The sequence below is a fragment of the Phalangium opilio genome, unplaced genomic scaffold (genome assembly GCF_054372755.1).
Source record: "Phalangium opilio isolate 3A_F unplaced genomic scaffold, DU_Popi_V2 ptg000042l_1, whole genome shotgun sequence".
NCBI lineage: Eukaryota > Metazoa > Arthropoda > Arachnida > Opiliones > Phalangiidae > Phalangium > Phalangium opilio.
This window is the reverse complement of record NW_028324166.1, coordinates 727,444-972,648: the sequence shown is the minus strand read 5'-3', so window position 1 is coordinate 972,648 and position 245,205 is coordinate 727,444. Positions and strand designations below refer to the sequence as shown.

Genomic DNA, 245,205 nt, shown 5'->3' with positions numbered 1-245,205 from the left:
CTTATATTTATGAATTTGCGCAGTCTTTCGGCTGTTCCCGAGAAAATTTCGCCGACAACGCCATTCATGCTCGTCTAAATCATTCAACCCCAAAATCGAATCAATTACTTAATGCTTCAGTTTACAAATTTAAAATTCTTAAATTTATTGAAGAATAGCAAGTGCCTTTGCTAAAAATGACATCGTATATTTCACAAGTTCAAGTTGTTCTTGTGAAAACTTAGACTGACAAAATTTACATTACAAATAAAACACATTACATTATAAGGGAATCAAACTCGAAGATTAATTGGCCTCGCTGACCTATCTTTTACACAACTAATTAACAATAATTAATGATGCCTTAACCACTAACGTATTTTTTCTAAGGAAGACCTTCACTTGCCGTATCGTATTTTACAGCAGATGGCTCAATTTTTTAAATCACTTGCTATTCTACATTCTATATTTAAATAAGAAATTCTTTACATCTAGAACACCTATTTTTAGAGCCATGTCTCATGTCTCCTCGGAAACGCGTCAGTAAATGTATGGGTATGAGGACGAAAAATATATATTGAGTGTATTTACAAAATCAATGAACACGAACACTACATTACTAAAATGCTAAACCCGTGTTATTTTCATAAACATTTCGTGATTGAGACTGGATAAAGTCATGTTCACACCTACAAAAGGGTCAAACGTGACTGCAATTGGCAATTACTTTCAGAAAGCGATTTTAAGCTCTGAATGTTAGTTTCTCAAAGCTCATCTCGTTCATGAAACGCCATTGCAATGAAACTCAATGCTTTCAAACCAAGTTTTAACTGTTAATAGCGAGTATATCCAACACTATTGCATCAGTAGGGATAGCGTCAGCGAGTGTGAACGGAGCATGTTGAAAACTTGGTAAAGAAGAGGTTTAAAAAAAAGAAAACAGTAGCAGGGCCAACCAGTTCTCGAATTCCGTTTTAAGTCACAGTGCAAGTGTGAATTTCGCTTATATTGATCGACACAACTTCAAATATTTTTCAGACAATAAACATTACCATAAAAGCTTATGCTTATACTAAGTTTTTTCTAATAAAATTTTGATCGATTTGAAGGGAAAGACAATATTTTGGAAAGACAATATTTTGAGATTTGATGGTAAAGCTTAGGATGTTTTTTTTAGTGTTTTCGAATAACTAAATATTGTACCCGTTCTACAGAGAGACGAAAGTTTCGTTCTCGTTTGGGGACGAAATCTTTCCATATAGAGTAATTTATTTCCCATATAGTGGCAACGTCATAGTGATATCCCCCTTCTGGGGGCAAATAGTATCCTCTATTACGAAGGTGCCTCCAACAAAGGGGATACACAGTTCACTCCCCGTCCCTACCGAAATTACTCTAAAGAACTCAAGATAATGAGCGCATCTTGGCGAATTTGACGTTAATTTCGATATTAAAAGTAGGTTCCCATTATCCCTGCATAATGATAAGTAAATCATTAAATTATTTCAAGATATAATCTCCCAAAAAAAACCAGAAACCTTTCATAGGAAAAAATCTTTCTAATCTGAATGAAGATTGGCAAGTGAACCTATAAAAAAATCCATCTTAACGAATACTGAAGTTGTCTGGTCAAAATGGGCAGCAATGGGTTCCCCAGATACATTAGCGTAAGTTAAATTTCTTGACGAGTTACTCGTCTAATGGCGAGCATCATCTTCGATGCTTCTCATGTCCTTTTCACTGTGTCACGAATATTCTCCTCGCCACCTCATTTTTCCCACAACAAGATCTAAACTTCGAGTACCTATTTCGAAAGTTCCACTTGCTCGCCATGGATCAAGACCACCGAAATTTTGGTACTGTGAATTCACCCACTAATGTATTTATTTGCCTTTAATGAAGGTAGAGGATGAAAGCATTTCGCATCTTCATTCACTTAATTACTATTTTTATTTATTCGTAATAATGTAGGCCATACATTTAAAGCTAGTACACCGATATAGAAAGGCATTAGCGCTATGCGCCAAAGTCTCGAGAACCGCGTCACGGTGTCTTTTCAAGAAGACTAATACATTGCAGAACCGCAATTACTGAAACACAATACTCCCGTGTTCTATAGAGACCTACTCAGCTACGAATTGTGACGTCCAATAAAATACAAGAGTCACTTTAAAAATGAATGAGTTTTTCTATCGATTCGAACCAGAAAGACAATGTTTATAGTAATTGGTGGGAACGTAATTCAACTGAGAAAGATTGAGGACAGCGTGTACTAGCATGGTACTAGAATACCAGCGAAGTTTCTACGTATTTTAATCAATAGACATCTGGCACTGTTAAAATTCAAAAGATATTTCGTGCACTGGTGCAGATACCCGAAAAATTTTGGAAAAATCTATTTAGACTAGTTTCTGAATTTTGGGAAATTTCACGAAAATTATCTTGAATTGAAGGCGATAATCTTGGTTTCGCATGATTTTCTATCTCTTGACATAGGTCTAAACACATCTCGAAGCGCAAGTAGATTTTGAAAGGTATATCATTTGCGAGTACGTTATATAGTAGTTTCTCTATGGACGTGCAATTGAAAAGAGTTGTTTTGAACAAAAAATTATTCGAAACAATAGTCGATTGTTCGAGGGTCAATTCTTTAGAGCATTTTCAAATTAATCTTCGCCTTATGTTGAGAGCTGGTCGAGTTACGACTTGGTAAAGATGTTCCCCAAAGGACATGACGAAACCACCAACGCATGACGTCATTAAGAGTAGCGAAGGCACGATCAAACTGTCGACGTGTAATGGTTGCACACTATCCGGAGGTCTTTCCCAAACATGACGATGGTAGACATAGTACCTGCAATTGAAAAGGAGGTTTTCGTAGGGGCGCGAAGCCAACAAGGCGCCCAACCTGCGAGTAAAATAAATACTCAAATCACAGCCCCGTACTCTGTTCAAGCGCAAATTACGTAAAAGCGAGGGTTAAACAACAATGGGTGCAACAAAGCTCACTTTATTGTTTGAATTCTAGCGCAATAACGTACTTTTGGTTGATAATTTCTTGAAGGTCAATGGAAACGTTCCGGTGAATCATGTAGAACATGGGCACTTGAAGGAACGTCTTACTCGAAAAGTACAATTCCACTTTTCCTATCTCCATGAACTTCAACGCGACGCAAGAGGCGTGCTCGAGTATTAAGTCATTGGTCAATAAGATCGTTTTCCTCTTGGACAGGTCCATGTACAGATCTTCATTGAGAAAATTAGGTAGTCCGTCCAAATAGATTCCATCCATTTCCAAACTGTCAGCAATTTTCTTTCCCAGCAACTTGCTTTCAAGCTGCGCGCGACGAAAGGTCAAATTATACAGGGTTACTTAGCTATTCGAGGCAATATTATCCTCGTAAAAAGCAAATGTTTTGCCCAAAATGTACGCTTGTCAACCATACTTGTTTAACTACAACGCGTATAACAACACGAAAATTCATGTGATTTGAAGAGCTCCATTGTTATCCATAATATCCCTACCTAACGTTAGGAGGGAACCACTACAACAATACTACACCAATTATATCGTGAAATAGCTCATTTCAAATAAATATTATCTTACAAGCATTTTCAAGATGCGATGTTCTAAGCCGTTTTTAACCAATCTTAGATTAAGAACTTTCTGCCTTTCCAAATCTGCCAAAGTTTCAATTTTGTCGTAGACGGTGTTGGTGGCGTCGGCGCTGTAGTAACTCGAGATGTACCACAACAAGACGGTTTGAGCAATCAACCAAAAGAAGTACAAAAATGCAGAAGACAAATTTCGAGGCCATAAGTGAGGAATGCCTAGAACGATACTTATACATTATAGGGTTATGTATAAAATTGTAGACTCGAGAGTTTCTCACTTTTCGTAATCAGAGGTGAATTTAGTAGAAGTAGGTCAGTCAGGAATCGAAAGATGAACCAATTGTTATTGTTTAAGCCAATGAAGTTCCGCTCTCCATTACGAGACAGCAATTTTTCAATCAAGGCGTTCATGAACCAAAATCCGACGGTTGTAATTGCCAACGCAACGAAGAGCTACAATCAGAGAAAGGTTTTTAATAAATAAATAAATAGGTATGTTTACGATAACTGATGTCAGGAATCATTTTGTCGCCATGTCTCCCATGTTAATTTCAACATGGGTTTTGTGGGCCGTTCTTGAGTACCATCTATCACGCGTCATAAATCTGACTTCATTCTAACTGCGATTTCATTGGTTATTAGCAACACGAGGTCAGGCGCACGTGCAAGGTTCAACGTGCAGCGAGATTATTCGCGAGGTCACATTGGACATACATAATCCCACAAAATCAGCCCAGATACATTGGGAAAACGGCTACACTATGATTCCAATGAGCTTTATGAATTCCTGGTGATGTTCATACCGAGAACTGAAGTGGTAGAATGGTGTTGGCTGAAAAGACCTGTCGAACTTGAGGAGCACCAGTGACGATCAGACTAGATGTAAGATCAACCGGCGTACTGTAAGTGTAAGAGTTCTGATATTTCGAGTTCACATTGCCCAGCATCATCAAGATAATGTCCGTTCCCTACAATTATCATCTCAAATATCAATTATCATTTGATCTGAAGAATGGAGAAAAATAACCAGTCCTTTTACGATGTTACTGACCTCTCCTATGTATCCGGTATTATAATCGAAAAGATCATCGTCGCTGAACTCGACTAGTTCCTCGCTAAATTGAAATTGAAATTAAAAAGTAATCATCAATTTGTAATTAATCAGTTTAATGGTAATTACAAAAATGACCTGATATTTATGAACTTGCTCAGTCTGTCTGCTATTCCTCTGATCATATAACTGATATCTCCACTCATGGTCGTCTAAATCATTGATACCCAAAATCGAACAGAGTTAGTAAAAAATCATAGAAACGGAAAATCCCGAATTGAATAAATAATAGCAGAAGTTTATATTACTTCTCTTCGAGAGAAGTGTACCACCACAAAGCGGGTGGGGTAATTGTAACATGATTCTTCCCAACATCAGAACTAACATTTGGAGTACGCAACGTTACTAAACCGAATCACATACGCGATAAATAGTTCCCTCATGACTACTCTATTAGCGCTGCTAAACTATTTGCTAAGGCGCATGCGCTTGTGTGTTTTTGTCCCACGTCAAGAAAATCAAGGTTTGTGGGTTGATTGCTGAGGATTTAGTAAATACCAAACAGTTATAGAATTCACCCTAGCACGGTGCGATAGTTACCCATCTGAAGTTTGATGAGCAAGGGAGAGCAAACAAAAATGGTGCCATGAGCCCGGGAAGAATCATTCATGTTACATAAATAAAGTATTAAGAGGATACAGAGTGCATTATCCCCTTCTGATAATAGCGAGTGCCTCTGTAATAATTACAACAAGTGCCTGACAAGTACATACAGTTTCTTCCTAACAATATTTACCAAAAATAAAACACAAAATCTTAATTAAAACAGAGAGAATTTATTAATTAAAATATCTTGAAATTTCGGCATTTGGAAACTTCCGAGCGGCTATGGCGATGTGTTAGTCATTTCAAAGCGAGTCTTATTTGTTCGTTGTTCGTCTCATGTCGAATACCGAGACGAACAACGCCCCCCCCCCCCCAAAAAATCACCCATTACTATTTTTTCTGGCGAACATTAGACGGGACTATTTTTTCAAAGGCACTCGCTATAAAACATTCCATTCATATTAACTAAAATACTTTACATCTAGAACTCCAATTTTGAGAGCCATGTCTGGGCTGAAACACGTTTTTGAATATATGAGAATGAGGACTTAAAATGCATTCGGTATTTGCAAAAATCGGAGAACAAGAATTATACATTAATAAAATGCTAAATCCGTGTTCTTAAAACTTTCCTAAACGATTCGTGCTATAGATGTGATCAAACAAGAAACACTCTAAAAGCTTTTCTACATGTTTCTTCTAATGGAAAAATAAATTGATTTTTAAGTTGAAAGGCATTGATTGCTCATGAGCAGGTTTGGCAGATGGTGTAAATTCCAGGTGGGTAATTACGTAGTAGGGACGTCAAAAACCGCCGGTTTTTTTTCATCAGTTTAAATCGGTTTTTTTTTTTAAATGAAAACCGAAAACCGAATCAGTTTTTTTTTTTAATTCACAAATTTAAAAGTTTCAGCGCTTATTACTTAGCTTCGGTTGACTGCTAGCAATCTACCACCATGGAGACATAGATGCATGTAATGCAATTTTAAAGGAACTTTGCTTCTGACATTCATGATGAGTTAAATCAGAATCATCATGGCGGCATGATAGGGGTTCCATACAGGGAGAACGTAGCTTGTAAAGAGGCGACTTAACATTGTATTTGAAATCTTAGGTAAATTAGCCCTCGTTATAAATTCGAGCCTAATCAGATTATAATTAGGCCTAACTTACTTTCATTTCAGTGGTGAATCCACGTTGATCCAAAAATTGTATCCATTTATTCCATTAAGTCCATTAAGTCCAATTATTAACCCTATCAAACTTAAGCCTAATTTTCACGACTAAAGACGGACGCGTGTCGATCTCGTGACGGCCATTATACTTCCTCTAACACGTGGAGAGGGGATTTTCAAAGTTATTATTTTTTTAGAAATTAACGGCGAATTTTAGGCCTACTTGTTTAAAAAAAACTTGTTCAATATAAATGTCCTATTTATGCGAACTATCAAATTTTTGGTTATTAACCAACGAATTTTACAGAATAATGCAATAAAGTCTAAAAACCAAGCAATTATGAAGTCATTGCCTATTTAATATTTCATTTTCGAAATACTAGTTTGCTATTTTGAAAAGCCAAACTTATTTATTGGTCTTAGTTTTCATATATATTATTTTAAATTTGAACGACCAACACGTTGCTATGATAATGGAAATGAAACGCAACTAGCAATTTAAAAATCATTTAGTTTTAATTTTTCAATTGTAATTTTATTAAACGTGATTAATGTATGTGGGTAGATGTCGCAACCATCTCTTAATGGTCAATTTCATCCGGGGTCAGGAATCCATCTCCGTTCACGTCCATCTTTTCGAATTCGGCCTTGACATAGTGGGGTTGACTCAGAGAGGCCGGCCTATTCAGGGTCATGTAAGCCTGGACATCTTCCAAGGTCATACGGCCATCTTTATCGGGGTCAGCCTCGGCCACGATCCTGTCAACTTGAGCCTTAGACTGTCTTCGAGCTTCTCTTCTTTGTTTAGCCTCTACAAACGTACATTTGGTATATAAGACATTTTACTTAGTTATATCTCAAAGTAGGAGGTTGAATTTGCGCCGGAAATTAGGACCGTCACATCAACCATAAGTTTATAAGATATGTCCCATAAATATGACACTTCCTATAACTTCGTAATGCTAGAGACTTACAAGTGAGAGCTAGTTCTGGGAGAACGACGGAAGCGAGTCAATTGAAGTGCTACACTTCACTTACACTGGTGGTTAATTTTGCATGCAGGACCAAGTTCCATCTAGGTCCTATTTAGTCTGCATTACTAAGCCTTTGACAGCAGCGCCTCACCAGGCCTCCCTGGCTTTACCTCGAATCTATGACCTACCTCATTCACTTCATGACAAGCTCCAGTTTCTAAGTTACCAGTGACAAACTTATGAACAACATATCTTATAAACCTTTGTTACAACGTGGAAGTGACGACTAACGGCTAACCGTATTTTCTGAGGAATTCCTTTAAACTGTCTTTGAGTTGGCAGACAATTCAACCTCCTCGGGTACTTCGAACACAATTGGGTTAATTTACCTGACATTTCAAGGGCGCATTTGGGTTGGAAACGGGCGACGGAGAAAATGGGCGGTGGAGGTTGAGGGCATTTGCAATTGCTGCAACCAATGCCCCTTCGGCAACCATCGTCGCAATTACAACAAAATATATTGCATTTCCCGTAACCGCAACACGGAGTTCCCCTAGTGCAATCGTGGCAGAGTCTTCTGTATTCGCAACTACCGCAACCAGTGTTGCAACATACGGCATCTACCGTTTGCCATTCAATCAGCAAGAACAGCGTGGCGACTATTACGGATATTGCGATGATGAAACGCATCTTTTACTTCTATAATGAAGATTCGAAATTAGCCAAGTTCGAATTAAACCAATCACGATGAACACTCCTCAATTTGAGCATATTTAAAATTTACATAATGAATTAACAATTTCTTTTTTCGATTATTGTTCAATTCAAACTACTTTAAAAGTAAATATTTGTAAATAGATGGTACTGTACCAGCTAGGGATCAGGCTTCGAAATAACACAAGTCTACCAGATAAACTCGAGTTTATTAATTTGTTGGACCACTTTTTTAATTCAAACCCTGAGCCCCACTGGTCCCAAGTTCAAACATCAATGCAAATAGGGTAAGGGGCACTGGTCCTTGGACTAGTTTATTAATTCAAGACATCAGGGAGGACAAGTTTGGAAAAAAATACTTCCAGGGAGCCTGTGACATTCAAGAAAATTTACATGACACCCTGAAAAAATATTTTAGTAGGTGACGGCCGGGTACCACTAAGGTACCCTAAAAAATTCGGCTACGTCGGGTACTTTTCGGTAATTTGAAGGTTTTATTTTAAGCCCTGATATGTCGCTATTTACAAGTCTGGTACTCTAGTTAAGATGCAAGCTTTATGGTGTATTCAATTGAAAAAATGTGATTCTTACCAAGTCGAGGCGTTCCGAAGTTTCAAAGACGATTGACGACTAATTCAATGTCTAGAAGTTCGAAAAAAATATCGAAACTTATCCTCGTCTGGTTCTATCAATACTCGTAATCACTAACCAGTACGTGAATAAATTACATATTTCCTAGAATATGGAACCGAATAAAAACCAAGGTTTATGACAAAGAATGAATATTAGTCTTAGGCGAGGACTCGGGTTAAACATTTACTAGAGCCACGTTTGATTACAGGACAAAATCTATGGTCATCTCCAAGAACCATATATACTCTACGTCCCGAATGCCTTCAAAGCCGGACTATTTTTACCGGAGAGTGGATACGCGTTGATATCAAATCTATTGGAACGTAACCATACTCTACTATATTCTTGGGTATAGAAGACAAAATTCAAGTGGTCTTCCTGCTTGGTAACAAGCGCAAGCCGGTTAATATAAAAAACTTTACTATCTGAAGTGATAATTTTATAATTCATAGTTAATCTCGACTATGGTTTAACGAAAGCCAGATTCAATAATTTCACGAATTTAATTATTTTAACCATGAATGGGTGTTGGTTAACGTCTGACAAAATGTTTTACGTGTTGACGCGATATCTGATGTATTCCTAAGATTATTTCTTACTATAGTAGCAAATGTCCACCGCATTTAACATGTTTAGGTTATTTTTTCTGATCGGCATTTCTACAGATGTCTGCTCATTCAAACTAAAAACAATAAATTCTTTCCCTATCTTGTAAACCTGACGCCTATAACTAGTACCATAAGTTCGTAAGTTCATAAGATATGTTTCATAAGTTTTTCACCGGTTACTGAGAGCTTGTTATGAAGTGAGTGAAGTAGGTCATAGATTCGAGGTAAAGCGACGCCTGTTGAGGCGTGTCAAAGGCTTAGTAATGAAGACTAAATAGGAAGATGGAAGTCCTGCAAAATTAACCACCGAGTGTAGGACTTCAATTCTCGCTTGCCGATCTCGAACTAGCTCTTAGTAAGTCGATCTAGCATTACGAAGTATAGGATGTGTCATACTTATGGAACATATTGCATAAACTTATGCTAGTACGAGACAAATTATTTCGACCAGGGCTTTAACTACAAGACAGTCGTGAGTCTCGTGACTTCGGCGCAGTCAGAGCGATATTCATAGGTGAATGAGACAAATCGAAATCAATCCATGGAAAGTTTTATAAATGAAGTAATCAGAGTCTTCAGTCTCGTTTCGAATTACGACTTTATCGCGTTAAATTTTAGTCTCAAAAAGTGATAGTTAATTTTTAAGAGATGTCTGCCTTGGGCTAAATCATCGCATTTAATCCGAACCGAGTTCTCTTTCCTACCACAAGTAAGTACGAATTTTCCATATCTGTAATAGTTGAGGGTAATATGTACAATGACAATTAAAGTATAATAGGCCTACACAGTGTCCTAGGCCTTTGAGAATATCGTGGGCAATGGACGCAACTCACCAAATAACACTGCCTTAAATTTCTGACAAACCTTTTATAAACACCCTGTAAAAATTTCATCGTTTTCAAAGTTGAAATGCGCTAAGCCTAACGTTAATTCCGAGAATCGCGCTGTAATTAAAACGTTAACATTTGAAATTTTTTTAAAAATTAGGCAAAACTAACGAATAATTTTCAGTAATGACTAATTTCTTGCAAGTTAAACCCTTTTTTGTGGTAAATGGGTTAGATTTGGCAAATACCGATGCAATATACTAATTTAAAGCTTACTATAATATTACAACAGAAATTGACCGGTTTTAAAAAGAACTCCAATTTCGATATTTTAGATTCGAAGATGAAGACGATAACGGTGGCTTTCCTGTTGACACTGGGCTTTGTGGCAATTTTATTGCCGGAAAAATCGGATGCCGTCTGTTGCGGGAGCGAATGCGGAGACAATTGCGCCCAGAGTAGAGGGTTATGCCACGACTGCACCAGATCGCGTTGTTGCGGTGTTGGTCGCTGCAACATCTTCTGTTGCAATTGCGACGATGGCTGTCGTGATGGAATCAAGTGTTGGAATTGCGGATGTGCCGTCGCCAGATCCCCCGGTCTCTTCGGCGTGTCATTGTCCGCTCCCGGACCGGCCAAGGGCGAAGAACAGATCCGTGGTAGCATCGAACACGTTGACCGTATCTTTATAGCCGGTGACGCCAGTCACGATGAGAAACTCAGCTACGAAGAGGCCATTCAATGGGCTCAGATCGGTAACTCGGCTCCCTTCAACGCCAGCGACTTTGAGTTGGAACTGAAGAAGTTGGATCTGGATCAGGATGGATTCTTGACCAAAGACGAGATTGACCCCGAGTACAGCGTGGCCGTTGCTCAATTTGCTCCCACTAAGCAGATAATACCTACAATTTGCAATTCAGCTCATCCATAAACAATTACTTGAACCCCATTTTTCCATTGTTTTACTTTCATTGCCTCTCTTAAGCCTTAACCTCTGTTTGCTCGTAATAAAGTTTAAAAAATTCTCGAAGTTGAAAGTTTAATTTTTGTGAAACAATATTAAACTCGGGGTTTCTAAATTTAATTCTGTCATTCTTAAGAATCTAAATAAAGTTATTAGACTGTTCTCTAGAATACAATTGGCTTATTTCCTTGAGCAAAAATAAAAAAATCGAAATTTTAATTACAATGCCGTTGTTTTTGGAATAATGTACTAGAATATCTATAGACCGAGTAGGGTCAATAGGTCAAAAATGACGTCAATGTCCTATTTTTTTTAGGGGAGGAAGTGAAATGGAGAACGCGTCATGTTTCCGCTTATTGCCTACATGTGGCGCTATTGGATTAATCCGGTATACTTCCTTAGTACAATATACAGTTCAATGAAGAAACAAATATTTCGTTTTCAGACTTTTAATCAAAGAGATAACATCAAATGGTGTTTTCTTTAAGGATCAATTTCGTCGGCGGTAATGAATCCGTCCCGGTTGAGATCCATCTTGTTGAATTCGGTTTGAACGTAGTGTGGTTGGCTCAAACTGGCGGGCTTGTTCTGGGAGACCCAAGCTTGGGTCTCTTGCAAGGTCAAACGGCCATCTCGGTCAACGTCAGAAGTGGCCAAAATGCTTTGAACGTGAGCCTGGGTCGCCCTTTGTGATTCCAGTCGTTCGGCCTCTATCGTTTACATATTGAATTTAGTATTTGAAAATGGTTCCATATGTAAATTAGATTCACTCCGATTTGGGGCTGACCTCACGCGTTTTACTTATTTCGCGCTATTATTCATTTATGCTATAATTGAGAAATTTTTCTGGTTTAATTTTGTAACTATACCTGCGTTTTTGAGCGCGCATTTGGACTTGGGGTTGGCGAAGCGCAAAATTGGTGGTGGCGGAGGTGCTGGGCACTTGCAACTTCTGCAACCCTTGCCACTTCTGCAACCATTATCGCAATTACAGCAGAAAATGTTGCATTTTCCGTAAGCGCAACACGGAGTTCCACTGGTGCAATCGCTGCAAAGGGCCTTTACGGCGCAATCTCCGCAACCAGGGTTGCAACACTCGGCGTCAACTGATTGACGCTCGATGACCAATAACAAGGTGGCCAGTATCACCGCTATCGCGATCAAAAATCTCATGGTTCAAGTCTAAGAAACAGACAAAGAACAGAGCAGTTTTATAGTTAGTCTACTACAACGAGGATTAAGGTCTATTGTTAGTCTAACTGACTGATCATTGAAGGGAGAATGAAGTAGCCATTTTTAAACGACCCCGTTTTACGTAAGAAGCTGAAAATTGTTTTACTCAGACGTTCCCCGTACTTTGCTTTTATGGACTAGCAAATCAGTCCATAGCAAATCAACAATTTAAGCAATTTCCAGGGTTGTACGACTACAGTGTTCACTGACCGCGTAAGGATATACACTGATGTCATACCAAAGAACGCGTCGACTATTTTGTAACTGGACTATTTAAAAAATTACTCTCTTATACTGGTCGTTGGATAGCAAAAAACCCACCAAGTTCCATGAAAAGCCTTGGAGTACAAGAGTGTGTCATGGCGTAGAAATGTTGGTGCAGGGGTCATGCTCAAATATAAACGTCTCTGTAGTACCTTGCAAACAAATGGTGCCGCTTGGCAACTGTTATCCCATTTAATTTTTGTCCTAAATAGCTTCTATTTTTAAGACATGGCGACCGAATCGCGCGACCCCACCAACGCGTCTATGATACTAAGAGGACTTGGTTGCCGTTGATGGGGGTACAGACAGGGGTTAACTAAACGATACGACATCATTGTACCATTCCGAAATTAGATTTGAAATGGTTAAACCGAGTTTAAAATTTTTTCTTACCCCAAAATTGTCGCTAAGAGGTTCAAAGAGAATTCGGCTTCAATCTCGAGCGACTAAACTTTTTATCCCGAATAATTAAAGTTTCCACCCTTAATAACGTCCCATCTTTCCCCAAGTAATCAAAAAATTTAATCGTGCCAACGAATCAATTCAAATTTTTAGTTTATCAGATCAGAAAAACGAACGTGGAAATTTTCGGTCGTATTTGGCAAATTTATTTCTTGATGAAGCAGATTTTGGAGAAATTCTAATGATGATCTCGACAAATTGGAGATTGGATTTGAATTAATTCCGTGTTTGACGAAATTATTTTTGATGAAGATCAGTTTTATACGATGATTTCGACAAAAAATAGAGATTGTATTAAATTTCGCTTGTCTCAAGTGATGTCAATCTACTATAGGGAATTTATAAAAGAACTCAGTTGAGACTGATTTTAATTCGAAGGTAGAAATCATTCTCACTACAAGTAAGTACCAATTTTTAATACTTATCAGTCAACGTCCGCGTTTAAGTGACTGTTAATTTTTCAATTCGTACACGACCTGGGAAGTACTTTTGCCCTATAATGTTTTAAGACCGTGATGCTAAAGCTAACTTACGAACGCTCGCGCTTGCTTGTTCGCGCGTACATTCGCCTAGGAACAATTTGTTGCCCTTCAGTTTGGTTATAAAATTTTCTGAAAACGTTTCTGAGCTCGGGTCAACGTGTTGCGCGTGTAAAGTTGACAAACGCCAGCGTGTCAGGCTTTTACTGTTGATATATCATGTTAGGAATTCATTTTTTTTTTCGAGGAAAATTTCCGGTAACTTAGCACTTAATTAGTCTTAAAAACGAACACTATTGTCCTACCATTAGTTTAGTGGCGTCTGACTTATCCGTACCTCTCTCAGCCTGAGAGAATTCAATCAATCCCATTATTCCCGTAGGGGTAAATGGTTCGATTTAGCAGACGCCACTAAAGCAATGGCGGATGGCGCGGTAGTCCTTGTTCTTAAGACTAATTAAATTCTAATTACTTTGAATTAAGAGATTTTTTTTTTAAATTTTTTGCCTTATATTTAGAAAAAGGTCGCTCTTTTATGGTACCTGAATTTTTCCTTTAAAACAACCCCTGAATTAGCGTAACCATGGAAGATCAATCAAACGGAAGTTTGGTTTAACGTTATAACCAGGCTAGGAAATAAGACAGGTTTACAGGTCAAAAACCAGTTTATTAATAGCTTGGACCACTTTTTTTATTCTAAACGTGAGGGTCACTGGTCCCAATGACTAGTTTATTAATTGCAAATCTATAGGAGAACAAGGGTGGGGACCAGTCTGGAGACCAGTTTATTATTTCGGAAACTAGGGGGTCACTGGTCCCAAGGACTAGTTTAAAAATTATGCTTATTTCCCAGCCTGGTTATAACTACGATCGCTCAAAAATTTCTCGTCGTCGGCGCCGATGCGCTAGTGCGCAGTTTTTTGACGCGTCGTACTGAAGCAGACGACAAGTTATTATGAAATTCGCGTGTGAAATCGAATACGTAGGGAAATTAGACACGTGACCCGCTACTTTTCGCGAAGAGAGACTTCAATAGAGAGCAAACTTACTTTTCTCGTTTGTCCTTGGTGTAGCTGCGCCACGGGTCGCGAATTCTCGGCTCATTGGGATATAACCGCGCAAATCCCTTTAATGAAGGCGCAATCATCACGAGCTTAGCACCGTCGAGAGAAAATGGGTATTCAAGTCGCTCAGGATACCATTTTTCGATCACGCTTATACACCAAAACAATATGTTACGCCTATCATAAGATACGTTCCATAAGTATGACACTCCCTATACTTCTTAATGCTCGAGACTTACTGGAGCTAGTTCGAGGGAGAACGACGGAAGCGAGGCAATTGAAGTCCTACACTCGGTTAGTTTTGCAGTCCATCTTATTATTATTTAGTCTGTACTAAGCCTTTGACAGCGCCTCACCAGGCGTTGCTATACGAAAATCAAAGACATTTCACCTACGTCACAAGCTCTCACTAACCACTGACAAACTTAAGGAACGTATCTAATGATATTAAGGCCTATATATACCAAACATATATACGAAATTTTCCAATAAAACGTTCATGAACACTGCATCTTCGGAAGTTCGGAGTGAATACGGGGGTTGATTTATGCTCTGACAATATAACAATTCATTTTTTAATTGAATTAGACTGGAACGATTTCTGACGATGAAAGGAACAACGGCAATTATCCTGTTAGTAGTCGGCCTCGTGGCAATTCTTTTGCCGCAGAAATCAGACGCCGTTTGTTGTAATTTGCCATGTGGTAGCATCTGCCAGTCCCAGGGAAATAAATGCCACGACTGCACCAAAGCCACGTCTTGTTGCGGCTATGGTGGTTGCAACATCTTCTGTTGCAATTGCGACGGCGGTTGCCGAGCAGGAGTTGACTGCTGGAACTGCGATTGCCCAATAAGGTTGGCCAGGGCCTTCTACGGCGCGAAAGAAACCCCCATCGACGTAGACAAACAGCTCCGCGAGAGCTTGGCCCATTTGGACGAAATCTTCGCCGAAGCTGACGTCAGTCAAGACGACAGACTGAGCTACGAGGAGGCCACGAGATGGGTTCAGAAAAACAAACCCACACTCTACACGTCTTCCGAAAGTATCGTTGCCGAAATCAGGAAGCTTGACCAAGATGGCAGTGGCTACTTGACCAAAGAAGAGATCGACCCCCAATACGCCATCGCAGCCAGAAAATTCGGGCCTAAACAATAAACATATTTTTGCCTTTACAAATAAATAAATAAAGAAGTTGTAAACAGTGTTCATTTGTAAATCTTTTCTCAAACCTACCAGCTTTTTGACAGATATGGCAAGGAACAAAACTCCCTTGTATGTCCCGATACTGAGGCTTGCTTACCCCTTTCTTTACATGGAAAAAGTCTACATATGTTTTCATCTTTTAAAACATGCTAGTTCCAAAAGTAAATAGATTAAAAGCAAACGTACACTTCATTAACAATTCCCCGCCTTTTTCTGTTGAAGACGTGTTTACTGAGAACCAAACGCTCTACCGCTTACAAGTTTCAAGTTTATTAATAGAAATTAGTACATGATGCTGGCAATCCAAACGTTAATTTTTGGTACTAGAGCCGGCATCTGCTGCTTTATGAGCCTATTCACGGCTTGTTCACTGTGCCACGGTCGGGAAGGTAGTAATAGGCAGAGGGGGTTCGACACTATTCTGAGGGATAAGGGAAGGGGGCGTCTCATATTACACGGCGCGAGCAAGTTTCAACGAAGAGTACTTTTTGCTTTTACATCTATATAATTATGCTAGTCCATAAGTTTCATTCTTCACCACTGAGAATTGTTGGGAAGAAAGGTTAGAGGGGGTCATCGATGAAAACACTCGAGAAAGAGTGCGTTTGCAATTTTGTCCGTTATCAATCATTAGGCCTTGTAGCACCAGCTCTTTATTTTAAATATAAACCTGATTACTCGTCGTCTGTAGATAAAAGCAATCGAGAAAGAGTCCGTTTGCAATTTCGTCAGTTATCATTAGGAAACTAGTGGCATCATCATTTTAGTTGAAATATAACACTTGGTGCCGTTTCAATAACACTGTTTGCTCTTGGACCAGCGAGCATTCAGCCAAGATGAAGACGACGCTAGTGTTGCTTGCTCTTAGCGCCGGTTTAGCTCTGGCCGTAGCTGGTGGCTCACAGCGCAGCCCGGCTGCAAGGAAACCCCAGAGGACACAGCCTCCAAGAGGCTCTTTACTGAGCAGCGACAGTAAGTACCTTTAAAGTAACTGTTGGCTTCTGTGGCACCTCTAAGATTCTAGCTCATCTTCTACACGCAAATATTGCTTTGCCAAAGGCAGGAGCCAATCAGAACTCGTCCACGAAGGCAGAGCTAAAACTAGACCTCGATTATGGGAGCATCTAGCGGCATTTGTTTAAACTAACCCACAGCCAACTCTCATCGACCAATATACTATCCCATAAGCCGTTACTGTCTTGTTGGTGCATGAAAGACGAAACTCATTTAACTTTTAGCTCCGTCACAAAGGGACAGGTACGAAGAGGGTATCAAAAACCTGTTGGTACCATACTGCAAAGGCGACATTAACTGCGAGTTCTTGGTATCGACAACGGCAATCTTTTGTGGAGTTCCCTCTCAGTCGGAATATTGCCAGTCCGATTGCAAGTTCTTGCTGCAGTACTTGTGGGACGAGACTTTCGCCATAAACAGACCAGAAATCGATCAGTTGAATGCGTACGTTCCCGATGCCTGCGCCCCGACCATCAGCGATAAAAATTCCTTGAAGGAATCAGAGCCATGTGACGAAGTTGCTGACGATGAAAATGGTATGTGCAAAGAGATTCACTTCATTGCGCCGTGGCACCACGAGGCTCAAAAGCACAACAGGTTTCACGTTGGTTTCGTATATGACGAAGATGAAGGACTTCAGGTAGGTCTGTGCGAGTACTCGCAACCATTTTCCTTGTAATTTTCGAGCACCAAGAGTAATCCTCCAAAGCTTGTCATTTTCTTCATCGAGAGGGTTCAACTTACGTTTTTCAGAGTACCAACTCTTCAAACTACACCACCTTATTATAATTTTACTTTAGAATGTGAATGCGGAGTTGAAATCAGTTGACCTCAGCAACGTAACGTGCACGGATCCCAACCAGCCGTCGACTCATTTACTACCCGGGCAAACCACGAAAAAACCTTGTAGTGCTGAGTTCCCGTACCAAACAGGAGAAATCTGGGGTGTCTGCCTCGGAACCGGACACATTTTTCATGTAAGTGACTTTAATACAAGTTAGGCAACAAACTAGAATAGTCTTCACCATGAATATGTATAATTACTAACGGACTGTGGATTCCCAACTAGGCCAAAAAGCTGGCCACCAATTACGCGGTATACCCGCCGGTGTGAGGTTCCTCTATATCCAGGCAAATCATATTTTTCTCTCTGCTGAACGGGCGCCTAGGTGAAATACCTTGTGAACGGAAGAGATGGGAATCCATAATGCGTTATTATTTTTACATTTCCATGGCGCAACAATAGACTACGTTAGTTAGAATGACATAAACTTTCAAATTTATTTTCAGAGCAACGAAAACTGCCATAACGATTTCGTGACGTTGGATAAAGGAATGGCCGAATCCGTCAGAGGCAAGAACGGCATGCTCAAATCCGGAAACATCGACCCCAAAACGGTCTTTGAAGACGGAGCTACTTTTCTTAATGATGTGGCGAGCTTCTTAGAGAATGACAAGATCAAGGATTTCTTGCCAATTGCCGAAAAAATCGCCTCTACCCTCGGACCAATAGGAATGGCCTTCCAATTAGTGGCCTTTTTCTTGCCGTCCTCTGACCCCAATCACGACGCCATCATGGCACAATTCAAGGTATCTTAATTACAAACACCACTGAATGATCCTTCATTCGCAATTAATCATCGTAACTTCTAAGAGTTTAATAGTTAAGAGCTAGATCTTAAAACTTGGAGTAATTTTTCTTTAGAAAATGGAACATAGCACGGAGGAGCTGAAGAACGCCGTCAATAGAATTCCAAATATGTTTAAGAAGGAACTGTTTGACGCAAGAATCGAGAAGATGGTGGCCGACTTGAAATACTTGGAATTAGACATTGAAATGTACTCCAAACAAAAAACCGACGCTTTTCTTGACAAGGTTGTGCAATCGTGCGCCAACTTCCCTGGTGACAAATTCATCAGTGACATCGCGGAGATTTTCGACGCGAAATCTCCCAAATACATATCTGAAATTTACGGCTACGGTCGTGGGAAAATCACCCATACTTTGGGCAAACCCCTGCTGGTTTACGCGTGAGTTCATCACTTTTTTTTCTGGCATGTCATCAAGAACAGAAACACTAAACTCTTCTCAAATGCAGTTCGATATTCACTTCCCTTGACCCAGTATTGGAATGTCGCAACAACCTTAATTACTTTACGCATCTTTTGTTTCTCGCAGGGTGAGAGCGGTGGCTGCCGCTTCAAAGTGTCTGGGATTGAACAAAAAGACGACAGCAGACGACACCAAGTTCTTAGCGTCAAAACTGGAAACGAAAACCATGTTAATACAGAAGAAAATAAACTACATCGTGGACGATTGGATTCCCAATAACGCCATGGCCGAATGGATCGACAACGATGTAAACGAATTCATGGAAAAAAACAAGGGAGCGGGTAACCAGAAATTAGCCGACGATCTGGGCTCGTATTTGAACAAGAAATACGACTTTTTCCAGTACTCTGTCGGCGTTGCCAAGAAGGCAAGTATTTACTAATAAAGCTTAAAAATGTATGGCGGCTTAACAAGTAAGTAAAAGGCAACAACCATAAAGCGATACTTAACTTCAGTCTATTCAATTATCGCGTCGACGCGACACACCGATGTTAACCAGAATTCTATAATCGCTTTTTAGAAACGTCGTTAAAGTGTGTCTTACGTTCTATTGCAGACCGATGATTCGAATAAAAACGGTCACTCTACCAAGTGCTTCAAGTGCGGCGGCGCAGAGAACAGCGGCATGTTCTACTTTGACAAACTGTACGACAAAGCGGTCTATATCATCTACTCAAACGCACACATCCAGGCCAGCGATTCCATGTTCAAAAAGATTTTTGCCGAGTACTGCGCGAAAATATATAGTTGTAAATTCTTGAAGATTGACGCTTCGAAACTTGCCGATTTCTTGACCGGCTATCGTATTGGCTTTCGAAACGCCGTGGTCTGCGCGAATTGTGAAATCAAAACTTCCGTTTCTTCCACTACCAAGCTCTTCACAAATTTTGCCAGTAAATATTACTTCGAAGATGAAGTTGCCATGGTTACTCAATAATCAAATCTGTAAAGCGTTAATGATTAAAGGAGCTGTTTAAGAGTCTGTGTCTACATTTTATTTACCCTTTTTGTACTGAGCTCTATAATAAAAATCGTTGATTAATTTTGACGAACGGACTAAACAGCTCCTATAAATGTAAAAAGAAAATGTGAACGAAGAAATAGAGCTTATAATAATAATAATCTAGGCTTTGTCTATGAAGGGATTTCCACACTAAGCCTGTGGCTTGTTTCCAGTTGGGTTCCTTTGCAATGCATAGAGAGGTGGTGGGTAGCCCCTATGCCACAGCTAACCTACAGCGCCCTATACTAACTATTACCGTTAACCTCAGCAAGTTTTGATGGAAAGGAGAAACCGGGTTAGACCGCGGAGGAAAACTCCTTTTAACAAGCGGGGAGAGAACTTGCAAACTCTACGCAGACTGATCTGCTCCCAGATTTTCACCCGGTACCACAATCCGGGATCGAACCCGGGATCCTCTTGCTGCGAGGCGAAAGCGCTAACCGCTACGTTCCCCATTAAAGATGCAACGTTAATGAGGATGATTACTATTTAGTGATAAGCAACTATCGTTAAATTTATGATATAAATCCTGACACATTAATGTACAAAAATAGGCTTTGGAACTGCTACACAGTAGAATGGTCTGAGATCCCATGTACAGCCAAGTTTTATATAGACCCTAGAGGGAAACCAAGTATATATTTCTTTCTTTTTTAATAAAGAGACATTTATTTCGTTGACAGATATTTTAATCAAAGATAATTATTTTCTTCAAGGATCAATTTCGTCGGCGGTAATGAATCCGTCCCGGTTTAGATCCAGCTTGGAGAATTCGCTCTGAACGTACTGAGCTTCTCGCAAATGAGCTGGCTTGTTCTGGGAGACCCATGCTTGGGTCTCTTGCAAGGTCAAACGGCCATCTCGGTCAACGTCACAAGAGGCCAAAATGTTTTGAACGTGAGCTTCGGACTCCCTTTGCGCTTTCAATTGTTGGGCAGCTATGGTTGAGATTTAGTATTAAGTGTCGCCATTAACGTTTCAGATTCAAATTCCTAGCTGATGTTATCAAGATTTTCCCTGACCATAAGATGACAATTTTAGGAGTATACTGTTATACTTTAAACTAAATCTTGTAACGTTCAAGGCTAGAATTTTCGTTAATAATAGAAATCCCGATTTCCCAAACTGAAACGAAACCCCAGGATTCTTCGAGATGTGGGCATCTGGTACTTAAAAGATTATCATATAATTACCGGCCTTGGGAGTGACCTGATATTAAATATGTTCTCGATGGTTTAACTCACTAATGGTACTAATGAGAACGTATTCCATTTTGTAAGTATACCTGTGTTTTTAGAAGGGCATTTAGCCTTGGGGCTGGCAAAGCGGAAATAGGGAGGTGGTGGAGGTGCTGGACATAAGCATTTGTCGCATCCTTTTCCTGATCGACAACCTCCGTCGCAATTACAGCAGAAAATGTTGCATTTTCCGTAACCGCAACACGGAGTTGGACGGGTGCAATCTCCACAAAGATTCTTTTTGGCGCAACTTCCGCAACCAGCGTTGCAACACACGGCGTCAACTGATTGGCGCTCGATGACCAATAACAAAGTGGCAAGTATCACCGCAATCGCGATCAAAAATCTCATGTTTGAAGACTAAGAAAGAGACAAAGAACCACGTTCCTATAGGTTTGAATGGGAAAAACAGGCGGACGAAAGGTTAAATTGATATTAAAATTCGTTCTTACCTCAAATTAGTCGCCAAGAGTTTCAAAAAGGTTCGACTTCAATCTTGAGCGACTGAAGATTTTATCCCTAATAATTAAAGTTCCCTCTCTTAATATCGTCCCACATTTCCCGGATAACCAAAATTTTATCGAGCCAATGAATCAGTTTAAATTTATGTTTATCAGAAAAAAAAGTGGAAATACGCAAAAACTAATTCGTATTTGGCGATATTATTTCTCCATGAAGCACTTTTTCTCCAAATTCTGATGGTGACCTCGACAAAAATTGAGATTGTATTTAATTTCGCTTGACTCGAGTGATGCCAATCTAATTCATAAAAACTCCATTGGTGAATTTATAAAAGACGTTTGCTGAGGTTGACTTCAATCCGAGGATAGTTGAATTCCTTCTCATCACTAGTAAGTACCAATTTTAAATCCTCTGCGCCGCCATCTCAATGAACGATATTGGCAATTACAATAACGTTTCAGGTACAGAATTTAAGCACTCCCTAATTTCTCATCCACTTTTTTCTATCTCGTAGTAAACACCAACATGAAAAAAATCACAATCGTTGCTCTACTTGCCATTCTTGGCCTGGCTTATTTCGTCGACCAATCGGACGCCGTTTGTTGCCACAAACCATGCAGTAAAATTTGCGACAGAATGGTTAGTAAATGCCACGACTGCGTAACATCGAAAGCCTTCCAATGTTGCGGCCACGGTAGTTGTAACATTTTTTGTTGCAACTGCGACGGTGGTTGTCGAGCCGGAGTGGACTGCTGGAACTGCGATTGTCCCACAAGTTACTTGGCGGCCTTTTACGGACCAGATCCTTCGAAAGCGAAAATGAGGAACCCCCATGAAGAATACGAGAGCCAAGAATACTTGGCAGGCGTCATCGAGGAAGCCGATCAAGACGGAGACGGCCGATTGAATTACGAGGAAGCCACAAAGTGGTTGGACAGTAACAAGCCCGGACTGGCTTTGGCCGTACCATCGTTCCACCTGGAATTGAAGAAGCTCGACACAAACGGCGACGGTTACCTTGATAAACGCGAAATTGATCCATAAACGTGTATTGCATTTTGTAAAATATTAATATATAATACACAATAAAAATGAGATATTGAACAGGCGATAATTTTTGAAATAGACCTATAACTAATACACTTTGAGAAAATTCAACAGGTGTAACACTTCAAGTATTTGTTAGGCCTTTGATGTACGTTTCATCTCAAATTTCGTCAGTTATTCACTCACGGATAGACGTTGCGTGCCCCAGATGTCTACCATTTTTGCATGGTCATGAAGATATTGTGGTCACTTTGAAAGTTACATCTATTTACAATTTAGAAACTAAAATATAGCCTAGGCCTGACAAAATCACTTACAATAAAAACTGAAAGACAATACCAATGTAAACACTCAAATCTTAACTTGAAAACGACAAAATGTCATAGAACATTTTCGACTCAAAATCGCCCGAAGAACATCCCCGTAATTTTTAGCAGACCTATCAGACATTTTATATTTTAGTCCTCCATTTTTATAGATGGAAGTGAATGGAACCGTTAAGTGATAAAGCACGTCTATAGAATAAAGGAAAGCATTGTACTAAATATTAGTGAAATCTGTTGAAATGTGCCCGGACGTTAGTCCATAAAAAAGGGTTTTTACATTTCTAGCCGACATTTTTCAAGATGGTGACGGATTGGAAAAATCTTTTAATGTTCGCGTGACGTCAGCCTCGGACTGAGCGTTGATTGTAAGTGAAGCAGTTAGGGCTTTGACAAAATAAAGATTAAATGAAATGAAGAGGTTCAAAAATACAGGTCCTTATAACAATCTTAAGACCAAATGACCACTTGGCTTTTAAATTAGAATATAATTTCATAAAATGGATAAAAATAAATTCACAATTGAAGTTAAAAAGACCCGGTAAAATAGAAGAACTGGCGCGATGAAGGCTACATTAAAGGCGGCAAGATAATTATCGCTTGTTAAACATAAATCTTATCTTTTGAAATTGATTAATTTTCACTTTTGCGATGGCGTGTTCCCCAACGTATCTGCGCAATTACGAGATCTAGAAAAAAACCTTATTTACCTAAATTTTATTATCGCACTTACTCGTCAAAAATATTATAAAATCAAGCACTTTTTTCGCCGATTAAATCGCAATGAAAAAAACGATACTACGAGAAAAATGAAAAGGGTTGACAACTTTTACTAACTCGTTTAACACTGATAAAATAACATCAAAATAATTAACAAAACATCCACTGAAAATATTCTATAAATGTTATGTGTCTGATAAGTCTGCCATAACATTAAGGATGTTTACTATGGGTCAGAATGAAAAGTGTCGAAGAACAACATTTTATTAAGGATATATGAACCCCAAAACATTGATTGGCCCCTAAAAAAAGTGACCTCGCATGTAAGACCTATCAGCCAATAAGCCTTCGATGTGAAAAACGGGGGTAGACAACCCTGAGTACCTGGGCATACAATGGGGTTGACCATAGCCGTCTCTGCGCACTCTCTGGACCCAAAGCGCCTAGAGCGCAGGCGCCAAAAACCAAGTGTCTTTCCTTCTTAGTTACACGAAGAAGTGATATCTAGTTTATTAGGGAGAAGGTATAAATTCGACTGCACATTTCCTGCTCTTTATCTCCAGTCCAACCGTAGGTCCGGAGTTAATCCCAGCCTCTAAATTACAACCAGCCAGCATCTCATTGGTTCTTCAAAACTCACGCCAGAGCGACGCGAATGAGTAGAAAAATTACTTGTATTTGTCCGACTGAGGAGAGTGTAGCGAAATAGCCTGGCCTCTCTCCTTTTACGTTACCCCCCCCCCTTGTATTTTGAAAGGGGAACTGGGACTATGGCGCGCGAATACTTAGAAATCATACCTTCTCCCTAATAAACTAGATATCACTTCATGGTTACATAAAAGAGGCTTATTCACTAATCTTCAACCTAAGAATGATAGTGTACCTTTATCTAGGAGAAGTGTACCATCATTAAAAGGGTACACATTAACTTGTGAGATATTAGAATTTTCACGGTATATTCCTTGAAATTATAGATGAAATTAGGATAGGACCCGAAAATATAGGTCTTGCATTTTAGGGGAATTGTAAAACTCTGCAAAGAAGAAAATCTCTGTGATCTTCTTAAGCGAATCCGCTTCTATCTCTTCTTCAAGTCAGCTCGTTTAAATTTCAACCAGATTGGGTTTTTTGGAGAAAGGTATAGCGGTGCAATCGATAAAGAGCACTTGAGAAAGTGTCCGTTTGCAATTTTTGTTCGTTATCATTAAGGCCTAGTGGCATCAGCACTTTAGTTGAAATATAAACCTTTGCGTCGTTAAAAAACAACCGATTGCTCTTGGACCAAGCGAGCATTCAGCCAACATGAAAGCGACGCTACTGTTTCTCGCTCTTTGCGCCGGTTTAGCTCTGGCCGTGGCTGGCGGCTCACAGCGCAGCCCGGCTATAAGGAAACCCCAAAGGACAAAGGCCCCAAGAGGCTCTCTATCCAATGACCGTAAGTATACCTCCAAAGCTCAGCTCATTTTCCAATCACAATGGTTTTAAGAAACGTAAATCTTTGTGGGTACACCACAAAGCGGAGTAATTGTAAGGTGATTCTTCCCAACATCATTTTACATACAGCAAGGTTACTAAACCGAATCACATACGCGATAAATAGTTCCCTCATCATCATTCTTTATTAGCGTTGCTTAACTATTTCCCAAGGCGCATGCATGCGCTTGTGGAGTTTTGTCCCTCCACGTCAAGACAATCAAGGTTTGTGGCCGGGTTGATTGCTGAGGATTTACTACCACCAAACAGTTATGGAATTCACCCTATCACGGGGCGATAGTTACTCATCTAAAGTTTGATGAGCAAGGGAGAGCAAACAAAAATGGTCAGCCTGGGCCCCGGGAAGAATCATGTTACATAACTAAAGTATAAAGAGGATACACACTTAGTTGCGTTATCCAATTTGTCATTAAACAAACAATATTGAAGGAGAAACTAATTAAAACTTTTAGCTCCGTCCGATAAGGACCAAAACATAGAGGACATCAAAAACCTCTTGACACCATTCTGTAATAGCCAGCTTGAATGCGAGATTTTGGTATCCATAACGGCGATGATATGCGGAGTGCCAAGCGAAATGGAGATTTGTCAAACAGACTGCCAGTTTTTACTGCAGTACTTGTGGGACGAGACTTTCGCCGAAAACAGACCAGAAATCAGTCAGTTGAAGAAATACGTTCCCGATGCCTGCGTCCCGGCACTACCAAACAAAAATTCTTTGAAGCAATCAACGCCATCTGACGAAGAAGACGAAGATGAAAATGGTTTGTGCCTCAAGAAAGCTCCGGGAACACACGAGGCTGAAAACCACAACATGCTTCACTTGGGTTTCGAGTTTGATGACGACGAAGACCTTCAGGTAAGACCTCCAAAACCTACTAGACCAAAGGGGTGACAAGCAATGCGGGAGGCGAGTGGGTAAACTGTTATGGGGTTCACAATTTCAGGCAACAAACTATCCTACCCCATAGGCAAGAACATCACGATTATCATTGTTAACATTATCCAAGGCAGGGTTTGAAAAAACCCACCGAGTTTTATTAGGGTTTTTATACTTATCAGTAGCGTGAATGGTAGAAATTGTCATTAAGAAGTCACTAAAATATTCTAGCATTCTAAATTTATCAAAATTGAAGATTTTGGTGATGGGTGGCATTATTGGTGGGTAAAACCCAATAAAGCCCGTGGGTTTTGGGGTGGGGCTGAGTTTTTTAATTAGGCAAGATCCGCAAGAACTTATTATTTTATGATCGAATTATTTTTAGGACGTGATAGCCGAGTTCAAATCAGTAGAAAACGACCTTAGCAACGTAACTTGCTTTGATCCCGATCTACCGTCGGTGGTAAATCTACGACCAGGACACTTGACGAAAAAACCATGTGGTGAGAAGTTCCCGTTACAAGTAGGAGATATCTGGGGTGTCTGCCTCGAAAGCGGTGTCCTTTACTACGTAAGTTGGGTGAAAGAGCGAATAAATAATTACTTTCGATAAGTTAGACGACATCTTTAATCTTAATTTAAAGTCAGCGCACGATAGAAAAAGCTTGAAATTTTCGAATCCAATTTCAGAGCAACGAAAAATGCGATGTCGATATCGAAAAATGGGAAAACGCCGTGGACGCGTATGCCAAAGACATGAGGGCCATGACTGCAGTTGGAGATATTGACGCCAAAAAGGCCTTTGAAGGAGGAGCTACTTTGATTAAAGGCGTAGCTGACTTCTTAGCTAAGGACAAGGTCAAGGATTTCATCTCTATTGCCGGAAAAATTTCCACCGTCCTCGGACCAGTAGGAGTCGCCTTCCAAGTTGTGGCTTTTTTCTTGCCCGCACATGACCCTAAGCACGACGCCATCATGGCCGAATTCAAGGTATTTTAATTACAAATAATTAATAATAATAATAATAATGTCAGTCTGTCACGAAAAGATTATTCTCACAGTTCAATACGCTTTTAAGAGCTTTCAAGGGTTTTGACAAACGTTTCACGTTCTCTTAGAAATTGGAGCAGAGCAACATGGAGCTGAAGAACGCCATCGAGCGACTACCCGACATTTTTAAGAAAGAACTGTTTGACGCCAGAATCGAGGAGATGGTGTCCAATTTGAACTACTTGGAAAGCGATATCGACCTATTTGCGTCTCAAAACACTGAAGCTTTCCGCAATAAGGTCGAGAAATCGTGCGCCAACTTCCCGGGTGACAAATTCATCACTGACATCAACTCGATTTTAACCGCGAAATCGCCCGATTACATATCTAGGTTGATGGGATACGGTATCGATGAAACTGAAAGTTACTTCAAGCCCCTCCTGGCTAGCTTGTGAGTCCATCCCCTAGCATCATAAGATATGTTCCATAAGTTTGTCACCGGTTAATGAGAGCTTGTCACGAAGTAACGTAGGTCATAGATTTGATAGAAAGCGACGCCTGGTGAGGCGCTGTCAAATTTGGGCTTAGTGCAGGCAAAATAGGAAGATGGAAGTCATGCAAAATTAACCGAGTGTAGTCTGCAATTCTCGCTTGCGAACTAGCTCGAGCTGTAAGTCTCTAGCAGTACGAAATATAGGTAGTGTCATCCGCATGAAACATATCTTATAAACTTACGCTAGCATGTATTACAGCCAAGAGCTAACCCTTGGCTAACGTCCTACTTTCGACGGCGGACTAAATTTGTCCTAAATTTTCTTATTTTAGGATAAGAGCGGCGTCGGCGGCTTCAAAGTGTCTTGGTTTGGACAAATCCACGACTGAATCGGACCTCGATCACTTCACGAAAACGCTAGAGGAGAAAGTCAAATTAACGCATTCGAAGATCTTGTACATCGTGGAAGATTGGATTCCCAACAACGCCATGGCTCAATATATCGAATACGATTTGAAAGACTGGATGGAAAAGCACAAGGGAGAAGACAATAGAAAATTATCCGACAACCTATATGAGTTTATGAGGACGAAGTACCACTTCTACAGTTACGGTATTGCCATCTACGACAAGGCGAGTATTCCTATTATCAGAAGTATATAATACTTCTCTTCGAGAGAAGTGTACCACAAAGCGGGGTAAATGTAACCCGATTCTTCCCAACATCATTTTACATTTGGACCAAGGTTACTAAAGCGAATCACATACGTGATAATTAGTTCCCTCAACATTATTCTATTAGCGCCGCTTAACTATTTGCCAAGGCGTATGAGCTTGTGGATTTTTGTCCCACGTCAAGACGAGATTTGTGGGTTGATTGCTGAGGATTTAGTACGCGTTGAACCTTGCGCGCGGGTGCCTGACCTCGCGTTGCTGCGTCACAATCATATGGGCTCGGGACTTTACTGACCATGCTCTAGGAATATAAGCAGACGATCATCTAAATGAAATTACATTTAGCAAGACGACAGACTCTGTACGCGTGACGAAGAAGGCGCTCAAAACCAGCCCACAAAATCGGCTTAGAAATTTACGTGGGATATATAGGGGCACAAAGATTCGTAATAACTCTTTATGACGCATTTCGTTACATTGCAGACTACTAGTACCTCGACGGCAGCTCACAGTACCGATTGCTTCAGGTGCGTTGGTAAAGATAAAAGCGGTATGTTCTACTGGGACCAACAATACGACAAATCCGTCATGATTATGTACTCGAATACTTACATCCCCGATGTTGAGGACTATGTGAAAAAGGTCTGGGATTACGCCGGTAGAGACGACTTGCAGTACTTTGTCGATTACTTAAAAAGGGGTTCCATTAAAAACTCTATGGCTTGCCGATTCGGCCAGGGTTTGAGAGCTACCATGTCAAGCTACGCCAGGTTCTACAACATTGGATCCGTCAGTACCATGGTTACTTACTAAATCAAATATTTCGAGCATTTATCATTATTTGTAAAAAAAATCACAATGTGTATGAGAATTAAATAATAATAATTAAAATGATAACTTGATTGAAGTTCAGTCTGTTTCTCATTTGCGTCATCTTAGAATGATTTCTCACCAGCGCAAGCATAAGTTTATAAGATATGTTCCATAAGTATGACACTTCATATACTTCGAAATGCAAGAGCCTAACGGAGAACCAGTTGCGAGAACAACGCGAGAATCGACTACACATGGTTTTGCGGGACTTCCATCTTCCAATTCAGCCTGCATTACTAAGCCTTTGACAGCGCCTCACCAGGCGTCGCTTTACGAGAATCTATGACCTACGTCACTCCGTGAAAAGCTCTCAGTAGCCAGTGACAAACTTATGGAACATATCCCGTACAAGTAAGTACCAATTTCAAGTATTAAAATCCCCCTTCATGGTAGACGAACGGCTCTGGGACAGCTTGGCCCATTTAGACTGAATCTTTGCATAAGCGGACGTCCGTCAAAACGACAGACTGAGCTACTAGGAGGCCACGAGATGGATTCAGAAAAACAAACCCACATTCTACAAAGTCTTTCGTGCGTATCGGAGCCGAAATCAGGATGGCAGTGGCTACTTGACCAAAGAAGAGATTGACCCCCAATACGCCATCGCCGCTACAAAATTCAGCCTTAAACGATAAACACATTTTGTTTAAAATTTCCAATTGGTTAGCAACTAGATTGTATAACCTAGAATTGAAAAAGAACAGAAACGTTTAGTTCATTTTATCCATTCGATAACAAATATCGAGAAAGAGATCGGTTTTCAATTTCCTCGCTATCAATGGAAATTTAGGAAATCCTCCGCGACCAAAAACTCAACTGCGGTTATTCGTCTGGGTAGAATTCGCCCGCGAAACATGAACGCCTTCTTGGTCCTGGCGCTTTGCTCCGCTTTAGCCTTGGGGGTCATTGGAGCGCCGAAATCCTTGACCTCTCGGACACGGATAAGGAGAGATTCGCCAGCCAGCGGTGGTAAGTAAATGAGTCTACCACTATCTATGACTTGGTCAATTCAGGGGTTCGTATATGAAATTTTCGGGTTAAAATAAATACTTCAACGGTCAATACAGGGTGTTTCTGGTAAGTCTGCCATGTTCTTTGGGAAATAAATTTTGAGACGAAAATGTAATTTCTATCTCCATTTTGCCCCAATTAAAGGGAGGGTGAAGTGGAAAATCAAGTGATTTTTTTTATCGATTATTCTACTAATTATAAGACCATTCTGCAAGGTGAAACATCCAGGAAATACCCCTGATGAATGATTTTAAAATTCAAATTAGGTTCAGATTTTATGGATAAGGACCTCCGACCAATCGCGTAACGCCCTGTCTTCTTGTTAACAAAATTCTCGTGGCACGCTCCATACAGAATGAAATTTAGCGCGAGATTTGATAAAGGTTGCTCGCTATGTGACAATCGTGGCGCGAGATGTAGAGCGTGCAACGGAAATTTTGTTAACAGGAAAGCAGGGCGTTATACGATTGGTCGGAAGCCCCTATTTCAAAATATCCATAAAATCTGAAGCTAATTTGAATTTTAAAATCATTCGGAGATATTTTCTTGATGTTTCACTATGCAGAATGGTCTTATAATTAGTAGAAGAATCGATAAAAAATCACTTTACTTTCCTCTTCACCCTCCCTTTAAGGGCCACTGTTTCCGAGTTATGATTTGATGAGTGTTTTTGGGACGACCCCTTAAATTTAATTAAGAAACTAAAAGACAATGATATCTAATTTAATTAAGGGGTCATCCCTAAAGCACTCAAATCATAACTCGAAGACCGTGTGCTTCGCTGTTCCGTAATAATTTCCTGATTTTTCCCTAAATTTGTTAGGGAAAAACATTTAAATTCCTGACTTATTCCTGACCTTTTCACCTCTGACTAATTCGTGATCCGTAGGAAGAGTGCACTTGTAACGCACCCAACCCTAACCCATTTTCAAATTGATATTTGCAAATTGATATTTGGTATTTAAAGTTGACTTCTCTATAATTCAAGAACTACGAATTTGTATAGTAGAGGCGTCATCCGATTAACTAATGGTTAATACAAGGTTGCCACCAAATTTTCAAATTCAAATTCCCTGACTTTTCCAGGTTTTTCCTGGACCTTCTACGATTTTCCCTGAAGTTTAGGGCCCAATTTTTATTGTTCTAAATAAAAGAAGGGACAAGGGGTGATATATAAATCAACAATTTCGTTTAAATCTCATTTTATGAATATTTAACGTAAAATATTGCGGAGATATTTCGATGTCTGGTCAAAAGAGATTCCACGATTTTTGATGAAATTCTTTATATTCCCTGAAAAAAAATATAGGATCTATAGGATATTTTATGGAATTATAGGAAAATAGGTTCAAAAATATAGGATTTATAAGTTATTTTATTGAAAAAATACGAAGATGGGGTCAATAATATAGGATTTATAAGTTATTTTATTGAAAAAATACAAAGATGGGGTCAATAATATAGGATTTATAGGATAATTTATGGAATTAGAGGAAAATAAGTTAAAAAATATAGAATTTATAGGATAATTTATGGAATTAGAAGAAAATAGGTTAAAAAATATAGAATTTATAGGATAATTTATGGAATTAGAAGAAAATAGGTTAAAAAATATAGAATTTATAGGATAATTTATGGAATTAGAAGAAAATAGGTTAAAAAATATAGAATTTATAGGATAATTTATGGAATTAGAAGAAAATAGGTTAAAAAATATAGGATTTATAGGATAATTTATGGAATTAGAAGAAAATAGGTTGAAAAATATAGAATTTATAGGATAATTTATGGAATTAAAAGAAAATAGGTTAAAAAATATAGGATTTATAGGATAATTTATGGAATTAGGAGAAAATAGTTTAAAAATATAGGATTTATAAGATAATTTATGGAATTAGAGGAAATAGGTTAAAAATATAGGATTTATAGGATAACGTGTGGAATTAGGAAAATAGGTCCAAATAATATAGTATACATAGTAAAATAGGCGAGTATAGGGTGAGCCCAAAAATATATAGGAATTCACAGATATTAGAGGAAAATAGGTTCAAAAATATGGGATTTACAGGATAATTTATGGAATTAGAGAAAAATAGGTTAAAAAATATAGGATTTATAGGATAATTTATGGAATTAGAGGAAATATTTTAAAAAATATAGGATTTATAGGATAACGTGTGGAATTAGGAAAATAGGTCCAAATAATATAGTATACATAGGATGTTTTATATAAAAATAGGCGAGTATAGGGTGAGCCCAAAAATATATAGGAATTCACAGATATTAGAGGAAAATAGGTTCAAAAATATGGGATTTACAGGATAACATATGGGTATTGGAAAATAGATCCAAAAATATAGGATACATTGGATATTTTATATAATAATAGGCGAGTATAGGATGAGCCCAAAATATAGAATTTCATAGAGATTTTAGGATGTCTGGGCTCCCGGTATCTATTAAACAAAAAATCAGAGACGCAGACGCTGTCGTATCGGATGTCAAGCTATCTTCCGTTTATTAAAAAATATATCAGAGCCATGTGTTTTATTTATCCTATTAAACCTTATCGGTTAATATAAAAAATTGTCATTGGTAATTTTGAGGAATAATAACTTGAGAGAAAATTTGAATTTTGTCGTTAAGGCGAGCTCTTGTCACTGCTGGTGTTCAATTGAAATGGTTCTCGATAAACACACCCTACCATTATCGCTCTATTCGCCAAGTCTCGAGTCAGAATTAAGCTAATCATAACAGGTTAGATTTAATTGAGATAGTTATCGGTGACCTATGAAATATAATATTATGGGATGTCGTACTGTATCATGGATTTTATAAATCCTATCATGGGAAGCGAAAACTAGTAGAACGATTACAATACAAAAATGTTGATGTTCTTTGGGAGATTTTGAGTCGAAATTATTCTATCTCCATTTTGCTACAAGGGACACTGTTTTCAAATTAAGATTTGAGTATTTTAGGGATGACCCCTTTAATTAGATTAAAAGTCATTGTCTTTCAGTTTCTAAATTAAATTTAAGGGGCCATCCGTAAAATACTCACTCCAATCTATACAACAAAATCTTTTTTCAGATCAGTCTAACAAGCATCGGTACGAAGAAGGCATCAAGAATCTCCTATTACCATTATGTAACCAGGACCATACCTGCGAAGTCTTAGCAAACTTCGCGGCGTCCTTTTGCGGAGTGCCCAGTCGATCCACCATTTGCCAATCAGATTGCAAGTTCTTGCTGCACCACTTGTACGACAAGACGTTAGTCAACAACAGACCCGACATTGTAGAGTTGCTCAAGTTCGTGCCAGACCACTGCTCACCGATCTTAATTAATCCGTCAAAACAAGAATCGGACCCTAACGCCGGAAGGAGAGTGTGTCCTCATGAGGAGGCATTCGCTCTCGTGGACAACTCCTTTCGTGGGGCTGAGGATGACAAGGGGTTCAGTTCGCCATCCAACTTTTATTTAGGTCAAGATCTTTATGAAGGCGACGATGATTTCGACGTAAGACAATAAGGCTTTAGTAAGATCCTGGTTTCAGAGGTCGGGGGTAAAATAGAGACGATTTTTTCGTGAGACCATAAGTTCATAAGATATGTTGGTCATAAGTTTGTCACTGGTTACTGAGAGCTTGTCACGAAGTGATTGAGGTAGGTCATAGATTCTCGCAAAGCGACGTCTAGTTTTGGCGCTGTTAAAGGCTTAGTAATGTAGACTAAATAGGAAGTTGGAAGTACTGCAAAATTAACCACGGAGTGTAGTCTGCAATTCTCGCTTCCGTCGTTCTCGAACTAGTTATCTCGAGCTGTAAGTTTCTAGCATTACCAAGTATAGGTAGTGTCATACTTATGGAAGGAACATATCTTATAAACTTATGGTAAGTCGGAACACACGGTACGTGGATCATCCAAAGACGTTAGTTAGATGTGGCTTCAAACACAAGGACTTTGGGGCAGGACTGGTAAAGTTGAAGCCCTATCTAACGGTCTTCACACATACCCTCCGGACGTTCCGTATTCACCCTTTATCAAGCAGACGTTACTGTTTAATGGACGCGTTTGATTATTCTGGACAGTAAACAACCGTTTATTAACGTACAGGATCTTTTTGCCGAATTGGAAGCATTTGTAGCAAAAAGTGACAACGTGACATGCTCGGTTGAAGGACAACCTTCGCAATTACACCCGGGAGATATCACGTCAAAACCTTGCAAAGACGAATACCCTTTCCAAAGCGGAGATATCGTGGGTGTCTGCCTTGACAGCGGACATATACAATACGTAAGAATGTTTTTATAATGAAATAGATTCTACAAACGCTTGGCACCGGTAGAAACCTGGCCAGCCTAACGTGTTTTGTCGCCAAACTTAATATATTTTCATTACAGAATCATGAGCAATGCGAGACCAAGGCGGAGGAATTGGAAAAAGGATTGGACGCGTACATAGCAAGCCTGGAAAACATGGCCGCATTTGGCAACATTGCAAGCCTGGAAAACAGGGCCGCATTTGGCAACATTGCAAGCGTGGAAAAAATGGCCGGACTTGACAAGATTGACTATAAGAAAGCCTTGAAAGGCGGCGCTGACGTCCTGAAGGGAGTAGCGAGCTTTCTTAAAAAAGATAAAGTCAAAGAATTCTTGCCAATTGCCGGAAAAATCGCCTCGTTTCTCGGTCCAGTCGGGATCGCTTTTCAAGCCATCGCCTTTTTCTTGCCCGAGCAAGACCCCAAGCACGACGCCATCATGGCCGAATTTAAGGTATTATCACCTCGCAATACTCCATTCGTGTAGAAATGAAACAGGGTTGCCACAAAATTTTTCAAATCCCCGATACCTTGATGGGAGACAAATCTGACTTTTCTAGACTGACAATTTCTTGAAATATTCCCAGACCTATATAGGGCAAATTGTGATAGTCATTGTTAAGCGTAAATTTGTTATGAACAAGTTAACTCTTCATTTCCAAATTATATTTTAACTACTTATAAATTGTAACGTGCAACGCTGGAACACTGTTCAACGTTATAATTTTCGAAAAACCCAAGAACTTATCAGTGCAAAAATTTAGTTCCCCGACTTAATTCTTAAAATTGCCTGACTTTGTTCAAATTAAATCATAAAATTGCCTGGCCTTTCCTGACCTTTTTTCACCAGTTTTTCAATTCTGCATGCATTCCTCTTTAAACCTCCGCAGTAAACTACTTTCGCATCATTTGCCAACCACGAATACAGATTGATAACTTTTTCTTTCAGAAACTGGAACAACAAACGGCGGAGCTGAAGAACGCCATTAACCGATTACCGAACATCTTCAAGAAAGAAATATTTGACGCCAGAATCGAGCAAATGGTCAGCAATTTGGTCTTCTTGGAAGGAGAAATCGAAATCTTCGCCACTCAGAACAGCGAGGCTTTCCGCAACAGGGTCAAGAGCTCGTGCGAAAACTTCCCGGGCGACAAATTCATCAATGACGTCACGCAGATTTTCGAATCCAAATCTCCGGCCTACATAGCTGAACTGTACGGCTACGATCATAACCAATACGCCTCAAGTTTGGCCAAGCCCATCCTGGTTTACGCGTAAGTACATAGACACTGAGAGTCGATGAATGGGGCATCAAATAAACCCAATAGGGGATAACATAACTAGTGGTCGGCGTTTGGACAAGATAATCCACAGAATTTTGGTTAATCAGTTATCCATGGATAATAATCAGATAATTATTCGTGATTACATTGCATTAAGCATAGACTTCCCGTGGATAATTTCAAGTTATGGATAAAGATAAAACAAACAGATATTAATCTATCCAAATGCCGACCACTAAACATAACTGAGTCGGTGCTTGTGTCCCGTACCAAAATATATAATATCAGAATTATATAATATTTCTCCTCGAGAGAAGTGTACCACAAAGCGGGGTAATTGTAACATGATTCTTTCCAATATCATTTTACATTTGGAACAAGGATAATAAGCCGAATCACATACGCGATAAATAGTTCCCTTATCATTACTCTATTAGCGCTTAACTATATGCCAAGGCGCATGCGCTTGTGGATTTTTGTCCCACGTCCAGAAAATCAAGGTTTGTGGGTTGATTGCTGAGGACCGATTTAGTACAGTACCAAACAGTTAAAGAATTCACCCTAGCACGTTGCGATGCCCATCTGAAGTTTGATGAGCTAGAGAGCAAACAAAAAGGGTCAGACAGGAAAGAATAGTGTTACATAACTAAAGTAGTAAGAGGGGAGAGAAGTAAATGAATTCGCTACCCAAGATCGATGCTAATTTGGTTTGCAAAATCAAACTTTCTTCCTTGCTACAAACTCCATCGAAAGTATTAACGTTGACCAATGGTTAATTTCTGATAGGATCCGAGCGTCGGCAGCGGCCATCAAGTGTCTCGGATTGGACACGTCAACGACCGAAAAGGACACTCAAAAATTCGCGCAAACTATGCAGGCGAGAGTGGAGACTATGTTTAAAAAGATTAATTACATTGACGAAGATTGGATTCCAAACAACGCCATGAATCAATGGATCGACAACGACTTGACCGAATGGATGGAGAAACACAAGGGAGAGGACAACGGGAAATTAGCCAGCAACCTTTACCCGTACTTGAGCAAGAAATACGATTTCTACAACTTCGCCGTCGCCGTATTCAACAAGGCGAGTAGCTGTACACGTGTCAAAATCGTTTGATAGCCTTATAATATTAACTAGCAGCAAAAGGGATACAATTTTGCCCGTCGGGACATATCTCATATTTTCCGTCCGCTATTTTAAATAGTTTACCGTAAAGCCCGCGTCTATAGATCATAAGGGTCTGTAAAAAATTATGGGACGTGTCGAAAATGTAACTTCTATGACCAATCTTAACATTTTCGAATTGGAAATTTCCCAAAGAACACCCCCTAAATATCTGACAGACCTCTCATAAACACCCTGTATATATCAACCAGTATACGTAATTGTAATGAATTGCGCGCAACTATTTTCTCTAAAAAAGTGTATCTTGTCTTTTCAGTGCCCCCTTCAATAATCGTATTTCTTTCGCGTTGCATTGTTTATTATAGGATTCAAGGCCAAAAAAAATGGAATACAGATACAAATGCTTCAGGTGCTCTGGCAAAGAGTACAGCGGCATGTACTTCTCGGACAAACAATACGACAAAGCGGTTATGGTCATGTACTCCAACCAATTCATTCCCGAAATGGAGAAAAAAATCCAAGACATCTACCTCTACGCCAATAGGAAAACATTAACGTACTACGTTGAATACTTGATCAGGGGCAAAATTCGCAACGCCTTAGCCGTTCGACACGGTCAGGGTTTGAGAACTAGCTACAAAAATGGAGATGCTGCCAGGTTCTACAATTTTCAAGGCACCAGTACAATGGTCACTTATTAATTCCGTTTCGAGATAAAATCTTTGTTCAATATTGTTAAAAATCATACGAGTAAATAAAAAATTAATCAAGACATACTATTTACTTCATTTGATTTTCACTGATTATATTAAAGAATATTTGTTGAGAATATTATTTGTTATAAACAAGCGTCAAGTCTTCGGGAAATGATATTCCCTGAGCATTTTAGGACACCAAGAACGACTTGCCAATGTTTAATAGGAATATTTCAATTAAGAATAAACAAAGTCAACTCTTAATTTGGACAATTATCTTCTCTGAAATATATTTATATAAACGTTCAACGTTGCAATTTTCCAGATTAAACTCAAATTTAGCAACTCTGCCCTGTTTGGCAAACGAATGTCATTTTCAAGGACCTCTATGGAAATTCGTAATTAGATAAATCATGAGCAATCGCCGTAATCATTAGGAAACTTTCGAAAAACAACAGTTTTCTTTATCAACCAAAAATATGCCTTGGGGCCTCTCTAGCTTCGAGTGTTTCTCAAGGATTAGTCACGGTTCTCTTGTTAACGGTTCAATACTTCATCTCAAAGCGTGCCGCGTCAATTAAGCCATGTTTACACTAGAAATTACGAAAGAGATTTCAACCGTTTTAGAAAAATGTCGAAATTTCAAAATTTCCTGTTAATCAAGAAGATATTTCATTTGACGATAAAATTATTATTTTTAAAAATGAGGTTAAGATTTTCCATGACGGCTCAAAACGGTTTCATGGTCTCTAATGAGGTGAGATGGAGTGGTATTATGAAAGTTTCCCAGTGTTCCTCGCACACGCCCCTACCGTTCAGTAGGTGATTGTTAATTACTGTCGCGTAGCGCCATAGTATTTGTATAAGAACTAGTTTATTTTTTTAAGACACAGGGGGCGTCATTTACGTTTCCGTACCATACGAAACTACCTAAACGCTGAGCATGCTGAGAGGACTTCGTTGTCGTAGATGGGGGCAGTACAAACTGTAACTTTACAGATATGGGGATTACCACTCCATCCCGCTCTCCTTTAAGTTACTACCGAGAACTTAAATTCAAGACATTGACTAATCGTCTCAAGGCTTATTTTTCGTTCACTTGGCCCTTAAAACGAACTTTGCCACATTGTTTATTAGTTACTAAGCGAATATTCTGAGAAATCTAAAACAAACAAGATCTCGAGTCATCGTTATCTCGGTGTTAACGTCATAGCGAGCTCATTTTTGTATAAAAGTCTGCGTTTTTGAAGATCTTCAAGTTATTACGGATAAATCAACCGATTCACGATGAAGTGCCTGTTTCCTCTAACGGTCTTAGTCGCGGTTGGACTCATTGGTTCAGTGGCAGCTTACAATTCGTCGAGGACTTACAATAATACCACGCAAGGTAAGCTTCGATTTATTTTGAACCTTTCCCTTTGCACCTCTAAAGCGGAACATCACTAAACCCTAACTTGACTTGACTATCATTTATGTCATACCTTCTGACTGACTAACTGATTATAAATGCCCAGTTCAACCCGCTTTACCTAAAGGGTAGCCAAGAATGCATATAGCTAATAGGATTAGTTGAAAGACGGGCTTTATGGTAAACTTTTGAATTTGTTGAGTCAGCCCTACGTGTCCATCTTTTAAAATGGTTTGATGGTCAAACTGAAAACGCCGGGTTCTTTTGCTACTAGGCATATTAGGATCGCAATTCATATCTTTATTTCCGACTCAACTTCTTTGTTATAATTTCTACAGGTCTATACGAACGAGGTATCACCGACCTTTTGAACCCTTATTGTCGTGAGGATCGCAAATGTACGGTCATGGTGTCTTTCATCGCCTCAATTTGCTCAGTTCCCAGTCAGAGCAGTACTTGCCAATCAGACTGCAAGTTTCTATTGTCTCAAATGTGGGACAAGGTCCTAACAACGAGCAAACCATCAATAACCGATTTGAAGGAGTTTGTCCCTGACGATTGCGCTCCTGCTGGGAACGGGTCAAACAGCCATGGTCAATCTCAGAGCAGAGGCGAGTGCCGTCTGCACCGTGGATCCGAAATAGTGGACGGTAACCAGGACGCCGCCCAAGCGAGCATGGAAGCCGGAACCTGCAGAGAACAGGGTTCAAATGGACGCAATTACACCATGCAAGGATGCGACGTTTGGATTGATACATGCCGGACTTCCAACGGAGAAATTATTGGAATCTGCCTCGAGACTGGATATCTGTTTAAAAACTATCGTAACTGCCCCTAGGTCACTTTTTTTCGAAGGAATATAGAATTTTGATACGGGCAATGTTTATAACTAGTTTCTAATTAATTGTGTAGTATCATTTATATATTGAAGAATAAAAACTGTAAACGTAATGGGCCGATTTGTTGTTTTTTCAATTAAAGATTTTGTGACTACTCAATGTCACAGTCACAAATATTTTTGGTAATATACCCTGATTTCAAAAGTTGGCAAGTAAAATGAAGTATGGTGTTTTGAGCAATGGGCCGGAAATAAGCACGGGACACTAGAAATTGTCCAATAATATTTCAAAATGTCCCATAATTTTTTTTAAAAAAACCAAGGACATTTTGACCAATAACTTTTCCCAAAGTTTAGATACCAGTGAAATTGACCTTATATTTACTGATTCGTTTTCATCTTTGTAAATTTGGGTTTATAATTAAAGTTATTCAGGGCCATCGATAGAGGGTGGGCATGCAATTCGTTCAGTTTTCCAGGGGTCCGGGTGACGTGCAGGGTTTTCTTGATGGGGCCCTCGATTCCGTCATTTTTCCCTTGACCCGCAATGTCTCTCGACGGCCCTGAAGTTATTGCCAATATTGATTTAATTGCCATGGATTGTAAATCAATCCGAATTTTCATCAAGTAACACTAACGCTTCAGTAGAAGTAAGGTTAACCTATTTGGTATTAAACGTTCACGCTTTCCACTGGATATAGAACATCATCCGCTCGCAGTACTGGTACACTAAAAATCAACGCCTGAAATTCAAAGCCCCGTGACTCGACATACGTGGTTTTGTATCGGAAAGCCTTACGGTTAAAATAACCTACACCGCTTTTTAATTGCAAATATGTCGTATATATAGTTACGTTCTTTTTGTAGCCCGACGAAATTGGGTAACGCAGCTGCTTTTTCATATCGCCGCTCACTTTTTCCGCGGTATATTCTAAAATCTAGTACATGAATTGAACAGTCGTCGAAAGGTAAGTGGATTTCATCTGCTAATTGCGAAACCCATTTGGTTTACAATCTTTGACTTTGGGTGGCTCAAATTTCAACAAAAATAGCTAAAATTCTAAATAGAATAAAGAGTAATACGATAAAAACTGCATGGTTAGGAAAAATCTAAATCATTTTTTCTTGCATAGACAAAGCCGATACGGTAAGCCCCTACGGTAGAGCCATACTTTGACATTATAGGGTTATGATTTCATAAATAATCAAGGTTAACTTTAATATAACTTAAGAGGATCAAATGTAACAGGGTTATGTAATATGCCTGTCGGTATATTTTTGTTATTTTTTGAGTCGCCATTTTTGGGCGGAAAATCTAGACCCAATAGCTTACCATAAAGCACTGGGATATGGGGAACCATTGTACTAAATATTAAATAAAATCGGTTCAAATTCACGGACGTTACTCCATAAAGAACGTTTTAAACATTTCTGTCATTTTTATTCAAAATGGCGGCGAATTGCCAAAATCTTTCTTAGTGAGAGCGCCTACTACTTATCAATAACGTCCCTGCAAAATTTCAGCCCTCTAGCTAAAGCGGTTTGGACTGAGCGTTGATTATCAATCAGACTGGACTTTGATACAAAGATACCTTGGGTCAAAGTAGATTAAAGTACATATCCCAATTTCTCCCTCACTTTCTACTATTTTCTATTTGCATTTGATCCAACTCCGAATGAAAAAGTAAAATTTTGGTTTTTGCGCAGATGTATTCACTGGCTCACGTTCTTCACCTCCTGGTGTTAGTATCCTTATGTTATCTCTGCGTTACTTCAGTCTATTTCTACAAAGATCATGTCCCTGGATTTCACCAACTTTATCCTGATTCGATATTCAACTGCCTTCTCTACCTTATTTGCATCCTCGGAGTTATCTCCCGCCTTCACATGACCCTAATTAACATATTTGGTCTAACCGTGTACGAATGCTTTCCGGGTCCCGTTCAACTGAAAGCTGATTGGTCCAAATTACCCCGGATTTCATTTCGAATCGTGACCCGTGGAGATTATCGGGATATGGTTTGGGAAAACACGAAATTGATAAAATCAATTTGTTACGATGTTGGATTGAAGAATTTCATCGTGGAAGTCGTCACCGAAAAGGATTTGGGGTTACCACGTGATAGCCACGTGACTCAGATATTGGTACCCAAGGAATACAAAACCAAAAGTGGGGCATTGTTTAAGGGTAAGTATAGGGAATTTGAGAGGGAGTCTTGGACAAGCAAAATCAAGCTCATGAGTCTAGAGCAAGGAGGCTTGAACGCATGCGCGAGAATGTACGCTATCTTGCCGTGAGGGGAAAGCGGTAACCATGGTAACCGGGGAAAGGCACAGTTTTAGGAATGGGGGACTGGTGCATTTTGTCTGACTCCAAGTCTCCCTTCTTATAAATTCTCCATGGCAAAATTAAAGACACTGTCAACATCATTTAGGCAGAAATCTTCAATACTGTCTGGAGGATGGGGTCAGTTCCCTCGAAGAGCGTGACTGGATCGTTCACTTGGACGAGGACACCACCCCGACCATTGACTCCATCAAGGGCATCGCGAACTTTATCCAGAAAGGAAAATACCAATGTGGACAGGGTCGAATCACGTACGATCCAGAGAACGTAACAGGAACTATGACTCAACTAGTAATGGCAAACAGAACCGTGTTTGATTATGGATTAGCAAAGGTTTCCTGCAAGGCCATGAATCGTTTCTGGTCAGTTTTGAAAGTAAGCATTCAATCAAGTACATTGTTTGGAAGATTGACTGCAGCGCCTCACCGGTGTCTATGACCTAGTCACCTACCTCATTCACTTCATGACAAGCTCTCATAATAACCTTAGGACATTGGAACCCACACTGAGTATTGTTTGCCCTTGTTCATTTTAGGGTTCTTTCGTCGCGTGCAATGTGGGTTTGGAAAAACGGATATCTTTCGACAATGGCTTGAAATCTTCAGTTTGGGAGTTTGGTTACTTCTCGTTTAAGGCTAACGAGAGCGGCTACCGAGTTGGTTGGATCGAGGGTCAGATGATCGAACTGGGCACCTTGACCGTCGAGGCGTACGTCTCTCAAATATCCCGTATTTCTAAGGGTTTTCCAACAGTGAAAGAATACTGGGCTAAAGGAAATCCATATACCCTGACAATAATATTAATTTGGAAATTGCAAGTACTGTATCTCGTATCGTTGACATCCATGATCTTCTTGGACTTGCCCTTCTTGAATTTTAAATTATATTTGGGGATAATCGGGGTCCATATTGCCCATGACATGTACGCGGGAATTTTCCTATTGTATAAGAAATATCCTAGTTTTAGTTGGAAGAAAATTGCTATTTTCTTAATGGTAAATTTGATTGTAAGTCCAGTGTATATGAAACTGATTTACTTTAGGTGTTTTAAAGTAGCGGCATCTATTAAAGGCCTTTCGTTCACGGTTACCAAGAAAACATTGTAATTAAACAAGATATTTAAAAAATTTCAGCTAAACGTATAAATAATAAATGGTTAAATCCGATAATAAAAATTTAAAGAGTTGCCACAGATATTTTTTTTTAACTTTCCATGACTTCCATGACTTATCCACGTTTATCCCTTAGTGATTAATATTATATACAGGGTGTTTTTGATAAATCTGTCATAAATCAAGGAAGATGTTCCTTGGGAAATAAATTTTGAGTCTAAAATATAATTTCAATAACATTTTTCCCAAAGGGACAGTGTGCCTTCGAGTTATGCTTTGAGTATTTTATGGATGACCCCTAAACTTAAATAAGAAACTTATTTAATTAGCCATCTATGCTTTTATATTGGTCCTGAAAGCCTTTTTCCCGAGAGACCCATGGGCGAACTTTCTCTTCATTTTGAGTATTAAAAATTAATTATTCAAAATTATCAGGTTGTCTAATTATGATTGTATCTTCTCTGGATAGAGTCTTATGGTGGTGTGTTATGAAAAGAGGGATTTTCAGTCTTCGAAATGAGCCCTTAAAGTATTCATTTCAAGCTCCCAAACTTAAGTTATGATGAGTTAAAGAAAAGTGTTCCAAATTAGAGGTGTGTTCCAAGTTAGGGCTACTGATCCAACAGAATTCACGTTCTGAAGAAATTTATAATTTTTTTTTTTTTAAGATATGATTTTCTTTGAGTGTTTCTGCTGTAAATTAATTTTTTCCCCTGTTTTTCATGTTAGTTTTCAATAAACCAATATTATCAACTTTTCTCATTATAACCAGCTTACGTGCACGTCAACTTACAAGGGCATCGCAGTCAACCTTGTTTTCAATATCTATTTTAACACCGCGTTCTAGAAACCAATAGCTTTCCGTGTACGTGTTTGAAATAAAACTGTTAAATTGAAAAATAAGGTACGAAAATAAAACGCAATTCATAAAAGGTTCAAGCAGCTCATCAGCAACCACGTCTCTCAATATTGGTGAAAACGTATAAGCGAAGGTTTGTAAATCTTAATAATTTGGAAGACAAAAAAACCTTCACCTAAACTTAAACGTAGAGTTAAAATAAGTCAAGTTAAGTGCATTTAGAGAATGATAATGTTCCAATTATTCTTTGGAATCAATTTGATTTTGATCAAATTCATTTTTTAGTTTTTATACAACTGGTATAAGAATGAGAAATTATCGTAACTTGATACAGTAATCAAAAGTTCGAAAACAAAATTATAATTTTTGTCTGTAAATCATAGTAATTTAACTAGAGTAATCTGTAATTTACAAACGAAAAATGACCGAGAGGTCAGTCTTGTGCACGACTGTACTACAGGCATTACGCGTAATCTATAAGTTTCCTGCCCTTGACAGTGCTTAAAGAATTACTTATAATCAGTAATCGGTGTACAGAAACTCTGAGAGTGGTTAGCCTCTCGAAAATGACCGACTAGCATACCCAAATTAAAATCAATTTGAGTTGAGCTACAAATTTCATAATTTTCAGATGCCTTCAATCGCACACGTTGCTCATTGTCTGGTGTTACTTACACTATTCTACTTGGTGAACCAATTCCTCTTATATTACAAAGCCAACTGCTCCTGGCAATACAATTTGCAACCCAATTCCATCCTATCCCTGACATTATACGTCATAATCTTCGTCTTGAGCGTAATTCCCTTGTTCGGAAGACTATATATGACGACCTTGAATATAATTGGTTTAATCGTTTACGACTGTTTCCCTGGTCCCGTTCAACTGAAAGCTGATTGGTCCAAATTACCCCGCATTTCATTTCGAATCGTCACCCGTGGAGATTACCGAGATATGATTTGGGAAAACACGAAATTGATAAAATCAATTTGTTACGGTGTTGGACTCAAGAATTTCATCGTGGAAATCGTCACCGAAAAAGGCTTGGATTTACCACGTGATAGCCACGTGACTCAGATATTGGTACCCAAGAATTACAAAACGAAAAGTGGAACATTGTTCAAAGGTATTTTGTTTCTTGGTTTCAATCTGTTTTTGACATCGACATATTGGTAGCCGAACGGGTTTTAAACACAATATCAACATAATTTAGGCAGAAATCTTCAATACTGTTTGGAAGATGGGGTCAGTTGTCTGGATGACCGGGACTGGATCGTGCACTTGGACGAGGACAGCAAACCGACCGCCGACGGTATCAAGGGCATCGCTAATTTTATCCAAGAAGGGAAATACCAATACGGAACAGGACGAATTTCGTACGATCCTGATAACATAACGGGACCCATGACTAAAATACTTATAGCCGGCAGGGCAGTCTGGGATTACGGTGTATTTAGACTACAGTGTAAGACCTTGAATCGATTTCCTGTCGTGATCAAGGGATCCTTTATCGTTTGCAACGTTGCTTTTGAAAAAGAAATAGGCTTTGAAGGAGGGTCCATGAGCTCAATTTTTGAATTCATCTATTTCTCCTTCGCGGCTAATTACAAGGGCTACAGAATTGGTACGTTCAAACTGGACAGACAAACATATTTAAAATAACTGTTCGTTATAAAGAGGATACAGAGTTTCAAAATAACTAAGTGTCTTTTTCAGGGTGGGTCGAAGGCGAATTTCAAGAATTGGGGACCTTAACGGTGACAGCGTTTGTGTCTCAAACGAGTAGAAGCGGAGCCCTGAAAAATTTGAGTGAGAACGTGGTATTTCAGGGTAGAGGCCTATTTTGGATCGTCCTCAATACGTGTGGCATTACAACGATGAGTTTAGATTTCGTGCCATTTTTCACACTTTTTCTGATGAATTTGCATTTTCACCACACGCCTTGGTATCTCTATTTGATGACTTTAAATATTACTCATAATTTATACAATGGAATTTTCTATTTGTATTTGAAATACGAAACATTTGGTTTCGCGAAAAGTCTATTTTTCCTAGCTGTTATTTTCAGTATTGGTGCAATTTTCCCTCAGTTGGTTTATACTGTCGGCTTTTGCAAGGGTATGTTAAATAAAACTGTCTCTTTCAAAGTGACACAAAAGACGCTCTAAGAAACTACGTTATAACTTTAACATTTTACATTTAAAAATTTCTTAAGATTTCCAGTTTTTCCCAGAGAAATTTAAATTTTAAAGTATTCTAAATGTTTAAAAATGATTAGTACCAATGAACTTAATTAAGGACAATCTTAAAATTGCATAACGTTTTTTTTTTTGTTTGGAAGAAAATTGCTATTATCTTCATGGCAAATTTGATTTTAAGTCCAATGTATTTGAAACTAATTTTTTAAACAGCGGGACCTAGGAAAGGTCTTTAGTTTGCGGTTGTAATTGAACCTAAAATTAATAATAAAATTTTGGATAAACATAAATCATAAATGATTAACTAAGATAATAAAAATTTAAAGTTTTTTTCAAAGTTTCCATGACTTCCATGACTATTCCCCGTTTTCCCTGGAATGTTTATTATGATATACAGGGTGTTTCTGGTACGTCTGCAAGGGGACGTTCTTTTTTCGTGATTTTGAGTCGAATATGTTCTAAGACATTTTGCCACAAGGGACACTGTCTTCGAGTTATGATTTGAGTATTTTAAGGATAACCTCTTAAATCTAATTAATAAACTGATTAAGACAATGATTTCTAACTTAATTAAGTGGTCATCCCTAAAACACACCCAACGCCTATGTTATTTCTAGTGGTCCTGAAAACGTTTCCCAGAGACCCATAGGAGACCTTGAGTAAAATTACTTCTGCAAAATTATCAGGTTGTCTAATTATGATTGTATCTTCTCTGGAGTGTATGATAGAGTCTTATAGTCGTGTTTGATGAATAGAGGGATTTTCAATCTTCAAAATGAGCCCTTATAGTATTCATTTCAAGCTCCCAAACTTAAGTTAAGAAAGAAAAGTGTTCGAAATTAGAGGTGTGTTCCAAGTTAGGGCTACTGACCTAGCAAAATTCACGTTATGAAGAAATGCCGAAATATTTTTGCTTGTGTTTAGCGTCTCTTATTAGCCATATCGTAGTATACGATAGGCTCTTAGTTTGACCCGAGCCGTAGTAGTAGTACTAGTAGTAGTCGTGGCCGGAGTTTTCGCTTTCGTTATCGTCAGATTTTAGCTTAAAAGGAACTTTATATTACCACAACCCACCCATAGGGTTACTGGGCTCGGTTAGAGTTTTAATTTTAATTAAAATTTTTTCAGGTCAGACCCGGGAATCGAACCCGGGACGCTGGCGCAGTATACAAACATTCTAACCACTAAACCACAGAGACTTGATAGAAACCTCGAGTTTTTTATCATTTATTTTTATATCTAAAATGTCGGGGTGATGTGGGGTGGGGTACCTCTTATCTGTGGGGTCGGATACTTTTGAATTTTTATCTGTGGGGTCGGATACTTATGAATTTGTATGTTTTTGGTTTTTATATTTATTTTCTTTTTATGTATGTGCTAATTAAATAGATAACGATTTTCCCCGTTACCTACCGCGCTCATGTGTTTCGTTCTCGTTCGGTAGCTATCGTCATCTATGTTATGTTTGACTGGAACGCTTTGGCGGTTAATTCAAATGTGGGTTTAGATAGAGCTAACATAGTGTTAAATGAGCGTTATGCGTTTGATCATTTTAGCATTGCTAAAGGTAATTCGAGGGGATAATCACTAAAATGCGTAATCACTATATCTAAACTTTCTCTTTCAAAAGTTTCTGGGCATAAGTCCTTGTTAGAAATTTATAAGATGCGATAAGTGTGCATCGGCAAATTCGGCATAAGTCTATGTTGTAAGCTCATCGAGGGAATTATCACTAAAAACTATCTGTTCTTCGATTCGCCGGAATATTAGAATTAAAGCATAAGTAAATTTATACGGTTATAATTTAATCACTGTTTAGAGAGTAGGGAATCGAGGGGCTATTCACTCTGATTTTATGCACGGTAAATCATTTAAGCATTGAAAAAGATAGCGCTATTCACTCATTAGGGTAAGGTATAGAGGGGTTATCCACTCATTAGGGTAGGGTATAGAGGGGCTATTCACTCGTACGATATGGCTACTATTACGAGCCCTTGGGCCGTCTTATTTTTACCAGCTAACGCACACGTAAACTTACAAGGGCATCGCAGTCAACCTCGTTTTATTATCTATTTTAACACCGCGTTCCAAAAACCAATAGCTTTCCGTGTACGTGTTTGAAAAACTACCACTGTGTGTGACTCCATATTCGGGAAATGAAACAGTTGAATTGGAAAATAAGGTTCGAAAATAACAGGCAATCATAAAAGGTTCAAGCAGCTTAGCAACCACGTCTCTCAATATTCCACAGTTTTGGTAAAAACTTAAACAAAGGTTTGTAAATCTCAGTAATATTGGAGACAAAGACTTAACAAAATAGATTTAGATTAAAAATTGAACAGTTCAAAATTTTATCCATACCATGTTTTCAAATGGTCAAGTTCAATCCATTTATCAAAAAATATTGTTCCAAATTATTCTAAATGACAATTAGTCAAAAAACGAAGACCACAGCGCCGCCATTCGCTTAGAGGCGTCTGCTAAACCGAACCTCTTACCCCTACGGGATTGGTTGAATTCACACAGGTTGAGAGAGGTAAAGGTTCGGGCTAGCACACTCCACTAAACCAATGGCGGCGCAGTGGTCCTCGTTTTTAAAACTATTTAAATGCCAATTGTTTTTACGAATATTATTTGATAATTTTCAGATGCCTTCAATCGCTCACGTTGCTCATTGTCTGGTGTTACTTACACTATTCTACTTGGTGAACCAATTCCTCTTGTACTACAAAGCCAACTGCTCATGGCAATACAATTTGCAGCCCAATTCCATCCTATCCCTGACATCATACGTCATAATCTTCGTCATGAGTGCAATTCCCTTGTTCGGAAGACTATACATGACGTCCTTGAATATAATTGGTTTAATCGTTTACGACTGTTTCCCGGGTTCCGTTCAACTGAAAGCTGATTGGTCCAAATTACCCCGCATTTCATTTCGAATCGTGACCCGTGGAGATTATCGAGATATGGTTTGGGAAAACACGAAATTGATAAAATCAATTTGTTACGATGTTGGACTCAAGAATTTCATCGTGGAAATCGTCACCGAAAAGGCTTTGGATTTACCACGTGACAATCACGTGACTCAGATATTGGTCCCCAAGGACTACAAAACGAAAAGTGGAACATTGTTCAAAGGTATTTGTTTCTTTGTTTCAATCTGTTTTTGACATCGTGTCCTTCAGATAAATTTCAAGGTCATTGAGATTAAGGTTACATATTGGTAACCCAACGGGTTTTAAATACACTGTTCAACATTATTTAGGCAGAAATCTTCAATACTGTTTGGAGGATGGGGTCAGTTGTCTCGGTGACCGCGATTGGATCGTGCACTTGGACGAGGACAGCAAACCGACCGCCGACGGTATCAAGGGCATCGCTAATTTTATCCAAGAAGGGAAATACCAATACGGACAAGGACGAGTTGCGTACGATCCTGAAAACATATCGGGAATCATGTCTCAAATACTAATGGCCAGTAGGACAGTCTGGGATTACGGTATGGCGAGACTACAGTGCAAGACAATGAACCGATTTCCCTTACTGATCAAGGGATCATTCATCGTATGCAATGTTGCTTTTGAAAAAGAAATAGGCTTTGACGGCGGATCCATCAGCTCAATTTATGAATTCATCTATTTCTCCTTCGCGGCTAATTACAGGGGCTATAGAATTGGTACGTTCAAACTGGACAGACAAACTTATTTAAAATAACTGTTCGTTATTAAGAGGATACAGATACAATGACAGTTTAAAATAACTAAAAAGTGTCTTTTTCAGGGTGGATCGAAGGCGAATTTCAAGAATTGGGGACCTTAACGGTGACAGCGTTTGTGTCTCAAATGAGTAGAAGCGGAGTCCTGAAAAATATGAGTGAAAACGTGGTATTTCAGGGTCGAGGTCGATTTTGGTTCGTTCTCAATATGTTCGGCGTAGCAACGATGAGCATAGATTTTGTGCCATTTTTCACCTTTTTTCTGATGAATTTGGATTTTCACCACACGTCTTGGTATCTCTTTTTGATGACGTTAAGTATCTCTAATAATTTATACACGTGCATTTTCTGTTTGTATTTGAAGTACAAAAAATTTGGTTTCGCGAAAAGTCTATTTTTCCTAGCTGTTATTTTCAGTATTGGAGCAATTTTCCAAAGTTGGTTTACACTATCGGCTTTTGCAAGGGTATGCTTAATAAAACAGCCTCCTTCAAAGTGACCCAAAAGACGCTCTAAAAAAATACGGCAAAACTTTTACATTTTTGAAATTTCCCAATATGTTATTTTAAATTTTTAAATTTCGAAGTTAGTATGTTAAGCGTTTAAAAATTACTAGTACCAATGAACTTAATTAAGGAAAATCTTAAAATTCCCTAACGTTTCTTAAACAAAAATCTTAAAATTTCCTAACGTTTCTTAAACAAAAATCTTAAAATTTCCTAACGTTTCTTAAACAAAAATCTTAAAATTCCCTAACGTTTCTTAAACAAAAATCTTAAAATTCCCTAACGTTTCTTAAACAAAAATCTAAAAATTGCCTAACGTTTCTTAAACAAAAATCTAAAAATTGCCTAACGTTTCTTAAACAAAAATCTTAAAATTCCCTAACGTTTTTTGTTGGAAGAAAATTGCTATTTTCTTCATTGCAAATTGGATTTTAAGTCCGATGCATTTGAAAATAATATTTAAAATAGCGGCATCTAGGAAACTAAAGGCCTTTCGTTCGCGATTACCAATAAAAACATTGTAATTAAACAAAAAATTAATAAAATTTTAGTTAAAAATAAATCATGTATGGTTAAATCCTATATAAAAAATTTAAAGAGTTTCTCTTTGAAGAAATACACGAATATTTTTCGAGTTACGATTTTTGTGTAGTGTTTCTGTTCCAAAGCAATTTTCCAATTTATTTCCAGCAGGCATTCCCTGGTTTTCATTTTAGCTTTAAATAAAACCCCTTTATTCGCGTCTCTTATTTTAACCAGCTTACGTACACGTAAACTTACAAGGGCATCGCAGTCAACCTTATTTCAATATTTAACACCGCGTATGCATTGGAGTGTTCCAGAAACCAGTAGCTTACCGTGAACGTGCGTGTCAAACTACCTACCACTGTTGGAAACGAAACAGTTGAATTGGGAAATAAGGTACGAAAATAACAGAAAATCATAAAATAGTTCAGTCAGCTCCGCAACCACATCTCTCAATATCACGCCGCAGTATTGGTGAAAACTTAAGCAAAGGTTTGTAAATCTCAATAATCTTGGAGACAATGACAGACTTTACATAGATTTGGATAAAAAATTTAACAATTCAAAATTCTCTCCATATTTTTAAATTGGTCACGTTCAACCCATTTAGCGAATAATATTGTCCCAAATTATTCTAAATGCATTTGGAACCAATTTCATTTGGATCAAATCTATTTTTAAGTTTTTATGCAACTGGTATAAAAATGAGAAATTATCATAACTTGATACGGTAATTACAATTAAGAATTCGAAAAATAAAATTATTTTGTGGTTTGTAAATCAAAGTAATTTGAGTACCGTAATCTGTAATTTAGCCATGTAAATTTCTGGTAACCAGTAATTTACAAATCCAAAATGGCAGACTAGGCTAACTACAAATTTAATAATTTTCAGATGCCTTCAATCGCTCACGTTGCTCATTGTCTGGTGTTACTTACACTATTCTACTTGGTGAATCACTTCTTCTTCTACTACAAAGCCAACTGCTCGTGGCAATACAATTTGCAACCCAATTCCATCCTATCCCTGACATTCTACGTCATAATCTTCGTCTTGAGCGCAATTCCCTTGTTCGGAAGACTATATATGACGACCTTGAATATAATTGGTTTAATCGTTTACGACTGTTTCCCGGGTCCCGTTCAACTGAAAGCTGATTGGTCCAAATTACCCCGCATTTCATTAAGAATCGTCACCCGTGGAGATTATCGGGATATGGTTTGGGAAAACACGAAACTGATCAAATCAATTTGTTACGATGTTGGACTGAAGAATTTCATCGTGGAAATCGTCACCGATAAGGCTTTGGATTTACCACGTGACAATCACGTGACTCAGATATTGGTCCCCAAAGACTACAAAACAAAAAGTGGAACATTGTTCAAAGGTATTTTTCTTTGTTTCACGCTGTTTTCGACATCGTGTCCTTGAAGATAACTTTCAAGGTCATCGAAATTAAGGTTACATATTGGTAGCCCAACGAGTTTTAAACACACTGTCCACATAATTTAGGCAGAAATCTTCAATACTGTTTGGAGGATGGGGTCAGTTGTCTCGATGACCAGGACTGGATCGTCCATTTGGACGAGGACAGCAAACCGACGGCCGATGCTATCAAAGGCATCGCTAATTTTATCCAGGAAGGGAAATACCAATACGGCCAAGGACGAATTGCGTACGACCCTGATAACATAACGGGAACCTTGACCCAACTACTAATGGCCGGTAGGGCAGTCTGGGATTACGGCATGTTCAGACTTCAATGCAAGAGCATGAACAGAATTCCCTTCCTGATCAAGGGATCATTCATCGTTAGCAACGCTGCATTTGAAAAAGAAATAGGCTTTGACGGTGGATCCGTCAGCTCAATATTGGAATTCATCTATTTCACCTTCGCGGCTAATTACAACGGCTATAGAATTGGTACGTTCAAACAGGACAGACAAACATATTTAAAATTAAATAACCAAAGGTATACAGATATAAAAACAAAAAGTACACTAAATTAGTAATTCCCTAGCTTCCTTTGGCTGAAGACGACAAGTAAAATGAGAAGCAAACTACCCTCCACTTCATTAACCGCCTACAGGAATCAGGGAAGAGCTCCTCGACGTCATAGGTTTATAGAAAGTAGTACCTGATTCTGGCGTTCCGAACGTTGGGTTTCGGTACTATAGCTAGTGTCTGCTACTTTATGTTCCCTATGCCACGGGCGGGAAGCAGAAGGGGGTTGACACTATTCTGGGATAAAGGAGGAGGGGGGTTTCTCATATTACACGGCGCCAACCAGTTTCAATTAAAGAAGTGTACTTTCGGTTTTTACACTATATACTTTCGAAACTGCTCGTTTTCCAGTCGGTCAAGGGTTACTCGTATACATATGCATACGCATTATGGATTCCTATCTCTTACGTTCCACAAGGCATTTCGCCCCCCCCCCCCCAACCTTATGAGTGGTAAGGAAATTCCTATTTTTTCTCTCTGCGCATGGCCGAAATTTCAAACTCACGACAGAGCTATAATTCCTTTTCCTCCTCGTATTTGGTGGCCAGATTTTTGGCCCTAGTTGGCAATCCATAATACATATCAAGGACCAGGATAGAGTTAAGTATAGAAGTAGGAATGCGGAACGGTTAGTATTTACTTCAGTCCGACTCATAGACCACCCAGTATAGAGCCCCTCCCTCCAACCAACACGTAACGAAAAGTTTAAAATATCTTATTGGCTCACTTAAACTAGGTTTGATGACGTTGCTGTCGGGGACGGCGAAAAATATGCAATTCCTTTTTACCTCAGTCGCTATGACCCTTCCGCCTCTTCTTTCATACCCCCTCCGTCCCGTGGAAGGGGGTTCGGGACTTTGACACGCGCCCGCATTACCGATCTGTTCTCCATTCCTAATTAAATCTATCCCTAACATATCCATAATGGTAGTTGAAAATAACTAAAAAGTGTCCTTTTTCAGGGTGGATCGAAGGCGAATTTCACGAATTGGGGACCTTAACGGTGGCAGCGTTTGTGTCTCAAATGAGTAGAAGCGGAGTCCTGAAAAATTTGAGTGAGAACGTGGTATTTCAGGGTAGAGGTCTATTTTGGTTTGTCCTCAATATGGTCGGCATGGCAGTGACGAGTTTAGATTTTGTGCCATTTTTCACCTTTTTTCTGATGAATTTGGATTTTCACCACACGTCTTGGTATCTCTTTTTGATGACGATAAATTTCACTGGTAGTTTATACAATGGTATTTTCTATTTGTATTTGAAATACGAAACATTTGGATTCGCAAAAAGTCTATTTTTCCTAGCTGTTGTTTTCAGTATTGGCGCAATTTTCCCGCAGTTGATTTTTAGTATCGGCTTTTTCAAGGGCTTGCTTAATAAAACGGTTTCTTTCAAAGTGACCCAAAAGACGCTCTAAAAAAATACCCTAAATCAAAATCTCAAAATTCCCCGACCCTTAATCAAAATCTCAAAATTCCCCGACCCTTAATCAAAATCTCAAAATTCCCCGACCCTTAATCAAAATCTCAAAATTCCCCGACCCTTAATCAAAATCTCAAAATTCCCCGACCCTTAATCAAAATCTCAAAATTCCCCGACCTTTAATCAAAATCTCAAAATTCCCCGACCCTTAATCAAAATCTCAAAATTCCCCGACCCTTAATCAAAATCTCAAAATTCCCCGACCCTTAATCAAAATCTCAAAATTCCCCGACCCTTAATCAAGATCTCAAAATTCCCCGACCCTTAATCAAGATCTCAAAATTCCCCGACCCTTAATCAAAATCTAAAAATTCCCCGATCCTTAATCAAAATCTAAAAATTCCCCGATCCTTAATCAAAATCTAAAAATTCCCCGATCCTTAATCAAAATCTAAAAATTCCCCGATCCTTAATCAAAATCTAAAAATTCCCCGATCCTTAATCAAAATCTTAAAATTCCCCGATCCTTAATCAAAATCTTAAAAGTCCCTGACAATTTCACTCCAATTAGTGGCAGCCTTATAGCCGCTACTAAGCCCATTTAGTAGATCAAGAAGTGATATCTAGTTTATTAGGGAGAAGGTATAAGACGCTTGAGTATTCAAGCGCGCCATAGTCCCTGCAGTCCCCCCTTTCAAAATACAAGTGGGGGGGACGTAAAAGGAGGCCCCGGGCTATTTCGCTACACTCTCCTCAGTCGGAAAATACAAGTAATTTTCGTACTCATTCGCGTCGCGCTGACGTGAGGAGTTTTCAAGAACCAATGAGATACTGCTGGTTGTAATTTAGAGGCGGGCGGGGGGATTAACTCCGGAAATGTGCAGGCGAATTTATTACACCTTCTCCCTAATAAACTATAAATATCACTTATTGGTAGATGAAGCGCTGCAAATAATATAGTGAGGGTGGCCAAGACATGGTAGTTTCATCGTTTTTATTGTTTCGGCTAAAAGTATCATTATATATAGGTTAATCCAAAGATAGATGAATTGTTGTGACATATATACTCTTTTCTAAACAGGTTGATCAATTATTTCCATTAATCATTTTTAATAATTTCTTTTTTTTTTTTAATTTCTTTATTTTTATTTTTTCGTCAAAACTCTTCTTTGTTTGTTTGTTTGTTAAATGAACTACTCGCGAATTTAAACTCGGAAAAAACACTACAAAAAACGAGATCTCATTTGGAAAAAATCTTATACGCATATATCTTCACTAAAACATCTAAGTTATATGTACCATTTTTGCAAATTGATGGTTTACATCTTATTTAATCGTTTAATTTACCAACAACACTCGGTGATGGTAAATATTTTAGTATTTAGGCTTAATTATTAACGAGGCATTTTTGCGGCGAAATGCAATAAAAAAAAATTATAAAAAGATTAAAAAAAAATTATTTTTAAACTTCAAAAAAAAAAAAAAATCGCGAAATAAAAATTTAATATTACGGAAATTTTATTTAATTTTTTAATTTTGAATATTTTAATTGATAAACAGAGTCGTTCGTTAAAAGAGTTTTTATGACGTGCGGGAAAAATTTTTTAATGCTAAAATTTAATATTTAAATACGAAAAAAATTTTATTTGAGGAATTGACTTGACTTAACGGCAGTTGAATGGTTTTAACTGTATTGTGTATACGGAAAAAATAACATACGGTGCCACTACTATAATAAATTCAGCCTAATTTGTACTAAATTTAAATAAAATGAAAATTATAATGAAATAAAATTAATGGCACACCCAAAAAAAAATTTTTAATTTAAAGATTGTAGGCCTACGTATTTTATTTAACTCCCGATAAATTTAATTGTTTTAATTAAATGCAATTAAAATACGTTAAAATCGCCGCGAAAATGACCCAATTAAAATTAGGCGCGTTAGAGAAAAAATTCAAATTTAATTTTTTTAAAATGAAAGTTTGACCTTGGGCTATTTGTAAAAACCGTTGTAAACAAAACCCAAATTATAATTAAAAAAATAAATCAAAGCACCCTCCGTTCTACTTTGATTATTTTAAGCAATTAAGTAAATAATTAATTATTTAAACTAATTAATTATTTAGTCTATTAATAAATTCGCCTATTAAAAAAAATGATATCAGAAATAAAATTGCAACACACATAACACGTGACATGAATATTCGTCATCAGAAGTTTAGCGGTTTACCCTCGTAATAGCGGTTAAGCGTACACCCGATTAATCAGGGAATTAATCACGATTAAATTGATTTAATAAAATCGGTCATGATTATTTAAAAACATATAATCGCGTTAAATCATGATTAAATCTCGACTCTGCTGATTAAATCGTGATTGAACAGCGATTATTTCACTGATTAAAGTCATGATTACAACGTCAAAATGATTCGAAAGTGGAACTATTTTTGGTTAATCTCTCATTTGATTAATTTAAAGTCGTTAAGATTTAATACAGCTAGGCCTGGCGTTACTACTTTAAGCCTTTTATCCCAATTAATAATAATTAATTTCATACTTGATTTGGCTTTGAAGGAAAATTAGGAAGACTGGTCACCCTGCTTACCCGTGTTTTTGAGAAATTTCATGTTAGCCTTAATTTTTTTTGCCTTATTTACTTTCATATCTAGCCTTAAGCAAACCTGAACTCTCCTTAATTACTATCTAAGCCTTGGCTGAAACTACGTAGCCTTATTCTCATATTAGCCTTGCCTCTTATTTTTTAACCTTAATCAAACCTAAACAGCCTTATTTACTTTTATATCTCTAGCCTTACGTAAACCTGATCTCGCCTTAATTACTGTCTAAGCCTTGGCTGAGACTACGTAGCCTTATTTTCATATTAGCCTTTGTTTTGTCTGCCTTAAGCCTTGCCTCTTATTTTTTAACCTTAATCAAACCTAAACAGCCTTATTTACTTTTATATCTCTAGCCTTAAGTGAACCTGATCTAGCCTTCATTACTACCTAAGCCTTGGCTGAAACTACTTTTAAAACTAGCCAAGTCTTAATTAAAATTAGATAACCTTACTGATACTCCTATTAAAATACGCTCGCTAATTGAACTAATTAAGATTTTTAAACCCCATAAATTAAAAATGTGCTAAAATTAAAATCACCAATTGCAACAATATAGACGATTTCAATTTTAGAACACGAAATAAAACACCCCCTAAAAATGTTTTTATGTAAAAAGCACATAAGTAGCATATTTGATGATCTACTAATGCAACATTTATGTTAAATGCTATGTAAACTAATTAAAATTAACTATAGTTAACGCCAGACCCGAGTGATAACCTCTCAATTAAACGCTGTATCCTTACGCCAAATTACTAATAGCCAATTAAAAACCATCCTTAATTAAAAATATAGTTTTCAAAATTATATAAGCATTACTTGAAAAATAATTCCACTTTCGACATATATGTATGTATATACCTTTATAAGTCCTCGTGATTAAATCCCAACACTATAAATAATCGCGATTAAAATTAAGTAAGTATATTAATAGGCGAATTAATTGATCACTATAAATTCCAATTAATCGGAAAACGAATTAGTTTTTTCTAATTAAAATCAAGATTTCGTTTAAATTCAACTCGGATTTATTCGGAAAAAATGTGTGTCGAGTGTACGCTTAACCGCTAAACGAGAGTAAACCGCTTCTTCTGAATCAGAATTACACGTGAATTAATACTGATTGAAAAATAAAATTAAATAATCGCGATTTTTTCCGATTAAATCCGAGTTGAAATTATTTAAGGTCGAGTCGGGACGCTGCTCAAATTTGGATTTTGAAGTTACGAATTTTGGACGGACAGAAAACTACTGTTCTGCGCAATGGCAGTTTGCGACATCCAAAAAGTTACCTAAGAATCTACATCTTTGCCAATTTTTCCCAAATTTAGCCTCATTTTGTAGTGATAAAATCCCAAATAATTGCCCAATTTTGTAGTGATAAAATCCCAAAGTACTACCCAATCGTGTAGCGATAAACCCCAAATAATTACCCAATCGTGTAGTGATAACTCCAAAGTATTACCCAATTATGTAGCAATAACTCCCCAAAGTATTACCCAATTATGTAGCAATAACTCCCCAAAGTATTACCCAATTATGTAGCAATAAAATCCCAAAGTATTACCCAATCGTGTAGCGATAAAACCCCAAATAATTACCCAATCGCGTAGCGATAAAATCCCGAAGTATTACCCAATCCTGTAGCAATAAAACCCCAAATAACTACCCAATTATGTACCAATAAAACCCCAAATAACTACCCAATTATGTACCAATAAAACCCCAAATAACTACCCAATTATGTAGCAATAAAACCCCAAAGTATTACCCAATTATATAGCAATAAAACCCCAAATAATTACCCCAATCGTGTTGCAATAAAACCCCAAAGTATTACCCAATTGCGTAGCAATAAAACCCCAAATAATTACCCAAATTGCGTAGCAATAAAATCCCAAAGTATTACCATCCCAATTGTGTAGCAATGAAACCCCAAAAACCTGATAAAAACTACGTACCAAAACATTAAAATCCCCTACCAATTTCTATCTAATTTATCCTCAAATTACAGCGACGACCACATAAGAGCCCATTACTTTCGATATACCCGTATTTTGTGGTCCATTTTTGCCTTAAACTGGCCCTACTCCAATTGCGATTGCGATCCACACAAATTTCGTATTTCAATAAAAAAATAAAAATAAAAAACTAACTCCAAATTTGAGTCGACCCGAATATCACTTGGAGTAACTAAAATTGGGAGTTCTCTATATTGAATCGGCGCCTTTCTTCATCAGAAGGGAATTTCTTATTTACTTACTCCAAGGTGCGCACGGCCCTTAAAGCGTTCTTGAAATTAAAATTAAACTTTTCGCCTCCGATTATTTTAATTGGAGAAAGTGATCGTAATTAAATGAATTTTTGGTTTTTAAGACAAAGAAAAGGCTTATCCCGCTTTAAGCCTTTGCGTGGTTAGGGTACTACAAATGGTCCAAGGTCAAAGTTGAGGTGTTAGTTAGCCTTTCATTTAAGTCTCATAGTAGGAGTGTAATTCTACAATTAGTTGTTGTTGCTTTGTTAATTAGTAGTACGCGTAGAGTTTTAATTCGATAAAATTAGTTTTAATTCGAGTCTCTCATATTCGGTCGCGAACGGTGGGGGGTTGGGGGGTGGGGGGGCTTCATAGTACGGGTTTTTTGGTGATGAAGTAGGCGTCTTGTCCGCCGTAGTTTTGGCTGTAAACGTGGAAATCGGGAACGTTGGCGTAAGTGGCGTTGACCCGGTTGGGGTTTGGGTTGGTGGCGGAGGAAGTGGTGGGGGTCCGCGAGTTGTTGGCGGCGGAGGGGGGGTGAGGGGCTCGGTCGGCCGAAGAGGAAGAGGCGGTGGTCGGGTTGGGTCCGCCGGACGGTTGGTAGACGTAGAGCGACCGTTCGTCCGCCCCCGTCGAGGAGGCGACGGAGTGTCGTAGAGATTTCAAGATGCCGGACTTGTGATTGAGATGAGTCTGTTTATGCTTGTTGAGGTTGGTCTTGCGAACCGACGCGTACGAACACTGGTCGCAAGCGAACGGCTTATGAGTCCAATGAGTCCGTTGATGCTGCTTAAGCTTGTCCTTGCGTACCGAAGCGTACAAACACTGATCGCATTTGAAGGGCTTCACCGGAGAATGAATCAGCTTATGTTGCTTAAGCTTATCCTTCCTTACCGAAGCGTACATGCATTGATCGCACTTGTAGGGCTTGACCGAGGAATGGGTAAGTTGATGTTGCTTCAATTTATCCTTCCGCGCGGACGCGAAGGCGCAGCGGTCGCACGCGAACGGCTTGTACGTCGAATGGGTAAGTTTGTGTTGCTTCAACTTATCCTTCCGCGCCGAAGCGTACATGCACTGATCGCACGTAAAGGGCTTCACCGAGGAATGCGTCAACTTGTGGAGTTTAAGCTTGTCCTTGCGGACCGAGGCGTACATGCACTCGTCGCACTGGTACGGTTTGAATGACGAATGGATCAACTGGTGCTGCTTAAGCTTGTCCTTGCGAGCCGAGGCGTACACGCATTGGTCGCAAGCGTAAGGCTTAACCGTCGAGTGACACAATTGGTGCTGTTTAAGCTTGTCCTTGCGCGCCGAGGCGAACGAACATTGGTCGCAAAGGTACGGCTTGACCGTCGCGTGGGTCAATTTGTGCTGCTTCAACTTATCCTTCCTGGCCGAAGCGAAGGTGCATTGGTCGCACGCGTGATGCTTCTCCACGCCGCCCAAACCGCCGCCCCCCGCCGGCACCGGACCACCCCCACCCCCTCCGCCCCCGCCACCACCCACGGAGACGGGAGGGGGCGGCGGGGGCGGCGCCAGTGCCGGCGTCACGATGGCTTTGTGCGCGTGGTGATTCCCGATCGCCAAGTTCATAATCGTTTCGAACTGTTTTTGCATCGTGACCGATTGGAGACTAGAATTGTTGGCGGGAAACTCGAAATAATACGCGTTACTAATTTTGAATGCTTTTGTAGTTACACCCCAAAGAGAAAAATTATTACTACTACACCAAATTTAACAGATCGCGAGCACTAAGGCGGCGGCGATCACCGACACAGACCAAACACTTACTCACTAGAAAAAAAATCCAAATTTGAAAAAATGGATTATTTTAGTTTAGTTTAACTAAAACAATTAATTTCAAAAATTATTTTAGTTTAGTTTAACTAAAACAATTAATTTCAAAAATTGGAAATGTTATTTAAATGTTCGCTTAAAATTTTTATCAAATTTCTCTCGGACTAAAAAAATCCACAATTTTTCAAAAATGGATTTTTTAATAGCGTTGTTCTTCTTGTTGTATTTGTTATTTAATTTAAAATAATTATTAATGTCAATTAAAATGGCGGTTATTTAAACTAACATATCATTAACATATAATAATAATCATAATAATATTACACATGCGTGAATTTTACTCAATGTTTAACTACGGATGTCTGGGTTTGTTTGTTTAATTATTTACACGTCTAACGACAAGATGGCGGCTGATTTTTGGATGAACTATATCTAGGAAGTTGTTTATTTACAAGATTAAACATCGTTTACTTTCTAATTAATATACGATAATTAAAAATACCTAAACGTTGTTTTGTGTTATTTAATTTTTAATGCGCGTTAATTGACTCTTGTTTCCCTAAATTTTGCGGTGTTTTTTTTTTTTTGTAAGATTTTTTGACGAAGATCTTATTTTATTTTTATTTGTTTAATTTTGTAGATTTTTAAACGTAATTAATTAATTTAATTAATTTCTTCTTCGTCTTCTTGGATTAACGTAAAACTAAGGCATAGAGTATCGTGTGAAAAAACAGTCTTGAGGTAGAACAGTTCTTAAGATTTTCCAACTGTTAACACATCAACGGGGGAAAAACGTGTTATTATTGGAATTGGAATTGGAATTAACAACAGGGTTGCCACAATTCAAATTCCCTTGGATAAATAACTTTTCAGGGATTTCCCTTACTATTTCCCTGACCTTGTCAATGTTAAAATGGATATTTGTTATAAACAACTGGTCAACTCTTAATTAAGATCTTTTAAAGCAAAAGTTCATTTAACATAACTAATTATACCTTAAAAGAACGGCATTTTTCAAAATATAAAAGGAATTAAATGTTAAAATGAAATAAATGATCTCTAATTACAATATGATAATTAGTACATTTAATTAGTCTTAAAAATAATCAAGGACTACTGCCTCGCCATCTGCCATTGGTTTAGTGTAGTCTGCTAAACCGAACCTCTTATCCCTATGGTATTGGGATGGATAAAGAATGCGCGTGCGGAAATTTGTTTTCACGCTATAGGATAGGCAACTCCCTATCTCGAACGACAGCCTATTCTGTATATACTCTGTTTACAACATCGGTTGTCAGCACGCGCAAACCTAGGTCTCTTATGTAACGTAGCTTTGTACGTGCTGTAAAGAGACGAAAAACTTCAGGATCTTCAGGATTTAAAATATCCGCGAGTTTTTTAGCTCGAGTGCATGCACGGACCTCTAGGCCTTAGTTTCAAATACGTGCCGTAGTTTGTAGGCAATTTCACACGTATCTGAAACTAAGGCCTAGAGGTCCGTGCACTCGAGCTAAAAAACTCGCGGATATTTTAAATCCGGAAGATCCTGAAGTTTTTTGTCTCTTGGCAGCACGTACAAAGCTAGCTTACATAGAGATATAGCTTTGCGCGTGCTGACAACCGATGTTGTAACAGAGTATATAGAGAATAAGCTGTCGTTCGAGATAGGGAGTTGCCTATCCTATAGCGTGAAAACAAATTTCCTCACGCGCATTCTTTATCCATGGTATTGGTGTAATTCTCGCAGGCTGAGAGGGGTAAGGGAGGACATAGCCAACTCGATCACGCGTGTAAAAGGTTCGATTTAGCAGACGCCATCCACTAAACCAATAAGAGATCATTTATTTCTTTTTTGAATATTTAATTCCTTTTATATTTTTTAGAAAAATGCCGTTCTTTTAATGTACAATGTTATGTTAAATGAACTTTAACTTTAACCAATGATTAAAAGTAAAACCTTGATTGTAATTTGAGTAACACCCCAAAGAAATTTTCCCTACTAAAATCGTATTCCCACAGTTTCTTGAAATTCTAAAAATTCCCTTAGCTTTTAGGCCTATCTTAAATTCCCTGACTTTTCAAGATTTTTCCCTAACAAGTGGCAACCCTGTAACTGCAATAATTATACGCAATAACCATAGCTATCGCGGTAAATCTGCCTTATTTTAATTAATACCCATCAGTAAGATAAATAATATTAATTAAGGAACATCAAAAAATGTCATGCAATTGCCGAAAACCAACTATTGTTGAAACAGCATTTAAAAATAGTTATAATTTAAAATATAAGTGCGCAAACTAATGCTTTTTACATAAAACACGATGCAAAATCTATAAAATTTAAATTTATGCCCTACTTATTGCATTTAACAAAAAAAATCGGCAATTTTCAAGCAAAAATCTACGTTAAAAATGCTAGTAGACTTAGTAGCAGACGACAATTAAATAAACGCATCTCCCATCCCGTCATATTAAATTCTCCGTCATGAGTCCCGCAGAACAACCCATCCCAGCTAAGCCTTGTACAAAATATCCATTCAAGTTCCCTCCAAAGATTCTCCGTCTCCGGGACTCTCAGACAAAAAGAACCGTTAGTTGCCAAGGCCTAAACGTCAATAACACAATGCAAGCGTGAAAAAACCAAGCCTATTTTATCTCAATCCGAAAAGACATTTATTCCATCGTAACCCCCGTTAGTTTTAACCCGAATTAATGGCAAAACTCTCAATGCATAAAGTTATTTAAAGCCAATTAGGCCTAACTATAAAAAACGTTAATTTGAAAGATATAGCGTAGCGTTGCTCCGCCCATTATAACGGATAGAAAGTATCGCCCGCGACTTTGCATTATTGCGTAGAGATAATTCAAGGTTAGGGTTAATTTAGGGTTAGGAATTAGGTTAAATAGAAGATAATTAAGTATTAATTTACCAATAATCTCGCCTATTTGCCGCTCAGTTGGGGGGAAAACAGTCTTGGAAGCGGTGGTACTACCGTTCACGTCCCGGCCATATCACGGCAACCAACATTATTAAGCTGACAAAAATCGAAATTATCGATTTTCTCATACGGGACCGAAAACGCGGTGAAATTTCTATGGCCTTTTTTCAGACCTAACTAACAAGGACTAAAAAACCGGGCTTCTCAAAGCGGATTGCCGGTTTTTGTACGATTCATAACGAGATTAAGCAGTTATGTTATGTTCAGTGTGGGAAATAAGAATATTTTGTTGGTTTAATAATAATAATAATAAATGAATCAAAGCCTAAAACGCGTCATAAATTACGAGTAAAAGGACTGACCAAAATTTAAAGAAAATATTATTTCTAACTTACATGAATTGCATTCAATTATTTCCAGGATCTTAAGCCTTCAATTACGACTAATTTGATTAACATTAATTGATCACGAATAATGATTACACGACTGTTCACGCGCCAAGCGATAATCATTTTCATGCACGTGCACCGCGAACTCCATTTGAAATGAATTAATTAGGCTTAAGAATTGTCGTGCTGAAACTGGCGCATGCGCCAGCCGCCCACTCGCCTAGGCAGACTTGGGGGGGGGGGGACGACGACCGATCTTTAAGAAGTCCTTAAAATGTTTAAAAAGAAACACTTTCATTTTTGACCACACAGATTTGGGTCAAAAATGGAAGTTTAAAAAATGAATTTATTTTTCGATCATATACATTATCCTGTACATTACCATGGTAAATTACCGTGTACATTACCATGACAAATTACCGTGTACGTTGCCATGGTAAATTACCGTGTACGTTGCCATGGTAAATTACCGATTTAGAATCTTAGTCCAATGAAATTACCTACTTCCTCCCATAGACCTTATGTTAATTTTGGGTTCCTTCGCATTTCCACCAATAATCCAAAAGTCGCACTTTTTGGGCGATTGAATGAAAGTGGGCTATGCTTTAAGATCAAGTCTGGCGTGTCATGACTCATGTACTTATGGAAACGCACATTTGATGTTTAGAAGTTTTAATATTGAACGTGGTAATTACAAAGCATCGAGAAGTTTTAATTTTTATGAAATGTGTTCTTTTTGGTATTAAAATCTTAAAACTAGAGACATGTACTGTACAAGAAAATGAGGTTAAAAGATTTGATTATGCTAAATTTTGAATTTGCTAAAATTCTGATGTTTCCGTCGCCTGGTTTACGTGGCCCGGATGAAATACTTTCGTTGCCTTGCTCTTGCACCAGTCTTTCATTGGAACCCTTGAAAAAAATTAAGTGATTTCAAATTAGGGTTAGGGATGTACTTGAAATCGTTATGCAATGTCATAGGTTAGATTTGACAATTGAAATTAGAAGAATGCAAGGCTTACAATGGGATTACTTCGCCCTCTTTGAGGGTCTCGGGTAACTTTTTTCCAAAAGTATTTGGTTCGAAACCCAAGATAAAGCTGCAAACGATGCACAATCCCCCGAATAAGCCAAATGGCGCCGCTATCCCATAAGAACTCGCCTGTAATCAACGCGACAAATGATTAAATTAAACCCAAAAATTAGGTCTTAGCTATTAGTAATACCATTTCTTTGACGAACGGTGAAACCATGGCGGCCACTCGGGCGAAACTACTACTGGTTCCCATCCCGATACTTCTAACCGTCGTAGGAAAAACCTCCGCGGAGTAATTATAAGTCAAATGGGTGCACGAAGCGTCAAACAGTTTGACAAACGTCAAAAGTAAAGTGGCGACCCAAGGGGGAGCTATACAACAAAAGCGGTTATTTCGTTGAAAGGGCCGGGGTAATTGGAACCAAGGTCGCGTAAGATCACTTACTGACTCCTAGACACGTGGCAATAAAACACGTGACACCGGTAGTGAAGAAGAGAACTATGAGACTTCTCTTGCACCCGAACCATTGCACACCAATCAGAGCTAATCCCTGAGCGGGAATCTCTATGGCACATACGATGACGAAACTAAAGAACATGTCGCTTCCAAATGTGCCTGTGTTCAATGTTACCCCATAATAGATGAAGATCGTAACGCACCTTAGATTTCAAGGTGAAGAGTAAATTGATTTATAATTTATCGACTCTTATTAGTTTGGTCTATGGTTTTAATCGATGGACATACCACGTGTAAATGAGTATCAATGTTTTCCACCTCATGTTTGGTGTTTTCACGAGATCCCAAACTGAGAAGTGAGATTTTCCCGCCTTTTCTTGCTCCTATTATAAAAGCAGATTTCAAAACCCTTTTTAATAACTCAGTTTCAACTTAGTTTCATTAGTAACGTAATAACGAACAACCAAAGCAAATTTTAATTGGCAAGTAACAATGTCGTAAACGTGCCTTCATTAAGGTATTAACATTGAGTGCCTATCATACTTAACCTAATAATAAACTTAGGGGATAAACTGGACCCAAGCCCTCTCACGTACCATTTTAATGATCCGTTCTAATTGATCCATTTTATCCTTTAGGTCATTGGCGACATCGACCTTGTTCCATCTGGCCACTCTTTTGACCACGTCTTCGGCCTCTTGTCGTCTACCGACACTGAGTAGCCAACGTGGCGATTCTTGGATGAATCTACATAAGTACAACGAATCAACTTCGGTAAGTGCCTTCAAATTTGATTTTAGAAAAAGTGGGCGGGGTCGCAGTGCCGTCTGCTAAAACGGTACATTCGATGGTACGCGCATATCAAAATTCCACGAAACTTACGCGCATAATACAAGTAGAATAATGGTCGGGATAGTGCAAGCAATCTGAATGTTGTACCAATCTCTCAACCAATACGAAATGAGGCCGACGTAAACGCCCCCTAGGGCGTAACCAAATTTGACAGCGATTCCAACGTAACCTCTTTCCTTCACTCCAACAATTTCCATCACTTCAATGACAAATTTTACATCAAATTTGATACATACGTCTCTATTAACCCTTTGGTGGAATTGTTACCGAACTTACTTAAGACGTAGCTAACGATCATAAAACCATAACCAGCGGCCCCGCATAGAAACCTTCCAATAACGAATTGAACGTAGCTCTTCGAGAAGAGGGTCACCAGGGGTGCAATTACAGTGAAGAATAGAGCAACCCATAAGGTTTTTCGGCGTCCAATTCTATATAGAAATCGTCGTGTCAAGTTATTATTTACAAGTACTTATAACGATATACTTACTGATCAGCTAAATGTCCGAGGACAACTGAAGCTACTAAGTCGCCGAAGAGCGTCATGGTACTTGAAAAACTGACTAGCCACGAACGGTCGCATACCAAGTCCCACTGTTAAAATAAGTAGTCGTTAATTCACAAGGAAGATTCGTTGTGGGGGAAATATATATAGGGTGTTCCAATAAAGGGTGGTAGGACAGTGGGATGATCCTATGGGTAATTTTGAGTCGAAAACGTTCTATGACATTTTTCCACATGAGACACGTACCCTAAACATTAGAATTGTTTTTCAGTTTCTTACTTAACTTTAAGGGGTCGTCCATAAAACACTCCAATGATTATAACTTGCGTTAGGGGGTATCCATTGTGGGGGGAAAATAGGTCATAGAAGTACAGAACATTTTCGACTCAAAAGAGATTTCCCGTAGAACCATCCCACTCGTGTACTTCGAACCTACCACCCGTGTAGTATCATTGGATTGATTTTACGACTCCTTTGATAACAATATAGGGGTTTTGAGATTTACTTGCCTCTTCAACGGCCGTTCTGGTGTACAAAGTATGGGAGTAGTTAAAATGGGTACATTTCACGGTTGAATTGCCACTTAGAACTACGTCACATTTCTCGCTTCTGACAATGTCCCCGTACTTGGATACGTCGTAATCCTCACCGTATTTCTGAATGAGCGTGGCGTTCGCGTCGCAGTTGAACGCGATGGTGGGCGCCAAGAATGGACTAGCGTAGTTATAAACGGCGGCGATGACTTCGATGTACATAACCGTGGCCAGGGTTAAGCCTTGCCATAGCCCGAAGGATCCCACGATATCAGTCACGTCGGTGACCTTGGAGGATTTATTAACGGGCATGGCGCCATTTGAGGCATCGATGCCGATTTGAAGACTCCCAGAGTCACCGATGTGGCCCACATTAATGATTCCTGTTGACAAACGAAATAATTTACTATTATAACCTTAACTAGCTAAGCTTCCAGGCGTTGTTCGGTTGTTTTAACGAACTGGGAACTATCCTGTCAATGTAGACATGGGCATTGATTTAATATTAGAAGTAGGAATGGAGAATGGAACGGTTAGTATTTACTTCAGTCCGACTCCTAGACCACCCAGTATAGAGCCTCTCCCTCCAACACGTAACGAAAAGTTTAAATTATCTTATTGGCTGCTCGCTTAAACTATGTTTTGATGACGTTGCTGACGGCGACGGCGAAAAATACGTAATTCCTTTTTACCTCTGTCGCTATGACCCGCCTCTTCTTTCATACCCCCCCCCCAGTCCCGTGGAAGGGGGGTCCGGGACTTTGAGGCGCGCCAAGATTACTCTGTTCTCCATTCCTACTTCTCAAATTAAATCTATCCCTGGTAGACAACAAACAGTACAAAGCAAGTTTTTTTATATTCGGATTCGGCGCCCATAGGTCGCGGGAGTCGCTAGCTACCTCAATGTGACGTGGTTACTAAGATCAAATACATTATGCATGACGTCAGGGGTGAGGATTTTTACACAACCTCCCCTTTAATTCAAGCAGGAACGTCCAGCAAATGACCTGTTCCTGTTTATGTTTCCAAGTAGAAGGAATCTATGTATTTCTGGTGTTACTGATAAATCAAAGTAACCTGTAAAACGTGATTACTTTTAAATATTCACGTGCATGACGTTACCACGTGCACCTTTCTAAAGACGGGACTAGTCTAACCTTCGTGATAGTAGTAGCAATAATAATAATAATAATAATGTAACGAAATAGAATCTTATTGAAAGCTGTTGGGCGGGCCGTTATAATTGTAATACATCACATTATTCAATAAATTAATATCGAGAACGTGTTTCGAATTCTAAAGAACACCCCGAGCTATACGTTTTTAAAAAGATAGAGTTTATTTTAGGAACCTTGGACCAAAAGGGTGTTTCCCCGATTTAATAAAAGAAATTCGAAGATTAACAGTTATTCATAAGCAAATTATAAATGCCAATAAGTTAAACAGACGCTTTGTAGGCCTAGTGTTGCGCAGACGGTCGCCGTGATAGGTTATAGGGGCGCCATAATTGGTTCCTTTGCCCAGTTATATTAGTGGACGCCAGGTCAAACATTTGGTCGCCATGAGCACCATTTTATCTAGATAGGGCCCTGCTTAGGGGTTATTTGACTGATATTTAGTAAACTATTTTTAACGATCTATTAAAGCATAAGTTGATAAGATATGTTCCGTAAGTATGACACTGCTTATACTTCGTAACGCTAGAGACTTAAGCTCCTCTTCTGTCTTTGGAAATGGCTAACGAGAAAAGTTACTGAAAGTTCCGAGACATTTTAACCATTACGGGAAGCTCGTTAGTAATACCGGAGATGATTTACCAAAATTAGTAATTATAAACTTGTTCGCGACATTGGATATGTACGTAGTTCTAAGCTAATGTTCGGGTTTCCTGATATTATTAAAGGGTAATGAATTTTTTCGGGCCCAAGGCGATTTTGATTTTTATTTCAAGGTAATTATCACTCACTACCTGAGTGAATCTCAATGCCAAATACCGAAACGTAGCAGCGTTACGTTATCGTGCCGCGATTTTATAATTCAAATTATATTTTTTTTCGTATAAAATCTATATATATATGATTCTACGAAGTCATCCAAACGTAACAAGGACCTAACAGGATCGTAATCCCGTTAAAAATTTAACCTCCGTAACTTGAAGTAAAACTGCACCTTTTTCAAGTTTACAAATTAGTTATAGATTTAGTTTAATAAGTAATATTAAAATCATAAACATAATTTAATTACCACAACACTTTCGTTAATTTCATTTAAATTGTTATAAATAAGTTTCAGAGAGTCGAAATTAGGGGGGATTTTCTATGGACGATTTTAAGTCGAAAATGTAAGTTCTAAGAGCCACCGTTTCCGAGTTAAGATTGGAGTGTTTCAGGAATGACCCCTTAATTAAAATAGAAATGATTGTCTTAATCAGTTTTTTAATTAAATTTAAGGGGTCATCATTAAAACACTCCAACCTTAACTCGAAAACAGTGGCCCTTAGGGCAAAATCGGTCATAGAACTTTTCGACTCAAAATTTATTTCCCTAAGAACACCGCCCTTCATTTCCGACAAACATTAATTTCAGAAACACTCTGTATAAATTATATTAGATGCCTCAAAATTTACCATTAACTTATAAACAATTAAAGAAAGAAAAGCAATTAAGGTCAAAAATAAGAATTAATTATAATGATCTTACCTTTATCGTTGGTCATTTCTTTATAATTCTGGAATCCGAATAAAACTTGATTGCTTTGATAATTTTCCCCGGACTCCTCGTTCAAATCATCCGTCTTTGATAAACGCATCTTATCCCAAATTTCATAAAACACTGAGCGAGATCGTAAAATTATAATAAATCAAAGAGTTAACACCAATTAAAATATTTATTATCGGCGCGACAATAAGATAATAAAATGAGTATTTTTCCAGAATTAACTGGAATTTCAGTGGCAAAACGGAACAAAACTGTTTATCCAATTCAAAAAAACCAATTAAATTTCTCTTTATCGGATCTTATCTACCGTAGAAATTCTCAGAATTATAATACCTTTTTATTAAATTGTAAACAAAAGTTAGTAATCTCAGAGGTTGTTAACTTTAAATAACTGTATTTTATGAACTCTTAGATTTAGATAACTAGCTGTTAAACCAACGACAAAGGACCTTCCTTGACGTGTCAAGATGCCCGTGGGTCCGACTACCACCGCTCACTTCGAAATTCACTTTCAAAATGATACAGATTCTTTTTTTTTCCTAAAACATTTCTTTGAAACTTTGACTAAAAGCCCACGAAATTATTCAAGGTTTTCTTTATATTGGTTTAACACTTTGGTACTTGGTGGTAGATGACGTGGTTGAGATATTCTACTATCAAGAAGTGATATCTATAGTTTATTAGGGAGAAGGTATAAGATGCCTAACTAAGTATTCGCGCGCCATAGTCCCAGTCCCCCTTTCAAAATACAAGGGGGGGGGGACGTAAAAGGAGGCCCCGGGCTATTTCGCGGCCTCTCCTCAGTCGGAAAATACAAGTAATTTTCGTACTCATTCGCGTCGCGCTGACATGAGGAGTTTTCAAGAACCAATGAGATGCTGGCTAGTTGTAATTTAGAGGCGGCGGGGGGGGGGGATTAACTCCGGGGTACCTACTATACGTTTGGACTGGAGATAAAGAGCTGGAAATGTGCAGGCGAATTTATTAAACCTTCTCCCTAATAAACTAGATATCACTTCTTGCTACTATGTTGAAGTTTTGGTCTACGATTTTGACTCGAGTTGCTCAAAATTACAGACAGACACGTCCAGTGTAATATTAGGCAGTGAGGTCAAGAGTTTTGTAATTGTAAAGAGATTAATAAAGAGTAATTAAAGATGAAATTAGTTTTTGGGGAGCAAATTAGCATAAATTATGCACGAAGTGATTGTTGTTCAACCGTGTCATCTACTAACCTTTGTTATAACAGTACTTTAACCGTTACTGCGATCTGAGATGGTAGTGACCCTCCCGTCGATGGTAATGGTGCAGCTGGAAATGAAAAATCTGACTGAAGGACCTGTCTTAAATTCCTCTTTATTGATAGGGTCTTGAACACCAATTATTTGGCGAAATTTCAATTCGTAAAACCCTCGGAATTTATAATCAAAAACATTTTATTGTGTCGTTCTTACGAAATACACCTCGAATTTGTATTGCAGTACGTTTACTTTGTTTAAAACCGTTAAATCGCTTTTAAGGGGTAGTGACACTACCGGGGCACCTATGAAATGGTTCTTGAATTCGCGATACAAACAATTAATGTCTTTAAAATGACAATAATTGAAATAAAATAAATATCTATATCATTTCATCCCTGATTTAAAAATCTCCGAAACCACAATATATTTTTTTAATTAATTGTGAAGTTCTTGCTTCTCTTACGTTTTCTTATTTGATAATAACATAAATTCACAAGATATTTTGGCCATAAGTTTGTTTGTCACTGGTTACAAACTGGAGCTTGTCATGAAGTGAGTGAGGTAGGTCATAGATTCAAGGTAAAGTGAGTGAGGCGCTGTCAAACAGTCTGGGAAATAGCACACTTCCTCTGGTCCAAACTCAGATTATTAATTGCTTGGACTAGTTTTTTAATTCAAAAAGTGGGGGTTACTGGTCCACAGGAGCAGTTTATTAATTGTAAATCTATAGGAGAACAAAGGTGGGGACCAGTCCTGAGACCAGTTTATTATTTAGAACACTAGGGGACCACTGGTCCCAAGGACTAGTTTAAAAAATATCCTTATTTCCCAGACTGCCTGAGTGTCAAAGGCTTAGTAATGCAGACTAAATAGGAAGATGGAAGTCCTGCAAAATTAACCATGCCCGAGTGTAGTTAATCAATTGACTCGCTTCCGTCGTTCTCGAACTAGTTATCTCGAGCTGTAAGTCTCTCAGTAGTATTACGAAGTATTTGGAAGTGTCATACTTATGGTACATACATATCACTTATAAACTTATGATAATAATATAATTTTGGTGTCAATTTCTCTTTAAACGTTTGACGTCATCATTTCTGGTGAATAATAATCGGAGGCTCGTCTATTTTTTATTGGGGGAGCGTCACCAGTATTTTCCATTTAGGATTGGCTGTCTACGATCTCGCTATACCGCAAACAACACTTTCAATTTTACTATATATTGTTATTGTTATTTTTGAAAATATGATAATGTTATAGTATTCCAGCAGCTTGGACGCCACACGCCCCACCCCTAAAAAGCCACCTCGAGACACTGATGACCCTGAAATGGGCGCGTATATTGACGTAACGTTTGTTAAGTACTTAAAAATATTCAAATATTTGCGGATTATGTTAGATTAAGCAATTTTGCACCCAGAGGGGGGGGGCAAGATAATGTGCGCCCCCTTAAGTCGAAAAAAGGAACAGCAAATGATGCTAAGGGGGAATAGTTTAACTCAATACAAGTCTTGCGCCCGGGGGCCAGTGCCCCCTTGGACCCCACCCTTTAATCCTGCCCTAGTTAGATTCATTTGATGATGCTTAGAACACTTCTACTCATAACCGACAAATGTTGCTAAGGGGGAATAGTTTAACCCAATGCGTGCATCCCCAACAAGCCTTGCACCCGGGGGCCAGTGCCCCCATGGCCCCCCTTTAATCTGGCCCTGGTTAGATTCATTTCATGATGCACAGAACATTTCGACTCATAACCAACAAATGTTGCTAAGGGGGAATAGTTTAACTCAATGCGCCCCAACAAGCCTTGCGCCCGGGGGGCCAGTGCCCCTCCCCCTTGGCCACCCTTTAATCCAGCCCTGGTTAGATTCATTTGATGATGATTAGAACATTTCAAATCATAACCAATTTCCCATAGAACCATTGAACCATATCCACTGTCCAATAATTAACCCCACACCTTTTTTGGAAAATCTTAAGACTAATTAGGTCACAAAAAGTAATTTCATCTTTACTAATTAATTAACACTCTTTAGGATAACAAAGGCCATGCTTAAAATCGTACCTTCTAGTGAACTCTTTGTCGCTGCGAGCTGGATCTATACTTCCCACTTAGGACATCTTTAACTTAATGAAAGATGTATCGATACTTTATTCATTGATTAATTAAATTTTATGCCAAGTCAGGAGAGCGTTGAAATTAGGTTGCACACGTCCAACTTGTAAATCAGTCTTATACAATCGCTAATATATTATTTTATTTAATTTTTGCTGACTTAATATTCAATCCTACGCGTTTTATTTCGTCGCAACAAATCACCCCTCCACCAAATATTCTATACCATCATTATTTCGGTTATAATTTTGCCGGTGATCGAGTCTCTCACACACTCTCGTTTTTACTACAGTCCTACATTATATGTATGTTCTCATAGACAACTTAATAATGAAGGACATCCGTACTCTTATCTTTTGCCAATGCTATCCATGGAGTGCCGGTGTTACGAGGTAAATTAAGACTCAGAGGGGGAATTTTGAAGGAAACGTATGTGGCTAAAACTTGAAGGAGAGAAGGATGGGGTGAAAATTCCCCTACTTATAGTGTTGCCTCTGTACCCCCACATACGGAACGGCACCGTAGTCCTCCCATCATCCTCAGTGGTAGGGTCGTACTGCCGCGTAGCTCCATTGTATTTAAATGAGAACTAGCTTCTATTGTTAAGACAAAGGCGGCGTTCTTTACGACCCTATCTAAACGTTGAGGATGCTGATAGGACTTCTGTGTCGTTCCGTAGATGGGGATACAGAGGTAACGTCTAGGTATGGGGGTTGCTACTCCAAAGCTGTTCGTTCTTTTCAGTTATAGTGCAAAAGTACTTCCATCAGATAGGTGTCCCGCTATTTAATCTGTTTTTTATATATATAGTTGTAAGACAGGTGTAATATAATTCTATACATATCACCACGTATATCCAATTTCAAGGTTTGATCCATGGAATTGGGTTGCAGCATTTGTAACATTATTTAGTTCAAGAACTGCCCTACATGTATTGAAATTGTACCTAACACGTGTTCAAGCCACGAATTTGTGTACATCGTAATTGGATTAAGGGCTGTTAATTTCAACCCAAACTGGACTTAAATTATATTGTCCTTACGTAGACCAATTGCAGTATTTTTTAAGTTATGTTCACCATAAGTTTGTCACTGGTAACTTAGAAACTGGAGCTTGTCATGAAGTGAATGAGGTAGGTCATAGATTCAGGGTAAAGCGAATGACGCCTGGTGAGGCGCTGCTGTCAAATTTGTGCTTAGTAATGCAGACTAAATAGGACGGCTCTCGAAGTTGGGGACGCAAGCTAGATGGGGTGTTCTCTTTCCCCCCCTTGCTTTGGCTTCCCGCTCGCGTTCTTAACTTCACACACGCTAGCTTGGGTCCTCATCAATGCGATGTATCACACCTCCTCGGTGGTGAGAGCTGGTAACCACTGCGATGTGTGGGCTGAGCGGATACGCGTCCTTCCCAAGCCAAGGTGTTGAGGCATCGTGCCGAGGGCTGCATGGTACCGGGGAAGTAAAACTGCGGTATCGCTAACGGTCCCCTCGGGGCACCAGGCGACACCCCGTTGTATCTAGCCTTCCACCCGGGTGGGGGACTACCGGGTGGTGACCGTTTACTTGCCCCCTTACTCGTGGGATTCTTATGGAAACCTCAAACAAAAACAACTCCAAAACTACTAAACCTACGGTGCAGGGGTCTGCTCAGGGCAGAACCCACACTGATACCACTACGCTAGGGCCTGTATCCAGCGATACTCGTGCCGATTTATCGGTGCGTGTGACTGGTCAGGCTTCGAAACGCACCGTGCAACGTCGCCGTAAACGACAGATTGCTCGGGATAAGGCCAAATCTGGGTCTGGAACGGTCTCCACCCCCGCTGGGGGTGCGGCGACACGTGACACCCATTTGAAGAGGCCTAGAACGGAGGATTCGACTCCCTCGCCCAGTACCTCGCAGGCGGCGGCTAAAAAGGCTAAGTCCTATAGTGCCGTTGCCAGCGCCGAGAAGATGGCCATTATTAAAAAAAGGCTATCCGAAGGCGGCCATCACGGAGGAGGACGTGGGCCCTATTCAGAAGGCGATTCTAGGGGCGCTGGATGGGATACCTTCGGGGAGCCGTCTACCGCGCCTTGCGAATTTTAGCCTGACGGCCGGGGCCCTGGTATACTCCTGTGAGGATACGTTCACTGGTCAATGGTTGAAGGAAAACATAGCCGACTCGGTGGTGGGGGATGCGGTGCTCTCAGTAATGAGGGCTAGCGAACTCCCTAAGCCGTTTAAGGTAATGTTCCGCACCAGAGACCAGATCACTAAAGAGCCGGCGGTGCTGTTCCGGCGCCTAAAGGCCCTTAACGATGGCTTTGCTACCGAATACTGGAAGTGCATTCGGACATACGTGGACAGGGCAGTGCGATACTGGGTACTGTCCATTGATGGCTCCTCGCTGGACGCCATTAAGAATGCTGGCTTCGTGGGCTACACTGGAGTGGACAAGGGTTCCTTCAAACTCCTTCAGAACACGGAAGCCACTAAAACCACTGTAGCCGAGTCTGTGGCAGGGGGTGGGAATAGCGAGATGGGGGATCTCGCTGTGGAGCTCTCTGGCGTCGCTCTAGGCACAGAGGGGGAGGGGGGGGCTCATTCGGAAGTTTGTTCTTCCATGGATGAGTCCACCCTACTGGAAGAATCGGATGGGACCCTTCGGGGTTCAGCCGATGAGCGTTCTAGTGGTCCTGGTGAGGGGGAGGATCTTGGGACTGGGAGCTTGCCTGTCAGGGGGGGAGGTGCCACTGGCCCTCTCGGGACTGATGAGGTGTAGCTAGGTCCCTTCTGAACCCCTCTCTTAAGGACCATGGGGACGCTACGTGCGATTCAAATCAATCTGCACCATAGTAAGGCGGCCTCTGCGGTACTCTGCAGGAGGTTTGCTATAGAGGGTCTTGATCTGGCCCTCATACAAGAACCGTGGATATGCCATGGCAAAATCCTCGGTCTTGACGCGGCAGGGTCACTATTTTATGACCATACTGCTGCTAGACCTAGGGCGTGTATTCTGGTTCGGAGGGATCTTTGCTGTATCTCTCTACCGCTGTACACGTCCCAGGACACGGCGGCCGTGAAGCTAGTCCTGGCCACTGGGAATGCCAAGTTGACTATCACGGCCGCCTCTGCTTACTTTGCCCACGACGCGGACTCTCTCCCGACAATTGAGGTGATCAATTTGGTCGATCAATGTGAAAGGAGAGGGGACAAACTAATCATTGGCTGCGACGCCAACGCTCATCACATCACGTGGGGCAGTTCTGACTGCAACAGGAGAGGTGATGATTTACTAGAATATTTAGTTGGTTGTAAACTCCATATTCTTAATCAAAACAATGAACCCACTTTTGTTACTTCTAATAGAAGGGAGGTCATTGACCTCACGCTAGCCACGGAAAACCTCGCGTCTTCCGTGTCTAACTGGCATGTGTCTACTGAGCCGTCTCTGTCGGATCATAGGCACATCTGCTTTACTGTCGCGACTACCTCTGTCCCGGCGGGGACGGAGGTACGCAATCCAAAACGGACCAATTGGACCGGCTATAAGGAAGACCTTATCCTACGCTACGGAGATGGTCACACCCCTAAACTCACTTCACCTTACGAACTTGATAGGGCTGCTGGTGACTTAGTGAGCTCTATCATTGAGTCGTTTCACCGGAACTGCCCACTCAAGACCGTTAACCGCTCGAGGCTTGTCCCTTGGTGGAATGCGGATCTCAGCCGGCTTCGGAAATACACGCGCAGGCTCTTCAACAAAGCCAAGCGCACGGGAGACTGGACTGGATACAGGCAGTCCCTTAATACCTACAACAGGGCCATTAGAGCTGCTAAGAAGGACTCTTGGCGGACCTTCTGTGAGCAAGTCTCCAATGTCCCTGCCACGGCTAGGGTCATGAAGATCCTAGCGCACGATAACACACATCGTCTTAACACTATTAAGTTGCAGGAGGGTGTGTACACTAAGTCTGGGGCTGAGACTCTCAAGCATATGCTGGAGGTCCACTTCCCTGACTCCACTCCAATCAATCCAACAAACCCTGACTCTCTATACCCTGTTCTGCACAGGGCGAAGAGAGAGGACTGGCTTGTAGCCAGGCAGGTTGTTACGATTCCCAAGCTTCGTTGGGCTGTCAACTGTTTTGAGCCCTACAAGTCTCCGGGACCCGATGGGGTCTTCCCTCGGCTTTTGCAGGAGGGCTTAGACCACATCGCCTCTCCGTTATGCAAAATCTATAGACTTTGCATTGCTCTCGGTCACATACCTTGTGATTGGAAGCGATCTAGGGTCATCTTTATTCCCAAGCCCGGGAAGGTTTCCTACCTCGAGGCGAAGGCATTTAGGCCCATATGCCTGACCTCCTTCTTCCTCAAAATCCTGGAGAAGCTGGTGGACAGGTACATTAGAGACGAGGTACTTTCGGTAACTCCTCTCTCTTCTTCACAATTTGCTTACCAGAAAGGTAAATCAACTGAGACGGCCCTTCACGGCCTCACGAATTGCCTGGACAGGGCATTCGAGTTTCAGGAAATTTCACTGGCCGTCTTCCTCGATATTGAGGGGGCCTTTGACAAGGTCTCTAGCTCGGTTATTACTGAAGCTGTTAAGAGATTTGGCATCAGCGACACTCTTGGCCGTTGGATCAAGTCCATGCTTACCGACCGCGAGGTGTCGGCGTCCCTCCTTGGGGACTCTCTAGGGGTGACTACCAGCCAGGGCTGCCCTCAGGGTGGAGTGCTCTCCCCCCTGTTGTGGTGCCTGGTGGTGGACGAACTCTTGGAGAGACTCGGGGGTGCTGGGGGCTGTAGCTGCTTCGGGTATGCGGACGATGTAGCAATAGTCTTTACCGGGAAGTTCCCGGATACTGTCACCACACTTATGAGATCTGCTCTCTCTAGCGTGGAGCAATGGTGTCAGGCGGTTAACCTTTCCGTTAATCCTGATAAAACTGTCCTTGTTCCGTTTACGAGGAAGAATACTAAGGATCTGTTCAATGATATCTCCTTCTTTGGCCAGGTCCTGGCAAAGTCCTCCGAGGTAAAATACCTGGGGGTGACCTTTGACTGCAGACTCACATGGAAGCCGCATCTTGATCGGTGTATCAAGAAGGCCAAGATGCTTTTCTGGAGGACCAGGAGCTCAGTCGGCCAGACTTGGGGCCTCAACCCCAAGGCTGTACACTGGCTCTATACTGGGATCATCAGGCCCATACTATCTTACGGGGCACTTGTCTGGTGGACAAGGGTCCGGCTGAAGACGGTGCAGGCTGCCCTGCGCAAGCTTCAAAGGCTTGCCTGCATTGGTGTTACAGGGGCCATGAGATCGACCCCAACTGCTTCCCTGGAGGTGCTTCTTGACATGCTACCTCTTCATCTTTTCATTGAGGAGGAGGCTGTCATGGGGGCCTACAGGCTCCACATTAATGGCTGTTGGGTTCCAAGACTTTGGGATTACAGCCATACGAAGCTCTTTCGGGAGTACGCTGCACTTGAGCCGTCGTTAACGATGTGCTCTGACAAAACCGTTACCAGCTTTGATTTCACTAAGCCATTCAGCATCCACTTTCCCAGTCGGGCCGAGTGGACTAACCTGCTGCCTCTTGGCACTGGGGGTGAAACTATTTGGTTCACCGATGGTTCCAAGACTGATTCCGGCGCTGGCGCCGGCTATTACTGCCAAACTACAAGGGTCGGTTTTTCTGCTTGCCTGGGCACCTTTGCTAGTGTGTTCCAAGCGGAAATTGCCGCGATCTGTTATTGCGCAGACTACTGCATTAACAAAGGGTATAACGGACGGACTGTGAGGATCTATTCTGACAGTCAGGCCGCCCTGAATGCGCTGGACCAGTGTCAGATTACCTCTCAACTGGTGCGTAGCTGCCTTGATCTGCTAGCGCAACTGGCGTCCTGCAACAGGGTTCTGTTGTACTGGGTGCCAGGGCATAGCGGTTATTATGGCAATGAGCAAGCCGATAGATTTGCGAAAAGGGGCGCGGAGGCCAAGCTCTTGGGGCCGGAGCCGGCCGTCCCCATCCCCTACGGGCATGTCAAACGGAGCCTGCATGACAGGATGACTGTCATACAAAACCAGCTCTGGCATGACATGGATGGCCAGAGACAGACAAAACAGTTAGTCAATGGTCCCTGCAGGTCTCGTGCTAGAGACCTAATTTCGCTCAGCAGATGGGATATTAGGCTGGCCACCGGTCTTCTGACCGGACACTGTCGGCTAAATAGGCACCTCCATCTGATGGGTCTTGCTGACGACCCCCTCTGCAGGTCGTGCCAGGAGAAGGAAGAAACATCCGCTCACGTACTTTGCGAGTGCGACTTCTTCGCCTCGCTTAGACTAGAACATTTTGATTCACACACTGTGGAGCCCTCGCGGGTCTCCTCTTTTACGGTGGAGCGAATTCTGCGCTACGCTGCGGCTACGGGCCTATTCAAGGCCTGATTTTGAGGTTGCACAATATGCCTTTGGCATCGGTGCTAGGGCGTGAGCCCCGCCTCATCAACAATAATAATAATAATAAATAGGACCTAGATGGAACTTGGTCCTGCATGCAAAATTAACCACCACCGAGTGTACTTAGGACTTCAATTGACTCGCTTCCGTCGTTCTCCTTCTCGAACTAGTTATCTCGAGCTGTAAGCCTCTCAGTAGCATTACGAAGTCATACTTATCATGTAACATATCACTTATAAACTTATGGTATTATGTACTGTACGTCTCAGATTTAAATAATCGTTTCACAGTCCCTTTAAGTTTCCTACAGGGTATGGCTGACGTCCCTGACCCGTTGAACTTTAACCCTTTATATCAAGAACATTAACGAAACGAAACGAAGACAAGATTATTTAGGTTTTGTTGAAAACACGAAAATCAAGTTGATTCCATTATGTACATTTCAATACAACCAAAAATTATTTACCCAACCAAATTCTTGACGTAAACAAAAATTATTCAAATTAAATTTTTTAAAAACAAAGTAAAAGTAAAATATCCATACGCCAGATGTTTGAATCTAGTCAAAGTTAATTAAGTTAATCTGGGGATAATTTTTGCAAAACTGACCTTTTGACCCATCTAATTGAGTCAAAAGTTCTAAAATCTGGAAAGGCCTTTAGAGGAATTTTGGTATATATTAAAATTTATTCTAGAAGATAATTTTAGTTTCTTAAATAAATAAATAAATTTTTGCAGTAAAAAATTTAGTTACTTTACAACAAAGACTTAAAACAGTTTCTATTTGTTTACAATTTTATAACAAAATTTTAAGCAAATTAACATTTCAGAGTTAAAACTTACCTGCAATCTCTGGCAGATGCGCGAATCAAATGGGTTTTGCAATGCAGAGTACTGTACCAGGATGGAAAAGCTGTTGAGGATGAGCGATTGACTCTCAATGTCAAAAGGTACGTGTTAAACAGAACTATAGAGATGTGCAGTACAGTACAGTATACCTGGTTGTTGAAACAGTTCTTCTACCATGCACTTGAATATTTGGCGAGATGCAAAATTTTTCTAGTTAAGTACTTTAAGCATGCAAGTTAATAAACTATTTATCGATTTATTTAGCTTTAATCAGATGAGAACAAAAATGCCTTACCCGTCCTTAATTTATGCCTGCAGACTTATAGAAAATAGATCAAGAAGTGATATCTAGTTTATTAGGGAGAAGGTATAAGATGCCTAACTAAGTATTCACGCGCGCCATAGTCCCTGCAGACCCCCCTTTCAAAATACAAGGGGGGGACGTAAAAGGAGGCCACCGGGCTCTTTCGCCTCTCTCTCCTCAGTCGGAAAATACTAGTAATTTTAGTACTCATTCGCGTCGCCACACTGACGTGAGGAGTTTTCAAGAACCAATGAGATACTGGCTGGTTGTAATTTAGAGGTGGCGGCGGGGATTAACTCCGGGGTACCTACTATACGTCTTTTGGACTGGAGATAAAGAGCTGGAAATGTGCAGGCGAATTTATTATACCTTCTCCCTAATAAACTATAGATATCACTTCTTGATATAATATTAACTGGGGAAGACATGGAAATCATGGAAAGTTATATCTGTGGCAACTCTTTAAATTTTTATATCGGATTTAACCATTTATGATTTATATGTTTAGGGGAATGAATTTTTTCCACAAAAATTTTAATTCGTAAATATTCCTAATTTTATAACCACCTTCTACGTACACAATGGAAATTAGGTAAATGTATAAAATTCAACCATAAATTCATTTATGTCGAAAAAAATAAAGATTGACCAATCTAGCTATAGAGGTCGACGTAAAATTCAAGATTTTCAAGATGCTACTACCATAAATAACATAATAACAATATGAGCGTGACACTTACTTACAGGGATAGATTCAATTCCAGAAGTAGGAATGGAGAACGGAACGGTTAGTATTTACTTCAGTTATTCCGACTCATAGACCACCCACTATAGAGCCCCTCCCTCCAACACGTAATAAGGAAAAGTTTAAATGATCTTATTGGCTCACTTAAACTATACGTTTTGATAACGTTGCTGACGGGGAAGGTGGCGAAAAATAGTGACGTAATTCCATTTTACCTCTGTCGCTATGACCCTCCCGTCTCATCTTTCATACCCCCCTCCGTCCCGTGGAAGGGGGTCCAGAACTTCGACATTACTCTGTTCTCCATTCCTACTTCTAAAATTTAGTCTATCCCTGATATAATGTTATTTTAAACGAACTTTTGACCATACTTATTCTTGTTACTTTACTTAATATCTACCCAATTATTTTTGTTTAATAGTTGTTAGCTTAGTTAGCTAACTGGTTATGTACCAGGTAACTCCGGCCCATTATAAAAGGGCATTGAGTAGAGGCGCAACTTTCTCGTTCGTTTAATTTCCTGGATCCGGGAAGGATAATAAAGACGTAAATTTCTTTTGTCTTATAGAAACATTTATTTATAATAAACATTTTTATAAATTTTTGACTGAAATTTATATCAGGTAAATTATTTCTTTTTTTTTAATTTTTGATTTAAACATCCGTGTTAACTATTAGAATTAATATTAATTTTATTAATAATTAGAATTTTATCATCGAATAATGAAGGTTATTCTAATTTCCGGTATGTAATTAATATTATACGAGCAATAAATCATTAGAACGTTTTTGACTGTTTTGCTTAATTACTCGGGCCCTGATTGTTGTAAGTCCAAGTACTTAGTATCATTGGAAAGAGAAGAAATAGGGCTATGACATGCTCAAAGGACATCCCCGTATCTCTTATAGAACCAGAGTTAAAATGTGTCATGTAAATATAGTCGATGTTAACCCTATAGAGCTATTTCAGTTCGGGGGGAAAGGAGAGCTTTTGAGGCGGGGTTTCGCCAGTCCCCGCCTAGGCGCCATATTGTTCGGGAAATTTAGAATAGAGTTCTTCAGCAGCCCGCACGGAGGGAGGGTGAAAACCGGCTCCGTTTATTGGCAGGCCCAACTGTGACGTTTCCCCCCCCCTCAACTGATATAGCTCTATAGTGAGGATGTTTATGAACATTTTGAGCAATTACTCGGGCCCTGATTGTTGTAACCCAAAGTACTTAGTACCATTGAAAAGGACGGAAGTGGGGCTATAACATATTCAAAGGATATGCTGGTATCTCTTATAGAACCAGAGTAATAAGTCTCTAAAGTTAGGAGTCCAACTTGTCTTGAAACGAGTAACCTTGGTTTCCCCGAATACCAAATATCACTGCACTGCCAAAAGATGAATATCAGTTTTGGTTTATCATCTTCCTCCTTTGGGAAAAAGAGTGTGATTTATTGCTCCTATGAATTATTCCAAAAACGTACTAATTTGAATTTTAAATTAACACCATTAATTGCAATTTTCAGTTGTTATATTCGTGACTGTCGTTTATGGCCGGACTCTAACTAGGGTAATTAATATTATATTAATTATTGATTACTTACTTTATTAATTTAATATTTATTTAACCTTCATTATCTTTATCATTCGTCAATTCATTATACCTCAAATTATCATAATTTCGCTTTTTTATCTTTCCACTGTTTAGTATATAAATTAACGTTACTTCCATTGTAATCATACTTACCTGGCGTCGCTGCGGCCTTGATCTTTGAGGAGGCGGGCTGGGGCGAGACGCGATCATTGCACTCCGATCGGGTTGACCCTCACCACTATCACTAATCGTGATCAGTGGGGCGTACTATTTTTGGTAGCGGGGTCGTGCGTTCGCGCTCACCCCTATCTCACTTAAATAAATACAAAATTAAACACTGTTAACGTTCCCATAGAACCATCCCAATGTCCTTCGGTTTGGGTCTACCATCTTAGTTTGGAAATCCAACATTATAAGAAAAATTAATCAAATAATGCATAGTTTCACGCAAGAAGAATTCATGCCATTTGCACATGGAGACGATTTTACGCTCTTAGTCTCCTTGTGTTAATGGTAGAAATCCTGCATGCCTGTAAACTATGTATTAAGTAGAAACATGAGAACCCCTGCACTGCTTAGCCACTGTGATATTGTGTCAAATTTACTTCCACCATAAGTAAAAGGCATTTTAACCTTTCAGTCGAAACGCCAGGCGTACGCGCTTCCAGATGGAGCCGAATTGGTCCTTGGTCCAATCAAAACGTCTTTCGCGTGCGGCCCTCAGATTGGTTACTACGCGGACGTTGACAATGGCTGCCGAATCTTCCATATTTGCGAACCAGAAAAGCAAACCAGTTACTTCTGCGGAAACCAGTCGGTCTTCAACCAATTGACCTTCACTTGCGCGTCGCCTACGAGAGCCATTCCTTGTCAAAGCTCCCCCGATTTCTTCTACTTGAACGCCAAGATTGGTGACCCCAAGGCCCTCTTTTTGACCCCCGATGATATCCGGAAGGCCGTGGCTGCCAGAGGTTAATGGTCAAACGTAATCTTTTCTAAATTTGCCTACATTGTATCTCTGTAATGTTAATACAATCTCAAATAAAAAATTTGCAAACGTTTCGATAAATTCTGCTATTTTTATCTTTCCATTGTTTGGTATATAAATTAACATTAATTCTGTCGTGATCATACTTACCTGGCGTCGCTGCGGCCTTGATCTTTGAGGAGGCGGGCTGGGGCGAGACCCGATCATTGCATCCCGATCGGGTTGACCCTCACCACTGTCACTAATCGTGATCAGTGGGGCGTACTATTTTTGGTAGCGGGGGTCGTGCGTTCGCGCAAACCCCCACACTCACTTAAAGAAATACAAAATTAATCACTGTTACCTGTACCCCATAAGTCTGCATAAATATGATGTAATTCGTAGTTAAAAGTGGTCACGTTTCTTGCAATTACAATGGTTTTAAACTTTTAACAAGGTAAAGTCTGTATTTACCCGTGGCTACAATTCTAATGTCTTTCGTCTGTTTGAAGAACGAATCTTTTAAGCAGATGATCAAGCATTGAAAAAATTATTTCTAAATTTAAGTAGATTAACGGCGTTCACTCTCGTGTCTAACATCCCTTAAAAACATGGTAATTATCATTAGAATCATACGTCAATAATTTATCACAATAAGTAAAACGGACATATTTTGAAGTAAAGCCAGACTGTATTTGCTATTGGCATCGCTGTCTAGCGTTTCCCAGAATATATTCGGGTTAAAACCAGTTGTTCGCTTCGATGTAGACTTATTAGGGAAATGTTGTTATAGACTTTTGAAGCAGGTGGGAAAATATTGTTTTCCAATTCCAAAGTTGGTATAAAACGTGACTGCTGGTGTTCGGACATTTTACTTTGAATTAGAAGTTACGTTTCATATCGTATGCACAAAATGGGAACCTCCGTTGCTCTCGCCTGTTTTACCTTCGTCTTGTTGGCCATGAATTTCGCCACGTATTTTGCCGAAGATGAAATGACACCCGAAGAAAAGGCATTAAAACGTAAGTGCAGGTCGTATATTTATGTATGAAAGCTAACATTTTGTTTATTAATAGCGTTGTGTGGTAACAAAGCTGTAATTGAGGCGACGGATTACTGCTTTGAAAAAGAGGCCACACCCTTGGTAAATATAAACATCTGTTTATTCACTTAACTAAAATACGTATTTGATGGCAATTAAGAAAATTAAGTTATCAGAGGCTTGATAAGATTTCAGCAAAGTAACATTAGGTTTGGTAAAAAACTGTACTTGGGCTTGCATGATCCACGGTTCATTACTCTAGTCTTACCACCAATTCCCATTGGATACCGATGGGCACCAACATTTACACCAAGGAAGGTGACATTGTTTTTTGTAAACCATAATTTATTTATTCATTTTAAAACAGATTAAAGAAATTTACTCAATCTGCGCTAAAAATGTCGGTCTTAAAGATGGCTTTTCTCTTAAATCTCTACTGGCTGTTTCCTGCGTCAAAGGTGGAGCCATGAAATTTGTCCAGGTGAGTTCGAAAAGTCGGTTTAGTTTGTTCTAAAAAACCATGGTTATGCCTTGTATTCGATATTCGTCGAATCCCGAGCCAAATCTCCTTGGTCGGTACTCGGCAAGTAACGAATGCTTGGCAACGAATTTAAACGAGTACCCATGCACCATTAATAATCCCAACAGCTACCTCGCGCTTTTACATTTAAACCCTAATTAAAATTTATTTAATTTTATTTATGGCGCCAGGTTAACATTTGCCTTAAGAAAGAGCAGACCGAACGGGTAAGTATGTTTTAATCACTCCGCCATTAAATCTAATTAAGTCAGTTTTAATTAACGTTAAAAATGCAAAATTAATTCGTAGAAAATTTCCCAGGCAGTGTGGAATAAAGAGATACAACCCCAGTTGGTAAGTCGAAGCACGCGCGCATTGATACACCTGATCAGAGTGAAAGTAGCACTTTCTTTTAGCATTTAAAATAATTTTATTTTTTTTTATTTTTATTCTTGGTTTTCATCAGCGTTGTCAGCAAGAAAAAGCTACTTCCTAAGCCGAAATAACTTGAAATTATAAATTATAAATCAATGTACAATTTGAAATAAATTGCATTACATATTTACTGGAACTGTATTTTAAAATTTTGAGAGCCTTTTTAGCTAAGCCCTTTAATTATAAATGCTCTCTTTCCATGGCTAGAATTCTAGTATCTTTCCACAATATTGTCTGTTTGGGGAAAGTATGTTTTAAGCATAATTGTAGAAATATTTGTCAATTTGATTTTAGTCGCTAACGGCGTTCAATCGCGTGTCTAACATCCCTTAAAACATGATAATCATCATTAGAGTCATCATACGTCAATAATAGATCACAATAAGTAAAACGGATATATTGAAGTAACGCGGCCAGACTATGTTTGTTAGTGGCATTGCTGTCTCGCATTTCTCAGAATATATTCGGGTTAAAATCGGTTGTTCTCTTCGATGCTAACTTATTGGGGAAATCTTGTCATAGACTTTTGAAACAGGTGGGAAAATATTTTTCTCCATTTCCAAAGTTGGTATAAAACGCGACTGCTGACTTTGGGAGATTTTACTTTGAATTTGAAGATACGTTTCATATTGTGCACAAAATGGTAACCTCCGCTCCTCTCGCCTATTTCGCCTTCGTCTTGTTGGCCATGAATTTCGCCACGTATTTCGCCGTAGAGGAAATGACACCCGACGAAAGATTAAGACGTAATTGTAGTTCGTATTTATCGAACTCTCTCGGATTTTATAAAAGCTGTAATTTTGTTTATTAATAGCGGTTTGTGGAAACAAAGCTGTGCGAGAAGCGTCGGACTTCTGCTTTAAGAAAAAGGGCACACCCTTGGTAAATAAAAACATATGATTATTGGCTTAGATCACATACGCATTGAATGACAATTAGGGGAATTACGTTATCAGAGGTTTGATATGATTTATGCAAAGTAATAGCAGGTTTGGTAAAACAATGCCGGTTTGACCATCGCGTGTAATTGTAAACCCCGGGTCACTTCTCTTACCACCAATGACCGTACGCTTCAAAGAGGATATTGCGATGTAATTGCAAATTCTCGAAATGGCGTTGGCTTCTTTGGAAGTGTTAGACCCCTCGGAAGATCCATTGATTCTTCAACACTTGATTTATTTTTCTCTCATTTTAAAACAGATGAAAGAAATTTTCACAATCTGCTCTCAAAAAGTTGGTATCAACGGAGAGTTTTCCTATAAATCACTGTATTATGTTTCCTGCCTCAAAGGAGGATCGAAAATATTTTTCCAGGTTAATTTATTGGAGAAACTATGGATTACACCACGTATTCGATATTCGTCGAGTCCCGTGCCGAATCTCCTGGTACACGTGTTAGTCCGTGTCGGAATTGGGACCATAAGGCGAAGATTCGGTACTCGGAAAATAGCGAATGCGTGGGAACGGACTTAAACGAATATCCGTAGATAATCCCAACATCTAACTCTAGCTTTTACATTTAAACACTAATTGAAATTTATTTAATTTTTATTAATGACGCCTAGTTTTATGATCCCAACATCTAACTTGAGCTTTTATGTTCTAAAACACTAATTAAAATTGATTTAATTTTATTCATGGCGTTAGGCCACCGATTGCGATGGGAAAGTAAAAAAAGAACGGGTATGTTTTCGTCTGTCTGTCATTAAATCTAATTAAGTACGTTTTAATTGACGTTAAAACACATGCAAACCATATTCCTAGAATATAAAATATGAAATGTGGCGTCAAGAGGTGAAAAACTATTCGGTAAGTCGAAGCTCGGGATGAAAGGAATTCTTTTTTGGACCTCGAGCATTAATTATATTGTTCTCGTTTCATAAGAATTGTGTGAGAGAACTACTCTTTCCAAATTAACTTGGGAGTTGAAACTATAAATTAATGTACAATTTGAAATAAATCGGAACACATAATAGCTGGTCAATTCAATCTCGGAAATTTAAGGTCCTTCTTGAAATCGGAAACCGAAAATTTCTTTGACCAAAATTTCGTGATATTCTACTACTTCTCTTATGGTATCGTCGCCTCAGAAATTTTACACCTTAACCAAAATTTATAATCCATATACTGCTGTTTTTATCTTTCCACTGTTTAGTATATAACTAGAAGTTAATTCCACTTTAATCATACTTACCTGGCGTCGCTGCAGCCTTGATCTTTGAGGAGGCGGGCTGGGGCGAGGCCTGATCATTGCACTCCGATCGAGTTGACCCTCACCACTATCACTAATCGTGATCAGTGGGGCGTACTATTTTTGGTAGCGGGGGTCGTGCGTTCGCGCTCACCCCCACACTCTCACTTAAGTAAACACAAAATTAAACACTGTTACCTGTATCCGAATAAGATGTTAATCGTTGTTAAATCTAAGTACTTTAACTAGTGTGGTCACATTGCTTGTAATTGCAATGTAATGGTTTTAATCACGGCAACTCTGACTGTGTTTTTACCCGTGGCGTCTACAATTCTGATGTCTTTCGACATTTTGTCTGTTTCAAGCAGATGATCAAGCATTGATGAAATATTTCTTAATTTAAGTCGACTAACGGCTCGCGTGTCTAACATCCCTTTAAAACATGGTAATCATCATTAGAGTCATCATACGTCAATAATAGATCACAATAAGTAAAACCAGAAGTAAATAGTAATTTACTTCTGGTAAAACGGACATATTGAAGTAACACCAGACTATGCTTGTTAATGGCATCGCTGTCTCGTATTTCGCAGGCTAAATCGGCTTCGATGCTAACTTATTAGGGAAATCTTGTTATAGACTTTTGAAACAGGTGGGAAAATATTGTACGACATATCCCAAGATGGTATAAATGCGACTGTTGGCTTTCGGAGATTTTATTTTCATTTTGAAGATACGTTTCCTATCGTATACACAAAAATGGGAACCTCCGCTGCTCTCGCCTGTTTTACCTTCGCATTGTTGGCCATGAATTTCGCCACGTATTTCGCCGAAGAGGAAATGACACTCGATGAAGCGTTGAAACGTAAGTGTAGTTCGTATTTATTGAACTCTCCCGGATTCCATAAAAGGAAAATTTTTGTTTTATTATAGCGACTTGTGAAGACAAAGCTGAGCGAGAGGCGATGGATTTCTGCTTTAAAGAAAAGGGCTCTGCCTTGGTAAATACAAACACGTGTTTATTCGGTTAAATAAAATACGTATTTAATTTCCATTAAGGATATTAAGTTATCACAGGTTTGATATGATTTCTGCAAGGCAAGTGGGGTGGAGTAGCGGTTAGCGCTTTCGCCTCGCAGCAAGGATCACGGGTTCGACACCGGACTGTGGCACCGGGTGAAAATCTGGGAACAAATCCTTCCGCGTAGAGTTTGCAAGTTCTCTCCCAGCTTGTTAAAAGCAGTTTTCCTCCACGGTCTAACCCGGTTTCTCCTTTGCATCAAAACTTGCAGAGGTTAACGGTAATAGTTAGTATAGGGCGCTGTAGGTTAGCAATGTAAAGGGATCCACCTGTAAACAAGCCGCAGGCTTAGTGTGGAAATCCCTTCATAGACAAAGCCTAGATTATTATTATTATTATTATTATTAGGTTTTGGTCAAGGAGTGCCGGCTTGACCACTGACAAATTCGCATTAGATAACGATGGACTCCAAAATTTACACCAACTGCTTTGCGCTTCAAATTGCTAAATCGCGAAATGATGTTGACTTCTTTGGAAGTGTTAGACCCCTCGGAAGATGACATTGTTATATCAACACTTGATTTTTTTCTATCATTTAAAAATAGGTGAGAGAACTCTTCTCAATCTGCTCTAAAAAAGTTGGTCTTAAAGGAGATTTTAATTTTAAATTACTGTTCGAAGTTTCCTGCGTCAAAGGAGGAGCGAAAACATTTTTCCAGGTAAATTTTGAGAGCTGATTTAGTTTGTTGGAGAAACAATGGATTCCATTCATTGAAACTAGTATATAATCACAACACTAATTGAAATTTATATTTTTAACTAGCTTTTAACCCGCGGCGTCGCTCGCGTGTAATAAGAACTCGGCGTTGCCCGTCAGCCCGTCGGGACAGTTTTCATTACTTTTCATGCGGACATTATTCCATATAGAAGGGTTTTTAAATTTTAGGCCACCATTTAAACAGATGGCAACAAATCGAACCCGAAAGACCCTTCAGCCCGTCTAAAGGTTAAAGGAAACCATTGTACTAAATATTTGTGAAATCGGTTGAAACGCGCGGACTTTATTGCAAGGAGAATATTTTCTTACATTTCTGGGCGCCATTTTAAAAGATGGCGACAAATCGAACCCGAAAGACTATTTAGCCCGTCTTAAGGTTAAAGTAAACCAGTGTATTAAATATTTGCGAAATCGCCTGAAACGCGCGTACTTTATTGCAAAGAGAATATTTTTTACATTTCTGGGCGCCATTTTTTAAGATGGCGGCGGATTGGAAAAATCTTTCTTAGTACGCGCCTACTACTTATGAGTAACGTTCCTGCAAAGTTTCAGCCTTCTAGGGCAAGCGGTTTGGGCTGGGCGTTGATTATCAGTCAGTCTGTCAGTCAGTCAGTCAGTCAGTCAGTCAGTCAGGACTTTGATTTATATAGATATAGATTGATGGCGCCAGGTTAACGATTGCGTTGAGAAAGAACATTCTAAACGGGTATGTCTTAATCTGTCCGTCATTAAATCTAATTGACTCCGTTTTAATTGACTTTAAAAATGCAAACCGTGTTCCTAGAAAATATCCCAAGAAATGTGGGATAAAGATTCTCAACCCTATGATGTAAGTCGAAGCACGCGAGCATTGATACACCTTATCAGGATAAAAGTAGCACTTTCTTTTAACATTTAACATTAATTATATTTTTTTACATTTCATCAGAATTGTCTGAACGAAAAATTGCCTCAAAAGCCGAAATAACTTGGAATTGAAATTATAAATTAATGTACAATTTGAAATAAAGTGCAACACGTATTAAGTGGAACTGTATTTTAAAATATATACTTATTGAAAGCCTTATTCTGTTCGTAACCAATTTTCCTCACAAAGTATAGGCATGCATGCAACTCGCGGAATAGCGAAGAATCAATAGTCTTTGAGCAGCTTGGGAGATACCGCTTTTATCGATGTACGGGGAACAGTTTGTCTTCTTGACCATCAGGGGGTGGTTTTAACCCCCAGAATGGTGGAGGTGGGGAGAAAGAAGGTGAGGGGCTCTCATCGCGGGCTCAGGAATATGGGGAAGGGGTGCGAGTTATGACGGGGGAAGAGAATATAAAGTGTGTAAAGAAATATAGCATAGTCCTAGATTTATTTACCTATAATTAATTTTTGTCTTTCCACTGTTTAGTATATAAGTTAACATTAATTGCAATGTGTTCATACTTACCTGGCGTCGCTGCGGCCTTGATCTTGGAGGAGGCGGGCTGAGGCGAGACCCGATCATTGCACCCCGATCGAGTTGACCCTCACCACTATCACTAATCGTGATCAGTGGGGCGTACTATTTTTGGTAGCGGGGGTCGTGCGTTCGCGCTCACCCCCACTCACAATAAATAAATACAAAAATTAAACACTGAAAACTAAACCCAAATCTATTAAAATGTCTGAATAAATGTGATGTTAATCGTTGTTTAGTCTATAATACTCTAATGTATTTCTAGAAACTGTAATTAAACAAGGTTAGCTACGAATCTGTATTTACCCGCGGCTACAATTCTATATCTTTCGACATTTATGTCTGTTGGAAGAACGAATGTTTTAAGCAGATGATCAAGCATTGATGAAATATTTTTAAATTTAAGTCGACTAACTGTGTTCACTCTCGTGTCTTCTGACATCCATTTAAAACTTGATAATCATCATTAGAATCATACGTCAATAATAGTTCACAATAAGTAAAACGGACATATTGAAGTAAAGACTATATTTGTTATTGGCATCGGTTTCTCGTATTTCAAAGAATACATTCGGGTTAAAATCAGCGTGTTCGCTTCGACGCTAACTTATGGGGGGAAATTTTGTTATAGACTTTTGAAGCAGGTGGGAAAATATTGTTCGCCATTTCCAAAGTTGGTATAAACGCGAGTGCTGGCTTTCGGAGATTTTACTTTGAATTTGAAGACACGTTTTCAATGGGAAATTCCGCTGCTCTCGCCCGTTTTGCCTTCTTCTTGTTGGCCATGAATTTCGCCGCGTATTTCACCGAAGTGGACATGACACCCGCGGAAGAAGCATTGAAACGTAAGTGTAGTTCGTATTTACTGAACTCTCCCTGATTTTAAATATCAAAGCTGTAATTTTGTTTATTATTAGTAATTTGTGAAGACAAAGCTTGGCGAGAGGTATCGGATTCCTGCTTTATGGAAAAGGCCTCACGCTTGGTAAATACAAACACGTGGTTAGTTAGCCTTTATAGATGAAAAACTGTGATGTCTCAGATTCATCCGTTTGGAACCTTTTAAACCCAACTTCGGACAACATTTTCTTAGTGGCGAAATGGCGTTGGCTTCTTTGGAAGTGTTAGACCCCTCGGAAGATACATTGTTTTTTCTACACTTACAGCTCAAAAAAATTCACTCAGTCTGCGCTAAAGAATCCGGTATTAAAGGAGACTTTTCTTTTAAATATCTTATGGAAGTTTCCTGCGTCAAAAGAGGATCGAATACATTTTTCCAGGTGATTTTGAAGACGATTTTGTCTTCTAAACTATATGGGTTCCACGTATTCGATATTCGTCGAGTCCCGACTCCCGAGTCAAATCCCCTGGTACGTGTTAGTCCGTCTCTGAATTGGGGCCAGAAGGCGAAGAGTCGGTATTCGGAAAATAGCGAATGCGTGGCAACGAATATAAACGAGTGTCCGTAGATAATCACGACACTAATTGAAATTTATAATTTATTGATGGCGCCAGTTTAACGATTGTATTAAGAGTTTAAAGTCTCAGCTGGTATGTTTTAATCTGTCCGTCATTAAATCTAAATAAGTCCGTTTTGATTACCGTTAAAAATTCAAACCGTTTACCTAGGATATACAGGGTGTTTGTGAAAAGTCCATCAATAATGAAAGGGCGTATTTATTGGGCCATTTTGAGTCGAAAATGTTCTATGACATTTAGCCGTCCGAGCCACGGTTTTCGAGTTATGATTTGAATATTTTAGGGATGACCCCTTCATTAAATTAGCGCTGTCTTTCAATTTCTAAATTAAATTTAAGGGGTCATCCGTAAATTACTCCAATCATAACTTGAAAACAGTGGCCCGGACGGAAAAATGTCATAGAACATTTTCGACTCAAAATGGCCCAATAAATACGCCCTTTCATTATTGATGGACCTTTCACAAACACCCTGTATACCCAGAAATGTGGGATAAAGAGTTTCAACCCTATTCTGTAAGTCGAAGCTTGCGCTCATTGATACACTTTATCAGGGTGAAAGTAGTTCTTTTAAATTTGAACATTTATTATATTTTTAACGTTTTCATCAGGATTGTCTGAAACGAAAACTTAATCTAAAACCGAAATAACTTGGAATTGAAATTATAAATTAATGTATAATTTGAAATAAAGCGTTAAGAGGGGGAAGCGAATATAAATTGTTTATGAAATATAGTATAGTCCAAGATTTATTTACCCATAATTAATTTTTATCTTTCCATTGTTTAGTATATAAGTTTAAGTTAATTCTATTGTAATCATACTTACCTGGCGTCGCTGCGGCCTTGATCTTTGAGGAGGCGGGCTGGGGCGAGACCCGATCATTGCACCCCGATCGGGTTGACCCTCACCACTATCACTAATCGTGATCAGTGGGGCGTACTATTTCTGGTAGCGGGGGTCGTGCGTTCGCGCTCACCCCCACAAACACATAAGTAAATACAAAATTAATCACTGATACCTGTACCACAAACATTCGAAGAGGGCTGAATTAATATGATGTTAATCGTTGTTAAGTCTAATGTGATCATTTTTCTTGTAATTGTAATATAATGGTTTTAACAAGGTTAACTATGAATCTGTATTTAACCGTGGCTACAGTTCTAATATCTCTCGTCCTTTCGCTCTGTTTGAAGAACGAATGTTTTAAGCAGATGATCAAGCACTTAAGAAATATTTGTAAATTTAACTAACGGCGTTCACTCCCGTGTCTGGCATCGCTTAAAAACATGATAATCATCATTAGAATCATACGTCAATAATAGATCACAATAAGTAAAACGAATGTAGTGAAACATATTATGTCATATATATTAGCTTTTGATGAAAACGACCGCCATCTTGTTAGAAAGATGAAACTGAAGCTCCTCCTCTTTTGTTATCCCAGCCACATTTAGTATCATTAGTTCCTGAATTAGAACTATCACTGACTTAGTTCCATAAAACTCAATTTCCGAGATACTGTTTGCCAAATACCGAACAAATCGGTGTGTTTGCTTCATTGTTAACTTATTAGGGGAAATTATGTTATAAACTTTTGAAGCAGGTGGGAAAATATTTTTCGCTTTTTCCAAAGTTGTTATAAAACGCGACTGCTGACTTTCGGAGATTTTAGTCTAATTTTGAAGATACGTTTCATATCAATACACAAAATGGGAACCTACGCAGCTCTCGTCTGTTTTGCCTTCGTCTTGTTGGCCATGAATTTTTCCACGTATTTCGCCAAAATGTCACCCGAAGAAGTATTGAAAGGTAAGTGTAGTTCGTATTTATTGAACTATCTCCCGAATTTTATGAAAGCTGTCATTTTGCATATTAATAGCAATGTGTGGAGATAAAGCTGGAGTGGAGGCGTTTGATTTCTGCCATAAGGAAAAGGCCTCACCCTTGGTAAATACAACCATATGTTTAGTTTCTTAATAGAAACGTGATAGCGATGGAAAGATGCCGATGATTCAAGATATGATTTCGAAGAAGTAACTCTGAGGTTGCGAAAACTGAGAAATAATCTTCGGGTCCATTTTCGTTATCACTAATCACTCCGATTCCCGGGATATTCCGAGGGGTCCGACATTTACTCAAAATCGCGTACGCTCGTTTCAATGAGTCAATCACGGCGTTAGCATCTTTGGAAGTGTCGAGCCCCTTGGGAGATACATTAATTGTTTCTTCGATCAACACTTGAGTTTTTTAATTTTAAAACAGAAGAAAGAACTTTACTCACTCTGCGCTAAAAATGTCGGTATCAAAGGAGGATATTCTATGAAATCACTGTTGGAAGTTTCCTGCGTCAAAGGTGGAGAGAAAACATTTACACAGGTGATTTCGAAAAGTGTGTTTTGTTTGTTGGAAAAACTATGGATTCCAGGTATTCATTCGATATTCGTCGAGTCCCGAGCCGAATCCCCCGGTACGTCTTAGTCCGTGTCAGAGTTGGGGACACAAGGCGAAGAGTCGGTACTCGGCAATTAGCGAATGCGTGGCAACGAATTTAAACCAGTATCCGTAGATAATCCCAGCATCTAACTCTAGCTTTTACATTTAAACACTAATTGAAATTTATTTAATTTTTATTAATGACGCCTAGTTTTATGATTGCTTTCGGAAAGAAGTGTCTCAAAGGGTATGATTTAATCTGTCCAGTATTAAATCTTATTAAGTCCGTTTTAATTGACATTAAAAATGCAAACCGTATTCGTAGAAAATGACCAAAGAAATATGGGCGAAACAGATGCAACCTTTTAAGGTAAGTCGAAGCTTGCGCTCTTGATACACCTTATCAAGGTGAAAGTAGTTATTTTAACATCGAACATTGATTATATTTTTTCTGGGTTTAATTAGGATTGTATAAAAGAAAAAGCTGCCGCTAAGCCGGAATAAATTGGAATTGGGATTATAAATCAATGTACAATTTGAAATAAAGTTTAAAATGTTATAACACTTTGACTACCCGTATAACAAAGCTTTGACTATGTTATTTACAGGTAAATCTTTGAATGAAAAATTATCGGTATTTCGCCAAGAAATCATTGATTCAACTCTCTTTTTTTACCATATTTCTTTATAATTTGGCGTCTATTGACCTTAACTCAAATTCTAAAATTTTCAACATTATCGCAGTTCTGATAGTCCTAGATTTATCTCTCCACTGTTTAGTATATAAGCTGAAGTTAGTTACGTTTTCATCATACTTACCTGGCGTCGCTGCGGCCTTGATCTTTGAGGAGGCGGGCTGGGGCGAGACCCGATCATTGCACCCAGATCGAGTTGACCCTCACCACTATCACTAATCGTGATCAGTGGGGCGTACTATTTTTGGTAGCGGGGGTCGTGCGTTCGCGCAAACCCCCAACATAAACTATGAATTACAAAAATAAATCTACATCATTAGAAGTAAGGCAAAATACAGCTTATATGCTTTTATTAAAGTAGATCTTCCAATAAAGGTGAAAACATGCCGAACATTTGCCCTAGAAGCGTTACAAATTCAGTGACCATCGTGACCATGTTGTGCATAAACGTGACGAATTCCTCCATCCTTGCGCTCCTGGACCTCATCCTTCTCGTCAAGAAATTTTCACGTTTCGCGTAACCATTGGCCTCACTCGGTGTCTCAGATCTCAAGAACCTCTTGTTAACATTGGCAACGTCATTTTTCTGGTCGTATCCACGAAGGACTTCAAGTATATCTACATGGCTATACTTCTCAGCCAAACTTAAGGCATTTTCCCCATCTTTATCAGTGACTTTAACATCCGCTTGGTAGCCAATCAGAAGCTTGACCGTATTGAAGTCATTATCGCCCACAGCGTGCATAAGGGCGGTCCAGCCTTTGTTGTCAACCGCGTTTATGTCGGCGTGGTTTTCCAGTAAGATTTTCACCGTGGAATAATCACTGGCTTTCATTAGTGCGGTTTGACCTTCATGGTCAGCAGAGTTGACATTGGCCCCGTTGTCGATGAGGTATTGAGTTGACTTATGACATCCGTTTATGGCGCTGTGGGTCAATGGAGTCCAGCCTTCGCGGTCCATCACTATAAAGGTCGAAGTTCAGGAAGTTAAACTGGATATCCGTAAAACATAATGGTTGTGATAATAGCGTCATCATGACCTTGTGACAAGGATATTCAAGGTCATCTGAAGCGAGTGTACTCTTACCTTTAACATCTGCACCATGGTCTATGAGGAATTTAACAACGTCATCATTGCAAAAACTGAGAGCGTAAATGAGGGGTGTCCATCCATATACGTTGACAGAGTTGACAACCGCGCCTTTTTCAACCAACTTACTGACCACGTCCAGGAGTCCTTTGTTAGAAGCGGCCATTAGAGGGTTGTACAACATGAAGTCACTCGTGCTAATGTTGGCGCCTTTTTTGATTAGAAGTAGGGACATATTGGAGTAACCGCTGACGCAAGCTGAGAGTAAAGCTGTCCTGCCGAAGATGTCCCTTGAGTCAATGTCAACACCCTGGGATAAGAGGGACAGCACCGTCCTTTCGTCCCCGCTTGGAGCCTTCATAGCGGCTTTGATTAAACGGGACCCTTTTTCGGTAACAGGCTCGCAAAATATCTATTATTAAGGGAACATAATGAATGATGATAACTATTGATCTTCCACCATGGAGCAATATTTAAGTAGGTCTACTTATAAAGCAATGGATTTTTAAGGAAAATATAACTTTCACTCCAGTAAAACTACTCCATGGAAAATAAAACTGCGTAATTTACCATTGATAGAAATATTGCTAGATTAATAAAGAGCAGTTTTAAAAACATGTTTACTCCTTAAAACTTAATCCGAATTTTCAGGTGATTCAATATGACTGAAATAAATATTAGAAATACATATAAAATTTTAATTGCGTTACTTTGGAATAAATTAATAAACAAATTGCTTAGATATAACTAATTAAAGTAAATGTAGGTTCAAAGGTATTTAAATACGTAGGAAAAAATTGTTATTCAAAAATCGTTGCGGCATGAAGGTAAATTACAGTTGTGATGACGTTTTCGTAAAAGAAATATTTTCCAACTTTTAATTGGATGCGTATTCTACACCAGTAACTGGAGAGTATTATCTCTCCATGTATTATCTGTCATCTAGTCCATGCGTCGTCTGCTCATTTAGAGAGTGACTATAATCGTATGGTTATATGGTTACACCCAGATATTTCACAAAACTAGCGACATAAATTAAAAATAAATGCTGGAAACGTTAATTACGAATGTTAAATATATAAAATTCAAAGTATGCAACGTTAAATTATGTAGGAAAATACGAGTTTTATAGACAAAGGCTTCGCGAATGTGTCAACTGTTATTAAAAAAGATGTGTCAGTGTCACATTAAATTCAGGCATACGTGTAACGGTGTAGTTAAAATAAGTGAAATTTTATTGTAAAGTCGTCTCTTAAGAACTTATAAAACACTATAAAAATGTTTAAAAAGCTTAAAAAGAAGTTAGAAGAAGAAACAAACGCGGATATCGCGCCTGGGCTTCCATTAGCCAGTTCTGGATCATCTATTAGTCTTTCTGGTGAGTTTAATTTAATTATGATTAGAATTAAGATAATATTAAGGTTCTAGAAGATAAATAACATTATTATTTATATGAAAATCGTAATATTTAAGTGGGTTAACTGTTTAATTCTACCATTTTAAGGTTCAGAGCGAGAAACTAGTCCAGTTAAAATTTCCTCATCTCAGGAAACACTTCCTACCATTCCAAATGTATCTGTAAATGCAAATGCAAATGCAAATGCAAATGATGCGGTTAAGAAAGCCTCAACTAATTCTGATCAAGATCATAATGGACCAAATGAGAAATTATCATTAGCTTTGAGCCCTAATTTGGCCATTGATGCATTAACACTTCAACTTAAGCAAAAAAGTGATCGAGTTTCAACTCTGGAAAACACTATTAAAGGTAAATAAAACTTTATTTGCTTTGATTCTTGCAAAATGTTGTCAATAGTTTGAAACCTTGTGTTACTTTGATAGTTTTAAATGCCTAAATTAATTGCAAATACTTAAATTAGTTGCAAATACTTCAATTTCTTGCAAATGCTTAAATTTCTTGCAAATGCTTCAATTTCTTGCAAATACTTAAATTTCTTGCAAATGCTTAAATTTCTTGCAAATGCTTCAATTTCTTGCAAATGCTTCAATTTCTTGCAAATACTTAAATTTCTTGCAAATGCTTAAATTTCTTGCAAATGCTTCAATTTCTTGCAAATGCTTCAATTTCTTGCAAATACTTCAATTTCTTGCAAATACTTCAATTTCTTGCAAATACTTGAATTTCTTGCAAATACTTGAATTTCTTGCAAATACTTAAATTTATTGCAAAAACTTAAATTTCTTGCAAAAACTTAAATTTATTGCAAATACTTCAATTTCTTGCAAATACTTCAATTTCTTGCAAATACTTCAATTTCTTGCAAATACTTCAATTTCTTGCAAATACTTGAATTTCTTGCAAATACTTGAATTTCTTGCAGATTTGCAACAGCAACTTTTGGGTGAGCAAAAACGCAATGCAAAACTTGCATCTGATTCTGATCAGTTGAAAGATAAACGGAGTAAAAAAGAAAGAGAGATGGCGATCCAGTTTGAAAACTTAAATCGGGAGAAAATGGATTTGGAGGTTCGTCTAAGAGATGCTCTACTTAAATCTGAAAGGTTAGCGGCTCAACAAGAATCAACTGAAGAATTAGACGGATTCCAAAGTCAAGAAATGGCCAAAGTCAAACACTTGGTAAGTTGCTCAGACCCCCAGGGAATTTAAAATAGGCCAAAATTAAAGGTTGTAGAGGTTAAAAAAAATAGACCAAAATTAAAGGGTAGGGAGTTTTAAAAATAGGCCAAAATTAATGGGTGGAGAGTTTTAAAAATAGGCCAAAATTAAAGGGTGGGGAGTTTTAAAAATAGGCCAAAATTAATGGGTGAGAGTTTTGAAAATAGGTCAAAATTAAAGGGTCGGGAATTTTAAAAATAGGCCAAAATTAATGGGTGAGAGTTTTGAAAATAGGTCAAAATTAAAGGGTTGGGAATTTTAACATAGATAAAAAAGATCAGGGAATTTTAAAAAATTAATCATAAAGGTCAGAGAATTTTTAAAAATTAATCATAAAGGTCAGGGAATTTTTAAAAATTAATCATAGAGGTCAGGGAATTTTTAAAAATTAATCATAGAGGTCAGGGAATTTTTAAAAATTAATCATAGAAAATGAGCCATAAAAGGTCAGGGAATTTTTAAAATGAGCCATAAAAGGTTAGAAAATTTTAAAAAAGAACCTTAAAGGTCGGGGAATTTTTAAAATGAGTCATAAAGGTCGGGGGATTTTTAAAATGAGCCATAAAGGTCGGGGGATTTTTAAAATGAGCCATAAAGGTCGGGGGATTTTTAAAATGAGCCATAAAGGTCGGGGGAATTTTTAAAATGAGCCATAAAGGTGGGGGAATTTTTAAAATGAACCGTAAAGGTCGGGGAATTTTTAAAATGAACCATAAAGGTGGGGGAATTTTTAAAATGAGCCGTAAAAGGTCGGGGAAATTTTTAAAATGAGCCATAAAGGTCGGGGGAATTTTTAAAATGAACCATAAAGGTCGGGGAATTTGAATAATGAGCTTTTGTGTACTCTTGTTTAATTTTGATTAGCTTTTGAAGAGTCAGCAAGATCTGAGTCAAAAGCAAGAAGAGGCGAAACGTCACTGGAATGATTTATTATTGGCCAATCAGAAAGTTAGGGAATTGGAGGCGGAGCTTCAAAAGTCAAAAGAGGGAATCTCGTCTGTCAAATCACTGCAATTGGAAAAGCGACATTTGGAATCCGAAGTGGACAGACTGAAGCAAGATGCCCTAAAAGTAAGACAAACGTATCCTTATTTCTTGTTGTTTTATTGTCCTACATATTGTTATTAAGAATAATTAAGATTAAGGAAAATTAAATAGTTATCATTAAATTTTACCTTTATAATAAAACTGAAAATAACAATTAGCGCAATCGGCTTAAGCAGCTGATGACCCCTTTGAAATAATTTAAATTATCAAACCTTTAAATTAAAATTAGTTATTAAATGATAAGCATATCGTAGTAGGAGCTCTTTTTGAACCATTTCCCAATCCTTGGCTTCTTATGAAATGTTAAAAACTTGAATTCCCTTTCAATATATAAGGTTATAAGATATGTTCCATCCATAAGTTTGACACTATCTATACTTCTTAGTGCTAGAGACTTAACAGCTCGATATAACTAGTTCGAGGGAGAACGACGGAAGCGACAATTGGAAGTCCTCGGTGGTTATTTTTGCATGCAGGACTTCCATCTGGGTCCTATTTAGTCTGCAAACTTATGGAACATATCTTATCAACTTATGATATTTAAGTACTTACGTTCGTGTCCCATTAACATTGCGCTATGCGTCATCCTAATTCCCGCGTGACGCTACAATATAGAACGCTACCCGTTCCTCTCACATGGAGAAAACCTTGGGGGATTTGACGGACGAATTGGACGCTCTAAAACATATTCACGAAGTCTACAAGAGTAAGGTACTGAAGTCCCTTAAAGTATTAACCCTTTTATAGTTTTACAATCACCTTTGTATGCTTTGCGAACTTTTGCATTAAACACCAATACTGATCTCTTAATTGTTAATTTCGAGCTAATTAATTTCAATCACTAAATGGTCATCAGCTTGCTTTTTATAAAAGTATGCTTAATTACTTCCTTAAATTAAATTGACACCCTTTGCTTGTTAAAAATCGCTAGTAGCAGAAGGGGATAATAGTAGAAGGATGACACTCTGTATCCTCTTAATACTTTAGTTATGTAACGTGATTCTAATTCTTCCCGGGCTCATGGCACCATTTTTGTTTGCTCTCCCTTGCTCATCAAATTTAATTCAGATGGACATCGCACCGTGCTAGGGTCAATTCTATAACTTTTCGGTAATTACTAAATCCCCAACAATCGACCCACAAACCTTGATTGTCTCTATGGGCGACAAGCGCATGCGCCTTGGCAAATAGTTAAGCAGCGCTAATAGAGTAATGATGAGTAGGGAACTATTTGTTTATGGCGTATGTGATTCGGTTTAGTAACCTTGTGCACTCCAAATGTTAATTCTGATGTTGGGAAGAATCATGTTACAATTATAGTCCCCGCTTTGTGGTGGTACACTTCTCTCGAATAGAAATATTATAAACTTCAGTAGATTGTTAATTGCAGCCTTCATTAATGGTTTTTTTTTTTTGGTGTCACTTCTAAGATTGCGATTGAATGTTATCTTTACCGTTAATTAATGATTAATGTACAATTCTTAAGATGCGTCCGTTAATTTTAATATTAGTTTGACAATGGAATGTCAATTAGTTTTAATCGTTGGTGGCAGTCTTTTTTGCGCCAATACGCTCTGTTTAACTTTAATTATTTTTGGCTTAGTTAATTTTAATATTGTATCTAGAATAGCAGTTTGTTGGATGAGAAAGATAACGAAATCTGTCATATTCAAGAAAGGGTCGAAGTTCTCGAGAAACGTTTAGCCGAAAGTGATTTAAGTGGCGATGAAAAAGTTGAAGCCCTCATTGCTGAGGTAAATATATCACTTTAAACATTACCTGGAACAAGGCACGGGAATTTTATAGTTGTCATAAAACGCGGGGAAATTTTATAGCTGGCATAAAACGCGGGAAAATTTTATAGTTGTCGTAAAAGGCGGGAAAATTTTATAGTTGTGGTAAAAGGCGGGAAAATTTTATAGTTGTCTTAAAAGGCGGGAAAATTTTATAGTTGTCATAAAAGGCGGGAAAATTTTATAGTTGGCAAAAAAGGCGGGAAAATTTTATAGTTGGCAAAAAAGGCGGGAAAATTATATAGTTGGCCTAAAACGAAGGAAAATTTTGTAGTGGGCAAAAAAGGCGGGAAAATTTTATAGTTGGCATAAAAGGCGGGAAAATTTTATAGTTGGCATAAAAGGCGGGAAAATTTTATAGTTGGCACAAAAGGCGGGAAAATTTTATAGTTGGCATAAAACGCGGGAAAATTTTATGTTAGGGAAAATTTATGACTTAAGTCGATCAGGGAAAACCTGATAAAGTCATTTTAAAATTTTTAAATGAAAAATACGCGACACTTGCCTTTGTGACAAATTGCAGAGAAAGACAATGGAAAAGAAATTGGAAGAATCACGGCAGCATTTAAGCGAAGTTAAAACAACTTGGAGTGAAAAGATACACAGTCTCGAAAATCAGGTAAAATATACACTTTGTTCAAAATATTTTTGGTAAAAAAGTTTGTCACCGGTTACTGAGAGATTGTCATGAAGTGACGACACGTAGGTCATAGATTCTTGTAAAGGCATAGTAATGCAAACTAAATAGGAAGATGAAGAAGTCCTACAAAATTAAGCGTGTATAGGCATACCTTATAAACTTATGATAATATGCGTAACAAATATCGCAATCAACCTTTGACCTAAAAATTTCAGGGAAAACCTGCAAAAGTCACGGAATTTGAATCTGAAAATTTATCGTCAATTAATTTTTCAATAAATGTTTCGTTACGTTTTTTTTTTAAGATATTCCATTTGAACAAGAAAATGGCGGAAGACAGCGAAGATTCGGGTCAATTCGAGAAACGTTTGGAAGAAGCTCAAGGTCAAATTGCCGCCTTGAGGGAGAGCAACTTCAAATTGGAGGAACAGTTGAACAAAATGAAGGAAAGAAACCAAAGATTGGAGAAAGAGAAGAATGAAGCCATACAAGACCTCGAAGAACGACTTTCCAAAAGAGAAACTGAACTGGGCAGCAAAGCTACACTGTTGGAAGCTCAACTCAACGAAATCAGGAAAAGTACCACCAAGGAAATCAGCGAACTTCAAAATAGAGTGGTAAGTCAGTCAGTTATACCTTTTTATTGTACAGGGGACGGAAGTACGTGAGTGGGATGGTTCTATGGGAAATAGATTTTGAGTCTAAAATGTTCTATACTTCTACGACCTGCCGATTTTGGTTGAGCCCCCACAAGGGATGTACATCCCCTAATACAATTTATGATCATTTATGCGACGTGTTGGTGATTTGCGGGCGGCCATATTTTTTTTGGGGGTAGGGGGGTCATAATGTTGACCTGTAAAGTCCGAAGGAAACATTGTTTGTATTGTGTTGAAAAACTCTAGGCCTAGCATTTTTGTTTGAAATATTTTGGGCTATTGTTCCTTTTTCCTTCCCATTCAAAGTTCTAGTGGCACCCCATGTTATTTTGCGTTTACCTTAATGCCGTCAAAGGTCGGGGGCTGCCATTACTCTGCTATTACTCAATTAATACTACAACTGTAAAAGGCCTAAGTAGGGGTTTTTAATGTTTTATATTAGAGTGAGTTGGTTTCGTGCCAAACTGAAAACGTTCAAAAAGAAATTGAAACTGAACAGAAATTGACGAATTTGGAAGATGAAAATATGCAGCTAAAAAGTGACCTTAACCGAGAAGAAACCGAAAAGATATCCATAACCGAGGCTTACGCCTCGACAGTCGCCAGACTTCAAGAAGCTGAGAAAAAAGTAAGTGCACCACAATTCGTACATTTTTAACTTAATTATAGGCCTATATTAAAAATAATAGCGTAAAAACGTAATTAGTCAAACTATTCCCTTAATTTTATATAAGAAATTATAATTAAAGTGTCAGAAGTTGAAAGTTCTAAGCCTAACGCCCATTTTCGGCTTTAAAACCTCCGTAGGGAACTCTAACCAATCAGCGACAGCGAAAATAAAAGCGCGCGAAATGATTTATAGGCTTATATAAAAAATAATAGCGTAAAAATAATTAGTCAAACTATTCCCTTAATTTTATATAAGAAATTATAATTAAAGTATCCGAAGTTAAAAGTTCTAAGCCTAACGCTCATTTTCGATTTAAAAAACCTCCATAGGGAACTTTAACCAATCAGCGACAGCGAAAATAAAAGCGCGCGAAATGATTTATAGGCTTATATAAAAAATAATAGCGTAAGAATAATTAGTCAAACTATTCCCTTAATTTTATATAAGAAATTATAATTAAAGTATCCGAAGTTGAAAGTTCTAAGCCTAACGCTCATTTTCGATTTAAAAAACCTCCATAGGGAACTTTAACCAATCAGCGACAGCGAAAATAAAAGCGCGCGAAATCGCGTGGTGTTGCGGTTGATGATTGGTTAGAGTCCGTTTGGACTATAGCGGGTTGTAAATACATAGCCCACTCGATCACGCTTCACGACTCGAGCTGCTCGCACTTATTTATTTATTTGAATGTTGTTATTTAAATAAACAGTTTTGTTAATTTTATTTTATCAATCTAAATTAATTATAAAATTATTATTTATATTCTTCTTTGCAGATTTCTCAGTTGGAATCTGAATGCAGTAATTACGCCTTGGAGGTGCAGAATGTGACGTCACTTTTGCAAAGTGAGCAGAGAATGAGCGAGGAACGGCGCTCGGAGTTGGACCGCTTGATGATAAGGAATGCCGAATTGTCGCAACAGTTGGAATTACTTAAAAGAGAAGCGGACGAAGAAAGTAACATTAAAGAAAAGGAGAAGGAGGAATTAGAACGACAAGTTAGCCAATTAGAGGAAAGGAACAGTGAACTTCAAGAAAAGGTAAGTGATAACTAATCAGTGTTGTCAAGGTCGGGGCAAACCTGGAACTTAAATTAAGTCTAAAAGGTAAGGGGAACTTCGATAATAGGGCGAAGCAGAAATGTAATGTAATTTTAATAATAGACCAAAAATTTCGGGGAATGTTAACAATAGGCCAAAATTGTCCTGAAGGTTAACAATAGACCAAAAAGGTCGGGGATTGTTAACAATAGACCAAAAAGGTCGGGGATTGTTAACAATAGACCAAAAAGGTCGGGGATTGTTAACAATAGACCAAAAAGGTCGGGAAAGGTTAACAGTAGACCAAAAATGTCGGGAAAGGTTAACAGTAGACCAAAAAGGTCGGGAAAGGTTAACAGTAGACCAAAAAGGTCGGGAAAGGTTAACAGTAGACCAAAAAGGTCGGGAAAGGTTAACAGTAGACCAAAAAGGTCGGGAAAGGTTAACAGTAGACCAAAAAGGTCGGGAAAGGTTAACAGTAGACCAAAAAGGTCGGGAAAGGTTAACAGTAGACCAAAAAGGTCGGGAAAGGTTAACAGTAGACCAAAAAGGTCGGGAAAGGTTAACAGTAGACCAAAAAGGTCGGGAAAGGTTAACAGTAGACCAAAAAGGTCGGGAAAGGTTAACAGTAGACCAAAAAGGTCGGGAAAGGTTAACAGTAGACCAAAAAGGTCGGGAAAGGTTAACAGTAGACCAAAAAGGTCGGGAAAGGTTAATAATTGACCAGAAAGGTCGGGAAAGGTTAATAATTGACCAAAAAGGTCCGGAAAGGTTAATAATTGACCAAAAAGGTCGGGAAAGGTTAATAATTGACCAAAAAGGTCGGGAAAGGTTAATAATTGACCAAAAAGTTCGGGAAAGGTTAATAATTGACCAAAAAGGTCGGGAAAGGTTAATAATTGACCAGAAAGGTCGGGAAAGGTTAATAATAGGCCAAAAAGGTCGGGAAAGGTTAATAATTGACCAAAAAGGTCGGGAAAGGTTAATAATTGACCAGAAAGGTCGGGAAAGGTTAATAATAGGCGGGAAAGGTTAATAATAGGCCAAAAAGGTCGGGAAAGGTTAATAATAGGTCAAAAATGGTCTGAGTTTGTCATAGAACTTGAAAATAGGCTTTAAAGCTCAGATAACGTCAGGAAGTTTAAAAAGCGGCCAAAAGGGCTCGGAAATTGATTTTAGTAAATCATTCCTCGTTCAAGTGACAGTCCGCCATTTTGAAGGTCAAATCTGACTTTATAGGTAGATGCTCTTGAAAAGGGCGAATCGGAGCGTCAAGCTCAAAATGGTTTAAATGAAGTACAAAACTCTACTATTCTCGAACTGCAGGAAAAACTAGCTGACAGAAATAAAGTAGGTAGACTTCGACAGCCCAATCCGCGATCAGAGCCCACTCGATCACGCACTAAGGGACCCATTAGCGCGTGATCTAATGGGCTATGATGGCGGCCATTTTACGCATTAAATCCCCCGTAGACAATAAAACTTCAGCAACAACGTCTGGGAGACATGAAGAAGACGCTGCAACGGGAGTTGAAAGTGCAAACCAATTTCGATTCCAATCAAAGTTTATTGGAATCTAGCGCAGCCATAATTTCCACTACTAATATATCGACTCCCGATCCAAAGAGATCGCAGCGTAGAAGCGCCAGTCCCAATGGTTTGGGTTCAACCAATGGTTCTGGCTCCATATTGTCCGAGGGAACGCCCTATGATGACGTCAATTTCAGCTATTTGCGCCACGTGGTCTTCAAATTCATGACTAGTCCCGAATACGAGGTAAGAGTTTGATTTTTATTTGACACATTTTAAACTCTATGGGAATCGGGGGAGGCAGTAAAGGGTATGTGGATGTTTATTAAAACCTATGGGAATCGTAAGAAATGATTAAGTATTCAATAAAACCTATGGGAATAGTAAGGTAACATTATATATTCAAAGACCCATGGCAATTTTTCGAAAGTTAACCTATGGGAATAATAAGGTAACATGATATATTCAAAAACCCATGGGAATTTTTCGAAAGTTAACCTATGGGAATAATAAGGTAACATGATATATTCAAAAACGTATGGGAATTGTGCAAAATAAATCTATGGGAATAATTAGAAATATTAAATTTTCAAAATATACCTATGGGAATAATTAGAAATATTAAATTTTCAAAATATACCTATGGGAATAATTAGAAATATTAAATTTTCAAAATATACCTATGGGAATAATTAGAAATATTAAATTTTCAAAATATACCTATGGGAATAATTAGAAATATTAAATTTTCAAAATATACCTATGGGAATAATTAGGAAATATTGCAATTTCAAAATAAACCTATGGGAATAATTAGGAAATATTGCAATTTCAAAATATACCTATGGGAATAATTAGGAAATATTGCAATTTCAAAATAAACCTATGGGAATAATTAGAAAATATTAAATTTTCAAAACATACCTATGGGAATAACTAGAAAAATGGTCAAAATAAACCTATGGGAATCATTAGAAATCAAATATTAAAAATATAGCTATGGGAATGTTTAAACATATAGGCTCAACACTTGGTTCGAGCTGTGGCGGTTCTACTGCACTTGACCCAAGAAGAGGAGAAATTTATCAAAGACATTTTAGAGTGGAAAATGTCTTGGTTCGGTTCAAAACCTCAACCGGGTAGTCGGTACTATAAAAGCAAACCTACTCAAGCCCCCTTACTACTTTCAAAACCCAGATGATTGACAGCTAATTTGTTTTAATTGTACAGCTTAATTATAACAGAGATAAACAATTATATATATATATGTAGGAATTATAATAATACAATTTACTAATCGATAAAACGGAATGGGATACACTGAAATGAACGCATTTTACTTTTTGTCAAATTACTTCAGTGCCCCTTTAAAAAATAAAGGAAAAAGGATTTTTTTTAATTTATATATATTGGGATGTATTATTTGCATTTGTAATTAAAAATATCATAGTTTATATCTTCATTAGCTAAAACTAATTGATGTAATTTAAATTGTAAACTTAATTTAATTGCTTATTATCGAGAAAATATATGCAATTTTTTCGTATTGTTTTTTAAACACTATAAATCGTCTCTAATAAATGATATTCTTCCAAATTATTCACTTTTTCAAAGTTATTCTTCGTTTTACTAAAAGTAATATCTGCACCTTCAGGTACTCGATTCACTAAAAATAGTATCTGCAACTTCAAGTAATCGGTTCCTTAAAAATAATATCTGTGCCTTCAAGTACTCGATTCGCTAATAATATCTGAGCCTTCAAGTACTCGGTTATCCAAAAATAATACCTGCACCTTCAGGTACTCGGTTCTCTAAAAATAATATCTGCACTTTCAGGTACTCGGTTCTCTAAAAATAATATCTGCACTTTCAGGTACTCGGTTCTCTAAAAATAATATCTGCACCTTCAGGTACTCGATTTTCTAAAAAAAATATCTGTGCCTTCAAGTACTCAATTCACTAAAATTAGTATCTGCCCCTTCGGGCCGCGTACTCCGTTCTCTAAAAATAATATCTGCACCTTCAGGTACTCGGTTCTCTAAAAATAATATCTGCGCCTTCAGGTACTCGATTTTCTAAAAATAATATCTGCGCCTTCAGGTACTCGATTTTCTAAAAATAATATCTGCGCGCCTTCAGGTACTCAGTTCTCTAAAAATAATATCTGCACCTTCAGGTACTCGGTTCTCTAAAAATAATATCAGCACCTTCAGGTACTCGATTTTCTAAAAATAATATCAGCACCTTCAGGTACTCGATTTTCTAAAAATAATATCTGCCCCTTCAGGTACTCGATTTCCTAAAAATAATATCTGCGCCTTCAAGTACTCAATTCACTAAAATTAGTATCTGTCCCTTCGGGCCGCGTATTCCGTTCTCTAAAAATAATATCTGCGCCTTCAGCTACTTGATTCACTGAAGTCCTTTGGTTTCTGCTAATTAGTATTTGGTAAATACTAACTAATTTTAGTTTAATTAATATTAAACGAGGCGAATTAAATAATAGTAAAATTTGGAAAACTTTATTTTTATACAGAGAAGTGAATACAAAAATTTTTTTTTAACGAAAATGAATAATTAACAATCAATAAATGATTAAGATTAATTATTAGACTCGTTTTCTGTCGGTGAGTACTCTAACTATGGAACCGACTCCTCCGACAGCGTAAGCCTTCTCGTGCCAAGCCAACAGATGCGCGCTACTTTTCTCCGAAGGATACTCAAACCCTCTGTAGATGTACTTCATCAAAACGTCCAATAAATCGCGATCTAACGCTTGAACTGCTTTCTCCATTTCACTCGTTTTGATGGAAAGTAAAACCTTTATAACTAAAAAGAAAGCTGAATCTCGAACAGCGATGTTTTTCGATCCAACTGGTGCCGTGCGGAGAACGGTCAAGAGAGCGTCGAAGTTTTTACCCGTAAAAAACATGGTTAAGGAACTTTTAATCGCCATTTTTGTTAAGCCTAACTTGTTAATTAGAGTTTATACTACAAAATTAATAAACTTTAATCGTAATTAAAAAGGATATTGATTAAGAAGATTAGTGATTTCATTTTCATCTGGTCCGGCGGGTGGTGATTGGGCTTCGCTGCCTTCGTCTTCTTTGTAAATATCTTCGGAATATTGGTCAATGTCGATTTTACGGAAAGCGGAGGATGAAGTATTCTTTGCCATGTTTTTAATTTAATTAAAAAGACGAGTTATTTAATTAAATTTCAAAGAAAATTACGGGTGACTGGCTGTGATACACCCTTTTTTGACAGACGAGGCTTCACAACAAATGACAGATAGTAGTTGATTGGTCAGCAATTGCGGGAGATGACGCTGTAACAGCTAAGGGGAAATAAGTATGGCATTTTGAAGACTATAGAAAACGTATTGTTTCGAACTTTTGAGAGTTAAGCCTAGCTTGTTAAAATTTATTATTTATTTATTGCAAAAATCATTAGGTGTAATTTAATTGTCAGGTCATCAGTTCAGCTGCTCAGAACGCGATATTGTTCCGCTCCGAAGTTATAACGAGTTTATTTAAAATTGTATTATATTTATGTCTCCTGTAATAATGCTCCATGGTAGCAGATCGCTACCATAGGCAATTAGGCATAGAGATGATCGCTACCAGCAGGGCCGGAAATAAGAAAAATTTCTTATAGAACATGTGTCCAGTGACTCCCCCTGTTTGAATGAAAAATTTATAGGACTAAAGTGGCCAAAAATAGTGTCGCATATCCATGGCCAAGCTATCAAAACTTGGGAAAATTTATTGGTCAAACTGTCCTGTGACCTTAGCTTTTAAAAAAATTATGGGACATTTTAAAATTTTATTGGACAATGTCCAGTGTCCTGCGCTTATTTCCGGCCCTGGCTACCAGCACCAGCCAAAGGAAAACGGTTTGAGCTAGTGTAATCTTCAAAAGGTTATAGTTGTTTTCTGACATACTCGTAACAACTTCCCAATCAATTCATCATTTCTTTAGTCTTTTGCAAAATTGACGTCGGTTGTACCGGGGCACCACCGCTGCTGATGTTAGCTTCCCGGCACAGCAGTAATTGTGCCAGTTTCAAATTACAAAAACTAATTAAAACAATGAACTTTCATCTTATAAACGAAGATTAATTAAATTAATATATTTAAGCCTTGGTAAGTTTTTCTGCGTGTAAGATTTTAGTCTAAAGAGAATCGGACAAAAAAAGGAGACGGTTTTTACCTTGCAAGGTTCAAAGGTCGAAATAAATCTTTGTAAAATCGGATTAGCAGTTCAAATTAAAACCTATTTAATTGAAACATAATTAACGGGTGTGTAATATGACCCCTATTTAACCCTTGGAGTAATTAACTCAAAAAGCATGTCACATTCACAATCTGTCAAAATGGAATTCGCGTCTCCCGATGGGTTATTCCGTAAAAAGGTGGTCAAAGCGGGTTTGGGATTTTTCGTCCCCATTGATGGGGCCGTTTGCAAAACGGAAGCCATCTCGGATGAATACGGACTCTTAAGGCAATTAGACGCCAATAATTCCAAAGAAATAATAATCGGGGAGGCGGACGATCACGTTGATTTCGTCATTGAGTCAGGTTTAAGTACCATGAAGGAACAAGAAGTAGCCGAAATATTTTTTCTGTTACCAAGTAGCGCGGTTAAAAAACCATTACCAAATTCGCCGTTAAAGGAAGAAGCGAAACAGGAGAAGTACTTGGACGATATTGACGAAATGAAGAGTCCTCTTATAGAGGAAGAACGCGATTTAGACTTGGCCAGTTCGCGAGAAAGCGTCAATAAACAGGACAGTGTCGAAAAACGCGAGAATTGCCGCGAAAATGAATTGGATAACAAAGTTTGTCAAGACATTATTGACGATAGCGATAAAGACAAGGACGTTGTTGATTTAATTGAAAATCCCCAAGATGTTGTTGTTGTTGAAAAAAGTGCCCATCTTGATCATGAAATTAGTTCAACCACAAGTGATCAAGACGAAATTGAACTGAAGAGTTTTTGCGATGGAGTTCCTGTTGAGAAAGTTAGCGTTACAATTAGGTAAGTACCTATTTTTTTTTTGGCTTTTTGGGGTAGATGGCGGTGTAAAAGGGGATCTGTATAAAGAAATTTATGTAATCGTCTGCTATGGGAATCACGTGGGCCGTCACGTGGACAACTTGGTTTGTAGGTAACTAGCGACATTTAGGTTTTAGTTTAGGACATCGTGCGTCCAGGCTACTACGAACTTTCTCGTGACGTCACACCCCGTTTTGGCGACCATATCCATGATGCATTCTTTACAGACGGTAGTTGTGATTGTGACCGACCTTGAGTAGTGACATTACGCCTTAGACCCCCGACTGCTGTTTTTCACTGTGAACCAGTGGTGGGCAAAATTCGCGAAGGACGCGAGGGACTTTTGTACTACCAAGCGGGGACGAGGGAGCGACGTTTCCCCGCTTGGTAGTACAAAAGTCCCTCGCGTCCTTCGCGAATTTTGCCCACCACGGCTGTGAACCCTCAAAGCAGAAATGATGGATATTCTATTACAAACGTAGCTATTGTGCTGATGGTCTGTTTGTGTGTTTGTTAGTTAGTGGAGTTTGTTTGTGGAATAAGAATGTTACAGACCCTTTAAGAGTATCATGGCAGTTGTGACCCCCGACTGCTGTTTTTCACTGTGTACCCACAAAGCAGAAATGATGGATATTCTTTTATATTATAAGCAAACGTAGCTATTGAGCTGGTAGTCTGTGTGTGTGTTTGTTAGTTAGTTAGTGGAGTTTGTGTGTGGAGCTCGAATAAGAATGTTTCGATCTAAATAACCGTAACTGAAAAAGGCCCGATTATTTCTTAAATCTTAGATTAATCTGCTTCACACGTCAACCGGAAATATGGGAAATGAGCGTGACGGAAAAATGGCGTCGTGCCACGCGTCATAAAGAACGGGGGGTGGAACTTTACGCTCGCGGTCGACACGGTTGGGCCTTTCGGCGCTTTTCCGTGGCAATTAGATATCTCATTAGCGTTGAACACGACATTCCCCCGGAACATCTGGAAAAAGAAGTGGACGTCAAAGGCTTAAAACTCTCTTGCTACCTCAACATCGCCGCGTGCCATTTGAAAAAGCCAAATTACGAATTGGCCGCCAAAGTCTGCTCCAAGGCCCTGGAATTGGACGCCTACAATGCCAAGGCCCTGTACCGACGAGCGACGGCCTTCATACACCTGCAAGATTACGAAAAGGCCGAAGAGGACTTGAAACGCGCCGCTGAACTCGAACCCGCCAATTCGGCCATTGTTAAGCAACAAAAGGTTCTCAAAGGTAAAGTGCACAAACTGAACACGTTTTACGCCAAAGCTATGAAGAAAATGTTCACGTAATCATGGTAAGATGACTTTATTTCGATTAAATGACGCGGTGAACACGAATGGCGTTTCATTTCTTGTTTTCGTGTTTAATATTTGATTTTTGCGCGAATCGAATCTCGGGTTGTATTCGCGAGTCGCGCACGCTTATCACAGTATTATTTTAACGTGGAACAGATTGTATCATTTGTGTTCGGTTGTAAGGTGAACACACTGCTGTTACTTATGTTCAGGTCTTGTTTAATGCAGAGTAGGCCTACATAGTATGGGTTTAGACATGGCCCACTCGATGCGCGTGATCGAGTGGGCTGTGGTTTAGAAAACAGTGTTTTAAGTGAAACACAGTGTTAATCATGTTTAGTTAAGAATTTATTAATTAAAATCTGAATATTTTGGGGGTAATTACTAATTACACGCTGAAATAAATTAAACAAGGTACAGATAATTATTATAGACTCAAAATAGCAATCGAACAAAAATTAAAAAACATCGAAAAATGTACGTAATATGTAGATATATAATTACAACACAATAGGAATATTTTTACCTAATAGTTAATGCTACGTGTGTGAAACAGGCTGAGGCTAATTCTGCCCTATTTCATTAATTTTACCGCGACCTACGATTTAAAGTTGGTGAACACGTTGCTTTTTAATAATTCAATAGAGAACTTTCAGTTAGCGGAGGAGCTAAGATTCGTGACGTAATTTACATACTGGTGGGTTGAATGCGCTTGTAAAGCTAAACCCCCATCCATTATGGCTGCCAGAACAGTGGTAAAACTTATCAGGGTCTCTTTCTATTACGAAGAACCCATGAATAGGGAGCTCACAAGTCACAACTAGCTAGGGGAAGAGATAGTCTGACGTCATGTAGCAGGGGGATGAAACTCCAGTAAGAGATAGAAGGGTGTGACGTTTCAGGGTCAGAACTGTTAGCTCCCTATTAGGTGTTAAATAGAGTGTAGTATTTGGCCAACTTCCGGTATGTATTTCCAAAAACGTTAGATCATATGACTTCAAACAAAAAATACTATGTTGAACTCTGAACCACCGTCTAACGTCTTTGGATATTCCGTTCCTTATAAAGTAGACGATACTTTTGAACATTAAATTAAAAATAACTTGTTCTACCACTTCGTTAACCCTTGGTTGTTTTATTACATTAGGCCTTTGACGTGTGCCTTTTTACATAATATATGTGTTTCCCAATAATTAGAAAATTTAAAAAAAAAATATATAGAAATGATATTCAAAGTGGCAGCTAAACTTTCTACTATAGCAAACAAATTAATATTTTAAAGTCCAGTTCAGACGATTTAACTTCCGGTATCGGTAAAGACCGTTTTTTCAAAATTAGGGTCTCCTGTTTTTTATTGCTCCGCGAGGAGCCAATGGAATTCGCTTTGAGTCGCTCATAAGTCAGAACCATCAGTAAGTTGCATCGTCTGAAACGGACTTTGCCTATGGAATCCACCTTATTCCCAATCCTATGCGTGTGCCAAGGCTTAGCACGTTATTTCTAACCACAGCCCACTCGATCACGCAAGTTGCACGCTCGTGAAACGTGCGTGATCGAGTGGGCTGTGTTCTAGCTGACAAATTTAAGTCAAAATGTTGCGTCGTCTGCTAGTGAGTCGAAAATATTGATACATTTATTTTCTACCATGAAGCAAGCAGACGACACATAACTTAAACCCAGATTTGACAAATAAAAATAGTAAAATACTACGCTAAGCCTTGGATGACGCATCGGGAATGAGGTGGATTAAGTTAAAAACTAATTCGCTTTGTGTCATTTACACATCAGGCTTCCAACTATTCACATCTGACCTCTCTCTTTCTCTCTCTTCTAAACTTAAGTGTGACGACGTAAATTTGTGACCAAAATTATAATTGCCACCAGGCTGATAGTTTAGATTAATTAGTTTAGAAAAAATGGTCATTTACGTCTTAATTGGCTTCAGACTTGACCATCTTATTAACTAAATGTCTGAAAAAAAAGCTCGGGAAATAAAATACACAAATAAAAATCAAATTTTTTGTAAAGAATTTAGAATAGCGGCCTTTTCGTGTCACGTGACCTGTGTTGCCGTAATGGTAACGAAATTGCTTGTTAAATACATAGACACGAGAGTTAATAGTTACGGGACCATATTTCTAATATCTATGAGTCTCTAATTTTGATTTTCCTAGCAATAATTAATGCGCAAACCCGCCCAAAATATTTAACAAAAATGATTCGTGTGCGCATGTACAATACTGCTTGGATTTAGGCCTACCAAAATAAAACGAAAATATAAAGAAAAGCTTCAATTAAGGAAATAATTATTAAATACATAAATTTTTGGTTTACTGGAGTGACATAATAAAAGTGAAGTGTTCCAAACATTAATCATTAATCATTAACATGGAACAAGAAGTAATATCTAGTTTATTGGGGAGAAGGTATAAATTTGCCTGCACATTTCCAGCTCTTTATCTCCAGTCCAAACGTATATTAGGTACCCCGGAGTTAATCCCCCCTTCGACCTCTAAAATACAACCAGGAGCATCTCATTGGTTCTTGAAAACTCCTCACGTCAGCGCGACACGAATGAGTACGAAAATTACACGTATTTGTCCGACTGAGGAGAGGCGCGAAATAGCCCGGGGCCTCCTTTTACGTCTCCCCCTTGTATTTTGAAAGAGGGAATGGGACTATAGGACGCCGCGCGCGAATACTCCCAAATAAACTAGATATCACGTCTTGATTAAACCTTATAAAAATCTGGAATTTTATTTACTTTGCACCAAAAAATTTACGAAGCTCGTACTTGTACTTAAAGTCACCTTTGACTGCGTTAAATAAAATGAACAGGCTTTGGAAGTTGCAGCGGACCGCGTGTTGGCTCAAGAGTTGTAAAGAGAAAACGTGTGTCCCTCTAGGCCAAGGCCTAATAAAGTTTTTATTAATGCCGCTGAACACAACTCGTGCCCTTGTTGAACACCCTTTTCTGTTTCGTGTTCTATTCTAATGTCTCAGTTCTTCCATAAATTAATGTTAATCTTTTTAACGAATTCTAAAACAAAATGTTTGTTAAAAGAAATAATTGTAACTGGGACTTAACGTAATATTAATAAGTATGATTATTTTTAAATCTGGAGGCATTGACACACCTGCTGCTCTACCTGTTAAAGGGACTGCAAAGAAGGCATCAACGGGTGGGTAAAAATTATTTGAAATACGTCACAGACATCACGTGATGCCAAGATACAAAGACTCCTCATGGAGTGGAACTGGACATCTAGTCCTTGTTTTTCGCGAGATTGCAGCGCCAATTCCATGAAGTGGTGGTTTTCGAAATTAAACGAACTAAGCTTCTTTGAACCACGCCTCTCCTTGGTCACGTGCCTCTGACGTATTTCAAATAATTTTTACCCACCCGCCGATGCCTTCTTTACAGTCCCTTTAAATTCATAACTTTAAGAAACTTTGTTATTCAAAAAATTGATTGAATTACAAATGTCTGTGATATTTTTGATTAATAAAAACTGCCGCAGATTCTGTTAAACCAAGAATTTTACTAGCGAGGGAGAGAATTCGTGAATTACCACACGTAGTCGAAGGATTTCCCTTGTAATTGAGCGTAAGTACACGTTCTCCACCTCCAGTGTTTTTTATTGTTGGAAACGGCAGATATGGGGCCATGGATATGTTGAAATACCAAAGTTTTATAGATTGCTATCTCTTCCGTTACACAAGGCGCCCGTTCGGCTGAGAAATAATGTCTTGGAGGGGTTTTAAAAATTGGAGGTGTTTAAATTTCAAATACTGAAATGCGACAGCTTGTAGGAAAACATAAAGCCTAACCATTGTTGGGTTTATTAATATAAGATTAGACTTCACGAAACAATTACAGTTCCGAGATAAGACACTAGTAATAATATGCAAAATCATTGATAGTTTTATTTACTTCGTATTACAGACTTCGAAATAATTCTCTTAAACAAAACAAGGTTCAATAAATAATAGATTAGTTATTTTCGGGTAGATTACGCCGGAGTTTTGTAGAGCAAGACCGCGTCTTCGTCCACGTAGAAAAAAGCAAAATGGCGCGCCTCGTGGGTAACGAAACTTCCAAAACTTTTGCCGATTACGCAATGCCATGCCCCGCCGTATTTTTGGTCAAATTCCTTCTTGATAAAGGCGGCCGTGTTGCGTTCAACCGTGAATCTCTTCAAACCGTCCAACGCCAGCTTGATGGCTTCCTTCTGCATGTCCTCTGGCATATCCGCGCGCTACAAGTAAACATAAGTAATTACAAAACAATTAGACTGTCAGTGACCATTCAGATAGTGTTAGCTTCTTGGCTTAAAACAAAGGTTAATTCATATTTACCTTGAGTATTACAACGCGCTCCGTGATAGTAACACTGGCCTGACGTTGTTTAGCCACTCGGTTCCTTCCATTAACGCTCTGAGTCCTCTGTACGTTCCCTTGGTTTCCGACACTATCCTGGCGTTGTCGTCCACCATCGCCTTGACTTTGTTGACGTTGACGTCCGTCACCGCCTTGGGTACTTTGTCTGCGTTGTCTTCCGCGGTTTTGTCTCCTGTTATTGTTCCTCTTGTTAGGAGTGCGCTGGGCTAAAGGCGCGGTCTCCTGACCCTGGGGCTGGTTTTCTTTCTCCGCGTTGACAGTTACGACAGTTGAACTTTGGTTTCCAGCAGTCGCCACATCAGTTTTCGGGTCCGGTAACTTCGGGTCTTCTTTACCAGTTTCCTTCAAGGGTCCCTCGGGGGCCGGTTGGCTTTCTGGAGTATCCACAGTCATGATAACGTGCTGCGAGAAAACGGAGAAAAACTTCGGTAGATTACTTGTAGTGAAGTCCTATATGAAGGTCAAGTTAGTCGCGGTGAAGTAGTACTTTATTACCGTTCATTCAAAATTTTTACAAAGTGAATGACATTTTCGAGAAGAATATTTTAATATATAGGAAAAATTCTGCCAGATGCTCCGAAAAACCTACGGCTATTGGAGAAAAAATTTCATCTGCCATTCTGTGTTTTGAATTTTGAACTTTGAAACTTTGTAGGTCGTTTTTTTAGATCAAAATTGGTGTTAAGTTATAAAAAAATAGGTATCAATTCATAAAAAAATATTCTGCTCCAGTGTTAAAGAAGTATTATCACTCCTTGTCCGTTTTCTACTAGCTGCTAGGGATCTGCCACCATGGAGCACTATTATAGGAGACGTAGCTTTACTCTATAGCAAGACTGCACTAGTGTGTTTGAATCTGTTTTAAGTTCAAGTCAGTTCTGTTCTTGTTGTTTGGTTTAAAAATTGAACTAGGGGAATTTGGCAATGGCGCACGCGGCTTGGAGGAGTAAAGGGAATTTATTTTCGTCGCTCGCGGTGGTGTTTTTATGGAGAATCGAATTTCGTGATGGCTGCAAGATGATTCGCGTTAAAAAGAGACATTCGAGTCCGCGATGTTGTTCATTCTCAGCGCCATTTTGTCCAACCTTAATTTCGATCGGAAACACTTAAATTTAATCGACAAACAGAACCATGCTTTCTTGAAAAGGTAAGACCTTTGAAATGTTCCTTGATGACCACGCTTTATTAATTAATGCGAGCTTATATTGAGAGAAATATTAATTAGGTTTGCATTGGCTTGAAATTGATTTAAACCCTAAAAAAATCTACATAAATTTGAGGTCGAAAAGTGGTATTAGTTATGCATTTTTTTCGTCATAGAAGCCCCCATGAGTTTAAAATGTGGGGGTTCCAAACTTAAAGAGGTGTTTCTTGACCCCCAAATAACGTTTTATGTTAAGGTCAAAGGTCATTCGTTGATCGCTTTCCGTATTTTCATTTTATTTGGTTCAGTTGGTCATAGAAGCCCCCCATGAGTTTAAAATGAGGGAGTTCCAAACTTAAAGAGGGGTTTCTTGACCCCCCAAATAACGTTTTATGTCTAGGTCAAAGGTCAAAGGTCACTCGTTGATCGCTTTTTCCGTATTTTAATTTTAATTGGTTCAGTAATGGCTGGAAGTGGTTCTGAAAGTGTGTCTGCTGCAGTAGCGCTACCCTCAACTTCTATTTTCTCGGATTGTGCCACTGTTGATTTAGCCAAACCTCTTTTTCTACAACGTATTGACCAAGCAGTGCGACTAGACTCGTTCTTAGAGCATGTTCAGAAGCAGTTTGAGCCACTTTCCTCTAGCGATGACTCGGCCGATAATCAATCTGACACTGAAACTGCTCCTGGATTTCAGAAGGTTAATGGCATTCTCTCCTCTCGACAAGGTAACAACACACACCTGATACACTCTTTTCAGGGAAATTATAGTCAAATCTTCCAAGGTTATCACTATATACCATGTTTTGGGAAAACAATATTAAAATGGATCAATTATTTTTGAAAACAGTTGTAAATAGGTCAAATTCTTTGGGAGAAATAATAAACTAGTTTTTGTGAGATATGCTTAATTATTTGGGAAAATAATATGTTCAATTATTGGGGGGGGGGGTAATATGTTCAATTATTGGGGGGGGGGGTGTAATATGTTCAATTATTGGGGGGGGGGTAATATGTTCAATTATTGGGGGGGTAATATGTTCAATTCTTTGGGGAGGTAATATGTTCAATTCTTTGGGGAGGTAATATGTTCAATTATGGGGGGCGGTAATATGTTCAATTATGGGGGCGGTAATATGTTCAATTATTGGGGGTAATATGTTCAATTATTCGGAGTGGGGTAATATGTTCAATTATTCGGAGGGGGTGATATGTTCAATTATTTTGGGGTGGGGTAATATGTTCAATTATTCGGAGTGGGGTAATATGTTCAATTATTCGGAGGGGGTGATATGTTCAATTATTTTGGGGTGGGGTAATATGTTCAATTATTTTGGGGTGGGGTAATATGTTCAATTCTTTGGGAAAAATAGAATATGTTCAATTCTTTGGGAAAAATAGAATATGTTCAATTCTTTGGGAAAAATGATAGAATATGTTCAATTCTTTGGGAAAAATGATAGAATATGTTCAATTCTTTGATAAAAACAGTGAAATAACATAATAAATGAGGAAGCTATTACTAATTTTGTTTCAGAGCGGAGGTCTGATAGAATGAAACTGTACAATTTTAATAAACTGAAGAAAAGTCGTAAATGGATTAAAGTAAGGGAAAACTTTGGGAAAAGAATGAATGCTAGTTGAGTGCAGTGTCTTTGAGCTAAATTTTGAATGAATAATTTGTCCCTAGAATATTCTGTTATCAGATTCTTCAGACTCTGACGATGAAACAAGTGGAGTTGATATTCAACGCATGCTCAGGATTCACAAACTCAAAACAAACACGGCCAAACAATTAGCTCTCAAACCAGAGGTAATTATCTCCCGCTAATTAGCTTTAATTATTGTTGTAATTGGATTAATTAATTATGGTTTTATTTTTGGTAGCTTCGTCAATATCAATACATCAGTACTGGTATTTTATCCAATCAAGATAAATTCCACGAACATCAGAAAGCTGTTCTTGGACACAAAAAGAAAACCAAAGACAAAAAGTCTGATAAAAAGAAAAGTGAGTTCACCTGAATTTTGAAATAGGCCAGGATGGTCAAGGAAAAGTCGGGGGATTTTGAAATAGGCCATAATTGTCAAGGAAAAATCGGGGGATTTGAAAATAGGCCATAATTGTCAAGGAAAAATCGGGGGATTTGAAAATAGGCCATAATTGTCAAGGAAAAGTCGGGGGATTTGAAAATACGCCATAATTGTCAAGGAAAAGTCGGGGGATTTGAAAATAGGCCATAATTGTCAAGGATAAATCGGGGGATTTTAAAATAGGCCATAATTGTCAAGGAAAAGTCGCGAAATTTTAAAATAGGCCAAGACGGTCAAGGAAAAGGCGGGGAATTTGAAAATAGGCCAAGACGGTCAAGGAAAAGTCGGGGTATATTAAAATAGGCCATTGCGATCTGGGAAAAGGCGGGGACTTTTAAAATAGGCCAAAATGATCACGGAAAAGTCGGGGACTTTTAAAATAGGCCATAACTGTCAAGGGAAAGTCGGGGGATTTTAAAATGGGCCAGGACGGTCAAGGAAAAGTCGGGGGATTTGAAAATACGCCATAATTGTCAAGGAAAAATCGGGGGATTTTAAAATGGGCCAGGACGGTCAAGGAAAAGTCGGGGGATTTTAAAATAGGCCAGGACGGTCAAGGAAAAGGCGGGGACTTTTAAAATAGGCCAAAATGATCACGGAAAAGTCGGGGACTTTTAAAATAGGCCAAAATGATCACAGAAAAGTCGGGGAATTTAAAAATAGGCCAATGCGATCTGGGAAAAGTCGGAAACTTTTAAAATAGGCCAAGACGGTCAAGGAAAATTCAGGGTGTTTTAAAATAGGCCAAAATTGTCAGGGAAAAGTCGGAGAAGTTGAAAATAGACCCTATTTGTTTTCTAAAACAATGTCATGTTCAATACTAATTAGTAGTAATTACCTTCTACCTTTTTGTACTTTTAGGCAAATCTAAGAAACGTAAAATGGAGAAAGAAGAAGACTACATTCTTTCGGAACAGGTAATTCAAATCATTCTAAGCTTCCAACGTTCCGACCCTTTTTTTGAAAGACTCCAAATGTGATAACGCAATTAAATACTTAAACTATTGAAATATTTTTATAAAATTAAAAATTTATTTTATGAAATAAAAGATTTGAACGTTACGTTGTTCCCCTTGTGCTTGCTTGCTTAAATGGCAATTAAATTTAATTAAAAGTCTGGTTGAGAAGTACAGATACTACCGAGGAACGAGCTCTTACTAATCTTACCAGGGAATTGGTATTTTGTTATTTATTTTTCAGGAAACTGCCTTGATTAGGGAAGCAATTAAAATGGAGGAATCCATCAATTTAACGGCTGCCGGCGGCGGCGTTGAGGGGGGCGGGGAAATGGGCCTCGTAAGTTCCGCCACGCCCACTACGTCGGCAGCGCCATCTTCTAGCGGAGGGAGCGGAAAACCCAAGAAGAAGACGCAGAATCCGCTCGCTATTGAAGCCTCCATGAACGCCAAACGAAAAAGGTTATGGGTCGCCATTTGTAAGAAAGAAATTAGCCGGGTACGTCACTTTTTAAACTTTTAAACAATTAAATTATTTTTAATTAATTATTAATTACTCTTTATTATTTTCTATTAAATATTAATTATTCTAGACTCAAAAGCAAATATTTGCAGCTCATAAAGAAGTTTTAACTAACGCGAAAAAGGTAAGGTATTGTAGTAGCAGACGACGCCAAAGAAATTTATATTTTGTTAGTTTTGTCGTCTGCTACAAAACTTAACTTGTTATCGCGTTAATTACTAAAAGTTTAGGCTGACTATTAATTAATTTAAATGATATATGATTAGCTGGCTGTTAATTGTCAACGCGAATGTCGTAAAGGCGCGCTTCTATCTCAAAAAGTAGTTAAGGACACGCCCTCCATGTCGCGTCGTTTAACCAAAGAAATGTTACTTTATTGGAAACGATACGAGAAAGTCGAGAAAGAACATCGGAAACGCGCCGAGAAAGAAGCCCAGGAACAATTAAGAATAGATATTGAATTGCGCGAAGTAAGCTACGTTCATTTAAATCCACCCACGTTATTCCCGGTGCGTGTGACAAGGCTTAGCGCGTGCCACAGATGTCGCGTCGTCTGCTTCAAAGTGAAGTCTGATGTCGCGAGAATGAGATAAGCCTTGGCAAACGCGTCAGGATTAACTTAAGGTGGATTAGACATTGAGGCTCATTTAAATCCACACACATTATTCCCGGTGCGTATGACAAGGCTTAGCTCGTGCCACAAATCTGCGTGTAGATGACGCGTCGTCTGCTTCAAAGTGAAGTCTGATGTCGCGAGAATGAGATAAGCCTTGGCAAACGCATCAGGATTAAATTAAGGTGGATTAGACATTGGGGCGTGTATTGAGCAAGGCTTATTTCAAAGGCTAAACGTCAGCAACGTAAGTTGAATTTCCTGATAACTCAAACCGAGTTGTACGCTCATTTTATGAGTCGTAAAATGAGATCGACTGAAATGGGGATTGACGAAACTGAGCAGAAGATTCTAAATCAGCTTGATGAAACCAAAATACAACCTAAAATTCAAATTAAGGAAGAATTGACAAGCGATAATGTCGTGGCGTCGACGCGAGAAGATGATTATGGTTAGTGCTCACGGAAACCTAAGTGTTTAAATTAAATTTCCTGATGAATTAAACTTAAATAGATGCGGATTATCTGAAAGCTCAAGCTTTATTCAATGCTCAACAGGCTTACAAGTCTCATCAAGATAAGGTATATGCATTCAAATTGGTTTAATTGTACTCGCGAAGGAGTCCGCGAATAATTGCACTCGCGAAGGGGTCCGCGAATAATTGTACTCGCGACGGGGTCCGCGAATAATTGCACTCGCTTAGGGGTCCGCGAATAATTGCACTCGCGAAGGGGTCCGCGAATAATTGTACTCGCGAAGGGGTCCGCGAATAATTGCACTCGCAAAGGGGTCCGCGAATAATTGGACTCGCGAAGGGGTCCGCGAATAATTGCACTCGCAAAGGCTTAATTTTCACGTTAATCTTCGGTAGGTCAACGTTTTTGGTGAAACAAGGAATCCAATCTTACCCGAGGTCAATGAGAGTTGTAAGTATCGTGTTAGTCAGTAAATATCTAACTGATCTGACTCGGAAATGGGCATCAATTCTCCTTTTCTTAATTAATTAACTTAGTTAATGAGAACTTTCGTTTGACTGATCCGTCTCTAATTGCCGAAATGGAACACCCTCAACCTTCTCTTTTTGAAGGGAAATTAAAGACTTACCAACTCAAGGTATTTGCGTGTCATCCAGGCCATGATTGACACGCGAGGTGTTTTTGTAGGCTTAATACTTAGTTCAATTTCAGGGAATGAACTGGTTAAACAATCTTTATGATAAAGGCATTAATGGCATTTTAGCTGATGAGATGGGTTTAGGAAAAACAGTTCAAACTATCGCGTTCCTGGCTCTCTTAGCGGAGGTAAGTGGTGACCTGGGTCTTTGTTACGTATCACGTGACTGACAAAGTGTCAGGGAAAGACAGCTAGGGAGTTTGATTTTCCTGACTAGAATCGAACTAAGGATATTGAGCCTCAGTATTCGCGAATATTAGGCCTTGGTTTTCGAGGAGTTATTCGCGAATGTTAGGCCTTGGTTTTAGACTGTTATTCGTGAATATTAGGCCTTGGTTCTTGACGAGTATTCGCGAATATTAGGCCTTGGTTTTCGAGGAGTTATTCGGGAATATTAGGCCTTGGTTTTCGAGGAGTTATTCGGGAATATTAGGCCTTGGTTTTCGAGGAGTATTCGCGAATATTAAGCCTTGGTTTTCGAGGAGTTATTCGCGAATATTAGGCCTTGGTTTTCGAGGAGTTATTCGCGAATATTAAGCCTTGGTTTTCGAGGAATTATTCGCGAATATTAGGCCTTGGTTTTCGAGGAGTTATTCGCGAATATTAAGCCTTGGCTTTCGAGGAGTTATTCGCGAATATTAAGCCTTGGTTCTAGACTTATTCGCGAATATTAGGCATTGGTTTTCGAGGAGTTATTCGCGAATATTAAGCCTTGGTTTTCGAGGAGTTATTCGCGAATATTAAGCCTTGGTTTTCAAGGAATTATTCGCGAATATTGGGCCTTTGGCGACGTCCATCATAGCCAGCCACCTTTGTCGTTTGCAGGCGCAGGATATTTGGGGTCCATTTTTAGTGATAGCGCCCGCTTCAACGTTGCATAACTGGCAACAGGAATTGAGCAGGTTTGTCCCCAAGTTTAAGGTCTTACCTTATTGGGGCAACACCAGCGATAGAAAAGTCCTAAGGAAATTCTGGAACTCCAAGGACGAATTGCATTCGGAAGAATCCCCTTATCACGTCCTGGTCACTTCCTACCAATTGGTCGTACAAGATATCAAGTACTTTCAAAGGATCAAGTGGCAATACATGGTCCTTGATGAAGCTCAGGCCATTAAAAGTACCTCCAGGTTAGTTAAGCTATCTTTCACGGAGTTTTTTTTTACAATGGTCGGGGAAAACATTAATGAGGAAGTGGTGGCGGACTATCTTCATGGGAAAGTGGTGGCGGACTATCTTTATGAGGAAGTGGTTGGGGACTATCTTCATGGGGAAGTGGTCGCGGACTATCTTCATGGGGAAGTGGTCGAGGACTATCTTCATTAGGAAGTATAGTCGCGCGCTATCTTCATGGGGAAGTATAGTCGCGGATTATATCTTTATGGGGAAGTGGTCACGGACTATCTTCATGAGGAAGAATAGTCGAGGACTATCTTCATGAGGAAGAATAGTCGAGGACTATCTTCATGAGGAAAAATAGTCGAGGACTATCTTCATTAGGAAGTAGTTGGGGACTATCTTTATGGGGAAGTGGTGGCGGACTATCTTCATGGGGAAGTGGTGGCGGACTATCTTCATGAGGAAGTGGTGGCGGACTATCTTCATGGGGAAGTGGTGGCGGACTATCTTCATGAGGAAGTGGTGGCGGACTATCTTCATGAGGAAGTGGTGGCGGACTATCTTCATGAGGAAGTAGTTGTTGGCTATCTTCATGACGAAGTATCGCTGGCTATCTTCATGAGGAAGTAGTCGCGAACTATCTTCATAAGGAAGTAGTCGAGTAAAATTGTAATTTGGAAATAAGGAAGATCTTAATCAAGGAAAACCTAACCGGTAAAGTTGAGGAGGAATTTCAATCTGAAAAAACCTATTCTCCTTTCTTAGTGTCCGATGGAAATTGTTGTTAGGTTTCCGGTGCCGTAACCGGCTTTTACTTACCGGTACACCAATTCAAAATAGCATGGCTGAAGTAAGATAGCGAATCCCGACTTTTTAACTTTAAAAATAACGGATTTAAGCAAAACAAAATTGTGATTGTTTAAACTTTAAAGTTATGGGCGTTATTACATTTCATCATGCCAACTTTATTTGACTCCCATGACGAGTTTAACGAATGGTTCTCTAAGGACATTGAAAGTCACGCTGAGAACAAATCGGCCATTGATGAGAGTACGTTTTAGTCAACCAGTTATAATTAAAAAAAGCGTCTTTAATTAACAAAAAAATAATTTGTTTTTAATTAATAAAACACATTAGAACATTTATCGCGACTTCACATGATTTTAAAACCATTTATGTTACGACGAATCAAAAAAGATGTTGAAAATGAACTTTCAGACAAAGTAAAGCGTCTTATTCTTTTAATTTTGTTTGATTAAATTCTTAATTAATTAATTAAAGAGGCATTTACGTCATTAACAGATTGAGATTTTAGTTTCGTGTCATTTGACGAAAAGACAATTAGCCTTGTATTATAATTTGAGAAGTAAGATATCGATCGACGATCTATTGCAATCGTCTTACGGATCGTCTGGCAATTCCTCCTTGCAATCGGCAACGTCTAGCCTGATGAACTTGGTCATGCAATTCAGAAAAGTAATTACTGTAACCTTGTCTGTAATGTAAGGACAGACCGTCCTAAGTAATTAACGTATCCTTGAAGGTTTGCAATCATCCTGATTTGTTTGAGAGACGCGAACCAATTTCGCCTTTTCATCTCAAACTCGATACTTATCAAATGCCTAGAACTTTATTTAATCAGTGTTAGTATCATTAATTAAACTTTTTAATTAAATTTAAAAGCGACATTACAATAATGAAAGATTATTTTCAGCTACAACATTAAATGCTTTGGAAGTTCCGGCGACTCCGGCGTTTTTAAATATTTTTAATTCGCATCATATTCATGATAGCCTTTTTGACAACAATTCCGGTAATTATATCTAAAAACTGACCTACAAATTCACCTGTGCCAAGGCTTAATGCGACAACATTTCTAAGTCAAAAAAATCGGTGGAAAACTGATGCTTCGTTCGCTTCAAAGTCGAAAATATTGAAACATTTGGACTCTGGAGCAGACGACGCGTCATTATTCTAAGCCTTGGCACGTGCATCGGGAATAAGATGCCTGAGCGAGCACTTTTTTCCCCACCCCCCAGAGACAAAGAGCAGTCCCGTGAAGAGTGCCTTCTCTTTCCTTCGTTTTTGTGACCTTTCACCTTCTGATGTAAATAGAATCGCGACTCATGGAATTATCTCTAGGTTAGTTAAGAGACGTATCCTTCCGCCCCAAAACAAAACAAAACCAAACATTCTGTTAATTCATTGGTTGATTTCAGGTGGTTGGAGAACTATTTACAAAATTTAGTCTGTAAAAAATTATATCACCAAAGTGTTTGGAACGATAAGTCGACTTGTGGCGACCAATCAAAACGCTTCATGTTCCTCGTATCGGAAACACGCGCGTCACATCCCTTGCAGTTATCGTCCGACTCGGGTCCATTGAATGGGAATCTGGTTGTTGTCAGACCTTGCGGGCCGCCACTGTATTCCTTAGTGAAAAGAACTGATTCTTCTAATCAATCTAGCCAACCTAATGTTCTTTTAAGGGACACGGACGACTGCAAGTACGCGGAGTTAACTTTGGGTTTGGCCGCACCCAAAGTTCTCTTTAGTCCAGTTGAAAAAGTAAGTCCGTGGATCGATTACAGGGTTTCCTTTCTTTCTGATTGGGGTTTGAGGGGACAAGGATAAGTTGGTCTGGGAACCGGGCTCAAGCTAGACCAGGGTTCATACAACTCTTGGAAAACAAATTTCCCTGAGAATGAGATTTCCATGAGGTTTTTCTCCATATACTTCCCTGAGTTTTCCATGAGGTTTTTCCCCATATACTTCCCTGAGTTTTCCATGAGGTTTTTCCCCCGTATATGGAGTATCCTATGGAGCAAATGTTAACGAAAGAGGGGGGCAAAAGGGGCTATAACATAATCCAAAGGACATCCCCGTATCTCTAGTAGAAACAGAGTTCTGAGCCTCCAAAGTATAGTCTAATGCATTTCCTATGGAGGGGGGGTATGTTTATTAATATTTTGCTTAATTACTCGGCCCCTGTTTGTCGTAGCGGTATGTTTTTAGTATGGTTGGATGGGGGGGGGGCAAATTGGGCTATAACATACTCAAAGGACATCCCCGTATCTCAAGTAGAACCAGAGTTTTTAGCCTGCAAAGTTGGGTGTAATGTTAATCCTATGGAGGGGGAATGTTTGTGAACGTTTTGCTTAATTACTCGGCCCCTGTTTGTTGTAGCCCTAAGTTTTTAGTATGGTTGGATGGGGGACAAATTGGACTATAACATACTAAAAGGACATCCCCGTATCTCTAGTAGAACCAGAGTTACGAGCCTCCAAAGTTGGGTCTAATGCTATTCCTATGGAGGGGGGTATGTTTATGAACATTTGGCTTAATTACTCGGTCCCTGTTTGTCGCAGCCCTATGTTTTTAGTATGGTTAGATGGGGGACAAATAGGGCTATAACATACTCAAAGGACATCCCCGTATCTCTAGTAGAACCAGAGTTATGAGCCCCCAAAGTATAGTGTAATGCTATTCCTATGGAGGGGGTATGTTTCTGAACATTTTGCTTAATTACTCGGCCCCTGTTTATCGTAGCCCTAGGGTTTTAGTATGGTTAGATGGGGGACAAATAGGGCTATAACATACTCAAAGGACATCCCCGTATCTCTAGTAGAACCAGAGTTATGAGCCCCCAAAGTATAGTGTAATGCTATTCCTATGGAGGGGGTATGTTTCTGAACATTTTGCTTAATTACTCGGCCCCTGTTTATCGTAGCCCTATGTTTTTAGTATGGTTAGATGGGGGACAAATAGGGCTATAACATACTCAAAGGACATCCCCGTATCTCTAGTAGAACCAGAGTTATGAGCCCCCAAAGTATAGTGTAATGCTATTCCTATGGAGGGGGTATGTTTCTGAACATTTTGCTTAATTACTCGGTCCCTGTTTGTCGCAGCCCTATGTTTTTAGTATGGTTAGATGGGGGACAAATAGGGCTATAACATACTCAAAGGACATCCCCGTATCTCTAGTAGAACCAGAGTTATGAGCCCCCAAAGTATAGTGTAATGCTATTCCTATGGAGGGGGTATGTTTCTGAACATTTTGCTTAATTACTCGGCCCCTGTTTATCGTAGCCCTAGGGTTTTAGTATGGTTGGATGGGGGACAAATTGCACCATAACATACTCAAAGGACATCCCCGTATCTCTAGTAGACACAGAGTTATAAGCCTCCAAAGTTTAGTGTAATGTTAATCTATGGAGGGGGGGGGGGGTGTTTACGAACATTTTCCTTAATTACTCGGCCCCTGTTTGACGCAAATTTCCCTGAATTTTCCCTGAGGTTTTTGTCAACTATTCATTTCCCTGATTTTTCCAGGTTTTCCCTGTTTTCCAGGTTTGTATGAACCCTGTTAGACGCAATCGTGAGAACTAGGCCTAATTTAGTTGCCAGTACTAGTCTTATATAGTCTCACCTACAAATCTCATGTACTCAATTACTCAGTTACAATTCTGTACCTCTCTTTACTGAGCAGGTTTCTGCGAATCCAATTGATTTGTACACTGTTGATCCGGCAATTCGTTCGCGATTATTTTGCCTTTCAAACTTGTTGCCTTTTGGATGTCGCCCATCGCTGAATAGTAACGCCAATCGCGATTTGTCAGTTTTGCTCAAGGGACCTCGAGAATGGTTTCATCCAACTAGGAATAATTTCATTTCCGATCCAATTGGGGGAGTTTTAGCTCTTCACCCGCCTCAAGGACTAAGTCAAATCGCCATGCCATGTAAGTAATGACGTCATCTTATTAATAGGCCTATGTCTCTATTTACGCGCGGCGTCTCCTCCTTCAGACAAGGACGCGATTATCATGGATTCGGGTAAATTACGCGTCTTGGACGTCTTGTTGACGCGTTTAAAGAATGAAGGTCACAGAGTGCTGATTTATTCGCAAATGACCAGAATGATTGATATTCTCGAGGTAATTAGAAAAAGAGAATTTGAGATTAGTTAGTTAGGTTAAGGCTTAACGTAAAATGGCGACGCGAATATTGGTCGCGTGTCTTTTAGGATTACATGTGTCACAGGAAGCATACTTACATGAGGTTAGACGGATCCTCCAAAATTTCCGATCGGAGAGATATGGTGGCTGATTTTCAATCCAGGTTAGTTCAATTTGTGAATTTTTATTGAAAGTTAAGGGGCTGGGAAAGAATTAGGCCTAGTTCTAGTTTCTAGTATCGAGTCTTTGTTCAGTACTTGATCAGTTTCATATGATATTTCTACTCGTCACGAGTATCCAATGGCCTAATAATTGTACTCGCTAAGGCCTAATAATTGTAGCCGCTAAGGCCTAATAATTGTAGTCGCAAAGGCCTAATAATTGTACTCGTAAAGGACTAATAATCGTAGTCGCTAAGGCCTAATAATCGTAGTCGCTAAGGCCTAATAATCGTAGTCGCTAAGGCCTAATAATCGTAGTCGCTCAGGCCTAGTAATCGTAGTCGCTCAGGCCTAGTAATCGTAGTCGCTAAGGCCTAATAATCGTAGTCGCTAAGGCCTAATAATTGTACTCGTAAAGGCCTAATAATTGTACTCGTAAAGGCCTAATAATTGTACGCGTAAAGGCCTAATAATTGTACTCGTAAAGGCCTAATAATTGTACGCGTAAAGGCCTAATAATTGTACTCGTAAAGGCCTAATAATTGTACGCGTAAAGGCCTAATAATTGTACGCGTAAAGGCCTAATAATTGTACTCGTAAAGGCCTAATAATTGTACGCGTAAAGGCCTAATAATTGTACTCGTAAAGGCCTAATAATTGTACGCGTAAAGGCCTAATAATTGTACGCGTAAAGGCCTAATAATTGTACTCGCAAAGGCCTATTAATTGTACGCGTAAAGGCCTATTAATTGTACGCGTAAAGGCCTATTAATTGTACGCGTAAAGGCCTAATAATTGTACGCGTAAAGGCCTATTAATTGTACGCGTAAAGGCCTATTAATTGTACGCGTAAAGGCCTAATAATTGTCCTCGTAAAGGCCTAATAATTGTCCTCGTAAAGGCCTAATAATTGTACTCGCAAAGGCCTAACTAAGTTCTATCTTCCAGGTCTGACATTTTCGTTTTTCTGCTGAGTACTCGGGCTGGTGGTCTCGGGATTAATCTAACAGCCGCTGACACTGCAAGTCTTCTACTTTTTGGTTTTAAATTCAAGATCATGTTTGATCAAGTGTTTTTCAGGTGATATTTTACGACAGCGATTGGAATCCAACTGTGGACCAACAAGCCATGGATCGAGCTCATCGTCTGGGTCAAACTAAACAGGTGACCGTCTACAGGCTCATTTGCAAAGATAGCATTGAGGAAAGAATTCTACAGAGAGCCAAAGAAAAATCGGAAGTAAGTGTTGTAGACCACGCTTATAAAACGGAAGTTGATAGGCCTACAAATTAATTATTATTTTAATTAAAGATTCAGAGAATGGTAATTAGCGGCGGACATTTCAAGCCAGATACGTTAAAACCGAAAGAAGTAGTTTCGTTGCTTTTAGACGACAAGGAATTGGAGAGGAAATGTGAGATCTATTTAGGATTTTAGACATTAGGATTGAGGGTGTTAATATTTTGATTTCAGTTAATCAACGACAAGAAGAACGGAAGGTTTCAGATGATCCATCAAATAAAGAAGTTAAGAAACGAAAGAAGGAACGTAGTCTTGAGAAGGTAAGGCAATTTTTTCCTTTGTCTAGGATAGAGAGCGTCGTCTGCTAACTACCCGGCGGCGTCTGCTAACTACCCGGGGCGCCTCCTAACTACCCTGGGCGCCTCCTAACTACCCGGGGCTCCTCCTAACTACCCGGGGCTCCTCCAAAGTACCCGGGGCTCCTCCAAAGTACCCGGGGCTCCTCCAAAGTACCCGGGGCTCCTCCAAAGTACCCGGGGCGCTTCCAAAGCACCCGGGGCGCCTCCAAAGTACCCGGGGCGCCTCCAAAGTACCCGGGGCGCTTCCAAAGAACCCGGGGCGCCTCCAAAGTACCCGGGGCGCCTCCAAAGTACCCGGGGCGCCTCCAAAGTACCCGGGACGCCTCCAAAGTACCCGGGGCGCTTCCAAAGAACCCGGGGCGCTTCCAAAGAACCCGGGGCGCCTCCGAAGTACCCGGGGCGCCTCAAAAGTACCCGGGGCGCCTCCAAAGTACCCGGGGCGCCTCCAAAGTACCCGGGACGCCTCCAAAGTACCCGGGGCGCTTCCAAAGAACCCGGGGGTCCTCCAAAGTACCCGGGGCGCCTCAAAACTACCGGAGGGGGGCTCCAAAGTACCCGGGGCGCCTCCAAAGTACCCGGGGCGCCTCCAAAGTACCCGGGGCGCCTCCAAAGTACCCGGGACGCCTCCAAAGTACCCGGGGCGCTTCCAAAGAACCCGGGGCGCCTCCAAACTACCCGGGGGTCCTCCAAAGTACCCGGGGCGCCTCAAAACTACCGGAGGGGGGCTCCAAAGTACCCGGGGCGCCTCCAAAGTACCCGGGGCGCCTCCAAAGTACCCGGGGCGCCTCCAAAGTACCCGGGGCGCTTCCAAAGAACCCGGGGCGCCTCCAAAGTACCCGGGGCGCCTCCAAAGTACCCGGGGCGCTTCCAAAGAACCCGGGGCGCCTCCAAAGAACCCGGGGCGCCTCCAAAGTACCCGGGGCGCCTCCAAAGTACCCGGGGCGCCTCCAAAGTACCCGGGACGCCTCCAAAGTACCCGGGGCGCTTCCAAAGAACCCGGGGCGCCTCCAAACTACCCGGGGGTCCTCCAAAGTACCCGGGGCGCCTCAAAACTACCGGAGGGGGGCTCCAAAGTACCCGGGGCGCCTCCAAAGTACCCGGGGCGCCTCCAAAGTACCCGGGGCGCCTCCAAAGTACCCGGGGCGCCTCCAAAGTACCCGGGGCGCTTCCAAAGAACCCGGGGCGCCTCCAAAGTACCCGGGGCGCCTCCAAAGTACCCGGGGCGCCTCCAAAGTACCCGGGGCGCTTCCAAAGTACCCGGGGCGCTTCCAAAGAACCCGGGGCGCTTCCAAAGAACCCGGGGCGCCTCCAAAGTACCCGGGGCGCCTCCAAAGTACCCGGGGCGCCTCCAAAGTACCCGGGACGCCTCCAAAGTACCCGGGGCGCTTCCAAAGAACCCGGGGCGCTTCCAAAGAACCCGGGGCGCTTCCAAAGAACCCGGGGCGCCTCCAAACTACCCGGGGCGCCTCCAAACTACCCGGGGGTCCTCCAAAGTACCCGGGGCGCCTCAAAACTACCGGGGGGGGGGCTCCAAAGTACCCGGGGCTCCTCTTAACTACCCGGGGCGCCTCCAAAGTACCCGCGGCGCCTCCTAACTACCCGCTATTACAAAGGCTGAATTTTTTCAAATAATTTTATGCAGAAAATTGTGACTAAGAAAAAGAAAACGTCCGTTACGGATGAGGAGAATGTCGTCACCAATCATAGTTTACTTGATTATCAACAATCTCTAGAAGTTGATTCCGTTCAGAGTAATGACTCTTTTGCCCCTCCGAGTCCTTACAGCGAAGTAAGTACTTAAGTACTTGGGGAACATGTTCCTATGGGGAAAAATTTATCGCAACTTTGATAAACGTTTCAATAAATAATTTTTGTGGTTGTCGTTTGAGCAGCATTCTGTGGGGAGTAGTTCGATTCTGGCTCAAGACGACAGTAGCAGCGAGAGCCCATTAGTGGTGGATGACGTTAATCCGAAAATGTCCCCTATTCCCGTACCATTTTTTAGCCTTACCGGAGCGGGATGGTCCACTCTCGACGGCCCGTTAGGTGGCGCCGTCTCCCCTTTATCGGGTGGCTCCTCATTCTCTCTCCAAGCTGCGGTAAAACGGGCGGGCACGCGCAGTAGGGGCCGTCCTAGGGGGTCTACGCGACGCGGTTTAGTCACCACGACCACACGTGGGGTTAAAACAAACACTTTAGCTACAGCCGCGGCGGAACTTGCGGGGGCCCAAGCCGGGAAATCGGCCGTATTCGCCGCGTACGGGTATTCTTTACCTACTTCGTCTAACGCGGCGACGGCGGCGGCTTCGACTCCTTCAGTCGCGTCACCTTCTTCTACGTCATCGTCACCCGCGGCGCCATCTCTGACGAATTCTAAAAATTAAATAAATTTTATAAACTTGAATGCTTTCTACACAATTATGCTAAACAATTTTATTTAATCATGATTTGCCCGATTACGTTGTTATAAAAATGAATTCTAAATGTAAATATATTTTTATTTTGAGGATTGAAAGTAATTATGTTTAATAAATGTAATTTTTTAGGTTTTTATAACCTAATTATTACAAAAATTCATCGCTAATTATGTGTTTTTTCTTGTTTTCTGTGTGATTAATTAATTATTTTGATAATATTACGTAAAATCTGAGTGATTTGGTAATAGAGTCTGAACGCGCTGAAATGTTATTTCCAGCCCTGTACATCTTAAGCGTCGTCTGCTCGTTCAATTGTGGTTTACCGCGCTACGGAAAAGGTAAAAACGCGTAGTTGTGGTGCGGTTTTTAAGCATAAATCCGGATTAACTTTGGATTCCCGGTGTTAAAGTTAATTACTTTAAATGCCCCGAAAACAACATTAATATGTGAGTAACGCATGTTTATATATTAATGTATAATCATCCGTTGAAAGTGTTAGAAATATTTAGTTTAAGTAGGCCTTGGCTAAAGTCACGCGTGCTTTTGGATTCGTTATACGATAGTTAATTCATTGTTAATGAAGCTTTTGTTAGTAATTAAACGAATTGGCCAAAAATAAGGCGCCTTAAATTTAACTCGGTATAATTAAATCAAATTGTTAACCGTTCTGTGTCCACTCTAAAGTCAATATAGGCCTAGATTCAGGCTAGGAGGATTTATACTATTTACTCAAGGAGGCCAAGCTATTTGGAGGACCAAAAATACACACTTTTCTCCTCCAATTAGCCTGACCTCCTTGCGTAAATGTTATGAATCTTCCTTGCCTGAAAACTACTTATGTCACGTGTTAGGGCGTCACAAAATATTTGAACACTTGTCACAGACCATAATTAAGTTAAACTTGTGTGTTGCAGTTCAGTAATTAATGCATAATTGGATTAATGAACGTTTAGTATGAAGTTTTGTCACCATTAGGCTTATAGAATGGTTATGCATAGTTTTCAGACATGGAGGATTCATACCATTTACACCAGGAGGCCAGACTACTTGGTATACTGCACTTTGACCGCCAAGTAGCCGGGAATCCTGGTGTAAATGGTATCAATCCTTCTAGTCTGAAAACTATGTATATATATTGTTTTTGGTAAACTCGGTACAAGAATGTTTGCATGTCACAAATTTAAGAATCCCAATGTGGGAAACACCTAAAAGGAATAGAACCCCATATGTAACACACTAACACTACACTCTCAAAAGATTCAAACACTTGTCACTAATATTTTGAGTGCCATTAAGTATTGAGAAACCGTTTTGGTTCATTTCCTTTTAACATAAGTAATAGGGAGTGGGCAAAGGGATGAAAATATTACCCTAAACGTCACGAATCTGCTTAGCCAATCAGACGGATTCCCCCACTAGCCTTTTATTCTGCAAAAATTCGCCGCCATTTTGACTGAAAGGGGAGGAGCTATTTTAAGCCACACCCCTCTGCCCTCTCCCTATAGAGCTATATCAGTTGAGGGGGGGGGAAACGTCACAGTTAGGCCTGCCAATAAACGGAGCCGGTTTTCATAATCCCTCCGTGCGGGCCGCTGAAGAACTCCATGCTAAATTTCCTGCACAATCTGGCGCCTAGGCGGGGACTGGCCAAACCCCGCCTCAAAAGCTCTCCTTCCCCCCCCCCCCGAATTGAAATAGCTCTATATGTGCAGTTGTTAAAATTATATAGAATTTTATTGTGCGTTTCGACATATTTCCTGCGCGTGGCGTATGACGTCATACCCTAACAAATAGTGTAATTTAATTCGTGTAGAAATTTCTTCTGTGTGGTACGAACTTTACACTAAACCACAATGACGTCAACAATGTACGCCTACCACAAACAAATCCACCCTCCAACGGGAATCGAACACAGCATTTACTGTCATTTTTACAATTTAACTGAAAAGAACCTTGTAATCGCGGGCGCCAGCCAATTAAAAGTCTTTCGGTTGCGTCCCGGTCAAGAACCGGACTCTAGCAATGTTAAATCAACGGATATCCCTAAACTGAAACTAGAATGCACCCACACTTTCCCTTTGTTCGGTAACATTATGAGTATGCAAGCCGTTAGATTAGTGGGGACATTCCGTGACGCTCTTATTCTGAGTTTCCGTGACGCGAAATTCTCCGTCGTGGAGTACGACCCGGCTACGCACGATTTAAGGACAGTGTCTCTTCATTATTTCGAAGATGATTACGGAATGCGCGCCGGACATATTCAAAACATTCAAGTACCCATCGTTCGCGTTGACCCTGATAACCGTTGCGCCGCCATGTTGGTTTATGGCAAAAATATCGTCATCCTTCCATTTAAGCGCGAGACAACGTCGGAGGAAACCGACTTAGGTCCCTCGACCAGTGCCGGCGGCAAATCACCCATTTTAGCCACCTATACGGTTAACGCGTCAGACGTCGAAGAAAAAATTAATAATATCATTGATTTCCAATTTCTACACGGATATTACGAACCGACATTGCTATTACTATACGAACCCGTTAAGACTTGGCCCGGACGTGTCGCGGTTAGACAAGATACTTGCGCCATATTGGCCCTATCTTTGAACATTCATCAAAAGGTTCACCCGGTCATTTGGTCACTTACCGGTTTGCCCTTCGATTGTACTCAAGTCTTAGCCATTCCTAAACCCATTGGTGGCGTCTTAGTCTTCGCCATCAATTCTTTGTTGTATTTGAACCAAAGCGTACCGCCGTACGGCGTTTCGTTGAACAGTTTCACGGATTTTAGTACGTCATTCCCGTTGCGACCTCAAGATAACGTTAAAATATCGTTAGAGTGCGCGCAAGCTTGCTTTATCGCCTACGATAAACTCGTGGTGTCCTTAAAAGGTGGTGAACTTTACGTTCTAACACTTTTCAACGATGGTATGAGAAGTATTCGCAGTTTTAACTTCGACCGGGCAGCCGCTAGCGTTTTGACCACTTGTATGACCGCGTGCGAACCCAATTACATATTCTTGGGTTCGAGACTGGGGAATTCGTTACTTTTGCATTACTCCGAGAAGGACCCGAGTGCCGTGGTCATCAACGCTCTTAACGCGGCTAATATTAAGTTGATGGAGAATTATCTGCAAGATGAGGACGAAGGTAAAGAAGATGAACCCAAAGTGACGGAAGAAAATGGTACAGGCGAAAAATCCGAGGATGGAGATGGGAGCGAACGACCTTCTAAAAAAGCGCGATTGGCCGATAACATGGGGGATTGGATGGCCGGTGACGTAGCTCTAATTGAAGACGATGAATTGGAAGTTTATGGCAGTGAGGACAACACTGTTAAGGAGTTAACTTCGTATACTTTTGAAGTATGCGATAGTTTGATTAACATCGGACCATGCACGAAAGTCTGTATGGGTGAACCCGCCTTTCTCTCCGAGGAATTCTCTAACAACTACGATCCTGATGTAGAATTAGTTTCTACTTCCGGTTTCGGTAAAAATGGCGCCCTATCCGTATTACAACGCTCCGTGCGTCCTCAAGTCGTAACAACGTTCGAGCTCCCTGGTTGCGTCGATATGTGGACGGTCGCGGCCAGTGTTAAGAAAGACGCGAGTAAGGATACCACCGTAAAAAGTCAACCCGATAATGACGAGGACAAAGGGGATGACAATATTAATACTGAAGGCGGGCCAAGTACCAAAGCGGAAATCATTAACTCGCACGCTTTTCTGATACTGAGTCGTATGGACAGCAGTATGATACTTCAAACTGGCCAAGAAATAAACGAGTTGGATCATAGCGGGTTTAGTACGCAAGCTTCGACCGTTTTCGCTGGAAATCTGGGAGATAATAGGTATATCATTCAAGTATCGCCCATGGGAGTTAGGTTACTCTCGGGTGTACGTCAAACTCAACATATTCCCTTGGACGTCGGTTCCCCCATTGTTTGGGCCACCGTCTCGGACCCTTACGTACTTATCATGAGCGCCGAGGGATTGGTAATTCAACTGATCCTACGAAACGATCCCACTACAAACACTGGTCGTTTAGCTGTATCGAGACCTCAACTTGGCTCGGCAAAATCACGGGTGTTGACCCTTTGCTTGTATAAAGATTACAGCGGGTTATTCACGACCACCCCGAAGTCGGAAGTACAAGTGGACAAACCCGTTGTCGCGCCGCAAGTTCCGAAACCATCCTCGATTGACGGGGTGTTTTCCAAAGTCGAAGACTTCGACGAAGATGAACTTCTCTATGGATCCACTGATCCGTACGATGATAAACAAGACCCGTTACTATTTAACGAACCCGCCAAAGATACCAACAAAAATTACTACGCTAATGATATCAAACCAACTTATTGGGTCTTTGTTGCCAGGGAAAATGGTATCCTCGAAATTTACAGCATTCCGGATTACAAACTATGCTATCTCGTTAAAAATTTCCCCATGGGACAAAGATACCTCGTTGATTCGGTACAAGCCACGACATCCGTCGATAAACCTTCGGAAAAACAGCAACACGAGTCCCTTCCGATTCTTCACGAAATTTTAGTGGTCGCCTTGGGAACCAATAAGTCTAGACCGTTGCTACTAGCTAGGGTCGACGAAGACTTGTTATTATACGAAGCATTCCCGTTCTACGAAACTCAAATCGAAAACCATTTGAAGCTACGTTTCCGTAAGGTAAACCATAATATGCTACTACGCGAGCGAAAGACGTCAAAAATGGGCGGCGCCAATAAGAAGCCGGAAAGCTCGGAAATTGAAAAGACAAGCGATCATTTGAGATGGTTAAGGAGTTTCACGGATATCTCGGGGTACGCTGGAGTATTCGTTTGCGGGGCGTATCCTTTCTGGATTTTTATGACGTCGCACGGCGAGATTAGGGGACATCCAATGAGTATCGACGGAGGGGTGACGACATTCGCACCTTTTCATAACGTTAACTGTCCGAAAGGTTTCTTATACTTTAATCGTCAAGGTGAACTCCGAATCTGCGTCTTACCGACGCATTTAACGTATGACGCACCGTGGCCCGTTCGAAAAGTACCGTTAAGGTGCACGCCGCACTTTGTCAGCTACCATCTAGAAACGAAAACGTACTGCGTCGTCACCAGCACCGTCGAACCGTGCAATCGCATGGTTAAATTCAGCGGTGAAGAGAAGGAATACGATATCTTGGAACGAGACGAGCGTTACATTTATCCGCTAGTTGAGAAATTCACTCTTCAACTATTTTCGCCCGTTAGTTGGGAGATGATACCCAATACTAGGATTGAAATGGAGGAATGGGAACATATTACTTGTCTTAAGAACGTCATGCTGGCCTCGGAAGGCACGTCTAGTGGATTGAAAGGGTACATTGCGCTTGGAACAAACTATAACTACGGAGAAGACGTTACCAGTCGGGGGAGGATACTCATTTTGGATATTATCGACGTGGTTCCTGAACCAGGACAACCTCTGACCAAGAACAAGATTAAAGGTAGGTTGGTGGATGATATTAGACTATTTGAGTTATCTACAGCGTAAAGTTTCACTATTTTATTTTCAGTTATCTACAGCAAAGAACAGAAAGGTCCAGTAACGGCTTTGTGCCAAGTAGTCGGCCTACTCCTAACGGCCATTGGTCAAAAGATCTACATCTGGCAACTGAAAGACTTTGACTTAGTCGGTGTTGCCTTTATCGACACTCAAATATACATTCACTCGGCCATCGCCCTAAAAAACCTGATCTTAATCGCCGATATTTGCAAATCAGTCTCTCTCCTACGATATCAGGAAGAGAGTCGCACACTATCCCTGGTCAGCAAAGACGTCAGACCGATGGAAGTCTACGGAATCGATTTCTTTATCGATAATTCTCAAGTCGGGTTCATGGTAACTGATTCCGATAAGAACATCGTCATATTCATGTACCAACCGGAAGCCAGGGAAAGTTTCGGGGGTCAAAGGTTATTACGTCGAGGGGATATGCACGTAGGGTCCGTCATTAACTGCATGTTTAGAATACAATGCCGTATCGGAGAGTTCATCAACGGAGATCGCAGGTTACTTAATACCTTAGAACGGAGACAGATTACCATGTACGCGACCTTAGACGGGGGCTTGGGTTACTTCGTACCTGTGTCCGAAAAGACTTATAGGAGATTACTTATGTTGCAAAATGTCTTGGTTACCAATATCCCGCACTTGGCTGGGTTAAACCCCAAAGGATTCCGGTTGCACCATAGTCAGCGGAAGATTTTAATGAACCCGCATAAGAATATATTAGACGGCGATTTATTATGGAAATTTATTAATTTGTCCGTTACGGAAAAGGCCGAGTTTTCCAGGAAAATTGGGACAACTACTGATCAGGTTGTTGAGGATTTATTGGAGATTGAACGAATTACGGCGCATTACTAAGACGCCCCCGCGTTTTGTCGCGAATCGGAATTGTATTATTTCACTTTTTTGTTTTAATAACGTATAACAATGTTTGGTACGTATTATCATTAACTGTGTATTTGTTTTATTAATAAGATTTTTTTATATAAAATCGTGAGATCAAGTTGGCGTTCATATCATGGGATGATTTTTCATGTTTTAATCAATGGTATGACATATCCTTTATATGTGTTTTTCTAAAGGACATCGCGTTCATTGATGGGGAGGGAAATCGGGAATTCACGCTAACTGTGGAACGAGTCAGGTCCGGTGGGATGCTAGAAATGGCTGAGGAATACTCGGAAAAATGGCGGACGGTCTACACAAGATCGCCCGCCATTTTTCCGAGTATTCCTCCCCATTTTCTAGCGTCCCATCGGACCTGGCTCATTCCACAGTTAACGTGCCCGGTCCGGTGAGAAGCTAGAAATCAGGGAGGAATACTCGGAAAAATGGCGGGCGGGCTACGTCAGACGAACGAGGAAGATCGTCCGCCATTTTCCCGAGTATTCCAACCCTATTTCTATCGTCCCAACGGACCTGACTCGTTCCACAGTTAGGTCCGGTGGGACGCTAGAAAACGGGGAGAAATACTCGGGAAAATGGCGGGCGGTCTACATCAGACCGGCCGCCATTTTTCCGAGTATTCATCCCCGTTTTCTAGCGTCCCACCGGACCTGACTCGTTCCACAGTTAGCGTGCCCACCGATTTCCCTCCCCATCAGATATCGCATCCTCTCTCAATGTGGTACGGTAAATTGAGTAATTAAGGCTTTTCATGGTCAACTTGGGTAAGTCCATTTATTTTACTTTGTGGTTTGTAGGTTACAAAGCGCGCAACACACGTAAACAATTTCGTCTAAATTCTTAGCGAAACAATATGGAATGTTATTTTTTAGGATCTTGAAACGTTTAACTTTATTTAGACCGAGAACTTTATTCAACTTTAATTTCGTTTCCAAATCCGTATTTCCTGTATAATTCCACTTTACTTCCGATAATCCATCAAACTTCAAATTAACACCGGAATTAGTTAGAACTTTATCGCCCTCTCGGTGATAACAATCAAGCCCGCATTGTTGGACGATAAATTCATCCCTAACTTTAATTTTATGAACCTTTGAAACGTTCATTATGAAACCAGTTGGCGAAAATACGATGAAATACTTCATAATCTTTTTAGGCCTATTTTTCTTAAGCCTTTGAGTAGGTTTAACGACAACTTTGACGCGGCTTATGACGCACGTTACGTTAGGATGGTTTTCTTTTAAGACTAAGGGTAAATTAGATCGAGTTGTTTCTCTCGGCAGCCATATTAAAAACCCGGATAAAATAGCGGCCATATTGGGCAACCAAAATTTGAAAATTTCCCGGGCGAGCGACGTAGAAATACCAAATTTTCGCGCCAAGTCTTTGAATGACGGATTTTGACGCAGTTTCGTCAGGACTAGAAAAACTTGATGGGATACGTCCATTTTACACGGAATTGACGTAATATTTTGCGTTAGTAATTCAAGTAGGAAACAAAAATGGGCGTAATCTAATCCCGTGTAGATCTTACAATCGTCACGTGATACGTAGTCGAAGAATGACGTATCAACTTGCGTCGTAATGTTTTTGGTTTCATTACCACCAGTCTCATTACAATCTTGCCAAGGCTTAGCGGTTAAGGAATGAGTTGTCGTAAGTTCGTTTATTGTTTGTGGTGAAACAATTTCACTCGAGTTTTCTACTGCAGTTTGTCCATTTTCACCGGGATATGTCGCGATTTGAGATGGCGGGATACATTGGCTTCCCGATTCACAAATTAGGCCTATCATTGGTTCAGTATTTTCGCTAGAACTCTGTGTATTATTTAATAGGCCTATTTGTGGGGCGGAGTTTTGATTGGCTTGTTTTAAAATGTCATGAAGAAATCCCTTGCCGGTAGCCGCGATAAAACTATCAACAGTGCGTTGTTGTCGTATTGGGGTTGGGGTTGGGGATACTGAAACCGTTTCTTTTGGCCAATTTGAAATTTCTTGCCAAAACGCGCCTTTTATATTCACAATGTTTTCAGTTGGATATGGGTTTTTTGTTGTTGGTCTGCCATCTATAAAATGCTCGGAACACACCTGAAACAATTTAATTAATCCACCTTATTCACAAATTCCGACGCGTCTGCCAAGGCTTAATGTGCGAAAAATCGCCTGTTAAGCCTTGGCGCACGAATGGAGAATAAGGTGGATTATTAATCCGCTACATTTTGGGAAAGGACCATTATTGGTATTTTGTGTCCCAGTGAACCCCTTTAAACCGGAAATGTTTTAAAATGGCGTGAATAACCCTTTATCTTATCAAAAAAATGTCCCCAAGTTCCTTTAAATTTCTTCAAAATTCATCACTAACAAGTGCTTATTTCCATCCCTGTTCTTAGTTATAAGCATGGACAAAGAATTCGCGCCAAAAAATTTGTTTTCACGCTATAGGATAGGCAATCTCTGACGCCAAGCATCGGTTGTCAGCAAGCGCGAAGCAGGGTCTCTATGTAACGTAGCTTTGTGCGATGTAAAATCGAGAGATAGGGAGTTGCCTATCCTATATTGTGAAAACAAATTTCCTCCCGCGCATTCTTTATCCATGGTTTTATGTATTTGGACTCACAAGAGCGCGTTTATTTGGAACCCAATCGCCTCTCTGTATATATTGAATCCATTTAAGTCTTTCAGTTTCCTTTGGGGGGAATACGTGAAAGGATAACGGGATTAAACAAATGCAATCCTTTCGCATCAGCCGTGACCCGTCTTCATTAAGATGATCGGGACAAATCGAATTTTTCCATCGTGATAAAATGTAATCCGTATTTTTACAAGCGGTAACTGAACAATAACGCCCTCGGCTACGTGTAGACATTATTTAAAATTAAATAATAATTTATTATTAAATTTTAGACTTTATCAATACAATTAGAACATTGAGGGAATTCGAGGCTGCCATTTCACTTAATTTTCTTTTTTTTTTTCAAAATATTTGCAATAATTGCAGATACTGTAGCAGACAACCTTTGGTACGATCAGTTATTGAGCTTATTTCCAGTCCGATTCCTTGAGTGCATAACCAGGGCTGGAAATAAGAAAAAATTCTTATAGGACATGCGTCCAGTGACCCCCCCTGTTTGACTTGAAAATTTATAGGACATTGCCCACTGGAGTGTGAAAAATAGCGTCGAATCTCCATAGTCAAGCTATCAAAACTTCTGAAAATTTATTGGTCATACTGTCCAGTGACCCCCTTATTTTTCAAAAAAATTATGGGACATTTTAAAATTATATTGGACAATGTCCAGTGTCCTGTGCTTATTTCCGGCCCTGTGCATAACTGCATATTGCTTTTTCCCTTATATTTTGCAATGCGGCAATAAAATGTTTCTCAATTCCGTTAAATTATTCAAGGATTTTTATTTTTGCGAGTAATTATTTCTTCAAGTTTGTCTCCAGATGGTCTATTTTAAATGTAGGTCAATAATTGCGATGCGTTAGTGTTTTCTAACTCAAAATCCACTCCAATATATATACTCCATAGTCTATAAAAAGCGTCGTCTGCTATATGTTTGTCCTTGTGGGCTGGGCCTCCCTTATCCCTGGCTGGGCTATGGTTCTGCTGTTAATAAAGGCGTGAAGATAGAAAATAAAAGATTAGATTGGCGGAACCAATAAGAATTTCCCATATAATTTGTTAATTTATACAGTCCATTTAATACCTTAAATTAAAATAAATACGTCAAGTTATGTCCAGTATTAACTGAAAAAAATTCCGTTCAAAATCTATGCAGATCTCTGCCGAAAAATATCCTTTATCAATAAATGCAGGGCTTCAAATTGGCCATTTTTAGTCAAGTACCGCTGCAGTCTGTTCTTAGGTTTTTCGAGGGTATATAAGACTGGTCTCTCTCGTAGCTTAGTGGAGACGAGTGTCACGGACACGTCTGAACATCGATCGCTTTAGTCAGGCAGATCTGCTCAGTAAGTGTCTATCACTGTCATTGTAAATTCAGGACGCTCCTGTCTGCCTAGTTAATTATCCCATAATTAATTAGCTGCAACAGTTTAACGAGCGTCACGGGTCTATTTGCCGTATCTCTAAAAATGGGGAAATAGCTAGCTAAATTGTTGTTTATGTCGTCTCCATGTACGGGTGACCCGCGAGTGGTGGGTGTACCTTCGTTTTTTGAGATACCCTAAATTTATCCACTTCATTCAATACTACATCAGCTTACGTAAATCCTACTTCTAAAATTGTACTAGAAAACAATCATAGAGCTTGTAAGACACAACTAAAGTCACAAATTCACAATAGAACGTCTGTGGTAACATCAACGAGTCTACTATTGGACACTTTAAAAGACGTGTATCATCCTAAACTGCGGTTGTTTGTAGAATTTCGAATCATAGCAAATGTTTGATATTTGCTAACAAAATTTATATCTTTATTGCAAATGCCTAGGCATATATGAATTTCAAATTTCTGCCAGTTTGAAATAGAGTCCTTGTTTTGCCAGGGATTTAGTATAAATGCAGCTTTTAACGTATTATACCTTAAAAGAACGGCCTTTTTCTAAATATGAAAGGAAAAATATTAAAAAGAAATGAATGATCTCTTATTGCAAATTAATTAGTATTTAATTAGTCTAAAAATTGAGGTCTACTGCGCCGCCACTGGTTTAGTGTGTTCTGCGTCGTTCTGCGAACCTCTTAGGCGCGTGATCGAGTGGGCTGCCTCTCAGCTTTTGAGCAGAGCCGGAAATAAGCACAGGACACTGGACATTGTCCAATAAACTCTTAGAATGTCCCGTAATTTTGTTAAAAGCGAAGGGGTCATATTCATTGGACAGTTTGACCAATAAATTTTCCGACGTTTTGATAGCTTGACTATGGAGATGCGATACTATTTTTGCACACTCCAGTGGACGATGTCCTATAAATTTTCCAGTCATACAGGGGGTCACTGGACACATGTCCTATAAGAAAATTTTCTTATTTCCGGCCCTGCTTGTGAGAATTCATCAATACCTCTCACGCGCGTGATCGAGTGGGCTATGCCCTACCTTACCCTTACGGCCTTACCAGTGAGAATTCAATCAGCAAAGCCCGTAGTAATAACGTTTCTTTTCAAATGGGGGCCCAAAAAATAGCAAAACATTTCCCAATGTGCCTTTGCTGCTAGTTAGAAATAAATTGAAATAAACACTTAGTGGGTTTGTTAGTTCAGAACAGAATTTATTAGATAATATTTGAAGTGAAATACATTCTACATTCAATAGTAAAATTATAATATGAAATGCCATGTTTATTCATTTATTACTTGAAATATTTACAAAATAAATCAAAGACAACATGATACATGATCAAGGGGCAATAATGTATAATTAGGCATTATATTCAACAGATCGTGACGGATCAGTGGGGAAAAATCGCTGACATTGCGTCATCAAACGCTTCAAACCTTGAATGTATTTTCGCTGAGTTTCGTCATTTAATACGTCTAAACATTAATGTTAAGGAAAGATAAAACAAATTTAAAATTAAATCAAGTTCAAAAGGATACGCGCAATATTTTGCGAGAAAATCTTTTCTCTTCCAGTACGAGCGTGAATTCCCACCATAGTTACTCCAATTGGCCACGGAGCGTTGCCGATTGCCATTTCCAAATAGGCATCGGAAGCCTAAAAAAATACAAAGACGCTAAATTAGATTTAAGTTATTTAATTTATAATCATAAAACATACCTTAACGTAATTTTTTTCAAGCAATGCTTGCACAATTAAAACTAAATGATCGAGGATATCAACCAAGCAATTGTTGCTTTTCAGTTTTTTGAATAAAGGTTTGATGTAAGAGACGGTTTGCGTGTACGTTGCAGCTGCAAGTTTGCCGTGCATTGACATTTTCTCTTCCTCGCTGCGATTGTTTAAAGATTGACCCCATAATTGCAGCAAAAACTGCAACAAAAAAATCTCACAAAATTCTGTCGAGGTCGGAATTTAAATTTAAACTTACCTTAAGGAAACTTAAGATTAATTTGCTGTTAAATTCAGATTTGCCTTTTCCAAGTTTCTTTGCGTCCAACTGAAGAAGAATTAAGATTAATTAATCATCATTAATTAATTTAATTAATGACCTAATTACTTGTATTTGCTCCATGGTGGTCAATTCCTCCTCAATTTTCACATCGTGAACTGATTTTCCATCCTCAGTTTTTCCCTGAGATTTCAAAATCTCGTCCAAATAAGCCTGATCGACTTTTTCCATCGCTTCTTGGAAATCATTTCGAAATCCTCGATTCGATTCCGGTTCAAGTATCTCGAGGCGTCGTAACCGCTGGAATGCTTCGATCTCAGTTTCTCCGAACAATTGAATTGGTTCCAGGCGTTCGCGTAAGCGACGGATGACTTCTTTTCGAGGTAGGACGCGTTCCTCATCAACATCTTTCTTCTTGTACGATGAAAATGAACCATCTAGAAGCTGGTGATGACGGAGAATAGATGATTAGGTGACCAACAACGGTAAAAAGGTTTGACTTACGTATCGGTCATCTTCCTCTTTCAGTTTCTCTTTTTGCTTATTCCAATATTCTTCATCGGATTTTTTTATTAGTTCTTCGCGTTTGAAGAATTTCTTTTGAGGTCCCTTTAATTTAAATTAAATATTAAATAATTAAGGATATTTCTCTTTTGTTATGACCAAGGCTTAAAATTTATTCATACCACGAGTTGTTTGCTTTCCAATTGGCGTTTTTTCTTCTCTATTTCAGCTTTTAATATATCCATCTTTTAAGTATGATGTATTAGTTGTTAATTTAGCAATAAATAATCAAATTATGCCTTTAAATGTTAGTGAAATAACAATTTTTAGATAAATTCTTTCTTAGGCCTAGGTCTAGCCTAATTTTTCAATTCAGAATTTCTAGCAGAAGTCTTAGGACATCTGCAAAAGTGAAATGATCTTTTGCCCCAGACATAAGTAAAAGTAAAAATATGTAATTAATTATATTTATAGAGAGTTTTTGATTTAAAAAAGGCTTTATTAATAATATCAAATACAATTTTACAAGTGAAATTAGTGTGCAAGAAAACGTAATGTAAATTATAAGAATTAACGTTATATTTATTTTTTTCGATGACAAAGTTTGGCATTCCAGATATTTCCTGAAATTCCCATAGATATATATACGGGTCTAGATACCCTACTGAATTGGGGAAAATACGGAGATGACAGCTAGCAGTCGACGCGATTTTCCCGGGGGAAGATACCTAGTGCGCCATCTATCGCTGAATTTTGAAAGCTAAAAAATTCGATAAATAACTTTTGCCAGCGGGCGTGCTGATGCTTTGCAATAACAGCTGATATTTAAAGAGATTTAAGCGAATGTTTGTTCAAAGTAAAACTATTTCCTAATCTGAAGGGGAGGTCCTCTTATTCTGTTCGTAAGCAAATCATTTTGTAAATAAGAACAACTGTTAACCATCTTTAATGCCTTATTTCACTAACATTTCATTAAAAACACTACTTCTTTTACATAAAAACTATTTATTTCACTTAAGAACATAATTACACGTATAAAGGAGATCAGAAATACGTAAAGCTACTTGAAAAGTTAAGCCTAATTTGAATTTCCCGCGCTTTCCATATTCGAATTATTCGTTTTTTTGTTTCTTGAAACTCTCAATAGATGGCGTTTGGATCTAATTCCCCCGCCGTAAAGCGTCGACTGCTAGTTCTCACCTCCGCATTTTTTAAAGGGCCTAACAGAGGGGAAGTGTATCTAGACCCGTATATATATCTATGTGAAATTCCTGCCTTCAGGGCATATAAATCTTTGGTCTTAAGTTCCTACAGTGGATGAACTAAACTTTGTACACAGGAAGTAATTGTAAATAATTTAATTTCAACCCTAATAATATTCAATTAACTAAATTTTTTTAAAGTAAGTCTTCAGAGCACACGTGACTATTCCATTATTCGATGTTGCATGTTTAAAGTTAGATTCATGCGTCAATATTTTTAAATAAATATGAAATTAACCATTTTGACATCCCGGGTACACTGTTTATATCCTCCTTGGTACTAAAACAACCGTCCTCAAGGCCTAATAATGCTTTGGCCCTTGGGAAGTTTGGTCGCGATATTTTGACTAATGCACTAGTATTTTATCAGTTTTTACCATCTTTGATATCGGTAAAAGTGTCTAGGAATCTCGCAAACTTATCTAAACGTCAATATTTTTAATTGTAAGTCTTCCTCGCGGTTTTTGGATTAACGAAATTTAACCTAAAAAGGATTCAAGGTTGGAAGAACTCGGAAGCCAGGTACCGTAAGCCTTTGCGCAAACATGTACTACATGAATGTGACCAAGTAAGTTTTTTTTTTATTTCGCTAATTATATGGTGCTATAAACTTTCTTAATGGAAAGACCGTCTTGTTAAACATTATACGGGGTCAATGATATAAAAATTCAAAGAATTTAGTCTCGAATATATTCGTCATTTGTCGTTCACATTATGAGTCATGAGTTTCAGTTGTCAAACTGGTTAGTAACAAGGCTAAGCACATTTTAGGTCCTTAACGCGTTTAGAACATTAGAAATCGTGTGTTTTGGGGTAACTATTACGTTTATAGACAAATTTACGCGGTTATATATGATAAAGGTGTGTTTTGAAGTTATATTTGGTGTTAATGCAGAACTATCAACTCTGTTTTGGAAATGTGTGAATTTTATGTGCTAAAAGTATGATTGTTGAGTGCAGACACTGTTTATTTTGTAAGTGAATCATTGAAACTGATTAGGAATGTATAAGATTTGATCATCTTTGCAGGGCCCCAGGGGTCCTATAACTCCTATAAAATCCTATATTTTTAAAACCTTCCTATAAAATCCTATAATTTTGACTAAAACCGCCAAAAATCCTATAATTTTGAAATTTGCGCGATTTTTAAGCAACCCATCGGTTAAACCAGAACTCGGGTCTAAAAAATATCATCAAATTGGGATGGTTTCCTTAGTATTGTAGCAAACTTGTTAAAAATAGCTCGGTATATGGGGGGCAAATAAGACTATAACATACTCAAAGGACATCCCCGTATCTCTAGTAGAACCAGAGTTACGAGCCTCCAAAGTTGGGTGTGAAGCTATTCCTATAGAGGGGTTGTTTGTGAACCTTTTGCTTAATTACTCGGCCCCTGTTTGTCGTAGCGGTATGTTTTTAGTATGGTTGGATGGGTTACAAATAGGACTATAACATACTCAAAGGACATCCCCGTATCTCTAGTAGAACTAGAGTTACGAGACTCCAAAGTTGGGTGTGAAGCTATTCCTATGGAGGGGTTGTTTGTGAACCTTTTGCTTAATTACTCGGCCCCTGTTTGTCGTAGCCCTAAGTTTTTAGTATGGTTGGATGGGGGACAAATTGGACTATAACATACTCAAAGGAGATCCCCGTATCTCTAGTAGAACCAGAGTTACGGGCCTCCAAAGTTGGGTGTGAAGCTTTTCCAATGGAGGGGGAATGTTTGTGAACGTTTTGGTTAATTACTCGGCCCCTGTTTGTCGTAGCCCTAAGTTTTTAGTATGTTTGGATGGGGGGAAAATAGGACTATAACATACTCAAAGGACATCCCCGTATCTCTAGTAGAACCAGTCTCTAGTAGAACCAGAGTTACAAGCTTCCAAAGTTGGGTGTAATGCTATTCCTATGGAGGGGTTGTTTGTGAACGTTTTGCTTAATTACTCGGCCCCTGTTTGTCGTAGCCCAAAGTTTTTAGTATGGTTGGATGAGGGAAAATAGGACTATAACATACTCAAAGGACATCCCCGTATCTCTGGTAGAACCAGAGTTATGAGACTCCAAAGTTGGGTGTAATGCAATTCCTATAGAGGGGTTGTTTGTGAACCTTTTGCTTAATTACTCGGCCCCTGTTTGTCGTAGCCCCAAGTTTTTAGTATGGTTGGATGGGGGGAAAATAGGACTATAACATACTCAAAGGACATCCCCGCATCTCTAGTAGGACCAGAGTTACAAGCTTCCAAAGTTGGGTGTAATGCTATTCCTATGGAGGGGGTTGTTTGTGAACGTTTTGCTTAATTACTCGGCCCCTGTTTGTCGTAGCCCTACGTTTTTAGTATGGTTGGATGGGGACAAATTGGACTATAACATACTCAAAGGACATCCCCGCATCTCTAGTAGAACCAGAGTTACGAGGCTCCAAAGTTGGGTCTAATGCTTTTCCTATGGAGGGGTTTGTTTGTTTACGTTTTGCTTAATTACTCGGCCCCTGTTTGTCACAAACCTAAGTTTTTAGTATGTTTGGATGGGGGACAAAATGGACTATAACATACTCAAAGGACATCCCCGTATCTCTAGTAGGACCAGAGTTACAAGCTTCCAAAGTTGGGTGTAATGCTATTCCTATGGAGGGGTTGTTTGTGAACGTTTTGCTTAATAAATAATGTTCAAAAAAACTCATTTTGAACAACAACATTTTCAGATTTTGAACTTATACGTATTTCTCAACATCGGTAAAAAAATGGAGGCCAACTCAAATGCCAAATTAAAGACTTCCCTTTTGGTTAAAAATATCAAACTCTTTACATTCCAACAAATATATTCTAATTATCATTTCAATTATAACTATTTATAATATTTAAATATACAAATAACAAAAACTGGAAAGTGGAAAGTAAATCAGCGTGCTTCAGTATTTTAATTTTATAAAAATCTCAACTTGAACTGAACTGAACTGGATAAATAAATAACATTAAACCAGTAATTGTAAAGAAAAAAGCGAGTGAAATCTTAACAAAAACTTAAACTCGGGTTCAAAATGATTTTCAAATCATTAATTAAACTTGGGAACTGAATCGAACTGAACTGAACTGAACTGAACTCGTTGTTTATTAAACCCCAGTGATTAAATCATAACTTTAATTTAATATACATAAAAACATTGGTCGAATTACGACATAAATCATGGATACAAATTCACGGAGTCCAATTTTATCAATAAACTCTCGGGTGAATTCACCCGCGATTGTGACTCCCTCTCCCATGGCTCCCGATCCAGGGGGAGCCGGGAGCGTCATCCTTCCTGTTGGAATGGTGGAAGACAATGAAGGGTACGACGTCGAGGTGATGCAAGTGGTAGGGGAAGCTCTGAACTTAAGGCTTAAGAAGAATGGTACTGGTCAAGGGTCAAATGGCGGGATTCAAGAACAAGAGGATTTGAACCGGGAGCGACCCATGTCCTGGGAAGGAGAATTATCCAATGACGGGGAAGAAGATGAAATGGGGAATTCTATCGATCCACCCATGGCCATTTCCGACGCGCCTGTCAGACACAATTCAAGCGGAAGTCCCATGTGCATTCAGAATGACAAGGAGGAAACTCATCTTCCACCTCCTAATGTGAGTTCCTTCAGTGTCCATTACAGGGGGTTGTTGTATGAACCCTGTCACTTAGGTTGAGGACAATTTGGGTTGTCCTGGAAGTAGTTATTTGCATTAGGTTGAGGACAGTTTTGGCTATCCTGGAAAAGTCCTCTAGTATTTGCATTAGTTTGAGGACAATTTGGGTTGTCCTGGAAGTAGTTATTTGAAATAGGTTGAGGATAGTTTGGGCTATCCTGGAAAAGTCCTCTAGTATTTGCATTAGTTTGAGGACAATTTGGGTTGTCCTGGAAATAGTTATTCACATTAGGTTGAAGACAATTTGGGCTATCCTGGAAAAGTCCTCTAGTATTTGCATTTGGTTTAGGACAATTTGGGTTGTCCTGGAATTAGTTATTTGCATTAGGTTGAGGACAGTTTTGGCTATCCTGGAAAAGTCCTCTAGTAGTTGCATTAGGTTGAGGACAGTTTTGGCTATCTTGGAGAAGTCCTCTAGTATTTGCATTAGGTTGAGGACAGTTTTGTCTATCCTGGAGAAGTCCTCTAGTATTTGCATTAGGTTGAGGACAGTTTTGGCTATCCTGGAAAAGTCATCTAGTATTTGCATTAGTTTGAGGACAACTTGGGTTGTGCTGGAAGTAGTTATTTGCAATAGGTTGAGGACAGTTTGGGCTATCCTGGAAATGTCACCTAGTATTTTCAATCCGAACCTTGTCTTGAAATGGCGTGTATTTGTTGGTTATTTGTAGCTAATCACGAAAGATCACAAGAACATGTTACTGGTCGGATGCAACAGTGGTCGTCGTCGAAGTCGCGAAGCTAGCCCCACCCCTATCCACCCTATTGCCCTGGACTCCGCCACAACAATCCAACTGGAAGTCCTGGGCAACGTCACTCGATTTTCGCCCAATGGAATATCGGCCTTTAATGGGACGGCCACCCAAAACGGAACGGGAGTGGCGCTGGCCTTTCCTTCAAGTGATAGAACCAACAGTATTGGCGGAGTTACCGCTACCACCCTTACGGAGAACTCCTTTACCAACCATCGCCAAAGTCCCGCACAAAGCCGACATCTGTCCGGGTTTGCCTCGGGCAACGTGACGACGGGACCCTACAGCCAAAGTCCCAGTCCCGTGCTGAATAGGCCAACCAGTAGTTGTAGTAGTTCCAGGTCGTCGTACTCGCCCACTCAAAGTCCTTTGCTCGGAAGGCATACCATTATCAATAATTCCGTTTCGTACTCGCACAATCAAAGTCCCGTACTCTCCCGACATCATGTTCCTGGAAATAGCAGCGATAACTCTTCCGTTTATTCGCCTACTAACTCACCCTTACAGGTAAGAGACTCTCACTTTGTTCAAGTAGAAACGCGGTTGAACTTTGGGTTGGACATCGTCAGGATCGCGGTTGAGCTTTGGGTTGGACATCGTCAGGATCGCGGTTGAACTTTGGGTTGGACATCGTCAGGAACGCGGTTGAACTTTGGGTTGGACATCGTCAGGAACGCGGTTGAACTTTGGGTTGGACATCGTTAGGAACGCGGTTGAACTTTGGGTTGGACATCGTTAGGAAGAACGCTGTTGAACTTTGGGTTGGACATCGTTAGGAACGCTGTTGAACTTTGGGTTGGACATCGTTAGGAACGCTGTTGAACTTTGGGTTGGACATCGTCAGGAACGCGGTTGAACTTTGGGTTGGACATCGTCAGGAACGCGGTTGAACTTTGGGTTGGACATCGTTAGGAACGCTGTTGAACTTTGGGTTGGACATCGTCAGGAACGCGGTTGAACTTTGGGTTGGACATCGTCAGGAACGCGGTTGAACTTTGGGTTGGACATTGTCAGAAACGCAGAAATCAGTCTTTGCAATTTTACGCGTCTTGAACGTTTGGCCGATTTTATTTTAAGGGTCGCCATGTTTCCGTTGAAAACGGTAATATCCTATACTCTCCGACTCAAAGTCCCAGCCAAAGCAGACACCATTTAGTGGTGGTAGCCGATAGCAGCAGCGGCAGTTTCCCAAATAAGGGTTCCGTCACTCCGATTGGCGGAAGTAATTACTCGCCAAGTCACAGCCCCGCCCATTTCCGAACCAGTTCCGCCGGCAGCATCATTTCGAAGCAAGTAACTATGCCATTCGGCCCTTCACCCTCGCCGACTTTACAACGGAGTTCGACGGGAACTCCGGATCATTCCGTGACTACTAGCGTAGGCGTTGAAGGCAATTCCATTTTCTCCATGGGGAATAGTACGCCCAATCAACATCAAGCGCAGCAGCACGTCATTTACGCCAATCATTCGACGCCCGAACAAGGACCGACTGAAAGTAGGAGCCACAAAACGGCCGTCATACATCAGCCAACTATCTTGGATTGCAGGTCTACAAGTAAGTCCAGAATTATTGAATAAACCTACTTCAAACTCGGGGACGTGGGTGACTTGAAACCTACTTCAAACTCGGGGACGTGGGTGACTTGAAACCTACTTCAAACTCGGGGACGTGGGTGACTTGAAACCTACTTCAAACTCGGGGACGTGGGTGACTTGAAACCTACTTCAAACTCGGGGACGTGGGTGACTTGAAACCTAATTCAAACTCGGGGACGTGGGTGACTTGAAACCTACTTTAAACTCGGGGACGTGGGTGACATGAAACCGTGGGAAATTCGGGGACGTAGATGACTTGAAACCGTGGGAAATTCGGGGACGTAGATGACTTGAAACCGTGGGAAATTCGGGGACGTAGATGACTTGAAACCGTGGGAAATTCGGGGACGTAGATGACTTGAAACCGTGGGAAATTCTGGGACGTAGATGACTTGAAACCGTGGGAAATTCTGGGACGTAGATGACTTGAAACCGTGGGAAATTCAGGGACGTAGATGACTTGAAACCGTGGGAAATTCAGGGACGTAGATGACTTGAAACCGTGGGAAACGCGGGGCGTGGGTGACTTGAAACCGTGGGAAATTCGGGGACGTAGATGACTTGAAACCGTGGGAAATTCTGGGACGTAGATGACTTGAAACCGTGGGAAATTCAGGGACGTAGATGACTTGAAACCGTGGGAAATTCAGGGACGTAGATGACTTGAAACCGTGGGAAATTCAGGGACGTAGATGACTTGAAACCGTGGGAAACGCGGGGCGTGGGTGACTTGAAACCGTGGGAAATTCGGGGCGTGGGTGACTTGAAACCGTGGGAAATTCGGGGACGTAGATGACTTGAAACCGTGGGAAATTCGGGGACGTAGATGACTTGAAACCGTGGGAAATTGGAGGACGTAGGTGACTTGAAACCGTGGGAAATTCGGGGACGTAGGTGACTTGAAACCGTGGGAAATTCGGGGACGTAGGTGACTTCAAACCGTGGGAAATTCGGGGCCGTGGGTGACTTCAAACCGTGGGAAATTCGGGGACGTGGGTGACTTCAAACCTCGGGAAACTTAGGGACGTAGATGACTTGAAACCGCTGGAAATTCGGAGAGTTATTTGACTGAGACCCCTCAATAGCTTACCAAATGGGATTAAAATTGAAGTGCCGAAACGTTTATGTGAAAAACAGCTTCCAGCGCGTCCGTAATTTCAAGCGCTTCTGACGAATCAAACGCCAGCGATTTCTCGAGTCCTTCTAGACGTCTATCCGTAGATAACGGATCTTACAACGAGGATTCCAAAGTGTTGGGCGAAATCTCTTCTCAAAGCCCATTGGGCAGCAGCGCCAACTCGTCTTCGGGAATTTCTCGACAACAACTTTTAAGCGGCCCTTGCCCGATCTGCGGTGACAGAATATCGGGCTTTCACTACGGAATCTTCTCCTGCGAATCTTGCAAAGGTTTCTTTAAGAGGACGGTTCAAAACAAGAAGAACTACGTCTGTCTAAGAGGAGCCAAGTGCACCATTACCATCAGCACCCGCAAGAAGTGTCCCGCTTGCCGTTTTGACAAGTGCCTTAAGACTGGGATGAAACTCGAAGGTACGTCAAGGACTTTTTAAGCAATTAGGCCTATGGGGTTCAAGGGGAGTTTGACTGGACATCGTTTTTGGACATTGTCTCGTAGCTATTCGAGAAGATAGGACCAGGGGTGGGCGAAGTACTTACCAGTGTTCTTACACTTTGGCAACGCAATCCTTGAGCGACGGGAGGGTTTCTTCCGCCTGTGACTCGCAGCAAAGTAACACTTCCTCCGAGAGGTTTAAAGAAGGACACTATAGTTCCCACTCGACGCCACTCGATGGAGTTTCGCCTACTAGGCCCTCTTCCGCCAGAACTGTTTCCGGTAAGAGCCCAATTTGTTCTGTCTTTTTGTTCAGTAATTTTGACAAGCATGCGCGATGAAAACCTCTCAATTTGCGAGGAGGAATTTATTGCATGAACTTAACGTGTAGATTCTGGTATCAACTCAGCGGAAGACGAACCCCACGTTGGCTATATCCCACCTTTGATGCAAGAAATCTTAGCGGTTGAGCATTTATGGCATTACACGGACAAGGAAGTCAACCGCTTCTCGGAGCAATACAGCGGAGATCGAGGGGGCGCCATGGGCGCCGCCGCCTTGGGGGCCATGGGCATGGGACCCATGAGCGCCTCGGGATCCCTGGATGGATCAGGCGGAACCGGAGGCAATAATAACGAGTTCATCAACAATCTTTGTAGCATCGCTGATCACCGACTCTACAAGATCGTTAAATGGTGCAAGAGTTTGCCACTCTTCAGGGAAATTGAGGTACGTCACTAGTTTAAATTGGCCGCGATCTTTTATACTAATTTCATTCCGTAATTACTCGGGCAACCATTGGGGTAACCCCAAGTGCGTAGTATCGTTGGAAAGGGGAGAAATGGGACTATAAGATACTCAAAGGACATCCCCGTATCTCTAGTTGAACCAGAGTTAAAAGGTATCGTGTGAATAAGCCCATGTTAATCCTGGGGAGATGAGGTTTTTGAGCATTTTGCTTAATTACTCGGCACCTATTGTTGTAATGCCAAGTACTTAGTACCATTAGAAAGAGGAGAAAAGGGGCTATGACATACTCAAAGGACATCCCCGTATCTCTTGTAGAACCAGAGTTAAAAGGTATCGTGTGAATAAGCCCATGATAATCCTGGGGAGATGACGTTTATGATCATTTTGCTTAATTACTCGGGCCCCGATTGTTGTAACCCCTAGTACTTAGTATCATTAGAAAGAGGAGAAAAGGGGCTATGACATACTCGAAGGACATTCCCGTATCCCTTATAGAACCAGAGTTAAAATGTGTCGTGTAAATCAGCCCATGTTAATCCTTTGGAGATGACGTTTATTAGCATTTTCCTTAATTACTCGGGCCCCAATTGTTGTAATCCCAAGTACTTAGTATCGTTGGAAAGAGGAGAAATAGGACTATAACATACTCAAAGGACAACCCCGTATCTCTTATAGAACCAGAGTTAAAAGGTATCGTGTGAATAAGCCCATGTTAATCCTGGGGAGATGACGTTTATGAGCATTTTGCTTAATTACTCGGCCCCTGATTGTCGTAACCCCAAGTACTTAGTATCGTTGGAAAGAGGAGAAATAGGACTATAACATACTCAAAGGACATCCCCCTATCTCTTATAGAACCAGAGTTAAAAGGTGTCGTGTGATCAAGCCCATGTTAATCCTGGGGAGATGACGTTTTTGAGCATTTTGCGTAATTACTCGGCCCCTGATTGTCGTAACCCAAAGTACTTAGTACCATTTGAAAGGGGAGAAGTGGGGCTATAACATACTCAAAATTCATCCCCTTATCTCTTATAGAACCAGAGTTATAACACTCCAAAGTTGTGTGTCAATAATATTTGCGCTACATTTTTTCTATTCTAACCCCCAATTGCTATTTTTTCTTTCTGATTTTTAGATCGATGATCAAATAGCTCTTCTGATCAATTCGTGGTGCGAGCTTTTACTTCTGAGTTGTTGCTATCGCTCGATGGACAGTCCTCACGAAATTAAAGTGTCCCTGGGCAAATCCATGACTCTGGAACAAGCCAAAAAGCTCGGTCTGGGACCCGTCATTGAACGTATGCTCAATTTGACGGAACATATGCGCAGACTCAGGCTTGATCAGTACGAGTACGTCTGCTTGAAGGTCATCATACTTCTAACATCAGGTATGTCCCAATTCAGTACCTGTATCGTAATTGTCTTATAGTTCTTAAAAATTTGATTAATCGATTAATCATTTTAAGGGGACATTCGTGGCAATACATTTTGATAGATAATTCTTAAAAATTAGTCGATTAATTTATTCCGATTTCTAATCGCGTAATCTGTTTGCTGGGCGGTTAATCAATCACAGGGATAGTTGTTAAGACTTAATTTAATCGATTAATTCCCTTGGTTTTATAATTGATCAATCATTTTAATAGAAGATTCGTGGTAATACTTTTTGATTTCGATAAAACTTATCAGATAGATAATTCTTTAAAAAATTAAATTAATCGATTAATTTGTTAGGTTTTTGAATAGATAGTTTCACGAGTCGATTAATGTACGGGGGTTTTGAATCGATTAATGTACGGGGGTTTTTGAATCGATTAATGTACGGGGGGTTTTGAATCGATTAATGTACGGGGGGTTTTGAATCGATTAATGTACGGGGGGGTTTTGAATCGATTAATGTACGGGGGGTTTTGAATCGATTAATGTACGGGGGGGGGGGTTTTGAATCGATTAATGTACGGGGGGGGGGTTTGAATCGATTAATGTACGGGGGGGGTTTGAATCGATTAATGTACGGGGGGGGGTTTGAATCGATTAATCGTTTCGACGATTACTTGCTTAGTATTCGCAAAAGCAAAATCGGATTATGCTTCACACATAAAGTATGTAAGTCCCACTTTTCTATAGCTTTGGCTATGGATTTCATGACATTCCCGAAGTAAAAAGTAAACTAAGCAGACGAACAAGAAAGCTTTTAACCAATCATGAGCCCCCTAACCGTAGATAACCTCTTTAATGCCAGAACAATCGGCGACGGCTATTACTATTTTCTTGCAATGGACCTAGCCGTCGACCGAACCGGGAAGCTCGGAAGGTAAATTTGCGGTATCGTTCGGAAGTCTTTATAATATATTCAACATCTTAAAGCTCAAATTCCGAGTCACTTAATAAGTCTTCAACTAAATATTATAAGAATTTTTATAATTGCAAGAGAAAAATAGCTCCGCGAATAATAGTAGACTCGAAAACTACACTTAGCCTTGACTAGGTATCGACGGTATCCCGATTCCCGAGCCGCCGACGGCTAAGCTCGCCGTAGCCGCGAGAACAGAAATCATTCCCCGTAAAAAAAAAAAAAAACATATACACGGCGACTTAAATAGTCCAAGCAAAAGCTACCCTTATTGATAAGATCTTCGTTCCTTACTCCCAAATAATCTTTCGTATTGTGAATAGTTTTAACTAAACAATATTTCAGACACTCTACTCAATATTTATAGTTGTTCCCTAATTTCAACAGAAAAATAGCTCCGCGAATAATAGTAGACTCGAAAACTACAAAAAGCCTTGGCTTGGTATCGGCGGTATCCCGATTTCCGAGCCGCCGGCGGCTGAGCTCGCCGTGGCCGCGAGAACAGAAAACATTCCTCGTAAAAAAAAAAAAAAAACATATACACGGCGACTTAAATAGTCCAAGCAAAAGCTACCCAGATTGATAAGATCTTCGGGCCTTACTCCCAAATAATCTTTGGCATTGTGAATAGTTTTATCTAAAGAACTCTACTCAATATTTATAGTAGTTCCCTAATTTCAACAGAAAAATAGCTCCGCGAATAATAGTAGACTCGAAAACTACACTAAGCCTTGGCTAGGTATCAGCGGTATCCCGATTCCCGAGCCGCCGGCGGCTGAGCTCGCCGTAGCCGCGAGAACAGAAAACATTCCCCGTAAAAAAAAAAACATAGACGGCGACTTAAATAGTCCAAGCAAAAGCTACCCAAATTGATAAGATCTTCGTTCCTTACTCCCAAATAATCTTTGGTATTGTGAATAGTTTTATCTAAAGAATATTTTAGACACTCTATTCAATATTTATAGTAGTTCCCTAATTTCAACAGAAAAATAGCTCTGCGAATATTAATAGTAGGCTCGAAAACTACACTAAGCCTTGGCTAGGTAAGACCGGTATCCACTATCACCGGTCCCGATTCCCGAGCCGCCGGCGGCTGGGCTCGCCGTAGCCGCGAGAACAGAAAACATTCCCCGTAAAAAAAAAATATATAGACGGCGACTTAAATAGTCCAAGCAAAAGCTACCCAGATTGATAAGATCTTCGTTCCTTACTCCCAAATAATCTTTGGTATTGTGAATAGTTTTATCTAAAGAATATTTTAGACACCCTGCTCAGTCTTTATAGTAGTTCCTTAATTTATGTACCTGCAGGGCTCCCACCATGTCCCTAAAATACCTAAAACCCCCTACTTTTTTTTGAGGACCCTAAACCACCATAGAATTGTGATTTGGTCCCTAAATCACCATATTCCTAGTTTAATGTGCCATAAGCTTATAATATTCAACCCAAAGTCCAATTTACACATTTATATTTCTTATTTCATTGAAAAACGAAAAAAGACTGATTGTTAAGTGTGATAGAATTGTGATAGATAAAACGTAGTAATGTAATAAACAAAAACTAAGTCAGTTTTATGATAAAATATTTTTACAAATATCTGACTTTGTCATTTTGTGAAAACAGGGATAGATTGGTGAAAATATAAGTTCAAATAAAGATCCCATTTTGGTTCCTATTTGGTCCCTAGTTTAAAAAATTCGGTGCCTATTTCACCCTATTTCTAGCCTAAAAAATCCCCTATTTCCCTACTTTTTTTTAAGATTTTGGTGGGAGCCCTGTACCTGGTAAATCGGTTCTTAAGGCCGAAGGAGCCGCGTTACTAAACTATTTCCCTCCGCGTAAGGGAGGTTCTTTCCTAGGAGCTTAGAGAATATCGTGTAGCTCCCTCAGGCACATGTTACGTACTTCATGTGTAAAGCCTAATCGGCTTCTGGTATTCGAATATTAATAGTTTAATCTAGCGGACTTTTAATTAATTAATCTTTTGACGTGATGATTAATCTAAAGTTATTTCGATTAATTGAATGGGGTTTCAATATTGGGTAATGATTTTATCAGATGTTAGCGGTTTGAGGGAACCGGAGAAGGTGGGCGTTTGTCAGAAGCAAGTTTTAGAAGCTATGCAAACATATACTCGAATGCATTACCCGCAACAACCCAGCAAGTTCGGCGAACTACTTTTACGAATTCCCGAACTGGAGCGAGCGTGCCAAGTAGGTAAAGAATCCTTAATTACGTCCAAGCAGAAATCGGGAGACATGAACAGTTTTAATCTACTCATGGAACTTCTAAGAGGGGATCATTAATCGATTAAACGGTACGTGAAACTTTTGATTGTGACGTCACACACTAAAAAAGGGGAAAGGTTACGGAAAATATTTAAATGGGGGTAAAAAAGAAAAAGATTTTAATCGCTAGCTGTCAAGTCGTATTTTTATATATATCTAATTATTAATTAATAATTAATATAAAATTACTGCAATTAAATGTTTATATCCCGTGAAAGATATCGCAAACTGTTAAATCAAAAAATATTCCATCGGCTCTATTTCCTAAATTTTAATTAAATATGCAAGGCAGCTTTATTGTCGATCCCCCTTCTTACCCCCCCCCCCGATGTTCATTAATTAATGATAATTGTTTCATTAGGTATTTAAATTTTAGAACAACTCATTTACGCGCGATTTCTTAAATAGAGTTTAGAGCGGGTCTCCAGTTAGTGTTGGTAATTAGATACTGGTAATTTAATTTGAATTTTATCAACTCTACTATAATGCTTTTAATTATTAAAAAAGTTGCTTTAATTTTAATCTAATCGTTTTAACTCGGACGGTTAAAATTTACCGATTTTGGTAATTAAAACACTTAATTTAATTTTAATTACAAATAATTTTTTGGTAATCTAATTTTTTTTGGCTTGTCGTAAGTTTCTCAGATTTTGGTAATTTCACTAATTCCTATGTTAAAAAATACTTTCATTAATTACCAGTAAAATACCTTCTTAAATTACCAGTAGCTTCACCAAAATACTTTTGGTAATCTAATCATAAACTTACCTAGTTCAGTAAATAGTTATTTTCGTAATTACCAGTAAAATAGTATCTACTTCTTTAATTATTAGTAAAATAAACCATCCGCTTCTTCAATTACCGTGTAATTAACTGGAGATTTGCTCTAAACTACTTTTGAACGTAATTTATAACTAGACTTTGACATTGACGTCAACTATAGTAATTAAATTAACGAATTTATAATTATAAACCAAACCACCAATCAATCAGAATGAATCTTTTTAATGACAAAATGCTTAATTAATTATTCAAGATTGAATTGGTTTTAAATTTTTTTTAGGTATTTTTAAGTATATATATATATTTCTAATTGTGTATGAAAGCAATTATGATCGAAAGCATTCCGTCTCGCTGACCAATCATATTTCAGCTTGTTTTATTGATTAGTTTTGCGTTCTTTTTGTTAGTTCGTTTTTTGTTTTGTTACGAGTGGTTACATTATTAAAAGTCTTTTAATTAATTAACTTTAATTTAATTTATTATTTGTTGAAATTAATCTTGGTAATTTTGCTTAAATTTCCTCTAATAATACAAGACCTCGTACTCGTAAATAACCTATGCAACGCAACATAAATTAATTAATACTTAATGATTTAGGCCTAAAATTCGTCTATTTTTAGTTAAAGCTTAGCTATCCCTCCAAGTTAAACTAATTTTAAATTAGTTTGAACAAACTTTCGCTAAGTTTAATTAAGTCTATAAACTGCAGGCGCTTTTAAGTAACTTGACCCCATTCAACAACGGAAAATCCTATTTTTTAGGCAATTCTACTATACTCCGTCATAAGTTGTCAAACGAATTTTTTATCTGCTCTTTGGACCACTCTGGCCTCTAGGGGAAACAATATTTTTTAAACTAGTCCTTGGGACCAGTGACCCGCTAGCGTCCAAAATAATAAACTGGTCCTTAGGACTTCCCGAGGACCAGTAACCCCCAGTTCTTGAATTTAAAAACTGGTCCATGTAATTCATAAAATTCAAGATTTCGTCTAGTTCTACCAATGACGTCACTAACATAAGTTGCTGGTTATGTTACTTAAAAGTGTCTGCTTAACTTATTTCGCGCAGAAGCTTTTAATTTCTGAATTGATCTGAAACTTTTGATTCATGTTATTTGAATCACACGTTCTATTGATTATGATTGGTCGAGAGAGTGCCAACTATAGGTAGGCAGGGTTTTTTTTTTTTTAACATATGTATTACGTTTCAATCGCGTTCGTGTATTTGAGGGTTGCAAATATACCAAAATAGTATTTTCTATTTTTTAAGATTATCAAAAGTATTTCTCAGTTGTCCAATTACTATTCCTACTGTATGTATAAAAGTAGATGTGTTTTTTTTTTTTTTTTTTAATTTTTTGAGACTCGAAACTCATCTTGATTTTAGCCCAATCAAAACTTTCTTTAAGGTTTATTTGACCTTTGTTAAAGCAGCAACAACCGGCACTGATTGTAGTAGCTAGGGGACGCGCAATGACCCTTACTTGACCCCGAAGTGTGCCAGTTAGGCCTAGAACGATTGGTTTTACAAAAAATTGGAGTTAGGAACTTTATTCTAATTGATATTATCTTCCATGCATATGTTTAATAATTGTACTCTAAGTTACTAAGTAGATGTGTCATGTCGTACGTTTTCGTCACTAAGCTAAACCATAGCCCACTCGATCACGCGCATCACGACGCAAGGGCTATGGCTAAACGCGGGGAAATTGTCATTCTTTAGCAGACAATGAAAAGTGATGGAGTTTATACATTATAAAGCTTAATTACAGGACGCGCATGTCCCTGGAACTGGTTTTTTTATAAGTAGGCCTAATTAGTGTTCATGGTTGCAGCTAAAAACCTAGATTTATATTATTTGCACGTCACGAGCATTTGCACATGCGCAAAGTTTTTGTTACGACTTGCTTTTAATAATAGACGCGTCAGTGGCATTTATAGAGGCTTTCTTCTTATGTATTTGATAGAATATATTTTAGAAAGTCCGTATAAGTTTTGAAGTAAACTAATTTTGGAAGATTTTATTTAAAGGGCCAAAAAACTCCGCGTTCAAAATCTTCCATTTTTATTACTTATTAAAAATTATGATTAGTGCCAATTAAAATAATTAGAAATTTAACGAATATTTAAAGTGTGAGAAACCGGAATTACCAGTAGCCACAAAAGCTATAGGCCAATACTTTCCCCAATTCCAGTTCGGAACTGATAGCTGAATTTCTTTAGTTTTTCGTGTATACCATTTCCACAGACTAACAAACACACACACACACACAGCCCAAGGCCATCCAAACTATAATCTACGTGTATATATTACCACACGTAGATAAAATTCGCCACACCCCCAGAACAACGCGTAAAAAATATAGATCTCAATTAAGTTAATTACTGAGTTCCATTAAAGTAAACGGAACCAAATTAATTAGCGTTTCTTGGTTAATTAAAACCTTAAAGAAAGTTTCGATTGCGTCGCTTTGAATACCGGTGCCAAACCACTTAATGATTGTAAACCAATACGGAAATCTATATATTTTGGAGACTGTTTTTAATTGTTTTTAATTTTAATTAATTAATTTGATCATTAAACAAATGAAAAATGTGTTAATTCTTTTTGCACATAAGAGTTAAAAAAATGTGTAAATATAATGTTAAATATTTTAATACTACAAATCCATTAGGGTATAAAAGAAATACATTTAAATGTGGTGTTAATAACGTACATCAAATGACCTAAAGCACATTCATAAACATACTACAACCCTACACTGTCCAAAAAAACAAAAAACAATTTTCATATTTTGAAATATTGTTTATCTTAATTCAGATTATTTTTAAGCCTATTTCTCAAACATTTCATAAATGATATAAATCAGGTTCATATTAAAGCTAATTTGAGGGATTTCATCTTTAAATCGTCTCGCAATCGCAATTACTGAGCTCAGTGAGAAAGGTATAATGGGGTGCAGACGGACTCGCGATGGGGGTAAACTTATGGACTGTCGCAAGCAATGCTATATCAATAAATGTACTATTAGAGATAGATTTAATTTTAGAAGTAGGAATGGAGAACAGATCGGTAATGTGGTGGGCGTGCGTCAAAGTCCCGGACCCCCCTTCCTTCCACGGGACGGAGGGGGGGGGGTATGAAAGAAGCTAGGCGGGAGGGTTATAGCGACAGAGGTAAAAAGTAATTACGTACTTTTCGCCGTCCCCGTCAGCAACGTCATCTAAAACGTAGTTTAAGTGAGCAGCCAATAAGACAATTTAAACTTTTCGTTAAGTGTTGGAGCTAGGGGCTCTATACGGGACTTACGAGGTTACCGCCCCCCTTTTCGGAGAGTTGGTCTGTCAAGGCTACGGAGCGCGTTCGACGACAGGTTATGGCATCGTCCACAGAAATACCTCTCGTAAATCCCGTATACTGGGTGGTCTATGAGTCGGACTGAAGTAAATACTAGCCGTTCCGTTCTCCATTCCTACTTCTAAAATTAAATCTATCCCTGATGTAGCTTAGTACCCCTAAATCAACATCCGTACCCGAAAAATAAACGTATTTTATTTCTTTGTGAAATATTTGAGAAATTGGCCCAAGAACATGAATTTTATTTCTTAGACGCTAGCTTGCTCTATTCAAATTAGATTAACCATAATTACCGGCAGCTGTTAATTAATTTAGAAGCATCTTTAGCCTGGTATTATTGATGGTGTTAATCACTTTAGTTTTAAGTTAATTGATTTAATTAATATTTAAGCGTGCGAAAATTATCGCGTGCTGATGAAACCCACCAGATAAAAATCATTATTACACCAACACCACCACCACCATATATATTTTGTTTAAATCTGAGCTTGTTATCTGATTTTGTTTTAAGGTTTTTTTGTCTCAAAAGTATTTATTGGGTGTTTAAGAAAACAACGCCCACCTTTTTTTAGCGATTGAAATCTACGAAAGTACGGATTTCAAACTTTTTAATTGCTGAGTATCTTAATTAACTTTTAAATGACGTTGCGTGAAAAAAGGTTGATTGAGTTTTATTTTGGCTCGCGTTTAGATGGAATTCTGACGCAAATTTTATAAAAAACGGGTTAAATTGGAGGCAAAATGCAAAATTAGTAGAAATAGCTTAAGTTCTAGACAAAATTAGTAGAAACAGCTTAAATTCGAGACAAAATTAGTAGGAACAGTTTAATTTTAAGACAAAACGATTAGAAACAGCTCGAATCGGAGACGAAATGATTAGAAACAGCTTAAATCGGAGGCAAAATGATTAGAAACAGCTTAAATCGGAGGCAAAATGATTAGAAACAGCTTAAATCGGAGGCAAAATGATTAGAAACAGCTTAAATCGGAGGCGAAATGATTAGAAACAGCTTAAATCGGAGGCGAAATGATTAGAAACAGATTAAATCGGAGGCGAAATGATTAGAAACAGCTTAAATCGGAGGCGAAATGATTAGAAACAGCTTAAATCGGAGGCGAAATGATTAGAAACAGCTTAAATCGGAGGCAAAATTATTAGAAACAGCTTAAATCGGAGACTAAATTATTAGAAACAGCTTAAATCGGAGACAAAATTATTAGAAACAGCTTAAATCGGAGACAAAATTATTAGAAACATCTTAAATAGGAGGCAAAATTATTAGAAACAGCTTAAATAGGAGGCAAAATTATTAGAAACAGCTTAAATCGGAGGCAAAATTATTAGAAACAGCTTAAATCGGAGACTAAATTATTAGAAACAGCTTAAATCGGAGACTAAATTATTAGAAACAGCTTAAATCGGAGACAAAATTATTAGAAACATCTTAAATAGGAGGCAAAATTATTAGAAACAGCTTAAATAGGAGGCAAAATTATTAGAAACAGCTTAAATCGGAGGCAAAATTATTAGAAACAGCTTAAATCGGAGGCAAAATGATTAGAAACAGCTTAAATCGGAGGCTAAATGATTAGAAACAGCTTAAATCGGAGGCTAAATGATTAGAAACAGCTTAAATCGGAGGCTAAATGATTAGAAACAGCTTAAATCGGAGACAAAATTATTAGAAACCGCTTAAATCGGAGACAAAATTATTAGAAACCGCTTAAATCGGAGACAAAATTATTAGAAACCGCTTAAATCGGAGAAAAAATTATTAGAAACCGCTTAAATCGGAGACAAAATTATTAGAAACAGCTTAAGTTCGAAGCGAAATTATTAGAAACAGCTTAAATCGAAGTCAAAATTATTAGAAACAGCTTAAATTGGAGACAAAATTATTAGACACAAATTTAAAAATTGAGCCAAGAATAAAACTTCAACTCCTTTTTGCCCTCGCAAATTCATTTACAAACACTTTTATATTTAATTATTATTATTATTATTATTTTTCTAATTTTAATTTATTTCTTTTAATATAATTAATAACGGGGGAAAAATGAGTAAATTTTAAGAGAAGGAAATTTAAAGAAAGAAAATATAGAAAAAGGCTTCAATTGGGAATAAGAATATAAATAATAAAAGGAAATGGAAAAAGGAAAGATAGGTTATATTATATTATATGTGGTATTTGCCCAATTTATTTTAATAAAATCAAATTAAACGTGACCGGTGCTGTTATTAATTGAGTTCTTAATTAAATTGTATATCTAATTAATTAATAAGGTTGTGGAAAAAAAACAAATATTTCGTTTTATTTTTGGTTGGTTTAAAGGGATAGTGTCACGATCGAAATATAGTGGGTTTTTTTGTTACATTATTAAATGGCATAAAAGAGGTGATTAAAATCTTCCAAAAAAATTAAATTGTATTTTAATAGTAAAAGTATAATGTATAATTAATTTGATATTAACAGTTATTAAATAGTAATATTATAACATAATTAGATTTTAATATTTACTAAATAATAAATTAGAATTAGTATTTAAGGCCAATTTTCAGATGAAATTAATACCATAATTAGTTTGAAATTAACAGTTATTAAATAGTATTATTATAACAATTAGATTTTAATATTTACGAAAATAATAAATTAGTATTCAAGGCCAAGTTTCAGATGAATTTATTAGAAGAAAAAACTTAATTGTTTCGTGATACTATCCCTTTAATTGCTTAATTTTTTAAAAATTTTCTTTATTATTTCGCAATAAAAATTTAAAATATAGTGGCTACTGCTTTTATTTAAAATAAAAAAAATTAAAATTCGCATTTTATTTTTTAATTAAAATTTTCCTTCATTTTTAATTGTTTTCATTAAGGTTTTTTTTTAATATAAATATATATAAATATATGGTCATCATTTTTTATTATATTCAAATTTTTTTTTTTTCGTTTTACAAAAATGGGAGAAATTTTGGAGAAAAAATTTCAAAGTCTCTTATTTGGAAAAAAAAGTGTGCCGATCAAAAATAAAAAAAAAATAATTATTATTATAGGCCTAATTGAAAGGAAATTTTATTCTATTAATGTAAATAATTACATTGCGTGTGGCTATAATTTAACTTTATGGTAAAAAGAAAACAAATTAATTAACCTTTGAACTTTGAAGGAGAAAACAAAAATATTTTTGGCGAAAATTGACATTGAGAAAATGATGAGAAAGGAAACAAAAAAATGTACTTATTTTATTCGTTATCGCTGTTTTTATAGGATTTGTATACAGGACGAACAATTTATTAAAAACACGCTTCACAGCTAATGGGCTCGTTAAGCCTTGGCCTATTGCTTTCTTCTTCATTTAGAATTAAGAATAGAGAGGTTTCAGATGGGATAGTAGTACGTCACACCCTCCCAAGTCTTACCGCTGTTCTGGTAGCCATATTGGTCCAGGGTGGTATCAGCTTCATTCCCGCTTTAAACCCACCAATATGGCAGCGTAAATTATGCCGTGGGACTCAGCTCCTACTCCAACTGAAAGCTCTCTATTGTCATCGAGGGTCTGGTCTATTGAGAGCTTTCAGATGGGATAGTTGTACGTCACACCCTCCCAAGTCTTACCGGCGCTGTTCTGGTAGCCATATTGGTCCAGGGTAGTATCAGCCTTCATTCCTGCTTTAAACCCACCAATATGGCAGCGTAAATTATGTCATGGGACTCAGCTCCTCCTCCAACAGAAAGCTTTCTATTGTCATCGACGCTCTATTCTATTGAGAGCTTTCAGATGGGATAGTAGTATGTCACACCCTCCCTAGTCTTACCGGCGCTGTTCTGGTAGCCATATTGGGTGGTATCAGCTTCATTCCTGCTTTAAACCCACCAATATGGCAGCGTAAATTATGTCACGAGACTCAGCTCCTCCTCTAACTGAAAGCTGTCGTGTGGTGGTCCTGACACCTGTCTTTCTGGTACCCAGTCTGGGGGATTCTGGCCGGTGGTCCACTTCCGGGCAGCTAGCTACGTCATACATCACGACGAAATTTAATGGGGCTGGCCGGAGCTGTTGGAGTGAAGGGGGGTTCAAACTTTTGGTTAGCATATTGCTTACCCGCCCACCGCGACGGTGGCGCCATTCCGTATGGCTGGGTGTTTTCCCCCTGAACTAAGGGCGGTCTCCCCCCAACAGCGCCGGTGAGCCCCTTTAAAGAAAGTCTAGGAATTTAATTTTGTAGGTTTCTACTTGCCGACGAAGTTTGGAGACTTGTTGAAAAAGTGACAAACTACCTCTTGTCCGCGGGTACCCAGCTCCTCAAATCCACAATCATCCTTGCAAGGTTTAAATATTTTAATGTAATAATTATTACATGATCTTACAAAAAGAATTAGAATATAGTTTGAAACGTTATTTATTTATTACAACTTAAAATCATTACAATTTAATTAAACCATTTGTTTTAATGTATTTTTCTTCATTCTGGATTAGGTGGCGAAGTCAGGTCAGAAACGGAGGCGATCCAAGGTAAGAAAGAGGCAACCCTGGTGTAAACTCCGGGGAATTCATCAGCGCAAGTGACGCCGTATGAGACAAGGCCGCACAAGTAACTTACTCCGTTGTACTCGTAGATTAGAGGTCCACCCGAATCACCCTGTTAAGTTAATTAACCAGCTTTAATTAAAACCAATTAAAAATAATTCGTATTATCGATCATTCTGGCATCGCGTTTGTTAAACAGGACTCAGTGAGTTATCTTATTGGAAATTTTACTGAAATAGAATACATTGTTGCAATTTTAAGACAACAATACTTGACATTGTTGTTCAATATGTAGAATATGAATAAAAGGTTCAAGCAGCTCCGCAACCACATCTCTCAATATTGGTGAAAACGTATAAGCGAAGGTTTGTAAATCTTAATAATTTTGAAGACAAAAAAGACTTCACCTAAACTTAAACGTAGAGTTAAAATAAGTCAAGTTAAGTGCATTTAGAGAATGATAATGTTCCAATTATTCTTTGGAATTAATTTGATTTGGATCAAATTTATTTTTAAGTTTTTATACAACTGGTGTATAGATGAGAAATACTCGTAACTTGATAGGCAATAATCAAAAGTTCGAAAATAAAATTATAATTTTTGCCTGTAAATCATAGTAATTTAACTAGAGTAATCTGTAATTTACAAACGAAAAATGACCGAGAGGTCAGTCTTGTGCACGACTGTACTACAGGCATTACCAGAAGAAAATAGGGGAAGTACGTATTCTTAGCTATTTCGCGAGACGTCACTTTATCGGTTTTTTCGCGCCACTGAATATCCGCTTTTTTTGGCGGGAAACCGCGGATGAATACAAGAAACTATTTTCTTCGAAGGTTCGTCTGCTATTGTTGATCCTTCTGGTAGTGTCTTTATATTAGACTTCTTCAGTTTACTATGGCCGAGGCTTAACGAGTCACTCGAATTTGGCGAAAAATCTACTTGAATACCTTTAGTTTTGCCTTAAAAACTTGTCTGGCTTTTCTTGTCACTAGTTTCCCGATATACTAAATTATACTGGACAGAACTATCCATTTTTAACTCTTAATTGAACGATAACTTTCAATATCAATCTACCGGGGCGAAAGAAGGACGGAAATCGTCGTCTATACTCTGTAGTTCGGTTTCTCACGGTATGGTGGCGCACCTTCAAAAATTTCTATCGGTTCTCTGCCTATCTCTGATTGGCCAATTTAAAGCGATAGCTTGTTTCTGGGAGAGAAGGACGACTTGCACTAGCTAAAGGTACGAATACGTACTTCCCCTATTTTCTTCTGGTAGAATGTGTTTCTTTGGGAAAATGAGGATATCATGTTATCATCAGGGAACAACGTAACGTTTTCCCTTAGAACCTATAGAAATGTTAGGGAACTTATCGCGATCTTGCGTTTTACCTGAAAAGTAATAAAACACAACACTAGAATACACTTTGCAATAGACTAGTGACACCACGCGTTATTTGCCCATAGAGCTTGATACAGTCAAACCTGGGAGACTGCCGTTACTCTATTCAGTTGGCACCCCATGTTATTTGCCCATAGACTCGAATACAGTCAACGCCGGGAGACTGCCATTACTCTATTCAGTTGGCACCCCATGTTATTTTCCCATAGACTTTAACACAGTCGACTCCGGGAAACTGCCATTACCCTATTCAGTTGGCACCCCATGTCATTTTCCCATAGACTTGAATAAAGTCAAAGCGGAGACACTGCCATTACCGTATTCACTTGGCACCCCATGTTATTTGCCCATGGACTTGAATACAGTCAAAGCTGGGAGACTGCCATTACCGTATTCACTTGGCACCCCATGTTATTTGCCCATAGACTTGAATACAGTCAAAGCTGGGAGACTGCCATTACCGTATTCAGTTGGCACCCCATGTTATTTCCCATAGACTTGAATACAGTCAACGCCGGGAGACTGCCATTACTGTATTCAGATTGAAGTAGACTAGCGGCACCCCATGTTATTTTCCCCATAGACTTTAACACAGTCAAGCCGGGAGACTGCCATTACTCTATTCAGTTGGCACCCCATGTTATTTGCCCATAGACTTGAATACAGTCTACGCCAGGAGACTGCCGTTACTCTATTCAGATTGAAGTAGACTAGTGGCACCCCATGTTATTATCCCATAGACTTTAACACAGTCAAAGCTGGGAGACTGCCATTACTCATTTTAGTTCGAAGTAGAACGTGTTTTCTTTCGAACAAAGAAAGTTATATTAGGATCGAACAACGTCGCGTTTTTACACGAAAACCAGCACAACACGTGGTTTCTCTTAAAGCTAACTCATAAACAACTCAACATACCTTTAAAATCCTGAAAAATTAGTTCTAAAAATTTAAATATTTAAGATTAAAATTAATATTTTAATCACACAAATACAAACTTGATAATCCACTAAGTTCGCAATCCAGTTCGCATATGAAGAATTAGAATAGACTCGTAAACTTCAACTTACCATAAATTCTAGAACTACGACACGACACAAATTCCAAGAACAACATAAAGGGGATAAGAAATATTTTAATTAGCCCTCAATTTAATTAAGAAACCATAGTTTAAAGTCTAAAAGGCCAATCAATAGATCTTTAACTCAACAACGATGAATCAATCAAAATTAACTTTTATTGCAAAAATAATATTGAACGCAAAAATGAAATGAACTTTGAAACGTACGTTTATATCAAAAATACTTTATTAATAATAAACTTTTAAAGGCAAAGTCTCACGCGCGAAACCAAAAACTATAGGTATAATTCCATAATGCCAACTTAAACTTAAACTTAAAAACTTTACAAAAATTAAAGTAATTTTAAAAAGTTTAATAAAACAAAATCATCTTCCAACCAAAAGACTGCTCGCTTCGCCAACGATTAACCCGATAAATGCTGTTAAGAAAGAAAAATTAAACGTTAAATTTAAGCAATTAAAATTAATTTGCTTAAATTTAATTTACCGGAATCGGTTAAGCCATAACCAAAGGCACGGTACACTTTGAGTAATTCTACCGTTAAGTATATTTTGATTAATATGGCTAAAATGCCCGCGCTGACTGCCGTATACGCCAGTAAGTGTTGACTCTCGTTGCAATTTGAAGATACGCTTCCAACCAAACAAGAGTTGATACGAATCTACTCAAAAAGATAGATTTTTAACGTGTTTTAGAACCAAGTTGTCATTTATTCCTAAATTATCATGATTTTTTGAATATTTTAGGCCTAAATTATGACGAATTCGGATATTTTTACTTTTAACAAGTCACGCAAAAACATTTTCCGTATTAGCTTGGGTTCTATCCCCGCTTGTTTTTCGTGTACTCTGGGCCCCACACATATCCACACGCAAAACAGCAGCGCAAAGACCATATTCTCAATTTACTCCCTTTCCCAATTCTTAAACATTACCAGCTCCAAGGTGGTAGGGAATCTAACCTCTAACCCTTAATAGGTATTTCTATCCGCGCTTGTTTTTCGTGTACACCGGGGCCACAAACACACTAACACACACACAAAACACAGACCTACAAAGCTAGGTTTGATAACACATAACCAGACAATTCTTCAACATTACCAGCTCCGAGATGGTAGCGGGCGGATCTTACCCTTAATCGGTATTTCTATCCACGCTGGTTTTTCGTGTACACCGTGGCCACAAACACACATCCACAAACGAACACATACAAAACACAGACCTACAAAACTACGTTTTATAACACACTAGCCGTTACCCGCGGCGTCGCTCGCGTGTAATAAGAACTTCCATCTAAAATGATATAAAGAATGTGTAGATTTTACTGATGACTAATATTTTTGTGGCACCCTAGAAGCGAATGCACTCGGCACAGTCCGTCAGCCCGTCGGGATATTTTTTATTACTTTTCAGGCGGACATTAAGGGTTTTTAAGTTTTTGGCCGCCATTTAAAAAGATGGCAACAAATCGAACCCAAAATACCATTCAGCCCGTCTATAGGTTTAAGGAAACCATTGTACTAAATATTTGTGAAATCGGTTGGAACGCGCGGACTTTATTGCATAGAGAATATTTTTTACATTTCTGGGCGCCATTTTAAAAGATGGCGAAAAATCGAACCCGAAAGACCATTCACCCCGTATTAAGGTTAAAGCAAACCAGTGTACTAAATATTTGTGAAATCGGTTGAAACGCGCGTACTTAATTGCATAGAGAAGATTTTTTACATTTCTGGGCGCCATTTTTTAAGATGGCGGCGGATTGGAAAAATCTTTCTTAGTACGCGCCTACTACTTATGAGTAACGTTCCTGCAAATTTTCAGCCTTCTAGGGCAAGCGGTTTGGGCTGGGCGTTGATTATCTGTCAGTCTGTCAGTCAGTCAGTCAGTCAGGACTTTGATTTATATAGATATAGATAACCAGACAATTCTTCCACATTACCAGCTCCAAGGTGGTAACGAGCAGATCTTACCCTTAATCGGTATTTCTATCCACGCTTGTTTTTCGTGTACCCCGTGGCCACTAACACACATACACAAACGAACAAACACACACACAAAACACAGATCTATAAAGCTAGGTTTGAAAACACATAACCAGACCTACAAATCAAAAATTCATATCACCTGTATTGGAATCCAGACAAGTAAAAGGGTAGAAAGAGCAGCGAAAGTAAAGACCATTTCCTTTTTTTCCCTGTTAACTCCTATACTTCCAATTACCAGACAAATGGCGCCATACGAGGCTATGGCCACCACAATGGCGTAATCAGCCGCTGAACTAGCGATACCCGAACTAATATTCATAATAGCCAACAGACACTAATTCAAAATATTTCTTCAAGTCAATTAAACTCTAAATTAATCATTAACATGGATTAAAATTAATTAATATACCACGCAGTAAAAATCTAAATGAAGAAGAGAGTTGAAATATCTCAAACGACGGTAAAGATCTGTTCAGAAAATAAAACAACACGGGATTGCGTGTTTAAAAATGTTCATGTATTTGGCCTAAAACTGACTGAATTTTAGGCCAAATTTTAAACTCTTGCGCAATATAATTTTGAGACTGAAATGTTTTACCCATCATGCCAGCGGATGTACCAGCAACTCTGAATTCTAACCAATCAACCTCCGAGACGAGTCGGCAGTTGATCGGAATGCATATTAACGATAAACCAAACGTGACAAAAATCCTGGTCTAGTAAAATAAACCATAGACATTGAATTGGTATCGTACGGTGTCTTAAAACTTCGCAAGTTACAGTTGCAATTGCAATTAACGTGTACTTACTTTTTTATACCATAATTGCCAGGCATTACGAAACATAATATCGGGGATTAAAAAACATATTAAGATAAAGGTGATCACGAGGCTGATGCAGATTTCGTATTTGCGTTCAGTGAAAACGCCATACATCAAAAGAACCGGGACAAAACCTAGGTCAGAGTAGAGTTCAGCTGACGTAACAATATACCAGTTCAGGGAGATAGATTTAATTTTAGAAGTAGGAATGGAGAACGGAACTTTTAGTCCGAGTCATAGACCACCCAGTATAGATAGGGCCCCTCCCTCCAACACGTACGTATCTTATTGGCTCACTCGCTTAAACCCTACGTTTTGATGACGTTGCTGATGCGGGGACGGCCAGAAAAATAGTGACGTAATTCCTTTTTACCTCTGTCGCTATGACCCTCCCGCCTCTTCGTTCATAACCCCCGTCCCGTCCCGTGGAAGGGGGTCCGTCCGGGATTTGACGCGCGCCCACATTACTTACTCTGTTCTCCATTCCTACTTCTAAAATTAAATCTATCCCTGAACTGGTATATTGTTATGTTTCCTGAACTTTTCAAACTTACAAATGGTGACAAAGACCAATATGTTGTAGGTAAAAGAAGGGTTCATTAATTCTATCCTAAGATCGGTAATCATAATGGCGGGAAAATCCTTGGTATCATTTATGATATTGGGCGCGAATTCTTCACTCATGTTTCGATGTTCAATTACTTTAACCATATCAAGAACGGTAAATCCCAATAATAAAACCATGTTGAACATGGCTAAAATAATCAGGACCCGTTTTAACCATCTTTGACGAGTTTCTGGTGATGGACCACACTATATTCCAGATTCAAATTAAGCCAAAAATCGAATAGAATTAATTTTTTATAATTAAAATTAAGCGATGAAATTAAATATTATAATTAAAGTTAAGTGATAAATTTAATCGAATTAAATATTATAATTAAAATTAACTTATAGCTTTGGTCAAATTAAATATTATAATTAAAATTAACTTATAGCTTTGGTCAAATTAAATATTATAATTAAAATTAAGCGATAAATTTAATCAAAGAAATTTTTATAATTAAAATTAAGCGATAAATTTAATCAAAGAAATTTTTATAATTAAAATTAAGCGATAAATTTAATCAAAGAAATTTTTATAATTAAAATTAAGCGATAAATTTAATCAAAGAAATTTTTATAATTAAAATTAAGCGATAAATTTAATCAAAGAAATTTTTATAATTAAAATTAAGCGATAAATTTAATCAAAGAAATTTTTATAATTAAAATTAAGCGATAAATTTAATCAAAGAAATTTTTATAATTAAAATTAAGCGATAAATTTAATCAAAGAAATTTTTATAATTAAAATTAAGCGATAAATTTAATCAAAGAAATTTTTATAATTAAAATTAAGCGATAAATTTAATCAAATTAAATATTTTAATCATATTAATTTAATCGCTCAATTTTCATTTTATAAATTTTGATTAAATTTATCACTTAGTTTTAATTTTTTTATATTTTAATTATATTAAATGGTATGATTAAAATTTATCGCTTAATTTTAATTTAATAATCAACGTGTTTAAAATTCATTGATTAATTTTAATTATAATATTTAATATAATTAAAATTATGCGCTAAATTTAATCAAACTAACAATTAAAATAAATCAGTGAGTTTTAAACACGTTGATTATTAAATTAAAACTAAGCGATAAATTTTAATCATACCATTTAATATAATTAAAATATAAAAAAATTAAAACTAAGTATTCAATAAATTTAATCAAAATTAATAAAATGAAAATTAAGCGATTAAATTAATATGATTAAAATTCCGAGATAAAATTAAATTAAATTAAATGGATTTAAATTAATTAATTTAAACGATTACATTAAAAACAAGTTGGTAAGTTCCTTGTGACATAAGGGGCGTAGTTTCAGAATCAGAATCTATTCGACGGTATGAAGAATTAGCTTCAAATTCCCCTTCTAAAGATTGTGCCATTTTTAATCTTATTTAAATTAATTTAACTTAATTAAGAAGTTTAATTATTATTAGCTTGACTTTTAACTCGAAGTTTAAAGCAATTTAAAATGAGGAAAAATTCCAAATAGATTCTAATGCAATTTGTTTTATGAGTAATTAATCTTGATTGTTTGATGACAATCACTAAACTAATTAGTTTTACTATATTTATTAATAGATATTGGTTAATTTTTAACAATCATGTCATGTGACTCATTGTCACATAGTTTTTTCAAAGGTTTTTGACCTATTTATGCACTATTTTTAATGATTCATCATGAGTCTATAAACAAGCTGATGAAATTCACAGCCCTGTGACCGACTGTTAGTAGAGTCAGTGACCTTTGTTACCCATTTTTTTAAGCCTACCAATAGCAAAACATGCGCAAGATATGAACAATTTTGGGCTTACCACCGATACCGGGAATGTTATCCTAGCCGTGTACGAATCGTACGACGATTGTCCATAACCATATGAACTACCACTGTCCATTTTTGTGACCTGCTGCAACCCCCGACTGTGAAAGGGACGGTAGACTTTGATTTTTTTAAACTTTTATCACATACTTTTTAAAGTTTTTCGAAAATAACTATGTTTACTGAGATTTTTAGCTCATATTAGTTAATTTTCGTTTATTTTTAAACGAAATTAACAATTGTTTTAATTTCCCACTCAAATTCACGTGACATACACCATCACTGGCATTGCCGACATCGGACATAAGCGGACGACGCTAACCAGTTTTCACAAAACCAAAATGTTACCAAACTGCTTAATTTACATATTTATTTAGGTTTTTTTTGCAATATTTTCTGCAATAAACGACCTATTGGTAGCAATTTATACATGCATTTATTACTGAAACGTCATTAATCGAATTTAAAATTAGTATTGGTAAAATTTTTTAACTATTAATAAGGAGATTGGCAACCTCTTTTTCCACTCCATTACATTTATTACTTCTCCGTGGTTTTTGATTTAACTGCTTAATTTACATATTTATCTAGTTTTTCAAGATATACAAATTAAATAGCCTTTTTATAACATTTTATACTCAAATTTATTACTATAAGATCATTAATTTAATATAAAATTAGGCTTGATATCATTTGAAGCACAGTTTTCTCCTCCTCGGTATGTATTATCTCTCCATGGCTTTTTGATTTAACTCTTGAAACCCCAAACATCCACTTTTATCTTCCGTCGTCTCGTGACTCGCGCCATTTTCCTTTTATTCTCTCGTGTTTCGTCGAAGTGGCAAGTTCTCGTTTTCGCTGCGTAATTTAGAACTTACATTACTCTAATTAATGGTCATTTTGAGAGCTTAAAAGTAACTAGTTTAATTCTCTAGTGTCTTTCGGAGCCTATCTTTAAGATAGTGCCGTTTTAAATTTGGAAAATTGCGTCGGTATTTAACCGTAGAACTGTAAGTTGAATTTTTTCTTGCAAATTTTGGTGGGTCGCTAAGCCTAACCTCGCGGCGGCTCAAGGTTTTTTACAATAGGAGCCGGGCCGCCGCCATTGCTGAAACTTATTTTTCGTTTATTTGTCAATGCTAAACTATACAATTTGTTTTATTATCCTTATTTTTAATTATAAAAGTATCTTATTAACGAAGTTACGCTTTAATTTAAAAGAATATAAAAGGTTTTTTTGTCGTACAAGGAAATAAGTCTCTTGGTACTTGTTGTTAGCCCCTCGTGTATGGGTGTAATGGCAGCCATTTTGAAATGTTTAGACTAGACTAGAGATACCGGTTTGGTTATCATTTTGGTATTCACTCTTATTATGTAAATTTAACCAAACCCCCATTTTTACGTAAATAGTCTTAATTAGCGGTATGAAGTTAATTATTCTTAATTCCTAATATCTTAATAGAGGTGTAGGTCATTAGATCATTTCGATGGAACTAAGACCTCCTTCAGTCTAGCTTTTTTGCAAATGCCTTTTAGGGTTTTTGTGTCCAAATACCGCGCAAATACTTTGTTGTGGCAAATTGGGAGTTAAATTATAGTGAAAGTTTCCTTGTTGCTAAATCTCCTTGAATATTGCCCCTGGGAAAACCGATAAAAAACCACCCCCTTTTATCTTATCGCAAAAATTGTTTATTGTACACTGATAAAACCACCCCGCTACACCACTGGTACTTTTATCTTATCTTGGAGGACAGAGGAGAAATGGAGTAGTAAGGGCATACCTAAAAGTAGGGCAAGCCTCCCTATATACAGCAACGAAGCCCCCCCCCCCCGGCGTTCTCGGTGGGCTTTTTGGTTGGGCCGTAGGCTACAACAGTACTGCTCCATTTCACTACTCTCCTCTAAGTATACACTTATGTGAAAATACCGCGCTACGCAGCTGCTGGTTCGATGTGGGTGGCGTGTCCCCTCTATGGGGAGGGGGGATTCACCCCCTGGATGCTATCTATCGTTTTATCTATTTTATGAGTTGGCCTATCTGGTATTGCTTTTATGTATGTCCCAAGATTGCCGTTCTCTGATCTTAGATGAACTTTGAATTTCTTTTAGAACAAACAAAATCGATAAATCTATTCTGGTATAGATATGACCAGAAGTCCATCACGAGTTGAAGTAAATATTTCTAGTTCTTTTAAAATGCTTAAGTTGCCAAATTTTTGGGGGTTAAATTAGTTAATTGAAATGTATTGGTTTGAATTTCAAAATTAAACATACTTCTGGTGATGGCCTTTTGGATAATATATTTTGGGGTTTGGAGGCTTTGAATTTGAAACCACAAGGAAAATTGAGTTAGGGAATTTTCCCAAGGTGCTCATAGACTATCTTTGTCTTGTCGAGGGGCAACTCACCCTTCAAGAAAAGGGTTTAGGTTTGCAATTGAGTTTCAAAATCATTGGGTGTTTTAGACTAGTGTACCTTGAAAATTAACTCTAGGTTACATGGTAGTTTGGTGTTTTTGCAAGGTGTTCAAAGACTATACTGTTGACGAGGGGCAATTCACCCTTGAAGGAAAGAGTTTAGGATTTCAATTGTTTCAGTTCATTGGGGGTTTAGACTAGTGTACCTCGAATTATCTTTCAAGGTTACATGGTAGTTTGGTGTTTTTGAAATGTGCTCAAGGACTATACTGTAGGCGAGGGGCAATTCACCCTTGAAGAAAAGGGTTTAGGATTTTAATTTAGTTTCAAATCATTGGGGGGTTTTAGTGTACCTAGAATATTAACTCTCTAGGATAAATGTTGTTTTTGCAAGGTGCTCAAAGACTATACTGTAGACGAGGGGCAATTCACACTTTTTGATGGAATTTCTTACAACAGTCTATTAAAATGGTGTTCAAAATCGTGGGGCTGCTTACTGATTTAATGTACAGTTCAGATGACAGACGAGTGTAGTGAATTGCCTCTTGTTCAAAATGAGTTTATTTAGATAGTTTGCGTTTTTGCAAGCTGCTCAAAGACTATACTGTAGACGAGGGGCAATTCACACTTTTTGATGAAATCTATTAAAATGTTCAAAATCGTGGGGCTGCTCACTGATTTAATGTACGGTACAGATGAAAGACGAGTGTAGTGAATTGCCTCTCGTTCAAAATTAATTTAGATAGTTCGCGTTTTTGCAAGGTGCTCAAAGACTATACTGTAGACAAGGGGCAATTCACACTTTTTGATGGAATTTCTTACAACAGTATTAAAATAGTGTTCAAAATAGTGGGGCTGCTCACTGATTTAATTTACAGTACAGATGAAAGACGACTAGTGTAGTGAATTGCCTCTCGTTCAAAATGAATTAAAAAGACGACGAGTGTAGTGAATTGCCTCTCGTTCAGAATGAATTAAAAAGACGACGAGTGTAGTGAATTGCCTCTCGTTCAGAATGAATTAAGATAGTTCGCATTTGGTGACGCTCTTACAAATTGCTGCCAGCTTTGAAGCACTGTTAGGGTTAAGGGGGAGGAAATTTCTTTTATCCCCTTAAGTATGCACTTTATTTTTGACCTCTCTAGAAAGTTGGGTGACCTGAAAATTATTTGAAAGTGATTTGCCCCTCAGATATGTTTTAGGTTTCTTTTTTGAAAGTTAATTATTGAAGTAAATTTGTCTTAATTTATTTTAAACTAAGGGTTTTTTGTATTTCTTTTACTGTGTTTTGCTTAGAAAGCGGCTGAAATGGGCACGCGAGTCTACATAGGTCGCTTGAGTTACGACGTCAGAGAAAGAGACCTTGAGAAATTCTTCAAAGGGTACGGAAGAGTCCGTGAAATCCTGATCAAAAATGGATTCGGATTTGTTGTAAGTTTTGTTTTCCTTCCACTCTAATTCTAAAATATAATTATTGTTCTAATCTAATTGTCTTTGAAATATCAATGTTATTAATTATAATGAGTAATTAAAAAATGGGCCTTGGTTAATTTCTTTTCAGGAATTTGACGATTATAGAGACGCGGATGACGCGGTTTATGAATTAAATGGAAAAGAACTTCTTGGTGAAAGGTAAGATAAATCGATCTTTTACTAATCCCGTTTTGGGGGGGGGGGAGGGCGTGTTCAAGTGGGTGGGTGGGTTGTGGGGATATCCTTAAAGATTGGGGAAATTTGGTACAAAGCTGTCCTGGTTGAGTGTGGCTTGTAATATCAGCCTTATTGGATCGCCAAGACAAGACCCACGACTCTTTGTGTTTATTTTGCATATTTATTTATTTTCAGAGTTTCTGTTGAGATCGCTCGAGGTCCCTCGCGTGGAGGAGACCCCTGGGGGGGAGGAGGCGGTGGCGGCGGCGGCGGTTCCTCAAGGTCAAGGAGTAATTGGAGGGCACCTCCGCGGCGTAGGACCAACAACAACTCCACAAAGTAAGTCGCAACACACACACCCTCGCCCCTCATCATTATTATTAGGTTAAAAACCACCAGTAACATCCACGAGTTAAGGGGAAATCGGGGAGCCCGGGAATCTTAAAATTAGGCCAAATGGTGAAGAGATATTAAAAATAGGCTAAAATGGTGAAGAGATATTAAAAATAGGCCAAAATGGTGAAGAGATATTAAAAATAGGCTAAAATGGTGGAGAGATATTTAAAATAGGCCAAAATGGTGGAGAGATATTTAAAATAGGCCAAAATGGTGGAGAGATATTTAAAATAGGCCAAAATGGTGGAGAGATATTTAAAATAGGCCAAAATGGTGGAGAGACATTTAAAATAGGCCAAAATGGTGGAGAGACATTTAAAATAGGCCAAAATGGTGGAGAGATATTTAAAATAGGCCAAAATGGTGGAGAGATATTTAAAATAGGCCAAATGGTGGAGAGATATTTAAAATAGGCCAAAATGGTGGAGAGATATTTAAAATAGGCCAAATGGTGGAGAGATATTTAAAATAGGCCAAATGGTGGAGAGATATTTAAAATAGGCCAAATGGTGTTATTGGTCCATTCATTGCGTTTCTGTAACATGATGCTTACATCTTTCGGGACTGAAATCTCATGAAGTCAATCTTTAACTGATTATAGAACGCCATCTTCAAATTTTATTTATTTTCGCGCCTATTTGATAATGATCCACCATTTGAGGTTTTAAGCCATATTGTCTCGTTTTATCTTCAGGTACGGACCCCCAACTCGAACGGACAATAGACTTATTGTGGAAAACCTCAGCAGCCGCGTTAGCTGGCAGGTAATTAAAACCTCTTATTTCGTCATCATTTGTGTAGTTTTCTTTTGAATGATGTGTACACCCAGTGGTGGGAATGTTGCAATAAGATATAGGATGATGGGCTGGTGGGCTCTTCTTTTGCACCAAGTGCCATTTCATAGGCGCACTCATTTTTGATATCGGGACTTTCTACAGGGTTCATACAACCCCTGGAAATGTCAGGGAAATAATTGTGGACTATAAAATCAGGGATAGTCTGCCCAGAAAGGGTTGCTACCAATAATGTTTGTACCTCGGAAAAAACCAGGTAAATTTAGGGAAATCGGACTTCCGAAATGTTGTATGAACCCTGTACCATTTAAAAGGATTGTGCTTTAAACGTTACTATCCTTTTAAATGGTAATTTTGGTCACACGGGCGCATTATTCCAACCAACAACAATGAATGAACACTCACATTGATGTACCGGTCAGTAACTCAAGGATTTCTTCGTTAACGTGTTTATTAAAGTAGATATGCCGATTGCATTCAAAATAATACAAATGCTGAAGGCATTTCAAAGTAACTTATGAGCCCTTTCCTCTGATACTAGCTAGTTAGCGTCTTATGAACTGAACTGAACTCGTTGTCGATACGCGTCAAAATATTTGCACTATTAATCCAAAGCATAAATTAAAATCACAAAAGGGAATAGATTTTAATTTTTTTTTAATCTATTCTCTTGCAAGGTTAATTATTTCCGAAATTGATTGAAGGTCAAAGCAAAAAAAAAAGGGTAGAATTTCTTTACCCCGCCCGTTACAATCAGACAGACAAAACAAGCATATTATCATTCTGAAATGTGCCTCCCTTCTCAGATGATGGTTCCTTTCTCGTTCGTTACCTCCTTGGTTGTTGGTTGCGTTGAGAGACGAGAGAGAGAGAGAGGGTACTTGTTTCTGGGCCAAAACAGATGACTCTGGGGTGTTAGAACTGACGTAGAGACGTATCCGTGGTGGCCAATAAGAGAGAGACGAATCTCTGTACTACCTACCTACTTAAGAAAGAGAAAACATACCATTCAATGCAAAGCGATACGATACCAAAACGCAGAAATTGTAGTGATGAGGCGAATTTAGAGGGACACAGAGAGAGGTCAACTGGTGACGTAAACCCCGTATTTATAAAGTCTTGGGCGACATCGGTCGAAATTCCTCCCCTGCTATCTCTGTGGCGTATTATGGACGAAATTTGCGTCTCGGGCCTCTTTTAAAAATATGGTTGGCTCAACCGCCCATCGACAACTGGGCAATCAATCTTTCTCGGTCTTACTGGTTGACTTAATGGCTTGGTGGTCGTACCTACCGTTCCGTTCGTTATCTGGTGGTCCTCGGAGGTCCCGTTCGTTTAATGGCCCACGGTGGGCTTTGGCTTTAAGAAAACCAATCTATTTGGTTGGTTCTCGAGGTTTCTGACTTCCACCACCACCACCGCCACCCAGAGCCAGTGGCGACGCAACTCGGGTGGTGTGTTTACCTACTACCTATGAGACCTAAAGAGGGTGGCTAAGTGATCTGGTGCTCTCAATTCTTTCCGTTTTAAAGGTAAAAATGATTACTCGGGGATTATTTAACAAACACACGCAAGAATTAGTGATTGGACTGATATTCGCGAGTTTAATGGGGACATAGTGAGGTAGAACGTGAAGTGGAGGCAATGGAACCTGTTGGTCCGGTGACGTGTTGATATGCGAGGTATTTAAGGATAGAAAAGGGGGTAGAACGTGAAGTGGAGGTAATGGAACCTGTTGGTCCGATGACGTGTTGATATGCGAGGTATTTAAGGATAGAAAAGGGGGTAGAACGTGAAGTGGAGGTAATAGAACCTGTTGGTCCGATGACGTGTTGATATGCGAGGTATTTAAGGATAGAAAAGGGGGTAGAACGTGAAGTGGAGGTAATGGAACCAGTTGGTCCGGTGACGTGTTGATATGCGAGGTATTTAGGAATAGAGTAAGGTTAACTTGTTTATTTAGCCTATTTTATGAGTTGTAAGGTAATTAACGGACTTAAGGAAGATTAGTCGGTAGATTTTATCATTTTGACGTACAAGAGGACTTAAAAGTAATTGTTTTAGGAATTAAACGTAAAAATCGTTAATATCAGTCCACCCAGTGACTCGGTCGCTATTTTGGTAAAGAAACTTAATTTTGATTGAAAAGAATCCCTCGGAAACAATTTAATATAATCCAATCTTAAAATCGATCGTACGTTGAGCCAAAAACGTTTCTCCGTTGATTTTTTTATATTAATACTTTAGTTAGGCGCCATTTTGTTGGTGGCGTGCTTTTTAAGGGCCATAGTGTTCTTATTGTTTGGTTTGTGTTTTTTTAACCCTGGCGTTGTGAAGGACCTGAAAGATTACATGCGACAAGCGGGCGAAGTTACTTACGCGGACGCTCACAAGCAGAGGCGCAATGAAGGGTAATGATCCCGACAAATCCAGCTTGTAAATTAAATCCTATGGTACCTGTAATTCTAACACACACAGTTCGTATAGAGTGGTTGAGTTTGCGACGCACGCCGACATGCGAAACGCCCTCGAGAAATTGGACGGAACCGAACTCAACGGACGCAGACTTAAGCTGACTGAAGATAAATCGCGTAGTCGAAGCAAGAGGTCCCCGAGATCCAGGTATGTAATTGTAGGGTTCTCCGCCTCCGAAGTTCACCAGCGCATTTTTGGATTAATTTTTTAAGCTCATTTTGGGTGATATCGGAAATCTAAGCGGGTGGTCGGGTGTTTTTATTTTTATCGGAAATTGAAGCGGGTGGTCGGGTGTTTTTTATTTATCGGAAATTCGAGCGGGTGGTCGGGTCTTGGCTTTTTATCGGAAATTGAAGCGGGTGGTCGGGTGTTGGCTTTTTTTATCGGAAATTGAAGCGGGTGGTCGGGTGTTGGTTTTTATCGGAAATCTAAGCGGGTGGTCGGGTGTTGGTTTTTTTATCGGAAATCTAAGCGGGTGGTCGGGTGTTGGGTTTTTTATCGGAAATCTAAGCGGGTGGTCGGGTGTTGGTTTTTTTATCGGAAATTGAAGCGGGTGGTCGGGTGTTGGTTTTTATCGGAAATCTAAGCGGGTGGTCGGGTGTTGGCTTTTTTATCGGAAATCTAAGCGGGTGGTCGGGTGTTGGGTTTTTTATCGGAAATCTAAGCGGGTGGTCGGGTGTTGGGTTTTTTATCGGAAATTGAAGCGGGTGGTCGGGTGTTTTTATTTTTATCGGAAATTGAAGCGGGTGGTCGGGTGTTTTTTATTTATCGGAAATTCGAGCGGGTGGTCGGGTCTTGGCTTTTTATCGGAAATTGAAGCGGGTGGTCGGGTGTTGGTTTTTTTATCGGAAATTGAAGCGGGTGGTCGGGTGTTGGTTTTTATCGGAAATCTAAGCGGGTGGTCGGGTGTTGGCTTTTTTATCGGAAATCTAAGCGGGTGGTCGGGTGTTGGGTTTTTTATCGGAAATCTAAGCGGGTGGTCGGGTGTTGGTTTTTTATCGGAAATTCGAGCGGGTGGTCGGGTGTTGGTTTTTTATCGGAAATCTAAGCGGGTGGTCGGGTGTTGGTTTTTTTATCGGAAATCTAAGCGGGTGGTCGGGTGTTGGTTTTTTTATCGGAAATCTAAGCGGGTGGTCGGGTGTTGGTTTTTTTATCGGAAATCTAAGCGGGTGGTCGGGTGTTGGTTTTTTTATCGGAAATCTAAGCGGGTGGTCGGGTGTTGGTTTTTATCGGAAATCTAAGCGGGTGGTCGGGTGTTGGCTTTTTTATCGGAAATTGAAGCGGGTGGTCGGGTGTTTTTTTTTTTTTTTGCGGGAATGACTTTGAAAATATAACATGCACAGTCTCGCATTACGTTTTAATTTGTGAAATCCCTCTCTCGACTTATTTCTCTCGTCCGTCGCATTCAGATCTCGTAGCCGAAGCCGCAGCAGAAGTCGTTCTCGCTCGCGATCGGGTTCCCGATCTCGCTCGCGTTCCCGCGGCCGATCCAGATCCAGGGGCCGTTCCCATTCCAAATCGGGCTCCCGATCCAAGTCCCGTTCGAGATCCAGGGGATCCCGTAGCGCTAGCAAATCCCGCAGTAGATCAAAGAGCCCCGCTCGCAATATTGATAATGGCGATCGACGAGATCGTGATCGTGATCGCGACGATAAAGATGGCGGATCTTCCAAAGATCACAAGAAACCTTCGTCGAGATCCAGATCAAAATCAGTTTCCAAATCTCCCGAAGCCAACCGTTCCAGCGATAACCAACAAGATTAGATATTAATCAGGAGTTAATTCGACCTCGGAGTTGAAACATACATTTTTTTAATTCATACTGACTGTAAATATCCCAAACAAAATAACAAATATTTCATAATCATCTCTTGGCGTTATTATTAAGCGTATATTACTTTATTACTTTATTATTTGTTTCTCGTATCGAATGAAATTATTTACGAGTAGAAATAAATAAGGAAATAAATTTTGGCTAAAATGATTAATTTCATTTAATGTGTGTGTATAAAAAATAAAATATGACATCAACAAAATTGTAACTTTTGAGTCGACTTTTCATTATTAAAGATACAATTTCAATAAAATGCGTCCTTTTTTCTGTTCAATTATGGGTTTTGTTTGTTTTATTCCGAACGGAACTAGCTGCGTAATAAGAACTTCCATCAAAATGATGATATAAAGAATGGGTAGGTTTTACTGATGGTTAATATTTTTGTAGCATCCTAGGAGCGAAGGTACTCGGCGTTGCCCGTCAGTCCGTCGGAATGCATTAGAGCGAAGGCACTCGGCGTTGCCCGTCAGCTCGTCGGAATGCATTAGAGCGAAGGCACTCGGCGTTGCCCTTCAGCCCGTCGGAATGTATTGGAGCGAAGGCACTCGGCGTTGCCCGTCAGCCCGTCGGAATGCATTAGAGCGAAGGCACTCGGCGTTGCCCGTCAGCCCGTCGGAATGCATTAGAGCGAAGGCACTCGGCGTTGCCCGTCAGCCCGTCGGAATGCATTAGAGCGAAGGCACTCGGCGTTGCCCGTCAGCCCGTCGGAATGCATTAGAGCGAAGGCACTCGGCGTTGCCCGTCAGCCCGTCGGAATGCATTAGAGCGAAGGCACTCGGCGTTGCCCGTCAGACCGTCGGAATGCATTAGAGCGAAGGCACTCGGCGTTGCCCGTCGGAATGCATTTTTTATATTACTTTTCACGCGGACATTATCTTCCATAAAGAAGGGTTTTTTAAATTTCTGGCCGCCATTTATAAAGATGGCCACAAATCGAACCCTAAAGACCATTCAGCCCGTCTATAGGTTAAAGGAAACCAGTGTACTAAATATTTGCGAAATCGGTTGAAACGCGGCGCGGAGTGCGGACTTTGTTGCATAGAGAAGATTTTTTACATTTCTGGGCGCCATTTATTAAGATGGCGGCGGATTGGGGGGGAAATCTTTCTTAGTACGCGCCTACTACTTATGAGTAACGTTCCTGCAAATTATCAGTCTTCTAGGGCAAGCGGTGCGGTTTGGGCTGGGCGTTGATTATCAGTCAGTCTGTCAGTCAGGACTTTGATTTCTATGGATATAGATGATATTCTTAACAAATATAATATCTGCCTATGTGCAATATAATTATTTTTTAAAGGCACCTTAAAAATAAAATAGACGTTTATACCTACAAAAAATAGAACTCTGCAATTAACACACAAGGTCATATGAACAGTAGGAAAAAACTAATTCGCAGTGAGAAACTACTAAATTTCGTGGATAAAACGTTTTTCCGTGATTTCTGCAAAATTTAAGTTGATAAAAAAATGCTGGGCACTATATTTGTCTATAAAAAATTAAAATAGGTCTAGATTCAAGAAATTTTCAAAAACCATAAGGTCTCAAAGGTCAGTCGTTTTATTGGCTATATCCTCTTACTGTTGGGCATCGAAAATTTTCTTCATTCTGCACTTCCTGATAGCGAGTGACTAGTCATGAACATGAAGCGCAACATTCTTGGTCTTAGTGTACCAATTTCAGGTAAGGTTTCGTTTGTTTATTCATTCAACCCGTTCAACGACAAAAGTAGAATTATTGCCTAACCTTCAAATCCCGGATTTAGACGCTTTGAGCGCCAGTGTTCCCAACATTCATACCTATTGCGCGACACCACCTTCCAGCGTCTCCACCGACAAGCAGTTTTTCGCCAATCATCAGAACTTTCCACACTTTATAAGTCCCACGCGTGTTCCCAGAAGCGCGGGTTACGTAACTAGTCCTTCAAGGTCACGCAGTCCCAACTCAAAGTCCTTGAACTACTTATCATTATCACCGTCAAAAGGCTTGGATCGGTAATGGAACTCAGTCGTAAGCTTATTAAGAGTAGGTCTTCATAAGAGTGGTACCCTCAGACGTGCTTATGGGGTCTATTACTTAATTGGCTTTTGAATCGAACCACAATTAATTAAAGGGTTCTAACGCACTATAAATTCTTCAGTTTCATCGCTAGTAGATCTGTAAACAATTTTGAGTATAGTTCGCACCACCTGACTGGCGAATCAACAGCGTCCAAGAACGCCAAGAAAGAATCAGAAATGCGAAAAAAATCACCTATGACTGAAGATATGATGACCTTCAAGAAAGTCTTGCATTTTTCGTCCCCTAAGAGAAGTGGGTATCCGTGCTTTCGTTCAAGGACAGTTTGCGAAGACTACTTAACATTCCGATTAATAACTTTTATTTAATTATCTTTAATTTAATTTATTTTAATTGGATTCAAATTTAGATTCCGGGTCGAAGGCAGTGTCACCAAGAAAGTCGCCTGGAAAAGCCAGACGGTTACCAGCGTCGGCTGAAAATATTTTGGACGCTCCACGACTAGTCAACAACTTCTGTAAAATAATTAACCATTTAAGGACCATCGTTATGATTTGAGTGTTTTTGTGATGGCCCCTTAATTCAATTAGAAATCATTCTCTTAAACAGTTTTGTAGCTTAGATTTAAGGGGTCATCCATGCAGCAGTCTAATCATAACTTGTGGCAAAATGGCTACCACACTTTCTGGAACACTCGGTATTTGACAAAGATTACGGTTTTAGTTTCAAACTCTGTTGACTGGGGTAAGAGCGCTTACCTAGCGGCCGCTTTGCACGACCAGATCTTCCTGTGGGATATCACTACTGGCGAAACGTCTGAATTATTCGAATCGCCATTGATATTGAACGAAGTAAGTGGCGTCAAATGGAGTCAAGATGGAAAGTTATTGGCCGCCGGAACCAGAACTGGACAGTTGCACGTGAGAGAGGTCTAAGGATGGGCGTTGCTGTTTGCATTGTTATATGTATATATTGCTTTAATATTTATGTAGTTTTTTGATGAAAAGTTGAAGTACCAAGGAATCTTAACTAAGCACAACGAATATGTCACTGCATTATCTTGGAACAAGAGTTACATTACCAGGTAGGCAACCACAACCTGAACTATTTAGGTATTCCATAGAAGTATCGTGATATTACAACTTATTAATGGATCAGTGCGGACGCATTGGGATTCATACATCATTCCAATGTGGTCGATAAAAGCGTGGTCAAAGTCAAAAATGGCGACGATATTGTCTGTGGTTTGAAATGGTCTCCGAATGGATTGTTTCTATTGGTCGGCTCCAGTTGCGGTACTGTTCAATTGTACCGTGGATTTAAGAAAACCGTTCTTAAAGTCACCGACTTCCATACTGCAGCTGTTAAGGTAAAATCCCCTAGTTAAATATTCTTCAAGTAATTGTCCTCATGTCGTATTAGTGCTGTACTTGTACTATAGCCATGCAATAAACGGCTACTTTAAATGTAGACAAAGACCATATCATAATTTTCCATAAGTATATAGGACACTTGCTGGAGAGTGACTGATCTTTTTGGATATTTAATTTAGGCTATGTCATGGTGTCCATGGAGCAACAGAGTCTTCGTAACGGGAGGAGGTTTGAAGGACCAGAAATTAAGAGTTTGGGAATTGCAAAAGACTCTTAACATGACGATAAACGATGTCACCAGTCATGCCGAAGAGACTGGTTCGCAAATATGTGATCTGGTCTGGCCGGCCAATAGGAAAGAGATCATAACGGCACACGCTCATCCTGATTTCAAGATATCCTTTTGGAGTTACCCGTCCTTAAGTCTCATAGGAAACCTACTCGGTAAATTAATAAAACCAGAAGTGTACCTACCACAAAGCGGCGTAATTGTAACATGATTCATCCCAACATCCCTTAACATTTGGAGCAAGACAATCAAGGTTTGTGGGTTGATTGATTGCTGAGGATTTAGTACCAAACAGTGATAGAATTCACCCCACGTTAACAAAAGGGTCAGCCTGGGAAGAATCATGTTACATAACTAAAGTAGTAACTTCAATTACCCCCTTCTGATAAAACCAATTTGGCCTTAAGTGCATTCAAAGTGAGGCGAATATTTAAATGGTCATTACAGGTCACGTGGACAGGGTATTGTCTTTGTGCCTATCGCCGGGTGACGCGTTCCTCGTCAGTGTATCAGCGGACGAGACGATTCGGTTGTGGGACTGCTTCCCCGAAGTGAGTGATGAGAAACGTAAGCAGAAATCACCCTTGAACAAAATATCAATTCGTTGAATTTCAAAAATATTTTAGTGCTCATTTGTTTTAATTTAATGTATGGTGTAATTTAAGAAATATTATCCTATATGTATCTAAGGTTTTTTACGCCAACAATAAAGTGTCAATTTTAAAAGAAAATTTCGTTACTTCAAAATAACAACTATGTAGGCCTGAATGAATAAATGTAATGTTTAAAGTAGATGAGTAGTTTTATGGTATCATATAATATTACTACATGGTGCCAGCGAATTTAAAATAGGATTATATTCAATAACTTGATCAACACTACTTTCCTCTCGAAGGAGATTTAACACGTGTATCCATCCGCCTTTCACAAAATTTATTTAGTTTTTTATTTAAAATAATTAAAGTATCCTTTGAGCAACTTAGAAATCCTCAATATTTTCTAACCGCTCAAATACTATACTCCAGACCAGACTGAAAACCGTTTGCTGAGGTAAATTGGCTGCTAAAGTTGAAAGCAGCTTTAAAGCGGGTAAACTTCAAAATTACGTAACAGTTACCTATTAAGAGTTTAAAAAATCCTTTTCAATAGGAAAATCAAGACTCTCAAGGACTATAGAGACACCTAGCATTAAATTTAAAAAATCAAAATTGATAAGCCTTAATTAATTTATTTTTAAACTATATTTGAAATAAAATTCGTCAGTCTTTATCCGTTTCTCGTTAAGACAACTTGATTCCGTCATCGTATTGCCATTAAATATACACTTTCAAACACTTAATCGCGGCAATTGTTAAGAGAATGAAACGTAAGAATGAGAAGAAACTGACTCCGGATCGAAAAACACATGTTCTGCAACCCATGGAATTAAGTCCACCAAGCGACCTCGATCAATCGACAGAGTTCTTTGTCGTTTCTGACGATACCGATTCCGATAATCCATCGAGGAATCAATCTCAAGAAGATACGTCGCTTAGTTATGCCTTGCAAAGAATGCGTCTTGATCAAGAAAGGTAAGTCCTACCATAACTTCATAACATATGTTCCATGAGTTTGTCACTGGTTACTGAGAGCTTGTTACGAAGTGATTGAGGTAGGTCATAGATTCGAGGTAAAGCGACGCCTTGTCAGGCGCTGTCAAAGGCTTAGAACAGACTAAATAGGAAGATGGACGGGGTTTAGTTAAAAAAAATTCATAAACTCAGGTTTTAACATTATGTAATACTTAAACCATTTTAGCGAGCTCGAAAAGGTAGTGGATTGGAATCAACTGGAGGTAGTACCAAACCCCAATAACGAAAATTGTCCTCCACCAGTTGTACCTCAACTGACCACAGAACGAAGTCCACATCCAACCCAATCTCCTCCTGCACCTTTCAGTGTTGAGACTGAAACGCCGTTACAAAGTTCGGACCAAAAGGCATTGGACTTCGTGTCTGATTCATCAGCTGAAATTACTGGACAACAAACAGCTCATCAATCTTCGGAACCTTTCACGTTCCAGTTTGATCAGTCTAGAGCCAACGTTAATCAAAGCCAATCGCATTTCCGTTTCACTGGTCAAACTCCTTTAACAGAGGGTCTTCAGTCGGCCTCGTTTGGACCCCAACTTCCTAACCAACCGGATGCGAGTTCAATGGAGTTGGACCAATCAAGAGCTAGTATTATTAATCAACCTGAACCACTAACCACTTACCCAAGGAGTGTCACCACCACTCCTGGTCGCAGTCAGGTACCGGTGCCATTTCTTGTATTATCTCAACTTCACAAAGCAGACATCCCAACTCGTGATCAAGCGTCAGGACATCAACGCCGCGAACTACGTTTCAACCAATCAGAAACGTTATTCTCAGCTCGGGGTCAATTTGAACGTGACACGTCACAAAGACGATCAAGCCAACTGGGACAAGCATTAGAGACTTCTTTTTCTCGTCATTTGGATCAATCGGCTTCGAATATTCCTGTCTATGATGAAGATAAAAGTTGTGGCGTACTTCAGTACTATCTGAATAACCCATTTGATGAAGGTGCGATGAGGAATTCTCGCTCGAGACAAAGTCGAAGTCGAATTCGAACTAACCTTAATAGACTAAGAGAAGTTAGAGACCGCGATAGAATCCGAAATATTTGCCTTAATCAATCGCGAGATGAAGTAACCGATCAGGAACAAGCCTCAGCCTCTGGACAAAGCGGGGATCAATCGGTAGACGAGAGCATTTTGAAATCGAAGAGAAATAGGAAATTTTAATCATTTGAGTAATTAATGTCTTAAATAATTTTATATATTTTTAAATAAATTAAGTATTTATTTAAAGTATCAATTATAATCAAAGATGTAACGTAAAAACCAGGGCATGGTGTATCTTCCATTCTTTATGGAACAAAAATCATCTTTATTTGTAAAAATATTAGAAAAATGCATAATTTGTAAAAACATTTTACAAAATCAAATAAAAGTCTGAGCACAAATATAAAATATAAAATTTATTATTTTGAATTGAAATACATTGACTGCGTAAATTTCACATGTAAATTGTAGCAACTATACTGACAACTTTGACTTAGGCTATCAGCGGCTTCACTACACGTCACGGAAGTTTGAGTCCATGATAAGTCTCCATTTTGTGAGATATAGATATGACAGCGTCGTATTGAAAATAGCCATTGAATCCCCAATTTCAAACACTAGTAAAAAATCACCCGTAAAAATTTACATTACTACTATTATTTGTCTGTCTCCATTGTTTACTGGCATATCGTCCTTGATTACTTCATACTTACACCATTTGATATTTAAGAAGGTTAAAATGAAAATTCGTAAAAAAATAAAGGTCACTTGGCTTGGACAGAAAAGTTTAAATTCTTACTGATAAACAAACTTTAGGCCTATGTCTTCCAAGCTTCTCAGAGACTACAGAATTAGGCTTATATCGAGGGTTTCTACTAAAATATGTATATATTTTTTACAATAGTTGATATTTGTTTGAGTTAAAGTATTTTTTAGGTTTAATGAAAATCGTTTTTGAATCATTAAATAATTGGAATTTTTATCTTAGTCTAAAAACCTACTCTTGTACTGTACTCCGTTGTGGTTCTTTTTAGCTCACTGTAAACGGTAATTTAATCAGAGACTCGTTAAGTTGAATTTCTCGTAAATATCGGGTCTCTTTCTAATTTATCGACTGAATTAAGAAGGTATTTATTTTGAATAAATAACTTTTAATAGTATTTCGTGAAATAACGCCGGAATTCCATTCCTATTTAGAATAATTTAATATAGAAATCATGAGTTCTACCGACGAAGGGGAATCTGAGTCGCTACAAGGTGGTGAAATAACACCATTGGAACTAGAGCACGCTGATCAAGTAATTCCATTGGAACAAGAGCACGCTGGTCAAGTATTTCCATTGGAGCAAGAGCACGCTGATCAAGTATTTCCATTAGAACTAGAGCACGCTGATCTAGTAATTCCATTGGAACAAGAGCACGCTGATCAAGTAATTCCATTGGAACAAGAGCACGCTGATCAAGTATTTCCATTGGAACAAGAGCACGCTGATCAAGTATTTCCATTGGAACTAGAGCACGCTGATCAAGTATTTCCATTGGAACTAGAGCACGCTGATCAAGTATTTCCATTGGAACTAGAGCACGCTGATCAAGTATTTCCATTGGAACTAGAGCACGCTGATCAAGTATTTCCATTGGAACTAGAGCACGCTGATCAAGTATTTCCATTGGAACTAGAGCACGCTGATCTAGTAAATCTATTGGAACTAGACGTCCCTAATCCAGCAAATCTATTGGAACAAGACGTCCCTAATCTAGCAAATCTATTGGAACTAGACGACCTTAATCTAGCAAATCTATTTGGACTAGACGACCCTAATCTACTAAATCCATTGCAACAAGAGCACGCTAATCCAGTAAATCCATTGGAACAAGAGCACGCTAATCCAGTAAATCCATTGGAACAAGAGCACGCTAATCCAGTAAATCCATTGGAACAAGAGCACGCTAATCCAGTAAATCCATTGGAACAAGAGCACGCTGATCAAGTAGGTCCATTGGAACAAGAGCACGCTGATCAAGTAGGTCCATTGGAACAAGAGCACGCTGATCAAGTAGGTCCATTGGAACAAGAGCACGCTGATCAAGTAGGTCCATTGGAACAAGAGCACGCTGATCAAGTAGGTCCATTGGAACAAGAGCACGCTGATCAAGTAGGTCCATTGGAACAAGAGCACGCTGATCAAGTAGGTCCATTGGAACTAGAGCACGCTGATCAAGTAGGTCCATTGGAACTAGAGCACGCTGATCAAGTAGGTCCATTGGAACTAGAGCACGCTGATCAAGTAGGTCCATTGGAACAAGAGCACGCTGATCAAGTAGGCCCCTCGGCACCCACTGCGCAAGACGCAGACCTCTTGGCATTAGCTGCGCAAGAGGCAGGCATCGCAGGATCGACTCCGCCATTTCAAAGCTCCTCTGTGCAAAATGTTGACCAATCGGACCAAAGTTCAAGCATGGGCGTGCAATCAGGGCAGAGTTCCAAATCTAGGAGACAACGCCAGGGATACTCTTTCGTAATGACCTTAGAAACTATTGAAGAATTGCCAGAAACTTCACCTGACGAAGAAGATACTCCTGTTTTAGAGTAAATAAGTTTCGTTTCATTGCCTAAACAGTGTGGCTCAGATATAATATATAGGCATAGTGTTTCTATTCATTGATTAAGTTAATTTTTAAATCCGAGCCACATCACATAATTAATTTAATTTTCCCTACACTTTCATTTATATTCCGTATCACCCCAGTATTTCATATGACCCGCTGCTCAGTGATGCTCAGCAAACTTCACCAACTAAACATCTTGTTCAAAGTTCTCAAGATTTGTTTGAACCGAGAACCAGTGTTCAAAGCCAATCTTTGAGCCAACCGGGAAATAGTCGTCAAAGCACTGAACAATTTGAATTTACCTATCCACCTTTTGAGGAAGCATTTCCAAAAATTCCTAGAATCTTGTAAGCTGATAATTTTGTGTAATGAAGTGTCTTACAAACCACGATTCTATATGGCTTTTATTTTCTAGTACCTCTATCCAAAGTTTATGTTTTGAGGGTTCGAGTGAATTTACATCGCCAGAACATCCTGATCTTAACACTGCGCAGCAATCTCTGTCGATAGAACAACTGCAGCAGATCGCAGATTTAGTCGCTACACAGCAGTCTAGGTCATCCACCGCGACTCCAGCCGAGACTAAGTCATCTACGTCGACTGAACCATTACCGGACACTTTTTTGCACCCAGGTGACGTTGGAGCTCGTCCTTCCAGACTTGGAAGACGTAAAGCTACCGCGTCACCAGAGCTTCGTACAGATCAGGTTGTCAAATCAAAGCTGAGCGTTCAAAAACCTTTAAAGAAACAGCCGAAACTTCATGGACCTCAGACGAACGCCCCAAGTCTTACTTCTGCCAAGCGTGTCACGAGCCACTCTCCGAGAAGTTCTTCTAAGCGGGTTTCGGACCAAGCCGGACGCTCTTCTTCTAAGCGGGTTTCGGACCAAGCCGGACCTTCATCTTCTCAGCGGGTTCCGGACCAAGCTGGACCTTCTTCTTCTAAGCGGGTTTCGGACCTCCCTGGACCTTTTACGAATGTCTCAGACCTTCCGGCGGTTTCATGGTCTATTCCTTCGGATGCCGCAAGTTCAGAAAGAGTAACATTCATGACAGAGGAAACAGATTTCTTTAGATTCGTGAAAGAGAGAATTGGAGACCAAGAGAAACTGTTTAGGAGATTTCTCAAGATATTTTCCAAGTTCAGAAGCGGAAGGTGAGTTACATTTCGTACTTTCTTAAGTTTATTACGTTTAATTTGGAACTTTTTGAAGGCGACATAAAGAAAGGACGCTTCGAAAAGCCGAAGAAACTTTCAAAGATTATCCCGAAATAATTGAGGCGTTTAGAAAGTTCTTGAGTCAAGATATGTGACTTTAATTATATAATATGTCGGTCAGAGACTAGCTTAAGTCTTTTTATTTAATAATATTTAAATACAAAATAATTTTAAATCGAGTAAATATATTTAAATCAAAATTGCTTTTAATTCGCGTTTTAAAATGACTTCGTGATAATTTTGAAGAAAAACCAATTCCTACTCAATATTGAGGTAAACTAAAAATATATTAATTTATATTGAAATTAAAGTAACTATAAAAGGATATGTCAAATTATTTACCTAAACTTTACAAACACAAAATAAAGCGAAAGCAAAATTTTAAAATGTGTTTTTTAATTCATAATTCGTGATTCGCACTATTTTTTTCTCAGCGGTGCGGAGGGATATTTATTTTCCATTCAAATAAGTCATAAAGGCAAATAAATTGAAAGAACTCGGTTACTGTAGTTATCATTAAACAGTTTTTGCTAGACAACGCTGAGATCATTTAGTCTTCAAGCCTGTTTTTGAGTTGGTTAAGGAAAGTTCAGCATTAGAGTCTCTCACGCTTCTGTGAATAAAGTCACGGGCGATAGAATATCGTCATCACGATTTTGTTTTCGCGACAATTTTTCAACAATCACTTTAATTGTAAAGCAAATCGTCTTCAGTTTTCGATCAGCTTTAAACATGAGTGGAGAGTCTTTACCGACTTCAAGCGGACGACTACAACTTATCATGTCTGCAGTAACTGCGGATCAAGGTATGCAGACAGAACAAATAGAGGAACGATCTACGTCGTCAGGACAACTGAACCTTACCACTGATCAATCTACGCAAACGGAACAATTGGAGACCTATGTATATGAAATCACTTCCCAGCAATCTACGCAGACAGAAGAAATAGAGGAATTATCTACGTCGTCGACACAACTGGAACCTAACACTGATCCAACTACGCGAACGGAGCAATTGGAGACCAATGTATCTCAAATCAGTTCGCCGCAATCTATGGAGACGGATAAAGTCGCTTCAGAGCAATCCCCTCAAATGGAACCAATAGAGGATCAATCTACACAGCAATTAGCGTCAATGGAACAATTGGAGACAACCGGAACCGAAGTGGCTTCAGAGCAATCCTCTCAAATGGAACCAGTACAGGATCAATATTCACAGCAATTAGCGTCAACGGAACAATTAGAGACATCCGGTACCGAAGTTGCTTCAGAGAAATCCCCTCAAATGGAACCAATAGAGGATCAATCTACACAACAATTCGCGTCAATGGAACAATTAGAGACATCCGGTACCGGAGTTGCTTCAGAGCAATCCCCTCAACTTGAGCCAATAGATCTATCTGCAAAGCAATTAACGGCAACGGAACAGTTAGAGACAACTGGAACCAAAGTCGTTTCAGAGCAATCCCATCAAATGGAACCAGTAGAGGAACAAGTTACGTCGCCGGGACAGCTGGATAATGTCCAGCTTGAAGTCGCAACACAATCGAGGGCACAATCGAAGGACACTTTTTTGCACCCAAGTGAAGTAGGAGCTTTTCCTCCTAGACTTCAAAGACCTGAAGCTACGTCATCACCAGATCAAACTTCCGAAACGACTTCTAGCTCTGAAGAAGGTAGTTTCACAAGCGCTCCACAAGCGGGATCATCCTGGCATGTTTCAAATCTACCGGGACCTTCTTGGCGTGTTTCCAATATACCGGAAACTTCTTCGGCTTCTTCAAGTCCTCAAGGTTCCAACTGGCAAATTTCGAACATTCCGAGACATTCGTCGGGTGTTGATATTTGGAAAATGATTCAGTTAGTGAAATTGAGAATCGGAGGTGACAAATCCTTGTATCAGAAATTTATCAACAGTCTGTCTAAATACAGAAGCGGCAAGTGAGTCACTATACATTTTCATACTTTTTAATTATAGATTTCTTAATTTTATAATTGTAATTCGTACTTAAATTGTTAAGTATATCATATTATGTAAATTTGTTTTTGAAGGAGAGATAAAGACGAAACCCTTCGGAAATTTAGGAAAATCTTCAAGGATTATCCTGACCTAGTCGTTGACCTTGAAAAGTGTTTGAATAAAGACGATTAATCTCTATTAGCTATTAGTTTTTATTTGAATGGAAAATATATAACCCAAAAAATAATCTTAATCCATTTAAGTTAAAAAGTGCTCGGATATTTTAATTATGTAATAAAATATTAATCTTCTAGATATTTTCTTTTTTACAAAATCGAAATAAAGCGGTAGAAAGTTTTGAAATTATGTTTTGATTATTAATTAAACCTTTACCTAATTTTGGGGTTATTTGGTTTAATTTTTGGTGAACGGAAAAGTCAAAATCTGTCCGTAAATATTTTAAATTACCAAAATCTTAATGCTCTAGAGAATATTTTTTACAAAACTAAATTAAAGCAGATATTTGAAATGTGTTTTTAATTATTTAATTGACCTTGGCCTAATTTTGGACTATTTTTTGTTTGTCGAAGAGGAGCAGTATTTATTTTAATTTTCCACCCATGTTCAATTCAACTGATTCATAATGGCATCGTAATTTAAAGCAGTCAGTTGCAGCATTTACCACTGGACAGTTCGCAGCAAAAACGAAGGCCGTTCAGTCTTCACGCTCGATTTTTGGTAAGAGGATAGTTTATAAATCCTTCACTTTCGATAGAATTTTCGAGATTTTAACCATTTGATTAATTCGACTTTTACGCACGCAATTAAAGCGTTATTGTCCGTGAATTTCTAGTATAGGTATTAAATAATTAAGTTCCCAAGTGCCTACCTTGAGACACCAATAGGGTGAGTAAACTAGTTGAAACGTGTGAACAGAAGTTGGATTGCAAGTTGAATCACCAAATTATAAATTGATCAATACTGTCCAAGTTTTGCTGACTCAACTTTTTGACCCATCTAGTGGAGTCAAAAATTGTATCGTCTGAAAAGGGCCTTGGTTCATCAATCGAGAACTCTATCGTCATCATGTCCTTGTCTTTGTTGTCAATTACTATTATTCACTTAACTCGTAAACCGAGACAAATCTTTTTGAGTTTTCTATCACTTTTAGAAAATGAGCCGAAAGCCTTTGACAATTTTTGACGAAGATGAAGATGTAGTGTCTACTTCGGAGGAACATTCTACGCTGCGAGGGCAAGTGAATTATACCACGAGTGCACCGATAGCGGATCAATCTACGCAAACGGAACCTTTGGAGATCAGCGCATTTCTGCACTCGAGTGATGTCGGAGTTATTTCTCCTAGAGTTAATAATAGACGTCAAGCAACCACGTCACCAGGTCCTACACCTCCTGATAAAAGACCGAGACTTCATCAAATTTCCACTACTAACCTCCCGGAACATTCTTCTTGTGCTTTGGACCTCCCGGGACCATCTTCTCGTGGTTTGGACATCCCGGGACCTTCTTCTCGTGGTTCGAACCTCCCGGGACCTTCTTCTCGTAGTTCGGATCTCCCGGGACCTTCTTCTCGTGGTTTGGATCTCCCGGGACCTTCTTCTCGTGGTTTGGACCTCCCGGGACCTTCTTCTCGTGGTTTGGACCTCCCGGGACCTTCTTCTCGCGGTTCGAGCCTCCCGGGACCTTCTTCTCGCGGTTCGAGCCTCCCGGGACCTTCTTCTCGCGGTTCGAGCCTCCCGGGACCTTCTTCTCGCGGTTCGAGCCTCCCGGGACCTTCTTCTCGCGGTTCGAGCCTCCCGGGACCTTCTTCTCGCGGTTCGAGCCTCCCGGGACCTTCTTCTCGCGGTTCGAGCCTCCCGGGACCTTCTTCTCGCGGTTCGAGCCTCCCGGGACCTTCTTGTCGCGGTTCGAGCCTCCCGGGACCTTCTTCTCGCGGTTCGAGCCTCCCGGGACCTTCTTCTCGCGGTTCGAGCCTCCCGGGACCTTCTTCTCGCGGTTCGAGCCTCCCGGGACCTTCTTCTCGTTGCTCGAGCCTCCCGGGACCTTTTTATCGTGGCTCGAACCTCCCGAAACCTTCTTGGAGGGGTGCCGCGAGTTTTGGAAGATTATCGTTCGTAAGCGAAACGGAGGTTTTCCTCAATATAGTGAAAACAATGTTCGGAGACGCCGTACCATTATACAGGACATTCGTCCAGATATTTCACGAGTACATATGCGCGAGGTGAGTCGCACTTGTATCAATATCATGGACTTTATAATTATATTCCTAGGTATAAAACATGAAAATTTGTCATTTTAAGGCGAGAAAAACTTGAGAAACTTCTTCAGCTTCAAAGATGTTTTAAGGATTATCCAGAAATAATCAACGCTTTCAGAACGTTTTTGGATGAATAAGATGCAGGATATGCTTTAATTTTTTACATTGTCGCTCAGAGTCTAGCTTTAATTTCTTTCTTTAAGCTACTGGTAATTTTTAAATAGAGAAATGTTTTGATTAAAATAGAAAATATGTAATTCAAAATTTCTACTTCATATTTTAAAATGAATGTATCATATTTTTATTGAAAAATAAATAACTGCTCAGTCGGTGTCTTAATCTTTTAAATTTTTTTTTTAAAAATTAAGTACATGACATTTGAAATAAAGTTTTTATTTAATAATTAGGCCATTTATTTTGGAGACTCTTAATATATTTTTTGTTTGTTTATTTTCTACATATTTTCAATTCAAATTATTCACAATGGCAGAGAATATTGAAGCAGTCAGTTGCAGAATTTATCATTGAAAAGTTCGTTTCTAAAACTAAGTCTTTAAACCCCAATTTTGGTAAGTTGATAATTCTAAAACTTAGGATCCACCCACGAGAGAGAATGACAATGTGATTAAGGTCACCAGAAATATAAAGCTGTCATCGTGACCTTGCCTTTGCGCCAATTTTCATACTTTCGCTTTAGCTTGTTAGCCAACTCATCCGCAGTTTACTGTCACTTTTAGAAAATGAGTGGAGAGTCTTTGCCGAATTTAAGCGTGCAATTAGAGCCAACAGAGGAAATGGAGGAGAAATCTACTTCGTCAGGACAACTGGATAATACCCAGTTTGCAATCAGTAAAAAGCAAACTGCGTCAACGGAACAATTAGAAACAAACACAGCCCAGACCATTAGTCAGAAATCCTCCTCGACAGAAGAGTCCAAGGAAACGTTTTTACATTCTGGTGACATTGCAGCTTCTACTCTCAGACTTCAAAAACGTAAAGCTACCGCATCACAAGTTGAGGCTACTGGAACGAAGTCTAAAGTTATCAGGAGTACTTCGAGCCTTGAAGAAGGTAATTCCAAAGGTTACTTACAAAACCCGGGACAATCTTGTCGGGTTTCGGACCTCCCTGGACCGTCTAGTCCTGTTTCGGACCTCCCTGGACCGTCTAGTCCTGTTTCGGACCTCCCTGGACCGTCTAGTCCTGTTTCGGACCTCCCTGGACCGTCTAGTCCTGTTTCGGACCTTCCTGGACCGTCTAGTCCTGTTTCGGACCTCCCTGGACCGTCTAGTCTTGTTTCGGACCTCCCTGGACCGTCTAGTCTTGTTTCGGACCTCCCTGGACCGTCTAGTCCTGTTTCGGACCTCCCTGGACCGTCTAGTCCTGTTTCGGACCTACCTGGACCGTCTAGTCCTGTTTCGGACCTGCCTGGACCGTCTAGTCCTGTTTCGGACCTGCCTGGACCGTCTAGTCCTGTTTCGGACCTGCCTGGACCGTCTAGTCCTGTTTCGGACCTGCCTGGACCGTCTAGTCCTGTTTCGGACCTGCCTGGACCGTCTAGTCCTGTTTCGGACCTGCCTGGACCGTCTAGTCCTGTTTCGGACCTCCCTGGACCGTCTAGTCCTGTTTCGTACCTCCCTGGACAGTCTAGTCGGGTTTCGGACCTCCCTGGACAGTCTAGTCGGGTTTCGGACCTCCCTGGACAGTCTAGTCGGGTTTCGGACCTCCCTGGACAGTCTAGTCGGGTTTCGGACCTCCCTGGACCGTCTAGTCCTGTTTCGGACCTGCCTGGACCGTCTAGTCGGGTTTCGGACCTCCCTGGACCTTCATGTCGGGTTTGGGACCTCCCTGGACCGTCTAGTCGGGTTTCGGACCTCCCTGGACCTTCATGTCGGGTTTCGGACCTGCATGGACCTTCATGTCGGGTTTCGGACCTCCCGGGACCGTCTAGTCGGGTTTCGAATATCCCGGGTCCATCTTGTCGGGGTTCAGAACCTCCGGTAAGGTCGTCGGATTCAGAAAGTTCAGAAAGCGAACCTTTCGGGCCCAAGGAAGTGAATTTTCTCCTTTTCGTGAAAGAAAGAAGTAAAGATCGACCATTATTTTATAAGAAATTTCTCGCCATATTGTCCAAATACGGGAACGAAAGGTGAGTCTTTTACTTGTAGAATCTATTATTAATTTATGATTAATATTTGAATTGCAATTTTATACTTTTAGGAGAGATAAAGAAGGGACAATTATTAGAGTTAAGAAATTGTACGAGGATTACCCAGAAATAATCGAAAAGTTTGAAAAGTTGTTTGAAAAGTTTTTGTAATTTTTCTGCACTATCCTTCAGAGACCAGCTTTAACTTAATAAAATTTTAAAATAGACAAGCTTTTAAATAAAGTATAAAATTTTTTAAATCGAAGTTTATATTATTTCGCGTTTTAAAATGAATTGTAATTTTAATGAAAAGGAAAATGATGATTTTCCATAAAAAAGGCTCAATTATTTTTAAGCAAATAAATATTTATTTATACTGAAATGCGCGTAAATAATTTTAATTATTTACCTAAACCTTAATTTTTTTTAATCTTTATTTTTTACAACAAGTGTGACGACGTCGTAAATAAGGTTACTTGAAACTGAAAATCGTCACTCTTATGTCCAATTTTGTGACTATTACTTTTAAAACATGACTGCCGAATCTTTGCCGAATTTAAGTTTACAATTAGAGCCGAGTGGAATTTCAGTTACTGAAGATCGAGCTACGCAGACGGTGGAAATAGAGCAACAATTTAAGTCCACGCAGACGGAAGAATCGGAGAACACCGGAACCAAAGTCACGGAACCAATAGAGCAACAGTCTCCGTCACCAGGACAACTGGATCATACTTTTACTTCGCAGCATTTTGCGTCAAAGAAAGAATTGGAGAGGACCGAAACGGAAGTCGGTTCAAATCCATCCCCTCAAATGGAACCGATAAAGGAACAAGGTACCTCGAAAGGACAACTGGATCCTACCCAGTTTGCAACTACCTCGCGTCAAACAGCTTCAACGGAACAATTGGAAACCACCCAAGCTGAAAGCACTTCGAAGCAATCCCCTCAAATGGAACCAATAGAGGAACAAGATATGTTAAAAGGACAGTTGGATCCTACCCAGTTTTCAAGTACTTCACGTCAAACAGCATCAACGGAACAATTGAAGAACACCGGGACCAAATTCACTTCAAAGAAATCCCTTCAAATGGAACTGATAGAGGAACAAGGTACGTCGAAAGGTCAACTGTATCCTAGCCAATTTCCAAGTTCTTCGCGTCAAACAGCGTCAATGGTCCAATTGAAGAGAACCGGGACCAAATTGACTTTAAAGCCATCCCCTCAAAAAGAACCGATAGAGAAACAAGGTACGTCGAAAGGACAACTGGAAGTCGCGACACAGCAATCGATGGAACAATCAAAAGACAAATTTTTGCACCCGAGTGACGTTGGAGCGCTTCCTCTTAGACTTCAAAGACGTAAAGCTACCACGTCATCGTCATCGGCAGTTGCGACTTCCGAAAAAAAATCAAAATTTCTGCAACCTTTCAAAAAAAGGCCTCGATTTCATGGTGGAACTTCGATTGACGCTGACGCTGATGTTGCCGCGAGTCCAGTAGTTAGCGCAGCATTCGTGACGGAGTCTGTGAATTTGATTAATTTCGCGAAAGATGGAACAGGAGATGATATTTTATTGTTAAAGAAATTGTTCAGTATAATTTTCAAGTACAAAAGTGGAAGGTGAGTAAATCAATTTCATACTTAAAATAGGACTACATACAGCTAGCAGGACGCATTAAGCGGTTTCTGTGGGCCTGACTTGAGTACTATCCGTCAAGCCTCATAATTCTGACGTCTTTCTAACTGTGATTTCATTGGTTGGTCAGACGCACGCCCAATTTAGTCAAGCTCCTCCCACTAAATCCCCCTAGATACACAAGGACTTCTATTAGCTGTATGTGTTCCTGCTCCTACTTATGGGCTGAACTGTCTTTAATTTTTACCAATAAGTTTCAAAACCATCTGAACTTTTAAATTGGTTTAATTTCAAGGCGAGACAAGGACCGGACACTTCGTAAAGTTGGCCTAATTTTTAAGGATTATCCGGCAATAATCGAAGCTTTTAGAAAGCTTTTGGGTATGGACGATGCGCTTTAATTTTCTGAACCGTAGGTCAGAGACTAGCTTTAAAAATATTTTTAGCTAATAATTTATAAATAGAAATATGTATTTAATTGAGTAGATATTTAAATCAAAATTTATTTCTAATATGCATTTTAACATGACGTATTGCAGACAAAAATGCTTCTTAATCTTAGATAATTCATTTATTTTTAAGAATAGACTAAAAATGTGTATTGAATATTTTTATTTATAATTAAAATGCGTATCTACATCAATATTTTTTATTGATCCTAATTTTTAGATCTTTTTTTATTTAAAATGAAATTGTGGGGTTTTGTCGGGTTTTGGCCTATTTTTTCTAGCGGAGAGGAAATGTTGTTATCTACATTTACCTCCCCCTTTTTCAAGTAATTTTTTTCTTCAGTACATTCACGATTCGTTAAGACCGCGATAAGTCAGTTACAATTTTGTAGTTTTTCTCTGAAAATACCGAATTTTTGGTAAGTCAAGTACAGTGTTCTTCTATAATTTTTTATTTCATTTTATGAGACAATTCATCCTTGGTTCTCAATTATTTATAGATGATGAGCGAGACTTCATTGTCTAGTTTAAGCCGGTTTTACGAGACCTTTCAACCCGATCAAGATGTGGATTTCTATTCCTACGGTATACAGGAGTCATCCGAAGTTGGAAGTTCAATTTCCAATGATGTGACGACGGGCAACGTTGAAATTATTGAAGTATCTTCCGTGTCTCACGTTAATTTCCATGATAATTCTTTGTAAGTAAAACTCGCAACTTCTTAAATTTTACTTGAATCTAAGCGATGATTTCTGTTGAATTTGAAACAAGTTGAAGCGTAAATTTATGAGATGTGTTCCATAAGTATGACTGTTCACAAGAGGCTAAAAAGTGAGAGCTACTTCGAGAACGACGGAAGCGAGTCAATTGAAGTCCTACACTCGGTGGTTAATTTTGCAGTCCATCTTCTTATTTAGTCTGTATTACTAAGCCTTTGACAGCAGCACCTCACCAGGCGTATGTCTCTTTACCCTGAATCTATGACCTACCTTACTCACTTCATGACAAGCTCCAGTTTGTAACCAGTGACAAACTTATGGAACATATCTTATGAACTTATGGTTCAAGCTACAGTCCAATTATGGTCCAATCCTTTCATTTGCCTAGATAGATGTTAATAATGTTTTCCGTTACAGAGCGAGTACATCTTTTACCCCGTATAACTCTCCAACGTGGAAGCCGGACAATTACTTGGATTTTTCATCAACGTCGTCATCTTCGTCTTGTTCAAGCGCCAGTTCTGCTGGTTCATATTCTCCCGGACAAGTCAACTCCCTGGATGATTTGTACCAGCGCTACGAAAATCTATCTATTCAAGGAGGTTTGCAATTTTTGGATCAAGTAAAGATAGAGTTCTGGCATCAACCTAGCAAGTACCATTACTTCCTGGAAATCATGAAAGCGTACAAGTACCGACGGTGAGTAGTCCTTTGAATGACACTTCTTCGGAAGTCCTCCTTTGAAATTACCACTATTATTTCTTTCGTTACTTGTGAATTGTTATTGTCGAACAGGGTTCGTAAAAATCTGGAAAAATTCGTAAAATTAGATATCCAGATAAATTTCAAGTGGTTTTGTTGCGAATAAATTTAAAGTTATATACAAGTGCGGTTTATGCTGTGTTGAAAGACACAGCCTGATGGAATTCAGTTTTTCGAAGATTGTACTACGAACCCTGTTAGAAGAAGTTGAGTTTAATCAAAAGTGTATAGATATAAATGAAAGTGTGTGAGCGAGTATGTCTGCGATGGGTCGTGAAAAACTTTTCAACCTACACGCTATTTTTGTTTCACAATTCCGTTCTAGACTCTTATTGGCGGATTTGATAAAACGTGTCAAGAGACTATTTAAGGATAAACCGAATTTAATCACAGGCTTCATTTCGTTTTTACCACACGACTCTAAATTAGCTATCAAGTTAAAGTCGAAAAAAATGTCACAACCTAAAATTTGTTAAAAAGAAAAATGTCTCTATCGAAATAAAAAATATAATTTTCCTTCTAAATCTGAGGTTTATTCAAATAAATTGTTTAATACATAATTATATATAGATACTAATATTATGCCCTATTGTCATTAGAAAAGTTATTTATTGATCAATTTCGTATCTGGAAATGAATCCGTCCATATTGGTGTCCATTAGAGCGAATTCTTCATCAATTTTGACCACGTGTCTCTTGCTAATGGAATGTTTCTTCAAGGCAAATTCCCGAACCTCATCAAATTCTAAAAGACCGTTGCCATTTTTGTCGTATTGTTCGAAAATCTGGTCCAAATGCGTTTCCGTATCCAAGAGTGGCAATTCGGTCGGGACTAACGTCTCGTTGCCGATGGATCTTTTGGCTCGGCAATTGCGACATCCTACGCCCTGACGGCAACCCCTGGCGCAATTGCAGGCGAAGATATTACACCGGCCATTCCCGCAAAATGGCGTTCCTTTCGTGCAATCGTTGCACAAATTCGCGATGCCTCCGTAATAGCACGCGACATTGCAACACACAGCGTCGACTCTCGCGTCTTGCAACGTTAAGATTGCGAAGGTGAGCTGGATCGCCAGCAAGGAAAATCTTGATGACGTCACTGTGGAAAAAGTAAGAAATCGCACTTACGATTACGACCAGGAATACATATACCTAATTGGAATCATTGTGTAGTCATTTTCACTTGATGTATCTAGGCAGATTAATATTATGTATGACCAGTCATAGATTTAATTTTAGAAGTAGGAATGGAGAACGGAACGGTTAGTATTTAATTCAGTCCGACTCATAGACCACCCAGTATAGAGCCCTTCCCTCCAACACGTAACGAAAAGTTTAAATTATCTTATTGGCTCAACTACGTTTTGATGATGTTGCTGACGGGGACGGCGAAAAATAAGTAATTCCTTTTTACCTCTGTCGCTATGACCCTCCCGCCTCATCTTTCATTCTCCCCGCCCCGTCCCGTGGGGGAAGGGGGTCCGGGACTTTGACGCGCACCCAGATTTCACTGTTCTCCTTTCCTACTTCTAAAATTAAATCTATCCCTGGTATGACGAATTTTAACTAGCGAATCCTCTATCTCGCTGCGCGTTGCCCCTTATGCGCCTGAGAGCACCAATGAAATCACCGCCCAGAAAATGCCAAGTTACAAATTGCAAGTAAAGTAAATCTGTATGTATTCCTATCAGAGCCTATAGTTTCAATATCCGCTGATATTTCAAATCGTAATATATTTAAAGGTTTACTAACTTGGTATTTCGAATCTTGGTCACTCGTCACGGCAGATACTTGCAAGGTCTAACGCTCGCGGTGACATATCCGCTCCTTTAAATACATTCGTAAGCGGAAACTGATTTTCGAAGATAACGCGTACAAGCTCTCCCTTTTCAGATATCCGTTCTATATGGCGACACTTCCTAACTTCTTTTTTTTTATGAAATTACACCGAAATATGTATTGGGGTCTCGATTTAAACATTAGAGAGTTTAAGAAATTGTAAGAGAAAATCGTGAACGACAACGCGGTAGCATGCTACCATGCAAGAAGACTATGATTGTCGTCAACTAGTTTCGGGCTAGTTTGAATGTCGCAGAATCGTATTTTCTTCAATGCAAAGTTGCAACCGCCTTAACCCAGCGACTTAAAAGTTGCTAAAACTTGATTGATATTAAATGTGGGGTTTGCATTTTTAAAGGTGTGGTGACATAGCGGTTATGGCTTAGAGTCTCAGCAAGAGGGATCCCGGACTGTGAAACCGGGTGGAAAACCTGGGAAAGTTGCTGAGATTAGCGGTAATAGTTAGCATAGGGCGCTGTCGGTTAGCTGTGGCAGAGGGAGAAAGCCACCACCCCTCTTTGCATTGTAAATAGACCCACTTGTAAGCCGCAGGCTTAGTGCGGACATTCCTTCATAGACAAAAAGCTTAGATTATTATTATTGTTGTTAAAAATATCCTTTATTTTTGGGAAGTAAACCATTTTCTTTCATTCTAGTTACGAATGTGAAATCATATACAATACAATGTGTTTTATCAGCAAGAGAGAGTGTACACTTATCCTCTAGTTGAATAATGAGTATTTACAGATAATGCAAAGTGAACACGATGGGAGAACACGAGACCTGACACCAAAGTCGTTAAGAAAATTAACCAAAAATATTTTCTGTTAATTTTATCGTGAAGGAGACGCATTTTATAGTTTTTTTAAACCGTGAACGGCTTGAAATGATTCCATCTTCTCACGTGGATTACTGTTTGTCCAAGGTCGACGCTAGGCATCTTTCGAGTCACACGTTCTTACATTAATAACATTACATATGAGATGTCACGGTCACGCTACTCCCGTAGATTGACAAGTTGGATTCCTTGCTACTTGTGTTTCGTGACTTGGCAGAACCGTTACGCCGTAGCAGCGTTTGACGAAACTTGTTACTCATGGTTAAGTAAACGAAAAACGTCAAGAAGTTGGAAACGAGCACTAAGAATTTGGAAGATTCTAATTCCATCAAGAATGTTGGAACAGCTCTAACGTCAGAATAAATGACGACGATGGCGTAAGCGACGGAAGTTGGACCATGCGCCACGAGTTGCAGCGCAATCACCAAGAGTAAAGTCACCGTGACGCGCTCTTCCGTCGTCCGTGATCGCGTCACACTCGAATTGGGCACGTTGTTAACCTGTCAAGGAAAGCCATTAAACTTCTCAGTATAAGCATTAGTAACGTAATAAGAAACCGTCAAACGCTTGACACTTTCCGTTGCCAATAATGCTAATTTCCCAAGGAATGTTTCAAATAACACTGAACGATATTGCGTTTCTACTCCAATTTCGTCCAACTTACCGAGGTTGTAGATTTGTGCACCAAGGATTTTCTCCAAATTCGGGCCCTCCACAAATTAAACAGTAAAGACACCGTAACCAAAACTGTCACCAAACAGGGCACCGTGTAAGCCAATAAATGTAGCCAACCAAAGAGTGTAGTAGCCGCTCTTTCGCTAATCATATTGGAATTAATACCGAATGTATACAGTTCAAATTGGCGAATCAGCGTCGCGTTCTCTTCGATTTTTACGGTGCTCCAAGAAACTTTATACAGACTTAAAGAAGTCCCTAAAATAATTATTGCAGCCACTGAAATGGCGGCGAGGCAATAGTAAGCCCTTCGTTTGGTGCAGAGCGTCATCGAAGCTAGAGGCCACGTGACAGCGATGAATCGAAACACGCTGATGGTCACCGTTAACCAATTTGTTACGCAAGACACGCCTATAACGAAGCACTGATTTATGTAGTGAACCAACATAAAGTAATAATCCGGAATTATTATTGGAAAGCAGTACGCTGTGAGGCCAGGAATCATTGTCAAATACAAAACTGTGTTAATTCCTGAAAATGAATTTCGAAAAATAAATTCATCATTTTTTAAAGTCAAATTAAACGGTCAGATTGTCTTACCTTCTAAAAGTGCCAGTAGAAAATTGAAAACCGATTTCATTTGCGGTCGACTAAAGACAACGACGCTCGTCGAGTTCAAAACGACACCGATTACTAACAACAAGATATTGACGTAAATTGGAATACCTTTATAAAGAATTTCTAATTTATCTCGACTATAAATGAATGGCTTCAGAGCTTCGTATTGAGCCGGGTTTAAAGTGTACAATCTCAGGGTTTCGTTATAAGACATGTTGAACGCTAAGAGAGAAAACTAACAGATCCGGTTGATACAAAGATTCTAATGGTTATGATGCTCCGAGAAACTTTTTGGCAGACAGTGTCTCTATCTCTCTAATTTGATAACTGGTTTCGAAAAGAATTTAAGTCGTAAAAGGTGAACATCGGAGTTTTCGTGAGGTTAAAAGCCAAGGATGTTTCTAGTAAGGCCGAAGTAACCTAGCAGTAATGATGATACGCACTCATTAAGAAATTTGTCTCTCTTAATTTAACGTCTGGTTTTTAAAACAGTATACAAGGCAAAAGGCGCTTGACGTCCTCTCAAGGTCAAGATCCAAGGATGTTTCTAATATTTCAAAAGAAACGTAAGAAACCACTTTCTCAAATATAAGTCCATTTTACAACACCTGTTTAATGCTTCCTTTCTCAGTAGTTAGTAGAGGGCGCTGTCGGTTAGCTGTGGCAGAAGAGGCAAATAGACAAAAATCTTAGATTATTATTATTATTCTTTATTCTAATTAAGTAAACCATATTCTTCCATTCTACTTAAGAATGTCAAAACAAACGCAATACAATGTTCTCTAGCAAACTAGTTTTCTAAACCTCGAATCGGTTGAACTGATTCGTTCTTGTCAACGTGGATTACTGTTTTTAAACTGTAAAGTCTTCGAGTCACGAGTTCTTACATTAATAACATTACATATGAGATGTCACAGTCAGGCTACTCCCGTAGATTGTCAAGTTTGATTCCTTGCTACTGGTGTCCAGTGTCTTTGCAGAACCATTACGCCGAAGCAGCGTCTGACGAAACTTGTTACTCATGATCAAGTAAACGAAAAAAGTCAAGAAGTTGGAAACGAGCACTAAGAATTTGGAAGATTCTAATTCCATCAAGAATGTTGGAACAGCTCTGGCGTCAGAATAAATGACTAGGATGGCGTAAGCGACGGAAGTTGGACCATGAGCTACGATTTGCAGCGCAATCACCAAGAGTAAAGTCAACGTGACGCGTTTTTCCGTCGTCCTTGATCGCGTCACGGTCGAATTGGACACGTTGTTAACCTGTCAAGGAAAGCCATTAAACTTCTCCATGTCAACATTAGTAACGTAAAAGGTAAGCATCAAACGCGTGACACTTTCTATTGGCAAAAATGCTTATCTCCTAAAGAATGTTTATGATTGTTCCCATGTTGCGTTGAATTGCACTAACATTGATCCCAGCAATACATAAATTTCCCTTATTTGGAATCTCTAACTTGCCATTTTCAGGGCATTTCTGCTTGAACTAAAGGGGAGGAGGTGTGGAAACGTTCACCCGTGACGCCACGCCTAATGTATTTGAACTCGAAGAAATTTATGTATTACTGCTGAGTCATATTGCGTTCAAACTTACCGAGGTTGTAGATTTGTGCACCAAGGATTTTCTCCTAATTCGGGCCCTCCACAAATTAAACAGTAGAGACACCGTAACCAAAACAGTCACCAAACAGGGCACCGTGTAAGCCAATAAATGTAGCCAACCGAAGAGTGTAGTAGCCGCTCTTTCGCTAATCATATTGAAATTAAAACCGAATGTATACAGTTCATATTGACGAATCAACGTCGCGTTCACTTCGATATTTACGGTGGTCAAAGACACTGTACACAGACTTAGACCAGTCGCGAACATAAGCGTGGCAACCACTGAAATGCCGATGAGGCAATAGTAAGCCCTTCGTTTGGTGCAGAGCGTCATCGAAGCTAGAGGCCACGTGACAGCGATGAATCGAAAGACGCTGATTGTCACCGTTAACCAATTGGACACGCAAGACACGCCTATAACAACGCACTGATTTATGTAGTGAACCAACACAAAGTAGTAATCCACAATTAATATTGGAAAGCAGTACGCTGTGATGCCCGGAATCATTGTCAAGTACAAAACGATGTTAATTCCTGAAATTGAATTTCGAAAAATAAATTCATCATTTGTTCAAAGTGAAATTAAACGGACAGGTTGTCTTACCTTCTAAAAGTGCCAGTAGAAAATTGAAAACCGATTTCATTTGCGGTCGACTAAAGACAACGACGCTCGTCGAGTTCAAAACGACACCAATTACTAACAACAAAATATTGACGTAAATTGGAATACCTTTATATAAAACTTCTATTTCATCTTGACTGTAAGTGGATATTTTCAACGCTTCGTATTCATCCTGGCTTAAAGTGTACAATCTCAGGGTTTCGTTATAAACCATGTTGAACGCTAAGAGAGAAAACTAACAGATCCGGTTGATACAAAGATTGGTATGGTATTGTTAAGGATGCGCCGAGAAACTTGTTGGCCGACAGAGTGTCTCTCTCTTTCTCTCTCTCTCATTCTCTTTCTCTCTCTTTCTCTCTCTTTCTCTCTCCTTCTCTCTCCCCCTCTCTCTCTAATTTGATAACTGGTTTCGAAAAGAATTGAAGTCGTAAAAGGTGAACATCGGAGTTTTCGAGAGGTTAAAAGCCAAGGATGTTTCTAGTAAGACAGAAATAACGTAACAGGAAGGATGATGTGACGTTGCGTAGCTCTTGGCGTTCTCTCAAGGTTAAGATCCAAGGATGTTCCTAATATTTCATAAGAAACGTAATCAATATAAAAACAAAGAAATAATCCATTTTCTCAAAATAAACTTTGTATGATAATTTTCCTACACCTTAATAGAACCGAACCATTTACCCCAAACATGATTGGTTGAATTCTCGCAGGCTGAGAGGGGTAAGGGTAAGAGGTTCTGGCTAGCAGACGCCACTAAAGCAATGGCAGGTGGCGCACTAGTCCTTGGTAGTTTTTAAGAATAATTAAATGTTCTAATTATCATTTATAATTTTCTTTTTACAAACCTTTTAAAGGAGGTTTTTTAAAGTATAATGTTATGTTACATAAACGTTTTATTTAATATTCAATCTGATTTTACATATTATAGGCCTATATAAAATCTTTAATCCTCAAAATCGGGGGCTATTTTTATTCATTTGATTGTCACTCAACGGTTTATCTATATCTGTATTCCAATTTCTAATTATCAAAAACACTTTGCAACGGCGTCACACTAGAGACGAACTAATACGCCTATCCTTATCTTGAATTAATATAAGCAACGATTTGCTATCATCGACACAATTCAAAAACATGGCTTTATATAAGCCTCAAGGACTAGATTATATAATCTTATTATATTTAAATAAGCAGTCTGAGTTTTCGAGTCGAGGTTTTACAGTCGGCTTCTTCGTGGCACCATGGATGTACTTGGATTATTGCAAGTTGTTGGCGCTGTACTGGGCGCCCTAGTCGCCATTGTAGTTGGATATTGGTAAGTAATTACATAAGTATATAAGAGAGAATTGTGCTACACAAAGTTGGCCCGGTAATTGTAACATGATTCTTCCCAACATCATTTTACATTTGGAGTGCGCAAGGTTACTAAACCGAATCACATACGCCATGTAAATAGTTCCCCTCATCATTACTCTATAAGCTGTGCTTAACTATTTGCCAAGGCGCATGCATGCGCTTGTGGGTTTTTGTCCCAGCCACGTCAAGACAATCAAGGTTTGTGTCTACTTGATTGCTGAGGATTTAGTAAATACCAAACAGTTATAGAATTCACCCTAGCACGGTGCTATAGTTACCCATCTGCAGTAAGTTTGATGAGCAAGGGAGAGCAAACAAAAATGGTGCCATGAGCCCGGGAAGAATCATGTTACATAACTAAAGTATTAAGAGGATACAGAGTGTCATACTTCTAGTATTATCCCCTTCTGATTGAAGGGATTGTAATTCGCATTCACTTTTACTGAAATGTTTAATTTTTAGGATATATTTCCGAAATAATCATTACTGGGTTGGAAAGTCTATTCCTTACGATACACCAATACCATTTATTGGAACTGCCATTGGACTCGTGACTAGAAAGGTACACTTAACAATTATAAAAGTCATTAAGTTTAGACTACCATAAGGTTTTCATCGTTTAAAACGCTTGAAGATGAGTAAATTAAAGTTAGTTAAATCGTTATTTGAAAATTAAAATATTTTGAAAACGGAAAGGACAAGCAGTCCGAGGTCATAACCTAGTCGCTCGCTCTGTGGTACGGAAAATAATATCTGTATTGCGGGAACTATTGAACTGCGTATATTTTCCCTCATAATGTCGTCTTTATGAGTATTTGAACCGCAATGGATATACATTTAAACAAATATCACGCCTATACCTTTTCACGTTCGCTTTAAAGGGATAATGAAGTATAAAAACATGTTGTTTTTAATTGAAATTAAGGGTGTTAAAATATGCGTAAAAACATAAAGCTAACTCATCAAAACATTCTCGTTAAATTCCCTCCCCTTTTTTTAAGAAATTTCCATCTTCTAAATTTCTTGCAAAATGGAGGAGTTAGGTTTAGCAACTTTGAAAATTTATGAGTTAGCCTAATATTTTTAAGCATATTTCGACAACCGTAATAAATTAAAAAGAACTTGCTTTTCCACTTCATTATCCCTTTAATACTACTTGTTTTTATCTATATAGTTTTGATATAAGGTAGGCGTAAATGAGATGCTTTATCAGTTGGTTATTTTTACCTGCCTGTAGATAATACATTGTTATATAAAGCGGAGATTTTAGTTTCGTAGCTTTGGGTGACCTTGTTTAGATGCACGAAAAAAACATTAGCAAGGACCTCGATATGTAAAGATTCGAGCTCATTGTTAAATAACTTTTACCAAAATGACAATCAAATACCGCGCCATGAATCCTAAAACTTAATATATCGTTTACTAATGCGTAGCTCCCTCAATCACGCGTCAGTAGGGCATGATTGAGTTAGCTATGGCTTAAGAAAAGGGGCTAACGAGGTATAGCGCCATCTCGATGCACGAAATTGAACCATTTTCAAACAAAACCCGGTTAGAGCGATATTAAACTTTTGTTTTAAATCCTAAATTTCAAACAATCTTCGAAGTTTTATTTTTATAAATTGCGGTAAAACACTTGTAGTAATAAATAATCGAAATTTTAATTGTATTTTTAAATAAAAATGTTTTATTTAATTTCAGTTGTTTCACGTAGTTGATCAGGATCTGTACAACAAATATGGCCGAGTTTTCGGGTACCGTACAAAACTTTGTACTAATTCAATTTAATTTCAATTTAATTTCAATTACAATTAATGAAAACTTTAACTAATTTTGATTTAATTGTAGAACTTACAACGGACCCAGTCCCGTTATTTACGTTGCTGAGCCGGAATTGGTCAAACAAATTTTGGTCAAAGAATTTAGTAACTTTTCAACAAGAAGAGTGAGTGAATTTCATTCAAGCAATTTCAACGCTAACAAACAATTTGGTCGTTGTGAATGTTGTTCTTCATTTTGTAGGTATTGATTTCCGGGAATCCCATAAATGACAACATGTTGTTTGTACTTCCGGGTGGTGACCAATGGAAGAACGTGCGAAACACCATGACACCGGCCTTCTCCTCGGGAAAACTCAAAAAGGTTTTTAGATCTACCAATTTACTATGTTTTGTAGAAGCTTGGCAATGTGGCGAATTTTACTAATTAAATCAGCTGCCATTGATATGGTTTTATCATGCTAAGCCTAATTTTAAAGGGATGCGCAATGCATTATGAAGGGGCGGGGCCTATCTCGAGCTGATCTTTCATCAAATAGAGCTATACTGGTCACGCGTGAATTTTGCAGCGTTATCAGTGTGCTGCGAATGGGTCTCGACATTTCAGATGAATCTTACCGTTCCACGCTGCTAGTCACATGACATTGCCCAATCACTACTACGGGAGATAGTAACGCTACTACTTCAAAATGTAGTTCTTGACATAGCCCCCTACATAACGCGCATAGTACATCCCATAAAATGTGTTCCACGATTAGAACTTGGTTATTATCTTTTGGCAGTTCCTCCCTTTGGTTACCGAATGCGCCGAATCTGCAGTGGCCAACTTCAAGAAGTATTCCGAGGGTGGAAAACCAGTTGATTGTAAAAGGTTAGTATTTGTAATTGTCAACGATGTATAAATATTGTCATCAAATCGAACTACTGTTGTTATTAAAGACTTTAACATTGTTTCTGTTTGATGTTTTCAGAATATTTGGAAGCTACACGTTGGATGTTATTGGTAAGTTTCGATCAAACTTGTCACCACTTTTCAATTATTTGACAATTCTTTTTGTAATAGCAAATGTCGGCTTTGGGACGAAATTAGACTCTCAAAATGATCCTGACAACCAGTTCGTCTATCACGCCAAACGTGTATTTTCAGTTGACATCAATTATAAAACTCTTATTGCACGTAAGTCATCTTAATTTATTTTTGGTTAGAACCCCCTAACCCCCCCCCCCAACCTTGTGAGTGAGAGGGAAATACTTATTTTTTTCTCTCTCTGCGCATGGGCAAAATTTCAAACCCACCACTCAGCAATGTCCGGAGAGATATAGTTCCTTTTCCCCATGTGACCTATAGCTCCTTCCCCCTCGGGTGTAACGCGTATTTGGTAGCCGGCCTTTTGGCCCAGTTGGGATGGGATTCCATAATACGTTAGTATTTATTCATATCCATGGTTGGACGATAGTTACTTTACTAGAATAGGCACTTGAAGCAAACCGTCTCAGGTTGCTTTGTTATTTACCTATCTAGTTTCTTTTCAGTTCTTTTACCACGATTCGGCCGGCTCTTGGGTTTTTCCATTTTTCCCGCCGATACTATGCAATTCTTCGAAGAACTGACCCTCTCGATCGTCGAAAATAGGAAAAGAAATAAGAGGGTACACTGAATAAGATTTTTAAACAAATTTCGAGTTGATTGGCGTTTTTTAACGAATAACAACTTTTCTTGTAAACATTGGCAGGAATATCACGATCTTTTGCAAATTCTAATTGAAAGCATGGAAGCTAACGAGGAAGCCGAAGCTCGAGAAAAAGCAGCCGCCATTGAGAAGGGAACCACTGTACCTACTCAAGTTGACGACATCAAGAGGAAACGTAAGTTAAATAGATCGAAACCACCTTTTTATTTGGGGGGAGGGGGGAGAGGATTATTTCTCTCTTCAGAGAAAGGGATAAAGACTTGAAAAGTGTATATCGTAATGGGAATGCAGTCACTCCGCGAAGCATTCAATCATTTTCCCAGTTCCTAATTACTTACTCCATACTTTTATTTGTCTTTGATAGCGCTGAATCGAACCGAGTTTCTGGCACAAACTATCATGTTCTTTATTGCGGGTTACGATTCGACGGCGGCGACTTTAACAGCGGCCACATACTACTTGGCGACCAATCCCGAATGCCAGAAGAAAGTTCTGGAAGAAGTTGACAGAATATGGAAAGATAGAGTAGGTTTTTTTGTCTCATTCAATTAACAATATTGATTTTTGAATTACTCGCCTTTTAAAAAAAATTTCTTTAGAAAATGCTTGACCAAGACGCCTTGAATGATGCCAAATACTTAGGTGCCTGCATTGACGAAACTTTGAGACTGTCACCTCCGGCGACAAGGTGAGGACTTCAATTTTATCCTAAACCGCCATAGAAAACTGTAAGCGAACACGTTGTTTCTAAACATTTTCCAATTTCAGAGTTGAAAGGACCTGTACGAAAGAAACGAAATTAGGGGACACCGGTGTGAAAATTCCAAAAGGACTTATCGTTGAAATCCCAATTTTCGCAATGCATCACGACCCCAAGAACTTCCCGGATCCCGAGAAATTCGACCCTGAAAGGTAATTTAATTGTCATTGGTCATCGAATTGACCATGGACTCATTTTCAACTCTTTTTCAACTAGGTTTCTGGACGATTCCAAATTGGAAAATACGAACTCTTACGCTTACCTTCCGTTTGGAAATGGACCTCGTCTGTGCATAGCTCAAAGATTGGCTCTACTCGAAGTCAAATTTGCTTTACTTCACGTCTTAAGAGATTTCAAGTTCTCACCTTCGGCCCAAACACACGTAAGTCAACTTATGGCCAACATATCTTATGAACTTATGTTAAAACTTATTGTTAACTAAATATCTTTTAAAACTGAACATATTTATATTTGATTCGCTAATAAATTTGCGTTGTGTTTTTTCAGATTCCAACTGTTTATCAAAACGCCGTGGTTTTACAAATGGAGGATGTTATATTGAATGTTATTAAAAGGCGATAATGAACAACTAGGGTTTAATCAATGTTTTTAAAACTTCGTATCAAGATTGAGTCGTACACGGTGATTTACAAGGCAAAGAACATTGGACCACCCTAACTAGCCTTCCATGCTAAACAGCATACCAATATTACTATTTAATTCACCAGTACTTATCAATTATTGTCTAATGGAATAATGAGTAATTTCAGATAGTGCAAAATTAACACTAATGGGAGAACACAATGAGACACTTTTTATGTATTAATTGGGATATTAAATAAAATTGCGGTTTGATGTTTAATTTAAGTGTGGTCATTGGATATAATGAAAAACGAAACAATATGAGACAAAAAATATTGGTTAAATTTAATATTAGCCTTATCCGCTTTTGATACTACCAACTTAATAACAGAATGTTGAGGATTTGCGAACAACAATTCAACGTAATATCTTTGAAGTAATCGTTTCATCATTGAGCTCTGTGGTTTAAACCCAGGATGCACTTGTCACCCTGTTTCATATGGATTTTCCGTGCCCGTACATGTATTGTCCACATATCTGAACCAGATTGCGAAATCCCAGATGGCTGTCGTTTAGAAACACGAAACTATATATCTCTGCCACTAGCTACAACAAGGAACCACGACATAAAGATCGAGCTATTTCACGCACGCGATGAGCAAAATCGTTCTAGGATCGTCTTGTCCTTGTCCTCATTCGTGCACTAGGTTAATTATCTTCACAACAATTAGCATACCAATTATCTCGCCCTTATAATAGATAGAAAAAATCGTATCGGAATCTAAGGATATAAAATTGGTGGGTATAGTTTTTTAACGGTAGAAGAGAAATGTACTTGTGTTGGTCGCTTTAAGTCCTTCAAGTTCTTAGATTTTTGCAAAGCTTAGGTCTAAATATATTAGCCCCTATGTGTCTGTAGATCAGTAGTGACGTAGTTCTTGAAGCACAAATGGCTCTCAAAATTGGTGTTTTAGACGTAAATATGTTTTTATACTAAAATATGTCTTAATTGAGAACGGATTAAACGAATTAATTACTTAATTTCTCGCAATAATACCATACAGACGACCATGAGTGCCACTATCAGTGAAAGTTACATTGGCACAGCAAACAGATTGCGGAAGTTCGTAAATATAAGGTCATATTACCTATTAAACACGGTTAATTATTAACATTTTCAATATTAAGTTTAATTTTTAATTAGTGAGGAGCTAGTTGAGTTCAGTAGCGATGATCTCTTGGGGTATAAAGGGACCGGATACATAGGCATGGTTAGTGACATTATTTAGGAGTTATCGAGTTATAGATTTCCTAAATTGCTAATAATATTTTGATTGCGTATTTTTAGAGATCGGACCTCGTCTTGATGCAGACGGGCATTGTCAGAACGAAATATCTGAATTCCTACATTTTCAGCACACCAGTTGATGCCGCGTCAAGTCTGATCATTTCCGGTGCTCCTCAAGCTCGACAAATATTTTCAGCCAACACCATTCTGCAGCTTCAGAATTCGGTAAGAGAATTGCAATAGCTTTGTTGGGGTCCAAAACAGAGAGACGACCTCGGCAGTAAATTGGATACGATAAATGACTCGCACTAAAATGAATGTTGCAGGTTTTCGTAGCTTTGGCAATTACCACCGTCGGAATGTGGTTCATGAACGCCTTGATCGAGAAATTGATATCTCGTAATGGAGAGCGGAATTTCATTGGATTAAACACGAAAAATTGGCTCATTTTTCGATTCCTGACTGACATACTTCTACTAAATTCACCTCTAATTACGAAAAGTGAGAAATTCTTGTGTACAATTTTATTCATAACCCTATAATGTATAAGTATCGGTTTAGGCATTCCTCACTTATGGCCTCGAAATTTGCCGTCTGCATTTCTGTATTTCTCATGGCTGATTGCGCAAACCATTTTGTTGTGGAACGTCTTAAGTCACTACAGCGCAGACGCCTCCACAACCGTCTATGACAAAATTGAAACTTTGGCCGACTTGGAAAGACAGGAAAATGTTAGACCGAGACTCCTGAGAAACACCTCGGAGCACCGTCTCTTGCAAACGCTAGTAAGTAAATCATTAGTACATACATCTGAAGAATTAAACCATTACAATGGAGTAGAGGAATATTTTGATTAACCGCAAGGATCTCTTTAAATCACTTCATAGGTGAATAGCAAATTGCTGGGACAGAAAATTGACAACATGATGAAGTTGGATGAAATCTATTTGGAATCGGTGGAAGATATCCTTAACGAGAAACTGTACATGGATGTGTCCGAGAGGAAAACAGTCTTACTGACCAACGATAGAATGCTACTCTACGGGTGTTGCTACGAATTGCAGTTACTATCGCGAGGTAAAGTGGAATTGCACTTTTCAAACAAGCCTTTCCTTCAATCGCCCATGTTCTTCATGATTTACCGGAACGTTTCCTCGGACCTTCAAGAAATTATCAACCAAAAGTACGTCATTACGATAGAAAGTAAATAATTGTTGACACTTCATGGTTTATTCGTCATTTCGATTTCAGATTGGGAGCGTTGTTCGACTCGCGCCCTTACGATTATCTTCATTTCACATGCAAGTACATTGTCTACCATCGCAATGTTTGGGAGAAACCCCAGGACAATGTGGAACCATTAAACTTGGAAATTTTGATTGTGCCTTCTCTACTCGTAATGATGTCGTGCGTAGCTGGTTTCTTCATCTCCTTTGGGAAACATAATTAACATAACAACCAGTGTCCAACAAAATGAAAAACAATTAATTTGAAATTGTGGTGAACAATTCATCTTCGAACAATGAACTTTTGTTACGAATTCTGTAATTTAGTTATAAACATTTTGATCTGCACATCGATTAGGAAGACACTTAATTCACTTATGTTACGCAATATTCCTTATGTTTATAGCATATTCTGTATCCATATTATTTCAAAAAGAAAGTTGTTTCGAGTTCTCTATGAAGTTTTCTGTACCACTTACACGTAGCTTCGCGTTACTTTCTGGAACAATTTACAAAATTTCAACCCTAAACTATACAGTTCGGCCCAAATGGTGCATGCTACAATGAAACAGTAAAAACGCGATAAAACAATTGCCCGAATCGATCCCTGTTATCTAATATAAGTAGTAATGTTACACACTTGATGAGTCAATACCTTTTCGAATCTTTTTGTCCTCATTCGTGCACCTTCATACCAATTACCATACCCATTGTTTCTCAATTGGAATCGATAGAAAAACCTATTTTAATCTTGTTATACAAAAGCTTTATTCTTTCTCTATTTTATGCTATAAGTGCACTTTAAATATTTCATATCGATTCCTATGTAATTTAGTGTAATCTTCACGCAAACACACCATGACGCGCGTCTCGAGACGTTGACGCACAGCGCGAATGGCTCTTAAAATCGGTGTTCTAGACGTAAAGATGTTCTCATTAAAATAAATCTTTAATTTTTATTTATAATTGTTTTTATTTACTTTTGTAAATAATTATAGCATTATATATTTGCTTTAGACGAGCTTGTATGGCGCCATTAGCGAAAGTTTCATCGGGACAGCCAACAGATTGCGCAAGTTCTTAAATATCAGGTCAAATTGCTACATCGGGTAATATTTCACGTATTAATTATTTCAATTTAAATTTTAGCGAGGAATTAGTGGAATTTAGCAACGAGGATGTGTTCGATTATAAGGGGACCGGATACATCGGAGAGGTCAGTGATAACGTTCCTTGACTAGCCTACATTGTCACTTTTAAATTACAATCCAATTATTATATTATTATGTACTAGTTAATATTTTGAGATGATAATTGCAGGGATCTGACATCGTCTTGAAGCAAACGGGATTTGTGGGATCGAAATATCTGGAATCCTACAGTTTTACCACGCCAATTGATGCTGCTTCGAGTCTAATCGTTTCAGGGGCTCCTCAAGCTCGACAAGTATTTTCAGCGAATACCAAAATTCTACCATTTGAAAGTTCGGTGAGAGTTTGGTTGTAAAACGTACACCGAAAGATATTGTGACCATAGCAATTGATTCCTTTTGTTGATTGTAGGTCTTCGTGGCTTTGGCAATCACCACTGTCGGAATGTGGTTCATGAACGCCTTGATTGGAAAATTGCTGTTTCGTAATGGAGAGCGGAATTGTGTTGGGTTAAACAAGAACCATTGGTTCATCTTTCGATTCCTGACTGACCTGCTTTTATTAAATTCAATTCTAATTACTAAAAGTAAGCCATTCGTGCAGTTTTCAGTTTGACCATTATGTTGACGAAAACCACTTGCACCTTTTAATTATGGGTTTAGGCATTCCTCACTTATCGCCTCGAAATTTGCCATCTACATTTTTGTACTTCTTCTGGCTCATTTCCCAAACCGTTTTGTTGTGGAACGTTTTGAGTCACTACAGCGCCGACGCCTCTAATACCGTCTACGACAAAATTGAAACTTTGGATGATTTGGAAAGGCAGGAAAATGTTAGACCCCGACTCGTTAAGAATGCCTCAGAACATCGCATCTTGCAAACGCTCGTAAGACCAAAATGTTTTACACTTGCTGGACTTTGCTATTTGATAATAACATAAATTCATAAGATGTGTTGCATAAGTTTGTCACTGGTTATTGAGAGCTTGTCATGAAGTGATCGAGGTAGGTCATAGATCCTCGTGAGTCGTAAACCGACGCCTGGTGGGCCGCTGTCAAAGGTTTAGTACAGACTAAACAGGAAGATGAACTGCAAAACCACGTGTAGTCGGTTCTCAGGTCGTGAGCTATAAGTCTCTAGCATTACGAAGTATAGGAAGTGTCATACTTATGGAACATAGCTCATAAACTTTTGATAATAACACCTCCACCTCGAATAGCTAAACCATCTTCGCCATCATCTTTAATCGCCCACAGGTGGATAGCAAATTTTTGGGAGAGAAATTCGGCAAAATTATGAATTTGGATGAAACCTATTTGGAATCGGTGACTGATGCCTTTGATGAAAAATTGTTCACGGACGTGTCTGAAAGGAGAACAGTCTTTCTAACTAGCGACAGATTGCTCGTTTACGGTTGTTGCTACGCCTTGCAGTTATTTTCGCGAGGAAAAGTTGAATTGCATTATTCCAGCAAGCCGTTCCTTCAAGCGCCCATGTTCTACTTGATTCATCGGAACGTTTCCTCAGACCTTCAAGAAATTATCAACCAAAAGTATGTCATTACACTTATACGCAAATTGTTTACTGAACTTGATACAACAGAGGCAAATAATCCGAGAGGCGATGATCTATTAATGAACCTGATTCTTATTACCGTTTGGAATTGTGACCTAATGGACAAGGTTACTTCGTTTTCAGGTTGGGTACCTTGTCGGATTCGCTGCCCTACGAGTACCTTCATATCGAATGCAAGTACATTGTCTATCATCGTAATGTCTGGGAGAAACCCCAGGACAGTGTGGATCCATTAAAGCTGGAGATGTTGTTTGTGCCATCGCTACTCTTGATGTCGTCATGCGTGACTGGGTTCGTCATGCCCATTGGGGAACTCATTTACCAAGCATTAACTCAACCAGCGCCCAACATAAGGCGAAGGTTCATTTGAAATTGATATGAATTTCGACCCCCAAACAATGAACATTGTTTCGAATTACGCTGTAAAACTATCAACCGTATTTATCGTGACTCTGAATTGTCCATCGATTAAAAATCCACTTTGCGACGAGCATCTATGTTACACTTTTAAAACTATGGCTATATTGTACGAACACTTTTAATTTCAAAGTAAAATTTCACGACTTCTTTTCCAGTTTCATGAAATTTAGTTAGCAAGATGGACTTGTCCCTCTAAAGGCCTTTTCACACGATACAAGTATTTGACTCTTTTTGATGCGTCACTTGAGTTGAGTAAACTAGTTGGGTCGTGTGAACGGAAGTTGGATTGCAAGTTGAATCACCAAATTGTAAATTGATGACTGACCAATTTTTACTGACTCAAAGTTTTGACCCATCTAGTTGAGTCAAAAGTTTATCGTCTGAAAAGTCCTTAAGTTCTTTATGAATTTTACCGAGCCAAATCGTGTAGATTTCGCGTTCCTTCATTCAGCGAATCAGCGCGCAAAAAAAAACTTGCGTGTATGGTCATTGATTTTAAGAAGGCTGGTTTTAACGGAGCGGAAGCATTTTGAAAGCGGAAAATTTTCGTCCGGCCGAAACGAAAAGTATATTTACGCGTGAATAGGAACAAGATCCAATTTTCGATAGCCTAAACTTTTCGCATCCAATCATAGACCTGGCTTAATTACGTCATGAATGATGCAAAATCTATACAGAAGTAGAGTAGTTTATAGTTCATTCCTTCCATGGTCTAGAGCAGACTACATTCATTTGTACGTTAAATATTACATAAGCTCTCACTCTTTCATATCACAAGTTTTAGTGGAAACTTTTTGCCGCCGTTTTTTTAAGGATTTTTTTTCTTTTTTTTTTACTGTTCCGTGAAATTTTCGGCAGTGAAAACCAGGCTTAAGCGACTCGTATTTCACGCTTGAAGTCCATATAAATCAATGAGTAATTGCGTTGACGCAAATGTAGCATTTTCGTAGTTCGCGTTCTTTAACTTTAGTGAAGAGAATGACTACACATTTCTCGCTCAAACACACCGTGACGCGATTCTTGTAAACATTGACGTTAGGCACGAAGTGACGAATGGCTCTCAAAATCGGTGTTCTAGACGTAAGTATGTTTTTACTTAAATAAGTTTCATTCTGTACCACGATTTAAGACTTAACCTTAGTTAACGCATTAGTGGATTAATTCATAAGCCCTGAATTGCAGCGTTGCTCTTTTTTCTTTCGGGCGGTATGTTCGATCCGTGGCGAGCAAATAAAAATAAAGAGATACGCGAAGTTGCGGTCAATATTGTATACGTTAAGATGGAATTACTCCACACGCACTTTTATTTTTGTGAAAGGGGTCTGATCTTAAAATTAAACTTTCCAATTAATTGCTTTGAATTTGGGGTTGAATGATTTAGACGAGCATGAATGGCGCTATCGGTGAAATTTTCACGGGAACAGCGGACAGACTGCGCAAGTTCATAAATATAAGGTCATTTTGTCAATTTAAAATAAACACTGGTTATTGTAATTAAAATTTGAAGATTGTTATCACTTTAATTAGTGAGGAACTAGTTGAGTTTGACAGCGATGATCTGTTCGATTATAAGGGATCCGGATATGTAGGAGGGGTTAGTAACCAATCTTGATTCTTCGGATTAATTGAAACAAAGAGATTGAGGGTAGTTAATATATTGCGGGGATAATTGTAGGGATCGGATATCGTCTTGATGTCTATTGGAAATGTGGGATTCAAATATCATAAATCCTACAGTTTGACCACACCAGTTAGTAGCACTACTAGTACGATCATTTCCGGTGCTCCTCAAGCTCGACAAGTCTTTTCAGCGAACACCATACTACCATTTCAAATCTCGGTAAAATTTGCAGATACTGTAAAACGTTATTTAAACTATTAACTTCATCTATTTGGTTTTAGTTCTTTGCGGCCTTGTCAATTACCACTGTCGGTATGTGGTTCACGAACGCCTTGATTGAGAAATTGAAATCTCGTAATGGAGAACGGAACTTCGTCGGACTAAACACGAACAATTGGTTCATCTTTCGATTCCTGACTGATTTACTTTTACTTAATTCACCTCTTATTACGAAAAGTACACTCTAAGAAATGGAAGTGTTAAAAAGGTGTTAAAACGGTGTAAACACCGTAAAAACACCCAAAAGAGTGTTTTATTACCTCGAGTTTTTAGAGGCCAATTTAAAGTGTAAATTCGGTGTAAAATAACACTATTAAAACACCGTTTGAAATTAAACATGAAAAATTATAATACTGCTGGTTTCTTAAATAAGGTCTTTCATTTATTTTTCATTAATGTTTTAATATTAAAGTCAATACAAACTGTAAAAAATTATTGAAAAACGTACTTGTTAAACCTTTTTTTAAAGATGATATTCATGAAAGAAAACAGTTTTATCCTTTAAATAAAATTAACAAAGAAATTGGTAATCTGGCGGTGTTGTACCTTCATAAAACTATGCTAAACGTGTTAGGCGACACTCTTACAGGTGTTAAGCGATACTATTAAAAAACGAGACTAGGTTAGATACTGGCCTCACAGTAGGGCCAGCTTGAGAAGCCAAAGTGGGGCACTTGCTTTTGTGACATGTTTTATCATTATTTTGAGACAAATTAGAGTACTAAATGGATTTTTTTTTGTAAAATCTGTAGTGCAAATTAGATTAAACGCGTTTCTGGTGCTCGAAAAATTCTTAGTGAAAAGAGATTATTAAATTTAACAAGAACGTCTATATCTACTGCTTGAATATTAGCCTCCAAAACTAATTTAATACCCTATGCATTTGTACGAATTGGAAACTTTCTGCCTTTTTCAGAAGTTCATAGACCCGTATAAATGAGTTTATACGCAACAACCCTAGCTTAAAGAGGTATAGTTCTGCATGTGAGAACTTTCCTCCCTATAGGTGATGAAGTTCTCTCAAGATGGAACCCTGCTATGAATATAGCATTGATTGCTAATAATACTGCGGAATGGCGGATAATAAAAATTTAATTAATCAGGAAAACCATTCTCGATATTTGAGTTATGCCTCATGAGTGGTCAAAATGTAGCTACTATAGTGTTTCTTACGTCATCGGTTTTGCTCTTAAGTCTAGGAAAAGTACTAGAATTTCTACTACTATCCAACCAAATAATCTCCCACTCTTAAAGGTGTTACGCGACACTCTTAAAGGTGTGAAGCGACACTCTGAAAGGTGCTATGCCGCACCCTTTAAGGAGTTGCACAACACTAATATGAGAGTAAAAATTCACTTTCAGTGCGATATAAGAGTTAAAAAGGTGTTAAACTACACCTCTGTTGCACAATGTTTTACTTATCTTTGCCACCAATTGCTCAAATAAGTGTTATTAAACCCTTTCAGGGGTGTAAATGAACACCTGTAACGGTGTCGAATTTGGACCCATATAAACTACTTATAAAGGTGTTAAATCACACTCCAATTTCTTAGAGTGTAAGCGGGTTCCTTGTGTATTGATAAAGTTACGCATTCTTATCCTCGCTTTTAGGCATTCCTCACTTGTGGCCTCGAAATTTGCCTTCTAAACTTTTGTACTTCTTTTGGCTGATTGCTCAAACCGTTTTGTTGTGGAACGTTTTGAGCTACTACAGCGCCGACGCCTCCACTAATGTCTACGACGAAATTGAAACTTTGGCCGACTTGGAACGACAGGATGTTGTTAAACCCAGACTACTTAAGAATGGCGCAGAACATCAGCTCTTGCAAAGCCTAGTAATAAATGATTTTTCATTTAATTTTGTCCATAGCAACAACGTCACCATTATACCGCGTCCACCCTTACCATTATGTGAGAATGCTATCATGAAAAATTGAGCCTACAAAAGAATTATATTACCTATACTGTCCTAGACCTCGAATAGCTTAACCACTCTGTATAATTCGACATTTCATCGCGTGCAGGCCAAGAGCAATTTACTAGGGAAGAAATTGGTGGAGACGATGAAGTTGAATGAAATCTATTTGGAAACGATTGACGGCATCCTGAACGAAGACCTGTACACTGACGTCTCAGAGGGGAAAACGGTCTTTCTGACAAACGACGAATTGCTTCTCTACGGATGTTGCTACGCCTTGCAATTCCTGACGCCAGGAAAAGTGCAACTGCATTTTTCCAGCAAGCCTTTCCTTCAAGAGCCTATGTTCTTCATGATTTACCGGAATGTCTCAACAGACATTCAAGAAATTATCAACCAAAAGTATGTTTTATTTCACAAACTTGCACCTTTATTATATGAGTGTTTTACTTTTTCTTAATCAATTTTGGGTCAACAGTGTCAGGACTTTAGAGTTTATTCTCATTTTCAGGTTGGGTGCGTTGTCGGATTCGCTCCCCTACGAGTACCTTCATTTCAATTGCAAGTACATTGTCTATCATCGTAATGTCTGGGAGAAGCCCTTGGACAGTGTGGATCCATTAAAGCTGGAGATGTTGGTTGTGCCATCGCTACTCTTGATGTCGTCATGCGTGACTGGTTTCATCATGTCCATTGGAGAACACATTTACCAAGCATTGACTCAACAACCGTCCAACAAAAGGCGAAGATTCATTTTAAATTGATATCAAAACGCGTCAAACAATGAAAATTGTTGCAAATTACGCTGTAAAACTATCAACCGTATTTATCGTGACTCTGAATTGCCCATCGATTAAAAACCACTTCACGACGAGGATCTGTGTTACACTTTTAAAACTATGGCTATATTGTACGAACACTTTTAATTTCAAAATAAAATTTCATGACTTCTATTCTAGTTTCAGACGATACAAGTATTTGACTCATTAAGATGAGTAAACTAGTTTAAAGGGAGCCACCGGAGGGTATGCTAGCCAGTCTGCCTATTCGTTTCAAATTTCGACGCTGCACTTTTGTGGCGCTGAATCTGCACGTCCAACTTTGTTTCATTTTTCTGTGGGAGAAGCCTGGTTCTAGGTGGCCATGGGGGGGATACTTTCTATTCACTCCCCTCGTAGCTAGAAGAGGGCTCGGAAATCCGCGGGAGGGAAATGCAAACCCTCCGATGGCTCCCTTTAAGACGTATGAACAGAAGTTGGACTAGTTGAAAAATTTGTTGGGGCGTTTTGAAGCCTGGGCGAGCTACACGGCATATTCTAAGTTTCCAGGAAATTTTATAAAGACGGAGTAGGGTCTCTAAAACATTCTTTAGACGAAAATATTCGCAATTTTAAAGACTATTCTGGAGTAATGCATTAACATCTTATCAGTTTGAGTATTTTCTGCTTGAACTATTTAGGACGGTTTTTCGTTCGTCCACTTAGATCGGGAAAGTCATAAAACCCATGGCCAAAGCTCACACACTTTAATATCAAAAGAAACTCCTTTAATTCAGCACAATTTTCGTCATTTGCCTTAAGGTATATGGATTTTTCTTTATCTGCACCAGCGTACGGAATGTCGTTTACACGCTGACCAAAGCGTCTTAGCCTAGTTTTTTAAGTATTTGTGCACTGGACCATACAAATTATCTTTCCATTCTAATCGATGGAAGAGTACCGAAGGGCTGTGAAGAACACGGGCCTAAGACGCGCGTTCTTACATTTTTTTAGTAGTTGTGACGCGGTCCTTGAGACATTGACGTGAAGCTCGAATGGCTCTCAAAATCGGTGTTCTAGACGTACGTCAATATGTTTTCATTAAAATATCTTTTCGTTATTATGAATAATTAATAATAGCAAATGCCTGAAGTTCCGAAATGGGCAAGCGCTGTTCAACCTTAGTAAATACATTAGTGGTTTAATTCGTCAGCCCTGAATTGCAGCGTTGCTCTTTTTTGTTTGGGCGGTATGTTCGATCCATGACGAGCAAATAAAAATAAGTAGGTACGCGAAGTTGCGGTCAATATTGTAGGAAGAACGCGAATCCAGTGGCATGGTAAAAGGAATAGAAAAGCCCTGAAGATGGGTGCGCTTGCCGTTAGACCAGTAACTTATCAAGGACTTTCATGACGCTAATGTATCTTGGCAACACATTGCCGCCCATTTTGACCAGACAACTTCATTATACCTTAAGATGGAATTTCTTCACAGGCACTTGCTATTCTTCATTCACCTTTTTTTCGGGTTAATTAAACTTAATTAAACTTTTTGAGTTTGGGGATCATTTATATAGACGGCCATGAGTAGCGCTATCAGTGAAGGTGTCGTCGGAATAGCCAACAGACTGCGTTAATTCATAAATATCAGGTTTATTTAAAATTAACATTGTTTATTGTGATTACAATTTGAAGATTGTTTTAATTTTAATTTAGTAAGGAACTAGTGGAGTTCACCAGCCAAAATTTTTTTGATTATAAGGGATCCGGATACATAGGAGAGGTCAGTAACAATTAACCTTCGATTCTTTGGATTAATTCTTTGTGGGTAATCAATATTTTGCGGGGATAATTGTAGGGATCGGATATCGTCCTGATGTCTGTTGGAAACGTGGGATTCAAATATCATAAATCCTACAGTTTGACCACACCAGTTAGTAGCGTTACTAGTACGATCATTTCCGGTGCTCCTCAAGCTCAACAAATTTTTTCAGCGAATACCATACTGCCATTTCAAATCTCGGTAAAATTTGCAACACCACAGTTAATGTTAACAGTTGTTTAAATTTTTAACTTCATCTATTTGATTTTAGCTCTTCGCGGCTTTGGCAATTGCAACCGTCGGAATGTGGTTCACAAACACCTTGATTGAGAAATTGATATCTCGTAATGGAGAGAGGAATTTCGTTGGATTAAACACTAAGAATTGGTTCATCTTTCGATTCCTGACTGACATACTTCTACTAAATTCACCTCTAATTACGAAAAGTCAGAAACTCTTGTCTAGAATGTTTTACATAACCCTATAATGTATAAGTATTGTTCTAGGCATTCCTCACTTATGGCCTCGAAATTTGCCTTCTACACTTTTGTATTTCTTCTGGCTGATTGCTCAAACCGTCTTGATGTTTTATATCTCGTGTTACTACAGCGCCGACGCCTCAACTACCGTCTACGACAAAATTGAAACTTTGGCCGACTTGGAACGACAGGATGTTGTCAAACCCAGACTTTTTAAGAATGCCATAGAGCATCGGCTCTTGCAAACGCTAGTAATCAATGATTTTTCACTTAACTTTTGGTTTTTGTCCACAGCAATAAGCTTAGAATTAAACCATTATGTGGGAATGTTACGATGAACAATTGAGTCTACAGGAGTATAATACTGCCTTATATTGTCCTCGACCTCGAATAGCTTAACCACTCTGTATAACTCGACATTTCATCTACAGGCTAATAGCAATTTGCTAGGGAAGAAATTGGTGGAGACGTTGAAGTTGGACGAAATCTATTTGAAATCAACGTACGAAATCCTGAACGAAGAACTGTACACTGACGTGTCCGAGAGGAAAACTGTCTTTCTGACCAACGACAAATTGCTTCTCTACGGTGGTTGCTACGCCTTGCAATTCTTTTCGCCAGGAAAAGTGCAACTGCATTTTTCCAGCAAGCCTTTCCTTCAAGCGCCCATGTACTTTCTGATTTATCGGAATGTATCAACGGAAATTCAAGAAATTGTCAATCAAAAGTACGTTTTCTTTGACAATCTCGTGCCTTTTGGGTCGAAACTTTAAAGGGTATTTCGTTTTCAGGTTGGGTGCGTTGTCTGATTCGCTCCCCTACGAGTACCTTCATTACAATTGCAAGTACATTGTCTATCATCGAAATGTTTGCGAGAAACCCCAGGATAGTGTGGAACCATTAACTGTCGAAACGTTGATCGTGACTACACTTCTTTTACTGACGTCATGCGTGGCTGGTTTCGTCATCTCTTTTGGGGAACACGTTTACCAAGCAGCAATTCAACCACGTCGCTACAAAAGACAAAAAATGTTGCGGTGGTTTTAAGGCGACTTTGAATTGCGCATCTATTTAGAAACCACTTTGTCACAACACACGCGGATGAGAAAACATTTCAAAATCCACGTTGCACTTTAAGATGTAACGCCACTAGACAGACACACTGCAATATGCAATATCAAAATGGACACCTTTAATTCAACAACATTTTCGTCATATTTGCCATAAATTACATCACAAGTACGTGCTGTTTTATTGTGTTTTATGCTGTTTTATTGTGTTCTATGCTGTTCCTTTGTGTTTTATGCTGTTTTATTGTGTTTTTATGCTGTTTTATTTTGTTTTTATGCTGTTTTATTGTGTTTTATTGTGTGTTTAAGCTGTTCTATTGTGTTTTATGCTGTTTTATTGTGTGTTTAAGCTGTTTTATTGTGTGTTTAAGCTGTTCTATTGTGTTTTATGCTGTTTTATTGTTTTTTTTTGCTTTTTTATTGTGTTTTATGCTGTTTAATGTGTTTATGCTGTTTAATGTGTATTTATGCTGTTTAATGTGTATTTATGCTGTTTAATGTGTATTTATGCTGTTTAATGTGTATTTATGCTGTTTAATGTGTATTTATGCTGTTTAATGTGTATTTATGCTGTTTTATTGTGTTTTATGCTGTTTTAATGTGTTTTATGTTGTGTTATTGTGTTTTTATGTCGTTTTATTGTGGTTTATGGTGTTCTTTGCTGTTTTATTGTGTTCTTTGCTATTTTATTTTGTTTTATGCTGTCTTATTGTGTTTTATGCTGTTTTATTGTGTGTCTAAACTGTTTTACTGTGTTTGGGCTAAATTGTACTATAAAAGTTACGATATTAGTTAGAAATCTCTGCGTTATTCCACAGTTAAAAATATGTTTGATATTCCCTAGCTTTTTCTCACAGAATGGACATTTAGGACTAAGGTTGAACAATCTTGAAGCTAAAACTGGTAGCGTTGTATTACCTATAGCTATTTTCCACAGATTACTATTTTCCTTGGGGAAAAAACACGGGTACCATACAGGATTTAGTTTAAAATTTAAATTATTTGGTTTCTCAAATATCGCTAAAAATCTGTATCTTAGTTGTCCAGTTTGTGGGTTAGTTAATTCTTTAAACTAACAAGGGAGATGGTTTCGAGTACGCGTCAAGTCTTATACTTCTCAGGATATTAAAGGGGCTGTCCGAACCGTGGGGCAAACGACGGTCTTCCTCACAGAACTTAGCTTTGCGGTTGGGTAAAAATGCAGGAAGGGGGGGGGTCGAACAGCCCCTTTAGCTTCCGATATTTGTTACTGAGTTTCAGTTTAAAATTAAATTGCTAATTAAAGCATTCCAAGTATTAATACTATTGTTAATAATGAACTTTTCTAATTTCAAAGAAAAACACAAGCATCTGCTGCATCATGAGCCTATTGACGTTTTCTTCCCAGTACCATGCCAGTACCAAGCAGAGTGGTCGGGGTCGACGCCATTCAGTGATAAAGGAGGCCTTCTCATATCACACGACGCGAGCAAGTTTCAACGAAGTTTACTTTTTGTTTTTATATCTATATACTTTTGTTTATACTTCATAAATGTACTATAGAATAAATAAATAAATTGTTCGTCGATTTAATGAATCTCATTTTTTATTCCTTTTCTTGTCAATTAAGTTACAGGCATGTATAGGATTTTAAAATGGATTAATTAGATCAAAATGGATTGGGAATATGGGTTAATTAGAGGTTCCCGGTAATCACTTTAGCACTGTTAAAGGCAGCGCGTCGAGGGGCTATTCACTAATGAAAATTTTCTTTTATTATTTATGCTTTAAAAAAGGATAGGGATTCATTGGTGATTTAAAATGGATGGGGATTAATGGTTGCGTCTGGATTACGAGTAATCATCGAGGGGCTACTCACTAGAAACTTCTGCCAGACATTCGTGTAAGCAAAAGATAGTTCATAAATTGCCGCTAGGGGTGCTGTATACGTAGTTACGTATTTACTGCCATCTGAAACATGATAAAATTCTGCTAGACATTCGTGTAAGCAAAATATAGTTCATAAATTGCCGCTAGGGGCGCTGTATACGTAGTTACGTATTTACTGACATATAATACATGAAGAAATTCTGCTAGACACTCGTGTAAGCAATAGATAGCTCATAAATTGCCGCTAGGGGCGCTGTATACGTAGTTACGTATTTACTGACATCTAAAGCACGAATAAATTTGCCGCTAGGGGCGCTGTATACGTAGTTACGTATTTACTGGCATCTAAAGCATGAATAAATTTGCCGCTAGGGGCGCTGTATACGTAGTTACGTATTTACTGACATCTAATACATGAATAAATTTGCCGCTAGGGGCGCTGTCTATAATATTATATAGGCCTAACGGTGTGTTCTCTTATTTGAATTAGCGCCCACGTCACACTTCGAAGCGCCCCCAACGACGGAATTTACTATAAAACTCGGACGCCACTTGTCCAGGTTTCTTTTCTCTCTGCGCCGGCGACCAGTCAACATCGTTCCTTGATCAGCTCCTCGTAATCCTGACTTTCGAAGGCAGTATTGGATGGAAAGCCACGTTTTACGCCGATGTTGGGACGTGACTCTAAGCTCTCCGCCATTGAATGTCCATTAGAACGTTGAAATCAACGCGAAAGGTCAAGCCTAGTACGGTATGTGTGAAAGTCTTTCAATAATCCAAAGCCATCCAGCTAGCAATTTATTATTTTATTTAATCCTAGAGTTTAAATTATTTAGGTAGGGTTGATTGTTAGTTATTTATGTTTATTTATTGAAAATTAACTACAATATGAAGAAATTTCCAGACACGAGGTCAGTTAGACAAGGCTTAATTTAGAACATCTTAAATCAAGTACTTGGGCTCATATTAGGGGAAATTAAATTCCTTATCTATTTTAAATAATAAACCTCGACTGTTTACAAATTGGGTCTCATTTAACGGAGCGAAACTATATTACCTAAAATGAGTAACGTATGGTTTAACGGGGCCAGATTAGGTTGCACTAGGCTAGGCTTAACCTTTTATAAAAATTTATCCGGGCCTGGCACTAATCTCCAAGTTTTAACTTTATGCTGTCGTTTAAATTTAAATTAACGAGACTATTTTAGAATTATTAAGCGTAAATTATAGATTTGAGATTCTAAAATTTCATTCGTGGCAGTATTTAATTATTTTAGTTAATGAACTACGGTCTATTTAATAAATTAAATGGTTTAAATTAATTAGGGTTAACTGTTAATAAGTTATCATTAATTATGGAGATAAGTCAATTTAGTAATTTTAAAATGAACCACGAACGCGAAGTTAAGGCTAGAGATTTTTAATTTATATTTACGGGAATATTTTACGAAGTTTTTTTCTTAAATTATTTCAATCCATGGTATTGTTTCCGTGAGTTATTATTTTGTTGGGACCTTGAGTAGCCGTTTAATTCTGATATGGAAATTGCTTAATATTTAGTGCAATTCTTACAATATATTTATGGGAATATTTTACTTGGTTTTTTTTCTTAAATTACTATTTTGCTAGGACCTTAAAGTAGCCCTTTAATTCTGATATGGAAATTGCTTAATATTTAGTGCAATTCTTACAATATATTTATGGGAATATTTTACTTGGTTTTTTTTCTTAAATTACTATTTTGCTAGGACCTTAAAGTAGCCCTTTAATTCTGATTTGACTTATTATTTAGTGAGATTTTTAAATTTTGTTTTTGGGAATATTTTACAAAGTTTTTTCTTCAATAATTTACGGAAACAAAACCATAGATTAAAATTTCTTTTTTGTTAGGCCCCTCTAATCATTATTGATATTTGTTATTAATATATTTTCATTTTTAGGCGCGATGACGTTCTTGGATATTCTGTTGCTGGTCATTCGGAGAAGTTTCCTAGCAGATGATATCAACCTTTGTTAGAGACGCTCATTCCAGATGACATCTACCTTGGATTTACGATATAAGATGTTTTCAACCTGTTGTGGCCATGCAATCATTTTCTACAAAGATGCGATGAACATCACCGAATCTAGAAAATTCAAAAGAATTATATTTGCAACTACTTAATTTCTTTTTACACGTTCAAACTTATATTTACGGGACACTTTATATTATTTTTTGTTGAAAATTCTTGTAAACACCTTATTTTTTTACTTTTTGTTCAATAAATCTTGCCTTAAACCACTTTTCTTGTTTTCTTAAAAATTATTTGATTAAGAGGGAAGGTTTGAATTAGCTCTAAACAGATAGCCTATTTTTTGGGGACCCTCTTTTAAGCTTCTTTCAGCTTATATTAAAAAATGAAACTTTAACAAATTGTTTTGAAATGGAAAAAATGAGCCTAAATAGAGCTTAAATTGTTTTAAAAAGTAAAAAAAAGTAAAAAAAAAAGCCTAAAAAAGGGTCCAAAGTCCAGACCCTAAAAAATTCAAACCATCCCCATTATCGAAACTTTTTTAAGAAAACAAAGAACGTGAGGCAAGGTAAAAAATTTTTATTGAGAAAAAACAATTGAGGTGTTTACAAAAATTTTCTACAAAAAAATATTTAAAGCGTTCCATATATTAAAATTAGACCAAGGAAAATTAAATAGGGTAGGCTAGTTACCGATTAAATTTAAGAAAAAAATTAAGTTAGTTGGTGGAAAAGATTCACGGTCCAATCAGTTATAAAGCCTCGCGTTTCGCAAATCCAAGAAAGATGTCATCTGGATATAGGGTCCTTAATTTCGGATGAACTTCCAGATCTACTTGAAAACGTCTCTGAATGACCAGCAACAGCTTATCCAAGAAAATCATTCGAGTCTAAAAATTAAAATAAATTAATTACAAATATTAATTCAATGCCTAATTTTAAAAAAGTGCTACTTTAAGCCTAACAAAATAATAATTTACCGAAATAATCCCATACATTTAAATAATTAGCGAAGTACTGGCTAAGAATTTTTTTTAATAATCTAAGCGAAATTTCTTAAGCCTTGTTCAAATGTCTTAACCTCGTGGTCGTGGTTCATTTAATTTTAATTCAAATTATTATTTAATAGACTAAATTTATGTAAATAATAATAATAATTAACTGCCTGTTTCATTAAAACTACTTAATTTATTAAAACAATAAGCTATTTATAAAAGGCTTACATTTGCTGCGCATTAACAAGTTTGTCCATTCCAACATGACTTCGCTGAATCGATTCCAAAAGAACATTCAATGGCGGAAAAGAGCTCTAGATCCTGGATTTATTCCTTGACGGCGAAAAGCCTGATTTCCAAGAGCTGAGCAGGAAACGATCTTGACTCCACGATGCCAATCGAAGAAAGAAATTTCGGTCGGTTACTTCAGAACAAAGTTCTCTCCCGCAAGATTTACGCCCTCAAGACGTTATAAGCAGACGACACTAATTGGAGTAATACCGTTTTCCGTAACCGACCGAAATTTCTTTCTTCGATTGGCATCGTGGAGTCAAGATCGTTTCCTGCTCAGCTCTTGGAAATCAGGCTTTTCGCCGACGATCAGCCATTTTTCTTTTCGCCGTCAAGGAATAAATCCAGGATCTAGAGCTCTTTTCCGCCATTGAATGTTCTTTTGGAATCGATTCAGCGAAGTCATGTTGGAATGGACAAACTTGTTAATGCGCAGCAAATGTAAGCCTTTTATAAATAGCTTATTGTTTTAATAAATTAAGTAGTTTTAATGAAACAGGCAGTTAATTATTATTATTATTTACGTAAATTTAGTCTATTAAATAATAATTTGAATTAAAATTAAATGAACCACGACCACGAGGTTAAGACATTTGAACAAGGCTTAAGAAATTTCGCTTAGATTATTAAAAAAATTCTTAGCCAGTACTTCGCTAATTATTTAAATGTATGGGATTATTTCGGTAAATTATTATTTTGTTAGGCTTAAAGTAGCACTTTTTTAAAATTAGGCATTGAATTAATATTTGTAATTAATTTATTCTAATTTTTAGACTCGAATGATTTTCTTGGATAAGCTGTTGCTGGTCATTCAGAGACGTTTTCAAGTAGACCTGGAAGTTCATCCGAAATTAAGGACCCTATATCCAGATGACATCTTTCTTGGATTTGCGAAACGCGAGGCTTTATAACTGATTGGACCGTGAATCTTTTCCACCAACTAACTTAATTTTTTTCTTAAATTTAATCGGTAACTAGCCCACCCTATTTAATTTTCCTTGGTCTAATTTTAATATATGGAACGCTTTAAATATTTTTTGTAGAAAATTTTTGTAAACACCTCAATTGTTTTTTTCTCAATAAAAATTTTTTACCTTGCCTCACGTTCTTTGTTTTCTTAAAAAAGTTTCGATAATGGGGATGGGTTGAATTTTTTAGGGTCTGGACTTAGGGTAGTATTTTTGGACCCTTTTTTAGGCTTTTTTTTTTACTTTTTTTTACTTTTTAAAACAATTTAAGCTCTATTTAGGCTCATTTTTTCCATTTCAAAACAATTTGTTAAAGTTTCATTTTTTAATATAAGCTGAAAGAAGCTTAAAAAAGGGTCCCCAAAAAATAGGCTATCTGTTTAGAGCTAAAAAATTCAAACCTTCCCTCTTAATCAAATAATTTTTAAGAAAACAAGAAAAGTGGTTTAAGGCAAGATTTATTGAACAAAAAGTAAAAAAAGGGGTTTACAACAATTTTCAACAAAAAATAATATAAAGTGTCCCGTAAATATAAGTTTGAACGTATAAAAAGAAATTAAGTAGTTGCAAATATAATTCTTTTGAATTTTCTAGATTCGGTGATGTTCATCGCATCTTTGTAGAAAATGATTGCATGGCCACAACAGGTTGAAAACATCTTATATCGCAAATCCAAGGTAGATGTCATCTGGAATGAGCGTCTCTAACAAAGGTTGATATCATCTGCTAGGAAACTTCTCCGAATGACCAGCAACAGAATATCCAAGAACGTCATCGCGCCTAAAAATGAAAATATATTAATAACAAATATCAATAAGAATTAGAGGGGCCTAACAAAAAATTAATTTTAATCTATGGTTTTGTTTCCTAGCGGCAAATTTCTTCATGTATTAGATGTCAGTAAATACGTAACTACGTACACAGCGCCCCTAGCGGCAAATTTATTCATGTATTAGATGTCAGTAAATACGTAACTACGTATACAGCGTCCCTAGCGGCAAATTTCTTCATGTATTAGATGTCAGTAAATACGTAACTACGTACACAGCGCCCCTAGCGGCAAATTTCTTCATGTATTAGATGTCAGTAAATACGTAACTACGTACACAGCGCCCCTAGCGGCAAATTTATTCATGTATTAGATGTCAGTAAATACGTAACTACGTATACAGCGTCCCTAGCGGCAAATTTCTTCATGTATTAGATGTCAGTAAATACGTAACTACGTACACAGCGCCCGTAGCGGCAATTTATGAACTATATTTTGCTTACACGAATGTTTAGCAGAATTTTATCATGTTTTAGATGTCAGTGAATACGTAACTACGTACACAGCGCCCGTAGCGGCAATTTATGAACTATATTTTGCTTACACGAATGTCTAGCAGAATTTTATCATGTTTTAGATGTCAGTAAATACGTAACTACGAATACAGCGCCCCTAGCGGCAATTTATGAACTATCTATTGCTTACAAGAATGTCTAGCAGAATTTTATCATGTTTTAGATGTCAGTAAATACGTAACTACGAATACAGCGCCCCTAGCGGCAATTTATGAACTATCTATTGCTTACACGAATGTCTAGCAGAATTTTATCATGTTTTAGATGTCAGTAAATACGTAACTACGTATACAGCGCCCCTAGCGGAAATTTATGAACTATCTATTGCTTACACGAATGTTTAGCAGAATTTTATCATGTTTCAGATGTCAGTAAATACGTAACTACGTACATAGCGCCCGTAGCGGCAATTTATGAACTATATTTTGCTTACACGAATGTCTAGCAGAATTTTATCATGTTTTAGATGTCAGTAAATACGTAACTACGAATACAGCGCCCCTAGCGGCAATTTATGAACTATCTATTGCTTACAAGAATGTCTAGCAGAATTTTATCATGTTTTAGATGTCAGTAAATACGTAACTACGTATACAGCGCCCGTAGCGGAAATTTATGAACTATCTATTGCTTACACGAATGTTTAGCAGAATTTTATCATGTTTTAGATGTCAGTAAATACGTAACTACGTACACAGCGCCCGTAGCGGCAATTTATGAACTATATTTTGCTTACACGAATGTCTAGCAGAATTTTATCATGTTTTAGATGTCAGTAAATACGTAACTACGAATACAGCGCCCCTAGCGGCAATTTATGAACTATCTATTGCTTACAAGAATGTCTAGCAGAATTTTATCATGTTTTAGATGTCAGTAAATACGTAACTACGTATACAGCGCCCCTAGCGGCAATTTATGAACTATCTTTTGCTTACACGAATGTCTGGCAGATGTTTCTAGTGAGTAGCCCCTCGATGATTACTCGTAATCCAGACGCAACCATTAATCCCCATCCATTTTAAATCACCAATGAATAAAGCATAAATAAAAATCAGCAATAAAATAAAATTTTCATTAGTGAATAGCCCCTCGACGCGCTGCCTTTAACAGTGCTAAAGTGATTACCGGGAACCTCTAATTAACCCATATTCCCAATCCATTTTGATCTAATTAATCCATTTTAAAATCCTATATATGCCTGTAACTTAATTGACAAGAAAAGGAATAAAAATTGCGATTCATTAAATCGACGAACAATTTATTTATTTATTCTATAGTACATTTATGAAGTATAAACAAAAGTATATAGATATAAAAACAAAAAGTAAACTTCGTTGAAACTTGCTCGCGTCGTGTGATATGAGAAGGCCTCCTTTATCACTGAATGGCGTCGACCCCGACCACTCTGCTTGGTACTGGCATGGTACTGGGAAGAAAACGTCAATAGGCTCATGATGCAGCAGATGCTTGTGTTTTTCTTTGAAATTAGAAAAGTTCATTATTAACAATAGTATTAATACTTGGAATGCTTTAATTAGCAATTTAATTTTAAACTGAAACTCAGTAACAAATTTCGGAAGTTAAAGGGGCTGTTCGACCCTCCCCCCTCCTTCTTTTTACCCAACCGCAAAGCTATAAGTTCTGTGAGGAAGACCGTCGTTTGCCCCACGGTTCGGACAGCCCCTTTAATATCCTGGGAAGTATAAGACTCGACGCGTACTCGAAACCATCTCCCTTGTTAGTTTAAAGAATTAACTAACCCACAAACTGTACAACTAAGATACAGATTTTTAGCGATGTTTGAGAAACCAAATAATTTAAATTTTAAACTAAATCCTGTATGGTACCCGTGTTTTTTCCCCAAGGAAAATGGTAATCTGTGGAAAATAGCTATAGGTAATATAACGCCACCAGTTTTAGCTTCAAGATTGTACAACCTTAGTCCTAAATGTCCATTCTGTGAGAAAAAGTTAGGGAATATCAAACATATTTTTTAACTGTGGAAAAACGCAGAGATTTCTAACTTATATCATAAGTTTTATAGTATATTTTAGCTCAAACACAATAAAACAGTTTAGACACACAATATAACAGCATAAAACACACTAAAACAGCATAAAACACAATAAGACAGCATAAAACAAAATAAAATAGCAAAGAACACCATAAACCACAATAAAACAACATAAAAACACTATAACACAACATAAAACACAATAACACAATATAAAACACAATAACACAACATAAAAACACAGTAACACAACATAAAACACATTAAAGCAGCATAAAACACGATAAAACAGCATAAAACACAATAAAACAGCATGAAACACAATAACACAACATAAAACACATTAAAGCAGCATAAAACAAAACACAATAAAACTGCTTAAACACAATAAAACAGCAAAAAAAAACACAATAAAACAGCATAAAACAACAAAAAACACAATAAAACAGCATAAAACAGCAAAAAACACAATAAAACAGCATAAAACACAATAAAACAGCATAAAAACACATTTAACAGCATAAACACACATAAAGCAGCATAAAACACATGTTAAACAGTATAAAACACATGTTAAACAGTATAAAAACACAATAAAACTGCATAAAACACAATAAAAAAAGCATAGAACACAATAAGATAGCATAAAACACAATAAAACGTCATAAAACACAATAAAACAGCATAATACACAATAAAAAAAGCATACAACATAATAAAACAGCATAAAACACAATAAAACGTCATAAAACACAATAAAACAGCATAATACACAATAAAAAAGCATACAACACAATAAAACAGCATAAAACACAATAAAACGGCATAAAACACAATAAGACAGCATAAAACAAAATAAAATAGCAAAGCACACAAAACAGCAAAGTA

At 38.7% G+C, this 245,205-nt stretch overlaps 37 protein-coding genes, 2 long non-coding RNA genes and 7 other non-coding genes across 64 annotated transcripts; 30 read left to right on the top strand and 16 right to left on the bottom strand.

Moving 5' to 3' along the window:
- Positions 1-4,391: 4,391 nt before the first annotated feature.
- Positions 4,392-6,794, bottom strand: LOC149678081 (uncharacterized). 6 transcript variants are annotated; one of them, XM_089837077.1, is made up of 6 exons: positions 6,425-6,794; positions 5,847-6,360; positions 5,731-5,764; positions 4,784-4,857; positions 4,646-4,709; positions 4,392-4,562 (listed from the first exon to the last, which is right to left on the bottom strand). In XM_089837077.1, exons 3-6 carry the CDS (start codon positions 5,755-5,757, stop codon positions 4,392-4,394), a joined length of 336 nt encoding a protein of 111 aa, XP_089693203.1. In that variant the 5' UTR covers positions 5,758-5,764; positions 5,847-6,360; positions 6,425-6,794. The 6 variants fall into 6 exon arrangements, with proteins under 6 accessions (XP_089693203.1, XP_089693201.1, XP_089693205.1 ...); XM_089837075.1 differs by having other exon boundaries at positions 6,175-6,360; XM_089837079.1 differs by having other exon boundaries at positions 6,175-6,340.
- Positions 6,795-6,947: 153 nt separating this feature from the next.
- Positions 6,948-8,741, bottom strand: LOC149678080 (uncharacterized). Its single transcript, XM_089837074.1, has 3 exons — positions 8,706-8,741; positions 7,790-8,099; positions 6,948-7,237 (listed from the first exon to the last, which is right to left on the bottom strand). The coding sequence occupies exons 2-3, from the start codon at positions 8,088-8,090 to the stop codon at positions 7,008-7,010; spliced, it is 531 nt and encodes a 176-aa protein (XP_089693200.1). The 5' UTR covers positions 8,091-8,099; positions 8,706-8,741; the 3' UTR covers positions 6,948-7,007.
- Positions 8,742-9,926: 1,185 nt separating this feature from the next.
- On the top strand, positions 9,927-11,255 carry LOC149678079 (uncharacterized). Its single transcript, XM_089837073.1, has 2 exons — positions 9,927-10,064; positions 10,518-11,255. Exon 2 carries the CDS (start codon positions 10,526-10,528, stop codon positions 11,111-11,113), a length of 588 nt encoding a protein of 195 aa, XP_089693199.1. The 5' UTR covers positions 9,927-10,064; positions 10,518-10,525; the 3' UTR covers positions 11,114-11,255.
- Positions 11,256-11,613: 358 nt separating this feature from the next.
- On the bottom strand, positions 11,614-14,678 carry LOC149678078 (uncharacterized). 2 transcript variants are annotated; one of them, XM_089837072.1, is made up of 3 exons: positions 14,634-14,678; positions 12,016-12,328; positions 11,614-11,856 (listed from the first exon to the last, which is right to left on the bottom strand). In XM_089837072.1, exons 2-3 carry the CDS (start codon positions 12,317-12,319, stop codon positions 11,630-11,632), a joined length of 531 nt encoding a protein of 176 aa, XP_089693198.1. In that variant the 5' UTR covers positions 12,320-12,328; positions 14,634-14,678; the 3' UTR covers positions 11,614-11,629. The 2 variants fall into 2 exon arrangements, with proteins under 2 accessions (XP_089693198.1, XP_089693196.1); XM_089837070.1 differs by lacking the exon at positions 14,634-14,678 and adding an exon at positions 13,037-13,457.
- Positions 14,588-15,852, top strand: LOC149678077 (uncharacterized). The gene is made up of 2 exons (XM_089837069.1): positions 14,588-14,942; positions 15,237-15,852. The coding sequence occupies exons 1-2, from the start codon at positions 14,758-14,760 to the stop codon at positions 15,802-15,804; spliced, it is 753 nt and encodes a 250-aa protein (XP_089693195.1). The 5' UTR covers positions 14,588-14,757; the 3' UTR covers positions 15,805-15,852.
- A 4,769-nt stretch (positions 15,853-20,621) lies between these two features.
- LOC149678076 (uncharacterized) lies at positions 20,622-21,898 on the bottom strand. The gene is made up of 3 exons (XM_089837067.1): positions 21,673-21,898; positions 21,268-21,580; positions 20,622-20,920 (listed from the first exon to the last, which is right to left on the bottom strand). Exons 2-3 carry the CDS (start codon positions 21,569-21,571, stop codon positions 20,694-20,696), a joined length of 531 nt encoding a protein of 176 aa, XP_089693193.1. The 5' UTR covers positions 21,572-21,580; positions 21,673-21,898; the 3' UTR covers positions 20,622-20,693.
- Positions 21,899-21,913: 15 nt separating this feature from the next.
- LOC149678075 (uncharacterized) lies at positions 21,914-22,746 on the top strand. Its single transcript, XM_089837068.1, has 2 exons — positions 21,914-22,071; positions 22,197-22,746. Exon 2 carries the CDS (start codon positions 22,208-22,210, stop codon positions 22,724-22,726), a length of 519 nt encoding a protein of 172 aa, XP_089693194.1. The 5' UTR covers positions 21,914-22,071; positions 22,197-22,207; the 3' UTR covers positions 22,727-22,746.
- Positions 22,747-25,832: 3,086 nt separating this feature from the next.
- Positions 25,833-28,362, top strand: LOC149678074 (uncharacterized). The gene is made up of 5 exons (XM_089837066.1): positions 25,833-26,125; positions 26,532-26,717; positions 26,837-27,136; positions 27,265-27,587; positions 27,962-28,362. The coding sequence occupies exons 1-5, from the start codon at positions 25,844-25,846 to the stop codon at positions 28,290-28,292; spliced, it is 1,422 nt and encodes a 473-aa protein (XP_089693192.1). The 5' UTR covers positions 25,833-25,843; the 3' UTR covers positions 28,293-28,362.
- A 10,485-nt stretch (positions 28,363-38,847) lies between these two features.
- Positions 38,848-39,977, top strand: LOC149678073 (uncharacterized). The gene is made up of 2 exons (XM_089836093.1): positions 38,848-39,005; positions 39,365-39,977. The coding sequence occupies exons 1-2, from the start codon at positions 38,906-38,908 to the stop codon at positions 39,862-39,864; spliced, it is 600 nt and encodes a 199-aa protein (XP_089692219.1). The 5' UTR covers positions 38,848-38,905; the 3' UTR covers positions 39,865-39,977.
- A 146-nt stretch (positions 39,978-40,123) lies between these two features.
- Positions 40,124-43,396, top strand: LOC149678072 (glycolipid beta-1,4-mannosyltransferase egh-like). Of its 5 annotated transcripts, XM_089836088.1 has the most exons (7): positions 40,124-40,491; positions 40,566-40,664; positions 40,732-40,832; positions 41,389-41,477; positions 41,572-42,052; positions 42,300-42,586; positions 42,747-43,396. In XM_089836088.1, the coding sequence occupies exons 5-7, from the start codon at positions 41,572-41,574 to the stop codon at positions 43,314-43,316; spliced, it is 1,338 nt and encodes a 445-aa protein (XP_089692214.1). In that variant the 5' UTR covers positions 40,124-40,491; positions 40,566-40,664; positions 40,732-40,832; positions 41,389-41,477; the 3' UTR covers positions 43,317-43,396. The 5 variants fall into 5 exon arrangements, with proteins under 5 accessions (XP_089692214.1, XP_089692216.1, XP_089692215.1 ...); XM_089836090.1 differs by lacking the exon at positions 40,566-40,664 and having other exon boundaries at positions 40,124-40,514; XM_089836089.1 differs by having other exon boundaries at positions 40,124-40,588.
- A 5,058-nt stretch (positions 43,397-48,454) lies between these two features.
- LOC149678071 (glycolipid beta-1,4-mannosyltransferase egh-like) lies at positions 48,455-50,762 on the top strand. The gene is made up of 4 exons (XM_089837065.1): positions 48,455-48,651; positions 49,026-49,518; positions 49,646-50,056; positions 50,161-50,762. The coding sequence occupies exons 2-4, from the start codon at positions 49,026-49,028 to the stop codon at positions 50,592-50,594; spliced, it is 1,338 nt and encodes a 445-aa protein (XP_089693191.1). The 5' UTR covers positions 48,455-48,651; the 3' UTR covers positions 50,595-50,762.
- A 4,766-nt stretch (positions 50,763-55,528) lies between these two features.
- LOC149678070 (uncharacterized) lies at positions 55,529-61,289 on the bottom strand. The gene has a single exon (XM_089836086.1). It carries the CDS (start codon positions 61,040-61,042, stop codon positions 59,792-59,794), a length of 1,251 nt encoding a protein of 416 aa, XP_089692212.1. The 5' UTR covers positions 61,043-61,289; the 3' UTR covers positions 55,529-59,791.
- A 249-nt stretch (positions 61,290-61,538) lies between these two features.
- Positions 61,539-64,575, bottom strand: LOC149678069 (uncharacterized). 3 transcript variants are annotated; one of them, XR_016366023.1, is made up of 3 exons: positions 64,557-64,575; positions 64,153-64,257; positions 61,539-61,989 (listed from the first exon to the last, which is right to left on the bottom strand). It is a non-coding gene; the product is annotated as an uncharacterized LOC149678069 (long non-coding RNA). The 3 variants fall into 3 exon arrangements; XR_016366022.1 differs by having other exon boundaries at positions 64,153-64,338; positions 64,557-64,571; XR_016366021.1 differs by lacking the exon at positions 64,557-64,575 and having other exon boundaries at positions 64,153-64,535.
- A 630-nt stretch (positions 64,576-65,205) lies between these two features.
- Positions 65,206-66,246, bottom strand: LOC149678068 (solute carrier family 22 member 13-like). The gene is made up of 4 exons (XM_089837064.1): positions 66,032-66,246; positions 65,777-65,958; positions 65,573-65,712; positions 65,206-65,462 (listed from the first exon to the last, which is right to left on the bottom strand). The coding sequence occupies exons 1-4, from the start codon at positions 66,183-66,185 to the stop codon at positions 65,372-65,374; spliced, it is 567 nt and encodes a 188-aa protein (XP_089693190.1). The 5' UTR covers positions 66,186-66,246; the 3' UTR covers positions 65,206-65,371.
- Positions 66,247-66,306: 60 nt separating this feature from the next.
- Positions 66,307-70,741, bottom strand: LOC149678067 (organic cation transporter protein-like). Its single transcript, XM_089836983.1, has 7 exons — positions 70,633-70,741; positions 67,910-68,316; positions 67,386-67,489; positions 67,172-67,326; positions 66,937-67,094; positions 66,640-66,873; positions 66,307-66,426 (listed from the first exon to the last, which is right to left on the bottom strand). The coding sequence occupies exons 1-7, from the start codon at positions 70,739-70,741 to the stop codon at positions 66,307-66,309; spliced, it is 1,287 nt and encodes a 428-aa protein (XP_089693109.1).
- Positions 70,742-83,050: 12,309 nt separating this feature from the next.
- LOC149678065 (U-scoloptoxin(01)-Er1a-like) lies at positions 83,051-84,915 on the top strand. The gene is made up of 3 exons (XM_089837062.1): positions 83,051-83,101; positions 83,869-83,912; positions 84,577-84,915. The coding sequence occupies exons 1-3, from the start codon at positions 83,080-83,082 to the stop codon at positions 84,910-84,912; spliced, it is 402 nt and encodes a 133-aa protein (XP_089693188.1). The 5' UTR covers positions 83,051-83,079; the 3' UTR covers positions 84,913-84,915.
- On the top strand, positions 84,082-84,244 carry LOC149678066 (U1 spliceosomal RNA). The gene has a single exon (XR_016366334.1). It is a non-coding gene; the product is annotated as a U1 spliceosomal RNA (small nuclear RNA).
- Positions 84,916-85,066: 151 nt separating the features above from the next.
- Positions 85,067-85,230, top strand: LOC149678064 (U1 spliceosomal RNA). Its single transcript, XR_016366330.1, has one exon. It is a non-coding gene; the product is annotated as a U1 spliceosomal RNA (small nuclear RNA).
- A 3,856-nt stretch (positions 85,231-89,086) lies between these two features.
- Positions 89,087-89,250, top strand: LOC149678063 (U1 spliceosomal RNA). Its single transcript, XR_016366301.1, has one exon. It is a non-coding gene; the product is annotated as a U1 spliceosomal RNA (small nuclear RNA).
- A 3,068-nt stretch (positions 89,251-92,318) lies between these two features.
- Positions 92,319-92,482, top strand: LOC149678062 (U1 spliceosomal RNA). Its single transcript, XR_016366311.1, has one exon. It is a non-coding gene; the product is annotated as a U1 spliceosomal RNA (small nuclear RNA).
- Positions 92,483-94,633: 2,151 nt separating this feature from the next.
- Positions 94,634-94,797, top strand: LOC149678061 (U1 spliceosomal RNA). The gene has a single exon (XR_016366307.1). It is a non-coding gene; the product is annotated as a U1 spliceosomal RNA (small nuclear RNA).
- Positions 94,798-95,493: 696 nt separating this feature from the next.
- LOC149678060 (uncharacterized) lies at positions 95,494-96,813 on the top strand. The gene is made up of 6 exons (XM_089836085.1): positions 95,494-95,625; positions 95,696-95,763; positions 96,079-96,192; positions 96,461-96,496; positions 96,575-96,619; positions 96,715-96,813. Exons 1-6 carry the CDS (start codon positions 95,526-95,528, stop codon positions 96,751-96,753), a joined length of 402 nt encoding a protein of 133 aa, XP_089692211.1. The 5' UTR covers positions 95,494-95,525; the 3' UTR covers positions 96,754-96,813.
- A 247-nt stretch (positions 96,814-97,060) lies between these two features.
- On the top strand, positions 97,061-97,224 carry LOC149678059 (U1 spliceosomal RNA). The gene has a single exon (XR_016366302.1). It is a non-coding gene; the product is annotated as a U1 spliceosomal RNA (small nuclear RNA).
- Positions 97,225-97,262: 38 nt separating this feature from the next.
- LOC149678058 (uncharacterized) lies at positions 97,263-98,427 on the bottom strand. The gene is made up of 2 exons (XM_089837061.1): positions 98,032-98,427; positions 97,263-97,907 (listed from the first exon to the last, which is right to left on the bottom strand). The coding sequence occupies exons 1-2, from the start codon at positions 98,393-98,395 to the stop codon at positions 97,297-97,299; spliced, it is 975 nt and encodes a 324-aa protein (XP_089693187.1). The 5' UTR covers positions 98,396-98,427; the 3' UTR covers positions 97,263-97,296.
- Positions 98,428-98,981: 554 nt separating this feature from the next.
- Positions 98,982-109,649, top strand: LOC149678057 (golgin subfamily A member 1-like). 2 transcript variants are annotated; one of them, XM_089836081.1, is made up of 13 exons: positions 98,982-99,412; positions 99,539-99,802; positions 100,377-100,633; positions 101,537-101,743; positions 102,335-102,430; positions 103,345-103,473; positions 104,036-104,131; positions 104,458-104,769; positions 105,254-105,439; positions 106,257-106,520; positions 107,760-107,870; positions 107,994-108,296; positions 109,072-109,649. In XM_089836081.1, exons 1-13 carry the CDS (start codon positions 99,313-99,315, stop codon positions 109,249-109,251), a joined length of 2,505 nt encoding a protein of 834 aa, XP_089692207.1. In that variant the 5' UTR covers positions 98,982-99,312; the 3' UTR covers positions 109,252-109,649. The 2 variants fall into 2 exon arrangements, with proteins under 2 accessions (XP_089692207.1, XP_089692208.1); XM_089836082.1 differs by lacking the exon at positions 102,335-102,430 and having other exon boundaries at positions 98,983-99,412.
- Positions 109,650-110,550: 901 nt separating this feature from the next.
- Arpc5 (Actin-related protein 2/3 complex, subunit 5) lies at positions 110,551-111,378 on the bottom strand. The gene is made up of 2 exons (XM_089836084.1): positions 111,083-111,378; positions 110,551-110,971 (listed from the first exon to the last, which is right to left on the bottom strand). Exons 1-2 carry the CDS (start codon positions 111,226-111,228, stop codon positions 110,659-110,661), a joined length of 459 nt encoding a protein of 152 aa, XP_089692210.1. The 5' UTR covers positions 111,229-111,378; the 3' UTR covers positions 110,551-110,658.
- Positions 111,379-111,565: 187 nt separating this feature from the next.
- Positions 111,566-116,789, top strand: LOC149678055 (uncharacterized). The gene is made up of 2 exons (XM_089836083.1): positions 111,566-113,090; positions 113,897-116,789. Exons 1-2 carry the CDS (start codon positions 112,402-112,404, stop codon positions 114,414-114,416), a joined length of 1,209 nt encoding a protein of 402 aa, XP_089692209.1. The 5' UTR covers positions 111,566-112,401; the 3' UTR covers positions 114,417-116,789.
- A 1,601-nt stretch (positions 116,790-118,390) lies between these two features.
- LOC149678054 (uncharacterized) lies at positions 118,391-119,552 on the bottom strand. Of its 2 annotated transcripts, XM_089836079.1 has the most exons (3): positions 119,319-119,552; positions 118,782-119,225; positions 118,391-118,681 (listed from the first exon to the last, which is right to left on the bottom strand). In XM_089836079.1, exons 2-3 carry the CDS (start codon positions 119,214-119,216, stop codon positions 118,436-118,438), a joined length of 681 nt encoding a protein of 226 aa, XP_089692205.1. In that variant the 5' UTR covers positions 119,217-119,225; positions 119,319-119,552; the 3' UTR covers positions 118,391-118,435. The 2 variants fall into 2 exon arrangements, with proteins under 2 accessions (XP_089692205.1, XP_089692204.1); XM_089836078.1 differs by having other exon boundaries at positions 118,392-118,681; positions 118,782-119,547.
- Positions 119,553-119,727: 175 nt separating this feature from the next.
- Positions 119,728-135,746, top strand: Ino80 (chromatin-remodeling ATPase INO80). Its single transcript, XM_089836077.1, has 32 exons — positions 119,728-119,970; positions 120,429-120,695; positions 121,505-121,572; positions 121,658-121,780; positions 121,855-121,978; positions 122,923-122,978; positions 123,262-123,516; positions 123,611-123,664; positions 123,807-124,010; positions 124,385-124,604; positions 124,667-124,734; positions 125,025-125,079; positions 125,166-125,266; positions 125,341-125,454; positions 126,152-126,453; positions 127,208-127,292; positions 127,375-127,492; positions 127,580-127,665; positions 127,745-127,918; positions 127,986-128,085; positions 128,157-128,255; positions 128,482-128,584; positions 128,662-129,010; positions 130,935-131,184; positions 131,252-131,379; positions 131,469-131,563; positions 132,510-132,582; positions 132,642-132,800; positions 132,873-132,975; positions 133,035-133,123; positions 134,805-134,951; positions 135,055-135,746. The coding sequence occupies exons 2-32, from the start codon at positions 120,431-120,433 to the stop codon at positions 135,544-135,546; spliced, it is 4,659 nt and encodes a 1,552-aa protein (XP_089692203.1). The 5' UTR covers positions 119,728-119,970; positions 120,429-120,430; the 3' UTR covers positions 135,547-135,746.
- Positions 135,747-135,884: 138 nt separating this feature from the next.
- Positions 135,885-142,142, top strand: Cpsf160 (cleavage and polyadenylation specificity factor subunit 1). The gene is made up of 3 exons (XM_089836076.1): positions 135,885-136,025; positions 137,393-141,063; positions 141,133-142,142. The coding sequence occupies exons 2-3, from the start codon at positions 137,433-137,435 to the stop codon at positions 141,984-141,986; spliced, it is 4,485 nt and encodes a 1,494-aa protein (XP_089692202.1). The 5' UTR covers positions 135,885-136,025; positions 137,393-137,432; the 3' UTR covers positions 141,987-142,142.
- Positions 142,143-142,780: 638 nt separating this feature from the next.
- Positions 142,781-145,013, bottom strand: LOC149678051 (uncharacterized). The gene is made up of 2 exons (XM_089836075.1): positions 144,651-145,013; positions 142,781-143,851 (listed from the first exon to the last, which is right to left on the bottom strand). Exons 1-2 carry the CDS (start codon positions 144,897-144,899, stop codon positions 142,814-142,816), a joined length of 1,287 nt encoding a protein of 428 aa, XP_089692201.1. The 5' UTR covers positions 144,900-145,013; the 3' UTR covers positions 142,781-142,813.
- A 2,298-nt stretch (positions 145,014-147,311) lies between these two features.
- Prp18 (pre-mRNA processing factor 18) lies at positions 147,312-148,963 on the bottom strand. Its single transcript, XM_089836074.1, has 7 exons — positions 148,750-148,963; positions 148,568-148,672; positions 148,172-148,507; positions 148,043-148,111; positions 147,772-147,984; positions 147,591-147,708; positions 147,312-147,527 (listed from the first exon to the last, which is right to left on the bottom strand). Exons 1-7 carry the CDS (start codon positions 148,810-148,812, stop codon positions 147,412-147,414), a joined length of 1,020 nt encoding a protein of 339 aa, XP_089692200.1. The 5' UTR covers positions 148,813-148,963; the 3' UTR covers positions 147,312-147,411.
- Positions 148,964-150,112: 1,149 nt separating this feature from the next.
- Positions 150,113-170,269, top strand: Hr39 (Nuclear hormone receptor FTZ-F1 beta). 2 transcript variants are annotated; one of them, XM_089836073.1, is made up of 9 exons: positions 150,113-150,397; positions 152,528-153,444; positions 154,176-154,763; positions 155,334-155,811; positions 156,990-157,400; positions 157,486-157,704; positions 157,832-158,151; positions 159,308-159,560; positions 162,584-170,269. In XM_089836073.1, the coding sequence occupies exons 2-9, from the start codon at positions 153,010-153,012 to the stop codon at positions 162,829-162,831; spliced, it is 2,952 nt and encodes a 983-aa protein (XP_089692199.1). In that variant the 5' UTR covers positions 150,113-150,397; positions 152,528-153,009; the 3' UTR covers positions 162,832-170,269. The 2 variants fall into 2 exon arrangements, with proteins under 2 accessions (XP_089692199.1, XP_089692197.1); XM_089836071.1 differs by having other exon boundaries at positions 150,115-150,397; positions 157,814-158,151.
- A 3,902-nt stretch (positions 170,270-174,171) lies between these two features.
- Positions 174,172-179,528, bottom strand: LOC149678048 (uncharacterized). Its single transcript, XM_089836070.1, has 8 exons — positions 179,204-179,528; positions 177,327-177,585; positions 176,761-176,906; positions 176,550-176,667; positions 176,361-176,419; positions 176,091-176,285; positions 174,451-174,625; positions 174,172-174,382 (listed from the first exon to the last, which is right to left on the bottom strand). The coding sequence occupies exons 1-8, from the start codon at positions 179,282-179,284 to the stop codon at positions 174,330-174,332; spliced, it is 1,086 nt and encodes a 361-aa protein (XP_089692196.1). The 5' UTR covers positions 179,285-179,528; the 3' UTR covers positions 174,172-174,329.
- Positions 179,529-180,026: 498 nt separating this feature from the next.
- B52 (serine and arginine rich splicing factor B52) lies at positions 180,027-189,027 on the top strand. 4 transcript variants are annotated; one of them, XM_089836067.1, is made up of 9 exons: positions 180,027-180,218; positions 181,318-181,380; positions 182,922-183,056; positions 183,187-183,257; positions 183,471-183,614; positions 184,366-184,435; positions 186,803-186,876; positions 186,953-187,087; positions 188,350-189,027. In XM_089836067.1, the coding sequence occupies exons 2-9, from the start codon at positions 181,354-181,356 to the stop codon at positions 188,702-188,704; spliced, it is 1,011 nt and encodes a 336-aa protein (XP_089692193.1). In that variant the 5' UTR covers positions 180,027-180,218; positions 181,318-181,353; the 3' UTR covers positions 188,705-189,027. The 4 variants fall into 4 exon arrangements, with proteins under 4 accessions (XP_089692193.1, XP_089692192.1, XP_089692195.1 ...); XM_089836066.1 differs by having other exon boundaries at positions 186,944-187,087; XM_089836069.1 differs by lacking the exon at positions 181,318-181,380 and having other exon boundaries at positions 182,926-183,056; positions 186,944-187,087.
- Positions 184,207-184,272, top strand: LOC149678047 (small nucleolar RNA SNORD2). Its single transcript, XR_016366351.1, has one exon. It is a non-coding gene; the product is annotated as a small nucleolar RNA SNORD2 (small nucleolar RNA).
- A 1,362-nt stretch (positions 189,028-190,389) lies between the features above and the next one.
- On the top strand, positions 190,390-193,362 carry LOC149678045 (uncharacterized). The gene is made up of 9 exons (XM_089836065.1): positions 190,390-190,454; positions 190,537-190,765; positions 190,912-191,084; positions 191,200-191,307; positions 191,514-191,710; positions 191,783-191,874; positions 191,949-192,159; positions 192,343-192,607; positions 192,900-193,362. The coding sequence occupies exons 1-9, from the start codon at positions 190,409-190,411 to the stop codon at positions 193,058-193,060; spliced, it is 1,482 nt and encodes a 493-aa protein (XP_089692191.1). The 5' UTR covers positions 190,390-190,408; the 3' UTR covers positions 193,061-193,362.
- A 4,056-nt stretch (positions 193,363-197,418) lies between these two features.
- LOC149678044 (uncharacterized) lies at positions 197,419-199,294 on the top strand. The gene is made up of 4 exons (XM_089837059.1): positions 197,419-197,668; positions 197,829-198,035; positions 198,104-198,844; positions 198,903-199,294. The coding sequence occupies exons 1-4, from the start codon at positions 197,538-197,540 to the stop codon at positions 199,000-199,002; spliced, it is 1,179 nt and encodes a 392-aa protein (XP_089693185.1). The 5' UTR covers positions 197,419-197,537; the 3' UTR covers positions 199,003-199,294.
- A 98-nt stretch (positions 199,295-199,392) lies between these two features.
- Positions 199,393-201,158, top strand: LOC149678043 (uncharacterized). Its single transcript, XM_089837058.1, has 2 exons — positions 199,393-200,847; positions 200,959-201,158. Exons 1-2 carry the CDS (start codon positions 199,640-199,642, stop codon positions 201,056-201,058), a joined length of 1,308 nt encoding a protein of 435 aa, XP_089693184.1. The 5' UTR covers positions 199,393-199,639; the 3' UTR covers positions 201,059-201,158.
- A 742-nt stretch (positions 201,159-201,900) lies between these two features.
- Positions 201,901-203,471, top strand: LOC149678042 (uncharacterized). Its single transcript, XM_089837060.1, has 2 exons — positions 201,901-203,107; positions 203,187-203,471. Exons 1-2 carry the CDS (start codon positions 202,041-202,043, stop codon positions 203,278-203,280), a joined length of 1,161 nt encoding a protein of 386 aa, XP_089693186.1. The 5' UTR covers positions 201,901-202,040; the 3' UTR covers positions 203,281-203,471.
- Positions 203,472-206,648: 3,177 nt separating this feature from the next.
- LOC149678041 (uncharacterized) lies at positions 206,649-208,071 on the top strand. Its single transcript, XR_016366246.1, has 4 exons — positions 206,649-206,912; positions 207,224-207,309; positions 207,705-207,796; positions 207,878-208,071. It is a non-coding gene; the product is annotated as an uncharacterized LOC149678041 (long non-coding RNA).
- A 1,395-nt stretch (positions 208,072-209,466) lies between these two features.
- LOC149678040 (uncharacterized) lies at positions 209,467-211,593 on the bottom strand. The gene is made up of 2 exons (XM_089836982.1): positions 211,569-211,593; positions 209,467-209,957 (listed from the first exon to the last, which is right to left on the bottom strand). The coding sequence occupies exons 1-2, from the start codon at positions 211,591-211,593 to the stop codon at positions 209,467-209,469; spliced, it is 516 nt and encodes a 171-aa protein (XP_089693108.1).
- Positions 211,594-213,618: 2,025 nt separating this feature from the next.
- LOC149678039 (uncharacterized) lies at positions 213,619-215,316 on the bottom strand. Its single transcript, XM_089836981.1, has 4 exons — positions 215,035-215,316; positions 214,423-214,964; positions 213,730-214,091; positions 213,619-213,685 (listed from the first exon to the last, which is right to left on the bottom strand). The coding sequence occupies exons 1-4, from the start codon at positions 215,264-215,266 to the stop codon at positions 213,619-213,621; spliced, it is 1,203 nt and encodes a 400-aa protein (XP_089693107.1). The 5' UTR covers positions 215,267-215,316.
- Positions 215,317-216,275: 959 nt separating this feature from the next.
- LOC149678038 (cytochrome P450 3A21-like) lies at positions 216,276-221,414 on the top strand. Its single transcript, XM_089837057.1, has 15 exons — positions 216,276-216,364; positions 216,868-216,967; positions 218,107-218,159; positions 218,254-218,350; positions 218,428-218,547; positions 218,966-219,054; positions 219,155-219,186; positions 219,247-219,360; positions 219,717-219,832; positions 219,917-220,049; positions 220,239-220,399; positions 220,474-220,562; positions 220,643-220,786; positions 220,851-221,016; positions 221,142-221,414. Exons 1-15 carry the CDS (start codon positions 216,291-216,293, stop codon positions 221,214-221,216), a joined length of 1,563 nt encoding a protein of 520 aa, XP_089693183.1. The 5' UTR covers positions 216,276-216,290; the 3' UTR covers positions 221,217-221,414.
- Positions 221,415-223,427: 2,013 nt separating this feature from the next.
- LOC149678037 (uncharacterized) lies at positions 223,428-224,268 on the top strand. Its single transcript, XM_089836980.1, has 2 exons — positions 223,428-223,687; positions 223,756-224,268. The coding sequence occupies exons 1-2, from the start codon at positions 223,428-223,430 to the stop codon at positions 223,952-223,954; spliced, it is 459 nt and encodes a 152-aa protein (XP_089693106.1). The 3' UTR covers positions 223,955-224,268.
- Positions 224,269-232,990: 8,722 nt separating this feature from the next.
- On the top strand, positions 232,991-236,394 carry LOC149678036 (uncharacterized). The gene is made up of 8 exons (XM_089837055.1): positions 232,991-233,102; positions 233,168-233,234; positions 233,310-233,474; positions 233,545-233,719; positions 233,780-234,003; positions 234,184-234,479; positions 234,544-234,991; positions 236,159-236,394. The coding sequence occupies exons 3-7, from the start codon at positions 233,328-233,330 to the stop codon at positions 234,797-234,799; spliced, it is 1,098 nt and encodes a 365-aa protein (XP_089693181.1). The 5' UTR covers positions 232,991-233,102; positions 233,168-233,234; positions 233,310-233,327; the 3' UTR covers positions 234,800-234,991; positions 236,159-236,394.
- Positions 236,395-245,205: the final 8,811 nt, after the last annotated feature.

What these genes read in the sequence shown, in the direction of transcription:
- LOC149678081 (XM_089837076.1), bottom strand. Translation starts at nt 5,757, where the DNA reads ATGGCTCTCAAAATTGGAGTTCTAGAT. An exon ending in TCAAAATTGGAGTTCTAGAT is followed by an intron (nt 4,858 to 5,730) that starts GTAAAGTATTTT and finishes TCAATGATTTAG; the next exon opens with ACGACCATGAGTGGAGATAT. An exon ending in AGCAAGTTCATAAATATCAG is followed by an intron (nt 4,710 to 4,783) that starts GTCATTTTTGTA and finishes ATTTCAATTTAG; the next exon opens with CGAGGAACTAGTCGAGTTCA.
- LOC149678080 (XM_089837074.1), bottom strand. Translation starts at nt 8,090, where the DNA reads ATGCGTTTCATCATCGCAATATCCGTAATAGTCGCCACGCTGTTCTTG. An exon ending in ATGCGCCCTTGAAATGTCAG is followed by an intron (nt 7,238 to 7,789) that starts GTAAATTAACCC and finishes GTACGTTTGTAG; the next exon opens with AGGCTAAACAAAGAAGAGAA.
- LOC149678079 (XM_089837073.1), top strand. Translation starts at nt 10,526, where the DNA reads ATGAAGACGATAACGGTGGCTTTCCTGTTGACACTGGGCTTTGTGGCA.
- LOC149678078 (XM_089837072.1), bottom strand. Translation starts at nt 12,319, where the DNA reads ATGAGATTTTTGATCGCGATAGCGGTGATACTGGCCACCTTGTTATTG. An exon ending in ATGCGCGCTCAAAAACGCAG is followed by an intron (nt 11,857 to 12,015) that starts GTATAGTTACAA and finishes TGTAAACGATAG; the next exon opens with AGGCCGAACGACTGGAATCA.
- LOC149678077 (XM_089837069.1), top strand. Translation starts at nt 14,758, where the DNA reads ATGGGTATTCAAGTCGCTCAGGATACCATTTTTCGATCACGCTTATAC. An exon ending in CAATTGAAGTCCTACACTCG is followed by an intron (nt 14,943 to 15,236) that starts GTTAGTTTTGCA and finishes TAATTGAATTAG; the next exon opens with ACTGGAACGATTTCTGACGA.
- LOC149678076 (XM_089837067.1), bottom strand. Translation starts at nt 21,571, where the DNA reads ATGAGATTTTTGATCGCGATTGCGGTGATACTTGCCACTTTGTTATTG. An exon ending in ATGCCCTTCTAAAAACACAG is followed by an intron (nt 20,921 to 21,267) that starts GTATACTTACAA and finishes TCTCAACCATAG; the next exon opens with CTGCCCAACAATTGAAAGCG.
- LOC149678075 (XM_089837068.1), top strand. Translation starts at nt 22,208, where the DNA reads ATGAAAAAAATCACAATCGTTGCTCTACTTGCCATTCTTGGCCTGGCT.
- LOC149678074 (XM_089837066.1), top strand. Translation starts at nt 25,844, where the DNA reads ATGGAGATTTGTCAAACAGACTGCCAGTTTTTACTGCAGTACTTGTGG. An exon ending in ATGACGACGAAGACCTTCAG is followed by an intron (nt 26,126 to 26,531) that starts GTAAGACCTCCA and finishes AATTATTTTTAG; the next exon opens with GACGTGATAGCCGAGTTCAA. An exon ending in CCATCATGGCCGAATTCAAG is followed by an intron (nt 27,137 to 27,264) that starts GTATTTTAATTA and finishes ACGTTCTCTTAG; the next exon opens with AAATTGGAGCAGAGCAACAT.
- LOC149678073 (XM_089836093.1), top strand. Translation starts at nt 38,906, where the DNA reads ATGAAGTGCCTGTTTCCTCTAACGGTCTTAGTCGCGGTTGGACTCATT. An exon ending in TTACAATAATACCACGCAAG is followed by an intron (nt 39,006 to 39,364) that starts GTAAGCTTCGAT and finishes TAATTTCTACAG; the next exon opens with GTCTATACGAACGAGGTATC.
- LOC149678072 (XM_089836088.1), top strand. Translation starts at nt 41,572, where the DNA reads ATGTATTCACTGGCTCACGTTCTTCACCTCCTGGTGTTAGTATCCTTA. An exon ending in AAGTGGGGCATTGTTTAAGG is followed by an intron (nt 42,053 to 42,299) that starts GTAAGTATAGGG and finishes AACATCATTTAG; the next exon opens with GCAGAAATCTTCAATACTGT. An exon ending in GTTTCTGGTCAGTTTTGAAA is followed by an intron (nt 42,587 to 42,746) that starts GTAAGCATTCAA and finishes TGTTCATTTTAG; the next exon opens with GGTTCTTTCGTCGCGTGCAA.
- LOC149678071 (XM_089837065.1), top strand. Translation starts at nt 49,026, where the DNA reads ATGCCTTCAATCGCTCACGTTGCTCATTGTCTGGTGTTACTTACACTA. An exon ending in AAGTGGAACATTGTTCAAAG is followed by an intron (nt 49,519 to 49,645) that starts GTATTTGTTTCT and finishes AACATTATTTAG; the next exon opens with GCAGAAATCTTCAATACTGT. An exon ending in TTACAGGGGCTATAGAATTG is followed by an intron (nt 50,057 to 50,160) that starts GTACGTTCAAAC and finishes TGTCTTTTTCAG; the next exon opens with GGTGGATCGAAGGCGAATTT.
- LOC149678070 (XM_089836086.1), bottom strand. Translation starts at nt 61,042, where the DNA reads ATGCAAAAACAGTTCGAAACGATTATGAACTTGGCGATCGGGAATCAC.
- LOC149678068 (XM_089837064.1), bottom strand. Translation starts at nt 66,185, where the DNA reads ATGTTCTTTAGTTTCGTCATCGTATGTGCCATAGAGATTCCCGCTCAG. An exon ending in CACCGTTCGTCAAAGAAATG is followed by an intron (nt 65,713 to 65,776) that starts GTATTACTAATA and finishes CGTTGATTACAG; the next exon opens with GCGAGTTCTTATGGGATAGC. An exon ending in GAGGGCGAAGTAATCCCATT is followed by an intron (nt 65,463 to 65,572) that starts GTAAGCCTTGCA and finishes ATTTTTTTCAAG; the next exon opens with GGTTCCAATGAAAGACTGGT.
- LOC149678067 (XM_089836983.1), bottom strand. Translation starts at nt 70,741, where the DNA reads ATGCGTTTATCAAAGACGGATGATTTGAACGAGGAGTCCGGGGAAAAT. An exon ending in GATCGTTAGCTACGTCTTAA is followed by an intron (nt 67,095 to 67,171) that starts GTAAGTTCGGTA and finishes TTGTCATTGAAG; the next exon opens with TGATGGAAATTGTTGGAGTG. An exon ending in TCCCGACCATTATTCTACTT is followed by an intron (nt 66,874 to 66,936) that starts GTATTATGCGCG and finishes GTACCGTTTTAG; the next exon opens with CAGACGGCACTGCGACCCCG.
- LOC149678065 (XM_089837062.1), top strand. Translation starts at nt 83,080, where the DNA reads ATGAAGGTTATTCTAATTTCCG. An exon ending in GAAGGTTATTCTAATTTCCG is followed by an intron (nt 83,102 to 83,868) that starts GTATGTAATTAA and finishes TGCAATTTTCAG; the next exon opens with TTGTTATATTCGTGACTGTC. An exon ending in ATGGCCGGACTCTAACTAGG is followed by an intron (nt 83,913 to 84,576) that starts GTAATTAATATT and finishes TTAACCTTTCAG; the next exon opens with TCGAAACGCCAGGCGTACGC.
- LOC149678060 (XM_089836085.1), top strand. Translation starts at nt 95,526, where the DNA reads ATGGGAACCTACGCAGCTCTCGTCTGTTTTGCCTTCGTCTTGTTGGCC. An exon ending in ACCCGAAGAAGTATTGAAAG is followed by an intron (nt 95,626 to 95,695) that starts GTAAGTGTAGTT and finishes GCATATTAATAG; the next exon opens with CAATGTGTGGAGATAAAGCT. An exon ending in AACAGATGCAACCTTTTAAG is followed by an intron (nt 96,620 to 96,714) that starts GTAAGTCGAAGC and finishes GGGTTTAATTAG; the next exon opens with GATTGTATAAAAGAAAAAGC.
- LOC149678058 (XM_089837061.1), bottom strand. Translation starts at nt 98,395, where the DNA reads ATGAAGGCTCCAAGCGGGGACGAAAGGACGGTGCTGTCCCTCTTATCC. An exon ending in CCATGGTGCAGATGTTAAAG is followed by an intron (nt 97,908 to 98,031) that starts GTAAGAGTACAC and finishes CGACCTTTATAG; the next exon opens with TGATGGACCGCGAAGGCTGG.
- LOC149678057 (XM_089836081.1), top strand. Translation starts at nt 99,313, where the DNA reads ATGTTTAAAAAGCTTAAAAAGAAGTTAGAAGAAGAAACAAACGCGGAT. An exon ending in TGGCCAAAGTCAAACACTTG is followed by an intron (nt 100,634 to 101,536) that starts GTAAGTTGCTCA and finishes AATTTTGATTAG; the next exon opens with CTTTTGAAGAGTCAGCAAGA. An exon ending in ACAGTGAACTTCAAGAAAAG is followed by an intron (nt 106,521 to 107,759) that starts GTAAGTGATAAC and finishes CTGACTTTATAG; the next exon opens with GTAGATGCTCTTGAAAAGGG.
- Arpc5 (XM_089836084.1), bottom strand. Translation starts at nt 111,228, where the DNA reads ATGGCAAAGAATACTTCATCCTCCGCTTTCCGTAAAATCGACATTGAC. An exon ending in ATCACTAATCTTCTTAATCA is followed by an intron (nt 110,972 to 111,082) that starts ATATCCTTTTTA and finishes CATGTTTTTTAC; the next exon opens with GGGTAAAAACTTCGACGCTC.
- LOC149678055 (XM_089836083.1), top strand. Translation starts at nt 112,402, where the DNA reads ATGTCACATTCACAATCTGTCAAAATGGAATTCGCGTCTCCCGATGGG. An exon ending in AAAGTTAGCGTTACAATTAG is followed by an intron (nt 113,091 to 113,896) that starts GTAAGTACCTAT and finishes CTTAAATCTTAG; the next exon opens with ATTAATCTGCTTCACACGTC.
- LOC149678054 (XM_089836079.1), bottom strand. Translation starts at nt 119,216, where the DNA reads ATGACTGTGGATACTCCAGAAAGCCAACCGGCCCCCGAGGGACCCTTG. An exon ending in AGCGCGTTGTAATACTCAAG is followed by an intron (nt 118,682 to 118,781) that starts GTAAATATGAAT and finishes GTTTACTTGTAG; the next exon opens with CGCGCGGATATGCCAGAGGA.
- Ino80 (XM_089836077.1), top strand. Translation starts at nt 120,431, where the DNA reads ATGGCTGGAAGTGGTTCTGAAAGTGTGTCTGCTGCAGTAGCGCTACCC. An exon ending in TCTTTAGTCCAGTTGAAAAA is followed by an intron (nt 129,011 to 130,934) that starts GTAAGTCCGTGG and finishes TTTACTGAGCAG; the next exon opens with GTTTCTGCGAATCCAATTGA. An exon ending in CAAGGAATTGGAGAGGAAAT is followed by an intron (nt 132,976 to 133,034) that starts GTGAGATCTATT and finishes TTTTGATTTCAG; the next exon opens with TTAATCAACGACAAGAAGAA.
- Cpsf160 (XM_089836076.1), top strand. Translation starts at nt 137,433, where the DNA reads ATGACGTCAACAATGTACGCCTACCACAAACAAATCCACCCTCCAACG. An exon ending in GACCAAGAACAAGATTAAAG is followed by an intron (nt 141,064 to 141,132) that starts GTAGGTTGGTGG and finishes TTTTATTTTCAG; the next exon opens with TTATCTACAGCAAAGAACAG.
- LOC149678051 (XM_089836075.1), bottom strand. Translation starts at nt 144,899, where the DNA reads ATGTCTACACGTAGCCGAGGGCGTTATTGTTCAGTTACCGCTTGTAAA. An exon ending in TTCCAAATAAACGCGCTCTT is followed by an intron (nt 143,852 to 144,650) that starts GTGAGTCCAAAT and finishes AATAATACACAG; the next exon opens with AGTTCTAGCGAAAATACTGA.
- Prp18 (XM_089836074.1), bottom strand. Translation starts at nt 148,812, where the DNA reads ATGGATATATTAAAAGCTGAAATAGAGAAGAAAAAACGCCAATTGGAA. An exon ending in TGGAAAGCAAACAACTCGTG is followed by an intron (nt 148,673 to 148,749) that starts GTATGAATAAAT and finishes TTTAAATTAAAG; the next exon opens with GGACCTCAAAAGAAATTCTT. An exon ending in TTGAAAAAAATTACGTTAAG is followed by an intron (nt 147,709 to 147,771) that starts GTATGTTTTATG and finishes GTATTTTTTTAG; the next exon opens with GCTTCCGATGCCTATTTGGA.
- Hr39 (XM_089836071.1), top strand. Translation starts at nt 153,010, where the DNA reads ATGGATACAAATTCACGGAGTCCAATTTTATCAATAAACTCTCGGGTG. An exon ending in TTCCGCCAGAACTGTTTCCG is followed by an intron (nt 157,705 to 157,813) that starts GTAAGAGCCCAA and finishes CTTAACGTGTAG; the next exon opens with ATTCTGGTATCAACTCAGCG. An exon ending in CATCATACTTCTAACATCAG is followed by an intron (nt 159,561 to 162,583) that starts GTATGTCCCAAT and finishes TGATTTTATCAG; the next exon opens with ATGTTAGCGGTTTGAGGGAA.
- LOC149678048 (XM_089836070.1), bottom strand. Translation starts at nt 179,284, where the DNA reads ATGGACAGTGGTAGTTCATATGGTTATGGACAATCGTCGTACGATTCG. An exon ending in GGCAATTATGGTATAAAAAA is followed by an intron (nt 176,668 to 176,760) that starts GTAAGTACACGT and finishes TTATTTTACTAG; the next exon opens with ACCAGGATTTTTGTCACGTT. An exon ending in TACATCCGCTGGCATGATGG is followed by an intron (nt 176,420 to 176,549) that starts GTAAAACATTTC and finishes TTTTCTGAACAG; the next exon opens with ATCTTTACCGTCGTTTGAGA.
- B52 (XM_089836066.1), top strand. Translation starts at nt 181,354, where the DNA reads ATGACCAGAAGTCCATCACGAGTTGAA. An exon ending in GAAGTCCATCACGAGTTGAA is followed by an intron (nt 181,381 to 182,921) that starts GTAAATATTTCT and finishes TGTTTTGCTTAG; the next exon opens with AAAGCGGCTGAAATGGGCAC. An exon ending in ACCAACAACAACTCCACAAA is followed by an intron (nt 183,615 to 184,365) that starts GTAAGTCGCAAC and finishes TTTTATCTTCAG; the next exon opens with GTACGGACCCCCAACTCGAA.
- LOC149678045 (XM_089836065.1), top strand. Translation starts at nt 190,409, where the DNA reads ATGAACATGAAGCGCAACATTCTTGGTCTTAGTGTACCAATTTCAG. An exon ending in TTTTTCGTCCCCTAAGAGAA is followed by an intron (nt 191,085 to 191,199) that starts GTGGGTATCCGT and finishes ATTCAAATTTAG; the next exon opens with ATTCCGGGTCGAAGGCAGTG. An exon ending in CCAGAACTGGACAGTTGCAC is followed by an intron (nt 191,711 to 191,782) that starts GTGAGAGAGGTC and finishes ATATTTATGTAG; the next exon opens with TTTTTTGATGAAAAGTTGAA.
- LOC149678044 (XM_089837059.1), top strand. Translation starts at nt 197,538, where the DNA reads ATGGGCGTGCAATCAGGGCAGAGTTCCAAATCTAGGAGACAACGCCAG. An exon ending in GAAGATACTCCTGTTTTAGA is followed by an intron (nt 197,669 to 197,828) that starts GTAAATAAGTTT and finishes GTATCACCCCAG; the next exon opens with TATTTCATATGACCCGCTGC. An exon ending in TCCAAGTTCAGAAGCGGAAG is followed by an intron (nt 198,845 to 198,902) that starts GTGAGTTACATT and finishes AACTTTTTGAAG; the next exon opens with GCGACATAAAGAAAGGACGC.
- LOC149678043 (XM_089837058.1), top strand. Translation starts at nt 199,640, where the DNA reads ATGAGTGGAGAGTCTTTACCGACTTCAAGCGGACGACTACAACTTATC. An exon ending in TCTAAATACAGAAGCGGCAA is followed by an intron (nt 200,848 to 200,958) that starts GTGAGTCACTAT and finishes TTGTTTTTGAAG; the next exon opens with GAGAGATAAAGACGAAACCC.
- LOC149678042 (XM_089837060.1), top strand. Translation starts at nt 202,041, where the DNA reads ATGAGCCGAAAGCCTTTGACAATTTTTGACGAAGATGAAGATGTAGTG. An exon ending in CACGAGTACATATGCGCGAG is followed by an intron (nt 203,108 to 203,186) that starts GTGAGTCGCACT and finishes TGTCATTTTAAG; the next exon opens with GCGAGAAAAACTTGAGAAAC.
- LOC149678040 (XM_089836982.1), bottom strand. Translation starts at nt 211,593, where the DNA reads ATGGAATCATTTCAAGCCGTTCACG. An exon ending in ATCATTTCAAGCCGTTCACG is followed by an intron (nt 209,958 to 211,568) that starts GTTTAAAAAAAC and finishes CTTTTTCCACAG; the next exon opens with TGACGTCATCAAGATTTTCC.
- LOC149678039 (XM_089836981.1), bottom strand. Translation starts at nt 215,266, where the DNA reads ATGGTTTATAACGAAACCCTGAGATTGTACACTTTAAGCCAGGATGAA. An exon ending in TCTACTGGCACTTTTAGAAG is followed by an intron (nt 214,965 to 215,034) that starts GTAAGACAACCT and finishes ATTCAATTTCAG; the next exon opens with GAATTAACATCGTTTTGTAC. An exon ending in TGCACAAATCTACAACCTCG is followed by an intron (nt 214,092 to 214,422) that starts GTAAGTTTGAAC and finishes TTTCCTTGACAG; the next exon opens with GTTAACAACGTGTCCAATTC.
- LOC149678038 (XM_089837057.1), top strand. Translation starts at nt 216,291, where the DNA reads ATGGATGTACTTGGATTATTGCAAGTTGTTGGCGCTGTACTGGGCGCC. An exon ending in AAACCAGTTGATTGTAAAAG is followed by an intron (nt 219,055 to 219,154) that starts GTTAGTATTTGT and finishes TGATGTTTTCAG; the next exon opens with AATATTTGGAAGCTACACGT. An exon ending in TTATAAAACTCTTATTGCAC is followed by an intron (nt 219,361 to 219,716) that starts GTAAGTCATCTT and finishes GTTTCTTTTCAG; the next exon opens with TTCTTTTACCACGATTCGGC.
- LOC149678037 (XM_089836980.1), top strand. Translation starts at nt 223,428, where the DNA reads ATGATGAAGTTGGATGAAATCTATTTGGAATCGGTGGAAGATATCCTT. An exon ending in CAAGAAATTATCAACCAAAA is followed by an intron (nt 223,688 to 223,755) that starts GTACGTCATTAC and finishes TTTCGATTTCAG; the next exon opens with ATTGGGAGCGTTGTTCGACT.
- LOC149678036 (XM_089837055.1), top strand. Translation starts at nt 233,328, where the DNA reads ATGTCTGTTGGAAACGTGGGATTCAAATATCATAAATCCTACAGTTTG. An exon ending in TACTGCCATTTCAAATCTCG is followed by an intron (nt 233,475 to 233,544) that starts GTAAAATTTGCA and finishes ATTTGATTTTAG; the next exon opens with CTCTTCGCGGCTTTGGCAAT. An exon ending in ATCGGCTCTTGCAAACGCTA is followed by an intron (nt 234,004 to 234,183) that starts GTAATCAATGAT and finishes TTTCATCTACAG; the next exon opens with GCTAATAGCAATTTGCTAGG.